This window comes from Pongo pygmaeus, chromosome 13 (genome assembly GCF_028885625.2).
Source record: "Pongo pygmaeus isolate AG05252 chromosome 13, NHGRI_mPonPyg2-v2.0_pri, whole genome shotgun sequence".
Taxonomy (NCBI): Eukaryota; Metazoa; Chordata; class Mammalia; order Primates; family Hominidae; genus Pongo; species Pongo pygmaeus.
The window spans coordinates 121,991,083-122,234,875 of record NC_072386.2 but is presented as its reverse complement, the minus strand read 5'-3'; the positions used below and the strand labels follow the sequence as shown (position 1 = coordinate 122,234,875).

Sequence of the window (243,793 nt, the reverse complement as noted above, 5' to 3'; positions counted from 1 at the left end):
TGCCTGTAATCCCAGCTACATGGGAGTCTGAGGCAGGAGAATTGCTTGAACCTGGGAGGCGGAGGTTGCAGTGAGCTGAGATTGCACCACTGCACTCCAGCCTGGGTGACACAGTGACACTCCATCTCAAAAAAAAAAAAAGACAGGGTCTCGCTATGTTGCCCAGGCTGGTCTTGAACTCTTGGCCTCAAGCAATCCTCCCACCTCGGCCTCCCAAAATGCTGGGATTACAGGTGTGCACCACCATGCCTGGTCTGAACCATTTTTATGTCAGATTGTTAGCTTGGAGTTTCTGTCCCACGTGGGTGGCCTAGGTGTAGCGCAGGCCCCCAACTCCACATTCTTAGATATGACTCCGTTTACCCAGAGTTCGAGTGCTGCACTGGTTTCTCTAGTTTCACAAAAGGGCAGCTCATCCTGGGCTCCAGCTGTCTGCAGAGGGCCAGTTCCAGAACCTCCTGCTGTGTGTGAAGCTGCGGCTTTGACTCCCACCCCTAAGACATACCTGGTCCTGGACCCTTTATGGGCAACGCAGCTTCAAACCACTGGCTATGGGACCTTCTTCATTCCAAGAGTCTGGCTGTCATGTTTCCCCCCATCTTGTCTTTGAACAGGGAGATGGTGCAGTTCTGTGTGTGTGTCGAGTGTGTATGTGTGAATATGTGCGTTGGCTTCCTACACCTGCTGGCTCAGCCAACTTGACTGAGGTCTCTTGCAGCTGCAAGCCTTGGGCAAGCCATATAATCACTCTGTTTCTCAATTTACCCATCAGGAAAATGGGATCACAATGGTACCCATATCACAGGGTGGTTGTGAGGCTTTAATGCTATTTAAGATATGCGACCGGCCAGGCGCGGTGGCTCACGCCTGTAATCCCAGCACTCTGGGAAGCCGAGGCGGGAGGATCACCTGAGGTCAAGGAGTTTGAAACCAGCCTGGCCAACATGGTGAAACCCCATCTCTACTAAAAATACAATATTAGCCGGGCATGGTGGCAGGCGCCTGTAATCCTAGCTATTCAGGAGGCTGAGGCAGGAGAATCACTTGAACCTGGGAGGTGGAGGTTGCAGTGAGCCAAGATCGCACCACTGCACTTCAGCCTGGGAGACAAAGTGAGATTCTGTCTCAAAAAACAAACAAACAAACAAAAACCCACACCACCAAACCTTGTTTAGCCTCTCGTTCCGTTATCTAGAACAGCCATGTCAGACCAGAAAAGCACACCCCAGAACTCAAAACCATGCTTTTCCCTGGGTGAGGAGTAAGGGGTGGTTCTAGTTTTGGTTGTGTGTTTGTGTGTATACATTTTCTGCAATCAGCAGGAGTCACTTTTATGATTACAGGGAAAAGGGCAATCAATACTTAAAACAACGGGCACCTGCTTAACTCTTTAAGCGCTGAGAGCCAGCTAGTGTTCAATAAAAACTTCAGGACGTGCTTGGCATGAGCTGACATTTTTGCAGGGGTTAGGGTGGTTTGAAGGAGGAGGGAGGAGGGCAGCCATGGAGAGCGGTGTTTCCTGTACTGCGTGTGTTTGAGGGGGCAGGGGGAGCAGTTTTAGATTCACAGAAAAATTGAGCAAAAGGTGCAGTGATTTCCTATATACTCCCCACTCCCCCACATGCACAGCCTCCCCGATTTTCAACAGCCCGCACCAGAGCGCAGGTAAGAGAGCGAATCCACAGAGTAGACAGTGGTCACTCTTAGGAGTACTGCCTCACCTGGCTCTGGGAAACCCAAACTCTGAGAGCTCCAAGCCTCCACCCAACTATTCACCTACCCCCACCCCGCAATTCAGCAACACTTTTTTTTTTTTTTTTGGAGACAGAGTCTCACTCTGTTACCCAGGCTGGAGTGCAGCGGCGCAATTTCTGTTCACTGCAACCTCTGCCCCCCAAGCTCAAGCAATCTTCCCATCTCAGCCTCCCCAGCAGCTGGGACCACAGGCCTATGCCACCACACTCAGCTAGTTTTTAATTTTTTCTTTTTTTTCCAGACAGAAAAAAAAGTGCAGTGGCGCGATCTCAGCTCACTGCAACCTCCACCTCCTGGGTTCAAGTTCTCCTGCCTCAGCCTCTTGAGTAGCTGTGATTACAGGCGCATGCCAACATGCCCAGCTTATTTATTTATTTATTTGTTTATTTATTTATTTATTTATTTTTGCCCAGGCTGCAGTGCAGTGGCATGATCTCGGCTCACTGCAATCTCCGCCTCCCAGGTTCAAGCGATTCTCCTGCCTCAGCCTCCCGAGTAGCTGGAATTACAAGCACCTGCCACTGCGCCCAGCTAATTTTTTGTATTTTTAGTAGAGACGGGGTTTCACTATGTTGGCCAGGCTGGTCTTGAACTCCTGACCTCATGATTTGCCCGCCTCGGCCTCCCAGAGTGCTGGGATTACAGGCATGAGCCACCGTGCCTGGCCAATTTTTGTATTTTTAGTAGAGATGGAGTTTCACCATGTTGGCCAGGCTGGTCTCGAACTCTTGACTTCAGGTGATCTTCCCACTTCAGCCTCCCAAAGTGTTGGGATTACAGGCATGAGCCACTGTGCCCGGCCTAATTTTTAAATTTTTTATAGAGATAGAGTCTTGCTATATTTCCCAGGCTGATCTCGAACTCCTGAGCTCAAGCCATTCTTCCGCCTCGGCCTCCCCAAGTGCTGGGATCACAGGTATGAGCCACTGTGCCCACTAACACCACATTTCTTGTGCACAGCAGAGACTTCGCTATGTGGGCAGCCACAGCCCTGCCCTCTTGGCACTTCGAGGCTCAGGGCAGCTGTCAAGCAGGTGACTGCAGAACCATCTGCTGTACTGCCTCTGTGTTAGCGGCTTCCCAGGGGAGCCGGGGCCACTGGGAACGGAGAAGTTGGCCTGGCTCATCCAGGGACAGCTGGGAGCTTCACTGGGGAACTGGTGTGGGGAAGAGTCAGTGACAGGGTTGGGATGGGAGGGTCCCTGCAGACAGGCAGGCGTCCTGACCAGGGCTGGGTGGGCCTGAGGAGGCGAGCACAGGCTGGGAGGCAGGAGCAGCCCTGGAGACTCCTTGGTCCTGTTGTCTCCATCTCCGTGACCCCTAGTGTGTCTTGTGCAGGGCCAGGGCTCTGCACATGTCCATAAAGGTCAAACCAACCCTCCAACGCACCAGGAATTCCTTCCATCCACTCGGGTTTCTTTTTGTTTTTTTTTTCTGAAACAAAGTCTTGCTCTGCCACCCAGGCTGGAGTGCAGTAGCACGATCTCGGCTCCCTGCAACCTCTGCCTCTTGGATTCAAGTGATTCTCCTGCCTCAGCCTCCCGAGTTAACTGGGACTACAGGCACGTGCCACCACACCTGGCTAATTTTTTGTATTTTTAGTAGAGATGGGGTTTCACCGTGGTAGCCAGGATGGTCTTCGTCTCTTGACTTCATGATCCACCCGCCTCGGCTTCCCAAAGTGCTGGGATTACAGGCGTGAGCCACCACACCCAGCCTCACTCATGCTTCTTTTTTTTTTTTTAAACCAAGTCTTGCTCTGTCACTCAGGCTGGAGTGCAATGGCGCAATCTCGCCACACTGCAACCTCCGCCTCCCAGGTTCAAGCAATTCTCCTGCCTCAGCCTCCTGAGTAGCTAGGATTACAGGCACGCACCACCACATCCGGCTAATTTTTGTATTTTTAGTAGAGACAGGGGTTTCACCATGTTGGCCAGGCTGATCTTGAACTCCTGACCTCAAGTGATCCGCCCGCCTCGCCCTCCCAAAGTGCTGGGATTACAGGCGTGAGCCACTGCACCCGGCTGACTCACGCTTCTTTAAGGACACTCTTCGGCCGGGCGCAGCGGCTCACACCTGTAATCCCAGCACTTTGGGAGGCCGAGGCGGGTGAATAGGAGTTCGAGACCAGCCTGGGCAACATGGCAAAACCTTGTCTCTATACTAAAAGTACAAGAATTAGTCGGGCCTGGTGGCAGGCGCCTGTAGTCCCAGCTACTCGGGGAGGCTGAGGCAGGATAATTGCTTGAACCCAGGAGGCGGAGGTTGCGGTGAGCCGACATTACACCACTGCACTCCAGCCTGGGTGACAGAGCAAGATTCCGTCTCGAAACAAACAAAAAACACAAAAGTCACTCTTCTTCACAATATGGGGAGTTGGGGACCAGCTAGAGGTTTGGGGCTGGCCCTCTGCTTGGTGGTGGTTGGGATGGTCCCATAGGGGAGCCACTGTGGCCCAGAGGCCTGAGCCGTGTGAGCCCGGGCCTTGTTTCCTGGACTGTGGGCTTCCTGGGTGCTGGGCCTACTCCCAGGGAGTGGCTCCTCCCTGAACTGTCCCTTTGCCTTGGGAGCGGAACCACGCAATAGCCTGACTGGCCCTGGCAGCCCATGCCTTGTGGCCAGTCACCAGAGAGGGCACACGAGACCCAGGCCAGGGGTATCAGGGACCGCCCCTGGTCAGACTCTGCTAGTTTCCCTGCATTTCACTACGTGGCTGGACCACAGGGGAAGAAACGGCAAGAAACCGTGTCTAACTCTCCCTTGATACAAATTCAAAGCTGGCTTGGGGGATGGCCACCTTTGGGGCACACACCTGGACAGATCTAAGCCGGCAGCGTGGCTGTTTGCTAGGCACTGTTCTGTGCCTGGGGCTTAATTGACAGAGGTGGGGCTGAATGACCATGAAGAGAGGCCAAAGCTATCGCAAGATTGATCGCATTTCCTGAGAGAAGGGGCACCCGTGCCATGCACGGTTCTCTGTAGAGAACCCCAGGTTTGGTCAGGAGGCAGAAGCAGGGCCAAGGGGAGAGCCCAGGCCTGAGGCTTTCTTGGGGTTTCCATGGAAAAGGCCTGGCAGGGCAGGGAAAGAGTTTAAAATTGGTTAGTTTGAGTAATTCTAGCAGGCTCTGGGCTGCAGAGTGGTCTCTAGCCACCTGATACCTGGCCCTGGGTGATTTAGGGCAGGGAGAATCTTGACTCCAAGGGCGAGAATTAGATAAGGAGGTGGCTGGGGCTGTAGACTTGGGGTCTGTTTTGTTTGTTTGTTTTTTTGAGACAGAGTCTCACTCTTTCCCCCAGGCTGGAGTGCAGTGGAGCGATCTTGGCTCACTGCAAGCTCCACCTCCCCGGGGTTCACGCCATTCTCCTGCCTCAGCCTCCCGAGTAGCTGGGACTACGGGCACCCGCCACCACGCCTGGCTAACTTTTTGTATTTTTAGTAGAGATAGGGTTTCACCATGTTAGCCAGGATGGTCTCGATCTCCTGACCTCGTGATCCGCCCGCCTCGGCCTCCCAAAGTGCTGGGATTACAAGCGTGAGCCACCGTGCCCGCCTGGGGTTGTCTGTTTTGTATATGAAAAGCATGCTCTGCCCCGGGCCTTAGCTATCTCTCTCTCTTTTTTATTTTTGAGACGGAGTCTTGCTCTGTGGCCCAGGCTGGAGTGCAGTGGCACCATCTCTGCTCACTGCAACCTCCACCTCCTGGGTTCAAGCGATTCTCCTGCCTCAGCCTCCCAAGTAGCTGGGATTACAGGCGCCCGCCACCACGCCCAGCTAGTTTTTTGCATTTTTAGTAGAGACGGAGTTTCACCGTGTTCGCCAGGATGGTCTGGATCTCCTGATGTCGTGACCCGCCCGCCTCGGCCTCCCAAAGTGCAGGGATTACAGGCGTGAGCCACCGCACCCGGCCTGGCCTTTGCTATCTCTAAGAATCGGCTAACCCTGAGCCCAAATGCCAGAGCACCAAGGATACAGAAAATAAGAAAATGTAGCTAACAGAACCAGTTGGGTGATGAATGGATGCCAAATAGACAAATACGGAATCTAAGAAAACACAGAACAGGCACTGCCTCTGGGCCGGGCCCTCGCCAAGCCCTTCGTGTACTTTAGGGCAGGGGAATCTCACCACGGTATTTCCCCTGCACTGGAAGTGGAAAAACATGAGTGATCATGTCACTGCCCAAGGTCAGCTGGCTCCTAACCTGCCACCGTTTTTCCCTGTGTAGGGGACTGCTTTCCCTGGCAAGCCAAGCTTACTCAGTGCCCCTTCAGGGAGCTTCCAGCTGTCCATGTCCACAGGGCTCCGGGAGCCCAAGTCCCCTCCCACTGATGACCGGGAGCTGCCTGTAGCCCCTCCTGGGATGGAGGAATACCCGCCAAGTGACAGAAACCAAGAGTTTTCATGCCGGCAGGTTACTCTAGTCCTGCTGGCATCATATCTCAGCATCATCACATATTTAGGGAGTGCTCTGCTGCATTAGGAGCTGGACTTGCAAACAGGCTTTCTGTCTTGGGGAAATCCACAATTTATTTATTTATTTCTCTTTTTTTTGAGATGGAGTCTCGCTCTGTCTCCCAGGCTCGAGTGCTGTGGCGCAATCTTGGCTCACTGCAACCTGCGCCTCCCGGGTTCAAGCGATTCTCCTGCCTCAGCCTCCCTAGTAGCTGGGACTACAGGCGCGTGCCGCCACGCCCAGCTGATTTTTTGTATTTTTAGTAGAGACAGGGTTTCATCGTGTTAACCAGGATGGTCTCGATCTCCTGACCTCGTGATCCACCCGCCTCAGCCTCCCAAAGTGCTGGGATTACAGGCGGAGCCACCGCGCCCGGCTGGAAATCCACAATTTCAATGGATCAGAATTTGCCTGTCACGTTCTTTGTGCCAGGCACGGAGCGGGGGGGGGCGGCAGGGGTGGAACCCGGCACACGGGCCTCTGCCTCCTTGGCGCGCTGTAGGCGCGAGCCTAAAGTCATCAGGCGACAGCCCCCGCCACGTTCCGGGGCGTCCCGACGGCTCCAGCAGCGGGTGGGATGGGAGGCGTCCGGACAGTCCGGAGGCCCCGATGGCCAAGAGGAGCCTGGGCTGGAGGTGGCCAGGCCCGGGGGCGGCCGGGGGAGGGCCCGGGACTGGGGCAGAGGCAGCGCGAGGCAGAGGCAAGCACTCGGACGAAGGCGCAGCCCCAGCCTCGGGGTGCGGAACGGGCACCTTCCGGGCCACTTGAGTTTGAGACCTTGCAGCCGGCTCAAGACCGGGGCGCAGCAGTCCCTGCCAGCCACCTTTCGGCGCGATTGGACGCGGGCGCCCAGGGTGTGCGGGATTCAGGCCCTGCACCCCCACGCATACGCGACCCCCCCCCCCGCTCCTGGCGTGGACTACAACTCCCGGCGTGTCCCGCGCGCCCCCGGAAGTGATCGCCCGGGTCGCCTCCGACCTCGGCGCTGGGCGGGCGCGCCGGGCCTGGGGAAGGGGCGGGCGCGCTGGGCCTGGGGAAGGGGCGGGCTCGGGGACCCGATGCGCGGGAGCTGAGGCTGAGATGGCTTCGGCGGGAGGCGACGACTGCGAGAGCCCCGCGCCGGAGGCCGACCGTCCGCACCAGCGGCCCTTCCTGATAGGGGTGAGCGGCGGCACTGCCAGCGGGAAGGTAAGGGGCCGAGCGGGCCGGGGTCTCGCCTCTCGCCAGTGCCTACGGGCGGCCCGGTCCGGCTGGGGTCCAGAGAGGAGACCCCAGCCCCGGCCGAGGGGCCCCCTCCCAGGCAGGGGCAGGGCGCGGGAGCGAAGGGGCTGCGGGCCGCGATGGGCCGGGGCGGGCTGGGGCGGGCGAGGGGTTGGGGCGCTGGGTCTCGGGGCTCCCCCACAGCCTCTCCGCCGGCCGGGCCCCTCGGAGCCCCAAGTCCGTGCTAACCCCGTTGGGCCCCCGCGGCCATCCCGCTGAGACCATCCACACCTGTTGGTGTCCTCCCGCCTTCCGAGCATCCCCTCCTAGGGGGCGGGTGGGTCAGTGTCTCCAGAAGCCGGCCCCGTGCCTGTCACAGGACGAGCGGTTCCAGGCGGGAATCCCATTTCTGTGTCTCCAGTCGACCGTGTGTGAGAAGATCATGGAGTTGCTGGGACAGAACGAGGTGGAGCAGCGGCAGCGGAAGGTGGTCATCCTGAGCCAGGACAGGTTCTACAAGGTCCTGACGGCAGAGCAGAAGGCCAAGGCCTTGAAAGGACAGTACAATTTTGACCACCCAGGTAAATCGAGAGCCCAATGGTGTGGGGAGGGCAGACCCCATTCTGGGCGGCCACTAACCAGCTGCGCTTGGGCCCAGGGTTGGATGGATGCAGACCCGCTTGGGTTGTTCCCCTCAACTCGCCATGCAGCCTGCAGTGGAGTTGGCTGCGCAGTGAAGTCAGGGGAACTTTGCCGAGTTCTCTGGGCCCTGGGTGTCCCCCCCAGGGGGACAGTCAGGAAGGCTGTTGCACTCTGGGGAGCCCTGCCCTGCCTTGCCACAACTGTGATCCTGGAGAAATCCTCCCATCTTCCCTTCCCACGTTGGGGCCTTTAGGGCCCTCTACACACACCTCTGCCCACTGGCCCTTCATTTCCCTCCCCTGCTTTGGGGCAAAGTCCTCAGAGAGGCCAGTGTGGGAGGCGGTGGATAAACTAGTGCTGGTGGCCTGAAGCTCCGGGCCAGGTAAACAGGGGCAGATACGGCAGGGAGACACCTGCCACTGCTAGAAGATTCCACCCTGGCTGGCTGGCATGGTCAGCCTTTTCCCAAGGACTTGTAGGAAGAAGGCCTGCAAAGCCGCAGTCTAACCAGTTAGTCCCAGAAAGAGAGAGAAGCAGAGGCCCAGCCTACCCACCTCCCAGGAAGAGCTGATCAGAAAACCCCTGTGTTCTGGCATCCCAGTGGCACAGAGCTTGGGCGGTGGCACAGCCCGAGAACAGCAAGGACAGGGTCATCCTGTGGTCTGCAGGGCTGCAGAGGGCGCTGTTGCTACCAAACATACACTGTATGGCAGTGTCCTAGTCTACCTGTGCTAGGGTCCTCGGTGTCCCCAGCACCCAGCTGTGCTGACCCCAGAGCAGAGAGGGTTCCCTGCTGTCCACTGCACGAGGGCATCTGCCTGTCTTGCCTTTGTCTCCAACCCTGCAGATGCCTTTGATAATGATTTGATGCACAGGACTCTGAAGAACATTGTGGAGGGCAAAACTGTGGAGGTGCCGACCTATGATTTTGTGACGCACTCAAGGTAAGCAGGTGGTTCTAGGGAGGGCCGAGGAGAGAGGCCAGCTAGGACGTCCCCTCTGGGGCTCACACAGACCTGCCTGGTGGCAGGCCTCACCCCAGTTGGTTTCTGTGGGTCCCCCACCCCCGCCCACAGAGTCAGTGTCCCTGTGACGGAAGCTGACTGTGTGTGTGGCCCGGAGACCCTGTGTCTGCAGCAGAGCCCCTTTCCCTGTGCCCCCCTCAGGTTACCAGAGACCACGGTGGTCTACCCTGCGGACGTGGTTCTGTTTGAGGGCATCTTGGTGTTCTACAGCCAGGAGATCCGGGACATGTTCCACCTGCGCCTCTTCGTGGACACCGACTCCGACGTCAGGCTGTCTCGAAGAGGTAAGGCGGCCGCGGGCCTCCCCGCCTGCCTGGCCGAGGCTGGCAGCAGGTCCTGAGGTCTGATGCACACCTGCCTCTTGCCGCTGCAGTTCTCCGGGACGTGCGCCGAGGGAGGGACCTGGAGCAGATTCTGACGCAGTACACCACCTTCGTGAAGCCGGCCTTCGAGGAGTTCTGCCTGCCGGTACCTGTGCTCGCTGCTTAAGAGCCTGTTTTCCCCTTTCACAAGGACATGTGGGACCCAGTACTGTGAGAGGGCTGAGTGCTGGGTGACAGTGATCTGATTGAAAAAAAGGAGAAGAATTTGGCTCATTACGGCCACATACCCTGGGAGTAGTTCTCAGCTCTAAAAACATTCTCTGTGCCTGCTCCTCCCTCTGCCTAGAAAAGCCCCATATCTCCCCCACATCCACAATGGCTGCTTCCTCCCTGCCTCAGGCCCTTGCCCAGCGTCCCCGTTCAACACTGAAAACCCTCTGCACCCAGCGCCAGCCTCTCTGCCTGCTTCCTTTTTTCAGGGCACTTATCATCTAATGCGTCCTGGGTGCTTATTCTCCGCAGAGTGGGGAACCCCAGGAGCACATTAGTCTGTTCACTGCCAAGGCCGGGATCTGGCCCTCAGAAGGTGCTTCAGAGCTGCTCCTCCAGGGTCTTTGTCCCCAGGCTGCTCCGGGCCAGTGCTCTGAAATCTTGGAGTGAGCGCTGTGCCCAGATCCCAGCTGGCTCGCAGGGAGCGGGAACTCCCCACTGCACACCCACCTGTCTTTTCTCCATTTCTCCATCTTGTGTTTCTGGCTTGATGGGACTTGTGGCTCTACTCAAATTGGAGTGTTTTGCACAGGAACATTTTGCCTGTTAAGGTAAAAATACAGCACAAAGGAACTGAAACCAAGATTCCTGCCTTTGATAACGTAGGACAAATAAGTTCTATCTGCTGGGTTTTTTTTCTTTTTTTTTTTAAGATAGAGTCTGTTTTTGTCGTCTAGGCTAGAGTGCAATGGCGCGATCTCGGCTCACTCCAAACTCCACCTCCCAAGTTTAAGCAATTCTCCTGTCTCAGCCTTCCGAGTAGCTGGGATTACAGGCATACGCCACCACACCCAGCTAATTTTTGTATTTTTAGTGGAGATGGGGTTTCGCCATATTGCCCAGGCTGGTCTCGAACTCCTGGCCTCAAGTGATCCACCTACTTCGGCCTCCCAAAATCCTGGGATTGAGCCACTGTGCCTGGCCTTTTTTTAAATTTTATTTTTAATGAGGTAGAGTCTCGCTCTCTTGCCCAGGCTGGAGTACAGTGGTGCAATCACAGCTCACTGCAGCCTTGACCTCCTAAGCTGAAGCGATCCTTCCACCTCAGCAACCCGAGTAGCTGGGCCCACAGGCGTGTACCACCATGCTCGGTTAATTTTTAAATTTTTGTAGAGAAGGGGTTTCCCTGTGTTGCCCAGGCTGGTCTCCATCTCCTGGGATCTAGTGGTCCTCCCACGTCAGCTTCCCAGAGTGCTGAGATTACAGGTGTGAGCCACTATGCCTGGCCTATCTGCTGCTATATAAAGAAAACTTTTGGTTTTTTTTTTTGCATTCATGCTGTCTGAAATTTCTGAAATATAATTTTTAAAGTTAACTTGTTTTAGTCTCTCATTCACAGAAAGATATTTGGCAAAAAGTAGGTGATTTGCAGTAAAACTCTGGATATCAAATCTGACTCAGCGACCTGAATGGAGGAAGCGCTGTCACCTGCTATGTCCTGAGCCCAGGTCCCAGAGATGTTTTTGGTTTGTTTGTTTGCTTGCTTGTTTTTTGAGACAGGGTCTCCTCTGCCACCCAGGCCCAAGTGCAGTGGTGAGATCTTGCTTCACTGCAGCCTCCACCTTCCACTCTCAAGTGATCCTCCCACCTCAGGCTCCTGAGTAGCCAGAGACTACAGGCACGCACCACCACGCCTGGCTAATTTTTCCTCTTTTTTTTTTTGCAGAGACGGGGTTTTGCCATGTTGGCTGGGCTGGTCTCAAACTCCTGGCCTCAAGCAGTCCACCCACCTCAGCCTCCCAAAGTGCTGGGATCACCGGCGTGAGCCACCGCACCCGGTCCCAGCCCCACCCAGAGCCGTTCTTGAGCCTCCTTTTCCTTCACCTCATGTTGAGTGGCTTGTGCAGTCCTCTGCCTGGACCTTGTAGGTATTTTCCAACTGTATTCAGGCCCATCCCTGCTGGCAGTTAAGACCCCTGCCAGCTCTCCTGGACTCCTCCAGCCCGTCAGACGATCAGACCAGAATGGAAAGCAGCCCTCACCCTTGGCTCATGCTTTCATGAGATGGGGCCCCACCAACTGCAGACACTGCTGTCCCCAGGACTCGGTCCCTGTCTGCCTCTTGCTGCTCGTCTCTTCTGCCGCCTCCTTGACCCAAATCCACATGCCAGCAGCACCCACCGTTCCAAGTTCCGTCCTTCGGCCCAGACCCTGCCCTCCCTCTTCCCTCAGCTTTGTCTGATTCAGGCATGTTCTCCAGGCCGCTTCCCCTTCCCTAAAGCCACCCCCCTGACCCCCAGCATCTGGCTGCGGGCCCTCCCCAGCAGCCCTGCGTTTCCTGATATATCTCCATCCTTGTCCTTCCTCAGCAGCAGAGCATCTGACTGACAGGGAATGAGAGTCAGCATTGAACCAATGAGTGGTTGGATGAGGGAGTAAGGTACCATCGGCATCTCTGCCTGCAGTAATTATGCACGGCGGCGGCCGTCCTGTTGCTGTGCCAGGGTATTTGCAGAAGCTTTATAATTCCAGAGGAACAATGTCACACTTTGTAGAAGTGCCACACTTCGCTTGGCCCAGTGAATTGAGTCGTTAGTGTAGCCAGCTGTCTCCTGTAATGGAGTGGGAACACTGGAAGGGGGCTGTCTCCTGTGATGGAATGGGACACTGGAAAAGGCACTTTCTTTTGGCTGCCTCAGCTGCACTTTCTGCCTCACTTCTTGGATCATGGCCTCTCACCTGGCTGATGACTGAGTCTGTGTCCCCCATTTGCCGATGACACCAGCACCTCTGAGGACCCCAGGGCCGCCCCTCCTGCTGTCGCATCTGTTTCTGAGCATCTTAAAATCACCTTTGAAGGAAAAGTCCTCACAGGAGTCCCCCCCTTGTGCCTTACAGACAAAGAAGTATGCCGACGTGATCATCCCGCGAGGAGTGGACAATATGGGTAAGAAGCTGGCCTGCTGGCCTGTCCCCCCCGCCCCTCCCAGAGCTTGAGGCAGGGACAGTTCCACCAGCATGCAGTTACTGAGCACTCCCCTGCGCACGAGGCCTGCCAGTGTTGATCTGCGGCACAGGGTTAAAATATGCTTAAAAATGTATGTAGCTGGGCGCGGTGGCTCACACCGGTAATCCCAGCACTTTGGGAAGCTGAGGCAGGGGGATCACTGGAGCCCAGGAGTTCAACAGCCTGGGGAACATAGCAAAACCCCATCTCTACAAAAAATAAAATTATTTGGGCATGGTGGCATGCGCCTCTGGTCCCAGCTACTCGGGAGGCTGAGGTGGGAGGATTGCTTGAGCCTGGGAGGTTGAGGCTGCAGTGAGCTGTGATTGGGCCACTGCACTCCAGCCTGGGCAGTAAAGTAAGAACATGTTTCTTAAAACATAAATATATGTATATTCAAATCTGTTAGCAGAAAGTACTTTAAGCAGACTCTAACATAAATTCCTGGAAGACCAAGCTAAGAAGTCTTATTTTGCTGTGTCCTGATGCATGTTTCTGTCTGCTGAGATTTGACTCGATGCCCCGCGCCGCAGGCCTGTGCCTCAGGGCAGAGGTTGGGCGCTCACTCCTGGCCGAGTGCTGCGGGGAGGGGCGGTCTCCACGGAGGATGGATGCGGCTAACCAGCTGCTTGTCTGTCTCTTGGCGCAGTTGCCATCAACCTGATCGTGCAGCACATCCAGGACATTCTGAATGGTGACATCTGCAAATGGCACCGAGGAGGGTCCAATGGGCGGAGCTACAAGCGGACCTTTTCTGAGCCAGGGGACCACCCTGGGATGCTGACCTCTGGCAAACGGTCACACTTGGAGTCCAGCAGCAGACCCCACTGAGGGGCTGCCGAGCCTCGGGGCAGGTCTCCCGCCCGGCATGTGTGTTCAGGGACTGAGTCTGGGGATGCCTACCCACACCCACTGCTTCCTCTCGGCGCACCCCAGGGGGGTGTTAGCAGCGAGGCCTTCCTCACTCAGGAGTGGAAACTCGGATGTGTCACTCAGACTCAACTTGCCGGGACACTGACAGGCGTTCCTGAGGTTTTCAGCCACTTCCTCAGGCTCACTGCGGTTTAAAGATCCCTCCAGGTCACTGAGAAATGCCACAGAATGTGCGGGAAGCCTGGGAGGCTTCTGTGAGGAATGTGAGGCACATTATTGGGGAAATTGAGGAGACAGCCTGGACACTGGCTGGCCTGATGTTTTGTTGACAGTGAACCCACAGGGGGAGAGAGTTTTTTCCAGTCTAATCTGGTTCTTACACACTCACACACGTAACTCAAAAGTTTTGTGAACAAGTACTTTCCTTTTTTACATGTTACATGTCCTCCTGTTTTCTGTTTTCTTCTGTTTCATAACACAAGGCTGGTTGTGGCCTACAGACCTCATTTCATGACCCAGTGGTTCACAGTCCAGCATGGCCTACATGGATATGGGGGGCCACTGAGGGATGTTCTCCCTCCTTGCTTGTGCCTTAAAGGCAGAGAAGCGAGGCGGATGCCCCGGGAGCACCCAGCATCACACCCAGGCTTGTGCAGGGCCAGGCTGGGAGCCCATGCAGTAGGGCAGAAGGCAGCGGAGGCCAGGTCTATCCTGGCTGAAGAACAGTGTCCACGCACAGTCCCGCCTGGGGTGGGGCCCTCGCTGACCCTCACAGGAGCCCCCAAGGTGCTGTCTAGACAGGCTGTTCCACCCCGGGGTGGCTAGTGGCCATATGCAGGGAATGGTGCCTCTTGCTGTGGCACGCACTGGATCACCCAGGTACCAGCAGACATGGCAGGCCAAAGTCAGCGAGCCTCCTTTGTGCTATGTGGAGCTCACGGCCTCACGTATGAACACCCGTGTCTGGGTTGCCTGGGGCGACCCTCCCTCCCGCGTGGTGGCTGTCTCTGGAACGCATCCCTTGCCGCTGCCATGGGCAGCCCCAGCCCCTGTCCGTCCAGGCTCACCCACAGTAGTGATGCAGACGTGACGTGGATGAAGGGGGCTGAGCACTGTGGCTGGGTTCTGACAACTGTAACAGTTTTGTCGAGCTTAGGCCCCTTTGGAGGGAGAATCAATAAATAACACCAACTACAAATGCCAGTTCATTCCTTTTTTAATTACATTAAAAAGACAAAGTAAAGGCATGGAGCTGTATGGATGACACACCTTGACCAATGACGAGGAAGATTTCACTCAGCCACGTCTCAGTGGAGTCTCAGCGGGGAGGGTTTCCACACAGCACGGTGCCGAGGGCCAGTCTTGATGCTGTCATAGACAATGACGTGCAGGCCCCAGCCCCGGCTTGTGCTTCAGGTGGCCCTCCAACACTGAGCTGTCTCAGGACGCCTGCCGGCCTCGCTGAGGGCGGGGCTGGGACTTGCTCAGGTTGCTGGGTGTTCATGAAAGAGGATCGGGTCTGCCAGATCAAACTCCACCCTGCAGCACTTAGCAAGGACCAGGCCCCGGTCTGCTGAGTCTCACTTGCTTCACTGCTGGCCCTGGGTTCTCGGCTTTTCTTTGTCAACTCCTAAGCTGGCCTCTGAAATACTCCCTGTGTCTTAGTTCAGGGGTGAAGACACGGAGGGGGTATCTTCATTGTCGAGAAAAAATTAACTTTGCACGAAAAGGAGCTGCTCATCAGAGAGCTTTTCAAGAATGAGACCCCCACGTGTTCCGGTAGAGGCCCTGCTGAGCCCGGCCCATGTCCTCCCAGCGTGGGGCCCACCCTGCTCATTACGTACATTGACCAAGACCCTTCAACCTCGTCCCGACCCCAGCACGGGTGTTCTTTGCCACACTCTTGTTCTAGTGTTTTCGGATCAAGATGTCCCAGCTGTCTTTCCAGCGAAGGGCCTTGAGTTCATGTGGCGAGAGCGACTTGTCCCCGTAGGTGAGTGGGCGCAGCGTGTTGGACACGTGGCACGCGGAGGAGTACCAGGCCACCACCAGGGCGCTGAAGACAGTCCTCTGGAGCTGGGACCTGCAGAGGTCAGAGCAGCATGGGGAAGGGTGGCTGACCACTGCGGCTTCCCTGCCCGGCACCCTCTTGGCATCTGCTGTCCACACGGTCACCCCCCGAGGCCTGGGGTTCTGCCTTCAGGTTTCTGTGTCTTGTCTCCCGCCACCCGTGACTGTCTCCCGCCACCCGTGACCATCTCCCGCCTGGATGCACTGAGAGGGGCCCCCTGACGACTCCTCAGGCCTCCACAGTGGCTGGGCCACCTCCACACAGATGCCAGAGGACTGGTCCCAAACCCACGGTCCTCCCTTGTGTGGCTTCCTGAGACCGGGAGGCCCTCGCCTTCTGCTCCAACCTCCAAACACACCCTGGTTTAGAAGCTTTCTTGGGTTCTCTCCACCACACCACACAACCCGACCATAACCAGCTGCTGTTTCTGACACCCCGAGGCTCCTGGGCCTTGCTCCCTGCTCCCGAATCCTCCAGGCCACCCACATCTCTTCATCCCTTCCCCGTCTCCCCACCCACTCTGCTTTCATCTCTGTCAGCCGTGACTTCTCCCTCTGGGTTCCTGCAGTGCCTCATCTGGGCGTCTCTTCTGAACCTCGCCCATTCCCCGGAGGGGCCAGGAGGATGTCAGTGCAACGTGAAATGGGTGAGGTTCGCTGCACCCCATGTGTTTGCTGCACATGGGCTTCCCAGCAGAGGGCTGCTGCCCGGTCCAGCCACTGTCTCTGCAGCCCCCGTACCTGCACAGGTGGTCGCTGATGTGCTGCAGGACCACAGGGAGCAGAAGGATTTGGAAGGTGAGTGCAGGCAGATAGTGGTAGAGGAAGAGTGTCTTCTCCATCAGGAAGAACGGGAGGTAGTTCACTGCCCAGCCACCAGCACACAGCACCCCAGCCAGCACCCAGCGCAGCCAGGCATCTATAGGAAAGGGTTCAAGCTACACCAACTCTGCTGCTCCCACAGGCCGGATTTTCTCTCTCTCTTTTGCTTTTTTAGAGGGACAGGGGTCTTACTATGTTGCCCAGGCTGGTTTTGAACTCCTGGCCTCAAGTGACTCCCTCACTTTGGCCTCCCAAACTGCTGGGATTACAAGTGTGAGCCACCGCACCCGGCCTGGCTGCCTGTGTTATCCAGCCATTTCCAGCGCATACGGGCAACATGGGACCAAGGGGGCAATTCCTACCCAATACGCTGCACTCGACTGGAGACGCCTGTAACGCAACATGGGAACTTAACATTTTGTCTCTTGGGAGACAAACATAATTTAAGGTTCCACAATACAGAAACAAAGAGGTCGCCTTAAGGGGTAGGTTCCTATGAAGTTGGTTTGTCACCTGAGGCGGTGAACGCTCAGCAGGAGGAGGAGGAAGAGACATAAAAATGAGCTGTGGGCCGGGTGTGGTGGTGCACACCTGTAATCCCAGCACTGTGGGAGGCCGAGGCAGGAGGATCGCTTAAGCCCAGGAGTTCAAGAACACCCTGGACAACACAGCAAGGCCCCATGTCTATATTAAAAAGAAAAAAAGCCATGTGGGAGATGTACTAATCCTGAGGGAGGTCATGGACGCCTCCGCCGTCAGAGCCCATGTGTGAGGTGTACCAACCTTGAGGCAGGTCATGGACATTTCTTCACTGTCAGAGCCCATGTGTGAGGTGTACCAACCTTGAGGCAGGTCATGGACATTTCTTCGCCGTCGGAGCAGGTACCACAAGGACAGCAGGCTGTAGATGGCCAGAGCGAGGCTGCCCGAAACCCAGATCACTATGTTTCCGAGTAGATGGATCTGAGCCTAAGGGAACATGGGAGATGCTGTCAGCCACCTGCCCTCTGCTCAGGGAGGGAAGAGGAGAACACAGGAAAGGGATTCAGATGCACGCACTACTTCAGCAGGGTGAAAAAGGGCCAGGCACAGCCTAGCATCCACTAGGCCTTACTACTGCTGTGGACAGGTCTGCTCCTACTCAGACCTTTCATTAAAAGCACTGATGCCAGCCGGGCGTGGTGGCACATGCCTGTAATCCCAGCACTTTGGGAAGCTGAGGTGGGCAGATCACCTGAAGTCAGGAGTTTGAGACTAGCCTGCCCAACATGGCAAAACCCCATCTCTACTAAAAAGTACAAAAATTAGCTGGGCATTGTGGTGGGCACCTGTAATACCAGCTACTTGGAGGCTGAGGCAGGAGAATTGCTTGAACCTGGGAGGCGGAGGTTGCAGTGAGCCAAGATCATGCCACTGTACTCCAGCCTGGGTGACAGAGCAAGACTACGTCTCACACACACACACACACACACACACACAGCACTGATGCTCTCAATTTTGTAACTGGAAAGTGAAAATTGGGAGCAGATGACCGCTTTGTAACAGCAGCGCTGTCCACAGAGGAGAATGCAAAGTGCGCCTGGAGCTCGGGGTGCGGCGGCCTCTGGGCCTGCGCCTCTGCCTTCAGTGCACATGCTGAGCCGACCTACCCGCCTCTGAGGGAGGAGCAAAAAGGTGGGCATTTCCAGCGTCTGCCCATTCAGTGAATATTTATGGGGCACTGACTGTGTGCCCGGCCTACCAATGCTTTCATTCTGCCGGGTGGAGAGAGACGGCACACACATCAACAAAGCACGGGTAAGCTCCACCACCAGGTGCCACACAGAAAATTGAATGGGAATATCTTAAAACCACTTTTGCCAGGAAAAAGGGAACAATGTGTCTCCACAAAAGCAATCAAGCCGGGTTTCCTTCAACAGGCATGCATGCCACACCCCTACTCCTGGCTCCAGGTTGCCAAAGCATTTAGAGAAAACCAAGTCACAGGCCTTTGTCAGGAAAAGCTTTGGAGAAACCCAGCACTTTCCAGGGTGCAGCAGCTGCTCTTAATGCCAGGAATTCTCAAGAAACAGGATGAATCTATGACTGTCAGCTGTCAGCATCGCTCGCTTACGCTGGTCCTGGGGTGCAGCCAGTAGGCAATATTGGTGTCCAGAGTGACCCACTCCAGCGGGCTGGAGCTGTACTTGTGTTCCGAGTCATCACTTCTCAGCGCCAGCATCCTCCACTGGAACAAAGCAGAGGCCTCTGAGATTGAGGATGGGGGATGCCTCCCGCTGCGCGTGGATTTGGTCAAAAGAGTACACTGCTGCCCCTTGCACGTGGACTGTCCCAGCTCAAGTTCATTCAGATCATGCATCGGAGGCAGCACGATCAGAACCTGGATTCTAGCCCTGGCTGTGGCCTTGGGAGGGTCGCCCCACCCTATGTGCGCCAGTCACCTCCTCTGTAGACGAGGTGATTGGGCTGAATGCTCTCTAAGATCACGTTCAGATTTGTGACCCTGAGTTTCTGATTGTGACTTCTCTTGGGCTCTGTTATGTTGAGTGTGGCCCATTTCACTGCCTGGGGGCCTTAAGACACCCTGGCGATATTGCAGAACCTCCTGGGTCCCTATTACTCCTGACCACAGGGCCACAAGGTGTGGGCCAGGGGTGTCACACACAGTCCCTTACACTGGAGAGAGGAGACGCTCATTCTGTCGTGAGCCTCTGGCTCCAGCGTCAAAGCCTGACTCTGGTTTGAGACCTGTGCAGCCCCCAGGCCTCCCTGCTGAGGAGTCAATGCTCAGCGAGCTAGGCCAGCTTCCCTGGCCCGCTCCTCACCTGCAGCTCCGAGAATCTCGCCATGAAGCTGAGGTTCCTGCTGACATCCACCTGTGCAGGTGAGTGCAGCTCCCATTCCCGCTCCCTCTGCTCCTGGCCTGGCAGAACAGACAAGGGCATAACAGATAGAAGTAGCACAAGGTCAAGAACTCAGAGCAGAAGCTGTCAGCGCAGCAAAAAGCTGGCTTCCTGCCTTTCCAACAAAGACCCCTCATCGAACCGCATCATTCCACTTAGCTTTCCCCACCACACCCAAGACTACCCGGTCAAATGAGGCGATTTCGACCCTCAGAAAGCTCCACTTGCACGGGGATAAACTGGTTGCCTTCTAGCAACACCTCGGAAGAAGCGTCTTGAGTTGTTACCGCAGCAGCTGAGTGCAGGGTGCAGGGAGGGAGATGACCTGCCACCGAGCATGGAGAATGTGCTCAGTTCCCTTCCCACCAAAATGAGAACTCTGGGGTGTTATCAAATATCGAGCAGCTGGACGTGCATTCCTGGAGCGGCGGAAGCCACGCCGCGGACTCACTCGCGCCATATCGGTGCTCCTCCACGTTCCACACCGTGCTCCCGTGGTAGCCCCGGGACAGCTTCTCCCCGACGATCTCCAGCTGGCGATACCCCCAGTCAGGGAGGTGAGCCCCACTCAGCTGGTGACACCGCAGGAGAGAAAAGGGCGTGATGGGAAGGCCGTGGCTCCCATGTCCACTCGGGTGGAAAGGCAACCCCTGCCCAGGTCACGCTGTCAGCAGGTGCCCCTTGTGGGAGCTTCACATTGGGATTCCATCCTGAGAAGTTACAAAAGCTGCCCTCCCTCGGTGTAAAAGGAAGCCGCCCTCCCTCGGTGTGAAAGGAAGCCTCCCTCCCTCGGTGTAAAAGGAAGCCATGATGACTCGAATCAAGCGTTCTGCCTGTAGAGAGGCGGTGAAGCCTGAGGAGCTTGGGGAACAGCCTGGAGCCCACAGCTCAGGACAGGCCAAGCCACGGACAGTGTCCTTACCTTTAAGACAGCGGAAGTGTTCACGTGCACAAAGCGGACCTCTGAGAGGATGGTCTTCCAGACATCTGTGTCGGATCCTCTGTTCACAATTTCCTGCAAAAAGAGATCTCAAGGATTATTTCATTCCTTTTCAAATTTCCTTCAACGTAAAAATAAAGACCTGTCACCAAACAATGATATTGACTTGAGCCTGAGATAAAGGGACAAGCCCCCAAGTGAGGGAAGCTATAAGGGGCTGGTGCTGGCCTTCCTTCCCAATGCCCACAGCACCCCGGGCTGCTCTGAGGGTTGCTAGGGAAGCGCGCCCTCCTCCTCGCCAAGGCTGTACAAGAGGTCTCCTCACAGAAAATACAAAGCCTGATGTTCTTCATGCCTCTCTGTAAAGCCTATTCATAGAGAAGGCTCAGAGCCCTGGCCGAAAAGTGAGCAAGTCTCAGTCCCTATCTGGCAGGACTCGCAGACGGCTCAGATGAAGGCCAGACACTGTCCCTGCGAGACACAGCTTAGAGATTTCCTCACATCGAGTAATAAGACAACTAACATCTGAAAGGCACTTTGTCTTGTCACAGCCTGACATACCGGAGCCTCACAATGACCCCATGACGTCGCATGACTGTCATTTTCCCATTTTACTGTCACAACCAGAGAACCCAAGAAGCTAGGCAGGAGCAGGCATGAGGAGGCCTGGCCGGGGTCCACGCCGCAGGCCGGGCGCGCACACCTCATGCGTGCTCCTCCTTCCTTGTTCTATGAACTTCAGACACCTGAAATGTGGGCTCCTGGTGCCAAAGGGGCCATCAGAAAGGACAGAGAAGGGTGCCTGTGAGAAGGGGGCAGGTGCACAGCACTGACATCAGGGAAGGACTATGGGGGGGCGGGGATGGAAATGCAGAACGCACACAGGTATGCAGAGCACAGAGACGGCGAGTGGGGCAGAGGGGCTCACTCTGCACAAAAATGGAACAGTCAGCCAGGAGCAGTGGCTCACACTTGTCATCCCAGCGACTCTGGGAGGCTGAGGTAAGAGGATGGCTTGAGTCCAAGAGTTCAAGACCAGCCTGGACAACACAGCAAGACCCCATCTCTACAAAAAATTTTAAAAGTCAGACTGTCCTGGAATAGAAAAAATATTTTAAAAATTAAATATTCAAAATTAACAGGGGCCAGGCATGGTAGCTAACCTATAATACCAGAAGGCAGAGGTGGGAGGATCACCTAAGCTTAGGAGGCCAACACTGCGGTAAGCCAAGATCATGCCACTACAGCCTGGGTGACAGAGTGAGACCCAGTCGCAAAAAAAAAAAAAGAAAAGAATATCAGCAGATACCTGGCTTTGCTGTGAGGGCTGGCCATGGGGACATGGTGCTCACTCTATCGAGAAGCGAAACAGGGCTGGGCCTGCGTAGGCAGAAAGCGCTGAAGCCAGTGGGAAGCTAGAAGTGGGGGGTGTGACCTCACTATGGAAATAAGCCCAGTGCCTTCACTGTGGTCATGGGGCTGGGCTGCATTTAGTGCTCATGTCCTTAGATTCAGATGGCAACATGGTCCAGTAACAGACTTTTTATGGAACCTTTCCCAGGAGACCCGATTCCATAAGTGGAGCAGGTGACCCTGGTCGCTGGAAGGAAAGGTGACCACAGACCTAGCGCCTCAGGAACATCCCCCACACTCATGGCTGAGCCTGTCCCCAGGGAAATCCTGAGAAATGGAATTTCTCCTGGATCATGGTGGCAGAGGGGTGTGGCTGGAGCTCGTGTCCTGTGTTCAGGACCTGTTCCTGAGGCTGAACAGGTTGGGAGAACTTTCACCTAGCAGAGCCTCAAGCGCACCTGGCACCCAACATGGAGCAAACACAAAGCATTTAGAATCTGAGTGAACACAGGCCTCTGACGCAGGAAACCACCAGGTTCCCCAGTTCCACCAAGGAAGATGCATCGGTTCCCTGTGAAAACATCTGTGACTTTATGTACGAATAAAACTTATGTAACTTTACATCTGAATCAGAATTATTCTAAATATCCAACCTCAACTGGGTGAACTGAAAAAAAGGAAAATTGATTATTCTCAATGGCAGTTTCAAACATTCCATGTCAGGAAGTGCTCCGTGTCAGGAAGTGCTCCGTGTCAGGAAGTGCTCCGTGTCAGGAAGTGCCCCGTGTGAGCAAGTGCTCCGTGTGATGGAGTGCTCCCTGTGAGGGAGTGTTCTGTGTTAGAGGAAGTGCTCCGTATGAGGAAGTGTTCTGTGAGAGGAAGTGTTCCGTGCGAGGAAGTGTTCTGTGTTAGAGGAAGTGCTCCATGTCAGGAAGTGCTGTGTTAGGAAGTGCTCCATGTGAGGAAGTGCTCCGTGTTAGAGGAAATGCTCTGTGTCAGGAAGTGCTCCATGTGAGGAAGTGTTCTGTGTTAGAGGAAGTACTCCGTGCCAGGAAGTGTTCTGTGTGAGGAAGTGCTCAGTGTCAGGAAGTGCTCCAGGTGAGGAAGTGCTCCATGTGATGAAGTGCTCTGTTTCAGGAAGTGCTCTGTTTCAGGAAGTGCTCTGTTTCAGGAAGTGCTCCGTGTGAGGAAGTGTTCTGTTAGGAAGTGCTCTGTGTGAGGAAGTGCTCCGTGTGAGGGAGTGCTCCGTGTGAGGGAGTGTTCATTACTGATGGTTGTGGCTGCTATAGCCGCAGCCTTACTCACCAGTCTCCAGAGGTTCTGGGCGGGCATGGAGATGTTATAGTCAATGTAGCAGGAGACCTCCTGTGAATGGGGACTCAGGGGGGCTGCAACATCATGCCTGGAAAACCAAGACCGAGATTTCAGGAAATTCTTTGAATTCCCCTGGAAGGCGGTTACTAAATCTTTCAGGTAGGAAAAGGTTGCTTTTCAGAAACAAAGCCGGCTCAGCCGTAAGGGGTGGCCTGGTCCCATGAGTTGCTGCTACTGAGGATGGAGGTCTTGAGGCTCGGCGATGGGAGTGGACACTAAACAGGCAGGAGGCCCTGTGGGAACATTTCCAGGAAAAAAGGATACTTTGCTGTGGAACCTTCCACCTGTTAGATGAGCGAACCAAGTTTCAGAGGAAGGAACCGCGAGCCCAGGCCCCTGATCCGGTACTGCTGCGATGCCAGCTGGCAGTACCAATGCTACAACTTGCAGGGCTGAGCTGCCCGCCCCCGCGCCCAGCTGGCCTGGGGATGCAGCAGATATGCCGGGAGAAAAGGCTATCAACCTCAATGTTAACGAACACCCACTTCTTTTTTTTTTTTGAGACGGAGTCTCACTCTGTCACCCAGGCTGGAGTGCAAATGGCGCGATCTCAGCTCACTGCAACCTCTGCCTCCTGGGTTCAAGCGATTCTCCTGCCTCAGCCTCCTGTTTAGCTGGGATTACAGGCACGTGCCACCATGCCTGGCTAATTTTTGTATTTTTAGTAGAGACGGGGTTTCACCATGTTGGCCCAGCTTGTCTCCAACTCCTGACCTCAAATGATCTGCCTGCCTTGGCCTCCCAAAGTGCTGGGATTACAGGCGTGAGCCAGCACGCCCGGTCAGGAACACCCACTTCCTCTTAATCCACACACTCAGTAACCATGTGGTACCGCACCATGCACCTGGCACTGTCTAGGAGCAGCCACCCAGCTGTGAACAAGACGAGGCCCTCACAGCCCTCTGGGAAACAGCCATCATGCCGGTGGACAGAGCATGCAGCTGCAGGAGTGCCACTAATAAAACAAATGGTGGGGGACAGCACCCGGGAGGCACTTTCTGATGCGGTGACATCCCAGCAGACCCCTACATAGAGGGGCCATGGGGGAGCCAAGTCCAAGAACATTCTCACAGAGGGAGCAAGTGTGGAGCCCCCAAGGGGCCCGCAGGTGGTTGTTTCAGGGCTGGGGGAGCCAGGGTGGTGGGGGTGAAGCATGTCAGGGTCACCAGGGGCCCTGGCGGGTGACAGGAGTCACTGAGCACAGAGGAACAACGCAAGTGGGCTGTGCATGGTCCCCAGGCCGGACGGGCTGCTGCGAGGTAGAGAGGTCAGGCCCAAGGAGGTGGGAGTAGAGGGAGAAGGAAGGACCCCTTCCCAGGGCTGGTTCTGAAGGTTGAGAAACAGGATCTCCCAATGGAATCAACGTGCAATGGGAGAGGAGGGGAAGGAGTCAGGTGATGCCTCAGCTACTGGGCCCTTTCCAGGGAGAACCAGAAGAGCCAGGGCCAGTGACCGCCCCTGTGGAGCTGGGAGTCGTGGAGAGCTGGAGGTGAGCCCCGGGCAGCTGGGTGGAAGTCCAGAAGAGGTAGCCCCAGGACTGGGCCTGTGCAGAGGCGGCAAGGCCGGAGGGCCCTCAGAGACTGAGAGCAACAGAGGAAGAGGAGGCGGTGGAGAGTGCAGTCAGGGAGAAAGGAGGAGGGTGTGAGCAACTGTGCCCAGCACCGCGGGAAGGCAAGTCGGACAAGGACGAAGGACTGAGAGGGAAGAAGCCTTCACGGCTCCACTCGTGCCCGAACTTCCAGGCTTCTTGGACTCACTCATACTTTAAGCTTTACCACTTTACGGAGGTGCGCCCAAACTCCATTCTCTGCATAGAAAGCGGGTCAACATTCCCAGCCTGTCCGTGTACACTCATCCACGGTGCCCCGAGCTCTCCTAGGATGGGCTGTGCTAGGTGCTTCTGTCCAGTCCTCACGGAGCCTCTGTTTCCTCTTAACCCCGCTCCCTTCCGCGGCCAGGCCTCCCAGCATCAAATGTAGGTCTAAGAGCTGCTGCACATGCAGGTGAGGGGGAGACAGGGGGCAGCGGCCCATGGCAGGGCTCACGTTTTGCTCTGAACAGAGAACCACAGAGGAAACCCACAGGTGCAGCAGAGCAGACGGCAGGCACACTCACGTGTTCAGGGAGCGGGTGGTCAGGCCGTGGACCAGCTGCACCATGTCCCCATGCCTCACAGGTCTCGGAGGGCTGCTCACCACCAGTTGGTGCCTGGAAGACACAGTGCTGTCGGGACCACGCAGCGCCTGGTCCCCTCGAACTAACAGTTGCACTGGAGGGGCACAGCTCTGAATTCTCATGGCTGAGACTGCCTCCCAACCCATGTATGCCTCACATGAGGTGAACACAGGAAACCAAAGCACAGACATTAATTGAGCTCTTTTCTGAAACCAAAGGTCATTTTCCAAATGTGATTCCATCCGCGGTCATCACACCTGCATTGCTCTGAATTTGTCTACAAACACTACAGTGACAAATGTACCATGACTGCCAAGGAATCCTTCTGAAGGGCATTCCACCAATCAAAGTGTATGAGGGGGCCGGGCGTGGTGGCTCACGCCTGCAATCCCAGCACTTTGGGAGGCTGAGCTGGGTGGACCACTTGAGGTCAGGAGTTCAAGACCAGCCTGGCCAACATGGTGAAACCCCATCTCTACTAAAAATACAGAAATTACCAGGATGTGGTGGTGGGCACCTGTAATCTTATCTACTTGGGAGGCTGAGGCAGAAGGATCGCTTGAACCCGGTAGGTGGAGGTTGCAGTGAGTCGAGATTGTACCACTGCACTCCAGCCTGGGCAACAGGGTGGGACTCTGTCCCCCACAAAAAAAAAAAGAAGAAAAAAAAAAAAGCCCACTCGGGCTGCAGGTGCTGGAATTGGGCAGGCAGCAATGGGAGGACACCATCGGGAAACGGTGACCGGGGACGGCTAGAGACCTTGTTTGGGGGCAGAATCCACAGGACTGGATATGGGAATGAGAGCAAGGGGCGCCTCTAGCTGGGGTGTGTGCAAGATGATGCTACTTTTGCAGGAGGGGGGTTCTTGTTTTTATGAGGAAGGGAGAGGGACACAGGTCGGGGCACTGAGCTTGCCTGGAAACTCCTCAGAGCAGCTACTGAGCAGGCTGCTCACTGAGGGTCTCATGATCTACTCCCCTGATGTTGGACTCAGCACTGAGCTGGCGTTCAGGCCGTAACGGTGACTAGAGTTGGTGAGGGAGGGAAAGAAGGGGGCCCAGGACTGCATCCCAGGGTCTCGCCTGGCCAGGCCAGGAGGTGAGCTCTGCTCTGGAGTCACAGGACCTGCACTCACCTCCTGGGATCCTTTACAATCCACCAGTTATTGACGTCTTTGAAGGGGTAACAGGTCACCTGTTGCTGGTGGGAGCTTCCTCGGCCGTTCTCATATCTGTGTGAAGTCAACAAAGAGATGTATCTGGGCCAGGCGCGGTGGCTCACGCCTGTAATCAGAGCACCTTGGGAGGCTGAGGTAGGATAACTGCTTGAGCCTAGGAGTTTGAGACCAGCCTGGGCAACATAGTGAGACCCCGTCTCTATTTGTGAAAAAAAGAAAAGAAAGGGAAAGAAACGTATCTGGAAGTGGGTCATCGATCAGGCCCACACACCTTTCTCCTAAAGTTTCTGCAAAGGGAAGCAGATTTCAACAAATACAACCTAGCAAGGGGTTTCAGGGAAAATGAAGATACCACAGATAAGGAGCTGAAATCAGACGATTTAGGCAGGCAGTGCTGAGGTCAGCCACAGCCACAGAGCTGGGGCCGACCCTGGGCCCTGCCACATGCCAAGTCCCTCCAGCAACACCCGGGAACCACGAAGCTCACGGGCAATCAGCACCCAGGCTGCTCAACTTCTTTCTGCCCTGCAAACAAACTTCCTCAAAGAAAGGGAAAGTTGCTAAGATAAGCACATCTATGAGCAAATAAAGCATTTAATCATCTTCAAAGTAAAACCATCGCTTTCCTTACATCATGGGGTAGGTGTCCTGGTGGGAATGAAGCCAGCAGGGCACAGGTTTCCCAAAGACATTCCTCAGAGTGACCTGGGACCCGAAGGCCACCTCCAGCGGCTGACCCTGGGTGATCCGAGCTAGTCCTCCCTGAGACAGAAGCAGAAGGTTGATGAGTGAGAGACAGAAAGAAAAATGCCCCTAAGCCAGCCTTCCCGATGGCCACTCCTCCTCTGGAGTGATGTTCAGGCTAGTGGCCATTCTCGTAATAGTGGTAATGATCTACCATTTAATCACGTCATGTTACATTATAGAACCATAATGAACACTAAGTCTGATCAAATGCTGCCTCTGGGCCAGGCACTCGGTTCAGCCTTCCACGTGCACCCTATTCAGTCCTTACAAGCATCCAATGAGGTAAGAGCAATGATAATGTCTAAGAGATAAGAAAACCAAGACTGGGGTGAGCCAAACAGCTTGCTGAAACACACAGCACTACAGCACTGGCCGTCGGCAGGCTTGGCTGACTTTAGGAACCACGGTCCTGACCGCCTCTACTGATACCTTCTACCACTGCTGCGAGGTTCATAGGAATGAAGGTCACAGTTGAGTGTGGTCCTTAAGGCGGGTGAAACTGCCCAGGGTTTGTAGGACTTGACTTTAAAACGCTCCCAGCTGCCGGGCACAGTGGCTCACACCTGTAATCCCAGCACTTTGAGAGGCTGAGGTGGGTGGATCACTTGAGGTCAGGAGTTCCAGACCAGACTGACCAACGTCGTGAAACCCCATCTCTACTAACAAAACAAAAAAATTAGCCAGGTGTAGTCGCAGGTGCTTGTAATCCCAGCTACTTGGGAGGCTGAGGTAGGAGAATTGCTTGAAGCCAGGAGGCGGAGTTTGGGTGACAGAGTAAGACTCCATTCCCCTCCGCCAAAAAAAGAAATATGGATGTGGATTCTTCATTTTTTGATTCAAGTGCTAATGTTCACTTGATGTATTTGTAAGAAAACTCTGGGTCCACTATCATCTTCCTTTTCCAGTGGCCACGATGCCCACTGCTTACTTACCTCTAAGCTGGCCTGGAAGGCACTGGACATGATTTGGTCGTGGGGCCCAGAGCGGAAGAGTAGAATCAAGTGGACGTAGAAGAACAGTAAGTACAGGACGACCGGGATGACCAGCAAAGCCACTGCTCGGGCGAGCAAGTGACAGAACACACAGACCTGCCAGAGATTCAAAGAAAAGTCTTGTTCTACTGCGTGGAAAAGCGCACCCACCTCTAGACATTGTGAGCTTAGAAAAAGTTAGTGACAGAAACTCTGGCCTCCCATACAGAGGCACCTGCAGATGCCGACAGGCAAGGCTGCCGAGGCCTGCCTGCTTCTGAAACATTGAGGATTTGAGTCTTTTCACCAAGTTCCCCCTGTGACATCCGCATCTGCACCATACAGGCCGCTCTCATGCAGCACTGGACATCAGCACCTACATTGGACAAAGTCTGGTCTCCAATCAGGTGCCAGGCATGGACAGCTGCAACACCCAGAACGAGCACGTAGGTGAACACACCCATGTACTTGATGCTGCAAAGACATGACGGAAATGGAGTTAACACGAGACAAGAAAACACGAGGAGGCAGAGGAGGACACTGCCCAAGACCAAAGGCTCAAACTCACCCCACTGCGCAGGAACAAGCGACCCCTGTCAGTGTTAGCCAGAACCACCAGCTCAGAGAAAACGGGCTGGAATAAAAACAGAGCAGACGGAGATAGGAATAGTTCAGACACATTTCCAAAAGGCTAGAGAAGCTCCACATTCTTCAGGGAAATCTTTCTGGGTCGGCTGAGCGACAGGTGCAGTAAGAAAGAATTCCCATCTCCCAAAGAATCCGTCCCAGCAGAATTTTTCTTTTTGCCCAGAAAATTCTGTCCTGTTAGTTTAAATTATAGAAAAATGAAGATGTATTTATGAAGTCACAAGCCAAGGGCCAACCCCCAAAATACTAGAGGACCAAAAGATATCTAGCACTAAGCACAGAAGCTCACGCCTGTAATCCCAGCACTTTGGGAGGCCAAGATGGGTGGATCACGTGAGGTCAGGAGTTTGAGACCAGCCTGGCCAATATGGTGAAACCCCGTCTCTACTAAAAATACTAAAATTAGCCAGGCACGGTGGTGTGTGCCTGTAATCTCAGCTACTCAGGAGTCTGAGGCTGGAGAATTGCTTGAACCTGGGAAGCGGAGGTTGCAGTGAGCCGAGATCGCGCCATTACACTCCAGCCTGGGTGACAGGGACTCTGTCTCAAAAAAAAAGATATTTAGCAAGCAACTCCTCAAAATGAAAAGGTACCGTCTCACAAAACAAAACAAAACAAAAAAAGGTAACGGACCATCTCAGACCAACAAACCACCCAGAATCTCTGTTCTCGTTAACCAGGAAGACACTCCATTTTCCATACCTGTGCTTTTGGCAGTTGAAGAACTTCAGGTAGGACAACACGGCCAATAGATTAAAAAATATTAACACTGATTCCAAAAGCATTAGCCTTGACTGAGTGATGAGAGCATTCTCTGTTTCAAAAAGGAAATACGTGTCAATTTTAACGTAGCAAGGGAAAATATGTATGAGGATGAAAAACATTCATGAAAAAAGGCATACTTCAGAAGCGATACAACTGTATGGGGCTGCTGTGAATGTTAAAACATTCTATAGACACAGGGCCTCATACTGTCATCACCCAATACACATCTCTGTTGATTTTCTACTGTCTCTTTCTTTTTTTTGAGTCAGGGTCTTCCTCTGTTGCCCAGGCTGGAGTGCAGTGGCACCATCATGGCTCACTGCAGCTTTGACCACCAGGGCTCAAGGGATCCTCCTGCCTCAGGCTCCTGAGTAGCTGGGACTACAGGCGCATGCCACCACACCTGGCTAATTTTATTTATTTATTTTTTTGAGACAGAGTCTTGCTCTGTCACCAGGCTGGAGTGCAGTGGTGCAATCTCGGCTCACTGCAACCTCTGCCTCCCGGGTTCAAGCGATTCTCCTGCCTCAGCCTCCTGAGTAGCTGGGACAAAAGGTGGGCGCCACCATGCCCAGCTAAATTTTGTATTTTTAGTAGAGATGGGGTTTCACCATGTTGGCCAGGATGTTCTCGATCTCTTGACCTTGTGATCCACCCGCCTCGACCTCCCAAAGTGCTGGGATTACAGGCGTGAGCCACCGTGCCCGGCTTATTTTTTTTGAGATGGAGTCTCGCTCTGTTGCCCAGGCTGGAGTGCAGTGGCGCAGTCTTGGCTCACTGCAACCTCCACCTCCCGGGTTCAAGCAGTTCTCCTGTCTCAGCCTCCCAAGTAGCTGGGATTACAGGCACCTGCCGCCATGCTCAGCTAATTTTTCGTATTTTTTTGTATTTTTCGACGGGGTTTCACCATGTTGGCCAGGCTGGTCTCAAACTCCTGACCTCGTGATCTGCCCGCCTCAGCCTCCCAAAGTGCTGGGATTACAGGCGTGAGCCACTGCGCCTGACCCTTATTTTTTGTACAGATGCAGTCTTACTATCTTGCCTAGGCTGGTCCTGAACTCCCGGGCTCAAGTGAGCCACCTGCCTCCGCCTCCCAAAGTGCTGGGATTATAGGTGTGAGCCACTGCACCCAGCCTAATCTAACTTTTCATCTGCTTTAATTTCATCTGTTCATAAACATGAGCTGGAAGACCCTCTCTGAAGAGGATCCACTGACTTACGAGTCCATCTCAATTGGCCAAGGCCTGGGAGGTGGTGGAACAAGGGGAAGTTATCATTTGGTTACAAGATTGGTTGGAGATGGAGGTGCCCACGTGCGCATGGACTTTGCAGCATCATCTGGGCAGTTTTCTACTGCCATACCCTGACTGCTGATAAGAGTCTGATCCCACAATTCAGTAATCCCATACCACGGGGTCAGCCTGGGAGCGGGTGACTTGCAGCGTCAAATCTGGATGAACCAGATGCACTTTCTGGTGCAGCTTGCCCACCAAGCCCACGTGATCTTCCGGGCCAAAGGGTCAGTTCTTCCCTACGTGACAGCAAGAGCAGGCAGGGGCACAGGTCTTACCGATGAGCATCAACAGAGCAGCTCCCATGGCGGCGCAATGAGAAAAGTGGAGCTCCAACACTATCTGGTAGGCCATGGGGACCGACAAGGCCCCTGCCAGCGCTGGCAGCAGGCGCAGGGACCACACAGGCACGTTGCTACTGTATTCTGGAAAAGCAACCACACTGCAGAGCTGACTACACTGTGCACACACCATCTCCATGTGCTGCAGCTGTGTTTTCACATAGCGCCATCATGCGCACAGACTCTAAAATGCACGTTTACAAAACTGGGGACCACTTCGGCAGCAGAATGCATAAACTATGGGTGAAGGCTTTGAAATTAGCTTTGCATAGTCACGGAACCCGATCTCACGAAGCATAGACAGGACTAAGGATTCTAAAATTTACCGCCTTACTTATACATTTACCCTCCCTATTTTCTTTTTTCTTTTTTTTTTTTGAGACGGAGTCTCGCTCTGTCGCCCAGGCTGGAGTGCAGTGGCGCCATCTCGTCTCACTGCAAGCTCCGCCTCCCGGGTTCACGCCATTCTCCTGCCTCAGCCTCCCGAGTTGCTGGGACTACAGGCGCCCGCCACCACACCCGGCTAATTTTTGTATTTTTAATAGAGACGGGGTTTCACCGTGTTAGCCAGGATGGTCTTGATCTCCTGACCTCGTGATCTGCCTGCCTCAGCCTCCCAAAGTGCTGGGATTACAGGCGTGAGCCACCGCGCCCGGCCTACTCTCCCTATTTTCAAAAACATTGTGGCAATGTACAAAATTTACATGTACAAAAGATAATTACAATCAGATGCTATGTAATACGTGTACCAACAACAAGGGCTAAAATAATGACTGTAACTAAACACTAAGATTTTAACCATACTTTTCAAAAGTCTTTCATTTGTAATCCAACCAATTTATTATTTTCTGGACTCAGATTAATAAGGCACAGTTTCTGTGGGACTAGGTATGAAAGGAAAAAAAAAAGCCACAGTTGTTAATCCTTACAAAAGTCACAATCTCTCCATTCTAACCTGTGCACATTAATAAGGGAAATGAAAATTATCTTTTACCTGCTCCAATTCTGTTCCACAAAAAATTGCCATCGAATCCTCCTAAATAACCTGAAACAGAAGATTAATCAGTAACTATCCCATTCAGCAAATATTTCTAGAGTACTGTGGCAAGCAATAAATAAGATGCATCAATAATAAGACCTGGTTTCTGCCTGTAAGAAATGCACTGATAAGTTTTAAATGTATTTGAGGTCCTGAAGGGTAGGGGCTACTCTCCTAACTGATGACTCCTACCTCCCAAGGCCAGCACCATGTGGCCAAATGGCGGCCCACTGTCATCCAAGAAGAAGATTCGTTTCATGTAAAAAGAGATGTACTGCCCATAATATACTTCGTCAAAACTAGAAAAAAAAAAAACAACCCATATTATATTCAATTAGAATCTTAACTGTAAACAAAAACTGTGAGGATAAATGTGTATGTGTTTCCAAATGACTTTGGGTGGGTGATCAGCAAAGGCTGGATCTGTTGCCCCAATTGTTTCCCATCCCCAAATATTAAGATGCATACAGCATCACCCACCCACAGAGACATGGGGAATTCACCAAGCACAGCTGGCACTCAGCATGCCTGCCCCATACAGATTCTGTCTCTCCCTCGTGTTTGATTTAGGTGGATACTATGAGCCAACCTGCTGAAAGACCTCCTGGGACGCAAGGCTAATTCTGCCTACCCACCCCCCCACCCCCGCCCCCACCAGCAGCACATGTCTGTGGCTAGCGATGACCCAATGAAACAGCTGCAAGTATGAAAGGAAAACGTGGGAATCAACTGCAATAACATGTTTTCAATCAGGGAGAGGTGAAGATAACCAAGAAACTGCTGTCAATTTCTCAGGCATAATAATGCAACTGTGGTTATGTGATTTTTGTTTTTAAGAATCCTCAGCCAGGCACGGTGGCTCACGCCTGTAATCCCAGTACTTTGGGAGGCTGAGGTAGGTGGATCACAAGGTCAGGAGTTCGAGATCAGCTTGGCCAACATGGTGAAACCCCTTCTCTAGTAAAAATACAAAAATGAGCCAGGTGTGGTGGCAGGTGCCTGCAATCCCAGGTACTCAGGAGGCTGAGGTAGGAGAATCACGATTGCACCATTGCACTACAGCCTGGGTGACAGAGCGAGACTATGTCTCCAAAAAAAAAAAAAAAAAAAGAATCCTCATCTTTTACAGACATACCGCTGAATTATCTATGAATATAATATGTCTAGGATTTGCTTCAAAGTAAAATCCACTGCAGGGAGGGGGCTGGCTGTGAACTGATAAGGTGAAGCTGGGTAATGAATATACTGGTGTGTGTGTGGGGGGGTCATTCATTATACTCGTCTCCCTGCTTTTGTATATGTTTGACGTTTTCCATAATAAAAAGTTAAACAAAAAAGAACATGCAGCAGGGCGGAGTGGCTCGTGCCTGTAATCCTAACACTTTGAGAGACCGAAGCGGGTGGATCATGAGGTCAGGAGTTCAATACCAGCCTGGCCAAGATGGTGAAATCCCGTCTCTACTAAAAATACAAAAATTAGCCGGGTGTGGTGGTGGGCACCTGGAATCTCAGCTACTCGGGAGGCTGAGGCAGAGAACTGCTTGAACCCAGGAGGCAGACGTTGCAGTGAGCCGAGATGGCACCACTGCACTCCAACCTGGGCGACAGAGCAAGACTCCGTCTCAAAAAAAACAAAACACACACACACACACAATTAATCAGTTAATAAAGAGCCCTTCAATAATAACAGCAATCACCTCCTATTATGACAAAAACACATTCTAAAGAGTGCTCTCAACAGTGAAGACTCACTTCCAAATCCATCAATCCTCTGCCGTCCAGACTTTAAAACTGTTACCTAAGGCTGGCAACCAGATTTTCCTCTACTGCACCCCTTTAATGGGCCAAATTTCACCTGTTACAGACTCAGAGGGCAAGACCTAAAAGGTGTACTCTGCTGGGGCTGTCCTGGGGACAGACTGGTCTTTCCTCTCACTGCCAAAAACATCTATCACCAAGAAGCCAGGATTTCACTCTCCCATTTATGCTATTCAGTAAGGGCGCCTCCTGTCACAAAGTACAATTCTAGATTCACCCTGGGAATGGAGTCATTTAGCTTACACCACAGCCCGCGGGTAGGTGAGTCGCCACAGCCGGCTCAGTAACCCCATCCCAGTCAGGGCCACAAGGCTCAAGTTGATGTCAGCCGTCACCACTACAGGGCGCTTCAAAAATCCCCACATCTTGTAGAAAAGAGGGCTCAGGCAGATGCCCTAGAAAAGAAGGAAAGAGCCGTGGTCAGTGAGGGCTCACGAGAGGCTACAGAAGGAATCCCCAGCCACCCGGCTCCCAGACGCGCGTCGAGAGAACCACAGCACAGCCGGGCCGAAGTTCCTGGAGCCTTGGTTCAGGTAGACATGTGGGGTGAGGGGCACTAGCAGTGAACTCGGGTGGGAATTCACGGGATCTCAGGACTGGACATTCACTCCTTTCAACAACTCAGCCCACAAAACCTGCCGAGCACATCTTGGGAGCGAGAACACTGCTAAGGAACGCCAGGGTTTCTGCCCTCCCTCCCCGACGACCAGGAGCCCACAGTGCGGCCACAGCTCCCTGACCCTGGGCAGCTCCTGGGTGCCATCTCAGCTGCTTACAGCCCAGGGACCCCAACCTGGCCGAGCCTCGGGGCCTCCTCATCTCTCCTCAAGGATGCATCTGCCCCCAGTGCCTCCCTGCCTTCTATCCCAGCGGCACATCATCCCCGGGTGCTCCCTTTCTCGCCTGGAGGATGCATTTGCACCCTGCACCCCCACGTTCTCCTCCAGGCTTCATCTTCCCTTGAGCTCAGCTTCTCTTGAGGCTGCATCAGGCCTGGGACACCCTGTCTCACACCAAAGCCGCATCTGGCCGTTGGCGCCCCGCTGGTCTCCTCAGGCCCCATCTACCCTGGACGCGCCCTTCCCTCCCTGAGCTGCATCTGCCTTGAGCGCCTTCCTCCCAAAAGGTCCCATCCGTCCTGGGAGTGCTTCCTCTCCCCTTGCAGACCGCATCTCCCTGGCCGGCCCTTCTTCCCCACAGGCCGCACCTGTCCCGGCCACCAACTCCCGAGGCTGCGTCGGCCCCAGCTCCGTCCTCAGCCTGAGACTGCACCCGCAGCACGCCCTTCCTCCCTAGGGCTGCACGCGCCACGGAGTTCTTACTTCGGGGCTCGGTTGCCCGAACGCCGCACCTGCCCGGGCCCGAACCCCGTCCCCAGCTCCGGAAAGACGGGGACGCCCCCGGCCCCAGCCTGTCCGCAAGCCACGGACCCGCGTCCCGCACTGACGGACTCCCCCAAGTCCGGGCTGGGCTCTCGTCCCCGGTGTCCCCAAACGTACCCGCGTTTCTCCGAGTCCAGGCAGAGCCGCGCCCGGCTCCCGGCAACGCCTCAGAACCGTCCGACTGGGCCGACGGTTGGGGGTGAGGCCGCTCGGCACCCCGCACCACTCACTACCCTGCTCAACGTTCGATTCACCGCGCCTGCGGGGCCCGACGGGCAGCAGCGCGCTTGCGCACTGGGCGAGGGCGACGCGCGTGCGCAGCGGGTGAGGGCGCCGGGCCCGGTGGAGAAGCAGGTGTGAAACGCGGCGATCTGCCCTCCCTCGGGTGCTACTGCTTTGTGTGCCAGGATTTCTGTGTACTCTAAGCAGACGTGCAGCTTTTAAAAAGCGCAGTGGGCTCCCACCCATCTTCTGCTCCTTGCTTTTTCACTCCATCTGGCGTGAAGATCTTAATTCTGCGTCTGCACAACGGCGTTCTGCCGGGCGCGCCAGTTTGCTCCTAGTTTTTGTTTTTTTGTTTTTTTTTTTTTGAGACGGAGTTTCGCTCTTGTTGCCCAGGCTGGAGTGCAATGGCGCGATCTCGGCTCACCGCAACCTCCGCTTCCCGGGTTCAAGCGATTCTCCTGCCTCAGCCTCCCGAGTAGCTGAAATTGAAGGTTGCACGCCACCACGCCCGGTTAATTTTTGTATGTTTAGTAGAGACAGGGTTTCACCATGTTGGCCAGGCTAGTCTCAAACTCCTGACCTGAAGTGATCCGCCCGCCTTGGCCTCCCAAAGTGCTGGGATTACAGGCGTGAGCCACCGCGTCCGGCCTTAATTAATTTTCTTTTTAAGAGACGGGGTCTCGCTCTGTCGCCCAGGCTGGAGTACAGTGGCAGGACCACGGCTTGCTGCAGCCTCGACCTCTCTGCCCCAAGCGATCCTCCCGCCTCGGCCTCCAGAGCAGCTGAGACCACAGGCGCGTGCCCCCACGCCCGCGGGCGCTCCTAGTTTTCTTGCCAAAAAAACATCGATGCCACGAACCTGCTTGCACATACATCTAGCGATGAAGTGGGTGAGGGTAAGTGCATTTAAAACCGACCTAGGGCCGGAGGCGGTGGCTCACGCCTGTAACCCCAGCACTTTGGGTGGCCAAGGTGGGAGGATCCGTGAGCCCGCTTGAGTCCAGGAGAGCCTGAGCAACACAGCAAGACCCCGTCTCTACAAAAAAATACAAAAATTAGCTGGGCCCGTTGGCGTCTGCCTGCAGTCCCAGCTACAAGGGAGGCTGAGGCAGGAGATCACTTGGGTTAGAGAGGTCGAGGCTGCAGTGAGCCTTGGTCTCACCACTGCACTCCAGCCTGGACTACAAAGTGAGACCCTGTCTCAAAACAAAAAACAAAACCAAAAAAACCTGGACATCAGTGGGGGCTGCAAGGCCATCAGAGGCTCCAGTGGGGGCATCTCCCCTAAACTCCGTGGCAGAAGACTGGAGGCTTCTTCCTCCCTTCCCAGGGCTCCTCCTCATCAGCCTCTCCAGCCCCCTCTGCTGAGGGTCAAGAGCCTTCCCAAAGGCCTGCTTTGGAGCAGACAGGGTACTTTTCGTTGGGTGAATGCACCCCTTCCCATGTTTTCCCTGGAACAGTCGGCACCCAGAGCAGAGTAACTGACAGCAACACAACCAGGCTGATGGATCACTCTTCTCAGCCTCACTCCTTCTTGATCTCCTGGGCTATTTGTATGTTAATCTATACAGACCAAAAGGGCACACTGCAGGTTTAATAACCTTAATTATGGTTCTTGGCTGTCTCCAAGACTTTTTTTCCATGTTGGTCAACATAGCATTAGATGACACCAGTTAGAATTTAGTGGTTACTTCTTTATGGCTTACCCTTGAGGGGTTATGTGACTCACCCAAGATCCCACAGAGAGGGAAGGAGCTGGGGCTCACCTGGGTTTGTGGCCAGAGCCTGCAGGCAACTGTATTTACAGTGGGCAGGGAGGGTTCCCTGGGCTCCAGGAGGGAGTGGGGCTGGGCTGTTAAGCTTTTGGTTCATGCCATGCTAACAGTGGTGGTGCCTCAGGACTTACAGCCTCCATCTTGCAAGCCCCCAACCTTAGGACTAGTCTCCTTCAGGGCCGGTCTCCCTTTGAGATTTTGTGAGCCACCTGTCCCTAGGGAGCAGTGAATCAGGGCAGTGAGTGTGGCTGGTTAAAGCTGAGATGCCCGTGCCCAGGTCCCCAGCTCTCTTCCATAGTCAAAAGGCTTAGAAGGAAGTTGAGGGACTGGGGTTCCTCATGGAAACAGCGTTTTATTTCTTGGGGGTAATTTATAAGTTTTCTTAGCTGGTTCTAGGCACTAAGCTAAATGCTACTGGTGACTTTGAATCCACACTACGCCATGAGGTCGATACCATTACAGTCTGCGTTTTATGATTAAGGAGACTGACTCAAGTGGTGAAACGTCTTTCCCCAGGTCACACAGTGAGCCAATGGCAAAACCGAGAACTGCTGCCTCAGCCCATTCTTACCTTTTACCTTTCGCCACCCCAGGCCTGGCTTGCTCCCTCCCCACCCCAAAGCACAGCATAATCCTCCCCCACTTCCTGCAAAAGCACCGCTAGAAGTGACAACACAACACGCCACATCAAATGCTTACCTCCTCTGACCAGCTCATTTCTCACGGCAAGTGACGGGGCCATAGGCAGGCACTGTGCACAGCCAGATGCCATCCGTGGGAAGAGAGTGGAGTGCTTGATGCTGCCGCATTTGGAAGATGCTTCTTAGCCACGGGTTTCAATCCCTTCTCTACCTATACAGCTTCTGTTAAGGCATTTCAGCCGTGCCACTCCTAATTTCCGTGTGAACTCTTTGATCTGTAGTCTCTCTGGTCAAATGACCAGGAAACGAGGGATGTACAACCTGAGAAAGCATGTTCAGCTTTATCTTTTTCAACTTTTTTTATTTAAATAAGGAGAATTCTTTCATATGGAAAGAGCTAGTACAATCACATATTTGAAAGGAGAAACAATAGGTACTGAACCGGAGGGAAAGGGCGAGGGTGAGTGTGCCAGCACCGGCCTGGTGAATCCACGATTCCATTTCCCATCCAAGGTAAGTTTCCCGAAATAACGTATAAACAAGCTGCACATTACACCTCTAGCCATCGTCTGCCCTTTCAAATATCTGGTCTACATGGAAAGACAAAGAGGAAAGGCCAAAACATAAACAAAAGGAAACAAAAACAAAACACAACCCTCTCAGGAACCAAACAAAAACCCCCAAATCCTTTTTTACTACACAAGGCATGAGGTCAAAAGCTTGAGTACAGTGTCCCCTTCAGACCATGGGAGAAAGGTGTCCACACAGAGCCTTAGCAGGAATTTCCACTCTGAGGCTTCAGAACACGCTGAAGATGGGGCTCTGGGGGTGCCACTACCATCCTGGAGGCCACCAACTGGGGTGGAGACAGTGAAGAGCAGGTCTCACATGCCCAAAGACCACCAGCCAAATATACATTGGTGGCCCTGGTGGAGCATGGCTGGGCGACAGTGTCCATCCCCAACACTGAGCCACTCCTGTCCTGGATGACTTCCTGCTTAGGTCCATCACGTTTCAGAAGAGAGCTGGCTTTCTGGAAGCCTACGTTTCCCATTCATCACAGAACACGACAGAGTGCACACACCCTGGTATCCTTGGTCTTCAAAGGCCATTTCCAGCAGACCCTCTAACCCAGGCTTGCTCTGCAGGAAGTGAAAAGGGACAAATGAAGATTTGAGGGGCAGCCTGCAGCTACTTGGCAGAGGGGAGCCAAATGGCAAGGGAGAAGGCTCCACCAGAGCTGCCATGCTGCCGCAGCAGGCCAGGCCACAGCATGGCCATGCACCTGTGCGTGCTCAGCTTCCAGAAGGCATCACTGACCATCCCGAAGGCAGATACAGAAGATAGGAGGACAACAGCACGGCTGGAGAGCACTGATGTCAACGTTTAACAAGGTACCCCAGTGTCCCTAGAAGTGGCTGGAAGGACCACAGCTTTGGAACTGAACTGATTTTCTTGAATGTGAAATAAAGTCATCTTTTGTTTTCCCCCTTAAGGAACCTAGAGCCAGAGTGTCTATGAATCCCAAGTTTGAAAACAATACGAATGTTTAAAAAAAAAAAAAAAAAGCTGTGGGGAGAAGCCAACAGTTAAGAAAACCAAACCAAATGCAGCTGGCATTGAAGTCCCCAGTGGGTGGATGAGCATTTGAGATGCACACCCACACTCTGGACTTGATCCCACTCTAGTGGACGGTGGACAATACCGCAAGGCCACTGGTTGCTGAGCAACGGGCCACACCCCCGATGACCAAGGCAGAGCTGCCAGCGTCGGGAGGGCAACTTTAACAGGCAAAAGTGAGTGGGTTCTGACCCCCCACTCCCTACCTCAGCAGCAGGAAAGGGAAGTGCTGGTCTCCACCTGTTCCCACTAAGGCCCCGTGGTATCCTGGCAGAAGCCTCTGCATGTGTCTGCGCTCTGAGGATGGGGGTTTGAAAACAAAATAAGACCCTATGTCCTACTACCTTGGGCTTGGCTGTAAAACCACGGGAAAGGAAGAGAGATATTGCACCTTAAAACGCCTCTGCACTAAGAACTGCATTTCATCAGACCAAGGAGGGGTTGGGGCGCTGGGAGGCCTGAGGCCTGCCCTCAGCCCCCAAAGTCTCATTTAAAACCTGCATCTCAGCGAAGAGACTGCAGCTCAGGTCACACAGAGGTGGTGACTGCACCGAACTTCACATGCAATTTCCTGGCCTTTCCTGCACAGAATTAATTCAGACATTCTATATAAATAGAGCAGTGAAACATTTACTTTTTTTTCACCTAGACCTACAACATCAATACATATAAATAAATTCTAGTGTTTTTTGTTTTTTTATTTGGGGTGGGGGAGGAGAAAGGAAGGAAATACCAGGTAAGAGAAAAGGGCTGGAGAACAGGTGACCTTTTTGTTTTTATTTTTTCTCAAACAGCAAGTACTGTGGGTCTGATGCCAGGTTCACCTGAAGGGTACATCTTAACAGCATCCAGGAGGCTTTCTTTCAACAAATCACACGCACCACCGCGTCAGGTGGGAGGGGTCTGGCCATGCGGCTCAAGTGTCCAGGTGGAGATGAATGTGTGGCTCCCGCAGGCCTGGACTCACCCAGGAATGGCTTGGCAAGGAGGGCTGGTGGGGACAGAGAGGGCTCATCCCAGGTCCCACAAGCAGCCACTTGCAGTGGGAGAAGGAAAAGCAGACAAGAAGCTCAGGTAGGGAATACCTGGAACTGTCGGGTGGGCAGCCCCTGGGGAAGGGACTCAAGCATAAAGGCTTGGGATGAAGAGGGAAAAGACCAGGTGAGGGCAGGAGGGGAGCTGCTGAAAGATGCAGGTGGACAGTAAAGCACCTTTCAGTAAAACTGCCCCTTCCCAGGCAGCTCTGGGATGGGCGCTGTTCATAGGAGGCCGTTCTCCCACTTCCTTAGAATTGTGAGAGCAGTGAGAAGTTACTTCAGCAGTTCCTAAGATGCTCCTTCCCCATGTTCTACACTAGACACAGAGCTTAGAGCCCAAGCCTGAGCGCTGTCCTGCACCCGTGAGACGCTGAAGGCAGCCTCTGGTGGGGGGTGCATCCCCGGCCCCCTCCTCACGGTGTTCTGAGCCAGCCTCCTCTGGAGACGCTCAGTGACCCCTAAGAACAGCTGAGAAACTTGAACTGTCCCCTTCCCTTTCCTTGGAATGACAGAATCTGGAGTGATTTCCTTGTTTCTTACTTAAAAACAACAAGCCCAGCACACGATGGCTCACACAAGCCTCTGGCTGGAGAAGCTGCCCTCCCGGAGGCTGTGCAGGCCCTTTGGACCTTGGTCAGCCCTCCACCCAGCCTCACCCTGGACCTGCCTCTGCTGTCTGAAGACAAACGAGACTGATGCCTACTGCTTAGCTCAGGCCCTCCTGTCCTGACAACCTGGGTCTGCTGCTGGGAGTGAAGCAAAGGAGGAAAAGGACAAACTCCCAGTGGCCTCACTTGGGGACCACACACGGGTCCACTCCCTCCATCACCAAGTGGTGTTCACGATGAGCTGTGTGGGAGGTGGAGACGGGTCCAGAGAAAGCAGCAGGCTCCGGAAGAGGAAGGAAGGAAAATGACAGGTTACAGAAGGCTTCAGGGAAAGAAATGTGTGAAAAACACAGCACCCCTGCAGGGCAGGGTATGGAGCCCCAGAAGCAGAGCCCACGGGGCCTGGGATGGGCCTGTGGTGTGTCAGCTCACCCCATCTGGGCCAACCTGGGAGCCACCAGCAGCCATCTCCATGATTTGTCTCTGGTGCCCAGCACACCCACTGGCTTTAGAGGAGCCCAGGACAGGGACCCTGTGTGATTCTCATGCTAAAACCATCATCAACTTCATGGGCTGCCTGTAAGCGCCCTGGGCTCATCAAGCCAGGAGCTGGAACCCAACTGTGACCCCCCCACACCTGCCTGCTGCTCTGAGCACCTCATTGCTTCCCAAGCGGGGAGCCAGGCACCAGAATGCTCACAATGGGTGCCCTCAAGAACCTCCTTTTCTTTTTGCAAATAACCTCAAAGGTGAACCAGCTGAGGAATCAGGAGGGGAGATGCATTCTTAAGAGTCATCTCTTAAGGTATTGCAGTGACGTATCAAACTAAACAGGACAGAGGCTAGAGATGGAAGGGAGCAGAGGGGCTGGCGAGAAACATATAAAAGTTCAGCTATACACATGGAGCTTGCGTTTTTGTTTTCTTTTCCTTTCCCCTTTGTAAAAACCTTGGCTACATTTTAAAACAAAAAGCCTCAAAGTAAAATGACCCTGCTGCCAAACCACTGTGCCTAGGGATGGGCGGCTGGGCCAGAAGCACTGCTGAGAAGGCGCCCTGGCTGCGCGGCAGGACAGGGAGGAGGCAGGGAGGGCGGATCTGCACTGCACGGGAGGCGTCACTCCACGGTCACGGTGGGAGCAGATGGGATGAAGGAGTCGTTTGCTTTTTTGTTTCATATCAAAGCAAGCGGGTCAATGCCATATATCCACGGGTGCAAGCTGGTTGACAACGGAGCTTTTGGGAGTGGAGAGGAGGGAGGTCTCTCAGTCCGGGCCAGGCATTTGGACGGTGGATCTGGTGAGGCTCCCGAATGTCGGCTATGTCGAGGCCGCATGGCGGCACCGTCCCCAGTGGGGCCAGGCGAGGTGGCAGCCAGGCACCGTCAGGCCTTACTCTCCTCCACTTTGACAGCCCGAGGCTTGATCGCTCCGGTTCGCTTCGTCTGGGAGGCAGCCGAGGGGGCCTCCTGCAGCTTCACGGCTCCCAGGCTGGGTTTCTCATCCACTCGTTGTTTTGCCTTTGGACAGATGAATGGGAAAAACAAAGTGACCCTGACGCTGAAACGTGTTCGGATACATAGTTCCCACCACTCCCTTCCTGCTCCTGAGTTGCAGGGAAAGCTCCCCTAAGTCATCCGTCCCTTGGTTGAAGGACCAGACTTAGAAACCCTCCTACTAGTAAGGAAAGTGGCGCGAGTGCCGTCTCTGCTCCCTCCCCATAAGCCCTGAGTGCAGTGATTCGGAGAGGCAGGAAGACACCGGGTCCTCCACAAAGAATTCCGCGATGGCACATCCCAGGGCGAAAGCAGTTCTGGTCCCAAGGCCAACTGGAAGAACCTTTTCAAATCAGTGCACCTCCTGCCCCACAGGCAAAAAAGCCCCTTCGAGTAGATCCAAGTGCCCCCTGCACGTCTCAGAGCTCCCGATTATCTGCTGGGGCCCTAGGCAGACTTGGCCCCCACAGATCTCTGGCAGCGATTCAGCCAAACCCCCCACCATTCCCACTCTGTAACCTTTCCCTGGGGCCCCATTCCTAGTCAGGGCTCCCCTGGTCTGTGGCTCTACACGGGGAGTGGGGTAGGGGAAGTCACAGAGCAGCCAGCGCATCTGCCCCCCACCAGGTCTGAACTCTGGAAGAAAGCTTTAGAAGCTCATTCCACACAACTTTCATGACCCCCCAGGGGAACCAATGAGAGCAATCACTTCCCACCTCTACCAGCCAGGCACAGTGACTGATTAAAAACCCAGGTCTGAGGGGCCTAAGCTCTGAGCCCCAGCACGTTTTAGAGAATAGAGAAGAGAATAGTGCGTGCAGGAAAAGACACTGCGATGTCCTTTTCATTATAAAATGGGAAAACTTAATTTCACCTGTGCTCCCACCCAGCCAAGACAAAGACGAGACACACCACCGACTAGAACCAGCGCGCGCACCCCGGCTCCTAAAGCCGACCCCCAAACCTAACCGAGTCTCCCAGGGCACCTCAGCCCCGACCTGCCAGGGCTGGTCCACCTTCCAGCACCACCTCCTCAGAGGAATCGGCATCCTCCCTTCTCTGCAGGACAAGGAAGGATCCAGACGCCCGTCAAGAGGAGAAATGCCTTCGCCAGGAGGGACGCGGGCGGCCCAGCTCCCGGTTCCGTGCTCTAACCGCTAGGGCATGGCTCTCTTTAGACAAGGAGCGCTCAGATAGGTTGGACAGTCCCTTCTCTTTTGGCGCTTGGAGACGGGCCTAAGTGTCCAGGGCTGAAGGGTCTGGAAAGCCATCTTCTACCTGTTGCACGTAGTGTCCCTGCACAGAGCCCATGTTAACTGCTGATCCAGAGGGCTTCCCACTGGGGCTAGCAGAGCTAGGCCTGAAAAAACCAAAGGCAGGGGTTGAGAATACACAACGTGTCACCACAGAAATGGAGTCAAAGCCTAGCACATGGAGGAGGCACAAGGAAGGAAGGGCCTGCAGCCAGAGGCGCTCACTCGGGACGGTCCGTGGATCTCTTGGATGGAAAACCACCACAGACCTAAGACAGCCCAGAACGCAGAAGGGTGAGGGGGTGGCTGTCACTGACCACCCTGGCACCACCAGGACAGAGCTCAAGGAGTCGCACCGCAAGAGAGGGAGGCTGAGGCCCTGTACAGATGGGCATGGCTGTCCTGCTGTGCAGAAAGCGACACTGGCCGTCTCAGGGTCTGGACCAACACGATGCAGTGCCCCAGACAAAAGGCCTAGAAGCCTGACACTGAGCCAGAACTGTGCCGAGTATTGTTCTAGTCTTCACTTTTCAGAAAAGGGGATGGGGGAACCAAAATGTACAACATGCTTCTAAATGTGTTCCACTGACCACTAGTTAGTTCCCAGGGATGTTAATTAGGTGCTACGTGGAAAAAAAAAGTCTGCGGTCAAAAAGCCTAAGTGCCGTGTGCAGAGTTCAACAGGATTCTCAACCTAGGCCCACTCGGCCTGTGTGGTGAGTACCCTCCCCAGCAGGCCACCCCGGGGACAGCACTCCCCCAAGGACCTGACCAAGGAACCCTCGTTTTTGCAGCGCACATCTCAGCAGCTCTATTTCCAGAACACTTTGGCAAACACTGCTTTATACAATTATAGCAATTTCCCCAACCCCCCTAAAACACCATAGAAACAAAGCTACTAGTTTAAGGCTTCCACTTTCTAAATATGCTCCAAAGAATAATCTGCTGCCATTCATTCCTACAACTACATAGACACAGGCGACTCTTGTCCCATGAAGCTCTGTCTCTGGGTTTTGCTTTTTGAGGAAGGCTCTGTAGCCAGAGGCTGCTGGAATCTGCCTGTGGCAGCAGCGGGACAGCGTCTGCTGAGACCTGCAGCCGCCTTCCTCCTTCCAGTTCCGCTCCATGGTCGGTGCTGTCCAGCTATCTTTTTCACATAGTCCTGATGTTTTGGTCTATGTGACAGACATGGTAGGAAAACGAAACGTACTAAAAACAGAAATAAATGAAGCCAGGAGAGTGAAAATAAGAACAGAAAAGATGGAATGGGAGGAAAATCTACAAAAACCCCTTTCTCTGGAAATGAAGGTACAAGAGTGGAATGCTGTGATGGAGGACAGGCAAAGGGCAGCGGGGCAGAGGGAGGGCAGCGGGGCAGAGGGGGTGCAGCGGGGCAGAGGGAGGGCAGCGGGTCAGAGGAGGTGCAGCCGGAGCAACTTGCAGACCATGGGGGCCTGGCTTGCAGAGTGCCCCTCGGGCCTGCAAGTACCTGTGTAGTTGTGGGGACACCTCATGGCGTCTGCAGCGATGGTGTTAACCTCACAGGGCACCACGGGTCAGGCAGGTCTGTTTCACTCATTTGTTAACACAGAGGGGTCTCAGGAACCTCCCACATGTAACAAGGGTGGACTGTACAAGCCCTCGGAGCCCAGGGCCAGAGCGTGCTGCCTTCACACACCAGCACGGGCAGAAAAGGCAGTGGACCAGAGGCTCTTGCCAACATCCGACAGAGCCACCTGAGTATCCAGCTAAGGGGACCTGAGACAGTTGCTGGAGGTGGAGACAGACACAAAGGAAGCAAAAAGAGGGTGCTGGTTTGTAGCCTGGAAGGAACGGCTCCATACGCCCAGCAATAAAAAGTCCCCTGGCAGGGGTCATAGGGCAAGTCCGAGGAAAGAGACGCTGGGAAAGGCCACGCTCCTCCCCTTGCCAGGATGCAGCCCTGTGGCCAGTGGGTCCTGTTTTTAGGATCTGATGGGAAGTCACGTCAGTCCTGATGCCTACTAAATGTCAGCCGTTCCTCTTCCTACCTTTCCAGAAAGCTCCCCAATCCAGAGCATCTTAATAATGATTAAAACCAAAACCACTCTGCTGATTCCTCACTCCCCCAAATTTAACTGCAACACAAGGGCATCCCAGTGCCGAAACACCACAGTGACACATGGCCCATAGAGGGACCAGGTCTCTGGCGGCTCTCCCTAGGCCCAGATTCTTCTGAGCCACTGGGCTGCGGCTCTGGCAACTGCTCAGCTACACAGCACGCAGTCCCCAGGGAGTGGCTTTACCTGTAGGTCTGTGGCGATGGCACAGGGCCTCCTGAAGGGACATTCTGTTTACTGTCGGCAAAGTGGAAGCCTTTCATCTCCATCTGAGAGGGCTAGAGAGACCAAGCAGCAACAAGCTGTCATTTGAGGCCCTGGAAACAGCTGGTCCACACACTTACTGAAAAACCCAGGGCAGAGGTGGTGAGGGCCATGGGAATTCCCAGGGAGGCATCTTCTAGAGCAGTGGTTTCTGGCACTAGGGCCCAGTTTCATGGAAGGCAATTTTCCCACAGACCAGTACAGCTCTGCAGCCCAGGGACTGGGGACCTCTGTTCTAGAGAAATCTGCAAGCCCCTTCCCTCTAAGCCAGACTCAAGAGGGCTTCTTCTTAGAAGCAAGAACCATCACAATACTTTGTTCTTTTTAAAGTGAGGTGCGAGAGCCAATGAAGCATGGCTGTCCATAGCAGGGCCTCCTGGGGAGCCAGGGAGGAATGATGATTCCTGGCCCTCAGCCCTCGACACGTTCAGAGTCCCCAGGACCTGCCTCTGTGTTGGCCCCACACATGGTCACCTTCCTTTCTGCCCTGGCAGTCCTGCATACACCCAAGCCACTGGCTCTTTCTACCACACAGGGGTACTTAGCTTGCTAGAAAAAGTTGGTGACACAAGGCCCCCTCCCTTGGGTCAGAGGCAGATGGGGTCCCCTTACCTCTCTGCTGGTGTTCAGGACTGGCGGCTGAGACCCGGGCGGAGGAATCCTTCGGGGGGCCCCAACAGAGAGGCTCTGCCCAGGCGGCAGCTGAATGGACTGGGGCAGGATCAGTGGCTGCTGCCCGGAGCCGTACCGAGGCATTGGCATGGTCAGCTGCTGGGCGACAATGACAGTCAGGAGGGGGAACAATGCTACGGAGAAACCCCAAATGCACCAAAGAGCACCAAAGAGCGACCGCACATGCACTTCAGATTCACACACTTCAGAAGAACTAAAGCAAAGCCTGCACACAGCAGGACATGCTCTAATTTCTATTGTAGCACAGGAGAGATCGCCCAGGATTTCACACCTTTGATGGCAGAGGCACGTCTTCTTGCTGGAATAGAGTAGGTGGTGAGAAAATGGGCAAGACTAAGCTGGCTGCAGGCACACGAACTAACAGCGTTAAGTGTGTCTCATCCACGTCTCTGCTAAGGGCTGCGTCTATCTTCAGCCCTTTCTGCCTTTGTCCAGCAAGTGCTTACTAAAAGCATACAAGGTGCCGAGGAAGCGGCAGGGCCCTGTCCAACATGGGCCTGCACACTGCCAGGGCAGCGTGTCACACACTGGACACAGCTGCAGGACACTCAGGGTGCAGAGTGGCATAGGATCTGTGGGTGCACACCAGATTTGTGGGTGCACACGGGGTGGGGGGGGGCAAGGAGAGGACGAATGAGGAAAGTCAGAAGTAATGGCCAAGCCAAGTCCCAAAAGATGAAAGCTGCACCGGACATATATCTCTGCATTCCTTTGTACAGCACACACATTCAAGACTCTTACTGTTTTGCATCAAGTGGTGGTAAAAACAAGACTGGGCTGGATTCCGGACTGTGGGGGTCCTTTGAAGCATGCTGACAGGAGAACAGGGTGGCTGCAGGGCCTAACTAACTAGAACAAGATAGGCGAGGTGGGGATGTGGGCCTGGAGACTCTAAGGACAGGGGGACAGGATGGGGTAGGGGGGCTGGGCCACTTTTGGTCTCTCAGTCACTGTCCTCTTCATCTCCCTACTATTGAGTCCACAGTGGAGGGTCAGAAGGATCTATTGGAATTACATCACTGAGACTTGTGGTGGCCAGAGCCGCAAAACACCGTGCTCCTCCTTGGAGCACCAAAATGGTGCAGGATGAAAATGATGGGCACATGCTGCCGTTTATAGAGTGCTGACTTGGGGTATGATCTGACTTGCAGGGAGGCCAGGTAGGAGCCCCTACAGGAGCTGGACAGCGTGCAGGGGGGTGGCGGGGATGAGACACAGCTGGATTCTGAATCCTTTTAAAGCCAGAGCTGACAGGCCTGCTGAAGGGTCAGGGGGCGAGGTGAGGGGAAGCAGGGAGCCAAGGAGGATGTGGACTGGACAAGCAGAAGGACCGGGAGGAAAATCGAGTTTTGGATATGATGAGTCTTGAGATGCCATGAGACACCACAGCAGAGATGCTGGAAAGTCCATTGGATTTGAGATTGAATTCCAGGGACAGATCTGAGCTGAAGATGTCCACTTGGGAGTGAGGAGAAGATGGAGGAATTTAGAGCCATGACTCTTGAAAGACACCCAAAGCAGGGCCCAGGGGCATGCCGACCATTACAGACTGGGAAGGAGAGGGGACAGCAAAGGAGACTGAGGAGGAGGCCTGAGGCAGCAGGAAAGCCAGGAGTGACGGCCTGGAAACTGGGTGAAGAAAGTGGTTCGAGGGGTGTGGGGGGCGGGATTACGGGCTCAGCACTGTAGCTCGTCTGTGTACTGACAGGAAGGGCCATCTGATGCACAAAAGAGAGGGAGACGTGCTGGGGCGGGGCCCCCCAGGGGCACAGGCAGCACCCAGGCAGGGATGTGGCCACAGGGGCTTGGAGACTGTCACTGCTCCTGTTTCCTGGGTGACGCAGAAAGGGAGGTCATGGGTGGGAGGCGGCGAGGGGCAAGATGCAAGTCTGAAAAGCTGCTAGGAGGGTGGGGGTTGACTCGGAGCCACAGCTTGGATGAAATGCAAAGGCCATGTGGCTCGGTGGATCTGCTGATGGGGAGAAAGAAGCCAGGCCAAGGGGGAGGATGACAAAAACATGGGTGGCAGAGACTGGGTGTGGTGGCTCACACCTGTAATCTCAGCACTTTGGGAGGCCAAGGTGGGTGGCTCACTTGAGGTCAGCAGTTCGAGATCAGCCTGGCTGACATGGTGAAACCCCATCTCTACTAAAAATACAAAAATTAGCTGGTGGGTGGTGGGCGCCTGTAATCCCAGCTACTCGGGAGGCTGAGACACGATAATCGCTTGAACCCAGGAGACAGAGAGGTTGCAGTGAGCCGAGATTGCGCCACTGCACTCCAGCCTGGGGTGACAGAGTGAAACTCCATCTCAAAAAAAAAAAAAAAAAAAAAAAAAAAAAGAATTTTGGAGTTGGGTCACTAGAGGTGACAACTGAGAGGGATGCTGAGAGTTGAGATTATCTGAGAGCCACAGCTACTGGGAGCGGCCAAACCTAGAGAGGAGTGCACAGAGCAGGGGCCCATGTGAACAAGGGCACCAGTGGCGAGGAGGGCACAAACTACGTGGACAGGGTCCATGGCACAAAGACCTGGGGTCATCTCTGCAGACATCAAAACCACTAGGAACTGGAACAGGAGCGTGGAGACAGACTGCAAGCCAGGCCAGACAAGGAGGGTGACCCTCAAAGGTGCCAAATACTGCCCAAAGGTTGACGGAGAGGAAGATTTCACAGCAGACGCTGGATGTGGTGACGGCACCATAGCAGAGTGGAGGGCTTGTCAGGCACAGTCTATGGGGTGGGCTTCAAAGCTGGGGTTTCAGGGAGGAAGGAAGAAAAGGAGTCTAGAAGCATCAACAACTAAGCAAAGAGGACTCTTAACCCATTCCACACCCTACTGCACAAGGGCAGGGAGAAAGGAAGGAGCCCCCGTCTGGGGGCTGCAGGAGTAGGCAGTGCTTAGGGGACAGGCAGGTCTCGAGAATAAAGAGATGGATGAGGGGCCAGGGGTGGTGGCTCATGCCTGTCATCCCAGCCCTTTGGGAGGCCAAGGCGGGCAGATCACTTTGAGGTCAGGAGTTCGAGACCAGCCTGGCCAACATGGTGAAACCCCATCTCTACTAATACAAAAATTAGCCAGGTACAGTGGCACACACTTGTAGTCCCAGCTACTCAGGAGGCTGAGGCAAGAGCATCACTTGAATGTCGGAGGCAGAGGTTGTAGTGAGCCAAGATCATGCCACTGCATTCCAGCCTAGGCGACAGAGCAAGACTCTGTCCAAAAAAAAAAGGTGATGGGGCTACTCAGAAGAGGCTGATTTCCTGCACGCTGAGGAACGGGCACGGTGGCTACCAACCAACAGCATGACAGGCCAGCACACACTGAGAGGTGGGTGAAAAGAAAAGGCAAGGTCGTGAAGGAAAGAAGCCTAGGGCTTTGGGTGGAGTGACTGAATTCCTGACCTGTGGGAGCTGGGAGTCCAACATCTGGGAGGCACCCAGGCCAGCAGCCTGGCTGAGCTGGCCCTCGTAGACCAGGGCTTGGTTCCCGCTCATGGGCTGGTAGGGTGAGCCAGACTGCGGCTTCACCATCTCCAAGGGCTGCATGCCTGGGAACGCCGAGTACGGAGGCTTCAAGGCTGTGCCCCCAGAGAGGATCATGGTGCTGGGCGGTGACAGGCTGGGGTGCATGTACACCTGAGATCTGCAAAAGCCAGATAGATGGTCGGGATCAGGTGGATGAGTCCAGCTGCGGATCTGGTCCCACCCTTCAGAGATCCCCCGGAGGGCCTGCTGAACCACAGATCCCCGGCCCCACCCCCAGAGCGCGACTCAGAGGGTCCAGGGGGGCCTGAGAACAAGCTCCTAGATGGCGCTGATGCTGCTGGATTAAACAAGTGAAGACATCCAGGCTGTAGGAGGCACAGGACATCAGCCACAATGACTGGCAGCCACACTGACGGAGCAGCCCGCGGTGGGGAGGAGACGGGGAGTCAAGGGGAGAGGAGGAGGAAGGAGCAAGGGAAGGAGGCAAGATGACATGAAAAGCAAAACAAGGCCCACCACGTATCAGCTCACCCCAGGCCTCTCCTAGAGCACAGTAAACAACGGATTGAAGAGTGATCCAGAGCAAACTTCCACCCCTCCCCACCCCACTGGCCCCAAAGCAGAGAAGCACCAAACAGCTGCAGGACAGAGGCTGCACACAGGGCCGAGGCCCTGGCTGTGAGCTGCCAGCTCCGCAAGCCGGTACATGAGCTCACCTGAAGGGCTGTAAGGAGCTGAAGATCTCCTGGGACTGGGACACAGGAAGCCCACCCCTCAGTCCAAGCTGAGCTTGTGCCTGCAGAGATGTGTGAAGGGAGATCGGGATCTGCTGGGCAGCGGCGGCCTGTGAACGGGAAAACGGGGTGGGGGAGGTAACCGCAAGGCCCATCCAGGTGGTTCCTCTCCTCCCACCTCCCCTGCCCCGCTCCACATGGCTGCTGGAACACGGCCCAAAATTCGAATGCCAGCATGTCATTCCTGGGCTTCCCTTGCTATTGGGATAAAGCCTATAAGGAAAAACTGGTAGCAACCCCAAACCACAGCATATCCCTACCCTGGAATTCTATACAGCAACAAAAATGGATCCTAGCATACACATCAACAGAGGTGAGCTCCAAAAACATAACGTTGAATTTAACAATGTACAAAAAGAAAGATACATGCAGTCTGACCCAGTTATGCAAGAACCAAAATCTTGGAAACCAAACAATACAGCAGTTAAGAACATGTTTTTAAAAAGAGGTCAGCAGAGGCCACATCCTCCGTCAGCAAGCCTGCACTTGGAGCAGATTCTGCCTGGAAGTCCACTGTCGTGGCTGTGCAGGCACATGGGTCTGAGGGGTAGCTGGACCATCCCAAAGGCCCAGCACCAGCATTAGAGGGGAGACTTCCAGAAATCACCCCTTGGCAGCACATAAAGTATGCCAGTCCTGCATAAATAACCAACGCCTGCTCATTTCTAAGACTACCTCTTTCTAATGCATCCATGCCTGGGAGTTTAGGCCTTTCTTCTCTTCATCAGAAGGATACCTGATCACCAAAGAAAATTCCATTTTAGCTAATTCCCCGGCTAGGACACAGGAGGGAGAACTTTGAGAAAAGAAAACTAAGCAGAGTCTGGAGCAGCCAACTCCACTCCTCTTCCCTGTCTCTTGTTTATTCACTTAACAAATGTCTCCTGGCTGCTGTGGCGGGCCAGGTGCTGGTCACCACATGTGAGGGGGACGGAAAACCAGACAGACAATGAGAAACAGATGAGCAAGCCAATTCCGCCCTGCACTGGCTCCTCCCCACCACCCCCAGCCAGGCCACCTGGCTTGCTGCTGTCACCTGTTGGTAACTCTGCTGCTGAGGTATCGTTTGAGGAACCAGCCGGGGCTGACTTGCAAACACATGGCCATCCAGGTACAGGGGCGGGAGGTGGCTGCCTGGAAACAGAGCGGCAGAAGGGAGGTAGAAGAGGATCAAGCCTCACTACTTCTCAATGTCCCTGAGGGAGACAGTCTACAGGTCTGCTCTACCCAGGGGACTCAGTGGGGACGAGGGCGTGTGTACAAAGGCTGCTAGGTTCCCTGTGTGCCTGAAGCACACGCCTGCTCACAACACGCCTGGCACGCACCTCAGGGAACGTAGGGAGGGTGCAGTGTCAGACCTAGGAGGAGGGAGGAGGCAGGTGGGCTCCGGCCTACCCTTCCCACCTCCCACTCACCAACTGCCCCAGACACTCGAAGGGGCATTCTACTTTAACCAGGGCTGCCTTGGTCTCTCAGTCACTGTCCTCTTCATCTCCCTGCTATTGAGTCCACAGTGGAGGGTCAGAAGGATCTATTGGAATTACATCACTGAGACTGGCAGCTGGGCCCTCAAAACCTCCACGCTTTCCCTTGGGGACATCGACACATGACAAGGATGGCAGCAATCAGGACAAAAACAGCTGCCAGTGACTGAGGGCTCTGTTAATACAAAGCCCCTTCCAGGTAAGACCTGGCTTCACAGGTGTGGCCACCCCATGGAGCAATGTCATCACCCCCGTTTCATGTAAGAGAGGAGGATGCTGTGGCAGGCCGAGGCGGCACAGCTCCAGCACGTGACCCAGGTCTGACTCAAAGCCAAGCCTTTGCTTGCTCCTCTCACCAGTAGGCAGGAGTGCCTCGCTGTCGTCCCCCAGTTCTGTTTCCCAGCGTGGGGAAGCAGGACGTGCACATTATCTGCAGCACATGGCAGCTACGACCGCTCAGCCTAAAAACAAGTTGCTACTTCTACATGCTACTTAAGACAAGGCCAGGAGGTGGCATTCGGGGCTGTTAATCCGTTTTTCTTGATAATAAATGGTGAAGGACCCCAAGGCCTGGCTCAGGGGATGAGATACCTGGCATAGAAGCAGAAGGTGCTACAGAAGCCACAGGCATGGGTGGCATGGACACTCCACCGAAGGAGCTGTAGTTGACCCCGCTGGAGGCACCCACAGAGGATGGAGGCTGGATGCCTGAGCCAGCGCCGCCTGGAGAGCTCTGCTCCGGCAAACTGGGGGAATTTTCCCAAGCCTTGCGCGCAGACTCCATCTTCAGAAGCAAGGGGAGGGGGAGGGATGAAAATTACTATCATGATGGCAGTGGACAGAGCCAATCTAAGCTTTGGGGGTTCGGGGACACCTCCCTTCTGCCTCTTCGTAAGCTAAGGTACTGGGTGGGCCCTCACCCAGCTCAGGGCTGGTGTTACCTTCAGAGTAAGGTCGGCGGTGGGGAAGGACATTGGGGAGAGACCGATGGCCCTCTGGATGTGATGGTCCCGCCGCAGGATGGGGATACTCTGTGTTAACCCTGCCTGGAGAGGAGGAAAAGGAAACCATGGAACACAAACAGGCGCAGAGATGGCTTTGCCCAAACCCATCCATGGCTCGCCTGAACACACTCAAGGCTCGTCCAAACGTATCTATGACTTGCCCAAACCCATCCATGGCTTTTCCCAAAAGCACCTACAGCTCCACATCTATGAATTGTCCAAATGCATCTTCAGTATTGGCCACATGTACCCAAGACCACCCAGATGAAACTGATGGCAGCCAAGACCACGACTGATCTGGAGATGGCTGCCTCCATCAGTTTCCTCCACACAAGTCTGCAGAGAGCCACCCCCATATTCACACTCCACAGTGCCCTCCAGACAGGGAGAGCCATGTCCCGGCATATAAATATGGACTGGCAGCCCGCACGCAAACACCTGGTTCAGAAGGCACCTGCCACCTGGCTTGGAGATGCCCTGGGCCAGAAAGGGAAGGCTGTGCCCCTCAGCAAACTGTGAAAAAGAGGGCTCTGGTAACAGAGGCTGGAAATCCAACAGTGCCCCCCGCTTCCTGCAGATCCCCGGTGTCCATCTGCACGTGACAGAGACCGCAGACTCTCAGAGTAAAGAACCTTGTAGAGCCCAGCACTTCCACAACATTGTTTTCATTCAACACCTATGAATATTGTACAGCACTCACATTCCTTGGAATCCTCTGGGAAACGCTGCCCAAATGATACTCGTTCATTCAGCATATGCACTAGCACCCACCCCTGCAGGCGGTGAGGACAGAGCAGTGAACCAGACGTCACTGCAAAAGCCTCGGCCGCAGCCCCAAGTGGCCACAACAGATGCAACTGCCAGCTCCTGAGCCCATGGTGGAGCGCCAGGAGGTCTTCTGGATCACAACAGTTAGATCGCAGGCGGCACGGACCCTTGGATGGTGAGATGGGGCCTCCTGAGGAGGGCTCTCCTACTCAATCTGTGCCCCTTACCCCTGGCCACAGAAAAGGCAGCCTGAGTCTGGGCTCACACCTGGCACAGAGGAGACAATGGAACCAAAGACAGCCAAATAAACCAGACCTTAGGAACTATACGATCCCCACTGGAAGGTCACAAAACCTGGGCAGGAACATTTAAGCACCTTTTAAGGACATGGAGCTGCTAGCAACTGAGTCACGTTCCAGCCCAGGTCAGCCTGAAATACATGTGCTGTCTCCTTCACCCAGGGCCTGCCAGCCCCAAGCAGTGAGTGGCGCCAGAAGTGGAAGTGTGGACTTACATTACTGGCCAAGGCATCCTGAAGTTTAACAACTGGACTCCCGGCAGGACCAGAGGCAGAACCAGGTGGCAAGCTGAAATCGGAGTCCTGAAAAAAAAAAAAAAAAGGCCACACAGCCCACTGAGATCCTTCTGGCTCTACGTTCCCCAGAGGCATATGTTAACGTGATGCAGTTTCCGAGACTCAAAAACTCCACTGAGCAGCATTCACTGGAGCCACATATAAGCGAGATGGCCAGATGTTTCCCCACGGCACAGGAGACAGGATGCCAGCCTCACTTCTTTCTCCCTGTCCCTTGGGTGGCCTGACAGAAACAGGGAAGATCACTGGCCTGTCTGGTGTCAGTGAAGCAATCTTTAAAGCAACTCAGCAGAGCACTGGCCACGTGCAGGACTCCACACCAACACTCTAGCTGCTGGAAGAGTGCTTGGCTCCCATCCTTCTATTCTTTCTAGGGGGCAATCCTGTCTGAGCCCCCAATCTCTCCAAGTACCAAGATAAAAAGTAAAAAAAGCAAGCAAGAAAACAAATCAAAGCCTCACTTTTGGACTGACTCCAAATTCAATGGGTGGCACAGGCAGCACGGAGTCCACGTGAATCTCCACCCCGTTCACAGGCGGGACAACAGCCCCTTGCAGCCGCTCGGCCCCCTCCGAGCCCTTTCTGTTTTTCAGAGAACGCTCGTTGCCGATGGGTCCTGGTCTGTGCTCCTTGCTCTGTCCAGAGCCTTGTTCTGAATCCTTGATTAAAAAAGCAGAGAGGTGGAGACACACAGACTGGAATGACCACACTCTCCAGCTTCTACTGTCCCAGGAATTGAGGAAGACGACGAGACGATGGCCCCTTCCGCCCAGGCCCTGGCCACTGTGACTGGAACATCCAGGTTACCTTCTGCTCAGACGGCTTTGGAGCCTGCTCCTTGTGGGTGTCGGCCTTGGGTTCCGCCAGGCCAGGCCCGCTCATCTCCTCTGGCTTCAGAGTCCCATACGGGGAGCTGCGCTGTGAGGAGGTCGCAGACGACTCCCGAGACTCGGCACTCAAGTCAACACCACTATCTCCCTGGCTGCTCTTAAAACCCTGCTGTGCAGAGCACAAAATGGGTTACAGCCTCCAACTCCCAACTCCATTATCCAGAGAGTAAAACTGCATGTGGCACAGAGACTTTTCTACCCCAGCTGCCTGTCCCTTGCCAAGTCTGGTCCTCATCTTGATCCTGCCCTGCTGAGGATGCCTGACAACTTACGTGTGGCCAAACACACCAACCCCGATAGAGCTCGTGACCATAGGATCTTCTGCGGGCCCCAGACCGAGGCTGCCAAACCCATCTCACTTGTGACCCAAACCAGACTACGTGGCCGCTGACACCAGTTCAGAGGAGGCCCTGTATCCCTCTTCCCACCCAGCGTTGGGTCCTCCCTTGTTACCCCTTTTCTCTTTCTCCTGCTCATGCACGCCCCATGCACAGGCCAGAAATCAAGACGGAAAACCACTGACGAGCTTGGCCCCATGGAAACAACCTAATTCCAAGCTCAGCTGCTGTGGCAGGGGCTCGGGTGGGCTGCGATGCACAGATCCACGGCAAGCTGGCCGTGTGGACGGTGAGCACACACTCACACACTCATCCCAGGAGCAGCATGTGGGCAGCGGCCACACTCACCTCTGCAGAGCCAGTCTCGGTGCTGCTGAAGGCAGTGACAGCTTTCCTCCAGGAGTCGTTGGCTGGGGCCTGCACAGGGAGAGCTGCCAGGGGAGGGAGACAGAGTCAGGGCATCAAAGAGCAACCCGTCTAGAGAAACACGAGTTTATGAGCTCTTAAAGAACAAGTACAGGTACAGCTTGCAGAAAGCCAACTCCCCTGCCTCCCCTGTACCCCCCAACCCCAGCCCCCTACCCATGACACCCAGTGAACGGCTCTGACGTGGAAGAGCTGGTCTGACAGCCTTACCCAACTTTCCACATCCTCACCCAACGTGTTTCTCAGCATCTCACGGATTACAGGAGAGAGCGAGCAGGGCAGAGCCCTCACTCCTGCCGATCTGGATTCTCTGTCGCTATTTCCGCTATGCTCATGCTTCCTTTCACTTATACTATTTCTAAAAGTTGGTAGCTTCTCTTTTTTTACACTTAAAAATATATATTTCTTTCTTTCTTTTTTTTTTTGAGACGGAGTCTTGCTCCGTCGCCCAGGCTGGAGTGCAGTGGCGCGATCTCCGCTCACTGCAAGTTCTGCCTCTCGGGTTCACGCCATTCTCCTGCCTCAGCCTCCCGAACAGCTGGGACTACAGGCGCCCACCACCATGCCCGGCTAATTTTTTTGTTGTTGTTGTATTTTTAGTAGAGACGGGGTTTCACCATGTTAGCCAGGATGGTCTCAATCTCCTGACCTGGTGATCTGCCCGCCTCGGCCTCCCAAAGTGGTGGGATTACAGACGTGAGCCACCACGCCTGGCCTTCTTTCTTTTTTTTTTAAACAATAGAGACAGGGTCTCACTCTGTTGCTGGTCTTGAACTCGTGATCTCAAGTGATCCTCACGCCTTGGCCTCCCAAAGTGCTGGGATTATAGGTGTGAGCCACCACTCCTGGCCAAAGTTGGCGGCTTCTACAGAGTCTCTGAAAGATCCCAGTGGGTATTACTAAAAATTTTTAAGCTCACAGACCACTTTTTGAGTGGCCATGGATCCTGAGCCCAGAAAAATAGATATGCATGCAAAAGTTGACATGCTAGCAGGGGGTGGGGGCACATATCTGCAATCCCAGCTACTCAGGAGGCTGATGCAGAAGGATTGCTTGAACCCAGGGGTTCAAGTCCAGCCTGGGCAACATAGTGAGACCCCATCTTTAAAAAACAACAACAACAAAAATCCTTTCACATGCTATTTTAATATCCAAGGGCTCTCTGAAGCCATCCTTGGACACAACCCCTGGTCTGAGAAACCAGTGAGACCCTGCAGAATTCTGGAGGAAAAGATCTGACAAAAGGGGATGATGACTCACACCTGAGAGTCACATCTGATTCACACCTGGCAGCTCAACCAATCTGGCACCTGGGCATTTTTGGACATCAATACTATGACACCTGTCACTCAGCCACTATCAAATGTAGTGTTATTGATGTTTTATCAAATGATTGTGCTTCCTTTCCATCAAAGCTGGCCATGTTGAATGTTATTTTGTAGTTTGCAAGAACCAAAATTTTCACCGAGCACATGAAGACAAGCTATGTGGAAACAGTGAAAGAATCAAGGCCCAGAACTCAGTGTCTCGGGTGCTTGTCCTATGACCCTGGAGTCCCTGAGTCAAGTCCCTTCCCTCTAGAAGCTTCAGCTGCTTTGCAGAAAAATGAGCTGGCACTAGGTGACCTCTCCAAGCTCCCCTCATGGGCCTGAGCTGTGAAATGTCGAATGTCCTTGTTTTATTCATCTATGCACGCTCTGGGCTAACAGCGCAGGGCCCTGCCTCACGTAAGCCTCAAGAAGAACCTATTCTATGAAAATAGTTTTTTATTTTATAAGGAAAAATTCCCAGAAAAATTACATTTGATATAGAATTTAAAAAAAAAAAAGTTTTCAGAGCAACAAATTTTCTAAGAAGTAACGTATACCCTCTTCTGGTCTCAGTTTGCCTTTCCAGAAGAGCATTCAGGGAGGGGTTTCCAGAGCCTTCCCCATGTCAAGAAAAGGGTGCACAGCACAGAAGAGAGCTCCTGAACTCTTGCGGCTGGTCTATCAGTCACTTGCTTCTCTTCCATAAGTTAGTGGGAGAGACCGACAAAGAAGGCCGTTCCCACTACTAGGTGATCTCAGCTCAAGGGGCCATCCTTTTCCAGATCGCTGGACTAATGAATGCTCTGCTCTTCTACCAAATTTTAGGCAAGGAAAATTGTGTATCCGTTTGGGGGCTGCAGCAGCAAATCACTCAGGCAGCATTCAGCACTAGCTCAGCAGCGGAACACAGCAAACAGGTACTACTCCATCTATATTTGTAGCTCAAAAGCAGGATCCTCCCCAGAAGCAAACCCAGTCTGTGATGTGACCTTGGGTGCCACAGCTGGGGTCACACCCCCAACTCTCACCCTGGCTGCTGCTCTCCCAGATCTCAGTGCCCAGGCTGCTGCCAGGCACGGTCACGTCGCCTTGCTCCAGACATAAGTTGTTCTGTTTTTTTGCAAATCGAGGAGGAATACGAGAGGAAAGGCCTCGACCTTTGACAGGCACCTGAGGGGAAGAAAGGATGCTATAGTCTAGCCAAAGGCACCAAGACTGACAAATTCTCCCCAGAATAAGTATCCCAGGTACCAAAAATCACACCACCTGAAAATGCTTCAGAGATGTGTGGAACACTCGTCTCCCAAAACCTCAAGCAGAACCACAATGCCAAGCAAAGCACCCCCCAAGAAAGACCTGAAAGGCCAATGGACTGTGATCTGTGTGCAGGTCCAGCCCTGATTCCATTTTAGTATAGGGTTCACGATCCACTTGACTTGAGGGAGACAAATCTCATTCCACTCAGGAATGAGGAGTGGAGAGGGGGAAGCTGGAAGCTGACAGAGGTCTGCATCTTGGCTTGGACAAGTTTCCACTGTTATCACCCTAGACAAGTCACCCTCTTCAAGACTCAGTTTCTTCCACTGCATAACAGTGATGCCACCACCTATTCCTACATTGATAGAAGGGCCTTGGTAATAGCAGGAACGGGGAGACAATGTGTGCTTGCTAAATACTCCTTTCTTCCTCTCTGCCATCTTGAGCTTGACCGAGAACTCCCTTACCCTCTGGCTCTGGGTTTCCTGGGCATCTGCCAGCCTGCCCTCCAGCCCCGTGTCCCCCCACCCTCCGCCCCTCACCTGCACAGCCTGCTCCTTCTTTCTTCTCTCTTCCTCCAGCAGGCGGCGCTGCTTCTTGGTCAGGACTTCGATGAAGCCTTCGCCCACCATGGAACCCACCTCACTCTCCTCCCCGGGGCTGGACCCGCAATTTTCGATGATGGCACCTGAACCAAGATTTCACGAGAAGGAACAGTCTTTCCACTCACCAGGAGGCAAGAACAACCCAATTCAACAGGCGCCTGAGATCTAGTGTCAGGCTCGACAGAAACCTGGACAGGACTTCCGCACCTTTCTCAGGCCGCCTCTGATCTAACACATTGTTATCCCAAACCAAACAGGCCCAAGGGCACAACTGAGAGAACACGCAAAGGGCTTAAACCCCAGCTCTGCTCCTACAGCTGTGTGACCTCGGACACACCACCGAATGCCTCTGGGCCCCAGGCTTCCTCTCTTTAAAGCGCGGAAGCCGCAGGGTGTCACGGGGATTCAACAGGCTGTGAGCAACACTCGGTGGGAATCCTACCTACTCTGCTCACCTCTACAGCCCCAGAACCCAGCCCAGGGCCTGGCCGAGCTGCTCTGAAAGCTAAGGTATCAGTGCAAGGGCAAACTCGGGAGGCCCGAGGACTGCATGGCCCCTGGTTCTGCCTGAGTTATTTCCCCTGAAGATGTGAGGACTTACTTCCATAGTTCAGGTCAAACTGTTTCATGGCCTCTCCCTGTTCACCTGCCCTCGGAGCAGCCAACTTGGCCTCCTTCTCTGCCTTCTTACTGGAGGCTTCGGGAAGGTCAGCATTGGCATGGGCTGCCCGCTCCAGGGCATAGGGGGAGTGGCCACTCCCACTGCTGCAGCCACTAAGACCTCCAGGCAAGCCCTCGTCTGGGGATCTGCAAGGAAAAGAGGATCTTGTTAACCAGAGCTGGGGAAGGAGGGAAAACACCGCACGTGCACACAGCCTGCACACAAGCCTGGCACCCTGATCTAGGCCCGCTTCCTCTAGCTGACTCCTTGGGTGGGGAGGAGCGGCAGGCTGGCCACAGTGCATCCATGTCCGTGTGCAAACACACGTGTAAGGCTGCCCCACCGGCTCTGCCTGCTCCTGGGGAAAGTGGCTCCCCAGGGCTCTCCCACATGCTATGTTCAGAGTGTAGCGGGGAGAGAGACAAGGGGAATATGCTCAGAATGGAGATGCCAGCATTTCTGCTCCTCTCCAGGATTGCCCTGCTGGAGGGCCCTTGGGGCAGAAAACTGAGGTGAAGCCAAGGGTTGGCCTCTGGCGCCTGGAAAGTTGGATTAGATGGCACCTGAGAGAGTCAGTGTTCCCTGTGGCTCCTTCTCTGGGAGTTTCTCTGCCTTGAATTCTAAGGAGAGTGGAGGTGTGAAGCCATCTTCCTCAGTATGCTGAGGACAGGGAACGCCTCAGCAGACCCTGCATCTCCCTGTCCGAGGCAAAAGCCAAGTGCAGTCAGTCAACCCAGACTGTGCAGGGGACCCTCTCCTGGTCCCTGAGCAGAGGTCATCACCCGAATGCCTCTGGCTGTGGAAGAGGTGCTCGCCAGACCATGTGCAGCCTGCTCCCCTCTGCGTTTGCTGGGCTCCTGCCATGCTGAGGTGGCAACCCCACCGTGGGGCCACATCTCCTCACAGTGGAGAAGCAGAACCACCCAGGAAGAGCCACTTCCATGCAGCCACGAGGCCAGCGATGCCCCCTAGGACGCCGCCTGGCAGCAACTCCAGAGCAGAGGACTGGTGGACTGACCGGACCTGGCACTGTGCACAGGCAACGCTCCTCGCTGCAGCGGCCCCTCGTCGGGGCTCCAGGGACACATGCCTGGACTCTCAGGCCAGGTGCTGGACAGTGGCCTCAAGAGCACCACTGGGGTGGGGGTGGGGGTGGGAGCTCTAGCCACAATAACACCACCACGAGAAGCAGACAGGCAATGTGGGGGCAGGCAATCGAGACGCGCACAGACAGCCTGGGGGCGGGCCCCCAGCCCCGACACACGGCGGCATGCATGCGTGAACTCAGTGCTGCTGAGAACAGAACACAACAACAAAAAGGGCCCGGATGGTGTCTGGTTTTACCTTTTGACTTTCAAAGGCGTCCCATTCTGTTGGCTCTCATAGCGAGGGGAGGTGTCACCACCACCTGGCCTAACGGGCTTCTCCCCAAACCCTCCCGGCTCCAGCTTTCGGCTCTGTCTGTCAACCAGGGGTCTCTGACTGGAGAAGCTCCTCTTGGCCAGCTCCTTCTTCTCACCCAAACTAGCCCCCGACAGGCCACCATCCACCTGGGAGTCGGGCTCGGACCCGGGGCCTTCCCGCCGCTCCCGCCGCTCACTGAAGTCGCTGCTTTCGGAGGCCGTCTCCCATTCCTCATTGGCGTGATCAGAGGAGTTCTGGTAGGAGAGCTCAGGGGACCTGCGGCCCACAGTGCCACTCTTGTCCCCAGAACACAGTTTGGGCCTGCCTGGCCACTGACCTGCCAGCAGGTGGGGGTCCTCCTCGGGTCCCCACAGGCCCAGGGACTCCCGCTCTTGCCGGAGGCGCCGGAAGCGAGGGGGCTTATCTTGGCGTGGGGGGCGCCTTCTCCTGAAGGGCCGGTTCTCTGCATTTTCAGAATCTGCCACGTGTTCATCTTGGAAGAAGGATCTCTTGTCCTCTGAGCGGCTGTCCTCGAAGCCCCGGCCACCAAATGCATCAGGGTGTCTGTAGGAATCCGGGACATAGTCTCTGTCTGTAGATCGCCGGGATCCACATGTGTCCGAAGGGCCATATTCCTGCCAAGAGCTGCCTGGACTTTTGCTCTGCCAGTGGGGTGACTCTTTGGAGATGAAGGTTCTCCGTCCATACCCGCAATTGCTCAGCCGGGGAGGGAGGGCTCGCCCAAAGGCCCGAGGGCCTCGGCTCTTGGCATCTAGACCGCTATGGTCCTCAGAGCACACTTTGTTGGACCGCCAAGAATCTCTGCAGTCGCCCTTCTTCAAGGTGCTCTCCTCCCTCTCCAGGAGCGAGCCTTCATTCCCGTTCTCGGAGCCCCTCTGCCGGCGGCGCTTGGGAAGTTCTTCATACTCTGAGCCCTCGCTATGGGTCTCACTGGCAACTCTCCGTCGAGGCTTGGCTCTGGGGCAGTCCTCTGGCCGCGCAAACTCTCGCAGGCCCCGGCCACGGCCGCTGCGCTGGCTGCTGCAGTAGATGCTGCGGGCCCCCAGGACCCCCCCACCACAGACGCTGCTCCCGTTTCCGCCAGCAGGCCGACCACGAAAAGTGAACTCTCTGAAACCACGGCCTCGGCCCCGGGCCTGCCCTCTGACCCCAAAGGCTTGCTCCTCATCAATAAAGATCCAGTTATTTCTCTTCGTGGGGGGAACATCGCTGGACTCTCGTGGGGGTCTGGTTTCCCAGGCCTTGTCAGGTTTCTCCTCCTCTTCAAATTTGGTGGCCTCGTGGCCAAAAGTGGCACGGCCAGGGCCTTTGTCCTCCAAAGTGGTGGCGGAGGAGTTGGCCAGAGAGGCATCATTCTCTTCGTCCTCTTCGTCCTCGTCCTTTTCTGCCGTGGGGCTCTGCTCCTTCTCCTTGGCCAGCCGGGTGCTCTCCTCCCCTAGCTCCTGCTTAATCTTCTCGAGCTCCTTCTCCTTGTCTTCCACCTTGAGGGCTTTCAGGACTGGTTTCTTGATGGGTCCCGACCTTCGGGTCCTGCCCGTCTGCTCCGGGTGCTGGCTGCTGGAGCTCCGGGGCTCAGGAGTCCATTCAGGCTCTGAGGACAGCTGTTTGTTGGGGCTCTCGTTCTTGTCCCAGGAGGAGATGTTAAAGGCCGTCCCCTCCCGGGGTGTCTCCCGCTCAACACCATGGGCTGTGTCAGCGGTCTCTGGCTGGTGGCTAACATCCCAACTGCCACACTCTGGCTTTTTCTCATCTGGGACAAAGTCAGGCTCCAATGGGGAACACCTGAGGTTTTGGGTGTGACCCCCAGGAGCACCTGCATCCTGAACATTTTCTTGGGGTGGAAACAAAAGCTCCTGGCCTATTCTTTGAGAAGAGATACAGCTGTCAAAGTCTGCTTGGGCCTTCTTGTCAAAAGCACTCAAGTACTCCTCCCCTCTCTCCTCAAAGAGATCGCGCTGGGCACTTACGCCCCCTGCCCTTCCGAGTGAGGCAGAGAAAGAGCTTTCATTCCTGAAAAGGAACCAGAAAAATCAGTCAATGTGATTGGAGCCTGGTTCCTGGTTTCCATGCTGAACACAGAGCTTAGTTTTAAAAAGAAAAAAAAAAAAAAACTTTTTAAAAAGAAAGCTAGAAAAACAAAACAAAAAACAACAACAACAAAAAACATAAGCATCAACATTTGCTCTATCTTTAAACATGTCTCAGAAATGCCAGGCCATGAATTGGTCGGTGGCCCCTGGAGTCCATCAGAATGAAGAGTGTCGTGGCCGCAGGCTGGTCGCGGCGTGCCCCCTGGAGACAGAGGAGCCGGGTAATCCTCCGGGTCAAAGAGCAAGAGCAAGCTGGAGCCTGGGAGGCCGTGAAGAGTCTGGGGCCATGGGGGTGGCAGGGCTAACTCTGTTTACTTCCACAGAAATGAGCCAAGACCCATGCTCTGGACCCACCTGCCTTGTGAAGCCCCCACCCGCCTGTCCTGTGCCCAGGATTTGATGACCCCGGGACTTCTCATTCACCTTACGTCTCACCATCTGAAAAGAGCCTCTTGGACAAAGCATTCAAGCAATCCTCCTCACACTCTCCTTCCCCAGAGGAACCAGGAGTCCCTTCAAAGGAGCACATCTCCCATGGGCTGTGTCTCCTGGGATGGTAGCTCATCCCAGGGCCCTCTCAATTAGGACCTGAAGTCTTCCTTCATTCAGTGGCAAGGCAGCAGGACCAGGCTTCATCTCACCTGACACGCATGTCCATAGCCAAGGTGTCACTCGACTTCGGGTGCGGGAGCGGGTAGCCCTTGCTCTGCAGTGCCATGTAGCCCTCTGGGCTCCACACAGGGGGTGAGTCGATGGGGGTCACTTTTCTTTCTTGGAGTGGGGGCACACAGTTCTGATCCTCAGAGCGACAGCCTGTCCCATTGAGGGACTCTTGGGGCATCATGGGCTTCATCAGTCCTGAAGAAGGCAAAGACTGATCTACATTATCTCATTTAGATGGCCCTGCTCCAATCTCAGGGTCAACCAAAGGCCCAAAGAAGTTAACAGTTACCCTGACTTTCATGTGGATACAGCACCCCACCCACCTACACATCATAGGGCTCTTAATCTTTCCTGACCTGAGGACCTCTGAAGGCACACACGCATGCACCCTGCCTGGTTCAAAGACCTGTGAAGTCCAAGGAAGGGGGCAAGAAAAGCACATTTGTCAGATATAGGCTTGGTCCTTAACACTCACAGGACACGGGATGAAGCCTTTCTATACAGGGCAGGGAGATACAACTGAGACACTGTTTAAAACAAAGACCCAAAAGGGCCACATCCTCAAAAGGCACACTTGATAGACACATGCGCTTTACTACCAGGAACAGGCTGGCGGGTCTGTCTGGCCTGGACCAGGGCAGGGAAACAATTGTCCCCCTCCCAGTAATTCAGACTCGCATGCTTCCTTTCATAGGGGTTTAAGGGACAAAGACTTCAGATTTCTACCTCCCCAAATGCTTTGCTAAGTTGAAGGTGCATGTTAGAATTTTCATGTAACCACTAACATATAGAAATGAAATGTAGAAGCAAAAGAAAAACAAAAATAGGACCAAGAAAAGGCAGGAATTAGAAGAAAAGGCATAGAAACAGAAGAATAAGAATGGAATGCATAAAATATCATAATTGGAATATCTAAATATAATAATCTCAATAAGGCTGGGCATGGTAGCTCATGCCTGTAACCCCAGCACTTGGGAGGCCAAGGCAGGTAGACCACTTGAGGTCAGGAGTTCGAGACCAGCCTTACCAACATAGTGAAACCCTGTCTCCACTAAAAATACAAAAAAATCAGCCAGGCATGGTGGCAGGTGCCTGTAATCTCAGCTACTCAGGAGGCTGAGGCAGGAGAATCGCTTGAACCCAGGAGGTGGAGGTTGCAGTGGGCCGAGATCACACCACTGCACTCCAGCCTGGGTGACAGAGCAAGACTCTGTCTCAAAAAAAAAAAAAAAAAAAAAAAAAGCTGGGCGTAGTGGTGGGCGCCTGTAATCCCAGCTTGGGAGGCTGAGGCAGGAGAATCGCTTGAACCCGGGAGGCGGAGGTTGCAGTGAGTTGAAATTGCACCACTGCACTCCAACCTGCACGACAGAGCAAGACTCTGTCTCAAATAATAATAATAATAATCATCATCATCCCAATAAATCTAAAAGGACCAACTTTTGCAATTAAAAGTCATAGACTTTCAGAGTGGTAAAGCTATACACATCTTGTAGATACAAAGATACACTCCCAAAACATAACGGCTCAAAGAGGCTAACAGTAAAAATTGGAACAAAAGACTTCAAATACTATCAACAGAAAACTAGAATTATTATATTGCTATCAAAGTAGGCAATAAAGATAGAAAGCACTATTAATGACAACAAGGGTACTACATAAGGACAAAAGGAACAAGATACAGAAATTCTAAACCTGTATGCCTCCAGATAGACAAAGCAAAAACTGACAGGCTCCCAAAGAAGATTTGACAAATCCATAATCATAGTGGGACATTTTAAAACACCTTTTAGTAACTGGTCAAAGGGATAAAAACTTACAATGATGAAGACATTTGCACAACACAATTAGCATGCTCAGCTTAATGGACTATCTCCAACCAGAGAATACAGTCTTTTCAGGCAAATGTAGAATGTTAAAAAAGAATTGCCATGGAAGAGGCTACAGAGAAAACCCAACAAATGTCAAGCAACCTAAGTCAGGAGTTGGGCAGCAAACTACAGCCATTAAACAAAACTCAGCCTGCTGCCAGTTTTTACAAGTAACGTTTTATGGAAAAACAACCATGTTCACTCACTTACTATTGTTTATGGCTGTTTTTGTCCTACAACACCAAAACTGACTAGTTGATCAAGGCCTAAAAGACTTACTATCTGGTCATTAGTAGAAGTTTGCTGACCCCTGGTCTGTATCACACAGACCATATTGATTTTGAAAAGGCACTAGACAAACCTTGGGAAAGACTAACCAAAGAAAAAAGAGACAGCACAAAGAACATTAAGAATGAGAAGAAGGACAAAATGACATAGCAGAAATCTAAAATTAATTAAAGCACTTTATGATATACGATCTTCATTACTTTCCCAACAAATCTTTATGACAGAACTATTATTGTACCTACAATTTGCAAGCGAGTACTTTGAAACTCAGACCAGTTGTGTACTTGACAAAGAGCCAGACCAAAATCCAGGTGTATCTGTTTAACTCGAGATGACACCCTTGACCACCACGCTATCCTGGGTGATACAGGTATGGACCATTAGACCACAGTGCTTACCTGAGGGATGCAGGGCGGAGGGGTAGAAGTCCACCGGGGTCCGAGTGGGCGTGATGCGTGGGTCCATGTAGGAAGGCATCATCATCCACCTGGGATCGAAGCCCAACATCTGGGGGTGGTGTGGGTAAAAGGTGCGCTGGGGGTGGGACGGCGGGGGGTACACTGGCTGCCAGTGCTGCATCTTGTACAGCTGCTCCTGCCCGCAGAGAGAGAGACTTGGTCAGGCTGGTGCAGCCGGGGACAGAGATGCCACCCAATACACGCCCTTCCAGCTTTCCAGCAGGCAGCATAGAAAGCCCACCTAGAACAGAAGACCAAGGAGGGGAGGGATGGACAGCTGCTCAAGGGGAAGCCCCCAGTGTGTTACAGCTTGCAAGCTCAGGTCCCTGTCCAAGGCTGGTGGACGGCCATGCCATTATCACAATGGAGGCTCATCTGTGCCTGTGCTACACGAGACAGGCTAGGTTTTCACCTAGATCAGACACTCCTGGAACCCACCAGCAGCCTCCCACAGAACCTCTGGACATTGGCCACTTCTCTCCTTGTCTGCAGCTACCACCTGAGGTTAAATAATATACCAGCATCCCTTCCCTGCTCCCTCCTGGCCTCTTCAATCCATTTTCCATCCTTGACTAGGGTGATCTTTTCACACAGACACCCCATGCCCAATATGTCAACCCCTAGCTCAAAAGAGCCTTCAGTGGTTCTCCACCGCTCTCCACCTGACAGCCTAAATCCTATGAGGCTGCTCGTGACCTACGGGGTTACCGTGAGGATTGGGTCCCGTGTGACTTTGCCCAGTCTGCCTCTCTAGCTTTGCCTCGCATGACTGGCCCTCCACTTTCTGCTCCATATATCCCTGCCACCCACTTCAGGCCACGGGAACACACTGGGACCCCTAGGTAAGTGCCTCTTCCCTCCATCCCTAAATGCAGATTTCCAGCTTAAACACATCCTCCTCTAGAAAGCCTGTCGTAACCCCCAGACGAGACCAGGTTCCCGGTTCTCTGCTCCCACAGAACGGCCAGTGCTCCTTTGTTGCACTTGCAGCAGCTGATGGATTTTACTGCTGGTAACCCTCACCGAACCCTAAGAGACTCCCTGTGCACCCTTGCCCACAGCACCACACTTGGGATACAGAACATTTGTACAAATGGGTAAACAAAGTATCAGTGAACTATTCAAAATCAAGGCCCTTGCCTGACTCAAGAGGGTTCATTTCAGACCCTGCTCTATCCCATCAGTGACCTCGGGCGCTAATTCCTAAAGGAACCCTGAATTGGCCTTGAGGCAGGACTCACTGCTGCGTCACACCCTGAGGACACCCAAGCGGCCTCCAGCACACACCCTTCCATTCTGCAAACAAAAAGGCGGCCAACCTGCCTAGCAGTCTATAGCACATCCTGAGCTGATTCCCTGGATGGTTCTGTTGGCACTCCCAGTGCCTATTAAGAGCACTCAATAAATATAGCCCATCAATCAAGAGACTTGAGTCATTCACTCTCCCAGTCCACAAAGAAGGCTGTGGGCCTCCATCTCCCAGCTCCACCTCCTGTCCACACCCTAGGTCTCCAGGGAATATGACCAGACCGGCTGCCCTGGTGCTTTCAGACTTCCTTCTATTTTTTATTTTATTTTATTTTATTTTTTGAGATGGAGTCTCGCTCTGTCACCCAGGCTGGAGTGCAGTGGTACGATCTTGGCTCACTGCAACCTCCACCTCCTGGGTTCAAGCGATTCTCCTGCCTCAGCCTCCTGAGTAGCTGGGATTACAGGTGTGCAGCACCACGCCGGGCTAATTTTTGTATTTTTAGTAAAGATAGGGTTTCACCATGTTGGTCAGGCTGGTCTCAAACTCCTGACCTCCGGTGATCTGTCCGCCTCCCAAAGTGCTGGGATTACAGGCGTGAGCCACCGCGCCCGGCAATTCCTTCTATTCTTAAGGAAGGACTCACCCATCACTTCCTCCACACCCCAAGGAGTTACCTAGAGCAACTGTCACTGCTGGGTTTGGCACAAGTAATTCCAGAGCTCTCCCCCATCAGTAATTCTATACCCCACGAACATGAGTAACTGTGCAGTGCTCGCCTACACTCCCATGCTCTAAAATCACATTAAAGGCAGTCCCTGGAATGCTCCCAGGGGCCCAGAGGAGAGAAGAGGCTGAGGAGAGAAGTTTAAAGGTAATTAAGTGAGATACTGGAAAAAGCCTTAAGTCCTTGGTTTGTTTCTCCACGGCACACACGTTTTGAAATATTTTCAGTTAATATTAGTAATAATTTACTGCACACCTTGCTGTTTGGTGTGCACTAAGTAATGTCTACGTATCATCTCAGCTTCCCACCAAAATGCACTATTCCTTAGTATTGACTACTGTGTTCCCTTACTTATTACTACTCTAGGAGGCACGATTGCTGATGAGTGCTTCAAGACTATCAGGACTAGGAGAGATGGGTGGAATTACAACCATTATCCACATGATCTTTAGGACAAAAAGTAGGTACCTTTTAAAATTTATAAAAAAATAAAAATAAAGTTTATAAAAAGCCAATAATGGTGACACTGATAAAACAGTTTATAGGCGTTACGGCATGAAACGCTCTGCCATGCTGAAAGGCAGGTATTCATTCTTCCTGGTTTACACATGAAGAAATATGGGTGAGAGGGGCATAACTGACTTGTCCAAGGCCATGCACAACTAGTTCAGCAGCAACATCAGGAAGGGAGCTGTCCAACTTGAAACCTGCAAACCTACGTCCGTAACCCAAAGGTCACGTGCCTCTCTCGGGCAGCTCTTCAAACAGCTCACAGGCCTCCCTTACACCTTGGGAGGACCCCAGGGCGGGACACACCGTCCTCTAAGGAACGTCCAAGGTGCACTGCTCTGAAATAAAACAACCAGCCTGCACACTAGAAAAATGGAGCTCACTGCATACAGCACTGAACAGGTTCCTTAACAGTATTAGAAAACAAGGTCAATAAACCACAAGGGCTGTATTCATTCCCAGGGACCTCCACCACTCAAGAGAAATAAATAATGGCCAGGGGCTGATCTACCAAGGTCACAAGTTTTGAGGTACAACTCCTGACGTCCCCACTGGTCTTGGGGGCACATAAGGGGTATTCTGGCCTTTTTCTAAGTTGGAGGTGGGCATGGGGACGAGGAGGGGAAACATCTGCTCGGTACTCAGGCCTGTTTATCACAGGCTTTTACCATCTCATCTGTTTACCTGCTGTTGTTGCTGCTGCTGGCGCTGGAATCGGGGAGGAAGGGACTTCTGATACTTGAACTCCTGTGCAGGGGACCCAGACTCTCTGGCCTCTTCCTCACTGCTGTTGCTCTGTGCCACTGCTGGGGACACTGTGGGTGCCTCTTCTGGGAACGTGGTGGGGGTCTCTTGGGCAGGGAATTCTGGGGAGCCTAGAGAATACACCAGCAGAGAAATGACACAGTGAGCTCACAGAAGCTCAGCCAACCAAGTGTTTACAAGCAAGTACTTCTTCCTGTTGGCCCGTACGCTCCACTGCTAGAACAGTCACATCCCTGAACCCTGGCCCTGTGCCAAACGCATCACGTACACAAGCTCAGGGACTCTCCACAACACTTGTGAGGAGGCTTCACCTGTTGTCACCTTACAGACTAGGACACTAAGGGTTAAGAGGTTAGATGATGTCCAGGGTCACACGGTCAGTAGCAGAGCTGAGATCTGATTTCAGGTGGAAGACGTTTTATTAAAAAGGACTAATAAGGCCGGGCGCAGTGGCTCACACCTGTAATCCCAGCACTTTGGGAGGCTGAGGCGGGTGGACCACTTGAGGTCAGGTGTTCAAGACCAGCCTGGCCAACATGGTGAAACCCCATCTCTATTGAAAGTACAAAAATTGGCCAGGCGTGGTGGCTCACACCTGTAATCCCAGCACTTTGGGAGGCCGAGGCGGGTGGATCACGAGGTCAGGAGATACAGACCATCCTGGCTAACACAGTGAAACCCCGTCTCTACTAATACAAAAAATCAGCCAAGTGTGGTGGCGGGCGCCTGTAGTTCCAGCTACTCGGGAGGCTGAGGCAGGAGAATGGCATGAACCCAGGAGGCAGAGCTTGCAGTGAGCCGAGATCGTGCCACTGCACTCCAGCCTGGGCGACAGAGCGAGACTCCGTCTCAAAAAAAAAAAAAGAAAAAAAGAAAGTACAAAAATTAGCCAGGCATGGTGGCGCATGCCTGTAATCCCAGCTATATGGGAGGTTGAGGTGAGAGAATCGCCTGAACCCAGGAGGCAGAGGTTGCAGTGAGATCACACCATTGCATTCTAGCCTAGGTGACAGAGCAAGACTCCATATCCCCCCATAAAAAAAAGGACTGATAGAGAACAGCCATGAACTCAGTGACAGCCCACATATCCAACATCTGAACAGCAGGAACTCAACACATGGAAATGCTGCGTATGACTTCCTGCTGGCAAGGATATCAAAGAAAAAACAGTTTTTTAAAAAAGGAAAAAAACAAAAACAAGAGAAAGGCTGTCTGACCTGGGCACATTTTTCAGGCCCTCCTTGGCCATTTCTTCATCTGCAAATAAGAATAACTACCATGTGTTCACCAAGGGCTTCTGTGAGAATTAAATTAATTACAATAATACACTGAAAACAGTGCCTGACAGGCAGAAAATGCTCAGTGCAACTTCCCTATAAGAGTGGTACAGTCCTCACTCAACCTTTAATGAAAGGAGGGCAGAAGGAAAACTAGAAATGAGTTCCCTGGCCAGAAGGGCACTATGACTCTCTAACCCGAGAAGCTTTCAGAGCCTCAAACATCCCCTTGTCTCCTAACAAGAGCTGATCTGAGTTTATTTAAGAAAATTACAAAGAAAACAGCTGATTATATTCTTTAAAACTGCTACAAGAGACACTCTGCATTATAGAGCACTGCTTAATTACTCTTAAATAGGGCCATGTTGCCCAGGCAAAGTGGCTCATGCCTGTAATCTCAGCACTTTGGGAGGCCAAGCCAGGTGGATCACTTGAGGCCAGGAGTTCCAAACCAGCCTGGCCAACATGGCAAAACCCTGTCTCTACTAAAAATACAAAAATTAGCTCGGTGTCGTGGCACGCGCCTGTAATCCCAGCAGCTCGGGAGGCTGAGCCGGGAAAATTGCTTGAACCCGGCAGGCAGAGGTTGCAGTGAGCAGAGATCACACCACTCCAACCTGGGTGACAGAAAGAGACTTCGTTTCAAAAAAAAAAAAAAAAAAATAGGGCCATGTGATCCATTCCTTTTAGAATCAACACCAGGAAAAAATGTATTCCACCAAGCAAGTGGGCTTATTTTTATTCCATGTTAAAGGATCTGTGGTTTTATTAAAGTCCTGGAGCACATGTGTCTTTGGTTAGGCAAGGATAGTGATGATAATAGTGACGATGATGAGTATCATCAGTGAGTAGAAGCATGGTTTCAATGTCCCAGAAACTGCAGCGTGCTGTACACCCCTCCGCGTGCTGGCAGGTACATACTCATCCCATTTCACAGATGATGAAACAGCCTTCAGAGAGGTGAGGTGCTCACCAGCTAGTTTAACAAATTCAGATGGGAGAAGGAAAAAGGGCTGAAAAACTACCTATTGGGTACTATGCTCACTACCTGGGTGACAGCATCATTCATACCCCAAACCTCAGCATCACACAATGTACCCCCTGAAACTAAAGTAAAAGCTGAAATTATAAAAAAGAAGTTCAAATAGGATCAGAACCCAGGCATTTGACCCAGGCCTATGCTCTTAATAACTGATGCTTCCCAATACGATCTCGTTGTAAGCCATAGGTTCTGCTAGCTAAGAAGGAAGGCGGTTGCAAGTAACAAGCCGAGGACAACAGGCCAGGGTTTCCAGTTGGTGGGAAGACGGCCCAGCTCTTACCTTTGCGAACAGCAGGGCCGTTTTCCTGGGGAGATGCCTTCTCAGCACTTGGAGACCGGGGCACTTCCTTTTCTGCCTGCTTCCGGGCCTCACCTGCCTTTCGTGCCTGCTTACACTTCTGGTCCAGCTGCTTGAGTTTGGCAGCACAGGCGGCCAGCCTCTCTTCCCGGGCTCGGCGCTCCTCTTCTTCCCGGCGCTTTCGGGCTCGCTCCACCGCCTCGGACATCTCTGACTGAATGAACTTCTGCCTTGGTGGGGGCTTGTCCTCCTTGTCCTCGATGGACTGTTGCCGGAACATGCTGCCCATTGAGGACTTCTGCCAAGAGAATGTCTCTAAGGCAATGGGTTCTGGACCCGGGATACAGGGACCACTCCCACTTTGGGATCAGTTCTCCTCCCAAGATCCTCAAGCACCTTCAAGAGGCAGCACAGGCGTGTGGCAGACAGAGCTGGGTTCGAATCCTGCTCTGGCCTCTGCTGTATGTGGAATGTGGTTTAGGCCAAGTGCCAACTCTCCACACCTCACTTCCTTGTTTTTAAAATGGGGACAACAAAGGAAGCTCTTAGGATTGTGAAGGTGAAAACCATGTTTGCAAAGCAACATGCGACCCGCACGTGAGAAACCCTCCCACCACTGCTGATGGGCATTTAAGCGAAGGGCCTCCAAGGCTAAGAACCGGAACAGGAAGCCACACACTGATCATTCCTGGGTCACGAAAACTGCTACTCCTGCCCACACAACAATACATAAACCCCTGGCTAGAAAGAGCCCTAGGAAAATGAAATTCACTGTCAGACATAAAGCTTCGAAGTGATCTTTGTTAAGCATGTCGGCTGGGCGCAGTGGCTCACGCCTGTAATCCCAGCACTTTGGGAGGCCGAGGTGGGTGGATCACCTGAGGTCAGAAGTTCGAAACCAGCCTGGCCAACATGGTGAAACACCATCTCTACTAAAAATACAAAAATTAGCTGGGCGTGGTGGCGCGCACCTGTAGTCCCAGCTACTTGGGAAACTGAGGCAGGAGAATCGCTTGAACCTGGGAGGTAGAAGTTGCAGTGAGCCGAGATCATGCCACTGCACTCCAGCCTGGGCAACAGAGTGAGACTCTATCTAGGGGGGGAAAAAAAAGCACGTCTAGCCAGGCACGGTAGCTCATGCCTGTAATTCCTACACTTTGTGGGGGCCGACATGGGGGACTGCATGAGCCTAGGAGCTCGAGACCAGCCTGGGCAATATGGTGAGACCCCGTATTTACCTCCCACCCCCCACCCCCAACCCCCAAAAAATACGAAAATTAGTTGGGCATGGGTACATGCTTATGGTCCCAGCTACTGAGCTGAGGTGGGAAGGATCACTTGAGCCCAGGAGGCTGCAGTGAGCCGAGATCACGTTACTGCATTCCAGCCAGGGGACAGGGCTCGACCCCATTAAAAAAAAAAAAAAAAAAAGCCTAAAAAAATCTCTTTCGGATATTTATCCGTTTCTGAGTTTCTTGCTGGTTGCCAGTTACTGGACAACCAGAGCGCCAAAGACGAAGAGTGAAAAGCTCAACACTGGGACCCTTTCTCACTGCTCTGCAGGGGTCAAGCAGCATGCAGACCTGGCAACGGGACAAATGATGGACAGCTGTCACCTGAGCTCCAGCCACTGAAATTCTAATGAGATCTGAGTATCAGAAAAAGACAGAACTTCCTGTTTTGAATGCTAGTAACATAAATGTATACAGCTGTCAAAAATCAAACCAAAGAAACAGGATCTAGGCCTTTTCTTGTAGGTGAGTTATACTTCAGTAAAAGAAATATACAACAAATTTACTGTAGTCAAGGAGTTTCCTAAAAATTAACTTCTCATAAGCCAGAGGTAAGTACCGTAATCATAAGATTATAAACTTCCAATTTAGAGGCATGAAGGTACATTTTGTATATCATCGGAACCGAAGCGTGCAGTTTCCTTTCACTTTGCCATCGAACCTGAGCATCTATCCATACCTTTCTAATGGCTGTGTATTGATCAGTTCATGGCTCATACCAAAATCTGCCTATCTGCCTTTATCCCATGGAATTCAATACACCACTGCACATAGCCTTCACATGCCTAGCCCTGATTACTTCCTTCAGATAATTTCCTGGAAAGGAAATAATAGACTCAGAGGGCACATGTACACCATCAAGACCTTTGATGTGCCTTCCTAAAAGGCCCTGAAATTAGCGATCATTTTATAGACTAAATGTTCTGCAAAGTAATTTGAACTAAGACTTTTTTTTTTTTTTTTTTTTTTTTAGACGGAGTCTCACTCTGTCGCCCAGGCTGGAGTGCAGTGGTGCAATCTCAGCTCACTGCAACCTCTGCTTCCCAGATTCAAGCGATTCTCCTGCCTCAGCCTCCTGAGTAGCTGGGAATACAGGCGCGCGGCACCATGCCTGGCTAATTTTTGTATTTTTAGTAGAGATGGGGTTTCACCACGTTGGTCAGGCTGGCCTAGAACTTCTGACCTCATGATCCACCCGCCTCAGCCTCCCAAAGTGCTGGGATTACAGGTGTGAGCCACCGCGGCTGGCCGAATTGAGACCATTTTCTTAAAAATTCGGTCAGAACAGGCCAGGTGCATTGGCTCATGCTTGTAATCCTAGTACTTTGGGAGACCGAGGTGGGTGGATCACCTGAGATCAGGAGTTCAAGACCAGCCGAGGCAACATGGTGAAACCCCATTTCTACTAAAAATACAAAAATTAGCTCGGTGTGGTGGCACATGCCTATAATCCCAGCTACTTGGGAGGCTGAGGCAGAAAGACTGCTTGAACCTGGAAGGCGGAAGTTGCAGTGAGCCGAGAGCACACCACTGCACTCCAGCATGGATGACAAAGTGAGGCTCTGTCTCAAAAAAGAAAGAAAGAATGAAATTTGGTCAGAAGATGTCTTGGATACATAAATTTAGTATATAGATTTCATCACTGTTGATGTTCAGTTAATTTACAGTGCTGTTACGAGTAGGTTAAAGTGAAACCTTTTGAATACTGATCAGCACTACTTCTTGACTGGTGAAAAGGGAAAAAAAGGGAATACGGAGCAACCTCAACATGTGAATGAAAATGTGGATTAACTGCAGAATAATTTCCAAGAGCAGTGGCATTGTGTCTATTTTGTTTCACTTCTGTATCTCTTGTACCCAGCACATATGTATGTGCCTGGCATACAATAAATATTCAATAAGAAGACTGCAGCTAAGGGGCATTTTCATTTTATAAGAATGTGGAATAGGAGCCCTTTCAGTAGCAAAGAGCAGGCCGGGCGCGGCGGCTCACACCTGTAATCCCAGTACTTTGGGAGGCCAAGGTGGGCAGATCAGGAGTTTGATACCAGCCTGGCCAACATGGCAAAACACCATCTCTACTAAAAATACAAAAGTTAGCCAGGCATGGTGGTGCACGCTTGTAATCCCGCTACTCGGGAGGCTGAGGCAGGAGAATCGCTTGAACCTGGGAGGCAGAGGTTGCAGTGAGCCAAGATTGCGCCACCGTACTCCAGCCTGGCGAAAGAGTGAGACTCCATCTCCAAAAAAAAGTAATAATAAATAAATAGCAAAGAGCATTGAAAATAGCAGGCTTTACCAAGTGTATTCAAAGTCATGACTCCACCTTCCCCAGCCCTCCCACTCCTCAACAGTCCAGTCCCAGAGTCACTAGGTGTGGCAATGCAAGCCAGGAGCCTGGTGCCAGGGAGTCCTGGCGGCTGACTGCACTCCAAATGGTTAGAGCACAGGCAAGGGGAGGAGGGCATGCACGTGGAGGTGTGGGGCTGGAGCCCAAGCTAGATGAGGGGGACATTCATAGGCAGAGTTGGCCCAGCAGGGACATTCAGGGCATCCAGGAGTGGGGACAATGACATCTGAGTGGGCAAGGAGGGCATCTGTGCAAGGGAGAGAGTGTGGCAGCAGAAATGAGATTGGTCATACACAGGGAGACTGACCAAGTGAGTATAAATACAAGGGACGATGAGAGACACATTCTCACTGTCACAGAAAGGAGGTGCAAACATACACTGGGAGGAAGTGGAATGAGGTCTGTGGAACTGGAGGTGTCAATGAGAACACAGTTTCCAACACGGACAGGTCCAGAAATAATACAGGTATGAAAGTGTGTATTTGTGCACACACGTATACCTACATACATCCCCCGCAACTGTCCGCTGAGGAGGCCCGGGAGCAATGACACCCCAGCAGCAACGAGCCTGCTGGGTCTCAGGCACTGGTTTCTAAATATCATCCTTCACTAAGAGGAACTAGGACTTCATGGAGAAAGGGCAGATCCAGGACAACACAGGTCATGCACCCGGGAAAGATGAAGGAAGGGCTCCAAAAAGGATGGAGAACAGGTAAAAAGGACACGCACTGGCCTGAAGAACTCCCAATGGCCAACCAGGTGAGAGTTGATTACCACCTACTGATGTAAATAAATGAGTAAACTAAAAGCTTGATCAAAAATGAGATGTTCAGTCTCAAAGTTTCTCCCAACAAAATTCTTATCAACCACAAATAGGGAAAAGAGTAACTCTACAGCATGAAACCTGGCAGGCACCCCGTTAATCAAGAGACCGAAGTGCACGTAGCCAGAGGGGGACAGGGTGAAGTCGTGGTTGCCTTGGTGGGATGAGATGAGGAAAGTCAGGTCATGCCTGAAGATCCCTGCCAAGGATGGAAACCGTGGACTTCTTCACAAGAAAGATGATGATAAACCCAATTTAAGGGGCATTCCACTGGCTTGTCATCTTCCAAAGCCTCAAAATCATGAAAGTGAAGGAAGGGCTGAGGAAATGATCCAGACTAAAGAAGGCTAGAGGTGTGTAATTCTGAACTGGATTATTTCGAGTAAGGACATTAATGGGACAACTGGTAAAAGCTGAATGGGGCCTGCAGATTAAACGACAATCAATTATCAAGGCTAATTTCCTGGAAGTCACTGTAGTTACCTGGGTGGAACATCCCCATCTTGGCAGGAAACGAGTACCACAGTGTAAAGAGTCTCATCAGGTTGTCAACTTACTGTTCAATCAGTTTAGAAAAAATACCGTTTGTAATGTACTTCCAACTTTTCTATCACTTTGAGGCTGTTTTAATTATTTCTTTGGCTTTTTTTTTTGGAGATAGGGTTTCACTGTGTTGGCCAGGATGGTCTTGAAATCCTACTCCTGGTCTCAAGCGATCCCCCTGCCCACAGCCTTGCAAATTGTGTGAGCCACCATGCCTGGCTGTTTTAATTTTTTTAAATTAAAACAAGAGGACAAACACAGTGGCTCATGCCTATAATCTCAGCACTTTGGGAGGCTGAGGTAGGAGGATCCCTTGAGCCCAGGAGCTCAAGACCAGCCTGGGCAACATAGTAAGACCTCGTCTCTACAAAAAATGAATGAAATGAGCCAGGTGTGGCAGCACACCGGTAGTCCCAGCTACTCAGGAGGCTGAGGTGGGAGGATCGCTTGAGGGTGGGAGGTGAAGGATAGAGCAAGACCTTATCTTAAAAAAGTAAAAACAGCCGGGCATGGTGGCTCACACCTGTAATCCTAGCACTTTGGCATCACTTGAGCTGGAGTTTGAGACAAGCCTGGGCAACATAGTGAGACCCTGTCTCTATGAAAAAAAAAATTTAAAAGAAGAAGAAATATAAAAATGAAAAAGAAATGCCCACTTACAACTTTTCAGAAACCCAGCCACTGAACTCAATGAAGTACAAATACATAGGACAGCCAAAGGCCCTTGGTACCTGGTAGTCAGGGCCTGGTGCCCAGCCATGAAGCTTCCTGGATGGTGGCTGAGGGTCTGGCGCCTTTCGGACGACACGGGACGCACCCACTGCTTCAGCCCAGTCCTTCCCTTCCTCTTGAGTCCGCTTAGCGTCCGCACTGTCTGCAGAGCTCATTGACAACTGCCGCTGCCTCCTAGGGTCCCAACTGTTCCTAGGACAAACCACATTTGATGTTAAGTTTTTGCAGTCAGGCCAAGCATGTCTGATCTCACTGGTCAGAGGCCTTGAGAATTCCATATCATTTTCTTCATTAGAATGGACCACCAGTCCCACTACTTCCATGTGAATTCCACAGTTCAGCCCCACCGTTTATCAAGTCCCTCTCATACACAGAGCCCAGGCAGGATGTGTCACACTATCTCACTGATGCAAAAAAAAGTCCTCATGATCCTCCCTTTAAAGCAAGCTTGTCCAACCACATGTGGCCCAGGATGGCCCTGGGCTTTGGATGCAACGCAACACAAATTCATAAACTTTCTTAAAACATTATAAGAGGGCCTGGGCGTAGTGGCTCATGCCTGTAATCCTAGCACTTTGGGAGGCTGAGGTGGGCTGATCACTTGAGGTCAGGAGTTCCAGACCAGCCAGGCCAACATGGTGAAACCAGTCTCTACTAAAAATACAAAACTTAGCTAGGTGTGGTAGCAGGCACCTGTAATCTCAGCTACTAGAGGCTGAGGTGGGAGAAGTGCTTGAACCCCAGAGGTGAAGGTTGCAGTGAGCCAAAATCGCAGCACTACACTCCGGCCTGGTCAACAGAGCGAGACTCCGTCTCAGAAAAAAAATAATAAAAACACATTATGAGGTATTTTTTCGTGACTTTTTCATTTTAGCTTATCAGCTATCGTTAGTGTTAGTGTATTTTATGTGTGGCCCAAGACAGCTCTTCCAGTGTGGCCCAGGGAAGCCAAAAGATTGGACACTCTTGATTTAAAAAGTCAGTAGCTGAGTCTCCTCGAGGTTAACGAGGCACCCCTCACAGGGAGGAGCTCACAGATTTGAACCAGGACTCCCAGGTGTGTGTCCGTCTCCTTTTGGTACAGCTCCCTCCCTATGCTCTGCACAAGCCAGTTGCTCAATAAATGCCCCTCAAAAGAACAAAAGATGACTACTAAACAGTGCCACAATAAAAAGAGCAAGAGGAGACAAGCAGAGCCCACACAGCATGGAAAAGGATGAGGCATTCCAAACAGAGCTGCAGGGGTGGCTGGACAAGAAGGGGATGGGTGCCATGCTCGTCTGGACGCCTCACAGTGGAAGCAATGGTGCTGCGGCAAAGCATTTACAAGGGCCCGGTAATACCGCAGATCAGAGAAAAGCGGGAATCAGGGATGGCAGATGTGTGGGCCTGTGTGTCTACCCACACACGTACGTGGCGAGGGAGGGAAGACGAGGCAGGTAACACGGCTTAGGAGATTACAGAGGGGACAATTACAGAGGGGACAACGGTGATTCCGACTTGACTTCGTGAGAAATGGAGACCACAGTAAAGCTGCTGACCTGTCTAAAAGACCTGTGTTTTTAGAAGATGACTATGGGCAGGGTGTAAGGACGGGCCATGGAGGACAGGCTGAAAGGATGGAGATCAACTGGTGGACCCATGGATGGTCTGGGAAAGGAGGAGGTCCCAGTGGCCCCAGAGAAAATGAAAAGAGGAGACAGAGTCAGGGCAAGTTTTGGGAGCCAATTGTGTATGAGGAAATAAAGATGCCAAATAAGATGTGGATGCATGCACTAAGTCTCCACCAGGTCACCAACCAGCTCAGAGAACATGAAAAAAAAGAGCAAGTTTCAGGAGGAGATCGTTTGGGCACTCTGATTTTGAAGTGCCCTTGGTCAAAGTCAGGGGCAAAACTGTCTCCAAAACCAATGTCCAATTCCTTCAGGGGAATATGCAGTTCCCATCGCCTCAAAGAGACAAGGAATACAGAGTGTCCTACTGCTCCAATCAGTCTCTAAGAGTTTATGTCTTTGCCTTTGATTTTAATTCTTGATCACAGCTCCTTCTGAGCTTAGTGTTCCAGGAACTGACCCACAGGTATGTCCCGACTGCATCCAAAGCTTCAGCTGAAATCAAACAGCATGAAAGGAAATTACAGAATTTCATTTTTTGTGTGTCATCAGAAAAAGAGTAGCAAAGATTATTACCAACTCCTTCCAGAAGATGAGCACTTACTTTAGGAGCTTTTAAGTAAAGGATGAAATAACAAAGAAAAAGATGACTCACAGATTTGACTTAACAAATATTCAGTTATTGACAAGAAAATAGAGAAAAATATTTGCAAGACAACAGCAAAGCATTAACAACTAAATAATATAAAACATTACATTTTAAAGGAAAGCAGTGATAAATGTGAAGGAAACAGGCATTATACAAAGGAAGCAAAGGAAAAATTCTTACTTGCTAGTACTCAAAAAATACAAATTATGACAACCATAGGTATGATTGTTATTATTAATTTTTTGAGACAGGGCCTTACTCTGTCACCCAGGCTGGAGTGCAGTGGTGCAATCATGGCTCACTGCAGCCTCGACCGTCTGGATTCCAGTAGTCCTCCCACCTCAGCTTCCTGAGTAGCTAGGACTACAGGTGCAGACCACGCCCAACTAATTGTGGGGTATTTTTTTTTTTTTTTTTTTTCAGGTGGAGTCTCGCTCTGTTGCCCGGGCTGGAGTGCGGTGGCGTGTGGCGTGTGGCGTGTGGCGTGTGGCGTGATCTCGGCTCACTGCAAGCTCCGCCTCCTGGGTTCATGCCATTCTCCTGCCTCAGCCTCCCGAGTAGCTGGGACTACAGGCACCCGCCACCATGCCCGGCTAGTTTTTTGTATTTTTAGTAGAGATGGGGTTTCACTGTGTTAGCCAGGATGGTCTCGATCTCCTGACCTCGTGATCCGCCCGCCTTGGCCTCCCAAAGTGCTAGGATTACAGGCGTGAGCCACCGTGCCTGGTCATTGTGGGGTATTATTTTAAAAGTACTAGCAAATGCTACTAACATTATAAAAACTAGAGGGATGAGAGTACAATGCAGTATTTTCTAAAGGAAATTAAGCAAAACTAAACTAGTCCAAGGAAATGATCCAAAAAAAAGAGACAAGATTAACATGGTCAAATAAATTCAGGAAAGCTGGCATGCATTCTGCTTCTTCACCTCCCCAGTGCACTTAATTGTTGTTGTTTTTAATTTGAGACAGAGTTTTGCTCTGTCGCCCAGGCTGAAGTACAGTGGCACAATCGTGGCTCACTACAACCTCTGCCTCCTGGATTCAAGCAATTCTCCTGCCTCAGCCACCCAAGTAGCTGGGATTACAGGCACACACCTCCACGCCTGGTTAATTTTTGTGCTTTTAGTACAGACAGGGTTTCACCATCTTGGGCAGGCTGGTCTCAAACTCCTGACATCAAGAGATCCACCTGCATCAGCCTCCCAAAGTGCTGGAATTAACAGCATGAGCCATCGTGCCCAGCCCCCAGTGTACTTCAGCATGTTTAAGCCTCTGAGGAATCTGGAGTAAAGAAAGAAGTTAAGGCCGGGCACAGTGGATCACTTGAGCCCAGGAGTTTGAGACCAAACCTGGGTAACATGGCAAACCCCATCTCTAGCAGAAAGATAAAAATTAGCTGGGTATGGTGGTGTGCATCTGTGGTCCTAGCTATTTGGGAAGCTGAGGTGGGAGAATCGCTGAGCCCAGGAGAAGGAGGTTGTAGTGAGGTGACATCACGCCACTGCACTCCAGCCTGGGTGACAGTGAGAGCCTGTCTCAAAAAAAAAAAAAAAAAAAAAAGTAGTTGAACCCAGGGAGGTTTCCCAAACTTGCTTGGCCATGGAAGCCTTTTTGGGCATGACAGCCACAACCAATCCATGAAAACATGGTCTGCATAACACACTTGGGGACACACGGATGCGGTGGTGAAGAGGCCGACTATGCACAGGACAGTCACACCTGCAGCCAAACTCTGGCTCCCTCCTTCACAGCCATCATCAATAGCTGTCACCCTCAAAACAAAGCGGAAACAGCATCTGTCTGCCATTCCAGGTTGCTATGGAAACTGGGAAATGCACACAGCAGCACTAAGCAGGGATGCACTCACGCTGATGGGGCAGGAACGGGTCCTTACCACTTTGGCCTGCCGTCCTTCACAACTTCTTCCTCCTCTTCATCATCACTGAACTTCAGTTTCTCAGAATAGTCCACTTCTTCATGGAGGCCTACAACAGCAGGAGCGCCCAGGAAGAATGAGAAAGAATGAAAAAGTCAGTGGTGGCCGGGCGTGGTGGCTCATGCCTGTAATCCCAGTACTTTGCAAGGCTGAGGTGGGCGGATCATGAGGTCAGGAGTTTGAGACCAGCCTGACCAACATGGTGAAACCCCATCTCTACTAAAAATACAAAAATTAGCTGGGCGTGGTGGTGTGTGCCTGTAATACTAGCTACTCAGGAGGCTGAGGCAGGAGAATCACTTGAACGCAGGAGGCACAGGTTGCAGTGAGCCAAGATCGTGCCACTGCACTCCAGCCTGGACGACAGAGCGAGACTCCATCTCAAAAAAAAAAAAAAAGAAAAAAAGAAAAGGTCAGTGGTACCCAGGCACCATCGGAGAGGTTCTTTTGGCCAGGAATCTCACTATCCCAGCAGAGGAGCTGAGTCAACCACCTGGCTGCCTCCCCCTGTGACTTGAAGGGCAGTTTTGGCTTCTGGTAAGAGCAGGGCAGCTTGGTTAGACTAACCCTCCCACAGGTAACAATTCTTAAATCAGAACAATATATCTTTAAAATCTATTTCAAGGCCCAAGAGGATGAACAAAGCAGGAAGAAACCAAGTAGTTGTCTACCCTTATAATACAGAAGCTTGACTTGTGAGATTTGTGAGTTACCACTTGCCCCAGGCACTGATCAGCCCAAGTGGCTCAGATGGCAGAAAATATCCATCACAGAGGATTGTGTGAACAGTGTGTGGTAGGTCCACGCAATGGAATATTATTTGGTCATAAAAAACAATGAATACAAACACATGCTATAACATAATTAACTGTAAAAACATTACACTACGTGAAAGAAGCCAGACAAGAAAGGCCACATACTGATTCCATTGATAGGAAATGTCCAGAATATGCAAATCTATAGAGATGGAAAGTAGATTTATTGTTGCCACAGGATTAGGAGGTGGGAGAGAGTGCCTGCCAACAGGTATTGGGTTTCTTTTTTGAGTGATGGAAACATTCTGAAATTGAATAGTGGTGGTAGTTGTACAACTTGTGAATACATACTAAAAACCACTAAACTACAGACTTTGAAAGGGTAAATTTTATGTTATATGACAATTATGTAAATCATATAATTATATTAAAATTATGTGAATCATATAATTCACAGTGGCCCACGCCTGTAATCCCACTGCTTTGGGAGGTCGAGGCAGGAGGATCACTTGAGGCCCAGGATTTGAACCAGCCTGGGCAACATGGTGAAACCATATCTCTACTAAAAATACAGAAAAGTAGCCAGCCATGGGGGTGCACACCTGTAGTCCCAGCTACTCCGGAGGCTGAGGTGAGAGAATCACCTAAGCCCAGGAAGTTGAGGTTGCAGTGAGCTGTGACTGTGCCACTGCACTCCAGCTTGGGCGACAGAGCAAGATCCTGCCTCAAACACAAGGCTAACTGAGCACCATGATGTATGCCTGCAGTCCTGGCTACACAGGAGACTAAGGCGGGAGGATTGCTTGAGCCCAGGAGTTTAAGACCAGCCTGGGCAACAGAGCAAGACCCCATCTCTAGAAAAAATAAATTAAATTAAAACAAAAAAAATTTAAAAGGTAACAACAAAAACTCAATCTAATTAAAAGGCAGAGTTAGGAACTGAAAAAGCAAGTTGCAATTACGTGCTGTCTACTAAATAATCACTTTAAATACAAACACAAAGGAGCTTAAAGGAAAAGAATGGATAAAGATTTTTGCTGGAAACAATAAGTCAGAGCGATGGTATGAACACAGAACAAAACAGACTGCAAGATAACAGACTACTAGAGATAAGGAGGGAAATGTGGAAACACACCAGAAAGGCATAGAAACTATAAATGTGTGTATGCCTAATGGCAGCTTCAAAATAAATGAAGCAGAAACCAACAGTATTAAAGGGAGGAACAGATAAATCCATAATTGGAGTTTAATATCTCACCTTCCTTAACTCATAGAAGCAGACAAAAATATCAGTAAATATACAATAAGATCTGAATGCCACCATCAACCACCTTAACTAAGTTGGAACATACAAAACATGACACCCAACAACAACTGTAGAATATATACTTTTCAAAGGGCACCTGAAATACTCTCCAAGACAGATCATATCCTAGTCATAAAACAAGTCTTACTAACTTGAAAACAATTGAAACATACAGAATGTGCTCTCTGGCTGTAAGACAACTAAATGAGTAATCTAGAAATGTCCCAGTAATAAAAAATTGCCTCGATGATTTAAAAAATCATTTAAAATAGATACAGAAAACAAGTCAAACAATGGAGAAAATGAACAATGCCAAAAGCTGCTGCTTCGTAAAGATTAATAAAACTAACAATTCAATTCCTTGGCAGAAATGAAGAAAAAGAAATATACAAATTATCATGAATTAAAAGATACCACTACAGATCCTACAGACATCAAAAGGATAATGTATTTTCAACAACTTTATGTTAATAATTTCAACAACTCAAAAGAAATGAACAAATTCCTCAAAAAGCACAACTTACCGAAAAACTGACACGAAATGACATAGGGAAACTGCACAGTCTCATAACTAATCAAATAAAATAAATTACTGAAAACATTTCCACAATGAAAACTCCAGGGGCAAAATTGTTTCACTGGTAAAGTAATACTGGCCAGGCACAGTGGCCCACACCTGTAATCCCAGCCACTCAGAAGGTGAGGCAGGAGGATCACTTGAGCCCAGGAGTTTGAGGCTGCGTTGAGCCATTATTGCAGCAGTGCACTCAGCCTGGGTGACAAAGTGAGAGACCCTGTCTCAAAAAAGAAAGAAAAAAAAAACTATATAATACTGATCTTACAAAAATACCAATCTTATTCTTTAGGAAAGTAGAGAAGGAACACTCCACAACTCATTTTATAAGCCCAGCATAACTTGATACCAAAACCTGACAAAGACATTAAAAGAATAGAAAATTACAAACTAATATCCCTCATGACAGAACTTTAAAACATATTAACAAATTGAGTCTAGGCATACAAAGAGGGAGGGTTTATTCTAAGAATGCAAGGTTGATTTAGCATTAAAAAAAAATGCAATCTATTATCAAAATAAAGGAGAAAAATAATATGAACACAGATGTAGGAAACCACTGAACACAATGCAATACCCATAATTTACAAAAACAAAAAACCCAAAGGCTCAGCAAACTAGACACAGAAGGCAACACATCCTCAACCTGATAAAACAGCATCTCTGAAAAACCCACAGCTGACACTTCATGCTGACACATGAAACATTTTCTTCCTAAGATTAGAAAGAACTTGAGGTTAATATTATACTAGAAGTATACCACAGTGCAATAAGGCAAAATACAAATAAATAAATAAAAGGCATGTAATCTGAAAAAGACAATGTAAAACTCCTTATTTACAAACTACATAAGGGTTTATGAAGAAAACTCTAAGAAATCAACAAAAACTAGTAAAACTAATGTATTCAACAAAGTGTCTGCTACCACTGAACACAAAAAAATCAACTGTATTTTTTTTTTTGAGATGGAGTCTTGCTCTATCACCCAGGCTGGAGTGCAGCGGCGCGATCCTGGCTCATTGCAACCTCCGCCTCCCGGGTTCAAGCAATTCTCCTGCCTCAGCCTCCCAAGTAGTTGGGACTACAGGTGCATGCCACCACGCCCGGCTAATTTTTTGTATTTTTAGTAGAGATGGGGTTTCACCAATGTTAGCCAGGATGGTCTCGATCTCCTGATCTTGTGATCCACCCACCTCAGCCTCCCAAAGTGGTGGGATTACAGGCGTGAGCCACTGTGCCTGGCCTCAGCTATATTTTCTATATAATGACAGCAAACCCTTAAAAAATAAAATTGTTCTTAAAAATCAATGTCATTTCTAATAGCATCAAAAAACCATAAAATGCCTGAGAATAAATTTAACAAAAGACATTCAGGACCTCCACATGAAAACTCTAAGTAAGACACTGCTGAGAGAAATGAAAGCCCTAATAAAGAGATACACCAGGTTCCTGGACCTAAAGATTCAAAATTAAGGACTAGACATGGTGGCTCATACCTGTAATCCCAGCACTTTGGGAGGCCAAGGCGAGCCGATCACCTGAGGTCAGGAGTTCGAGACCAGCCTGGCCAACATGGTGAAACTTCGTCTCTACTAAAAATACAACAATTAGCAGGGCGTAGTGGCCCACACCTGTAATCCCAGCTACTTGGGAGGCTGAGACATGAGAATCACTTGAACCCAGGAAGCAGAGGTTGCAGTGAGCTGAGATCATGCCACTGCATTCCAGCCTGCGTGGCAGAGTGAGACCCCATATCCAAAAAAAAAAAAAAAAAAAAACACACCACCAAGTTTCAAAGTTAAGATGTCAGGTGGGGTGCAGTGGCTCACGCCTGTAATTCCAGCACTTTGGGATGCTAAGGTGGGCAGATCACAAGGTCAGGAGTTCGAGACCAGCCTGGCCAACATGGTGAAACCCCGTCTCTACTAAAAATACAAAAATTAGTTGGGCATGTGGTGCGCGCCTATAATTCCAGCTACTCGGGAGGCTGAGGCAAGATAATCACTTGAACCCAGGAGGCAGAGGTTGCAATGAGTCGAGATCATGCCACTGAACTCCAGCCTGGGCAACACAGCAAGACTCTGTCTCGGGGGAAAAAAAAAAATTAAGATGTCACTTATCTATGTTGATACAGATTCAACATAATCCTAACCAAAATGCCCGCAGGCCTTTTGTAAATACTGACAGGTTGATTCTAAATTTATGTGGAAACAATCTTGGAAAAGAACAAAGTTGGAAAACTTACACTACTGAAATTTAAGATTTACTATAAACCCACAGTGTGGTATTGGCATGAGGAACAAATAGATCAATGGAACAGTGTCCAGAAATAGACCAATGCTTTTATAGTCAATTGACTTTTGGCAAAGGTTCCAAAGCAATTCGATAGGGAAAGTAAAGTCTTATCAACAAATGTTGTGGAGAATTGGCCATATGGGAAAAAACAAACCTTGACTCCTATCTTATACCATATAGAAAAATTAATCCAATGTGGATCAAAGACCTAAAATTAATAGTTAAAACTATAAAACATCTAGGAATATCTTTACCACCAAGGGGAAGCAAACATTTTTTAAACAGGACACAAAAATAATAACCACAAAAAAACCCAAATTTGTAAATTAAACTTCAAAATTCAAACTTCTGCTCATTAAAAGTGTTTAAAAAAAATTAAGACAAAGAATACAATAAGGAAATATATTTGCAAAATAAAAGTTGCAAAGGATTTGTATCCAGGGCTGGTATCCTACCACTCAATTTTTTAAAATTCAGATACCAAACAAAGGACAATATATCAGCTGTCAAATAGCACATAAAAGTGTGTTTATCATCATTAGTCATCAGCAAAATGCAAATTAAAAGCACAGTGAGATACCACTAAACACCCACTAGAATGACTAAAATTAAAGACAAACACGTTCAAGGCTGCAGTGAGCTTTGATCACGCCACTGCACTCCAACCTAGGAAACAAAGTGAGACCCTGTCTCTTTAAAAAAAAAAAAGATGAACACCAAAATGTAAGATCCAGACCTACCAAATTCTCACACACTGCTGTTGGGAACGTAGAATGGCACAACCACCGGGGGAAAAGGTTTGGACAGGTCTTAAATACTTAATCCTATGTCTACCCTTTGACCCAACAATTCTAGATATTTACCCAAGAGAAACAGAAGTATGATGTATATAGTGGGGCTTTTGAATGAATAAACAAATTACAGTATATTGATGCACTGGAACATATCTCAGCAACTAAAAGCAACTGGCATATAAACACTGATGAATATGAAAACCACGCAAGAGTAAAAACTGTATGACTCCACCCATCTGAAGTCTGTTAACTAGGCAAAACTAATCTAGGGTAAAGTGAATCAGAAGAGCAGCAGGCCCTTGAGCGGTCGCAGGGCAGAGCACTGGAGAAGCAATGAGGAAGCCTGCGGTGGTGAGGGAAATGTTCTCTCTTTCTCTGGATATGGATGTGTGCGATATACACGTATCCATTTATAAAACTCTACAGGTAAAATGTGACATGGGTGCCTTTCACTATAATTAAAATCTACCTGAAAATAAATAAAAAGAACTATAAAAGACAATAATCAGGTTGGGGGATGGGGAGTGGGTGGAGATAAACGAATAAGAATGGCAGAACAAGCTGGGTTTGTGGCACCCGCGTGTAGTTCCACCTACTCCGGAGGCTGAAGAAGGAGGAAGAGTTTGAGGCTGCAGCTCACCATGATGGACCCTGCGAACAGCCACTCCACTCCAGAATGGGAAACACAGCCAGACTCTTTCTCTTTCCTTTTTTTTGAGACAGTGTCTCGCTCTGTCGTCCAGGCTGGAGTGCAGTGGTGTGATCTTGGCTCACTGCAACCTCTGCTTCCCAGGTTCAAGTGATTCTCCTGCCTCAGCCTCCTGAGTAGCTGGGACTACAGGCACGCGCCACCACGCCTGGCTAATTTTTGTATTTTTAGTAGAGACAGGGTTTCACCACATTAGCCAGGATGGTCTCGATCTCCTGATCTTGTCATCTGCCCACCTCAGCCTTCCAAAGGAATTACAGGCGTTAGCCACCATGCCCAGCCTTCCTTTTTATCTTTATATTTTTTACTGCTCCTTGCAGAGCAGGGCTAACCCATAGGCAGTATGCCCAGAGTAGCTGAGACCCTGTCTCTTGGAAAAAAATTAAATCAAAACAAACAAAAACCGAATGGCAGAACATTGGTACTTATTGAACCTGAGTGATCAGTGGTTGGGAGCTATTTTCTTTTTTGTTTAAATTTTGCATCATCAATAATTTTTAAAAAGTTAACAATAAAACTCTAAGATCAAGACTAAAGACTAAAAGAAGCTAATGGCTTGGCCAGGAAGGAACCGCTAGTTGGGGAGTAAATGAGGAAGGAGGGCACATCAGGGCTGCTTCCCTGTCCTGCTCTTCATCCCTGTCTTGCCAAGGGAAAACACACAGTGGTACCAGGGGGTTTCCATCCCTGGTAAGCAGAGATGGACTTTGGTCCTGCCCATCTAAACCACCCGTGCTTCTCTGCCCACCTGCCCAGCCATCATCGGCATCGGCGTCCAGATCGTCAAGGCCCTTCAGGTTTTCCGCATTGATAATGGTGGGCCGTGGTGCCCGCTCCACCAGCTGCCTTAGTGGGCGTAGTGGGCGAGACAATCCCAGCCTGTTTTCTTTTCTGATAAAAGAAAAGTAAAGATGATGGAATCATGTCCAGTATACAGACGGAAGCAAAATCAAATACCTTTCCAAAAATAAATTCCACACTGCAAAGGTTCATGTTTGATTTAATATTTCTATCAGTTCCTTTAAAAGACATATATAATGAGCAAATAAGTACATCCCAGAAAGAAGTTCTGCCTTGTCCTGCAGTTTTACATGCTGGTTGCTAAGGCCTAGGGCAGCAGCAACACACACGTGCCAGAACTTCAACTCTTCCAGGCACTTGAAATCATGACTCAATCTGTCATCCAGCTCCAAATCCCAGCCACCACCCCACACACCCTGCCACGCTGAGCTGGTTAAGTTCTCTGTGGTCTCCAGGAGACACAGCACTTCTATTCATCAGCCCCTCATCCTGACCAGAATCACCACCGGACTCATCTCTACACACGTGACTGTAATGCAATGGACTCACCCGTCTTGGTCATTCATCTGGAACTGTCTAAAAGGAACTCGAGGTTCAAGGCGGAGCTGAGGAAGGGGAAAAGAGCCTCGTTCCACTGTACCCTGGTTTTCTGATGACTTTGGCGAACACATCTGAAACATAACATCAATGAACAGGATTTGCTGGTAACGGCCGAAACTGCAATTTCCACTTAAATCAGAATGTGTTTTGTAAAGTGGAAAATGGGAAAAAGAAACAGGAAAGTCTTGGGGTTTCCTAATTAATCCTACCACCATCTCCCCCATTTCATTCCTGCTGCCAGTAAGTAGACTTGGGGACCTATGTCAGGGAAAACCTGCCTCTCCTGTTTCTAAAGAACCAAAGGCTAAAATCATATCCACATCACCAGGGAAAGAAGCCAGAGGCCCTGAAGATTTAAAAAGCATGGAGAGAAAATGCAAAACGAGTGGAAGCCTCGGAAGTAGGGTAACAGGGCCAAGAGGAGACCCTAAGGGGGACATTCAACCACTTGACCTATCTGCTGGACACAATCCAACTTCATGGGGGGGGGGGGAAGTACACTCTGAAGACTTACAAAAGCAGGAAGCATGTCATGGTATGTAGGTGGGTGGTATACATTTCCCATGAACTGTGAAGCCCCTTTTCGGACAGGCTGAGCCGGGCGGAGAGAGGGGTCCTTAGAATCGCTGGTACATGCCGAGGAGGGGGCTCCATCTCCCGTACTCGAGTTCCTGCTGCCCAGCTCAGTTGGGGAGGTGCTCAGAGACGTGGCAGAAATTATGTGTCGCCCACCGCCCTCCCTCCAGCTTGTCACATCTGGAAATTGAAAGGGGGCAAAAGGGGAGAGGGAAGAGGAGGGGGAAGGAGGGATCGTATGAGGTTCTGAAGGTCAAGGGACTCCCTCCTTCACCAAAAAAATAAAATGAAAAACAAAAAACACCAAAAGTGAAGAATTGTTAAATCTGTCAGGGAAGGGTGGGGCAGACCCCTGGCCAATGAGGATGAACTTGCTGAGGGAAGTCTGACTGTGAAATAAAAAATGAGATCTACTCAGAGAGAAGGCTTCATCAGTAAGTAACAATCACCACCCTTCCCCCAAGTCTCACAACTCAGAGAGATGAAGATGGCCCTGATGAAACCAGCCTTGGGTCATTCCTTCAACAAACGCTGACCAGCTCACTTAGGGTCAGCACTGGTCTACACATTAACACAGGAGCGAGTTCCGGGCACAGTGGTTTCAGGCTTTGTTTAGCAGTGGCACCTTTTAATAAAGATCCCCCAGCCCACAAGACAGGCAAGGCGCAGCTGCTGTCCTTCCAGTGGAGGTGTGGGGCACTTGCGTAGCTCACAGATGGAAACCTGCTGAAATGATGCTTTCTATCGCCAAATGTGGTAAGATCGGGTGGAAATTATTAGAGGCCAACAAGAAATCAAATGAGACAACAGACCGCTGTTTTCGGTCACCTTTTGGTTAGAAGTTGAAGCACAAAGGTCTCTGAGTTACACGACCCTTAAGGGAAAGAGACCCAGGACATGTCTGATCCCAGCTCTTCAACCCCTTTGCTGTGTGATTTGGGGCAAGCCGAGGTCACCCCTCTGTCCATGTTTTCTCACCTTCTCCAATGAGGAGATTAAACTGATGCTTAGAAGCTTCTTCTGTGTCTACATTTTTATAGTCCCACAAAGCAGCTCATCTTAATTAATCCCAGAAAGACATAATTCATGTCCCTTAAAATGAAGCAAACAGGCCGGGCGCGGTGGCTCACGCCTGTAATCCCAGCACTTTGGGAGGCTGAGACGGGCGGATCACCTGAGGTCAGGAGTTTAAGGCCAGCCTGACCAACATGGAGAAACCCACCTCTACTAAAAATACAAAATTAGCTGGGCGTGGTGGCACATGCCTGTAATCCCAGCTACTCGGGAGCCTGAGGCAGGAGAATCACTTGAACCCGGGAGGCGGAGGTTGCAGTGAGCAGAGATCGCGCCATTGCACTCCACCCTGGTCCACCCTGGGCAACAAGAGCGAAACTCCAACTCAAAAAAAAAAAAAAAAAAAGAAGCACAATAAACCAGTCCTCTGTGGGCCACTGGAAAGGCAGTGAGTGCTGGTTTAAGTAAGACACATCCACAGTGATCACTGACTTACAGGACATCACTTATGACTTGAATGGGAGAGGCCTTGGGGATACATCAAGGCAAGCAAACAAAAGGCCCTCGCAATTTAAGACCTGATCAAGTCCCCTGGACTACATGAGCCACTTCAAAATTCCTGAGTAGAACATGTGGAAAATCGCATTCCTAAACACCACCTTAACCTCCAGCCACCCTCGGCTTCCAAGGAGAAATTTCCAGCAAGTGCTACACAATCCTGCCACTTCCCCGGCCCGACCTAAGATGAGGGGCCAGTAGAGACCAGTGCCAGGCTGATTTATGTCACAATTCCCAGAGGAATGGGTTAAAAATACAAGTCCTAATTGGGCTGGGGGAGGGGAGGACTGGAAATCAGACTCATTCACAAACTCCCCAGTGATTCCGACTAGATGCAGCTAGGATTGGGAGCTTTAGAAAACAAGCTCTTGAACCGGGGACCTAAGTTAATTGGTCCTTTGTCCATCCTTGCCACAGCCACCAGGCACAGCAAAACTAACAACTGGATGACAGAGGAGGCGGAGACAGGCCTGGCCCAACCCAAGAGACAAAAAAAGGCACAAGGCCCAATCCAATGGCCTAGGCAACAAGTCCAATGGATGCACAGATCACGTGGCAAGCCAAAGAGCCACGTTTCCAGCTCGAACTAGAGACCCCAGTGGCATCAGCACCCTTTTAGGAGTGCAGAGAGATGAGAGGAGGAAGTTCTGTGACTCCATCGAGTGCCCAGAGGCTGCAGTCACTTACTCTGAGGGCGGAGGCTTGGTCCTGGCCCATACGACAGATCTAAGACGCCCTTTTCTTTGCCAGCCTTGTCCTGCCCTCCAGCTGCTTTCAGCGTCGGAAATTCCTCGGGAGAGAAGGATAACAGTCGGCTTGAGCCCCTTAAACCTGTCAAGAAGACGGGGTAGACATGGAGGAAGTGAGATGGAGTCAACAGTCGTCTGCTTCCCAGCTGCACACCTTGAAAGCCATGTTGCCTGGAAGTGGGCTTTCTAAGGGAGCCTTGTCACAAGGGTGCTCTGTGCTGGCAGATGCCACGAGGGCGCTGAGGGTGGCAAGGGAGACTGCTGCTGACAGCATCATGCCCCTTTCCAGCTGACCTGCAAGGACCAGTGCCTGCTTACAAAGGGAATAAGGTAAGACATCACAGCCACTCCAGGCCACAGCAGGGAAGGTTCTTCTGACTGCCTGAGGCCACAGACAAGCACAGCCTCCTATAAAATCAGCTCAGGGGAGGCCAAGTACGCAACTGCTTTCCTGGGGAGGCAACACCTACAGAGTGTGCTGCCATCCCTGCCCCAGGCCACCCCAAAAGGATTAAGATGCTGCTTTTGCCTGGCACAGTGGCTCACACCTGTAATCCTAGCACTTTGGGAGGCCAAGGTGGGTGGATCACTTGAACTCAGGAGTTCAAGACCAGCCTGGGCAACATGGCAAAACCCTGTCTCTACCAAAAAATACAAAAAATTAGTGTGGTGGCGGGCGCCTGTAGTCCCAACTACTCAGGAGGCTGGGGTGGAAGGATCACTTGAGCCCGGGAGGTGGAGGTTGCAGTGAGCCAAAAACGTGCCACTGCACTCCAGTCTGGGTGACAAAGTGAGACCCTCTCTCTAAAAATAAAAAAATAGGCCAGGCGCGGTGGCTCACGCCTGTAATCCCAGCACTTTGGGAGGCCGAGGTGGGTGGATCATGAGGTCAGGAGATCGGGACCATCCTGGCTAACATGGTGAAACCCCATCTATACTAAAAATACAAAAATTAGCCAGGCGTGGTGGCGGGCACCTGTAGTCCCAGCTACTCGGGAGGCTGAGGCAGGAGAATGGTGTGAACCCAGGAGGTGGAGCTTGCAGTGAGCCGAGATTGTGCCACCGCACTCCAGCCTGAGCAACAGAGCGAGACTCCGTCTCAAAAAAAAATAAAATAATAAAATGCTGCTTTCTACCATCAAATGTGGTAAGATCAGGTGGAAATTAGATTTATACACATGAGTAACTCCTCATTCACCTGTCCTTCCGCATTTTGTACTAAGTTCCTTGAGCCCTACAAGGCCAAACATTTCACTCTTATAATCCTGGGAACAGTTTATTTCTTCATTCTTTCATTCATTCCTTGACATTACAACCTGCTTTAGAGAAGAAGCCTTTCCTAATGTTGTTCCCTTACACAGAACTTAGCACAGAGGTTCTGCCACCATTTTTGGATGAACAGATTAAAAATGGCACATGTCTTTTGATCTGGAATATGCAGCACACTCCAGACAGGAGCAATCTAGGAACAGTGGCGCCACTACACAACAAATGGCCCCCTGTGGAATGCCTTGTTCCCTATACAGCTAAACCCAAATCTTCCCCTAAGTAGTTTAAATTATTCTTAGCACCACTGATCCATAGGGCTGTTCACTAAAGCCGACTGTGCCGGAAAGGCATGGCTGGATCACCACACAGGCACGTGGCAGCAATTCGCGTGCCACTCCCTTAGTAAAAAGGTCCAGGGTCAAATAAACCTGATGGTAAGACTGGACACCATTCACCAATGACCAACCAGAGATGGACTCCAAGTGTCATGAAGGAGCTCTGGTGCTCTGCAAAGGGGGCTCTGACTCAGAGTCGCTTCATTATGGTAGAAGGTCACTGGCAAGAACCAAATAAAAACTGTATTTTTAAAATACAGTATAACCAGCCTGGACAACATGATGAAAACCCATCTCTACAAAAATCACAAAAATTAGCCGGGCATGGTGGTGCATGCCTGTAGTCCCATCTACTTGGGAGGCTGAGGCGGGAAGATTGCTTGAGCCCAGAAGACTGAAGCTATAGTGAGCCAAAATTGCACTACTGCACTCCAGCCTGGGCAACAGAATGAAATCCTGCCTCAAAAAAGGTAGACTTGAAATTAGGAAAAAAACCCAGCACCTGTCCAATATTGCTGTTCCATCTCTTTCTTCTGCTTCAAGAATCATGAAGATATTATTGTAAGCATGAATTAATCTTACTAAGGATACAGAGTAGGAAAAAAAATCTCACACCAAAATACCAGTATTCATAAGGTCCCAATGTTTTATGATGTTCACCTGCCATCTGTTCTCTGCCATGAGAAACTGAGGCAGGAAAGTAAGGGGGCTTCTTCCAAGATCACAGGCTGAGCCACTGGTGGGGCAGCAGCTGGTATCTGAGCCTCTGACCTCTGCCCAAACATGCAATCAGTTCTCCTGGGTCTGTTTCAGGTGACCTATCAACTGAGTCTATCAATTCAGGAAAAGTCCTTTTGAATTCCAAAGAGTCATGAAAACACTTGTGGGCAACACCCTCAAATCCTCACACTCCTGACAGTGTCACAGATGCGTGACTCTAGCACAAGAGGGGGAGCTGAAACTGACTTTTATACTTGGCCCCCACCCTGCCCAGTGCGTCGATTCTGTGGGTTGGCAGGTTTCTGCCTGCAATTATTTTCTTTCTTTTTTAAAATTTTGTGTAGAGAAAGGGTCTTGCTATGTTTTTCAGGCTGGACTTAAACTCCTGGGCTCAACCAATCCTCTCACCTTGGCCTCCCAAGTAGCTGGGATAACAGGTGTGTGCCACCACGTCCAGTTTAAAATTATTTTCTCCATCAAGCTTTATTGTGATAGTTACATTATCTATATTTTTTACAGGTAACACAATGACATGGTTCAGAAGTGAACACCATGTAAAGGTAGACACAGAAGCCTTCCTCTCACCCCTATGCCCATTTGCCCCCTTCTGACTCCCTCAAAAAACTGGCAGTTTTCTGTTACCTTCTGGAGATTTTTAAACAAATATATATACATCAGTATACAGATGGGTGGCTTTTAAAACATGCATATACAACATTTTTTAGAAGTGTATTTTTCCACACTCCCATTTTCTTGTTTTGTCTTTTAAGATAGGGTCTTGCTCTGTCACCCAGGTTGGTGTACAGGGGTGTGACCACAGCTCACTGCAGCCTCCACCTCTGGTGCTCAGGTGATTCTCCTGCCTCAAGCCTCCCAAGTAGCTGGGACTACAGGTGTCTGCCACCACACTCGGCTGATTTTTTGTATTTCTTGTAGAGACAGGGTTTCACCAGGTTGTCCAGGCTGGTCTCAAACTACTGGACTCAAGCAATCCTTCTGCCTCGGCCTCCCAAAGTCCTGGGATTACAGGTGTGAGTCACCATGTCCAGCCCTCATCCCCATTTTTTACACAAATGGTAAGATACTATACATACCGTTCTGTACTTTTTTTCACCTGGAGATCTTGCCAAATCAATAGAAAACTTCTGCTTTTTTTCTTTATAGCCAAATCACATTTCATTAAAGTACCATAATTTTACAGGCATTTCAAGGGACTGTTTGCCATCTTTTGCTATTATAATGTTGCAGTGAATAATCTTATGCACAAGTCATTTCACACATGGGCAAGTATAATTTGTAGAGCAATTTCCTCAGAGTACACTTGCTAGGTCAAAGGGTATTATGTGTTATTATTTTGCCAGGCAGTGCCAAACTGGCTTCCATAGGAGTTGGGCCAATTTATACGGAAGTTTTTCTTTTAATTTTTGTAGTTCTTTTTAAATAAAAATTAATATATTCTATCTACTTTTAAAAATTCTAACCTTACGGAGGCTGCAGTGAGCTACTGTACCACTGCATTCCAGCCTGTGTGACAAAGCAAGACTCTGTCTCAAAAAAAACAAAAACAAAACAAACAAAAAATTCTAGCCTTACAGAAATATAAGATATGGAAAGCCAAAGAACCAGTTACAAGTCCAGTGAATGCTCTTCATAAAGCATCTTCAAAGACCCTTTTGAGGTCAGGCACGGTGGCTTCCGTCTGTAATCCCAGCACTCTGGGAGGCCAAGGTAGGAGGATCATTTGAGCCCAGGAGTTGGAGACCAGCCTGAGCAACATAGTGAGATCTCATCGCAATCAATCAATCACTCAGTCAATCAATCAATTAATCAGTAAGCCAGGTGTGGTGGTGCATGCGCCTGTGATCACAGCCCCAGCTACTTGGGAGGCTGAAGTGGGAGGATCTCTTGAGCCTAGGAGTTTGAGACCAGCCTGGGCAACATAGTGAGATCTTGTCTCTACTCAGAATGGAAAAAAAAAAAATCAGCCAGATGTCATGGTACGCACCTGTGGTTCTAGCTACTCAGGAAGCTGAGGTGGGAGGATTGCTTGAGCCCGGGAGATCGAGGCTGCAATGGGCTATAATTGCGCCACTGCACTCCTGCTGGCACTCGATCTGTACCCTCAGCCCCTTGGGAGAAGCTGGGGCACTGAAATTCAATTGGCACATTGACTGATCGGTCATTTCCCGTTGGAGACTGAGGGAAGAGCCTTTGAGCACAGGGATTTCAACCCATAAGGGGCAGGACCTCCTAGGCATGGCAGGCTGGGGGTGAGGTTCAGGTAACGAAGGATGTGCAGCTGGTTTTCTAATACAGGCTACTAAAGACCAAGTCTGGTGAAGCCTTGGCTGGCAGGGGTAGTGCAGGAAGCAGAAGGCGATATCAGGATGGTGGCAAAGGATAATAAAGGGCAGCCAGTGCTGCTTTACAGGAGAAAGTGAATTGTGGGCTTTCCCCAGTACATTCCTTTGAATCATCTGCCCACACCACGACCACTCTCCTTCCCACTTAAAGCTGCTGCCTAGTTTGGTCTGAAGCACAGTATGCTAGAAACATTCAAGCTATCATCAAAAATCAGAAGAGCTCACGTAGAAAATTCGGATCTTTTGGTTCTCTCAAGAACATCTGCTGACCCACATTCTCCAAGGACTGTGGGGGCTGGAGGGCAGCCTGGATGCACAGAACTCACCCAAACTGCTTTAGCCCACTATTCTGGGCCTGCCTCGGAGGCCGTGTGAATGTGTAATTCTCATGCATTTATTTTTTAAAACTCTGAACACTGTTTCCTTCAGTCCATCGCCCTCATCTTTCTCCTGAGCTACTCCATGGAAGCAGCACAGTGTGCTCCGCTTCCAGGGAGCTTCCTGTGTGTTGGGCGCAGCGCTTCTGGTAACATCACATAACCCTCGGAGTGCTCAGATAGAACATCCTCCAGGCGGGCCCCTCCAACCCCAAGGCCAGCTTCTTCATCAAACCAAGACACACCATGTGACACCTCCCTCCTGTGACCACAGGAGGTCCCAGAAGAGAGGAAGCGGATGGTGTTGGCAACACCGCGGAGCAAGTAGGAGCCCACCAGCAGCACAGCCCAGTCAGCACTCCTCTGTCTCAGCAAGAGCACACATCCAAAGAAACCAAAGAGCTGGCACCTCTACAGAGTCAGTGCCCGCTGTGCACAGGCAAGGGCTTCACAGACAGTACCTCTTTGTGGAAGAGAGTCCTCAAAGCTTCTGGGTGCCTAGACCCAACCAGACATTCTGGAAAAGGCATTCACCTCCCCCTCCCCAGCGTCCCCAAACACACACGCACACGTGCGCACTTACCACCTTCGTGTCCTACTGGCTTTCCATTCAGCTGTGCCCATGACTTTGGTCCACCTGGCACTGAATTTGTATTCTGAAAGAAGGAAGAGAATCAGAAGAGGGCCAGCTCCCTTATTCCACTGTACAATAACAGCCTATTACAACAAGGTGCTGAGAGGCCAGCACCTTAGATTCCAACCCTATACGGATCCATCCACCACCACTTTCTGGGCAGCAGCAAAGCCCTGAACCTCCTCTGTAATGCACACTCCACACAGCGGTCCCAGGGACCAGAAAATGCCAGGCCCACTCTACAGACAAGGAGCAGGATTTGGGGAGTGACCAGCTTCAAGTCACACAGACAGTGACACAGCAAAGCCAGGACCCAAACCTGTTTCTCTCCATTTGGTGCTCTGGAACCTCCCGTGTCCACATAGAGCTACTTTATTTTGCTCCAGAGACAAAGACTAAGGCCCAGTTCCGGCATGTGTCTTTAAAACTGCGCAGCTGCTAATGAGGAATGTGAACACGGGAAGGCCAACATGCCAGATCTTGAGCTGGGTGGGCCGGCTGCAGCACTTTCTGTAGTGACTGTGACTCTACAAGGCACAGCTCCCCTCCAGAGAACCCTACGAGGTCACCTCTGATGAAAACTCGCCAAGGTCAGCATTAGGCGAAGCACACCCAGCCTGACTGAATGCTCACCACACCCTGGGAAGGTTCTAGTCAAATCCCCCACTGAGGCTCAGAGAAGAGTGACTGAGTCAGATGCAGAACAGCAGGACCAGGACCAGTCTCCAGCCTGCCTATGTCCAGTGCCCTTTCGAGTCTCTAACCACTAAGCTCACCCGTCTTTTCCATTCAACTAACATTCATCTCACAGCCTTCCTCTTGTAACTGAAAGTGAAAATACACAAAACAAAGCTGCTGCTTTGTGAATTTTCCCCACTTACTGGTAGATGTTCTAAAACTCGCACAACACTGGGCGCCCCTTCTTACCTGCCCCTCACATATGAGAGAAAACCAGGTAGCAGCAAAGAAGCACTGAGCACTGGATAAGGTGACCCCTGTGCCAGTGCCAGGATAGGTTCCCCTTCCTTGGCATAGTGCTGCCCCTTCAGCAATTCATTCAAATAGATGCCCAGGACCTCACCCACAGGCCCCAGTGGTGGGGTCTGGGCACATACATCTTGAACAGGCTTCAGAGGCAAATCTGATCTCTCAGCTCTATCAGCTCACTCCTTTTCTTTCAAATTCTGGGAAACAGAAAGGAATTCAACTCTAAATACTCTGACTAGCCTACAGGTCCCAGTGGATTTAGGCCAACGAAAAGGGCGTCTTGCATGATTATAGACCTCTTTTCTTGTCTTTAATTTTAAAAGCACGGTTCAGTGTTAGGTGGGGAGAGGGTGTCTTGGCAAAGCCACAGACTTCCCTGAGTATGGTTAAAGCAGAGAGGAGATGACATTTGAGACTTTATATTGCCCATGCAGCAAAGCAAAACCAAAATATGTTCATTCCCGCTGTCAAGAAAGCTGGTGAATACGAGATATCTACATCTACTTTTCTTTTCATCTTCTAAAAAATTCATAGACTTCTCATCTAGATTTCTAGTTCTGGCTAAGTATATCCTCCTGCCAATCTCTGGAAACCTGTAGCCAGGCACTGATGGACTGAGTGTGTTATGAGCTCTTGCTTGGTGAAATCATTACTTTCTGCTTAGAAAAACACTTAAAACACATCAACAAATAAAGGATTGTAGCTCGTATTTCCCAAAGTGTGTTCTGAGAGACATTAGTCCCTAGAGACATTCGGTGAAGAAATGTTTCCTGGGACAAATAAATTCAGGGACTGCTGCCCATTACACCCTCTTCTCAGAGAGTCACAGTAGGTATTAGCATATGAAAGGCACTGAGAAGTACCGCAGTAAAGGAGCTCTCTTCATTTTGTTTTTCAAACTCACCTGGTCAGTGAACCTTTTTGTGACCTGCCACTTTTTGTCTTCTTGTGACCCAAGCTTCCATGGAGCTCACGTGATGCTTCCATGGAGCTTCACCCTGAACTAGTCTGCAGTCCAGCCTGAGTGACCCTGCCTCACGGTAAATCAACAGGAACCAAAGTAGGTGCCTGTATCCTAGTCTGTATCTGAGGTCTTTTTCCAAAAGTTGCAGATTAAATTTCTTAACCAGTGACCACGAGAGTTTCCCATGCTGGTTTTCTAAAGTCACTCATCGGGTGTGCCTCTGGAATAGACAGGTCATGCACAACCACACTTCTCAGTAGCAACTCCTTCCATTCCCCAGCAACAAAGAGATTTAGGGGCTACCATGCCCAGGAAACAGTCGGGATGGAGTCCCAGCACCTACCTCCTGACTGATTGACTGTGTCGGTTTCTGCAAATTGGAGACAGATTTCTGCAAACCCGGCTGCGGCAGCGACTCCGGCGGCTGAGAGGCCGTCGCACTGGAACTAGACAAAGGCAGGGCAGTGGGGTCAGGCACCACACAGAGTGCGCTGGCCAGGTCTCTGCGTTCTCAGGAGCCACAGCTGTTCAGCTGCTCACAGGAAGCAGACCTCCTCTGGCCAATAAAAATACGACTTTCCCCAGTAGATTCTTATGCTGGCAAAAACTAATGAGAAAACAAACCATGCTTAAGTTCTAGGCACTGACATTTAAAATTAGCACAAGACAGTCCTCTGCCTTTTTCTTTTTTTTTTTGCAACGGGGGGTCTCACTCTATCACCCAGGCTGGAGTGTAGTGGGGTAAACTTGGCTCAATGCAACCTCCGCTTCCCGGCCTCAAGCAATCCTCTCACCTCGGCCTTCTGAGTAGATGGGACTACAGGCGTGAGCCACCTCGCCTGGCCTTTCTTTTTTTAAAAATGAAACTTTTCTGCCTTCTTGTAGAGCCTTCTGTCTGCAAAAACTAAAAGCTCACTGTAAACAATGCAAATGAAGGATTTGCCAATAGGGAAACTGAATCACTGGAATGAAGGGCTTGTGCCCCTTACGCCAGACCCAGAGCCCATACCTACTCAGAGGGCTGACTTTTTAACCTTCTCTGAGCTTATAAAAGAAATACATGCTCATAGTAACAATAAACTTATAAATAAAACTAGGTAACAGAGAACATCATGATCTCATCATCCAGAGAGAAACTCCAAGCAGACTTTTCTATACCTGTTAATACAGTTTTGTTTGTTTTTAACCAGCAGAGTTTTACACTGCAGGAATATAGTATTTTTCTAACAGAAGTGGAGTGACCCCATACATAAAGCTCTATGACTTTTTTACTTCATGCATCTGAACATCTTTTCATCAACATAGAAACGGATCTTTCTTTTGCTTTTAATGACCACACAACACAACTAGACAGGCCGTAATTTAACCAATCTCTCATATGGGTTTTTTCCCCTTACAGATACAACTGCAATAAGAATTTGTTTTTTTTTTTTTAATTTTAGATGGAGTCTCATTCTGCCACCCAGGCTGCAGTGCAGTGGCATGATCTCAGCTCACTGCAACCTCTGTCTCCCAGGTTCAAACGATTCTCCTGCCTCAGTCTCCCAAATATCTGGGATTAGAGTTATGCAGCACCACGCCTGGCTAATTTTGTATTTTTAGTAGAGACGGGGTTTCAACATGTTGGCCAGGCCAGTCTCGAACTCCTGACCTCACGTGATCTGCTAATTTCAGCCTCCCAAACTGCTGGGATTACAGGCGTGAGCCACTGCGCCCGGCCTACAATAAGAATTTTTTTTCTTTTTTTTCGAGATGGAGTCTCGCTCTGTCACTCAGGCTAAAGTGCAGTGGCATGATCTCGGCTCACTGCAACCTCTGCCTCCCGGGTTCAAGCGATTCTCCCGCCTCAGCCTCCCAAGTAGCTGGGATTACAGGCGTGCACCACCACGGCCAGCTAATTTTTGTATTTTTAGTAGAGATGGGGTTTCGCCATGTTGGTCAGGCTGGTCTCGAACTCCTGACCTCAGGTGATCCGCCCTCCTCGACCTCCCAAAGTGCTGGGATTACAGATATTAGCCACCGCACCCAGCCAAGAATTTTTTTTAATACATATCTTCACACCCTTTTTCTGTAAGTAATTCCATGGCATACGACCTTAGAAATGGAAATGCTGGATCAAAAGATATTTTGAAGTTCAAATGATTGCCAGGCTGCCCTCCAAAAAAGGCTGTGTCAGTGAATTTACACTCCACAGGTGAAGTGATGAAATCAACAAGAAATGGCCAAATGAAGGTTTCTGCTCTAACTCAGTGCTCCAGTCACTGTAGGCAACTTTCCACTCAACAAGATTCAAGGAGGGCAGCCACCCCCCTGGTGGGAACTCCTCCAATACAAGTGGCTTATCTGTAAATGGAAGCCAAACTCTATACAGACACCCTCTTCCAAGATTCACCTGACCTAGGCAAGTCACTATTCGTGATTATTACAAACAAAAGGCTACTGATCGGGTTCTTACATCTCCTTCTACCTAAAAGAGAAGCTTCCAAGTAGTCGCACTTTTGTGTTCTCCAAAACTCAGCACTGAGTCCCCACGTTGTGGGCCCACTTGCCACCTGATACCTGGGTGGGAGGATGTGGCCTGGGGCAGCAGAGAACTACATGGGGGTCTGTGCCTTCACCAACACTCCATCCTCACCTCTTCCCCGGCGGACGTGCTCCAGCACAACTAGCCCTCACTGGAGCCACGAAGGCAGAGTAAAGGCTGGATAACAGGAGGGAGTAATGCTTTGTCCTCTCTAGAACTTTTGGTGGTGCAGAGGATTTCAGTCCTTCCATTAAAACGTGCAATATCCATTTCGTTCCAGAGCTCATGGTGTGAATGGAATGAGTACCATTTGAATGGAATGATGTCAGCAGCCAATATCTGCCCCTCCTCTGTGCCAGGTTTAGGCTAAGCACTTGACCTATGCTAGCCCATCAATGCCTCATGGATACCTTGTAACCACCAGCAGAGCCAGGTATCTTTCTTATTTCAAGGGGGGTGACACTGAGGCTCAGAAGTCAAACAATTCTCCAGGTTCCATCAAGCTAATAAGTGGTCTAGCTGGAAACCACTTAGGGCTGGCAGATTTCAAAAGTCATGCTATACCGCCCATCAATATGATCCCTAAGCAAACTCTTAGAAACGTTTTAAAAATAACTTCTAAGGCCCTATTTTGATTACTACTTTATAATCATCTAGATGAATAACTAGCTGACTCTCTACATCCTGTCTGAAGTAAATACAGGCAACAATTTTACAAAAGCTGCCATGGTCATTTCCAGCACAGACTTGAAAGAAAAGGATGCTGGGGTCGGCAGGCTGAGATCTGGGTCCCTTTTACCGTCTGGTTTCCTTCATCAGCAGGGAGGCCACCAGAGATGCAGGCCAGGAGGGCGCTGCCGCCAGACAGCTTTGTTCACATTCCTTAACAGGCAAACCCCAGCAGCAGGTTTCTGTCTGCCAGCCTCAGCAAGGCCTTGTCCCTCCCTGAACACATCCCCTTCCCTGAATTGTCTTAGCACTGGCTAAACACTCAGAGAGGAGCAGTAGGAGACAAAGGTGCAGCCATCCAAGTGGGCCCCAGGCAGCCAGGCCCTGTGTTTTCAGCCCACCACACAGGGGCTGTTTCTCTGATTGACAGCACCGTGCCACCCTCTGCCCCCTAGGGTTTCTGTAAGTACTGTGCTGGCAGGAGGTGAGCCTCCAGGGAGGCTGCAGTACAGCGATCCTGGAGGATTCTGTGCTGCTCTCACTGATGACTGGGTCTGTTTAGAGCAACGGCAGAAGTCTCCTCTGTCTGGGAAGCTGCTGGGCCGACGGTTAGGGAAGCTGCATGATTCTCTGCCAAGCTCAGCTCACAGGGACACCCGTCACCAGGAATGAAGTCCTGAAGCCCCAGCTCTGTCCACAGTGTTTCTTACAGGAATTGGCTCTGAGTCATTGCATAAGCTCCTCTGGGGTGATGAGGCCCTTCCTAATAAGGCACAGGGGGAAACTGGTCATTGGGGACAAGGTTGTCCACAGATGTGCTGCTCCATCGGCTCTAAAAGCCAGAAAAAATGAAGGCATGGAAAAAGAAACATACGAAGCACCAGGGCAGGAGAGGAAGCAGCTTCATTTGCATCTCCCAGTTTTCCAACTCTGCCACTGCAAGACTAGCGCTGCAGTAGCCAAAGGGTTAGGGTTAGTTTGCCAAAGGAAAGGATGCCGGGACCATACCTGGAGTGCCAGCTCCCACTCACCACCCACTTCCTCCGTTTACCTCTTTGGGTCTTGCTGATCCTGCTTGTTTGCCCATCCCGTCCCGTCCTTGGGTACTATCACGATGTTGGGGTCGTTTCCTTTGTTTTCAGACTTCAAGCTTGGCAGGTTTGCAGGCGGTGGCATGCGCCGGGCTGCAGCAACTTTCCCAAGACTCTGTAAGCCATGTCTAGGAATAACTGCAGGGAGAGGGGCACGGAACAGACACCGTGCAAAAAAGATCACAGAAGGAAAGAGGCCTGATGCATTCAGCTGTTCGTTCAAACTCTAAGTGATCATAACAAAGCTAACGAGACAAAAAACTAAGGGCAGACCAGCAGTGGGACAAACAAGTGTTTGGTGTCACTTTAGTCACTTTACAAGCTCTTCACTGAAGACTACAGGGACAAAGGAGCTGCTAAAACCTGTACAAAGGCTTCCATTTCACTGGTGGGCAGGACAAGGCTCGCAGACTTTACAACATGGGTGAGGAGCCAGGCCCAGGAACCTCCAGCTTACAGAGGAACCACCTCTCTGCAAGTTGAGACAGCTCTGGTCTCATTACAGGACTAAAGGGACAGCCTCTGCCTAGATCCAAAACAAGACCGAACAGGAGCCCTTCGACATTCACGAAGTCTTCATGGGGTGTGAAAAGGATCAACATGAATCTTTCCAACAAATTCCAGAATATCAAGAACCCTGAAAGCTAAAAAGGCTGATAACACACCAGGCGTGGTGGCTCACACGTGTAATCCCAGCACTTTGAGAGGCCGAGGTGGGTAGATCGCTTGAGCCCAGGAGTTCGAGACCAGCCTGGGCAATGTGACAAAACCCTGTCTCTACTAAAAATACAAAAATTAGCCAGTCTCATAACCCAGTCTCTAAATAAATAAATAAATTTTAAAACAAAATTTAAAAAATTCTTTAAGGATGGCCAGGCTCGATGGCTCACGCCTGTAATCCCAGCACTTTGTAAGGCCAAGGCGTGCAGATCTCCAGGTCAGGAGATCGAGACCATCCTAGCTAACATGGTGAAACCCTGTCTCTACTAAAAATACAAAAAATTAGACGGGCGTGGTGGCGGGCGCCTGTAGTCCCAGCTACTCAGGAGGCTGAGGTGGGAGAATGGCGTGAACCTGAGAGGCGGAGCTTGCAGTGAGCTGAGATTGCGCCGCTGCACTCCATCCAGCCTGGGCGACAGAGTGAGAGTCTGTCTCAAAAAAAAAAAAAAAAAAAAAAAATTCTTTATTAAGGATAACACTGGCCGGGCGCAGTGGCTCATGCCTGTAATCCCAGCACCTTGGGAGGCCAAGGTGGGTGGATCACCTAAGGTCGGGAGTTCGAGACCAGCCTGACCAACGTGGAGAAACCCCATCTCTATTAAAAATACAAAATTAGGCTGGGCGCGGTGGCTCACGCCTGTAATCCCAGCACTTTGGGAGGCCGAGGCGAGCGGATCATGAGGTCAGGAGATCGAGACCAATCTGGCTAACATGGTGAAATCCCATCTCTACCAAAAATACAAAAAATTAGCCAGGCGTGATGGCAGGCGCCTGTAGTCCCAGCTACTCGGGAGGCTGAGGCTGGAGAATGGCATGAACCCGGGAGGCGGAGCTTGCAGTGAGCCACGATCGCGCCACTGCACTCCACCCTGGGTGACAGAGTGAGACTCCTTCTCAAAAAAGAAAAACAAAAAACAAAAAGCAAAATTAGCTGGGCGTGGTGGCACATGCCTGTAATCCCAGCTACTCAGGAGGATGAGGCAGGAGAATCACTTGAACCTAGGAGGTGAAGGCTGCACTGAGCCGAGATCACACCGTTGCACTCCAGCATGGGCAATAAGAGCAAAACTGTGTCTCCAAAAAAAAAAAAAAAAAAAAAAACCGGATAACACTAATGCCTATTAAGTCCCATTCTACCCATCAGGATAAAAATCCACAGCTTTGGCCAGGCGCGGTGGCTCATGCCTGTAATCCCAGCACTTTGGGAGGCCGAGGCAGGTGGATCACCTGAGGTCACGAGTTTGAGACCAGCCTCACTAACATGGGGAAACCCCGTCTCTACTAAAAATACAAAAATTAGCTGGGCATGGTGGCACACACCTATAATCCTTGCTACTAGGGAGGCTGAGGCAAGAGACTCGCTTGAGCCCAGGAGGTGGAGGTTGCAATGAGCTATCATGCCACTGCACTCCAGCCTGGGTGACAGAGTGAGACTCTGTCTTCAAAATATATATACATATATATACATATATGTATATGTACGTATATATATACATATATATACGTATATATATATATACACACACAAACACACACACCTCTATAGATATCTATAGACAGACATATAGATATCTACAGATAGATATATAGATATCTACAGATAGATATATAGATATCTATAGATATATCTCCCCAGCTTCAATAAGGTAATAGATGAAGAAAATTTCACTAAAAGAAGAGTCAGAATGCTCAAGGCTCTGAAATCACACCTCAAGTGGGAAGTAGAGAGTGATTCTACATGCACGCCCAGAAGCCTGGTGTGCACGGACCACATCTGTCTAACCAGGTGAGGGACTCTGGGTTTCTGGGATATGTCACTCGGAGAAGGTTTGAGGAACTGGCCTTCAACCCCGGGCCTTACCTGAGGATCTAATCGCGTCTACTGATTTTCCTTTATACTTATCAAACAGGCTGAGAGTCGAATACTTGCTTTTCCCATCCTTGCCCTTGGTAATTTGCCCCAAACGATCGGACATTGCGATGAAATGTCATCTAGTAAGGAAATTTTTCTCGGCACCGCTCCCGATCTGCCTTTGAAATAGAGAAGGAAAAAAAAGAGAGAAAAAAAAAAACAAGAGTGTCACTCCAGCAGAACCTCTGATCCAGCAGAGTGAATCCTTCACGAATCATGGATCTCCTTGAAGATCTGAAGATGGCTTTGGACTGTCCTTAGAAAACTGCTCTCACCACCCACAGGCTGTTCATTCACATTAACAGGGCATTTTGTAGACACCCCGAAGCGATCTGTGGAGTATCCCCCCAACCCCCACCTGCTGTTAATTCCTCTCACTCTGAGTTGGCTGGAGTCTACTGCACACCAGCCACACTGACATGTAAACTTCAACAGAGCCCTCTCCAAGTCAAGGACAGCTCAAGATGGAAAAATAAATGCTCAGTACTTATAGCACATCCATGTATAACACTGAAAATAAGGCTAGCAGAATAGAGGAGGTACACAACCCACTTACACCATGGCTGTTCATCTCAAGGACAAGCAAAACCAAATCAAAGGAGGGCAGCCAGAGTATTATCCTTCAGAAATAATCAAGTATATGCACTTTTCAAAATAAACAACAAGTACCCAGAGAGAAAACATCTGCTTAGGCAACAAAAGGGCTCTCTAAAGTACATACATGGAAAACAGAAAGCAAGAACTCCCCAGGGCTGTCAAGGGAGAGGCCACATGGGGGCTATGCCATCTGCACTTGCCCCTTTGAAGGGACAACCTTGAAAAGACCTCCAAGAAAGAAGCTTCCCTCCTCTGCCACTTTCTAATGTGCTACAGGTGTCCGTGAGTCTACTAGTGCTCTCCTCATCAGTTCACTCACTCACTCACTCACTCAAAATACTAAGCTGGCTGGGCGTGGTGGTTCACGCCTGTAATCCCAGCACTTTGGGAGGCTAAGGTGGGCAGATCACTTAAAGTCAGGAGATCGAGACCTGCCTGGCCAGCATGGCGAAATCTTGTCTCTACTGAAAACACAGAAATTAGCCAGGCATGGTGGCAGGTATCTGTAATCCCAGCTACTCAGGAGGATGAGGCAGGAGAATTGCTTGAACCTAGGCTGCAGTGAGTCAAGATTGCACCACTGCATTCCCGCCTGGGCGACAGAGCGAGACTGCGTCTTAAAAAAAAACACAACAAAAACAAATACTAAGTGCCGACCAAGGGCCTGTGTGCCAGGCACTGAGGACTAAGAGCTTCACTGCTTTTTATTCCATACACAACCTTGGCAATAGGTTCTAAGCTTCCTTACCAAAAACCAAAAACACTTGATGGGCTCAGTGGCTCATGCCTATAATCCCAGCTACTCAGGAAGGCTGAGGTAAGAGGACTGCTTGAAGCCAGAAGTTTGAGACCAGCCTGGTCAACACAGCAAGACATTGTGTCTAAAAAAATTAAAATAGGCCGGACGTGGTGGCTCACACCTATAATCCCAACACTTTGGGAGGCTGAGGTGGGCAGATCACCCGCGGTTTGGAGTTTGAGACCAGCCTGGCCAACATGGTGAAACCCCATCTTTACTAAAATTACACAAATTAGCCAGACATGGTGGTGCATGCTTACAATCCCAGCTACTCAGGAGGCTGAGACATGAGAATTGCTTGAAGCCGGGAGGCAGAAGTTGCAGTGAGCTGAGATTGCCCTACTGCACTGCAGCCTGGGCGACAGAGGGCGGCTACATCTCAAAATAAATAAATAAAAATAATTAGCAGGGCATGGTGGCATGCACCTGTAGCCCCAGCTACTTAGGAGGCTGAGGCAGGAGGATCACTTGAGCCCAGGAGCTTGAGGCTGCAGTGAGCTATGATCAGGCCACTGTACTCCAGCCCGAGCAACAGAGCAAGATCCTATCTCTTTAAAAACAAAACTTGTAGGCCGGGCACGGTGGCTCACACCTATAATCCCAACACTTTGGGAGGCCAAGGTGGGTGGATCACGAGTTCAGGAGTTCAAGACCAGCCTGACCAACATGGTGAAACCCCGTTTCTACTAAAAATACAAAAATTAGCTGGGCATGGTGGTGCACACCTGTAATCCCAGCTACTCAGGAGGCTGAGCAGAACAATCTCTTGAACCCAGGAGGCAGAGGTTGCAGTGAGCCGAGATTGTGCCACTGCACTCCAGCCTGGGCGACAGAGCGAGACTCCACCTCAAAAAAAAAAAAAAAAAAAAAAAACCACTTGTATAAGTGATCATCACTTCTTACTGGAAAACAAAGCTAAAGCAATAATTAAGGCATATGTTTAACATGTCCTAAATGACATAATGGCAACAACTACAATTCCCCATTTTACCACTGACTGGTAAAAGGCACTTGGTAGTAGCTGCGGAAGCAAGGTTTGCCAATTCACCATCTTGTTCTGACACCATGCAGGCCAGGAGGAACACATGCGATGTGGTGGGGGGCAATCTGTACCCCAAAGGATGATTTTAAAGATAAAACTCTATATTATGGGCCAGGTGCGGTGGCTCACTCCTGTAATCCCAGCACTTTGGGAGGCCAAGGCAGGTGGATCACTAGGTCAGGAGATCGAGACCATCCTGGCTAACATGGTGAAACCCCTTCTCTACTAAAAATACAAAAAATTAGCCAGGCGTGGTGGTGGGTGACTGTAGTCCCAGCTACTCGTGAGGCTAAGGCAGGAGAATGGCGTGAACCCGGGAAGCGGAGCTTGCAGTGAGCTGAGATTGTACCACTGCACTCCAGCCTGGGCGACAGAGCGAGACTCCGTCAAAAAAAAAACAAAAAAACACACACACACACACGACTATATTATGATCCAAATAAAACATAGGGAGTGAAAATCAATTACAAACAGGGGCCAAAACAAGTGAGACAAAAGACGCCAACTGAGCTGGTGCCATGTCAAACGTGCAAGTGTGCAAACCATCCTTTCATTCATTTAACAGGTATCGACTGATACCTAAGATCTGCCAGTCACTGAGGGACAGATCCGCATGCAATTCGTATCAAGAAATGCTCATGAAGAACGCAGGACAATGGATGCCAAGGGATAAGCGGTCATAAGTCCAATCTGTATGAGCAGGGGACACAACCACGGGCCGACACTGCGCCTTTCTTCAAGGACATTCTCCTCTCCGCCCCACGTGGCTTCAGCCATGTTGGCTGGTTACTTAACTCCCTTCCCTCACCCAAATCCCAGTTTATTCAGCTGCTGCCATGGGCCAAGGAATACCAGGGTGTTTGCAAATGTGCAGGAGCATTTTTGATGTCACAATGATGGGAGTGCCGCCCACATTCAGTGGCCAAGCCCAAGGATGCTGAATGTACTAGAGTGTGTAGGAGAGTCTGGCACAATGAAGAAACATACCAGCAAAAGTGCTTCCAAGCACTCACTGCCGCCAAGTTACCTGCCAGCAGCTGCTTGACCCCAGCAGCCCTCCCCAGAGTTCGCCTCCTGCACTGGAGCAAAGGGCAGCAATGCTCAGAATGGGAGTCAGTCCCACGTGCCCAATTCTGATTGTGGTGCCCATGACCTGGCTGCTTCCTTGCCCTGGGGTCCATGGGCCATTTTAAATCTCCCTCCCTCAGGCTAGGTCCAGTGAGTTGCTGTCCCACTCCCCAAAAGTCATAATTAATAAGAGCATCATTCTCTGGGCTAGATTGCAAGCCTCTTGAGGGCAGAGCAAGATCCTGTCTCAAAAAAAAAAGAAAGACATGGCAAGATTTCACATTGAATGATTTTTTTTTTTTTTTTGAGACAGAGTTTCTTTCTGTAGCTCAGGCTGGAGTGCAGTGGCACCATCTTAGCTCACTGCAACCTCCACCTGCCAGATTCAAGCAATTCTCCTGTGTCAGCCTCCTGAGTAGCTGGGCGTAATTACAGGTGTGTGCCACCAAACCCAGCTAATTTTTGGTATTTTGAGTAGAGACAAGATTTCATCATGTTGCCCAGGCTGGTCTCAAACTCCTGGCCTCAAGTGATCCACCCACCTCAGCTTCCCAAAGTGCTGGGATTAAAGGCATGAGCCACCGTGCCTGGCAACATCGAATGATTTCTTAAATCAAATGTGATTTTTTTTTCTTTCTGTTGAGATGGAGTCTCACTCTGTCACCTAGGGTGGAGTGCAGTGGCATGATCTCGGCTCACTGCAACCTCCGCCTCCTAGCTTCAAGCGATTCACCTGCTTCAGCTTCCCAAGTAGCTGCGATTACAGGCGTGAACCACCATGCTCAGCTAAAATGTCATTTAATTCTGAAAACTGACCAGAAATACATTTGTTTATATAAATATTGCTTAAAAAGTCCTCGGGGGCCGGGCGCGGTGGCTCACGCCTGTAATCCCAGCACTTTGGGAGGCCGAGGCAGGTGGGTCATGAGGTCAGGAGATCGAGATCATCCTGGCTAACACGGTGAAATCCCATCTCTACTAAAAATACAAAAAAAATTGGCCAGGCATGGTGGCAGGCGCCTGTAGTCTCAGCTATTCGGGAGGCTGAGGCAGGAGAATGGCATGAACCCAGGAGGCGGAGCTTGCAGTGAGCTGAGATCGCGCCACTGCACTCCAGCCTGGGTGACAGAGTGAGAGCCTCTACTTTCTCTGACTCTGTGTTGACCAGGCCTGAGGGAAAAAGGTAGAATGGACACACACAGCTCTCAGTGTAACTACCTGGCACACACCACACTTCTCTGAGAAGGTTTGATTCATACTTCCCCATACCCTAGTGGAAACAAAAGGAAAAAAACCTTGCTCAGGCCAGGCGTGGTAGCTCACGCCTGTAATCCCAGCACTTTGGGAGGCCGAGGCGAGAGGATCACCTGAGGTCAGGAGTTCAAGACCAGCCTGGCCAACATGGTGAAACCCCGTCTATACTAAAAATACGAAAAGGAGCCAGGCATGGTGCACGCCTGTAATCTCAGCTACTTGGGAGGCTAAGGCAGGAGAATCACTTGAACCCAAGAGGCAGAGGGTGCAGTGAGCCAAGATTGTGCTATTGCACTCCAGCCTAGGCAGCAGAGAATCCATCTCAAAAAAAAAAAAAAACCTTGCTCAAACATGAGACATTCTCCCAAAAATTTAGAATTGTGTTTAAGAGATGTCAGTCTGTCTACAACTGTTGCTTGAACTATGTCCTCCCAGTAAATTCAGCCACCCAACAAATACTAACTGGGCACCTTCTATGTTCCAGGTGAAATGTTTTCCACCCCTTCCAATCACAGAGCCTTAGTGAAGCCAGTACAAGAAACACACTGGACTAACATCTGCACTTAACCTGCTTGTACCATGTTTTCTTTAGTGCCCGCCATCTTTTTTTTTTTTTTTTTTTTTGAAAGAGGCTCACTCTGTTGCCCAGGCTGGAGTGCAGTGGCACAATCATGGCTCACTATAACCTCTGCCTCCCAGGTTCAAGTGATTCTCCAGCCTCAGCCTCCCGAGTAGCTGGGATTACAGGTGCGCGCCACCATGCCCAGCTAATTTTTGTATTTTTAGTAGAGACGGGGTTTCACCATGTTGGCCAGGCTTGTCTCAAACTCCTAACCTCAAGTGATCCACCCACCTTGGCCTCCTAAAGTGCTGGGATTACAGGCGTGAGCCACTGCACCCAGCCAGTGCCCCCAACCTTTTAACCAAGTTTTGCACTTGTTGGGCACGCTATTGGCCTCTCTAGACCTGTTTCCTCATCTACTGAAGGAGTGGCCTAGACAAGCACTGACCCTAAAATCAAGCCCATCAATGTTTACAACTGACAGCCACAGAAATAATGGTTTACTACCCAGGCGCAGGGGCTCACGCTTGTAATCCCAGCACTTTGGGGAGCTGAGGCGGGTGGATCACTTGAACCCAAGAGTTCAAGACCAGCCTGAGCAACATGGTAAAACTCCATCTCTACTAAAACTACAAAAAAAAAAAAAAAATTAGCTGGGAGTGGTGATGCATGCCTGTAATCCCAGCCACTGGGGAGACTGAGGCAGGACAACTGCTTGAGCCTGGGAGGTGGAGGTTGCAGTGAACGGAGATTGGGCCACTGCACTACAGCCTGGGCGACAGAGGGAAAAATCTGTCTTAAAAAAAACACACCAGAAAGAAAGAAATGGCTTACTGTGGAATCAGCCACCTCTTACAAGCCTGGGATTGGATCCTATTTTCCTATGTAAATTTGGGATACCAACAAGGAACCAGGCGAGTCACTGCTGCAGTGAATGAAAGCAGCCCCTATGAGGACAATCACACTCTCCACAGTGAAGACTGCACAGGTGGAGAATCTTCCAGCCTCAACGTTCCCTCAGAGCAGGGGCCGGCAGCCTGAAGAGAAATAAGCAAGAGGCCATCTATGGCCCACAAAGCCTAAAAAAGTTACTGCTTGGTCCTTTACAAAGTTTGTGTATACACACCAGCTTTACGGCAGTCAGAAGATCTTTCACTGGACACAACTCCAAAATAAACCAGAATCATTCCAATTTCCTCCCGTTGCAGGGATCTCCACTGACTGGGCTGAGTGCGAGGCTGGCCCCGCCCACAACCATCTGGCTCCGTTGCCAGCCGCTTTTCACAAACATCAGGCCAGGGCACTGCTAGCAGGGCCTTACCAGGCTTCAAATACCTGCCGAGTTTCCATCCATCAACACACATGCATACCCCAAGGTAAGCTAGCCCATCCGGAGGCAGGGACAAAGCACCGGTGAGCATCCAAGTGTGAAGCAGGAAGCCGGCTGAGGCAAGAGAACAGCTCTCCAGCGGGTGTGAGGCATTTCCATCCAGCTCTCACTCACCCCTAGGTCTGTGGGACTAGACCCGGCATAGACGCACCAGGTCCTCGCAGGTTAGCGTAAGTCAAACCTGGCTTATGGCCACAGCTTTACCTCACCTTCTCTCCCTTCTGTAGGCAACAGAATTCGTTTTCTCCCCAAACAATCTGACTTGGAACCTCAGTATGACATATGAAGCAGACACAACCCAACGATGCCTGCTGGAAAGAAGTTCAGCCTATGTGCCCCCTTGCTGTAAGCCCTCCTTTCCCACAGAAGCCACTCAGAGACACTGCCATGGGGAGCTAAAGCATTCTGAAATTTGCCAGCCTAAAAGAAAATATTGCCATTAGGCAAATGAAAAAGGGGCCTAAAACCCATATGAAGACAGATTTGGGAACAAATGAATGGAGAAAAGAACACTGAAAAAGAATCCAGGTTGCATATTTTAGCACATAATCTAAAGAAATGCTCCCAGGCTGTGCTGGAAAAAAAACAACCAGAAAGATTCGACAACAACGGCAACTTCACATCCAAGCCCCGCCTCTCCAGACAGTGCCCGCCTGTCCAACAGGTTCCTGCTATCTGTCCACCAGAGGGAACATCTCTGCCCTGTAATTAATTTATCAAAAGCCATTTCCGGGTAACAGGATTAATTTCACTCCACACTTGAGTGCCAGCCAGTGTCAGATGCCTGACCAGGGCACTGGGATGACCTATCATTCACCAGGAACCACTACAGCTCCGCATTCAGGGTGATCAGTGGCCGCCAGCACTTCAAGGGCCAGGCACCCTGCTAAGCCCTCATGTGCTCTACTCCCCTTCACAACAACACTTTCTGGAAGATACTACTGCCTGTTTGAAAGAGAAGGACATTAAGGTTCAGTCAATCAGGATAGAAAAGTAACGCACCTGGCCGGACGCGGGTGGCTCACGCCTATAATCCCAGTGCTTTGGGAGGCCAAGGTGGGTGGATCACAAGGTCAAGAGATCGAGACCATGCTGGCCAACATGGTGAAACCCCGTCTCTACTAAAAATACAAAATTTAGCTGGGCGTGGTGGCGCACGCCTGTAGTCCCAGCTATTTGGGAGGCTGAGGCAGGAGAATCGCTTGAACCCGGGAGGCAGAGGTTGCAGTGAGCCAAGATCGTGCCACTGCACTCCAGCCTGGGAACAGAGTGAGACTCCCATCTTAAAAAAAAAAAAAAAAAAAGAAAGAAAGAAAAGAAAAAGAAAAGTAACGCACCCAAGGTCACAAGGCTGCCAAGTGCAGGGCCAGGCTTGGAGCCCAGGCTGCACTGGACGCCGCCAGGCTGCAGACTGAATGTCCCACAACCTGGAATCTGCTTTCCCAGTGGGAGCACCGGTGCAGACACGAAAGGCGGCACTATGGGTTCTGATATAAGTCAGCCCAGGCTCAACAGCTGCTTTCTGGTGAACTGCACAGATGATGGTCCTGGACAGCTTCAAAATCAAGCATTTTATTTACGCCATGCCACCAACAGCCAGATTCTCACCCAAGGCAAATCCAGTCGCTTCACTCTTTTCACAGGTGGGCACCTAGAGATTTCATGGCTCTTTCCTCCACTCACAATAGTGACAAAGGCCCAAGGCCCGACCTCAGGGGGACACAGTGACTGCTGCAACGTGCCCTTGCCGTGAGGCTGGGGATAGTGAGAAAGAAAGGTGGGATGTCTCTTTACAGAAGGAACGGAAAGATCCCATTGCTAGACAAAATATACCAAAAATCATGATTTGACAGGAATGGAAATTGATAGCAGGCTGGATAAACACTTCAGGAAATAACAATGTGGGCCAGAAAAGGACGTGGCCACTGGACAGTTTACTTGTTAAGTCTCGGTCAAGAACCATCACCATGAAACCCAGGGACAAGATTAAAGAAGTCTGTCTTTCTCCAACACACCAACCAGTGTCCGCAAAAAACCTTTAACATAAGTAAGGTGACCTCACCTACTTCAAATACTCAAATGTTTACTGACCCATGTGTGTGCCAGACCCTGTGCCACTTGGTGCTGGGGACATGGAGACAGGAGACTCCACCCTGCACTCCTGCAGCAGGAGAGATCTGCAAAGTTTGTCTGTAAAGGGCCAGACAGTAAATGTACTCAGCTTTGCTGGCCACACAGCGCTCTCTGCTCCAATTGCTCAACTCTGCCTGATGCTGTCGTCGTAGCATGGAAGTAGCCCCAGACAACACATAAACAAAGGGGAATAGCCGTATTTACAAAAACAGGAGGTGGGCTGCAGTCGGGGTTGCAGTTTGCTGCCTTCTGGTTCAGCGGGTAAAGTATGGACATGAATACATTGCAAGATGATGAAGAACTTGTGTGCATACCAGGGTGGGGGAACCAGGTGGGTTTGAGGGGACACTTCTGCTGCCTCACTCAATGACAGCCTAACCCAAACCCCACATCTCCAGCTTGCAGAGGCTCCCTACGTGGCACTGTCAGAAAAGCGAGGGTAGGCCAGGTGTGGTGGCTCACGCCTGTAATCCTAGCACTTTGGGAGGCTGAGGTGGTGGATCACCTGAGGTCAGGAGTTTGAGACCAGCCTGGCCAACATGGCGAAACTCTGACTCTACTGAAAATACAAAAATTAGCTGGGCGTGGTAGTGCATGCCTGTAATCCCAGCTACTCAGGAGGCTGAGACAGGACTCACTTGAACCCAAGAGGCGGAAGTTACAGTGAGCCGAGATCATGCCACTGCACTCCAGCCTGGGCGACAGAGGGAAACTCCGTCTCAAAAAAAAAAAAAAAAGAAAAAGAAAAGCAGAGGTGGCTTTCAAAGAGCCTTAAAGTGCCCACATTTCTCTTCCCTAAGAGCCAGGCACTGGCCCATGTGGAAAGCTGAAGGCTGGAAAGCTGAAAGCTGTAGCACAATCCAGGCATTCTACCTGCAGAAGCCCAAATGGGTGAGGTCCCTGCAGAACACTGCACAAACTCTCCAAGAATAAACAGCCTGAAAATAAGGTTTGAGGAAACCACAGAGTAGGGAAAGTGGGGTTCCTGGTAACCCAGTGTTCCTTATGGGAGACATGAGCCATCCCCAGAAGACCATGCACCGCAAGGAGACAGCATATATAGGAAGCAACAAATTTAAAATAAGAGAAAAGGAAAAACAAAGAAGCATTGAAGCGTATGGTGGGGACACAAGAAGCACTCCCCACCCCCAGTGGAGAACCGGGGGGTTCTCCGGCACTTAGTTGCAAGACCCTTGCCGGAACCACATGGTCAGCTGGGTCCCCCTCCACCAGAGCCACAGCTCACACAGCAACACAGACCACGAGGAGCACCTGCTCACACACCTTCCACATCACCCCCCACCACACCAGGGTCAAGTCCAGACCCCGCCTCCAGCCCAACATGCTGGCCCCACGCTGCCACCCAGCCTTCTCTCCACCCCAGCCCCAGCAGTCTCAAATCTGAAACACTGGGTTTGCATCTCGCCTCCACTCCACACTGTGACTTGAGGTCTATTTCCTCATGGATTAAGTAAAATGAACATACCATGTTCATCTCCCGCCTCCCAGGTCTGCTGTAAGGAATAAATGAGAGAACAAAAACTGCACACTTGACCCAGCACTTGTCCTCAGCGGGCACTCGACCAATGGCGGCTGTCACCTCACCGTGGTTCTGCTCTTGTTCTCTCTGCGGCCCACCCAATTATCAGCTTTCGACAGCACCCATCTCTCCAGACTCCTGTGCAGCCAGGAAAGCCTCTGTTCCCCAGCAGGGCTGCTCTGGGTGGTGCTGGGTAGACCAGGCACCTGTGCTTCTACCTCCTCCTGTGCACCAGGGACCCGTCCCCACGTTGGTGTGTCACAGTTTAAGGGTGCTGGTACAGAGAGCAGACCTTCAAACACCATGAGGACAAACTCCCAGGTGTTTAGGATCTGCTGGTGGACCCCTTTAATTAATTCTCAGGAAGACAGAGATGCAGGGTGATTCTCAGAAAACCCTCTCGAGATAAACACTCTACTGTGACTAATTTAAACCACACTAAACTGCCCCAGTTTCAAGGCTTCCCACTTTGGGGCAATAAATGTAGCTATTCACTGCAGTCACCCTCTGATGTTACAATAGATGGCCTTACGGAAGTGGATAATCCCAGTTCTGCTCATTTATTTCCCCATCACATTTTTTAGTAACAAAAGAAATAAACGCTTGATACAGAAAAACTGTAAATCTTAAAAAAAATTACAGAAAAGTATCATCCCTAAACTAGCTCCCAGATTAGATTCCTGGATCTCTCTTCACCAACATGAGCCACTTAAATTCTGGATGCTGTCACGCTGCAATACTAATCATCTGCCTCTGCCCGTGTTCTATTGTGTTTTGACTTCCTATTTCAAAAGAATTCAGCAGTAAGGGTCATAAAACACTGTGTATTAATTCCAAACAGACTTGCTATTTGCTTTTTAAAACCATGAAAATAATTTTAAAGAAAACTCAGGATGGCAGAAAGGCTGAGCTGAGCACAAACACATGGAGGAGGAAGGCCAAGTCCCAGCCAGCTGCAGCTGTCCCTGGCTTGCCCGGCAGTGCCATTGTTTACACCCAAAGCCTTTCCCCTGTAGGAATGACGTCACCTGGAGCAAGCTGGAATCTGGGCACAAGAGAAGAGGACAAATCAGGCTGGCCTGTCTCTGGCAGCAAGTGACTTCCTTCAGCCCAGGAGAAAGCATTCCTCCCCACCTTCCTAAACCCTATGTCCTCACGGAGACTCACAGAAAAAAACACAGGGGGGTAAAAAAACCAAGATTGGTTCTATCATCCCCCAAATAATAACCAATGCTGAATCTAAACTCCCACCTAACCTCTAGGTAAACACTCTCTGGGGCAAACACTCCCTACAGAGGATGAACCCCGTTTGCAGGCAGTAGCTCGCTCTCTACACACAAGCTTCCAGAAGGAAGAGGGGACCAGGGGCCAAATGTCACCTCCTGCACTTACTGTTTTCTCAGTGACAAAGTGGAGACAGACAGCTGCTTTAGAAGGAAGAGATGATGATCCCCGGGTGTGCCACCAGCACCCTGATGCAATGCTCCTTGGCACAGAGGAGTTCAGCAGATAATGGTGGTGACGCCATCACCCCCTGCAGCTGGCTAAACTCTCTGCCTCCGGGGCTTTGGGCTCCCTTTCTCTAGGCATCTGAAGGGAAGAACAGAGAAGTTCACCCTCCATATGTGTAAGAAGGTTGTGCCAATGACCAGATGTCAAAACCAGCCTTACCTCTGGGCCTCACCATGCTCTGTAGCGACCACAGCAAATGGCAGCTCTTGAGGTTCTGACACAAAAAGACAGCCATTCTTGATTATGGGGAAAAGGCAGTCGAGTGGTGCTCGGACAAAAATACTCCCACACCCGTGTACATAAAGAGGGCTGTGCACACATCTCGATGCACACACATCCCACAGATGGCCCTTAATTCAATTCCATCCAACTCACAGACACACTACTTAGAATACAGGTGGCTTCTGGTTAAACAGAGCAGAAAGACTAAGGGCTTGTACAGCTCATCCTTCCAACCCCTGAAAATGAAAACAGTGAAGAACCCAAACAACAGGGACAGTTTCGGCAAGGACGGGGCACAAGTATGAACAGATTTCACAGACTGAAAGATGCCACAACATGAGGACTGCAGAGGGGAAAACCTCCCTTCACCCAGGACATCAGAAGGCTCAGGAGGTCCTAGGAGGTGGCAGGCACCTTGCATGAAAGGGGAAGGTGGGAACTCAGATGTGGGGGGACTGGCTGAAGGCTGCAAGTGCAACAGCTGGACACTCACGGCCCCTTCCCTCCCCCACTGGATACATTAAACAAGAGAAGTCTAGACTTGAGAACGCCAGGTTCAGAGGGGGAAGGGATGGGGAAAGGAGACCCCCCCAAAAAAGTAAAGAGAGAACCTGAGTGGCAAAGCTCAGAAGCTTCAGGCCCCCCCACTTCCACTGCTCCTCACAGGAGGGCAGCAGACAAACACCACACCACCCTCCACTCCTCAGGCAAAGACAAGGGAGTCTTCTCTTGAAAAACCAGCCCCAGAGAAAGAAAACCTATATACACCAACATGGGAGTCAAGAAATGAAAAGGCCAGCATCCCATGCAGGCACCCACTCTGAAGAGTCCACCCAGTTTCCAATCAGCTGTGTGCCCGAGATCACAGGTATCTGAGAGATGATCAACTAAAAGACAGACACCAAATAAATAGACAAAATAACAGAGGAAACAGACAGTGCCAGAGATCAAAGATTAAAAATATGTATTATAAAATTAATATCCTCAGAAAATCAAGAGAAGATACCACACCCATGAAATAAACTTTTTTTCCCCCTTAAAGAATAACTAGAAAACAATAATCACCCTAGTTAGAATTAAGCATGTGATAGCCCAAACCTCATAACCTCAGGATAATCATGAAGAAAGCATCCGACAAATCCCAAATCGAGAAACATTCTACCAAATATGGGATCGGTACACCTCAAAACTGTCATGGTCATCAAAAACTTAATTGTCACAATCTAGTGGAAACTATGGGGACATGATTAAATTTAATGTGGTATCCTAGAACAGAAAAAAAAAGACACTGGGTACAAGCTAAGAACATGTGAATAAAGCATAAACTTTAGTTAATAATAATGTATCAATACTGGTTCATTAGTTGTGACAAATATACTATACTAACGTAAGATGTGTTTAATGGGGGCAAACTGGGAGTAGGCTATATGGGAACTCCAACTTTTCTGTACAGCCAAACTATTCTAAAGTAAAATAATCCAATTAGAAGAGGTAGAAGAGGCCAGGGGCAGCGGCTCACACCTGTTAATCCCAACACTCTGGGAGGCCGAGGCGGCAGATCACGAGGTCAGGGGTTTGAGACCAGCCTGGCCAATATAGTGAAACCCCAACCCTACTAAAGATACAAAAATTAGCCAGGCGTGGTGGCATGCGCCTGTAATCCCAGCTACTCAGGAGGCTGAGGCAGAAGAATCACTTGAACCTGGGAGGCAGAAACTGCAGTGAGCCGAGATGGCGCCACTGCACTCCAGCCTGGGCAACAGAGCAAGACACTGTCTAAAAAAAAATTTAAAAAAAAAAAAAAAATGAAGAAGAGGTGGAAAAGCAAGCCAAGCAAATTTCAGAAAATGAGCGACGGGATAATGCTAGTCACATCCTACCCCGAAAATCAAAGGATTAACCCAGGAGTCCAGATTTAACTAGGAGTTCCAGAAACATGGGGGTGGAGTGGGGGGAAGGAGAGGAAGAAATTATTAAGTAAAAAATGCCTAAAATAATTCCCAGAGTTGAAGTAGCCAAGTAGCCAAGACTTCAAAGGCCCACCAAGTGCTCGGAACAACGGATATAAAAAGAACACAAAGTACAATGTGAAATTTCAGCACGTTAGGGATACAGTTTGAGAACCTAAAAGCTTCTAAAAGTCATCCCTCTTGCAAAAAAGTTCCCAGGGAGGAACAATCAGAATGGCAATGAGTTCTCAGGAGCAACAATGATGGAGACTTCTTACCAGCATCACCATCCTCTCTGGGAAATGACTTTCAATCTAGAATCCAATACTCAGCTGACCAAGTCAAGTGTAGGGACAGAAAAAGACTTTTTCAGACTTACATAAAAACTCAAAATAGGATTTTTACAAGAGAGCAAACTGAGGGACTGGCAATGTCAGTGGGACCATTCCTGTCTGCCTACCCAGCAATTAATTCTCCCTTCCTCCTTCCTGATGGAGCCTGAGGACCCAGACCCAGCCCCAGGGGAGGGGGGCCTGGCCTAAGAGAAGCCCAGTCCCGGTTCTAATGACTACTTCAGAATGGGTGCACCCAAATAATCCCAAACCTGTCTACTTCTGGACTTGCAATTACTTGAGTCAATGAACGTTCTTATTAAGATAGTTGCTGTTGGCCAGGTGTGAAAATCCCACCACTTTGGGAGGCCGAGGCGGGTGATCACCTGAGGTCAGGAGTTCAAGACCAGCATGACCAACATGGTGAAACCCCGTCTCTACTAAAAATACAAAAATTAGCTGGGCGTGATGGCGCACACCTGTAGTCCCAGCTACTCAGGAGGCTGAAAACAGGAGAATCGCTTAAACCTGGGAGGCAAAGGTTACAGTGAACCAAGATTGTGCCACTGTTCTCCAGCCTAGGCAACAGAGTGAGACTCCGACTCAAAAAAACAAAAAACAAACAAACAAAAAAGACAGTTGCTGTCATGATGTCCAAATTATCCAACCAATAAAAACAAGATCCAGGAAATAAGGACCACGTGTGGAGGGACAAAAACAAGTCCCAGAATGACGACTAACAGAAGCCCAAGATAGCAGCCAGGCACAGTGGCTCACGCTTGTAATCCCAGCACTTTGGGAGGCCAAGGCGGGTGGATCACTTGAGCTCAATAGTTCAAGACCAGCCTGGCCAATATGGTGAAACCCCATCTCCACTAAAAATACAAAAATTAGCTGGGCGTGGTGGCAGGCACCTGTAGTCCCAGCTAGTTGGGAGGCTGAGGCAGAAGATCGCTTGAACCCGGGAGGTGGAGGTTGCAGTGAGCCAAGATCAGGCCACTACACTCCAGCCTGGGCAACACAGCAGAGACTCCATCTCCAAAAAAAAAAAAAGCCCAAGATGGTAGCCGCACCATGGGCCAGAGGGGCAACAATCCTGGTAAGAGCAGGATAGAGGCTTCTGGAGGAACAAACAGGATGGATTATCTACCATTTCCAGGAAATTAGAAGTTAGTACTGATTGCATTTTCTTGTAGCAATGTAAAAAGCAAAAGATACAAACTTTAATGCAGTTTAATGTATCAAATTTTTCTACTTTGGTTACTGCTGTGTCCGATTTTTCCAAAATCATGAAGATATTCTATGTTTTATTCCAGAAGCTTTATTGTTTTATCTTTCATATTTACATCTATGATCTACCTAACACTGATTTCTGGATATGATTTGTGATAAAAGTTTCATTTTTTTTCCCTTATGGAGAGTTCAGTTCTCCCAGTACCTTTTCTGAAAAGGCCATCTTTTCTCTTTGTCATGTGTCATAAATTAAGTGACTATTGATGTGCAGTTTGTTTGAAGACTGTTCCCTCCAATCAGCCTATTTGTCTATCTTTTTGGCAACACTGCACTGTCTTAATCACTGCAGCTTTTGTAAAGTCTGGATATTTGGTAGGATATGTCCTTCAGCTTTGTTTTTCTTCAAGAATGCTTTGATTAAGGCCCGGCGTGGTGGCTTATGCCTGTAATCCCAGCACTTTGGGAGGCCGAGGTGGGTGGATCACCAGGTCAGGAGATCAAGACCATCCTGCCCAACATGGTGAAACTCCATCTCTACTAAAAATACAAAAATTAGCTGGGCTTGGTGGTGGACGCCTGTAGTCCCAGGTACTCCAGAGGCTGAGGCCGAAAAGAATCGTTTGAACCTGGGAGGCAGAGGTTGCAGTGAGCCGAGATCGCGCCACTGCACCCCAGCCTAGGCAACAAGAGCAAAAACTCTGTCTCAAAAACAAAAGAATGCTTTGATTAGTCAGGTGAGGTGGCTCACACCTGTAACCCAGCGCTTTCAGAGGCCAAGGCAGGAGGATCCTTTGAAGCCAGGAGTTTGAGACCAGCCTGGGCAACACAATGAGAGCACGTCTCCACTAAAAATTAGCTGGGTGTGTTGGTGCATGCCTATGTTTGAAATGCTTGTTCTCTGGTGCTGTAAAGAAATAGCACTTGAACATAAATTTAATTCCCTCAGCAAGGCCATTTTTATACTTTCTGCAGAAAGGGTACAGTCGCCAGCAGTTTTGCCACCGAACAAAGGAGACAGAGTACACTGAACAAAGGAGACAGGGTCATTTACAATCTGACGGTCCACCCTACTGTGTTCGGTTTCCATTTGCTGGAACGGGACCTCACATTCTGTATTTGCCCCGATTGGCTAGCAACTTAGAACTTTTTAAAAGAGGCAAAGGCAGAGGAGAACAAAGGAAGGAGAAAGTAACTTGTGGAATGCTAAGAAAGGTAAAAACACCTTCAAATAAGAAAAAGGAACAGGCTATGACCTAATGCTTGCTTGGACCAGTGTAAGCATGCCAGGGCAAATATTCAGGCTAAATTGTAGGAGCTAAGAATATAAACTACATTAATTTATTTATTACAGCTAGCAGATATTTAAGAATGTTAGCACAGGTCTTTAAATAAATTTTGCTTCTAAAAGAAGTTAGTATTTATTCCTAATTAGATGAAGAGGAAAATCTTTAAAATGAAACCTCTACTTTACTTTTTACACCTATAATCCCAGCTACTCGGGAGGCTGAGGCTGGAGGATCTCCTGAGCCCAGGAGTTTTAGGCTGCAGTGACCTATAATCGTCTCACTGCACTCCAGCCTGAGCAATAGCAAAACTCCTTCTCAAAAAAAAAAAAAAAAGAGAGAGAATGCTTTGATTATTCTTGCCCTTTTGCATTTTCATATAAATTTCAGAATGAGTTTGTCAATTTCTGAAATAAACAGCTAAAACAAAAGAAAAGCTGCTGGGATTTTCACTAGAATTATAAGGAATCTAGCGGTTATTTTGCAAAGAAGCAACATCTTTACAGCGCCAGCAGAGCAAGGATGACCTTCATGTACCTGGTGCCATCACTGAGAGCTGGCAGCTGCCCATGCAGCCACCATATGCCCACCCATGACCCAGTAACTCCAAACCTAGGTACATACCCAACAGAGCGCGCGCACGCACGCACGCACGCATGCACATACCCGCACTGTGGCAGCACTGTTTGGAAGATCTATGGAAATGAGCTCAGTCTGTCACATGGATAATTACATCCACATAACCAAAAACCATTCTACAATAAGAACAAATAAACATACACAACTATACACATGAAATGCACAAAAAAAATGTTGAATCAAAGGAGATAGACACAAAAGAGCAAGCAGCAGAGCAGGGTAGTTTTAAAAGGGCCAAGAGGACCACCCACAATGAAAGTACAAACATTAGAACAAACAGAAGCCTGTCCACCTTGGTAGATCAAGCCCATCAAGATAGAGACAGTCAACGCAGATGAGCAAACATGTTCTAAAAGTGACTAGATTAGACTTTAAGAAAAATCCAGGCCAGGTAGTGGCTCACACCTGTAATCCCCACACTCTGAGAGTCCGAAGTGAGAGGATCGCTTGAGGTGAGGAGTTTGAGATCAGTCTGGGCAACATAGCAAGACGCCATCTCTAGAGAAAAAAAAAAAAAAATTAATTAGCTGGGCGTGTTGGCACATGCCTGGATCCCAGCTACTTGGGAGACTCCCTTGAGTCCAGGAGTTTGGGGTTGCAGTAAGCCGTGACTGTGCCACTGCACTCCACCCTGGGTGACAGAACAAGTCTCTGTCTGAAAAAAGAAAAGAAAAATCCCAAATTCTGTAAAGTAAAACTGACAACAGTGCAATAAAACAAGACATGATGAAAGTAGAAATAAGAATAACCCCAAGAGCTGGAAAACCTAACACTCTCTACTAAAAAAGTTTTGAATCTAAGTGGAATTCAAAACCACACCTGCAAAATATCTAGAAAATAGTACAAATGAGGCCGGGCGCGGTGGCTCATGCCTGTAATCCCAGCACTTTGGGAGGCCGAGGCAGGTGGATCACGAGGTCAGGAGATCAAGACCATCCTGGCTAACACGGTGAAGTGAAACCCTGTCTCTACTAAAAATACAAAAAATTAGCCAGGCGTGGTGGCCGGCGCCTGTAGTCCCAGCTACTCAGGAGGCTGAGGCAGGAGAATGGCATGAACCCGGGAGGCGGAGCTTGCAGTGAGCCGAGATTGCGCCACTGTACTCCAGCCTGGGCAACAGAGCAAGACTCCGTCTCAAAAAAAAAAAAAGAAAGAAAATAAATAGTACAAATGAAAAATAGAACACTACATAACAAAGCTTTCTTCCCCCGCCGAGATAGTCTCGCTCTGTCACCCAGGCTGGAGTGCAGTGGCGCGATCTTGGCTCACTGCAACCTCTTCCTCCCGGGTTCAGGCAATTCTCCTGCCTCAGCCTCCCAAGTAGCTGGGATTACAGGTGCCTGCCACCACACCCGGCTAATTCTTTTTATTTTTAGTAGAGATGGGGTTTCACCATGTTGGCCAGGCTGGTCTCGAACTCTTGATCTTAGGTGATCTGCCCTCCTCAGCCTCCCAGAGTGCTGGGATTACTGGCCATAAGAAAACTTTCAAAGCAAAAATAAATTTGTACTCAGAGGAAATATCCTAAAAACCAAATTCCTAACGAAAAAAATATATATATAAATTAAGCATCCAAGTTAAGAAATCAGAAAAAAACCAATGCAAGTGAATATAAGAGAAAGCAGAAACAATGAAGAAAAAGCCTGAAGAGAGCTAGGGAGTGTAATAAATACATCTGCATAAAACTGCATTTAAGAATAGGAGCTCCTCCAGTCAGGTGAGGTCCACAAGGAAAAAAAGAAAAGAAAAAATGAATAAAATTAGTTCCTTGAAAGAAGAAACAAAATAGATAAACCACTCAGAAAAGGGTATTGGTACTTCCATTTTATAGACATGGAGGCTCCGCAAGGTTAAATAACTAGCCCAAGGTCACCATCATCCAGTTAGTGAGTCTAAAAAACCTGAACCTGAACCCGGGGTGATATGACATCCACACTTACTTGGGCAGTGTTGGGCACTGGAAGAACGACGCCTGCTGCCATGATTGGGAGGCCCATGCGGTGGGCCCCAGAGAATGGCCCCACCTGCCCACAGTACTCCCTGGCCCTGCCGGCGCCCCTGGGGACCTGAGGTGAATGTGAAGTGCAGACCTGGCCTGCGGTGGGGTGTGAACTGGCGCTGGCACTGGTATCTTTACTCTAATACAGCATCCCACACCCCTAGACCCTAGAGTCTGCACCAGCTCTGGGCTCCTCACCCACAGGGTCTGCCTGGAGCCCCTCCTCATCTAGCTCACAGGCAGGCAGGCTTGGGCTGAAGCCTGAGAGGACTCTGGCTGGAAAGCCCATATGCAGTCTCCGAGTTCCCGCCTACCTCCCCTTTTGAAGATGTGGTTAATTTAGCAAGGGGGGAGGGGAAGAAGATGATTTCAACATATGGTGAGTGATGAACAGTTAGACAGATGTGCTATACAAAGGCCTCCCTCTCTGGCATCAAAATTTAACAAGGACCTGGCAAATAAAAGAAATACATGAAATACATGAGCTTCTTTCAGTTACTCCTTCCTTTTCCACCTCCAAATAAAGGTGAATTAACAAACGAGAAGTAATCTGCAAATGCAACCAAAATCTATGTTCTTTATTGTACAATCTGATTTAGTAGAGAAGAGAAATCGGAGACAGCATTTGTATTGGATTGTTCCTTCTAACCAGATCAACAAAGCAGTTTCTGAGGGCCACTGACACATCAACAGAGACAGACGACTGAACTAGTTAAATTCACGGGAACCACTGGGGCCCAATACCAGGAGCCAGGGTGCACTGGATGGGTCTGCGTGGAATAAGAAGCCTGGAGCAGCTCTTACCTCACGGTAGGTTTGATCTGGCACCAGGAAAAGAGCCACCAACACAGCAGCTGCCCCAGCTCAGCCCAGCCCCCACGGGCTCCACTGTACTGAAATGCATGCAAGTTACCTTTGTTATTATCTTTGTAACCAATACATGTTACTAATACACATTCAGTAAGACAAATTCAAAAGTACTAATGTGGCCAGGGCGCAGTGGCTCACACCTATAATCCCAGCACTTTGGGAGGCCGAGATGGGCAGATCACCTGGGGTCAGGAGTTCGAGACCAGCCTGGCCAACATGGTGAAATCCCATCTCTACTAAAAATACAAAAATTAGCTGGGCATGGAGGCAGGCACCTGTAAGGCGCAGTGGCTCACGCCTGTAATCCCAGCACTTTGGGAGGCCGAGACGGGCAGATCACCTGAGGTCGGGAGTTCGAGACCAGCCTGACCAACAAGGAGAAACCCCATCTCTACTAAAAATACAAAATTAGCCGGGCGTGGTGGCACATGCCTGTAATCTCAGTTACTTGGGAGGCTGAGGCAAGAGAATCGCTTGAACTCAGGAGGTGGAGGTTGCAGTGAGCCAAGATCGCGCCATTGCACTCCAGCCTGGGCGACAAAAGCAAAACTCCATCTCAGGAAAAAAAAAAAAAAAAGTGGCTAAACGCGGCGACTCATGCCTGTAATCCCAGCACTTTGGGAGGCCGAGGCGGGTGGATCACCTGAGGCTGGGAGTTTGAGACCAGCCTGACCAACATGGAGAAACCTCATCTCTACTGAAAACACAAAAAATTAGCTGGGTGTGGTGGCACATGCCTGTAATCCCAGCTACTCGGAAGGCTGAGGCAGGAGAATCGCTTAAACCCAGGAGGCGGAGACTGCAGTGAGCCAAGATCATATCATTGCACTCCAGCCCGGGCAACAAGAGTAAAACTCTGTCTCAAAAAAATAAAAAATAAAAAAAGATACTAATGTGTGCACAAGAAAACAATCCAACTCAAAAGGTAAACAGTGTTAACAAACTGGTGGACAGCCTCCAGGCTTATACACATTCATATAAGCAGTCATGGTCTTCTCTACAAACACAGGAAGCTACTATATTATTCAACCTGGGTTCTTCTCTTTCTATACATGCTCATCTTTCTAAAAATATACACAGTTCTGTTTAGTTCAGACTTAAAAATTAAAAGATAAAAATACACATAGTGATCTACCTCATTCTTTTTAATGCCTACACAGCATTCCACTATACAGTGGCATCGTATTCTATTTACCCATTTCCCTACGGAAATGTCCAACTGAACATGTCCCACCACAAATAATGCCACAATCAACACTCCAGTACATGTATCTTTACGTGCTGGGGCCAATATTTCTTTACAACCTGGCATCTCTGCAAAGTACGTTTTTCATTTGTGTCCATAGAAAGAAAAGAGTTGAGAGCTGTAACCCCGCGCAGAGTAACCAGCAAGGCCCAGCAAGGCCCGAGACCTCTCATTAGGTAAATTACATGGGAGTCAGACGCCCTTCGCAGCAAATGCCCAGACAGGCAGAGAACACAGCCTACTTACAACAACCCATCCTCTTCTTCCCACCCCCTCTAGCTGTGGCACTCCCACAGTTCACCTGGAGAAGGCGGATTAGGGCCAACAATGACTATCACCAGAAGCACCGAAGGACTCCTTAGCAACCATTCCAACCTGGATGCAATGCCTCCCATTACCCCGGTGAGGAAATACTCCATCAGGCTGCCTGAATAAACATTACAGCTGTGGAGAGAATCCTCCTAACCACCACTGAGGTGGCTGTCCTTACTATCACCCCCTATTTGCAGATAAGGGAACAGAGGCTCAGAGGTGAAGTGAGAACCAGGATCACACAGTGCCCTCCTCACTCTACCACAGCCTCTCAGAACTGGGCCACACGCCCTCGGGTGTTTGCTGCTATAGAGATGTTCATCAACTCAGCCGCGACAAAGGAACTTTCTCTTTGATAAGAATAAATAAATCCAAAAATACTGAAGTGGGAGCTAAAAGGGCTGGGTTGGTATAATCTCCAGCAAAGGCCAAAGGACTGGACCCCAGAAGCCGTGCATGATTTCTCTTCCAAGCCTCAGACACTAGAGGAAACCCAGGACAATCGCCGGTGAAGCCAGGTCTAAAGCAACAAAGGAATAAAGGACAGACCCAAAATAAGGGCCAGGGATTACTACTCCAAGGGCATTCCCAGGTAAGCCAAGCTGTGACTTCAGAATGGTGGGAAAGGGGAGCATGCGCCCTCACTCCAAATACACTACACACGTTATAAACACCTTACCCACAGACCCCTCACCCCACCCAAAACTCTATACTCACAACTCTCCTCCCCCACCCACCATCTATCTCCCCCAAGCTCCTAAAAAATCAGATTGCACTGCCCCATTACCCTAAGGGCATGCCCATCTTTCCCCTTCCCCCACCCTCCAACCATGTCAACAGCAAATTGTAAAGCTGTGGGATCTTTGGAAGCAGCACTTGTTAATTAAACCCAGTCTATGCCACTGTTGAACTTTACCAATACAACATTATGATTCATCCAGGGTTTGCAAAGAATTACAACGGCCTTTTCTCCCCTCAAAAAGCTGAAGTGACCACACTAAGGAGCCATATGAGATGTCTTTGCTTATATTAAGGTCTACCTATAAACAGTCACACCTCCCACCTTCCAGTGGTCACTTCAGGTTTAGAATTCATATGCACAGTTAAAACAGTCCCCTTACTTAGTTTAAAAAAACTGTTCAAGACAGCAGTCCTCTCTTGATATTAAAAAGAAACAGCAGGTAAGAAGGAATGACTCACTTTCTACTCTATACACTTCTGGAGCTTGATGTTTGTAGCAAGCCTGTATTGTAACAATGACACACCTGTATTGTAACTGTTACATTGTTTTTAAGATCTCAGTGAACTGAGCAACATAGTATCAATACCATATACTGTTCCAAGTTGACTAGGTTTCCTACACTGCACTAATTGCATCCCAGAAATTACGCCAATCTTTGCAGCAATGCTGTGAGACAGGTTCCATATCCACTTGGCAGATAAGAAAACTGAGACCTAAAGGAGCAAAAGACATGATTTGTTCAAGACCTCACAGCAGGTGGGTCTAAGTGGCTGAAAGGAACACTCTTGTCGGCCCGAGGTGAAGTCAGAGCTGTTGCTGGCCCAGCTGCAGTCTCCCTTACAGCCAGAACCCACAAACCGCCTTAACATGCCTACCTTCATTCCTTCCAAGACACTCACCTGAAACTCCCCAAGAACACAACAGAACAGAGTAGATACAGGGCAGCTGCCAGCTATCAAATGCCCTTGCTCATGGGAACAGACATCTGCAGTGGTGTTCAACGTGGAGAAATGGACAGAAGAAAGAGCCCCGATGCACCTGCCCATGGGAGGACCTTGCTAGTTAAGGTGACTGAGCTCCAGGAGGTGAGGGCAATGCGCTATGGGTCCAAATCTTTAGCATGTAGCACAGTGCCGAGCACACAATTAGAAACCCCAACACCTAGGTAACGAGCCCCAAGTGTACAAAACCCTGCCTGCTCCAAACCCCCAGACCCCCAGGGAGGGCTGAATCCAGGAACCATTAATAGCTGCGGTCTATGGAGAGCCTGCTGTCTTGTGCCAGGTGCCCTGTCAACTCTGCAGCACATGACCCTCTGAATCCTTTCCGAGGTCCTATGAAGGTGTTACTATCACATTTTGCAGAGGAAGGGAATGGAGATTCAAAAAGATTTAAAAGCTGGCCCCGGTCACCCAGCTTCTAAGTGGTAGAACCCGGACTTGAAGGCAGCTGACCCCAAAGCAGGGCTTCCAGTGTGGGGTGCTGCACTGTGCCTGCAAGGGAGAGCTACTCTCCACCAGGAAGAGGGGGCATGGCATTCCCAACTCTCCCAGCGAGCTCTCTCTGAATTCCAGCTAACAATAACCCCCCAGGAGCCAGAGCAGTGTAATTCCAAACCGCACCTCCTCTTGCCAGAGCACAAATCCCCGCCAGCCTAGCCTGATGAAACACCACCACCCAGGCATTCCAGTGCTTCATTTCTGCAGTCACTTCAACCAATGGTGTGATCTCCTGTAAGAACTAAACCAAAGTGGGGGGCAGGAGGGGTGGCAAGTGACGCCAAGAGGTTGAGTCGAGAAGTGAGATGTGCACAACAGCCACCATCACTATCAGGAGCTGCAAAAGCGCCAACGGCAATGAATATTAACAGCGACAAAACCACCAAGGGCTGTGAAACACGGGGCTATGAGAAAACTTAAAATGGAGGCAGTCTCTGAATTTTATGCACCAGGCTCCAGTGTATAACAGCTGGAAGAAAACAGGCAGCAAGGACAATCATTTCAGTTGATACAGAAAATCAACCTTAGACCTGGCTGCCTGTGTCTATCGCCTCCTTCCAGCTCCCACAGTGGCCTTCACCTAACAAGACACCCAGAGCAACTCCTCCAGTGGCCGCTTCTGCACTGTGAATGGAGCTGCTGTGTCTGATCGCTGCCTGCCCAAGCTCACCAAAACATCAGACCCTACGCTCACCACAGAAAGCCGCAAAACAGTAGCTTTTGATTGGAAAATGTGTACACCCAAAACAATCCAAAAAGCCTGTTCATTTAGAAAAGCCCATAGTCCAGAAACATACGCTCACACATATAAACTGATACAAAGTTTTCTGAAGAGAAATTTGGCAGAATTCTTACCAAAAAGCTATTCAGTTGAAGAGTCCACATTGCAGAACCACGTGCTCACACTTACATGCTTACATACAAATTGTATGTTTTTGAAAACAAATCTGGTACAGTTTTACCAAAATTGTATAATATTCCAAAACTACAAATAGGCCAAATGTCCACCAGTAGGAGACAGGTTAAATCAAGTACACCCACAAAATATTCTCTGCAGTTGCTAAAATAGATGACATAATCCGTCTGCGTGGCTGTCAGGGAGCACGCCGAGATATTTTATCACGTGAAAGGGCAGCAGCATGCTTGAAGAATACAAACATGCATGCGGATAATGTGGGTTTTTTCTGGGAGGAATCCCAAGAACTTTCTCTCAGTGGTTTTTTTTTTTTCAGAGAGAGTGGGGAAGAGCCTTTATATCTCCCTGAGCAACTTGAATTTTCCTTTTAAAAAGTCAACTGGGGGCCGGGTGCAGTGGCTCACGCCTGTAATCCCAGCACTTTGGGAGGCTGAGGCGGGTGGCTCGCCTGAGGCCAAGAGTTCAAGATCAGCCTGGCCAACATTTAGTGAAACCTCGCCTCTATTAAAAATACAAAAAAAATCAACTAGGCATGGTGGTGGACGCCTATAGTCCCAGCTACTAGGGAGGCTGAGGCAGGACAATTGCTTGAATCCAGGAGGCGGAGGTTGCAGTGAGCCAAGATCACGCCATTGCCTTCCTGAGTGACAAGCAAAACTCCGTCCCCACCACCCAAAAAAAAAAAAAAAAAAGTCAACTGGGAATATCTAAACCATGGGATTATAAACGATTTTTTCTTCTTTTACATACTTGTATTTTTTTTACAAACCTAACATTATTTTTAAAACACTTAGTGTGGCAGGTCTGTTCACATTAATATGGAAAAATGGCTGGGTGTGATGGCTTACACCTGTAATCCTAGCACTTTCAGAGGCCAAGATGGGAAGACAGCTGGAGGCCAGGAGTTCAAGACAAGCTTGGTCAACATAGCGAGACCCACTCCCACATCCCTAACGAAGAAAAAAAAAATTACTGAAAATAAAAATAAGAGAAGTTATGCTTAAAAATATATGTGGAAAAATGATTGTGATATTTTGAAAATGCCAAGTTGCAATACAATATAGTATATGCCATTTTTGTTTTTTAAAAAACCTGCATACATGAGGCCATATTTATATGTGCACTGAGCCTAGAAGGATAAACAAAGCAAATTTATCAATAATGGTTACTGCCTAGGACATTGGGGAGAAGCTTTCATTTCTCGTCAAACACTTGGCTTTTAATTTCTTTTTTTAAAAAAAAGTATGGGCCAGGCGCAGTGGCTCACGCCTGTAATTCTAACATTTTGGGAGGCTGAGGTGGATGGATTGCCTGAGCTCAGGAGTTCATGACTAGCCTGGGCAACATGGCGAAACCCCACCTCTACTAAAATACAAAAAAAAATTAGCCAGGCGTGGCAGGATGCACCCGTAGTCCCAGCTACTCAAGAGGCTGAGGCAGGGGAATTGCTTGAACCTGGGAGGTGGAGGTTGCCGTGAGCCCAGATCATGCCACTGCACTCCAGCCTGGGCAACAGAGCAAGACTCCACCTCAAAAAAAAAAAAAAAAAAAAAAAATTCTGTATACTTCTGTAATTGTTTTACCAAAAAAAAAAAAAAAACCCAGAAAATACCACATTATGATTCAGGACACTATCCTCTCCCCAAGGATTTCTGAACACTTGGCCCATTCAGTCCACTGACAGGTCAGTTGGGCAGGCAGGCAGGCAGGAGTGATGATGCCCCTCCCAGACAGGCCTGTGCTTTCTGCCCTGGCCTGGAACAGAGCTGTTCTTTAAGCTCTGAACCATATGTAAACAACACCTGCCGAAAAAAGTTCTGCAAGACACAAAGGACCCATGGACAGAGTGCTGGAGATGACCTCCTTTTTCCAGTAGGTCCTGCAGCGACCCATCCCATGGTTCTATACAAAGATATGATCCTGAAGCGTGTCGGGAAGTTGATGTGGGCTTCCCGGAGCCACAGTCATTCTCTGCCCTCCTCCCCACTGGCACTGGCCATACGAGAATGCGTGCATAATGTTCACCATTCCAAAGGGCCTCAGCACTCTGGAAAGCAGGCTGACCCACAGGTTCTCTTCTGGGACCCATACATTTCTGATTTCCACATAGGAACACATTTTTAATGTTCCAGGGCTCAGCACACTATTTTCAATAGGTGCTTATTCCAAGTCAGCTACATTTTCCAGAATGCTTTCCCTGACCGCCCCACACCCAGACTGAGGTGAGCTTGGTTTCTGGGTGGGCTCCTATGAGACCCCCTTCTCAGACACCTGGCACACAGTGATGAATGGGAAACAACAGAATTCTGCTTCTGGATGCATTTACTCACTCCACTGGGGGAAAGGACCATTCAATACATGAAAACAAAACTATCTACAGGCTGCTGCCCATCGCTGAATGAATAAATAAAATGTGGTAGATACATGCAAATAAGAGAATATTATTCTGCCTTAAGAAGGAAGTTAGTTCTGACACATGCTACAACATGGATGAACCTTGGAAATACTATGCTAAAAATAAGCCAGACACAAAATGACAAATATTGGATGATCTCACTTACATGAGGTACTTAAGAGTATTCAGTTTCACAGAAAGAAAGTAAAATGGTTGGCAGGGCAAGGTGGCTCACCATTGCCACCATGGGATTACACATGCCTGTAATTCCAGCACTCTGGGAAGCTGAGGCAGGCAAATCGCTTGAGCTCAGGAGTTCGAGACCAGCCTGGCCAACATGGCGAAACTCCGTTTCTCCTAAAAATACAAAAATTAGCCAGACCTGTAATCCCAGCTATTCAGGAGGCTGAGGCAGAATCGCTCGAACCCAGGAGGCAGAGGTGCAGTGAGCCGAGATCGTGCCATTGCACTCCAGCCTGGGAGACAACGAGATTGTGTCTCAAAAATAGTAACAATAATAATACGAAAATTAGACCAAGCACAGTGGCTCACGCCTGTAATCCCTGCACTTTGGGAAGTCAAGGTGGGCAGATCACCTGAAGTCAGGGGTTCGAGACCAGCCTGGCCAACATGGTGAAACCCCGTCTCCACTAAAAATACAAAAATTAGCTGGGCATGGTGGCAGGCGCTTGTAATCCCAGCTACTCAGGAGGCTGAGGCAGGAGAATCTCTTGAACCCAGGAAGCAGAGGCTGCAGTGAGCCGAGATCGCGCCATTGCACTCCAGCCTGGGCAACATCAAAACTCCGTCTCAATAAAATAAATATACAAAAACTAGGCCAGACACAGTGGCTCATGCCCGTAATCCCAGCACTTTGGGAGGCTGAGGCAAGCAAACCACTTAAGGCCACGAGTTCGAGACCAGCCTAGCCAACATGGTGAAACCCCATCTCTACAAAAAATTACAAAAATTAGCTGGGTGTGGTGGTGTGTGCCTGTAATCCCAGCTACTCAAGAGGCTGAGGTTGCAGTGAGCCAAGATCGTGCCACTGCACTCCAGCCTGGGCAACAGAGTGAGACCCTATCTCAAAAAAAAAAAAAAAAAAAAAAAGAGAAAGAATGGTAAGAATGGTGAGAATGGTGGCCGCCACCAGTGGATGGGGGAGGGGAGTTGGCATCTAATGGGAACAGAGTTTCAGTTTGGGAAGATGAGAACTTTCTGGAGATGGATGGTGGTGATGGTTGCACAACACTGTGAAAGTGCTTCACACCACTCAACTGTACACTTAAAAATTGTAGATTTTATGTTATGTATACTTCACAATTTTTAAAATTAAAAAAAAAAACACACCTATTTACAAGTTGTGAAAAGTGCTATAAAGAGAAACTGTAGGTGGCTCCGAAGAAATCACAGGAGGCTGAGGCAGGAGAATCGCTTGAACCTGGGAGGTGGAGGTTGCAGTGAGCCGAGATCGCGCCATTGCACTCCAGCCTGGGCAACAAGAGTAAAACTCCGTCTCAAAAAAAAAAAAAAAGAAAGGAAGGAAGGAAGAAAGAAAGAAAGAAAGAAATCACAAGAGGATGAGGCCAAAGTTAGGTGGGGGGCTCTCCAGAGCCTCCTCCCCACCAGACCAGGATCTCCCCAGGAGTCAATGGGGCATCCATGTCCCTAGAAACAAAAACTGTTTAAGACAAAAGGCTTGTCCAGGTTCAAACCAGTAAATGGAGTAAGACCTCAAGCCCCACTCATCAAAGGGCTTAACCAGGACTGAGACCCCCAGAACCTAGTGGCTCATGAAAGAGGCTGCCTTGCTAGGTGCTGTGGCTCATGCCTGTAATCCCAGCACTTTGACAGGCGGAGGCGGAGGGATCACTTGAGTCCAGGAGTCTCAAACAGCCTGGGTGTCCAGGCACGGTGGTTCACACCTGTCATCTCAGCACTTTGGGAGGCCAAGGCAGGTGGATCACCTGAGGTCAGGATTTCGAGACCAGCCTGGCCAACATGGCAAAACCCCATCTCTACTAAAAATACAAAAAGTAGCCAGGTGTGGTGGTGCACGCCTGTAATCCCAGCTACTCGAAGGCTGAGGCAGGAGAATCGCTTGAACCCAGGAATCGGAGGTTGCAGTGAGCCAAGATCGCACTGCTGCACTCCAGCCTGCACAACAGAACAAGATGCCATCTCAAAAAAAAAAAAAGGAAAGAAAGAAAGAAAAGAAAAACAAACAGCAAAATGGCGAAACCCCGTCTCCACAAAAAAATACAAAACTTAGGCATGCATGCCTATAGGATCCCAGCTACTTGGGAGGCTAAGGCAGAAGGATCATTTGAGCCCAGGATGCAGAGGCTACGGTAAGCTGAGATCACACCACTGCACTCCAGACTGGGCGACAAAGTGAGACCCTGCCTCAAAAAAGAAAAAACTAAGAAAGAGGCTGCCTTGGGCTCGAGGCTGGAGAGGGAGGTGACAAAGACTGAAGGAGACAACCGATCCTGTCCAGAAGAGAAGAACAAGCCTGCAATCCTCTGACCCCAGAAATTCCACTTACGGGAGATAATCAGCCACGTAGACCAAGACTTACATGCCAAGATGCTCTCTACGGTTTTTCTTATGAGAGGGAAAAGAGGGCAACAATAATCTAAATGTCTAGTAATACAGGAGTCAATATTAATTATGGCATATCCATATAATAGCAATTGTATAATTATAAAAATAACTTAGAGGAATATACTGTAACATTAAAAGGGAAAAAGCAAGCTATCAACTGTGTATTCAATGTATATATACTATTACTCTAATTTAGAAACCACAGACATTACCAGAGGAAAGAAACACACCAGCAACTTTACTGTAGTTAGCTCTGGATGGTGAGGTCACAAGTGATTTATATATTTATTTTGGTATTTATTCTTTTCAGTATTTTCCTTTTTTTTCAGATGGAGTCTTGCTGTGTCGCCCAGGCTGGAGTGCAGTGTCGTGATCTCGGCTCACTGCAAACTCCGCCTCCCAAGTTCACACCATTCTCCTGCCTCAGCCTCCCGAGTAGCTGGGACTACAGGCACCCGCCACCACGCCCGGCTAATTTTTTGTATTTTTAGTAGACACAGGGTTTCATCGTATTAGCCAGGATGGTCTCGATCTCCTGACCTCGTGATCCGCCCACCTCGGCCTCCCAAAATGCTGGGATTATACGCATGAGCCACCGTGCCCAGACCTTTTTTTTTTTTTTTGAGACAGAATTTCACTCTGTCTCCCAGGCTGGAATGCAGTGGCACGATCTCAGCTCACTGCAACCTCCACCTCCCAGGTTTAAGTGATTCTCCAGCCTCACCCTCCTGAGTAGCTGGGACTACAGGCACTCGCCACAGCATCCAGCTAATTTTTGTATTTTTAGCAGAGACGGGGTTTCACCATGTTGGCCAGGCTGGTCTTGAATTCCTGACCTCAGGTGATCCGTCCACCTCGGCCTCCCAAAGTGCTTGGATTACAGGCGTGAGCTACCGTGCCCAGCCTACTTTTTATTGTTTTGAGACAGGGTCTCACTCCGTTGCCCAGGCTAGAGTGCAGCGGCATGATCACGGCTCACTGCAACCTCAACCTCCCAAGCTCAAGTGATCCTCCTGCTTCAGCCTCCCAAGTAGTTAGAACTGCAGGCATGCACCACTATACTGTACTAATTTTTTCTTTTAAGAGGCATTATTTTTTCATCACATTGCACAGGCTGGTCTTAACCTGGCCTCAAGCAATCCACTCGCCTTGGCGTCCCAAAGTACTGGGATTACAGGCATGAGCCACCTTGCCCTACCACAAGAAAAATGTATTTAAAGGGCCTTGTACAATGCCTGGCAAATGATAGGTGCTCAAGGAGTATCTATTGCCTGACAAGTCAATTAAAAATGCAATAAATACTGCTTCTGCGGCCCCACAGAGAAAAAGGCTGATGGTTATCTTGGAAAGGAGGAAGAGGGTCCAGACGGAAGCCACACAACTGGCTGCAGAGGTAAGAACGGAAGGAAGTCCTGTACAAGATGCAAAAGATGGCCAGCAACTTGAGATAGGCTTTGTTCTGCCAGCTACTCCTGCTGCATGCAATGCTTCACAAACCAGTGCTGCTGCCAGCACCTCAGAGGTGCACTTCAGCTCGAAGGATGCTTCTCAGGTCACACAGAAAACCAACAAGTACAGCTGAGAACAAAGCTCAACCACAACTTCTGGCTCAAGTCACTAAGGCAAACCTCCCTCCCAGTACAAAAGAGATTTCCCACGTGCCACCCAGAGGTATAAACAGTAATATCACCAATGGCAAGGCCCAGGTCTGCCAGCTCCCAGGTGAGAAGGTCCAGTCTGAATGGCACCTTTTAAACCTAAAGCTAATGATAAACAATTCTATTTCACCAGAAACAAAGCTCACCATATCCCATGTCGCTCCCATCTCCAACACCACAGCCAGTGCCTGTATTTCTTTGTCCCAATGACAGACCCAAGTTTCCTGAGGCTGTACAAGTCCCAGGAAAAATCTTAAAAAGATATCGAGTTATGCTCTGAAAAGAAGACAGTCTAGTTAGCCCTGCCTCCTTACATGAAATTTATTTAAAACCAAAATTACAAGATTTGGAGCACATAGCCCATTGTCTGCCGGAAATTTTGTTTTTTGGGGAGAAATGCATTGTTTTAAAATCTAGTATAGATAGGCCCTATTTAGTACCTGTCCGCTCATGACAAGATATGTACATTTCATGGTAGGGAAGCCTCATTATTGAATTCAGAAATACATGAATTGACCCACCTGGCCTACTCTGGTTTGAAATAGAAACCAACCCAGAAATGATCAATCTTAAGCGGTAGGATAATGAGACATATAACCAGCATACAGCCACAGCCATTAGCAACATGAGTCAGTACTTTGTGCAAGGCAAAAAAAAAAAAAAAAAAAACCCTCAAAAGTACAATAAAATAATCCTTCAGGATAAAAAAAGAGAACTGAAATTCAAAAGAGGTTAGGAGTGGTAAACAGGCAAATAAATAAATAAATAAAACAAATTCATAACAAAAATCCCTCAGCTAAGCACAAGGCAACGAGACCCATGCTGGAACCAGTTCTGACTTGCCATTCCTGAAATTCCACTCTCCCGAGGTTTCCTCGCTCTTCCTTCCCCAGGCTTTCTTTTTACCTATTTGGGCCCAGTGGAGGCTGGAGAGGGCCACTGTACGAGACGGGACGCCCACATAGTGGGCTTAGGGGCTAAGGCAAGGGCATGCAATCAGCATTAGGGGGCCACAGATAACCAAAATTCACAGGTATGCAGAAGCTCGTGGGAGAGGCAGTGACTGTCTCCTGGCCTAACTAACCAGTTAACAGTATAGAGCCAGACTGGGCCTGAGTGAAGTCAGACAAAAAGGAAGGGCCAAGAGGCAGGAAGCGAGGAAAAAATCAAAGGATGACAGGACCCTGCTAAAACATCTCAGTTCCACAGCTAGGAGGTCTGGAGGGGGTGCCACATTTTACCAAAAAACCAACGAGATGGTTGCGGGAATGCCAAAATGAACCACAACAAATTCCCCACTAAAATGCAGAACCACTGCAGAGCCATTTACCAACAAGTTAACATGTTCAGCCAAGAGGCGACCTGGGTCTCAGTCCTCACTTGTGGCCAACACTGGGTTCAGTCTGTCTCCTGCTTCTTAACAATAGTCCTTCCATAAGTCTCAAACAGCAGACACCGAGATCTGGCTGAGCTCCCTAGCTGTACTAAGCCATTCTGGTGCTTCCAGGCAGATGGGTGATAGCCACCATAGCAAAACATTAGCCGGCCAAAGAATTTGGGGTGGGGAGGTCACAGTTCCATCAACCAAGAGAAGAGGAAAAAATAAGCATTAAGAGAAAGAAGGCTGGGCGCAGTAGCTCAGGCCTGTAATCCCAGCACTTTGGGAGGCCAAGGCAGGCAGATCACCTGAAGTCGGATGTCTGAGACTAGCCTGGCCAACATGGTGAAACCCTGTCTCTACTAAAAACACAAAAATTGGCCGAGTGTGGTGGCTCATGCCTGTAATCCCAGCTACTCCAGAGGCTGAGGCACGAAAATCGCTTGAACCCAGGAGGCGGAGGTTGCAGTGAGCTGAGATCACACTGTTGCACTCTAGCCTGGGCGACAGAGTGAGACTGTCTCAAAAAAAAAAAAAAAAAAGAAAAGAAAAAAGAAGAAAGGGAAGGAAGGAACAGGAAGGGGAGGGGAGGGAGGGAGAGAGGAAGAGGAGGAGGGAGAGAGGAAGAGGGCAAGGGAGGGAGGGAGGAAGGAGAAAGGAACCAGAAAAACAGATAACCAACAAACACATACATTTCATCACCTTCCTATGGAGAGAGAAAATTGACTGTGAATCTTAAGTGAGGCTCCCAAGAGCCCTAATAGATACCCAAGGCAGGCATAATTATTCCCATCTTACAGATGCAAAATCTGAGGCTCAGAGACTTGCTTTGTAAAGGTAACCCGATGAGGACCAGAATCCAGCTGCGCAGGCTCCAAGAGACACACTTGCCCAAACAAGTAGAAACTCACTCTCAAATGATTATCTGCCAATCCCCAAGGAAAGCAGTTATCCTCAGAAGGCAGGACTCCTTGGGCGTCTGTTTGTCCTGAGCATCTCGTACTGTTCTAACCCTGCCTTAAGCTGACCAACTACCACACACTCCGGGTCTATTAAGTTCTAGAGACCTCCAAATGCTACTTTTTCCCATCCCTGCCTCCCGAGAGGCTCAGCACTGTATAAGCGCGCCCACTCATGTTTGGGCCTTGAATTCCTTCTGTATTGCCCATGCCTTAGGCCAGCACCTGTGGCATTCACGCGCACAGTTTGGCTCTATGGGTGGCACCACAATGGGCTCATGTCTGTCCTAGGACTTGACAGCAGTTATACCAACAACCGTAGGTGGAACCACTAACTGTGCCAGGCCCTCTGCTAGGCCCTTCACCGTTGCCCAAACCTGCCAGGTGGAGGGTGCACGCCCCGATTTATGCAGATGAAGCCTCAGACAGCCCCAGAGTCACCAGGTTTACGGAAGAAACAAGCAGGATCTGCACCCCAATGCCTGGGCCTCCCCAGCCCCACCTTACACCACAGCGCTGTGCATAGACCTGACTAAATGGCTGCAGCGAGATTCGGAGAAACCATGCTAAGACCGCATACGAATGGTTACAAAAACCAAACTGGATGATACTGTATAAAGCCACATCAAATGCACACTAAACCTTAAAGAAAAAAAAGAATCTTAGGGAAAGTTTAACAGTCCTGTAAACCAAAGATATTTAAAGATTTCTCCCAGGAAGCCATTTAGCAAATGACACTCCCCAGCCCCCCTTCTCCCACTTCCTTCAAGCTCACCACTGAAAACACCTCCAATTCTTGCCTAAAGGTGGGCTCCGACCTCCCACGATATTTAGAAGGAAGAGAAAAGAAAAAGGAAAAAAATCCATCTCTTAAGGCAAATCCACTCTTCAGAGGCCCACAGTTTCAACAGGGCTGAATTCCTCTCTTGGGGGTTGGGGGGGAGGCAAAAGAGGAGGAAAAAAAAAAAACCCATCTGGCAGGCCCCGAGTGGCGACATCCTGTTTATTATTAAACATTTTTAGCATGGAGCATTCAGCATTTCGAAAATAACCCTCTGGTTCCCGCACTCACACCGAGACTGGGCGGCCGCTCGCCTCCCTCCCCCAGCCGCCAACTTTAGCGCCGCCGGGGCCCGGCCCACCCCGCGCCAGGAACGGCCCCGCGAACGCCACTCAGCGCCCCGGACCCAAGGCCCGACCCCGCAGGATCCCGCCTCGGGCGCGTTGCTCCGTCAATTGGGCGGGGCGGGGAGCAGAGACGCCGGCCCCGGAACCCCGAGCCCGGCTGCGGGCCCGGGACCCCCGCCCCTCCGGCCTCTGCAGCCCGGCCCGGCCTCGGGGGTACGGGGGTGGCGGGCGAACCCTGACGGAGGCGCGCGGTCCCCGGACCCCGCCCCAGCCTGAGGCCGCGCGGCGCCGCCACAACAATGGCAAGCGCGCCCGGGCCCACCGCCCCCAGGCCCCGCGGCCTCCCAGCCCCGCAGCCCCGCGCCCGGCGGGAAGGAGGCGGCGGCGGCAGCGGGGGCCGCGCTCGCGGACAAAGGTCGGGCAGGGCCGCAGGGCCCCCGGCGGCGGCCGCGGGAGACAAAGCCCGGCCGGGCCGCGCCGCCTCCATCTTAGCGCCGCCGCCCCCGCGCCCCGGCCCCGGCCCACCTGGTCTGGTTCCGCGGGCGCGGCCGGGCCGGGCGATGGCAGTCGGGCGGCGGTCGGGCACGGGGGCGGCGGGATGGCGGCGGATTGCGAGGCGGCGGCGCGGGCTGCTCGCTCGCTCGCTCCCTCCCTCCTCCCGGGCTCGCTCGTCGCTGCGCGGTGGAGCCTCGGCGCCTGTCTCGCCGCTCGCTCCCTCGCGCTCGGCTCCCCGCCCCCCGCCTGCCGCCGCCCCCGCCTCCTCGGCCTCCTCCTCCCGCCGCCGCCCGCAGCCTGGGCCTGCGCAGCGCCCCCTGCCGCGCCTCCCGAGAGCCGCGGCCTTGGGATCGGCCCGGGGGCCGGGCGAGGGCGGGGGCCAGGGGGGAAGGGCGGGGAGCGGCGGGAGGGGGTGGGGAGCGGCGGGAGGGGGCGGGGAGGGGGGAGGGTCCCGGGGCCGGCGGGAGGGGCGGGAGTGAACGGGGCAGTGCGGGGCTCGGGGAGGAGACCCAGAGGAGGAGCCAGGAGCCAAGAGAAGGGGCCTGGGAAGGGCATGGGCCCGGCCTGGGCCCGGGGGAAGGGCGCCCGGAAAGAGGGGGAAGGGATGGAGGGGGCAGTGACGGGGGAGCGAGCCCGGATCTCCGCCCTCTCCCCCTTCAAAACTGCAGCGCCTCAGAACAGACTGAGCCCGGATTTTGTTAAAATATGTATACGGTATATGCACGGAAAGGAAGCAGAAATAATACTTTTTTCATTTCAAAAGCAAGGTTGTTGCACAATATGGGTACTTTGTCCCATTTTTACAAAATGAAAACTAATAAGCCCCTCCTCTTAAGTGTTGTGTGTTTGTGTGATTGCAAAACAAAAGGTCCGGGAGACTGCACTCCCGTCTTGGTTACCTCCGTGATTTGAGGTTGGAGAGCGGAGGAGGGTTCTTACTTTTTTAGACACCTAACCAACTATAAAAGCAATTTCAAAAAGCAAATACAAAAAAAAAAATGTTAGGGCCTGGCACCCAACTCATCCCACCCTCTTTCAGTCACGGTTGCACTAAGCACCAGTTGCGGGCCATGCCCTATGCTAAAGCACGTGGTTTGTCTCACTTAATCCTAACCCAAGGGCAGATATTACTGTTCTAATTCACAGGTGAGACAAAGGAGGCTCTGAGAGAATGTGCCCAAGGCCACACTGCTGGACCCAGAAGGAAAATTAACCCACTTCAGCCTAACTCCAGAACTGAGGCTGGTGAACAAAGCTTAGTTTTTGGGGAGTAGGATTCTGGATAATTTTATAGCCTTCTTTATAATTCTCTGAATTTTCCTACATTTTATCCATGGTCATTTTCAGTGTTATCCTTTTTTTCTTTTTTTTTTTTGGAGACAGTCTCGCTGTGTCCCCCAGGCTGGAGTGCAGTGGCGCAATCCGCAATCTCTGCTCACTGCAACCTCCAACTCCTAGATTCAAGCGATTCTCCTGCCCCAGCCTCCTGAGTAGCCGGGATTACAGACATCTGCCACCACACCCAGCTAATTTTTGTATTTTTAGTAGAGACGGGATTTCACCATGTTGGCCAAGTTGGTCTGGAACTCCTGGGCTAAAGTGATCCACCTACCTTGGCCTCCCAAAGTGTTGGGATTACAGTGCTGGCCACTCTGTTTTACATCATCAAATTTGCATTATTCCCCTGCCAATGTCTTCAATATTTCGCTATCTCTACAAAACAGGGAGGATGTAACCCTAATTTTTATTTTCCATTTTGTTCCTTGACCATCTTCAGGAAGGCCATAGAATCGGCCCAGTGCTCAAAACCCAGCAACTAACAAAAATGATAGAAGGCAAATAAACAAATAAAAAATAAATTAAATAAACTGAGCCTCAGGTTCTTCATCTGTAAGGCTGGCACGGTGGCTCACACCTGTAAGTAATCCCACCACTTTGGTAGGTCGAGGCAGGTGGATCACGCAGTCAGGAGTTCGAGACCAGCCTGACCAATATGGTGAAACCCCATCTCTACTAAAAATACAAAAATTAGCCAGGCATGGTGGTGGGCGCCTGTAATCCCAGCTACTTGGGAGGCTGAGGCAGAAGAATTGCTCGAACCCGGGTGGCGGAGGTTGCACTGAGCCGAGATCGTGCCACTGCAGTCCAGCCTGGGTGACAGAGCAAGACTCCATCTCAAAAAAAAAAAGAAAGCAAATAAACAAGCAAAAAATAAATACACTGTCTGAAGCCTCAGATTCCTTATTTGTAAGGCCAAGCGTGGTGGCTCACCCCTGTAATCCCAGCACTTTGGGAGGCCGAGGCAGGCAGATCACCTGAGGTCAGGAGTTTGAGACCAGTCTGGCCAACACGGTGAAACCCCGTCTCTACTAAAAATACAAAAATTAGCCGGGCATGGTGGTGGGGTCCTGTAATCCCAGCTACTCAGGAGGCTGAGGCACAAGAATCACTTGAACCCAGGAGGTGGAGGTTGCAGTGAGCCAAGAGCACGCCACTTCATTCCAGCCCGGGCAACAGAGACTCTGTCTCAAAACAAAACAAAACAAAATGATAGGAGGAGGCTGAACAGTAACAGGGTGGTTTACTGAGCACTTACTATGTGACAGCCATTGTGCTAAATACTCCCTATAGAGTCACTCAGGTAATCCTCATGATATACCCACAAAACAGACATTACTAGTGTGCCCATCCAACAGAGAAGAAAAGTAGACTTTGTGGAGGCAATACAATGCCCCCCACCAAAGATGTCCAAGTCCTGATCCCTGAAACCTGTGAAGATGGTACCTTCTCTGGCATAAGGGATTCTGTAGATGGGATGAAGTTAAGGATCTTGAGATGCAGAGATGAATCCTGGATTATTTGGTTGGGCAAGTGGAATCACAAGGGTCCTCACAAGAGGAAGGAAGCAGGGTCAGGGTGGCAGAAGATGTGGTTGATGAAGCGGAGTTCATCATATTGACTGACAAAGGAATGACGCAGGACCTCACGCCCAGAAATGCAGGCCTCCTCTAGAAGCTACAAAGGACAAGGAATGGATTCTCCCCTAAAGCCTCCAGAAGAAAATGAGTCCTGCCAACCACTGTGACCTCCAGAACTTTAAGATAACAAAGTTACATAAGCCACTAAATGTGTGGTAATGTAGCAATAGAAAACTAGTACAACCTTGGAGACTTGCTGAAGGCAACACAGCAAGGTAAGGGTTAAAAGGCAAGCTAGGGCCAGACACAGCGGCTCAAGCCCGTAATCCCAGGACTTTGGGAGGCTGAGGTGGGCAGATCACTTGGTCAGGCGTTCGAGACCAGCCTGACCAACATGGTGAAACCTTGTCTCTACTAAAAATACAAAAATTAGCCAGGCCTGGTGGTACGTGCCTGTAACCCCAGCTACTCAAGAAGCTGAAGCAGGAGAATTGCTTGAACCCGGGAGGTGGAGGTTGCAGTGAGCTGAGATTGCACCATTGCACTATAGCCTGGGCAACAGAGTGAGACTCTGTATCAAAAAAAAAAAAAAAAGCTAGGGCATAGTGGCTCACGCCTGTAATCCCAGCACTTTGGGAGGCCGAGGCAGGTGGGTCATGAGGTCAGGAGATCAAGACCATCCTGGCTAACATGGTGAAACCCCGTCTCCACTAAAAATACAAAAAATTAGCCAGGCGTGGTGGCAGGCACCTGTAGTCCCAGCTACTCGGGAGGCTGAGGCAGAAGAATGGCATGAACCCGGGAGGCAGAGCTTGCAGTGAGCTGAGATCGCGCCACTGCACTCCAGCCTGGGCGACAGAGCAAGACTCTGTCTCAAAAAAGAAAAAAAAAAAAAAGGCAAGCTAGGAGCCTTGGGAGAGAAGAGACCTGGCTTCAAATCCAGCTCAGCCACGTCCCACCTCCCTGGCCATCCTCATGGAGAGAATGACATGCAGTCATCCATCCCTGCAAAGTGCTTAGCCCAGAGGAGAGCCCTGGGAATCAAAGTTCATCCGTTCATTCACTGGGCACCTGCACTCTGGTGCCCACTGTGCCAGGCTCTGGGGCCATGCTGTTGAACTGGGCAGACAAAGGCCACTACAGCCAATAAAACAAACACAGGCCGGGCGCAGTGGCTCACGCCTGTAATCCCAGCACTTTGGGAAGCCGAGGCGGGAGGATCACGAGGTCAGGAGATCGAGACCATCCTGGCCAACACATTGAAACCCTGTCTCTACTACAAATACAAAAACTAGCCAGGCGTGGTGGCGGGCACCTGTAATCACTCGGGAGGCTGAGGCAGAAGAATAGCTTGAACTCGAGAGTTGGAGGTTGCAGTGAGCCAAGATTGCCACTGCACTCCTGCTTGGTGACAAAACAGGACTCCGTCTCAAAAAAAAAAAAAACAAAAAAAACGCATGTTCTGAGGTTTTAGTTCTGGTTCTGTCTCTAACCAGCAGAGCTAGCCTTTTGGTGCCTAAGAGTTTCTACCTGCGAAAATTGTGTGGGGAGCACTGTAGTGTCTCTCCAGCTGGGATCCCCAAGCAGAGAAGAGAGCTTGGCACAAAGTAAGCACTCAGCCTCCATGGTGGTTGAAAAGTGGATGCCTGGCCAACTGAGGCCAAAAACGTGGCTCCTGACCAACCACACAAAACACACGGCTCACAAAACCAGCCAAATAAGCACATGCAGTAAAGCCTCCAAACCTCAGCTAGCCTGGAGGTGAGTTCCCAGCCTTCCTTCCACTACTGTCACCACTATGGGGACAAAGCATCCAGCAAGGTGTCAGAGGAAGAAAACATACCTGGTGTTTTGAATACCTGCACTTAACAGTCGAGAAAATAGAGCATCAGAAAGTTCAATGACTTGCCCAGCCAGGCACGGTGGCTCAGGCATGTGATCCCAGCACTTTGGGAGGCCAAGGTGGACGGATTGCCTGAGGTTGGGAGTGTGAGACCAGCCTGACCAACATGGAGAAACCCCGTCTCTATTAAAAATACAAAAACTGAGCCAGGCATGGTGGTGCATGCCTGCAATCCGAGTTACTTGGGAGGCTGAGGCAGGAGAATCCCTTGATTCACTGGGGAAGCGGAGGTTGTGGTATAAGCCGTGATCGCAGCACTGCATTCCAGCTTGGGCAACGACAGCGAAACTCTGTCTCAAAAAAAAAAAAAAAAAATGAAAGGAGCCGGGCGCAGTGGCTCACACCTGTAATCCCAGCACTTTGGGAGGCCAAGGTGGGTGGATTGCCTGAGCTCAGGAGTTCGAGACTAGCCTGGGCAACATGGTGAAACGCCATCTCTACTAAAATACAAAAAATTTGCGGGGGGTGGCGGCATGCACTTGTAGTCCCAGCTACTTGGAAGGATGAGGCAGGAGAATTGCTTGAATCCGGGAGGGGGAGGTTGCAGTGAGCCAAGATCATGCCACTGCACTCCAGCCTGGGCAACGGAGCGAGACTCCATCTCAAAAAAAAAAAAAAAAAGGTAAAAGGAGGGGCTGGGTGCGGTAATCCCAGCACTTTGGACGTCCAAGGAGGGCAGATCACGAGGTCAAGAGATCGAGACCATCCTGGCCAACATGGTGAAACCCTGTCTCTACTAAAAATACAAAAATTAGCTGAGCATAGTGGCGTGTGCCTGCAGTCCTAGCTACTCGGGAGGATGAGGCAGGAGAATCGCTTGAACCCAGGAGGCGGAGGTTGCAGTGAACCAAGATCGCGCCAGAGCGAGACTCCGTCTCAAAAGAAAAGAAAAGAAAAAAAGTGCTGGGCGTGGTGGCACACGCCTGTAATCCCAGAACTTTGGGAGTCTGAGGTGAGCGGATCATCTGAGGTTGAGATTTCAAGACCAGCCCCATCTCCACAAAAAAAATTAAAAAATTAGCCGAGAATGTTGGCGTATACTTGTAGTCCCAGCTATTCCAGAGGCTGAGGTGGGAGGATTGCTTGAGCCCAGGAAGTCGAGGCTGCAGTGAGACATGTTCACGCCACTGCACTCCAGCCTGGGCAACAGAGCAAGACCCTATCTCTTAAAAAAAAAAAAAAAAAACAGAGATCCTTCACTTGCCCCGCAAAACTCAACAGTTAGGCTACATCCAAACCACATCCCAAGTTCAGGAAATCCTCTTCTCTCTGCACTTCTCTCCAAGATGACAACAATAAGAATGATGGGCCGGGGGCGGTGGCTCACGCCTGTAATCCCAGCACTTTGGGAGGCGGAGGTGGGCGGATCACGAGGTCAGGAGATTGAGACCATCCTGGCTAACATGGTGAAACCCCATCTCTACTAAAAATACAAAAAATTAGCCGGGCGTGGTGGCGGGCGCCTGTAGTCCCAGCTATTCAGGAGGCTGAGGCAGGAGAATGGCGTGAACCCAGGAGGCGGAGCTTGCAGTGAGCCGAGATGGCGCCGCTGCACTCCAGCCTGGGCGACAAGGTGAGACTCTGCCTCAAAAAAAAAAAAAGAATGATGATAGCTGTTGTTTACTGAGCATCTTTTCTGGGCCAGGCATGCTGCTAAGATAACTTAATTAACACTTGCAAGACTGTTATTATTTCTCCCACTTTACTGATAAGGAAATTTAGGTCAGAAGTTAAGTGACTTACATAGGCAAGATCACAAACGACATGGGTGGCCGAGCCAGGACTAGAAGAATCCAGCAGTGCCAGTCTGGGAAGTTTAGCCTTTCCAGGGGAGAGCAAGGCTGATGTGCTGGGCCGGCTGTGGCGGCTGCTGTCTGTGGTCTGAGGCTGCCAGCGAGGGCTGGCTCCTGGGTGGGATTTCCCAGGACATTTGGGGGACCCTGAAGGAGACTTTTTTTTGTTTTGAGACGGAGTTTTTCGCTCTTGTTGCCCAGGCTGGAGTGCAATAGCGTGATCTCAGCTCACTGCCACCTCTGCCTACCAGGTTCAAGTGATTCTCCTGCCTCAGCCTCCCAAGTAGCTGGGATCACAGGCATGTGCCACCGTGCCCAGCTGTTTTCTTTTAAATATTAGGAAACTTACTGGTGTAGCTCATGTCTGTAATCCCAGCTACTCGGGAGGCTGAGGCAGGAGAATCGCTTGAACCCAGGAGGCAGAGGTTGCAGTCAGCCAAGATCACACCATTGCACTCCAGCCTGGGCGACAAGAGTGAAACTCCATCTCAAAAAAATTAATTAATTAATTAAAAGGAAACAAAACACAACCCAACACTTGCTCATTGGTTCATGCCCACTCTCTCCAGCCTTGGTCTCCTGGGTTCACTCAGTTCTTACTTTCTGTCCGTCTTCCAGCTCTGGTTCCACTTCTGTTACAGCCAAGGTGAAAATGTCTCCTTTGACCAGGCGCGGTGGCTCACGGCTGTAATCGCAGCACTTTGGGAGGCTAAGGTGGGTGGATCACTTGAGGTCAGGCGTTCACGACTAGCCTGATCAGCATGGTGAAACCCTGTGTGTACTAAAAAAGTACAAAATTAAGCCAGGCGCAGTGGCTCACACCTGTAATCCCAGCACTTTGGGAGGCTGAGGCGGGTGGATCACAAGGTCAAGAGTTCAAGACCAGCCTGGCCAAGATGGTGAAACCCTATCTCTACTAAAAATACAAAAATTTGGCCGGGCGCAGTGGCTCACACCTGTAATCCTAGCACTTTGGGAGGCCAAGGTGGGCGGATCACTTGAGGTCAGGAGTTTGAAACCAGCTTGGCCGTGATGGTGAAACCCTGTCTCTACTAAAAATACAAAAATTTGGCCGGGCGCAGTGGCTCACACCTGTAATCCTAGCACTTTGGGAGGCCAAGGTGGGCAGATCACTTGAGGTCAGGAGTTTGAAACCAGCTTGGCCGTGATGGTGAAACCCTGTCTCTACTAAAAATACAAAAAATTAGCTGGGCATGGTGGTGCGTGCCTGTAATCCCAGCTACTTGGGAGGCTGAGGCAGGAGAATCACTTGAACCTGGGAGGTGGAAGTTGCAGCGAGCCAAGATCGTGCCACCACACTCAAGCCCAGGCGACAGAGTGAGACTCCACCTCAAATAAAATAAATAAACACATACATACATACATACAAAAATTAGCCAGGCGTGGTGGCGGGTGCCTGTAATCCCAGCTACTCAGGAGGCTGAGGCATGAGAATCGCTTGAGCATGGGAGGCAGACAGAGGTTGCAGTGAGCTGAGATCGTGCCACTGCACTCCAGCCTGGGCAACAGAGCAATACTCTGTCGCAAAAAAAAAAAACAAAAAACATAGCCGGGCATGGTGGTAAGTGCCTGTAGTCCCAGCTACTCAGGGGCTGAGGTGGGAAGATCAGCTGAACCCAGGAGGCAGAGGTTCCAAGGAGCCATGACTGTGCCACTGGACTCCAACCTGGGCGACAGAGCAAGATCTGTCGCAAAAAATAAACCAAAACCAGCCGGGCGCAGTGGCTTATGCCTGTAATCCCAGCACTTTGGGAGGCCGAGGCAGGGGGATCACGAGGTCAAGAGAGCCAGACAATCCTGGCTAACACGGTGAAACCCTGTCTCTACTAAAAATACAAAAAATTAGCTGGGCATGGTGTTGGGCATCTGTAGTCCCAGCTATTTGTGAGGCTGAGGCAGGAGAATCATTTGAACCCGTGAGGCGGAGGTTGCAGTAAGCCGAGATCGAGCCCCTGCACTCTAGCCTGGGCCACTGCACTCCAGCCTGGGTGACAGGGCGAGACTCTGTCTCAAAAAAAAAAAAAAAAGAGAAACCAAAATCAAAACAAACAAACAAAAACCCTACAACAATAAAGACTGATTTCGTGAGCTTTTACTACCTGCCAGACACAGCCTAAGCTGGGCCTGAATGTCTTGGGACCTGGCTCTTACGTGGTCTAGTGCTTCCTCCTTCCCGAGAAAGGGCAGGAGGATAACAGGGATTTGGCCACAGCTAACTTGTAATATGATCCGATCCAGGAATGTGAGGCCTCCAGCTGGTGCAGTCATGAGCTGTTCCAGGATTCTTGGACTGGCCGCTTTCAAATGCTCTGCACCTGTTCTCCACAGTGCAGTTGTACTAACAAGACACAGCATGAGTTCCCATGTTCAGTTTAGAAAGTGGAGCCATCTAAACTCAAGGGGAAAAATGAACAATATTCCAGGGAGAAATGGATTCCAGCTGGGGAGCCGGAGGAGGCCTTCTCGGTGCAGGTGCTTTTGAGGCCAGGCCTTGAAGGAAGAGCAGAGTTTAATCAGAGGAGACTGTGGAGGAACAGTCCAGATGGAGGGACCAGCATGAACAAAGGCCTGGGGATGGGAGAGTCTGAGCACCGGGAGGACACTCCATGCTGTCTGGTAGCCACTAGAGATGTGGCTCCACCTAAGGGAAGGTGCACTCCTACAGGAATGGGGGGCCTGGCTGGGTGCGGTGGCTCACGCCTGTCATCCCAGCACTTTGGGAAGCCAAGGCGGGTGGATCACTTGAGGTCAGGAGTTTGAGAACAGCCTGGCCAATATGGTGAAACTCCATCTCTACTAAAAGTACAAAAATTAGCCAGGCGTGGTGGTGCACGCCTATAATCCCAGCCACTTGGAAGGCTGAGGCAGGAGATTCGCTTGAGCTCGGGAGACGAAGGTTGCTGTGAGCTGAGATCACACCACTGCACTCCAGCCTGGGCGACAGGCAACAGAGCAAGACTCTGTCTCCAAAAAAAAAAAAAAAAAAAAAAAGGAATGGGGGCCTGGAGCTAAAAATACAACACTGGGTCTGAACCAGCAGCAGGGGGCCCCTGCACAGACCCAGGAGCTCACAGCAGGGAGGGACATCTGAGCCTCAGCAGTGAACACACACACAGGATAAAAGCAAGTCTCCGAGGGGCTCAACAACACAGGGGTTCCCTGGGACCCCTGGCACCCTCTCTTCAAACCACAGCCAGTACTTATAATTTTGCCCTCCATTTCCTACCAGACACTGGAGAAAGAGAGGAGACAAAGACCAGAGACTGGTGAATAAAAGAAGAAATGAGGGTAAGACTTACAACTTGGAAACCCTGGTTGGGCTTGGTAGCTCACGTCTGTAATCCTAGCACTTTGAGAAGCCGAGGAGGGTGGATCACCTGAAGTCAGGAGTTTGAGACCATCCTGACCAACATAGTGAAACCCCGTCTCTACTGAAAATACAAAAATTAGCCGGGCGTGGTGGCAGACGCCTGTAATCCCAGCTACTTGGGCAGCTGAGGCAGGAGAATTGCTTGAACCAAGGAGGCAGAGGTTGCAGTGAGCCGAGATCATGCCACTGCACTCCAGCCTGGGCAACAGAGTAAGACTCAGTCTCCAAAAATAAATAAATAAATAAAACTTGGAAACTCTGGGAGGCCAAGGCAGGGAGATCACTTGAGTCCAGGAGTTCAAGACCAGCCTGGCCCACACGGTGAAACCCTGTCTCTACTGAAAATAAAAAATTTAGCCAGGCATGGTGGTACGTGCCTGTAGTCCCAGTGACACGGGAGGCTGAGGCACAAGAATCGCTTGAACCTGGGCAGCAGAGGTTGCAGTGAGCTGAGATCACGCCACTGTACTCCAGCCTGGGGGACAGAGCGAGACTGTCCCAAAAAAACAATAATAAAAATAACAAACTTAAAAAAAGAATTGGCTAGGTGCGGTGGCTCACGCCTGTAATCCCAGCATTTTGGAAGGCCAAGGCGGGCAGATCACGAGGTCAGGAGATCGAGACCAACCTGGCTAACACGGTGAAACCCCGTCTCTAGTAAAAATACAAAAAATTGGCTGGGCATGGTGGCGAGCTCCTGTAGTCCCAGCTACTCAGGAGGCTGAGGCAGGAGAATGGCGTGAACCCGGGAGGTGGAGGTTGCAGTGAGCCGAGATCGCACCATTGCACTCCAGCCTGGGGGACAGAGCAAGACTCCGTCTCAGAAAAAAAAAAAAAAAAAAGAACTAGAACTTGGAAACTCTGGCTGAGTATAAGAAGCAATGAAAAATTATTGAAGGGTTGCGTTTGAGAAAGGAAATGAAAAGAAAAAAGAGGCAGCTCTCAAAGGAGCCTCCCAAATAAAGAACAGGAATGGCCAAGTCCCAGGAAGCCATCCCACCTGCTCCCTTTCTGTGCCCATGGCAGCATTCCTGAACCACAGGCCTCTTCCTGCTCAACCGCTTCAGAATATTCCTCAACGTGGAGACCCAGGAAGACACAGCAACTAGTGAAGCTGACATATGAGGTGGAGGTGGTAGGATAAGGGTAGGATGAAGGAGGGTCATTGGCAGCAGAACTTAGTAATCAAGTCTTGCCCTATGTAGCGTAGGCCGGTATCTTAGAAGTGTAGGCCCTGGAGAAATAGATCTCAAAATCTAACCTGATGTCAAAAAAGTGAGACAACGACCCACAGAGTGGGAGAAAATATGTGTACACCATATGTCTGAGAAGGGTCTAGTACCCAGAATATACAAATCACTCTTTTTTTTTTTTTTTTTTGGAGACAGAATCTCACACTGTCACCCGGGCTGGAGTGCAGTAGTGTGATCTCAGCTCACTGCAACTTCTGCCTCCTAGGTTCAAGCGGTTCTCCTGCCTCAGCCTTCCGAGTAGCCGGGATTACAGGCACCTGCCACCATGCCCAGCTAATTTTTTGTATTTTTAGTAGAGATGGGATTTCACCATGTTGGCCAGGCTTGTCTCAAACTCCCGACCTTGTAATTCGCCCACCTCAGCCTCCAAAGTGCTGGGATTACAGGCATGAGCCACCGCGCCTGGACTTTTTTTTTTTTCTTTTTTGAGGCGGAGTTTTTGCTCTCTTTTGCAGGCTGGAGTGCAATGGCGCAATCTCAGCTCACTGCAACCTCCACCTCCTGGGTTCAAGGGATTCTCCTGCCTCAGCCTCCCAAGAAGCTGGGATTACAGGCATGCACCACCACGCCCGGCTAATTTTTTGTATTTTTAGTAGAGATAAGGTTTCACCATGTTGCCCAGGCTGGTCTCGAAATCCTGACCTCAGGTGATCTGCCCACCTCGGCCTCCCAAAGTGCTGAGATTACAGGTGTGAGCCACCGCACCCAGCCTAAGAACTCTTTCATTAAGATTTTTATTTATGTTTTAGAGAAAATCTCACTCTGTCACCCAGGCTGGAGTGCAGTGGCGTGATCACAGCTCACTGCAGCCTCCAACTCCTGGGCTCAAGCAATCCACAAAATTAGCTGGGCGTCGTGACGCACGCCTGTAGTCCCAGCTGCTTGGGAGGCTGGGGCAGGAGAATTGCTCAAACCCAGGAGGCGGAGGTTGCAGTGAGCCAAGATTGCACCACTGCACTCCAGCCTGGGCTACAGAGCGAGATTCCATCTCAAAAAAAAATAATAATAATTATATATATATATAAATAACTCTTACAACTCAAGAACAAAAAGGCAAACAACCCATTGAAAAAAAAAAGGCTGACCAGGTGCGGTGGCTGACACCTGTAATCCCAGCACTTTGGGAGGCTGAGGCGGGTGGATCACGAGGTCAGGAGTTAAACGCCAGCCTGGCCAACATGGTGAAACCCTGTCTCTACTAAAAATACACAAATTAGCCAGGCATGGTGGCACATGCCTGTAATCCCAGCTACTCAGGAGGCTGAGGCAGGAGAATTGCTTAAACCCAGGAGGTTGTAAAACCCGCCTGGAGGTTGTAGTGAGCTGAGATCGCACCACTGCACTCCAGCCTGGGTGACAGAGCGAGACTCCGTCTCCAAAAAAAAAAAAAAAAAAAAAAAATGGACCAAGGACTTCAATAGGTATTTCTTCAAAGAAGATATACACACGGCCAATGAGCACATGAAAAGATGCTCAATATCACCAGCCAGCAGGGAAATGCAAATCAAAACCACTATGAGATACAACTTTGTACCCACTAGCATGGCCATCATCCAAAAAAATGGAAAATAACAAGTGTTGACAAAGATATGGAGATACTGGAACATTCATACATTGTTGGTGGAAATGTAAAATGGTGCAGCTGCTGTGGAAAAGAGTTTAGTGGTTTCTCAGAGTTAAACACAGAATTCTCATATGACCCAGAAATTCTACTCCTGGATATATACCCCAACACATGGAAAACAGATGTTCTAACAAAAAAGTATACACAAATGTTCATATCAGCATTATTCACAATAGCCAAAGGCAGAAACAATCCCAAATTCCATCAGCTGATGAATGGATAGACACAAGGAAAGAAGTGCTGACACATGGTACCACATGGATGAAGCTCAAAGGCGTTATGCTAAGGGAAAGAAGCCGAACACAGAAGGCCAGGTATTGCATGATTCCCTTTGTACGAAATGTCCATCCTGAGTTAGGTTGCAAAAATAATTTTTAAAAAAGGTCAGGCACAGTAGCTTATACCTGTAATCCCAGCACGTTGGAAGGCCAAGGTGGGCAGATCACTTGAGGTCAGGAGTTCAAGACCAGCCTGGCCAACATGGGAAACCTCATCTCTACTAAAAATACAAAAATTAGCCGGGTGTGGTGGCAGGCACCTGTAGTCCCAGCTACTCAGGAGGCTGACGCAGGAGAATCACTTGAATACGGGAGGCAGTTTGCAGTGGGCCAAAAATCACACCACTGCACTTCAGCCTGGGCAACAGAGTAGACTCTATCTCAATTAAAAAAACAAAAACAAAAACAAAAACACCCAAAATGCCCAGAATAGGCAAATCCACAGAGACAAAAAGCAGATCACTGATTGCCGGAGACTGAGAAGCAGGGATGGGGAGCGACTGCTTAATTCATATCGAGTTTCCTTTTGGGATGATAAAACAATTCTGGAACTAGGGAGAGGTAATGCCTGCACAACACTGTGAATGTATTAAATGTCACTGAAGTGGACACATTAAAGTGGTTAAAATGGTAAATTGTATGTATATTTTACCACACACCATTAAAAATATTCAAGGTTGGGCTCAGCGGCTCACCCCTGTAATCCTAGCACTTTGGGAGGCCAAGGTGGAGGACTCCTTGAAGGAAAGAGTTCAAGACCAGCCTGGGCAACATAGTGAGAGCCTATGTCCAATTTTAGTATATGTGCTGCCGAAGCGAGCATGTGAGAGCCTATCTCTACTGAAATTTTTTTTTTATTTAGGCTGGGGACAGTGGCTCACGCCTGTAATCACAGCACTTTGGGAGGCCAAGGTGGGTGGATCACTTGAGGTTGGGAGTTTGAAACCAGCCTGGCCAACATGGTGATACCCCGTCCCTACTAAAAATACCAAAAAAGGGCTGGACATGGTGGCTTACACCTGTAATCCCAGCACTTTGGAAGGCTGAGCCGGGCAGATCACCTGAGGTCAGGAGTTTGAGACCAGCCTGGCCTACATGGTGAAACCTCATCTCTACTAAAAATATAAAACTTAGCCAGTCATGGTAGCCAGCACCTGCAATCCCAGCTACTCAGGAGGCGGAGGCAGGAGAATTGCTTGAACCCGAGAGGCGGAGGTTGCGGTGAGCGGAGATTGCACCATTGCATTCCAGCCTGGACGACAAGAGTGAAACTCTGTCTCAAAAAAAAAAAAAAAAAAAATGCTGGCAGGCCCGTGCTCACAAAGGCAGGGGGTGCTCCTATGCCACAGGTCTCTAGCCTCCCAGAGGAGGACCATAGCCAGAGGGGGAATGACACGCCATTGGGGCCCAGGTGTGGAATCTAAAATGCACCAAGAATAATGAGATAATTGGGCTTCCTTGGACTATGTCCCCACAGGTCAGGTCCCCACCTGCAAAAGTTCCCCAAGGGCTGTGAGCAGCAGCTTTTCCCAGGCGCTCAGCCTCCATCCCAGCCCTGGGAGGGTGAGCTGAACACTCCTGTGCTCTCTCCCATTCTTTTCAGAGGAGAAGTTAACTAGTGAAATACCAGCTACCAGTTGTGCCAGGTCTTCATTAATGCCTCCGGCAGAGCTCCTTGGCATTCTGGAATACAATCCGCCTTCTACTTGCCTCTCCAGATGTTATCTCTCACCTCCTCCCTTTCTAGACACTCAGCTTTCCCCCAGCTCCAGGCCTTGGTACCCTCTTCTGCCTGGAAGAAACTCTTCCCATTCCCACACAGCCTCCTTGGCACAGGTGAATCCTACTCAACCCTCAGGACTCATCTTGGACATCCTCCTTTAAGAACCCTTCCCTGTGGGTGTCTACCTCCAAACTGCCATCATGGTACCAGCCTTCTTTTTTTTTTTTTTTTTTTTTGGAGATGGAGTCTAGCTCTGTTGCTCAGGCTGGAATGGAATGGCGCAATCTCGGCTCACTGCAACCTCCACCTCCCTGGTTCCAGCAATTCTCCTGCCTCAGCCTCCCGACAAGCTGAGATTACAGGTGTGTGCCACCACGCCTGGCTAATTTTTGTATTTTTAGTAGAGATGGGGTTTCACCATGTTGGCCAGGCTGATCTCGAACTCCAAACCTCAGGTGATCCGCCTGCCTTGGCCTCCCAAAGTGCTGGGATTACAGGCATGAGACACCACGCCCGGCCAGTACCAGCCTTCTTACCTGGTAGTTTCCTCCTCACTTGTTCAACACGAGGACCAGGGACGCCATGACGTACAAGCCAGGCATGGCGTTCACGGAGCTAATGGGTCAACATCTATTTGTCTTACTTGCTCATCAGATTATCAAATCCTCTGGACAAGGACAGCATTTCTTGTTCACCACTATATCCTTGAGTTTCACACAGTGCCTGGGACAGAGAAGAGCTCAATAAATACTTGCTAAGTCAGTGAATAAAGGAATAAACAAATGATTCCATGAAAAGGAGAGGAGAGGCCAGGCGCAGTGGCTCACGCCTGTAATCCCAACACTGGGAGGCTAAGGCAGGTGGATCACCTGAGGTCAGGAGTTCAAGACCAGCCTGGCCAACATGGTGAAACCCTGTCTCTACAAAAAGTACAAAAATTAGCCAGGTGTGGCTGGGCACGGTGGCTCATGCCTGTAATCCCAGCACTTTGGGAAGCTGAAGGGGGTGGATCACCTGAGGTCAGGAGTTCAAGACCATCCTGGCCTACATGGTGAAACCTTGTCTCTACTAAAAATACAAAAATTAGCCAGGTGTGGTGGCGAGCGCCTATAATCCCAGCTACTCAGGAGACTGAGGCAGGAGAATCGCTTAAACCCAGGAGACAGAAGTTGCGGTGAGCCGAGATCGCACCACTGCACTCCAACCAGGGCAACAGGGTGAGATTCTTTCTCAAAAAAAAAAAAAGAAGAAAGAAAGGGAGAGGAGAGGCCAAGTGTGGTGGCTCAGGCCCGTGATCCCAGCAACTGTTTTTTGTTTTTTTTTTTAGATGGAGTCTCACTCGGTCATCCAGGCTGGAGTGCAATGGTGCGATCTTGGCTCACTGCAACCTCCGCCTCCTGGAGTCAAGCAATTCTCCTGCCTCAGCCTCCCGAGTAGCTGGGATTACAGGCATGTGCCACCACGCCCAGCTAATTTTGTATTTTTAGTTGAGACGGAGTTTCTCCATGTTGGTCAGGCTGGTCTCAAACTCCCGACCTCAGGTGATCCACCTGACTCAGCCTCCCAAAGTGCTGGGATTACAGGTGTGAGCCACCGTGCCAGCCCCAGCGCTTTGTTTTTTCTGTTTGTTTGAGACAGAGTCTCACTCTGTTGCTCAGGCTGGAGTGCAGTGGCGCGATCTCAGCTCACCACAACCTCCGCCTCCTGGGTTCAAGCGATTCTCCTGCCTCAGCCTCCCGAGTAGCTGGGATTACAGGTGGGTACCACCACGCCTCACTAATTTTTGAATTTTTAGTAGAGACAGGGTTTCACCATGTTGGTCAGACTGGTCTCAAACTCCTGATCTCATGATCCACCTGCCTCAGCCTCCCAAAGTGCTGGGATCACAAGGGTAAGCCACCATGCCCGGCCATCCCAGCGCTTTGAAAGGCCAAGGTAGGAAGATCGCTTGGGCCCAGGGGTTCAAGATTAGCCTGGGCAACAGAGGGAAATGCCATCTCTACAAAAAATTTTAAAATTAGCCAGGTGTGGTGATGAATGCCTGTGGTCCCAACTACTCAGGAGGCTGAGGCAGGAGGATCACTTCAGCCCAAGAAATTGAGGCTGCAGGGAGCCATGTGTGTGCCACTGCACTCTAGCCTGGGCGAGAGGGCAAGACCTTGTCTCAGAACAAAACAAACAAATAAACAAAACAGAGAGGAGAGGAGAAAGAGGCAGAATGAAATGCAACAAAGAAGAAAACAATCATTGCACCTCCCCTTGGACACTAAACCCTCTTGTCATTCCATAGGCATTGTCCCAGGACCTGGGCACTGTGGATGTGGATCCCAGGGCTGGGGTTGGGGTGCAGAAACAGAACTCAAAGAGGGGCTTACAATTCTATTGAGGAGAGGAATGCACACATTTAAATGCCATCACACACACACACACACACACACACACACACACACACAAGAAAAAGGAAAAATTAAATAAAATGCCATCACAAAAGACCATATCCTCCAAAACTACAATTGTGGAGGTATAAAAAAAAAATTAATAGTATAGGCCGGGTGCAGTGGCTCACGCCTGTAAACCCAACACCTTGGGAGGCCGAGGCGGGCGGATCCTGAGACCATCCTGGCCAACAGGATGAAACCCCGTCTCTACTAAAAATACAAAAATTAGCTGGGCATGGTGGCGTGTGCCAGTAATCCCAGCTACTTGTATCCCAGATACAAGTGAAGCAGAAGAATCACTTGAACCTGGGAGGTGGAGGTTGCAGTGAGCCCCGAATGCGCCACTGCAGTCCAGCCTGGTGACAAAGCGAGACTCCGCCTCAAAAACAAAAAAAATTAATAGTACAGTAATAATAGAAAAGGTTATGTATTAGTCAGGTTGGCTACCGACAGAGAACCCCAGCATTTGAGTGGTGCATCACAACAAAGTTTTTTTATTTATTTTTTCAAGGGACCGGGTCTTGCTGTGTCACCCAGGCTGGAGTACAGTGGTGCCATCACAGCTCACTGCAGCCTCAAACTCCTGCGCTCAAGCTATCCTCCTGCCTCAGTGTCTCGAGTACCTGGGATTACAGGTGCATAGCACCATGCCTGGCTAATTTTTAAATGATTTTAGAGATGGGAGTCTCACTGTGTTCCCCAGACCGGTCTCAAACTCGTGGCCTCAAGTGATCTTCCCGTGTCAGGCTCCTGAGTAGCTGGGATTATAGGCACCAGCACAAAAGTTTATTTTTTTATTTCTCTCCCACACAGCAGTCCCAAGTAGGTTTTGCTCTGTTCCAAGTGGTGCTGTAAAGACTCTGGAAACGTCACCTCCTGGTTCCACTCCCACTTCCAGTTGTGTTAACAAGGAAACACAGGCCGGGAAGCATGCCCATCACTCTGGCCTCATTCCATCATCCATACCTGTCTTATGGCCCCATCTAACTACACAGGGGGCTGGGAATTGTAGTCCAGTGGTGTGCCCTGGGGGAAAAGTAAATGAGGATTGCTGAACACCCAGTAGTCTCTGTCACAGCTACCGTTTACTGAGACTCTACACTACATGTCTGGCACCATGCTAAGCATGCTACATGCATGTTATCATTTCGTCCTTTTTTTTTTTTTTGAGATGGAGTCTTGCTCTGTCACCCAGGCTGGAGTGCATTGGCGCAATCTCCGCTCACTGCAACCTCCACCACCCAGGTTCAAGCAATTCTCCTGCCTCAGCCTCCCGATTAGCTGGGATTACAGATGCGTGCCACCATACCTGGCTAATTTTTTGTATTTTTAGTAGAGACGGGGTTTCACCATGTTGGTCAGGCTGGTCTTGAACACCTGACCTCAGGTGATGATCCACCTGCCTCAGCCTTCCAGAGTGCTGGGATTACAGACGTCAGCCACCACCACCATGCCTGGCCTTTTTTTTTTTTTGAGACAGAGTCTTACTCTGTTGCTCAGGCTAGAGTGCAGTGGTGAGATCTCAGCTCACTGCAACCTCTGCCTCCTGGGTTCAAGTGATTATCCTGCCTCAGCCTCCCAGGTAGCTGGGATTACAGGCACTCGCCACTATGCCCGGCTAATTTCTGTATTTTTAGTAGAGACAGGGTTTCACCACATTGGCCAGGCTGGTCTTGAACTCCTGACCTCAGGCTGGTCTTGAACACCTCGGGTGATCCGCCCCGCCTCAGCCGCCCAAAGTGCTGGGATTACAGACCTGAGCTACCGCGCCCAGCCGAATTTCACCCTTAACATCAGTTCTCATTTACAGAGGAGGAAACTGAGTCTCAGAAAGTTTAAGTAAATTTTATAAGGTAAAAGGTGCATGCTTGGAGAACCAATGTGGAACAAGATCCTTCCGACCCCAAAGCCTGTAGCAGACAATGAAATAAAGACAGATAACACTGCGAGCTCCTACCTGCTCTCAGACAACATCCATTCCCTCAACAGCATCATTTATTAAGTGCAGATTATGGATTAGGCACTATTCTAAGCACCTTCATAATAACTCATTCAATCCTCACAAAAACCCTGCCAGACAGCTACTGTTAATGCCCTTATTTATTTATTTATTTATTTTTTGAGACAGAGTCTTGCTCTGTCACCCAGGCTGGAGTGCTGTGACGCAATCTCGGCTCACTGCAACCTCCGCCTCCCGGATTCAAGCAATTCTCTTGCCTTAGCCTCCCGAGTAGCTGGGATTACAGGTACACGCCACCATGCCTGTCTAATTTTTATTTTTAGTAGAGACGGGGTTTCACCATGTTGGTCAGGCTGCTCTCAAACTCCTGACCTTGTGATCCACCCGCTTTGGCCTCCCAAAGTGCTGGGATTACAGGCATGAGCCACAGCACCCGGCTAGTGCCCTTATTTTGAAGATGAAGAAATTGCACAGAAAAGTTATGTGACTTGAAGTCACTCAGCACATGTATGGAAGGGACAGGACTCAAACCTGGGTAGTCTGTCTCCAGTCTACCTACACATTAATTGCCCAGCTTCTGCCTCTCTACAAACAATGAAGTGAAGTGTTGTGGGGCAGAGTCTCCTAAGAGAGGCAGTGGTACCCTGGGGAGGGTGCAAGCTGGTTCTCTGGGATGTGTGTGGGAAATATGATCCTTCTATTTACATTTATCTGTAATCTTAAAAAAAAAAAATCGGCTGGGCATGGTGGCTCACGCCTGTAATTCCAGCAGTTTGGGAGGCCAAGATGGGCAGATCACCTGAGGTCAGGAATTCGAGACGAGCCTGGCCAACATGGAGAAAACCCGTCTCTACTAAAAATACAAAAATTAGCTGAGCATAGTGGCGTGTGCCTGTAGTCCTAGCTACTTGGGAGGATGGGGCAGGAGAATCGCTTGAACCCAGGAGGCGGAGGTTGCAGTGAGCCAAGATCGCGCCACTGCACTCCAGCCTGAGGGATGGAGTGAGATTCTGTCTAAAAAAAAAAAAAAAAAAGAGCGAGTTTAAACTTTATACAATATGCATTATACAGACTGATGCCGAGTGGCGTTCAATCTGTGTAATACGTGTTAGCAAAATTTAATATCATTCTGACTTTTTTCTTTTTTTAGAATACAGATAAACATAAACAGAAGGCGTCACCTGCAACTCTTGGATAAGTGAATCAGTGCAGTGTGTTTAGTTTTTTTTTTTTTTGAGACAGAGTCTCCGCTGGGCGCCACCGCACCCAGCCACAGTATGCACAGTGTGTTTAGTTTTAACCACACTAACAAGTGTGGACGCGTGATTTTCTCTGGTATTTTTAAAATTGATATACCTCTTATTTGGGGGGTACATGTGTTATTTTGATACATGCATACAATGTGTAATGAACGAATCAGGGTGACTGAAATATCCATTACCTCAAACATTACCTTTTGTTTGTAGACAAGCGATCTTTTTTTTTTTGAGACGTAGTCTCTCTGTCGCCCAGGCTGGAGTGCAGTGGCGCGATCTCGGCTCACTGCAAGCTCCGCCTCCCGGGTTCACGCCATTCTCCTGCCTCAGCCTCCCGAGTAGCTGGGACTACAGGCGCCCGCCACCACGCCCTGCTAATCTTTTGTATTTTTAGTAGAGACGGGGTTTCACCGTGTTAGCCAGGATGGTCTCGATCTCCTGACCTTACGATCCGCCCCCCTCGGCCTCCCAAAGTGCTGGGATTACAGGCGTGAGCCACCACGCCCGGCCTAGACGAGCGATCCTAAAAGATCCACGCAAAGAAACGACGGCTCACCTGGCATGGGTGCTGCCTCCGCCTTCAGCACCCACCCTCCCTCACGCACGCCCAGAATCGCGGCGGCCCAGCGCGGAAGGCGGGGCCTGTGGCCACACCCCCTCCCTATTCCCCGCCTTCCACGCATCTTCCGGGAGCGACTTTGACTGCATCGTTTTGCGATTGGGAGAGCTGCGGGCCGTCGGAAGGACATGATTGAGTGAAGTAGCTGCCTCTCATCCATTGGCCAGCTCCGATTGGCCGAGATACCGCCTTGGGTTTTGACCAGCTTTCGCGTCGGCTGGGCTGAGATGCTAGCAGTTGACTCCCGCAGGGTCCCGGCGCCCGCAGCCGCGCTGCATGTGTTGGGTAGTGCGAGGCGGTCCGGGACAGCGACAGTCCGGCTCGAGGGCGGAGGGCCAGCCGAAGCGGGGTGGTGGCCGCTGCCCCGGGAAAGACTGTCCAAGATGCTGACAGGAGCTTTGGCTGGGGAGATTGAGAGGAAGCCAGACGCCGTGGTCTGTGCACAGGACCCCCAGTAAGGTCCCCAGCTTGCAGCCGAATTCGGAACCTAGACTTGGAGACTTCTCCGAAAGCAAATGGACACAACCCATCAGCGGCAGCACACAAACTTGAGTCTGTCGTGGCAGGTGGCGCTTCTGCGGCAGAACAAGTGATCCGCTTGTAGAGGTTTATGAGCAAAGGAACCGGAAGAAAAAAAGTCAAAAAGCTAATTGCTAAAGGCTGGGCGCGGTGGTTCACGCCTGTAACCCCACACTTTGGGAGGCCGAGGCCGGTGGACCACGAGGTCAGGAGTTCGAGACCAGCCTGGCCTACATGGTGAAGCCTCGTCTCTACTAAAAATACAAAAATTAGCCGGGCGTGGTGGTGCACGCCTGTAAACCCAGCTACTCAGGAGGCTGAGGCAGGAGAATTGCTTAATCCGGGAGGCGGAGGTTGCAGTGAGCCGAGATTGCACTACTGCACTCCAGCCTAGGCGACAGAGTGAGACTCCGTCTTGGCGGGGTGAAGGGGAAGCTAATTGCTGACAGCGAGGTCTCTCGGTTTACAAACCCATCTCCAGAGTCAACTGGGGGAATTGAGGACATTTGGTCAAAGGAGAAGGATCCAGAACTGTGACCAGCAGAAATTGGTGCATGTCCTCTCATTTCTGTAGTTTTTTATCTGTGGGGGGAAAAAAAAACCAAAAACTCCCTGTCTTCGACATAATTCTCTGTAGGAGAAGGAACCTCTGTGGGAATGAGCTTACCTGCAAAGATCGTCGTGAAGTTGTGGAAGAAGTTAAATGGAAGACTCGCAAGAAATTCATCACGACAAAAAGCTAAACGTTTTTCTGGATGAAGATTTGTTATCTGTGAGGTGTATGAGGCCCGGGAGAGATCCGGTTCACTTTCTGAGAGAAGATTTTTGGAAGGTTTATTCGAGTTCTCAGCCACGCTGTACTTTCTAGTGTGATAAAGCTAGGCAGTGGCAAGAATGGCAACAGCCTGAAAACTGGGCAAAATTTCCATGTTATCAGAAAAACAGGAAATGATAATGGTAGATCTTACTTCTGATGCCACTTGTTTCTATTTAATAAGCTGACGCGATCCTGTCTAGTGAAAATCCCTGCACGCAGTGCCCCTTGGGCTTGTTGAACAAGGGTAACATGCCACCGGAAGTATATAATGATACCAAAAGATGAACTCCATCAGTCAGTCACCTTCGTGATAGTATCTCCAAGGGACCTAGGGAAATAGTGAGGCTTATGCATATAAAGAGACACCATATGAGGCAGAAATTAGGTGACTTGAACAGCATTCTGCTTTAGAGTTGTTTTGAAAATACTCCCAGCCGGGCACGGTGGCTCACGCCTGTAATCCCAGCACTTTGGGAGGCCGAGGCGGGGGGATCACGAGGTCAGGAGATCGAGACCATCCTGGCTAACACGGTGAAACCCCGTCTCTACTAAAAATAGAAAAAATTAGCTGGGCGTGGTGACGGGTGCCTGTAATCCCAGCTACTCGGGAGGCTGAGGCAGGAGAACGGTGTGAACCCAGGAGGCGGAGCTTGCAGCGAGCCAAGATCGCGCCACTGCACTCCAGCCTGGGCGACAGACAGAGATTCTGTCTCAAAAAAAAAAAAAAAAAAAGGAAAAAAAAAATGTTTTGTAGAGACTGGGCTCTCACTATGTTGCCCAGACTGGTGTCAAACTCCTAAGCTCAAGCAATCCTCCCACCTCAGCCTCCCAAAGTGCTGGGATTACAGGTATGAATGCCCAGCCCCAAATTAGGTCATTAAGAGCATTCCAGATCATTAAAATTTTCTAGGGAGATAAAAACACACAGGATTGTTCATCAGTATAGGAACACCCAAAAGTAATCTTGAATTGTTTACTTGTATCTTGGTAACCAAAGACCATTGTGTTCTTCAGAACCAGTAAGGGGCATGCATGCTGAAACATGAATAGTAACTCATACTACAGAAACAGCCAGTGCACCCTGAGTTTACGTCCCAGACCTGTGCAGGTGCTTTACATGCATCAGTTCATTAAATCCTTACGACAACCCTCTGCAGTAGGTACTATTATTACCCCACTTTGTTTTTATTTATTTATTTATTTTTTTGAGACAGGATCTCACTGTTGCCCAGGATGGAGTGCAGTGGTGCGATCTCAGCTCACTGCAACCTCCACCTCCCAGGTTCCAGTGATTCTGTTGCCTCAGCATCCCGAATAGCAGGGATTACAGGTGCCTGCCACCATGCCCGGCTAATTTTTGCATTTTTAGTAGAGGCAAGGTTTCACCATGTTGGCAAGGCTGGTCTTGAATTCCTGACCTCAAGTGATCCATCTGCCTCGGCCTCCCAAAGTGTTAGGATTACAGGCATGAGCCACTGTGCCCGGCCTTATTGCCCCACTTAAGAAATGAGGAAACTGTCCAGGGCGTGGTGGCACGTGCCTGTAATCCCTGCGACTTGGGAGGCTGAGGCAGGAGAATCTATTGAACCTGGGAAGCGGAGGTTGCAGTAAGCCAAGATCACACCATTGCACTCCAGCCTGGGTGACAGAGCGAGACTCCATCTCAAAATGGACTTCCATCTCAAAATGAGGAAACAGGACTAGAGAAGTAATTTTCCCAGCAAGTAACTGACTGAGCCAGGATGTGAACCCCTATGCAGCTGATCACAGACCTTCTGCTTTCTGTTGTGCTGCACCACATCACCAAGGTGACACACAGGAACTTGGTCAGGCAAAGAATGATGGCACATTTATACCATGGTGAGTTTTTGTAAAATTTATTAAGAGATTTTAGAAATGGATCCATTGGCCAGGTGCAGTGGCTCATGCCTGTAATCCTAGCACTTTGGGAGGCCAAGGCGGGAGGATCACCTGAGGTCAGGAGTTCAAGACCAGCCTGGCCAACATGGTGAAACCCTGTCTGTACGAAAAATACAAAAATTAGCTGAATGTGGTGGCGGGCACTTGTAATCCCAGCTACTCAGGAGGCTGAGGCTGGAGAATCGCTTGAACCCGGGAGGCGGAGGTTGTAGTGAGTGGAGATTGCGCCATTGTACTCCAGCCTGGGCAACAAGAGCAGAACTCCGTCTAAAAAAAAAAACCAAACTATCTTTGTCCTATGAAATAGAGGATCTTGGACATAGTTATACTTTTCTTTCTTTCTTTTTTTTTTTTTTTTTGAGAGAGAGTCTCGCTTTTTCGCCTAGGCGGGAGTGCAGTGGCACTATCTTGGCTCACTGCAAGCTCCGCTCCCGGGTTCACGCCATTCTCCTGCCTCAGTCTCTGAGTAGCTGGGACTACTGGCGCCTGCCACCGCACCCAGTTAATTTTTTGTATTTTTAGTAGAGACGGGGTTTCACCGTGTTAGCCAGGATGGTCTCAATCTCCTGACCTCGTGATCTGCCCGCCTGGGCCTCCCAAAGTGCTGGGATTACAGGCGTGAGCCACCGCACCCGGCCCAACCTTTTCTTAATAGCTTAGCACTATTGTTAGTATTTATAACCTGTCTTAGCATATCTGGACTGCTATAACAAAATGTCATAAAATGAGTGGCTTACAAACAACAGAAATGTATTTCTCACAGTTCTGGAGGCTGGGAAGTTCCACGAGCAAGGTGCTGGTAGATTCATTGTCTGGTGAGGGCCTGCTTGCTGGCTCAGAGACAGCTGTCCTTTGGCTGTGTCCTTACATGGTATCCACCTCTCGTGACTTAATCATCTCCCAAAAGCCCCATTGCTCTCTTTATTTATTCATTTTTGAGATGGAGTCCTGCCCTGTCACCAGGCTGGAGTGCAATGGCATGATATCAGCTCACTGCAACCTCTGCCTCCTGCTTCATGCAATTCTCCTGCCTCAGCCTCCCGAGTAGCTGGGATTACAGGTGCATGCCACTACACCCGGATAATTTTTGTATTTTTAGGAGACACGGGGTTTCACCATGTTGGCCAGGATGGTCTCAATCTCTTGACCTCATGATCTGCCCACCTCAGCCTCCCAAAATGTTGGGATTACAGGTGTGAGCCACCTTGCCCGACAATTTTTTTTTTTTTTTAATTCTTAGTAGAGACAGGGTCTTGATATATTGCCCAGGCTGGTCTTGAACTCCTGAGCTCAAGTTATCCTCCTGCCTCAGCCTCTGAAAGTGCTGGGATTACAGACCTGAGTCATCTCGCCCAGCCCAGCCCCATCTCTTTATACCATCACCTTGGGGGACTAGGATTTCTTTCTTTTTTTTTTTATTCTTTTTTTTGAGACGGAGTCTCACTCGCCCAGGCTTGAGTGCAATGGTGCGATCTTAACTCACTGCAGCCTCCGTCTCCTGGGTTCAAGCAATTCTTCTGCTTCAGCCTCCCGAGTAGCTGGGATTACAGGCATCCGCCACTGTGCTCAGCTAGTTTTTGTATTTTTAGTAGAGACAGGGTTTCACCATGTTGGCCAGGCTGGTCTTGAACTCCTGACCTCAGGTGATCCACCCACCTCGGCCTCCCAAAGTGCTGGGATTACAGGTGTGAGCCACCACGCCTGGCCGGGGCTAGGATTTCAACATATGAATTAGGGGCAGCAGGGGTGGAAATAGTCTGTGTAACATTGTCATCTTGTGCTTTAGGAAAATTCTGTTTTGTTCTTTGGATTGCTGTTACCTTATTATCAGGCTCCCAGCCAAAACTCCCTGTGGTTATGGTCTGTCTCAAACAGTACCTTTCTCCAACCAACTCTCTCCATCCTCACCCCCAAAATGTGGCTGATCAAATGCTTTGGGCTAAAAATCCAAATATGAATTTTTTTTTGTAAGTATTATAATTTAGCATAAGGTCTTTGTGATAATAATTTCTTGCCCCAGAGATCTTTTTTCCCCTTTATTTCTAGTTTAAGAATATGATTTGGAAAGTCTGTGTTGCTGAGAGATTAACAAGCAGATTAGCAGGTTCCGGGTATACTTCCCTAACTACCTGGTAGTATTCTTCACAGCAGAAGCTGGTGATTCCTTAAAAAAAAAAATTATTTTTTTTTTTTTGAGTCAGTGTCTCACTCTGTCACCCAGGCTGCAGTGCAGTGGCAGGATCATAGCTCACTGCAGCCTCGAACTCCTGGCTCAAGCAATCCTTTCTCCTCACCCTCCCAAGCAGCTGGGACCATAGGCGTATGCTACCATGCCCAGCTAATTTGTTTTTATGTTTTGTAGAGATGGGGTCTCACTGTGTTGCCCAAGCTGGTCTTGAACTCCGGGGCTCAAATAATCCTTCCACTTCAAGCTCCCAAAGTGCTGGGTAAAAGTGTGAGCCACTGCTCCCTGTTGTTCATCATAGATTCTTGGGCTCTCAATGCAATAGAAATCGTCATGAAGCCTGGAGTTTTCCCAGGAAAGACTAATTGGAGCTTATGCCTGGACATAATGAAGGTAGCACGAGAAGCAGAAAGAGAGAGAGAGAGAGGAGAATTCCCTGACTGCCTCTCTAAAAAGAGTCAGTAGGGCTTTTTTATTAGGCAAAGTGTGGGAGTTAACGTCAGGGGTAGGGTGGTGTGCAGACTGGACTGGGCAAAACACTGAGGGGTAGGGTATATGGGTTAGCATGGCTGGTTGCTATGGTTGTCTTGACTAAGGGGCCACCTGGTGGTCTGGCTGGTACCAAGAAGGCTGTAAATCAGTTGCTCAGCATTCCTTCCCAGGGTGGAACACTCCACAACCTTGGTTTCATATTTGGATTTCCTAAAGCCAGTTCTTGGCATTCTTGAAGTAAAAGGCATGGTTAAACATTATGGCATCAAGTGGAGTGGGGTTTGTGATCACTGGGAATGCACGGAAGAATGCTCTAGCGGGAGTGAGCTGAAGCCCAGCCCTGTTCCCACTCTTTCTCATCTCAGCCCTGAAACCTTTGCAAAATTATGACAGTGAAAGAAATCTAGACCAGGCACGGTGGCTCACGCCTGTAATCCCAGCACTTTGGGAGGCCAAGATGGGCAGATCACCTGAGGTTGAGACTAGCCTGGCCAACATGGTGAAACCCCATCTCAACTAAAAATACAAAAATTAGTCAGGTGTGATGGCCTGCACCTGTAATCCCAGCTACTCTGGAGGCTGAGGCACGAGAATTACTTGAACCCAGGAGGTGGAGGTTGCAGTGAGCTGAGATCGCATCACTGCACTCCAGTCTGAGTGACAGAGCGAGACTCTGTCTCAAAAAAAAAAAAAAACAAAAAAAACAAAACAAACAAACAAACAGAAAGAACCAGAAAGCTGACATAGTTGACTCCATCTTGCTTCTAACCTCCAAGCTCTCCTTGGTCATTCCTGGGCTTAGGCCAAACTAACTTTGGGGAGAATCTAGTTTATAGTTTAACCTTAAAGCAAGGATGATAGTAGTCCTTCCCCAAACTAAACTGCCTTTGTAAAACTAATGCCCAGTCAGGCGTGGTGGCTCACACCTGTAATCCCAGCACTTTGGGAGGCTGAGATGGGCGGATCACCTGAGGTTGGGAATTCGAGACCAGCCTGACTAACATGGAGAAACCCCTGCCTCAACTAAAAATACAAAAATTAGTCGGGCATGGTGGTGCATGCCTGTAATCCCAGCTACTCGGGAGGCTGAGGCAGGAGAATAGCTTGAACCTGGGAGGTGGAGGTTGTGATGAGCCGAGATTGCGCCATTGCACTCCAGCCTGGGCTACAAGAGTGAAACTCCATCTCAAAAAACAAAACAAAACAAAACAAAAAAACTAATGTCCACTGGTCCTGTGGCCCAACTCACAGGAAGACTCAGTGCTCAAGGAGCATTTTCCGCACCCCCATGATCACATTCCCAACCAATTACCAGCACCTGTTCCCTAGCCCCTGCCTGCCAAACTATCCTTGAAAAAGCCTAGCCTCAAAATTTTAGGGGAGACTGATTCAAGTAGTAACTCTGCTCTGGACAAACAATACCTTTCTCCAACCATCTCAAAAATAAAATACAAAAATAAAATACAAAAAAATTGACTAGGGGTGTTGTTGCCTGCCTATAGTCCCAGCTACTTGGGAGGCTGAGACAGGAGAATTGCTTGAACCCAGGAGGCGGAGGTTTCAGTCAGCCGAGATTGTGCCACTGCACTCCAGCCTGGGGAACACAGCAAGACTCCATCTCAAAAAGCAAAAAACAAAACAAAAACAAAACGCCAGACAGGCTGGGTGCCATGGCTCACTCCTGTAATCCCAGCACTTAAGGAGGCCAAGGCAAGAGGATTGCTTGAGCCTAGGAGTTTGAGATCTGCCTGGGCAACAGAGCAAAACTTTGTCTCTAGAAAAAATTTAAAATATTTATTTATATAATATAAACTTTTTTTTTAAAGCTAGACAAAAGGGCCAGTTGTGGTGCCCATAATCCCAGTGCTTTGGGAGGCTGTGATGGAAAGATTGCCTGAGACAAGCCTGAGTAATATAATGAGACCCCATCTCTCCAAAAAAAAAAAAAAAAAAAAAGGCCTGGCACGGTGGCTCATGCCAGTAATCCCAGCACTTTGGGAGGCCAAGGAGGGTGGATCACCTGAGGTCAGGAGTTTGAGACCAGCCTGACCAACATGGAGAAACCCCGTCTCTACTAAAAATACCAAATTAGCCAGGCGTGGTGGCTCATGCCTGTAATCCCAGCTACTTGGGAGGGTGAGGCAGGAGAATCGCTTGAACCTGGGAGGCAGAGGTTGTGATGAGCTGAGATTGTGCCATTGCACTCCAGCCTGGCAACAAGAGCGAAACTCCATCTCAAAAAACAAAATAAAATAAAATAAAATAATTGGCTGCGGCACACGCCTGTAGTTCAAGCTGCTACTTAGGGAGCTTAGGAAGGAAGATCAGTTGAGCCCAGTTCAAGGTTACAGTGAACTATAATTGTGCCACTGCTCTCCAGTCTGGGCAACAAAGAGACCCTTTCTCGAAAAAGAAAAGTCAGATAAAGAATACACATTGTGGCCGGGCGCGGTGGCTCACGCCTGTAATCCCAGCACTTTGGGAGGCTGAGGCAGGCAGATCACGAGGTCAGATCAAGACCATCCTGGCTAACACAGTTAAACCCCGTCTTTACTAAAAATACAAAAAAATTAGCCGGGCATGGTGGCGGGCGCCTGTAGTCCCAGCTGCTGGGGAGGCGAAGGCAGGAGAATGGCGTGAACCCGGGAGACTGAGCTTGCAGTGAGCTGAGATTGCGCCACTGCACTCCAGCCTGGGTGACAGAGCAAGACTCCGTCTCAAAAAACAAAACAAAACAAAAAAAAGAATACACATTGTATGATTTGATTTATAGAAAATACAAACCAAAAGGGACAGATCAGTGATTTTCTAGGGTTGGGGGTTGGGGGTAGGAGAAGTAAAAGATAGATTACAAAAGAGCAGGAAGAGGCCGGGCATGGCGGCTCACTCCTGTAATCCCAACACTTTGGGAGGCAGAGGTGGGTGGATCACCTGAGGTCAGAAGTTTGAGACCAGCCTGGCCAACATGGTGAAACCCCATCTCTACTAAAAATATGAAAATTAGCTGGGTATGGTGGCAGGCACCTGTAATCTCAGCTACTAGGGAGGCGGAGGCAGGAGAATCGCTTGAACCAGGGAGGCAGAGGTTGCAGTGAGCCGAGATCTCACCACTGCACTGCAGCCTGGGCAACAGAGTGAGACTCTGCTTCAAAAAAAAAAAAAAAAGAGCAGGAAGAACCCTGTGAGGGTGAAGGAAATATCATCTTGGTTGTGGTAATCATTTCACATGTGTAGACATAGGTCAAAACACAAAAACGCATCAGATTTTACACTTCATATATGTGCAGTTTATTGCACATTCATTATACCTCAGTAAAGCTGTAAAAGAATAATAAAGCCGTCTTGAAAAAAGAAATGAATGAATGAGGGTAGTATTAGGCCAGGAGCCGTGGCTCGTGCCTATAATCTCAGCACCTTGGGAGGTCAAGGGAAGAGGATCACTTGAACCCAGGAGTTCGAAACCAGCCTTGGCAACAAGATGAAACCCCGTCTCTACAAAAAAACAAATACAAAAATTAGCCAGGCATGGTGGCACATGCCTGTAGTCCCAGCTACTTGGGAGGCTGAAGAGGAAGCATCACCTGAGCCAAGGAGTTGTTGGTTGCAGTAAGCTGAGATCTTGCCACTGCACTCAGCCTCGTTGACAGAGTGAGACAAGAAAAAAAAATGTCAAACTGACCCTTTTTCAAGGCCCAGGACTTCAATTAATCCAGAAGATTATTTGAACTGTGGATTTACACCCATTTATTTGAATGAAAAACCTCACACTGGGCATAGATGGGCCTTGAGATACTGGGTTACATAATATGACTCCATCCCAAGAACCGGAGCATGTGAAAATCAAATGTCCAGGCGAACCTCTACAGTTTCTCCGGTGATTTTTAAAGTTGTGTCATACTTAATCCAGTGCTTCCCCCAGAGTTTCTTCAAACTTAATGATAAATGATTCAAAGCCTTTTTTGAGCTTTCTGCTTTTTTTGGGACAGGGTCAGCCACCCAAGTAACTGAAACTTACCAGTGTGTACCACCAAGTCTGGCTAATTTTTTTGTATTTTTTGTAGACATGGGGTTTTGCCATGTTGCCCAGGCTGGTCTCAAACTCCTGAGCTCCAGTAATTCTCCCGCCTCAGCCTCTGAAAGTGCTGGGATTACAGGTGTGAGCCACTGCGCCCGGCTTCTTTTTTGAGGTTTCTTAATAGCAAAAGCAGAAACTTGCGTACCGTTGGGAGTCATTTCTTCTTCCTGTTATGATAAAAATTTCTGGCCGGGCGCAGTGGCTCACGCCTGTAATCCCAGCACTTTGGGAGGCCGAGGCGGGCGGATCACGAGGTCAGGAGATTGAGACCATCCTGGGTAACACGATGAAACCCCATCTCTACTAAAAATACAAAAAATTAGCCGGCCTGGTGGCGGGCGCCTGTAGTCCCAGCTACTCGGAAGGCTGAGGCAGGAGAATGGCGTGAACCCAGGAGGCGGAGCTTGCAGTGAGCTGAGATTGCGCCACTGCACTCCAGCCTGAGCGACAGAGTGACTCTGTCTCAAATAAAAAAAAAAAAAAAAAAAAAAAAAAATTCTGCAGTAAAAACTGTAACAGAAATAAAAATAAAATCTGGCAAGGAACTAAAACATATTTCTTCATCAATCACATGTATCATTGGAAAGCCAGCAGAAAGCAAGGCTGAATTTGAACAAAGTATTCAGGGTCAGACAGATGTTACAGATGTTTTTAGCCTGTCTCTGCTTATGGCAGAAAGACCATACTTCTTATTTATTTATTTATTTATTTGAGATGGAGTCTTGCTGTGTCACCCAGGCTAGAGTGCAGTGGTGCGATCTCGGCTCACTGCAACCTCCGCCTCCCGAGTTAAAGCTATTCTTCTGCCTCAGCCTCCCAAGTAGCTGGGATTACAGATGCCCACCATCACACCCGGCTAATTTTTTTATTTTTAGTAGAGACGAGGTTTCACCATGTTGGCCAGGCTGGTCTCGAACTCCTGACCTAAGGTGATCCATCCACCTCGGCCTCCCAAAGTGCTGGGATTACAGGCGTGAGCCACCGCGCCCAGCCCAATTTTTGTATTTTTTGTAGAGGTGGGGCTTTGCCATGTCGCCCAGGCTAGTCTCAAACTCTTGGGCTCAAGCAATTCTCTCACCTCGGCCCCACAATGTGCTAGGATTATAGGCATGAGCCACCGTGCCTGGCCTAGTTTTTAAATTTATTTTTATTTTTGGTTTTTTTAGGGATAGGGTCTTGTTACAGTAGGTAGCTAGTCAGGCATGAGCACAGCAGGAGAGGGCCCCCCCAACCAGGAATGTCCGCAACCATTATGTGATGGTTAAGCGGTTGTTAACTGTCTCTCTAACATAATAATTGTTCAAAAAATAATGTGGGTGCCAGGCACCGTGACTCAGCACCGGGCAGCAGAGAAAGCAGTCTTCCAATAAACAGGAACACCTGAAACTGGGGATCAGCAGCTTCCTGATAAGATCTCAGGAGCTGGGCAAGTAGGCTCGAGCATGTGCATTAAGAGGCAAAATGGTAGAGCTTAACTGGTATATGAACTTCTAGGGGCATTTGACTGGTAAGGGAAGAATGCCTCAAGTGAACATGTGCACAGCTCCAGGAAACACACTGTGCATGCTCACCTCCCAAGTGCTGGCAGCCACTGCGCATGCGGACAGCCCACCCCAAGGGAAGAATCAGGGGAGAAGGGACACAAGACCCCAGAAGCATGCCAACATATAAAACCCCAAGTCAAAAGGCCAAACTGCTTATTTGATCTCTCAAGTCACCCGCTTGGCCCTTTTCCAAGTGTCCTTTATTTACTTCCTTTCATTCCTGCTCTAAAGCTTTTTTTTTTTTTTTTTGAGATGGAGTTTTGCTCTTGTCACCAGGCTGGAGTGCAATGGCTCTATCTCGGCTCACTGCAGCCTCCGCCTCCCAGGTTCAAGCGATTCTCATGCCTCAGCCTCCCAAGTAGCTGGGATTACAGATGCCCGCTACCACGCCTGGCTAATTTTTGTATTTTTAGTAGAGATGGGGTTTCACCATGTTGGCCAGGCTGGTCTGGAACTCCTGACCTCAGGTGATCTACCCGCCTTGCCCTCCGAAAGTGCTGGGATTACAGGCATGAGCCACCGTGCCAGGCCTCTTTTAGAGCTTTATATAAAATCATAAATTATTTGTTTCGAGACCAGCCTGGCCAACATGGCAAAACCCCATCCCTACTAAAAATACAACAATTAGCCAGGCATGGTGTTGCATGCCTGTAATCCCAGCTACTTGGGAGGCTGAGTTAGGGGAATCGCTTGAACCTGGGAGGCAGAGGTTGCAGTGAGCCAAGATAGCGCCACTGCACTCCAGCCTGGGTGCCAGAGTGAGCCTCCGTCTCAAAAAATAAACATAAAAAAATTAAACATTAAGGCTGGGCGCCGTGGCTCACGCCTGTAATCCCAGCACTTTGGGAGGCCAAGGCGGGTGGATCACGAGGTCAGGAGATCGAGACCAGCCCGGCTAACACGGAGAAACCCCGTCTCTACTAAAAATACAAAAAATTAGCCTGGCGTGGTGGCGGGCGCCTGTAGTCCCAGCTACTCTGGAGGCTGAGGCAGGAGAATGGCGTGAACCCGGGAGGCAGAGCTTGCAGTGAGCTGAGATCGCGCCACTGCACTCCAGCCTGGGTGACAGAGTGAGACTCCATCTCAAAAAAAAAAAAAAAGAAAAGAAAAATTAAACATTAAAAATAAATAAGTAAATAAAATAATTATTTGTGATGAAATGATGCAATGTTTGGGGTTTGTTTTAAAATAATGTGGGAGCCAGATACCGTGACTCCCATGCTAGAAATCCCAACTCCTTAGGGCCAGGATTCTGAGGACAGTCTAGGCAACATAGTGAGACCCCTGTCTTTAAAAGTATATATAAATAAATAAAATAATGTGGAAGTCAGGGAATAGACGAGGCAGCTTGGCTGAGGATTGATGGGGTTGGGCGTTGGATTACATGGAGGTTCATTATACTACTCTGTCTACTTTTGAATATGTTCAAAAGTGACATAATGCAGAGTTAGTAAGAAGAAAGTTAAGAAGCCAAATGTAACCAAGAACTTTTGTGTAATTGGTAGATGGGATTGAAAAAATATGCTATCATGATTTGCTGGGCACAGCAAAGGATTTTTTTTTTTTTTTTTTTTTTTTAATGAGATGGAGTTTTTGCTCTTTCACTCAGGCTGGAGTGAGTGGCGCGGTCTCAGCCCACTGCAACCTCTGCTCCACCAGGTTCAAGCGATTCTCTTGCCTCAGCCTCTCGAGTAGCTGAGATTACAGGCGTGCGCCACCACTCCCGGCTAATTTTTGTATTTTTAGTAGAGACGGGGTTTCACCATGTTAGCCAGGCTGGTCCCGAACTCTTGATCTCATGTGATCCACCCTCCTCAGCATCCCAAAGTGCTAGGATTACAGGCGTGAGCCACCACGCCTGGCCAGGATGCTCTTCTTTCTTTCTTTCTTTTCTTTTCTTTTTTTTTTTTTTTGAGACAGAGTTTCACTTTTGTTGCCCAGGCTGGAGTGCAATGGCACGTTCTTGGCTCACCACAACCTCTGCCTCCCGGGTTCAAGTGATTCTCCTGCCTCAGCCTCCCGAGTAGCTGGGATTACAGGCATGCACTACCACACCCGGCTAATTTTGTATTTTTAGTAGAGACAGGGTTTTGCCATGTTGGTCAGGCTGGTCTTGAACTCCTGACCTCAGGTGATCCACCCGCCTCAGCCTCCCAAAGTGCTGAGATTACAGGTGTGAGCCACCGTGCCTGGCCGCTCTTCTTTCTTTTCTCTCTTTTTTTTTTTTTTTTTGAGACGGAGCCTTGCTCTGTCGCTGCAGTTGGAGTGCAGTGGTGCAATCTTGGCTCACTGCAACCTCTGCCTCCTGGGTTCAAGCGATTCTCCTGCTTCAGCCTCCCGAGTAGCTGGGATTACAGGCACCCGCCACTGCACCCAGCTAATTTCTGTATTTTTAGTAGAGACAAGGTTTCACCATCTTGGCCAGGCTGGTCTTGAACTCCTGACCTCGTGATCTACCCGCCTCGGCCTCCCAAAGTGCTGGGATTACAGGCATGAGCCACCACGACCAGCCTTTTCTTTCTTTTATAAAGCATTCTTTCCAGCTGTCACAGACATAGGGCCAAACCAATAGCTCTTGGGAAGTATTAAATCAAGGTGTATATGTGGGGTTTTGTTTGTTTGTTTGTTTGTTTGTTTTTGAGATGGAGTTTCACTCTTGTTGCCCAGGCTGGAGTGCCATGGTGCAATCTCGGCTCTCCACAACCTCCGCCTCCAGATTCAAGCGATTCTCCTGCCTCAGCTTCTCAAGTAGCTGTGATTACAGGGGCAGGCCACTATGCCCAGTTAATTTTTTTTTTTTTTCCTTGAGACGGAGTTTTACTCTTGTTGCCTAGGCTGGAGTGCAATGGCATGATCTCGGCTCACCGCAACCTCCGCCTCCCGGGTTCAAGCAATTTTTCTGCCTTACCCTCCGGAGTAGCTGGGATTACAGGCATGAGCCACCACACCTCGCTAATTTTGTATTTTTGTAGAGACGGGGTATCTCCATGTTGGTCAGGCTGGTCTTGAACTCCTGACCTCAGGTGATCCGCCCGCCTCGGCCTCCCAAAGTGCTGAGATTACAGGTGTGAGCCACCGTGCCTGGCCGCTCTTCTTTCTTTTCTCTCTTTTTTTTTTTTTTTTTTTTTTTGAGACGGAGCCTTGCTCTGTAGCCGCAGTTGGAGTGCAGTGGTGCAATCTTGGCTTACTGCAACCTCTGCCTCCTGGGTTCAAGCGATTCTCCTGCTTCAGCCTCCCGAGTAGCTGGGATTACAGGTGTGAGCCACTGTGCCCTGCCATAATTTTTGTATTTTTAGTAGAGATGAGGTTTCACCATGTTGGCCAGGCTGGTCTGGAACTCCTGACCTCAGGTGATCCACCCACCTCAGCCTCCCAAAGTGCTGCTATTACAGGCGTGAGCCACTGCGCCTGGCCCATTTTGTTTTTTGAAACAGGGTCTCACTCTGTTGCCCAGGCTGGAGTGCAGTGGTGTGATCATGGCTCACTGCAGCCTCCACCTCCCAGTTTCAAGTGATCCTCCCACCTCAGCCTCTCAAGTAGCTTAGACTATAGGTATGCGCCACCATGCCTGGCTAACTTTATTTATTTTTTATTTTTTTTTTGAGACGGAGTCTCACTCTGTCGCCCAGGCTGGAGTGCAGTGGCGCGATCTTGGCTCACTGCAAGCTCCACCTCCTGGGTTCACGCCATTCTCCTGCCTCAGCCTCCCGAGTAGCTGGGATTAGTAGTGGGTGGCGCCTGCCACCACGCCCGGCTAATTTTTTGTATTTTTAGTAGAGATGGAGTTTCACCATGATAGCCAGGATGGTCTCGATCTCCTGACCTCATGATCTGCCCAGCCTGGCTAACTTTAAAATTTTTGTAGAGACAGGGTCTCTCCATGCTGCCCAGGCTGGTCTCAAACTCCTGGGCTCAAATGATCCTCCCACTTTGACGTCTGAAAGTGCTGGGATTATAGGTGTCAGCCACAGTGCTCAGCCATATCAATTTATTTTATCCCAACCTTTCAAGTGTATTTTCTTGTGGGTTGTACAATATACGATACTAACGTGGCCAAAGGTTTCCTCCAAGACCTGCCCCAGAAAGGGCAGGAGTCCCCAGGGTGCACTGTTAGAGGCAGAACCACTGCTAGGAAATGGCTCCCTGGGCTGGTCAGGTTGCCTGATCTTTCCCTATCAGTGGCTCAAGCTTCTCAAGTGTGAAGGCTTTGGGGCACCTGTCCAAAGACCAACTTCTATCCATAGCTGGGTCCAGTGCTGCCTCTCACGCCTCAGTTTGGGCCATTAAGCTGTAACTGAGTCCAAAGCTTGTACAGATTGCCACATGATGGCCAGTAAGTCAGGAGACAAGGTGTTGGGGCAAGGAAAGTGACTTGATTTGGAGAGGCAGCAAACCAAGAGGATGGCAGACTGGTGTTCTAAAGAATCAGCTTAAGTTAACATCAATTTCTAGGCTCTTTTTCTGTCAGCAGAAGGGAGAAGACGGAAGAGGTTGAGGTCACAAGGTGACCAGTGACCACAGACGTCTGACTGGCTATGAAGGGCTAGAGGGGTGTTGTGAAACTTCTTCGTCCTTTGGTCAGGTCACAGTGCGCATACGCTTTTTTTTTTTTTTTTTTTTTTTTTTTTGAGACAAGATCTCGCTCTGTTACCCAGGCTGGAGCAATGGTGTGGCACGATCTCGGCTCAGTTTCAGCCTCCCCTATAGCTGGGACCACAGGTGCATGCCACCACACTCAGCTAATTATTTTATTTTATTTATTTATTTTTATTTTATTTATTTTTTTGAGACGGAGTCTTGCTCTGTCACCAGGCTGGAGTGCAGCGGTGCAATCTCGGCTCACTGCAACCTCCCCCTCCCAGGTTCAAGTGATTCTCCTGCCTCAGCTTCCCGAGTAGCTGGGACTACAGGTGCCCACCGCCATGCCCGGCTAATTTTTGTATTTTTAGTAGAGATGGGGTTTCACCATGTTGGCCAGGATGGCCTCTATCTCTTCACCTCATGATCCACCCACCTGAGTCTCCCAAAGTGCTGGGATTACAGGTGTGAGCCACTTCGCCTGGCAATTTTTTAATGTTTTGTAGAGACAGAGTCTCCCTGTGTTGCCAAGGGTGGTCTCCAGCCCCTGGGCTCAAGCAATCCTCCCGCTGATATAGGAGTTAAAAAGTAATTATTTAGGCAGTTAGGTTAAATAATTTCTTATTTAACCTATTAGGGTACAGGAAGCAAGGTTTTTATTTTAATAATAAAGCAGCCCCCAACTAATTTCTTTTCTAACAAAAAGCAGCCTGAAAAATCAAGCTGCAAGCATAGGTAAGCAAGCTGGAAACTTGCATAAGTGAAGTCGGCAGCCGTGCCAATAGAGAAGGGATACCTGGGAGCCAGGTAGAGTCAACATGGAGTCTTTCTCTTCCCTTTTCTTTGTTGCTACGTGTGCAGGTGTCAGGCACCAGCCAGGTAGAGACTCCATCTGCATGATAAAAGATTAGGGTGGGATGGTCAGCCTCTTCAACCTCCAGGTAAATGACACACTTTGTCCAGTGAATCCTCTGGGCCCTATGTAAATCAGACACCACCTCTTCAAGCCCCTCTGTAAAACCAACCGCATCCCGCCATGAACGGAACCCCCTCCCTCTGCACGGGGAAGCTTTTCTCTTGCTTCTTTCACCTATTAAACTTTCTGCCCTCTTTTTTTTTTTTCTTTCTTGAGACAGAGTCTCTGTTGCCCAGGCTGGAGTGCAGTGGCACGATCTCGGATCACTGCAACCTCCGCCTCCCGGGTTCAAGCTATTCTCCTGCCTTAGCCTTCCAAGTAGCTGGGATTACAGGTGCACGCCACCATGCCTGGCTAATTTTTTGTATTTTTAGTAGAAATGGGGTTTCGCCATGTTAGCCAGGCTGGTCTCGAACTCCTGACCTCAGGTGATCCTCCTGTCTCGGCCTCCCAAAGTGCTGGGATTACAGGCTTGAGCCACCGCGCCTGGCCCAAACTTTCTGACTCCTCATGCGTCTGCGTCTTCATTTTCCTTAGGTCAAGACAACGATCCTTGGGTATTTCCCCAAACGATGCCACTTCACTGCCTCTGACTGCCGAAGTGCTAGGATTACAGACACACATGAGTCACCCTTGCCAGCTTATGTACATTTGTAACATAACATTGTTACTTGTGTGTACAACCTCCTCATCTTCTGTGGGGGAAGGGAGGGAGGATTAGTTTTAGGGAGGGACTATTATCATCCTTGCTTCAAAGTTAAACTGTAAACTAAATTTCTCCCATAATAAGTTTGGCCTACATGCAGAGACAGGCAAAAGCAGTTAACCTAAAAGATATCACCACCATGGCCTGTAGGGTGCCGGGGGAGGGGAGGGAAGTTACGAGCAAAATGCAGAAGGGAGTTAGTCATGCCAGGACACCTTCTCACTGCTACAGGTGTGGACATAAGCAACCACCTGGTGGGGCTGCATCAAAGCCCACATGGCGGCTAACTGGCTGGCTTTCCCCGTTTCCACCCGTGCCTTTGGCGTAGACACACAAACCGTAATCTCCGGCCCCAAACCAAGAATCAGGACAACTCAGCAGAAAAAGTCCATTATGCGGTTAAAAGTTCAGCCTCTGCAGAAACAACACAAGGATGCCTGCTTTGGCCACTTCTATCAACAATGCACTGGAAGTTCTCTCCAGAACAATTAGGCAAGAAAAGGAAGTAAAAGGCATCCACATTGGGAAGGAAGTAAAACTATCTCTATTTGCGGATGACATGAGCTCTTTTTTTTTTTTTTGAGATGGAGTTTCGCTCTTATTGCCCAGGCTGGAGTGCAATGGTGCGACCTTTGCTCACTGCAACTTCCACCTCCTGGGTTCAAGCAATTCTCCTGCCTCAGCCTCTCAAGTAGCTGGAATTAACAGGCATGCGCCACCACACCTAGCTAATTTTGTATTTTTAGTAGAGATGAGGTTTCACTATGTTGGTCAGGCTGGTCTCAAACTCCTGACTTCAGGTGATCCACCCACCTCGGCCTCCCAAAGTGCTGGGATTACAGGTGTGAGCCACCACACTTGGCCTTTTTTTTTGAGATGGAGTCATCCAGGCTGGAGTGCAGTGGCACGATCTCCGCTCACTGCCGCCTCCGCCTCCCAAGTTCAAGTAATTCTCCTGCCTCAGCCTCCCGAGTAGCTGGGATTACAGGCGCCCACCACCACGCCCAGCTAATTTTTGTATTTTTAGTACAGATGGGGTTTCACCATGTTGGCCAGGTTGATCTTGAACTCCTGACCTCGTGATCCACCTGCCTCAGCCTCCCAAAGTTCTGGGATTACAGGCATGAGCCACCACCCCCAGCCTGGTTTTGTTTGTTTGTTTTTGAGATGGCATGCAATGGCACGATCTTGGCTCACTGCAACCTCCGCCTCCCAGGTTCAAGTGATTCTCCTGCCTCAGCCTCCCAGGTAGCTGGGACTACAGGTAATTTTTGTATTTTTAGTAGAGATGGGGTGTCACCATGTTGGCCAGGCTATTCTCGAACGCCTGACCTCAAGTGATCTACCCACCTCAGCCTCCCAAAGTGTTAGGATTACAGGCGTGAGCCACCGCACCCAACCAACTTTCTTCTTACTAACTCTCCATTATGTCGATTTTGAACATATTAAAAAGTAGAGTCAACCTGGCCAGGCACAGTGGCTCATGCCTATAATCCCAGCATTTTGAGAGGCTGAGGCGGGCAGATCGCTAAATCTATCCTAAATTCATACGGAATCCATCCTAAATTCATATGGAATTTAAAGGAACCTAGAAGAGCCAGAAATGATCTTGACAAAGAATAATAAAGTTGGATGATTTAGACTTCCAGATTTCAAAACGTACTACAAAGCTACAGTAATCAAAGCAGGTGATAGTGACATAAGGCTAGACACATAGACAATGGAATAAAAATGAGAAGCCAGAAATAAGCCCGTACCTCTATGGTCAAGTGCTTTTCAACAAAGGTGCCAAGACCATTTAATGGGAGAAAGAAGCCTCTTCAATAAGTGGTGTTAGGTAAACAGGGTATCCACATGCGGAAGAATGAAGTTGGATCCTTATCTTACACCACATACAAAAATTTACTCAAAATGGATTGAACACCAAAGCTTAAGAGGCAAAAAACTATAAAACTCTTAGAAGAAAATACATGAGAGTCTGAGCGAGGTGGCTCATGCCTCTAATCCCAGCACTTTGGGAGGCCTACGTGAGTGGATCACTTGAGGTCAGGAGTTCAAGACCAGCCTGACCAACATGGTGAAACCCCATCTCTACTAAAAATACAAAATTACCCGGGCATGGTGGTGTGCACCTGTAATCCCAGTTACTCAGGAGGCTGAGGCAGGAGAATCACTTGAACCCGGGAGGCGGAGGTTGCAGTGAGCCGAGATTCGACCACTGCACACCAGCCCGGGCGACAGAGTGAGACTCCGTCTCAAAAAAAAAAAACAAAAAACTATGTATCTATATCTATATCTAGGAAAATTTGCATGAGCTTGGCTTTGGTTTTTTTTTTTTTTTTTTTTTGACAGAATCTCGCTCTGTTGCTCAGGCTAGAGAGCAGTGGTGCTATCTTGGCTCACTACAAGCTCTGCCTCCCGGGTTCCCGCCATTCTCCTGCCTCCGCCTCCCAAGTAGCTGGGACTACAGGCACCCACCACCGCGCCCTGCTAATTTTTTGTATTTTTTTTGGTAGAGACGGGGTTTCACCGTGTTAGCCAGGATGGTCTTGATCTCCTGACCTCGTGATCCGCCCGCCTCAGCCTCCCAACGTGCTGGGATTACAGGTGTGAGCCACCGCGCCCGGCCATTTGGCGGTGGTTTTTTAAACAACACCAAAAGCACAGGCAACAAAAGAAAAAATGGATAAATCATACTTCATTAAAATTAAAGACTTCTATGCATCAAAGGACACTATGAAGGATGAAAAAATCCACAGAATAGAAGAAAACATTTGCAAATCACATATTGATGAGGGTTTAATTTCCAGATTATATAAATAATCCCTATAATTCAATTTTTTTTTTCTTGAGACGGAGTCTCACTCTGTCGCCAGGCTGGAGTGCAGTGGCACGATCTCGGCTCACTGCAACCTCCGCCTCCAGGGTTGAAGCAATTCCTCTGCCTCAGTCTCCCGAGTAGCTGGGACTACAGGCATGTACCACCCCGCCTGGCTAATTTTTTGTATTTTAATAGAGACAAGGTTTCACCATGTTGGCCAGGATGGTCTTGATCTCCAGACCTCCTGATCCGTCCGCCTCGTTCTCCCAAAGTGTTGGGATTACAGGTGTGAGCCATTGCGCCTGGCCTTTTTTTTTTTTTTTAAGACGGAGTCTTGCTCTGTCGCACAGGCTGGAGTGCAGTGGCGCGATCTTGGCTCACTGCAATCTCTGCCTCCCGGGTTCGAGCGATTCTCCTGCTTTAACCTCCTGAATAGCTGGGATTACAGGCGCATGCCACCACACCCGGCTAATTTTTGTATTTTTAGTAGAGATAGAGTTTCACCATGTTGACCAGGCTGGTCTCAAACTCCTGGCCTCAAGTGATCTGCCTGCCTTCGTCTCCCAAAGTGCAGGGATTACAGGCGACAATTCAATTTTAAAATGAGCAAAGGGGGCTGAAACAGGAGGATCACTTGAGCCCGGGAGGTTGAGGCTGCAATGAGCCGAGATTGCGCCACTGCACTCCAGCTTGGGTGACAGAATGAGACCTTGTCCCAAACAAAGCAAAACCACTGTGAAATACAACTTCATACCCACTAATTTTTATTAGAGCCAGCTCTAATTAAAAAAAAATTGGAAGTAACAATGGCTGGTGGGAATGCAAATGGTGTCTCTACTTTGGAAATCGGTTTGGCTATTCCTCAGAAAGTTCAACACAGAGTTACCATATGACACAGCAATTCCATTCCTAGGTCTATGCCCACAGGATCGAAAGCAGGAACTCAAACAGGAACCTGTACACCAACATTCATAGCGAGGTTATTCACAACAGCCAAAAGGTGGGAACAACCGAAACGTCCATCGGCAGAGGACTGGACAAGCACGATGTGCTATAGTCCTGCACCACAATGTTTTGGTTAATGATGGGCCGCACATATGACTGTGCTCCCACACGATTATCATGGAGCTGAAAAATTCCTATCGCTCAGTCTATCGTAGCTGTCACAATGTCTACGACAATGTGTTACTCATGTGTTTGTGGTGATGCTGGTGTAAAAGAACAGCAGGCACATATGATTATGTACAGAACCTAGTATTTTTTATTATTTCTTTTTGAGACAGAGTCTGGCTCTATTGCCCAGGCTGGAGTGCAGTGGCGTAATCTCAGCTCACTGCAACCTCCACCTCTCGGGTTCAAGCAATTCTCTTGCCTCCAATTCCCGAGTAGCTGGGATTACAGGCATATGCCACCATGCCCAGCTAATTTTTGTACTTTTTTAGTAGAGATGAGATTTCTCCATGTTGGCCAGGCTGGTCTTGTACTCCTGACCTCAGGTGATCCACCCACCTCAGCTTCCCAAAGTGCTGGGATTACAGGCGAGAGCCACCACACCCAGCCTTGTTTTGTTTTTTTTGAGACGGAGTCTCGCTGTGTCACCCAGGAGTGCAATGGTGCAATCTCAGCTCACCGCAACCTCCGCCGCCTGGTCTCAGGCGATCCTCCCACCTCAGCCTCCCACGTAGCTGGGACTACAGGTGCAAGACCCCACACCCAGCTAACTTTTTGTGTTTTTTGGTAGAGACGGGGTCTTGCCATGTTGCCCAGGCTGGTGTTGAACTCCTGGGCTCAAGTGATCTGCCCACTTTGGCCTCCCAAAGTGCTGGGATTACAGGCATTAGCCACCAAGCCCACTGGCATTATTATCACATATCTCAGCTTCATGCATGTTATTGCCCCTGAAAACCTTCTAGGTGGTCAAGATGTGGAGGTGGACTATCCCTGTGTAGGCTTAGGCTCATGTGTGTGCTAATGTCTTTGTTTTGTTTTGTTTAAATAAGAGACAGGGTCTCACTGTGTTGCCCAGACTGGGTTCAGGTCATCCCCTTGCCTCAGCCTCCTGTAGGTGGGACTGCAGGCATATCTTACCTTACCTGGCTTGTGTCTCAGTTTTTAACAAAAAAGTTTTAAAAGTAAAAAAATAGGCCAGGTGTGGTGGCTCACACCTGTAATCCCAGCACTTTGGGAGGTTGAGGTGGTCGGATCACAAGGTCAGGAGATTGAGACCGTCCTGGCCAACGTGGTGAAACCCCGTCTCTAATACAAATACAAAAATTAGCTGGGTGTGGTGGCATGTGCCTGTAATCCCAGCTACTCAGGCGGCTGAGGCAGGAGAATCACTTGGACCTGGGAGTTGGAGGTTGCAGTGAGCCAAGATCACGCCACTGCACTCCAGCCTGGTGACAGAGCGAGACTCCGTCTCAAAATAAATAAATAAATAAAAATAAAAAAAAAGTAAGAAATAAAAAATAAGAAATTTTAAAAATAGAAAAAAGGTATAGAATAAGGATATAAAGAAAATATTTTTGTACAGCTATGCAATGTATTTGCATTATAAGCTAACGTTATCGTTAAGAGTGAAAAAGTTCAAAAAAGTTTATAAAGTAAAAATTTTAAAAGTTACATTAAGGGTTAATTTATTATTGAAGAAAGACTTTTTTTTTAAAGTTTTTAAAATTTTTCACATACAGACAGGGTCTTACTATGTTGCCCAGGCTGATCTCAAAGCAATCCTCTAATCTTAGCCTTCCAAAGTCCTGGGATTACAGGCATGAGCCACTATGCCCGGCCAAGAAAGAATTTTTTTTTTTTTTTTTTGAGACAGGATCTTGCTCTGTGGACCAGGCTGGAGTGCAGTGGCACGATCATGGCTCACTGCAGCCTGGAACTCCTGGGGTCAAGCAGTTTTCCCTCCTCCTGGGCCTCCTAAAGTGCTGGGATTACAGGCCTGAGCCACCATGCCTGGCCAGCCACTGTTCATTATCAGCGGCAGCACACAGCTCTTCTCTCCCAAGGCTGGGGTATCTAAGAACAGGCTTCCCTCATAGACAAGCTTCAGGGCCACCCCAGGGCCAGAATAACCACATTCTGCAGGGGAGAAATCAGGACGTCCCCAGCCACAGTGGTGCCAGCCTCTGACCACACTCTTTCGGGGTGAGGGTGAAGCAGTCGATAAGGACCAGTCCTGTCCCTGGCCTGAGTCATAGGTTGTTTCCTGGGCCTTTGCATGAAAGGCTCCACAGCGGCTCACGCCTGTAATCCCAGCACTTTGGGAGGCCGAGGCGGGCGGATCACGAGGTCAGGAGATCGAGACCATCCTGGCTAATACGGTGAAACCCTGTCTCTACTAAAAATACAAAAAAATGAGCAGGGCGTGGGCGCGGTGGCGGGCGCCTGTAGTCCCAGCTACTCGGGAGGCTGAGGCGGGAGAATGGCGTGAGCCCGGGAGGAGGAGCTTGCAGTGAGCCGAGATCGCGCCACTGCACTCCAGCCTGGGCCACAGAGCGAGACTCCGTCACAAACAAACAAACAAACGAAAAACAAGAAAGGCTCCACCGTGACCATCACGGATGATGGGGTGATGCTGTCTCAATCAGGCCTCCAAGGCTGCTCTTGGGGTGGCTCCGGGCTTCATGGCTACACGGAGGGGAAGAGGGGTTGAGCCGCAGAGAGATGAGAAGCTGGGAAATGGAGTCCACAAGGAAAGACTGAGCCCACGGACTGGAGAGCGCCCGGTAGAATCGGAACATCTCCCGCAGGGCGGAAGGAGAGCAGGAACACCCCAAACGGAACAGCCATAGCCGGGCCATCGTCCTTAAACTTCTTGCATCTCCCTGCAAGCGCCCGGGCTTTCCTGCCTCTCAGCCTTGCACTCGCAGCTCCCTCTGCCGGCCACGCTCTTCCTCGCTCTCTTCTGGCCAAGTCCGCTCAGGTCTGGGGGCTCTGCTTCACTGTCACTCCCCCAGGGAAGCCCTCCCTGGCGACCGCCGCACCACACGCTCTCATAGCGCCATGGGCTTCTCCTTCCGAGCCCCACTACCGTGGCTATGACCTGGCGAAGTGGCCATTTATATGTTTCAACATGAGTCTCCTCGGCTAGACCGTGAGCTTGTTGGGGCAGAGAAGAGGTCTGTCCTGTCCATGGCTGATTTCCAGCTGGGTGCTCAGCGCCCAGTTCCTGTTTGCTGAGTGCAGGAAGGACCTCAGCCCTTTCCCCAGGGACCCGGGAACCCATGAGCTGCGGTCCTGGTTTGGGGCCATTGCCACTTGTCCCCTTTCCATCCTGTCCCTTCTGGGGAGGGGCTGCCTGTGCCATCAGGGGCTTTTGCATCTTTTCCTGGGGAGGGGAAGGTGCCACCCCTAGCAGCCTGGCACCCCCAGGCTGGAAGAGCAGAAAGCCTCAGATTCCAGGAGGGGCAGGTGGCGCCAGAAAGGCCACACAGCCTGTGGGATGTAGACCGTGACTCAGCCCTCGAGCCTGGGCTTGGGCTCAGGGCTCAGGCTTCCTACCTGAATGCAGCACACCCCGCCCATGGGGTTGTCTCACCCAGAAAGTAAACCTGAGTCTGAGCAAGCCTCTAGAGCTGCACTGTCCCATCCAGAAGCTGCTAGCTAATTAATTCTAATTAATAACAACTACAATTGAGGACTCAGTTCCTCTATCACACTAGTCACCTTTTTGTTGTGTGTATGAGACAGGGTCTTGCTCTGTTGCCCAAGCTGGAATGGAATGGTGCAATTTTGGCTCACTGCAGCCTCAAACTCCCAGGCCTCAAGTGATCTTCCCACCTCAGCCTCCTGAGTAGCTGGGGCTACAGGTGTGCACCACCACGCCTGGGTTATTTTTAAATTTTTTGTAGAGATGGGGGTGGCGGGGTCTCCCTATGTTGCCCAGGCTGGTCTCCATCTCCTGGGCCCAAACACTCCTCCCTTTTCGGCCTCCAAAAGCTCTGGGATTACAGACATGAACCAGTGTGCCCGGCCCCCTCCCATTTTCCAGGGAGCCTGCTGCCACCCAGCCTTCCTGGAGCTTGCTGTGCTGTTCAGGAGCAGGTGAAGAGGCCAAGAGGGTTGGGGGATGAGGGAGGCAGAGGGGCAGGTGCGAGGGGTTTGGGAGGGTAGAGAGAGGGGAAGGGAGAGCAAGGGCCGTGGGGGAGAGGACACCAAGTATGGCTGTTTGGCCCGCAGTGCCCCCCGCCCCACCCCTCTGTAAGTCTCCATAAAACGCACCCTTTCTTTCCACAGCCCTGGGAGTTGATGTGTCTGGAAGGCTCCATCTGAGGTTGGCCAGAAGGTGGTGGCCACAGGGTCTGGCTTTATTCCAGTTTCAGAAATCTGGGGCCCTCACACCATCCCAAGGTCCTGGAGGGTTGGCTGCCTGGGTTCCTTTGACGTTCCCAGCCCCACAGGCAGAGCCAGCACAGATGGGAGTTCAGCAAATATTTGTTAAGTGAATTGATAAGATCCACCTGGGCCCAGTGTAGGGGGCTCCAGACAGCCTGGAAAGGTCACGGACAGACAGTGAGGGCGGGAGGGGAATGGCAGAGGCTGGGTGTTCTAGAGCCTGGACTCCACTCTTCCCTTTGCTTCTGGAACAGGCATGTCTGGGTTTCTTTCTTTCTTTTTTTTTTTTGAGATGGAGTCTCGCCCTGTTGCCCAGGCTGGAGTGCAATGGCGCGATCTCAGCTCACTGCAACCTCCACCTCCCGGGTTCAATCAATTCTCTCGCCTCAGCCTCCCAAGTAGCTGGGAATACAGGTGCACACCACCATGCCCGGCTAATTTTTTGTATTTTTTTTTTGAGACGGAGTCATGCTCTGTTGCCCAGGCTGGAGTGCAGTGGCGTGATCTCTGCACCACTGCAAGCTCCGCCTCCCGGGTTCACACCATTCTCCCGCCTCAGCCTCCCGAGTAGCTGGGACTACAGGCATCCACCACCACGCCCAGCTAATTTTATTTTTGAATTTTTAGTAGAGACGGGGTTTCACCGTATTAGCCAGGATGGTCTCAATCTCCTGACCTCGTGATCCGCCCACCTCGGCCTCCCAAAGTGCTGGGATTACAGGCGTGAGCCACCGCGCATGGCCTAGCATGTCTGGGTTTCTTGTCCTCTCCTCCGAGATGAGCAGCAGAACCCATCTTTCCACATCACTAAAGACTCCCTGCCGCTGCCCCCATGATTTGAGTCTGGCCTTTAGCACATGGCTTTTGTTTCCTCCCTTTGCCTTGGTGCCCAGGAAGCTCTGCCTCTGGTCTGCCATGCCTCCCCCCACACCCGCTCTCAAGGCAGAGGCACATAGAGGGAGCATCTTTAGTGGACACGCCGCCTCCTTCACTCACCTTCAAATGGAGCAGGTTGAGCCATGTATGTACCAGGCACCATGCTGGGCACAGTGAACACACTTCATGTGCTCAGGCAGAACCCGCACAGACAATGCCACGAAAGAGAAGGAAGCATCCCACACACAAGTTCCCATGACAGGGAGACCAGAGGGGCCATCACCAGGAAGGGGTGTCTCAGTAGAAGCCTGGAGAATATGCTGAGTCAGCCAGGCTTGGAGGAGCCTTGTCTTGGCAGCCAGGGCGCTGCCAGGAGCCTCACGTTTCCTGGAAAGCTGGAGACCAGAATGTTCATGGACCTCGTCCTTCTGTGGCGCTAAGGCCACCTGACTGTCTCAATGGAAAGGCATCCTAGGTCCGAGGTGACACAGTGGCCAGGGGACTTCCAAGCTGTGGCCCCAATGTGCTGTGAGGGTGACCATCTACATCTGCATTTATTTCCAACAGGTACTTCATAGCCTATGGAATGTTCCAGAAATGAGGCTGGCATATGTGTGAAGTTAGCCCAGCAGAGACAACCAGCAGGTGAGTTCATCCATCCATCCATCCACTCTTTTTTTGTTTTGAGATAGAGTCTTGCTCTGTCACCCAGGCTGGAGTGCAGTGGCACAATCTTGGCTCACTGCAAATTCTGCCTCTTGGGTTCAAGTGATTCTCCTGCCTCAGCCTCCTGAGTAGCTGGGATTACAGGCGTGTGCCGCCACACCAGGTTAATTTTTGTATTTTCATTAGAGATGGGGTTTCACCATGTTCATCAGGCTGCTCTCGAACTCCGGACCTCAAGTGATCTGCCCACCTTGGCCTCCCAAAATGCTGGGATTACAGATGTGAGCCACCGTGCCCGGTTCCATCCATCCATTTTATAAATATTTACTGAATGCCAGCTATGTCCCAGGTACTGTTCTGGGCACTGGGGACACAGCAGTGAAGAAATGGACAGCAACCACTGCCTGCACCATGCTGACATTCCAGAAGGGAAAACAGTAAACAGAGACTTAAATAGAGACACCATGTTGGGCAGTGTTGGGAATGTGATGGGTGCAGTGGTCAGGGCAGTAACAGGTGCTCAGGCCTCCCGGAGGGGTGACATTTGAGCTGAGACTTGAGTCAAGACAGGTTTGAGCATTGTACAAATATGGGGGAAGAATAAATATAAAAACCCTTAGATTGGTTGGGATTTTGCTTTTTATTTTTTATCTTTTTGAGACGGAGTTTCGCTCTTCTTGCCCAGGCTGGAGTGCAATGGCGCGATCTTGGCTCACTGCAACCTTCGTCTCCTGGATTCAAGTGATTCTCCTGCCTCAGCCTCCCAAGTGGCTGGGATTACAGACATGCGCCACCAAGCCTGGCTAATTTTGTATTTTTAGTAGAGACGGGATTTCTCCATGTTGGTCAGGCTGGTCTCGCACTCCTGACCTCAGATGATCTGCCCGCCTTGGCCTCCCAAAATGCTGGAATTCTAGGCATGAGCCACTGTGCCCGGCCCTGGGATTTTGCTTCTTTAAAGTTAATTTTGAGGTTGGGTGCAGTGGCTCATGCCTGTAATCCCAGCACTTTGGGAGGCCAAGGAGGGAAGATTGCTTGAGCCCAGGAGTTGACCAGCCCTGGCAACATAGTGAGATCCCATCTCTACAAAAAATTAAAATATTAGCTGGCCAGGGTGGTGTGCACCTGTGGTCCCAGCTAGTTGGGAGGCTGAGGCAGGAGGATCACCTGAGCCCAGGAGGTCAAGGCTGCAGTGAGCCAAGATCTCACCACTACACTCCAGACTGGGTGACTGAATGAGACCCTGTCTCTAAGAAAACCCAAAATTGATCTTGAAACTATTTAATGTGTAGTGTAGGAGAATGGAAATAAATATGTAGGAGAAAAGGGATGCAAATACAAAAGAAACAACTGTGAATTTTGAATTTTAATTAGAAATATCAACATTGCCAGGTGCAGTGGCTCACGCCTGTTATCCCAGCACTTTGGGAGGCCAAGGCAGGTGGATCATGAGGTCAGGAGATCGAGACCATCCTGGCCAACATGGTGAAACCCTGTCTCTAATAAAAATACAAAAATTAGCCAGGCATGGTGGCACATGCCTGTAATCCCACCTACTCAGGAGGCTAAGGCAGGAGAATTGCTTGAACCAGGGAGTCGGAGGTTGCAGTGAGCCAAGATCCCGCCATTGTACTCCAGCCTGGCGACAGAGCGAGACTCTGTCTCCAAAAAAAAAAAAAAGGATCGTTCCAAGATGGCCGAATACGAACAACTCCAGTCTACAGCTTCCAGTGTGATCGACACAGAAGATGGGTGATTTCTGCATTTCCAACTGAGGTACCTGGTTCATCTCGCTGGGACTGGTTGGACAGTGGGTACAGCCCATGGAGTGTGAGCTGAAGCAGGGCGGGGCATCGCCTCACCCAGGAAGTGCAAGGGGTTGGGGGATTTCCCTTTCCTAGCCAAGGGAAGCCATGACAGACAGTACCTGGAAAATTGGGACACTCCCGCCCTAATACTGCACTTTTCTAACAGTCTTAGCAAACAGCACACTAGGAGATTATATCCTGCACCTGGCTCAGCTGATCCCACGCCCATGGAGCCTTGCTTACTGCTAACGCAGCAGTCTGAGATCAAACTGTGAGGTGGCAGCCAGGCTCGGGGAGGGGCATCTGCCATTGCTGAGGCTTGACTAGGTAAACAAAGTGGCTGGGAAGCTCAAACTGGGTGGAGCCCACCGCAGCTCAACAAGGCCTGTCTGCCTCTGTAGACTCCACCTCTGGGGACAGGGCATAGCTGAACAAAAGGCAGCAGAAACTTCTGCAGACTTAAATATCCCTGTCTGACAGCTTTGAAGAGAGCAGTGGTTCCCCCAGCATGGAGTTTGAGCTCTGAGAATGGACAGACTGCCTCCTCAAGTGGGTCCCTGACCCGTGACTAGCCTAACTGGGAGACACCTCCCAGTAGGGGCCGACTGACACCTCATACAGCTGGGTGCCCCTCTGAGACGAAGTTTTCAGAGGAAGGATCAGGCAGCAACATTTGCTGTTCTGCAATATTTGCTGTTCAGCAGCCTCTGCTGGTGATACCCAGGCAAACAGGGTCTGGAGTGGACCTCCAGCAAACTCCAACAGACCTGCAGCTTGGGGTCCTGACTGTTAGAAGGAAAACTAACAAACAGAAAGGAATAGCATCAACATCAACAAAAAGGACATCCACACCAAAACCCCATCTGTAGGTCACCAACATCAAAGACCAAAGGTAGATAAAACCACAAAGATGGGGAGAAACCAGAGCAGAAAAGCTGAAAATTCTAAAAACCAGAGTGCCTCTTCTCCTCCAAAGGACTGCAGCTCCTCGCCAGCAATGGAACAAAGCTGGACGGAGAATGACTTTGACAAGTTGACAGAAGTAGGCTTCAGAAGGTCGGTAATAACAAACTTCTCTGAGCTAAAGGAGGATGTTCGAACCCATTGCAAAGAAGCTAAAAACCTTGAAAAAGGATTAGACGAAAGGCTAACTAGAATAAACAGCATAGAGAAGACCTTAAATGACCTGTTGGAGCTGAAAACCATGGCACGAGAACTACGTGACGCATGCACAAGCTTCAGTAGCCGATTCAATCAAGTGGAAGAAAGGGTATCAGTGATTGAAGATCAAATGAATGAAATGAAGCAAGAAGAGAAGTTTAGAGAAAAAAGAGTAAAAAGAACAAAGCCTCCAAGAAATATGGGACTATGTGAAAAGCCCAAATCTACGTTTGATTGGTGTACCTGAAAGTGACCAGGAGAATGGAACCAAGCTGGAAAACAATATTCAGGATATTATCCAGGAGAACTTCCCCAACCTAGCAAGGCAGGCTGACATTCAAATTCAGGAAATACAGAGAACGCCACAAAGATACTCCTCAAGAGGAACAACCCCAAGACACATAATTGTCAGATTCACCAAGGTTGAACTGAAGGAAAAAATGTTAAGGGCAGCCAGAGAGAAAGGTCGGGTTACCCACAAAGGGAAGCCCATCAGACTAACAGCAGATCTCTCAGTAGAAACTCTACAAGCTAGAAGAGAGTGGGGGCCAATATTCAACATTCTTAAAGAAAAGAATTTTCAACCCAGAATTTCATATTCAGCCAAACTAAGCTTCATAAGTGAAGGAGAAATAAAATCCTTTACAGACAAGAAAATGCTGAGAGATTTTGTCACTACCAGGCCTGCCTTTCAAGAGCTCCTGAAGAAAGCACTAAACATGGAAAGGAACATCCGGTACCAGCCACTGCAAAAACATGCTAAATTGTAAAGACCCTCAATGCTAGGAAGAAACTACATCAACTAACGGGCCAAATAACCAGCTAACATCATAATGTCAAGATCAAATTCACACATAACAATATTAACCTTAAATGTAAATGGGCTAAATGCCCCAATTAAAAGACACAGACTGGCAAATTGGATAAAGAGTCAAGACCCATCAGTGTGCTGTATTCAGGAGACCCATCTCACATGCAAAGACACACATAGGCTCAAAATAAAGGGATGGAGGAAGATCTACCAAGCAAATGGAAAACAAAAAAAGCAGGGGTTGCAATCCTAGTCTCTGATAAAACAGACTTTAAACCAACAAAAATCAAAAGAGACAAAAAAGGCCATTACATAATGGTAAAGGGATCAATTCAACAAGAAGAGCTAACTATCCTGAATATATATGCACCCAATACAGGAGCACCCAGATTCATAAAGCAAGTCCTTAGAGACCTACAAAGAGACTTAGATTCCCACACAATAATAATGGGAGACTTTAACACCCCACTGTCAACATTAGACAGATCAACAAGACAGAAGGTTAACAAGGATATCCAGGACTTAAACTCAGCTCTGCACCAAGCGGACCTAATAGACATCTATAGAGCTCTCCACCCCAAATCAACAGAATATACATTTTTCTCAGCACCACATCGCACTTCTTCCAAAATTGACTACATAGTTGGAAGTAAAGCACTCTTCAGCAAATGTAAAAGAACAGAAATCTTAACAAACTGTCTCTCAGACCACAGTGCAATCAAATTAGAACTCAGGATTGAGAAACTCCCTCAAAACTGCACAACTACATGGAAACTGAACAACCTGCTCCTGAATGACTACTGGGTAAATAACAAAATGAAGGCAGAAATAAAGATGTTCTTTGAAACCAATGAGAACAAAGCACAACGTACCAGGATCTCTGGGACACATTTTAAAGCAGTGCACAGAGGGAAATTTATAGCACTAAATGCCCACAAGAGAAAGGAGGAAAAATCTAAAATCGACACCCTAACATCACAATTAAAAGAACTAGAAAAGCAAGAGCAAACAAATTCAAAAGTTAGCAGAAGGCTAGAAATAACTAAGATCAGAGCAGAACTGAAGGAGATAAGAGACACAAAAACTCTTCAAAAAATAAATGACTCCAGGAGCTGGTTTTTTGAAAAGATCAACAAAATAGATAGACTGCTAGCAAGACTAATAAAGAAGAAAAGAGGCTGGGCGCGGTGGCTCACGCCTGTAATCCCAGCACTTTGGGATCCACCCGAGGCGGGCGGATCACGAAGTCAGGAGATCAAGACTATCCTGGCTAACATGGTGAAACCCTGTCTCTACTAAAAATACAAAAAAAAAATTAGCCAGGCATGGTGGTGGGCGCCTGTAGTCCCAGCTACCGGGAGGCTGAGGCAGAAGAATGGTGTGAACCTGGGAGGCGGAGGTTGCCGTGAGCTGAGATCACACCACTGCACTCCAGCCTGGGCGACAGTGTGAGACTCCATCTCAAAAAAAAAAAAAAAAAAAAAAAAGAAAAGAGAGAAGAATCAAACAGGTACAATAAAAAATGATAAAGGGGATACCACCACCGATCCCACGGAAATACAAACTACCATCAGAGAATGCTATAAACACCTCTATGCAAATAAACTAGAAAATCTAGAAGAAATGGATAAATTCCTGGACACATACACCCTCCCAAGACTAAGCCAGGAGAAGTTGAATCCTTGAATAGACCAATAACAGGCTCTGAAATTGAGGCAATAGTTAATAGCCTACCAACCAAAAAAAGTCCAGGACCAGACGGATTCACAGCCGAATTCTACCAGAGGTACAAAGAGGAGCTGGTACCATTCCTTCTGAAACTATTCCAGTCAATAGAAAAAGAGGGAATCCTCCCTAACTAATTTTATGAGACCAGCATCATCCTGATACCAAAGCCTGGCAGAGACACAACAAAAAAAGAGAATTTTAGACGAATATCCCTGATGAACATCAATGCGAAAATCCTCAATAAAATACTGACAAACTGAATCCAGCAGCACATCAAAAAGCTTATCCACCATGATCAAGTTGGCTTCACCCCGGGATGCAAGGCAGGTTCAACATACACAAATCAATAAACATAACCCATCACATAAACAGAACTAAAGACAAAAACCACATGATTATCTCAAGAGATGCAGAAAAGGCCTTCAACAAAATTCAACATCCCTTCATGCTAAAAACTTTCAATAAACTAGGTATTGATGGGATGTATCTAAAAATAACGAGCTATTTATAACAAATCCACAGTCAATATCATACTGAATGGGCAAAAGCTGGAAGCATTCCCTTTGAAAACTGGCACAAGACAGGGATGCCCTCTCTCACCACTCCTATTCAACATAGTGTTGGAAGTTCTGGCCAGGGCAATAAGGCAGGAGAAAGAAATAAAGGGTATTCAATTAGGAAAAGAGGAAGTCAAATTGTCCCTGTTTGCAGATGACATGATTGTATATTTAGAAAACCCCATCGTCTCAGCCCAAAATCTCCTTAAGCTGATAAGCAACTTCAGCAAAGTCTCAGGATACAAAATCAATGTGCAAAAATCACAAGCATTCCTATACACCAATAACAGACAAACAAGAGCCAAATCATGTGTGAACTCCTATTCACAATTGCTTCAAAGAGAATAAAATACCTAAGAATCCAACTTACAAGGGATGTGAAGGACATCTTCAATGAGAACTACAAACCACTGCTCAATGAAATAAAAGAGGACACAAACAAATGGAAGAACATTCCGTGCTCATGGATAGGAAGAATCAATATAGTGAAAATGGCCACACTGCCCAAGGTAATTTATAGATTTAATGCCATCCCCATCAAGCTACCAATGACTTTCTTCACAGAATTGGAAACAACTACTTTAAAGTTCATACGGAACCAAAAAAGGGCCCGCATTGCCAAGACAATCCTAAGCAAAAAGAACAAAGCTGGAGGTATCACGCTACCTGACTTCAAACTATACTACAAGGCTACAGTAACCAAAACAGCATGGTACTGGTACCAAAACAGAGATATAGACCAATGGAACAGAACAGAGCCCTCAGAAATAATACCACACATCTACAACCATCTGATCTTTGACAAACCTGACAAAAACAAGAAATGGGGAAAAGATTCCCTATTTAATAAATGGTGCTGGGAAAACTGGCCAGCCATATGTAGAAAGCTGAAACTGGATCCCTTCCTTACACCTTATACAAAAATTAATTCAAGAAGGATTAACGACTTAAATGTTAGACCTAAAACCATAAAAACCCTAGAAGAAAACCTAGGCAATACCATTCAGGACATAGGTATGGGCAAGGACTTCATGACTAAAACACCAAAAGCAATGGCAACAAAAGCCAAAATAGACAAATGGGATCTAATTAAACTAAAGAACTTCTGCACAGCAAAAGAAATTACTATCAGAGTGAACGTACAGAATGGGAGAAAATTTTTGCAATCTACCCATCCAACAAAGGGCTAATATCCAGAATCTACAAAGAACTTAAACAAATTTACAAGAAAAAAATCAAACAACCCCATCAAAAAGTGGGCAAAAGATATAAACAGACACTTCTCAAAAGAAGACATTTATGCGGCCAACAGACACATGAAAAAATGCTCATCATCACTGGCCATCAGAGAAATGCAAATCAAAACCACAATGAGATACCATCTCACACCAGTTAGAATGGTGATCATTAAAAAGTCAGGAAACAACAGGTGCTGGAGAGGATGTGGAGAAATAGGAACACTTTTACACTGTTGGTGGGACTGTAAACTAGTTCAACCATTGTAGAAGACAGTGTGGTGATTCCTCTAGGATCTAGAACTAGAAATACCATTTGACCCAGCGATCCCATTACTGGGTATATACCCAAAGGATTATAAATCATGCTAATATAAAGACACATACACACGTATGTTTATTGCGGCAATATTCACAATAGCAAAGACTTGGAACCAACCCAGATGTCCATCAATGATAGACTGGATTAAGAAAATGTGGCACATATACACCATGGAATGCTGTGCAGCCATAAAAAAGGATGAGTTCATGTCCTTTGCAGGGACATGGATGAAGCTGGAAATCATCACTCTGAGCAAACTATTGCAAGGACAGAAAACCAAACACTGCATGTTCTCACTCACAGGTAGGAATTGAACAATGAGAACACTTGGACACAGGGCGGGAAACATCACACACCGGGGCCTGTTGTGGGGTGGGGGGAGGGGGGAGGGATAGCATTAGGAGATACACCTAATGTAAATAATGAGTTAATGGGTGCAGCAAACCAACATGCCACATGTATACACATGTAACAAACCTGCATGTTGTGCACATGTAGCCTGGAACTTAAAGTATAATTAAAAATAAATACATAAATAAATAGTTAAAAAAAGAAAGAAATATCAACATGAACTTATGAATTTTGGGGTATCCTTCCCGTCTTTGGCACACTGGAAGAGCTGTGGCGTAGTTTCTCAGGGCTGTGGTAACAAAATGTCACAAACTGGTGGCTTAGTACACAGAAATGTTCTGCCTCAAAGTTCTGGAGGCCTGAGGTCCAAAGTGAGGGCTTGGAAAGGGCCACGCTGCGTCTGAAGGCGCTGGGAATCCTCCCTCCCAGGCCTCTGACCAGCCTCCAGCAGCCTCGGCCACGCTGCGTCTGAAGGTGCTGGGAATCCTCCTGCCCAGGCCTCTCTCCAGCCTCCAGCAGCCTCCAGTGTTCTTGGCGTGTGGCGGAGTCAAGGAGTCAATCCTGTCCTCCCTCTTCACAGCCTATCTTCTCCCTGTGTCTTTTTTTTTTTTTTTTTTTTTTTTTTTTGAGACAGAGCTCTGTCACCCAGGCTGGAGTGCAGTGGTGCGATCTCAGCTCACTGTAACCTCCACCTCCTAGGTTCAAGCAATTCTCCTGTCTCAGCCTCCCAAGTAGCTGGGATTACAGGCGTGCACCACCACGCCTGGCTAATTTTTGTATTTAGTAGACATGGAGTTTCACCATGTTGCCCAGGCTGGGCTCGAACTCCTGGGCTCAGGTGATCCACCCACCTTAGCCTCCCAAAGTGCTGGGATTACAGGCTTGAGCTACTACGCCCGGCCTTCTCTCTGTGTGTTGATGTTGCTTTCCCTCTTTCCTTCTGCATGTCTTCTCTGTGTGGCCATTTCTCCTTCCTATTTTATTTTTTTATTTATTTTGAGACAGAGTCTTGCTCTGTTGCCCAAGCTGGAGTGCAGTGGCATGATCTTGGCTCACTGCAACCTCTGCCTCCCAGATTCAAGTGATTCTTCTGCCTCAGCTTCCCAGGTAGCTGGGATTATAGGCATGCACCATCATGCCTGGCTAATTTTTATATTTTTAGTAGAGACGAGATTTCACTGTGTTGGCCAGGCCGGTCTCAAACTCCTGACCTCAAGTGATCCACTTGCCTTGGCCTCCCAAAGTGCTGGGATTACAGGCTTGAGCTGATATGCCTGCCCCCTCTTTTTTATTTTAATTTCATATTTTTGAGATGGAGTCTTACTCTGTCGCCCAGGCTGGAGTGCAGTGGTGTGATCCTAGCTCACTGCAGCCTCAAACTCCTGGGCTGAAGTGATCCTCCTGCCTCAGCCTTCGGAGTGTCTGGGACCATGGCATGTGGTGCCACCACACCCGGCTAATTTTTTGTTGTTATTGAGACACAGTCTTCCTATGTTGCTCAGGCTGATCTCAAACTCCTGGGCTCCTCCCACTTCAGCCTCCTAAAGTGCTGGAATTCCAGGCGTGAGCCACTGCACCGGGCCACATTTCCCCTTTTTCTAAGGACACCCGTCATATTGGATTAGGGTCTCACCCCTGATGACCGCATCTTAACCTGGTTATCTCGGTAAAGACCACATGAGGTCACATTCTGAGGGACTGGAGGTTAGAACGTCAACATATTTTTTTGGGGACACACAATTCACCCCTTAACAGCCTGTAAGCAAAGACAACTTGGTAGCAGCGAGCACAGCAAGCTCTCAGATCCTGGGGCCTTGGTTGCAGGTCTTCCTCAGGGCAAAAGATCTGATGCTGCCGCTACTCCACTCACACACCCAGCTGAGACCCAGGGGATGCAAAAGCCTGGACTGGAGGGTGTGAGGACCTTTCACGAACGCCCCCTATCCTGAGCTAGCTGGGGGTCCCTGTGCATTACGCAGTCAGGCTGGAGCCCTGGCCCCAGCGGCAGGTGTCAGATTAGAGAAAGAGGGGCTGCAGCTAGGCCAGCTCCCTCATGTTGCAGATGAGGAAACTGAGCTCAGGGGATGTGGGCTGATCTTGGACCACAGAGAGTGTTAGTGTTGGGTCCACGCTGGGATCAGGTCTTCTGAGCTCTCCCACCCCTCTGCCATGCTGCAGCTTGGACACCCCTTGCTCTGGGAGGCCTCCCTGGCCACCTGGGCCAGGGCCCTTCATTATGCGTCCTACTGCACTGATTGTGACACACATCCCCTCTCCCCTCGTCTCCTCCGGCTCCCATCGCTCCGCGCTGACCCCACTGACCTCTTGCTCTTCCTTGAACTGGCACAGGCCTTCGCTGGCCTCCCAGGTTTCTGCAAAGATCTCTCCCTCACTGCTTCGGGTATTTCCTCAAAGGTGGGCTCCCTGGCCACCGCATCTCAAACACAAGCCTCCTGCTGGCTCTTCCTAGCTCGTCTCCGTAGCTCTTACCACCAGAAGGTTTTGTGATCCTGTTTACAGAGGAACACTCTGGAGCTCAAGGAGGGTGTGGCTTGTGCAGGCCAGAGAGGGCAGGACCAGGACCCAGACTTGACTATCACATTGATGCCCAAACCAGGCAGTGCTGTCCTTTGAGCTTCCAAAGGGAAGGAAGTGGGTCTCCTTTCTCTTTGTCCTCATTCGCCGTACCATGCTGGTGCATACGTAATAAGGGCCATGAATTTAACTTGATCAGAAAGGGCACATTTTGGACTCCAATTTGGGAAAGGAAAGCTCCCTGGCCACTTGAGTTGGATGCCCCTGCAATGACCACCTTTTCCCACTAGAGAGCGCTGTAGGACAGAAACTCAGCCTACAGTGGCCCTGACAGCTGGGTCCACTGAGACCAGCCTGTACAGCCGGGGCTCCCAAGGCTCGCCTTTCGGGACAACTGCCTCATTGCGTCCTCATAGCAAAACCAGAAATGAAGTACCATTACCATCCCCACTTTACACATTAAGAAATCGAGGACCAGCCTGGCCAACATGGTGAAACCCCATCTCTACTAAAAATAGAGAGAAACCCCATCTCTACTTGGAAGGCTGAGGCATAAGAATCGTTTGAACCCGGGAGGCGGACGTTGCAGTGAGCCAAGATCGAGCCACTACACTCCAGCCGGGGCGACAGAGCAAGACTCTGTCTCAAAAAAAAAAAAAAAAGGCCGGGCACGGGTGGCTCATGCCTGTAATCCCAGCACACTCTGGGAGGCCGAGGCAGGTGGATCACGAGGTCAGGAGATCGAGACCATCCTGGCTAACACAGTGAAACCCCATCTCTACTAACAAATACAAAAAATTAGCCGGGCATGGTGGTGGACGCCTGTAGTCCCAGCTACTCGGGAGGCTGAGGCAGGAGAATGGCGTGAACCCGGGAGGCGGAGCTTGCAGTGAGCCGAGATCGCGCCACCCACTGCACTCCAGCCTGGGTGACAGAGCGAGACTCTGTCTCAAAAAAAAAATAAATAAATAAAATAAAAGAAAAAAGAAACCAAGGCTCAGGCTGAGCGGTGTGTGGCTCATGCCTGTAGTCCCAGCACTTTGAGAGGCTGAGGCCAGAGGATGGCTTCAGCGCAGGAGTTGAGGCCAGCTTTGGCAACATAGTGAGACCCCCGTGTCTACAAAAACAAATACAAATATTAGCTGGGTGTGGTGGCACAGGCCTATAGTCCCAGCTACTCAGGAGGCTGATGTGGGAAGATTGCTTGAGCCCAGGAGGTCAAGGCTGCAGTGAGCTATGATTGTGCCACTGTGTTCCAGCCTGGGTGACAGAGTGAGACCTTGTTTCAAAAAGAAAGAAAGAAAGAGAGAGAAAGAGAGAGAGAGGGAGGGAGGGAGGGAAGAAGGAGAAAAGAAAAGAAGGAAGGAAGGAAGGAAGGAAGGAAGGAAGGAAGGAAGGAAGGAAGGAAGGAACGAACCAAGGCTTAGTATTGTTAAGTGATTTGTCCCAAGTGGGCACCTTAGAAATGGGAGAACCAGGGCTGCAACTCAGCTCCGATCCCAAAGCCCACACTGTTGGCTGCTCAAACCCCTCCCCTCTCCCAGGCTGCTTGGCTCTGTCTTTCCTCCTGGATCCCTTCTAGGAAGGGTCCCTTCAGCTCGGTGAGATTTGCCCAATATGCTCAGCAGGTGGTTGGGGGGCTCCCCCACATTAACTTGTTCTGGGAGACTCTGGGCTGTGGGGCTGCTAGACGGCACCTGGAGAAGGAGTAGGGGTGGGGCTGTGTTGCCATGGGGAGGGGGATCTGGGCCGCAGGGCTGGGAGTCCTTCTGTTCCAGCCCCTGGCAGAGTCGGCCCCCTGGGAACCGGCCAGGCTTATTAATATCCTGCTGAGTCAGGGGGCTCTTGAGTTTCGGCATCACAAGACCCAGTGGCTGAGCACTGCAGGGATATTCTTAACTCCCCAGGCACCCTCTCCCTCCCACCGGCACTGCCCACCCCTGGCTGGGGCCCTGCAGGCCTGAGTTGCCACGTGGCCTGGGGTAAAGCACTTCCCCGGACTGTGAAATGGAGACAAGAACTGTCCTGCCCTGGCTGTAATTAGACAGTGTTCCTAAACGGTTTGATGTAAGCGAAGGGCTAAGAAGCAAGAGCTGTCCTAGAAAATGCTTTTTTTTTTTTTTTGAGACGGAATCTCGCTTTGTTGCCCAGGCTAGAGTGCAGTGGCGTGATCTCAGCTCACTGTGACCTCTGTCTCCTGAGTTCAAGCCATTCTTCTGCCTCAGCTGGAATTACAGGCGCCCACCACCACACCTGACTAATTTTTGTATTTTTAGTAAAGACGGGGTTTCACTATGTTGGCCAGGCTGTTCTCAAACTCCTGTCCTCAGATGATCCTCCTGCCTCAGCCTACCAAGTGCTGAAATTACAGGCATGAACCACCGTGCCTGGCCTAGAAAATGCTTTTTTGAGGGCCTGCTACACATGGGCCCCAGCCTGGAGGCTGGGGTCCTACAGCAAGGGGTGGCCCAGCCCCTCTCTTACAGAGCTCACTGCCTGCACCCACAGGCCCCCACCAGCAGCCTCAGCTGAGTGGGCTCGGCCAGGGCTGGACACAAGCTGGGCCTGGGTTCGAGCTCTCCTGGCCATTTGGAATCGGGTCTGGGAGACTCTGGTCACATGGGGTGGGCCCTATCTAACTGAAGAGAAACTGGACTTGAGTTGAGGGATCCATGAGGGGCAGCCATGACAGCAGAGGGGGCCGGTCTGCAGAGGACGGAATGAGGCACATGCACAAAAGCCCGGGGCCCCAGGAGAGAGGCTCCCCTGCTCTCAGCTCTGCCCCTTGCACCCCCTTCCCAGCCCAGGTTCCAGGAAGCTGCCCTGTGTCCCCAGACACTGCCCTCATGGCCACTCCCAACCCACACACAGCCCTGTAGAGGCAGGTGGAGGGGAGAGCATTTCTTCATCTCCAGGCCCTTGGGATTCCAGCAGTCATGGTTTTTGTGTTTTTTTGTTTTTGCTTTTGTTTTTGAGACAGGGTCTTGCTCTCTTGCCCAGTCTTCTCTTGAACTCCTGGGCTCAAGGGATCCTTCCTCGTTGGCCTCCCAAAGCACTGGGAGCCAGTGTCATGGTTTAAAAACCATTTACAGGGCTAGGTATGGTAGCTCACGCCTGTAATCCCAGCACTTTGGGAGGCCGAGGCAGACGGATCACGAGGTCAGGAGATCGAGATCATCCTGGCTAACACAGTGAAACCCCATCTCTACTAAAAATACAAAAAATTAGCCGGGCGTGGTGGTGGATGCCTGTTGTCCCAGCTACTCGGGAGGCTGAGGCAGGAGAATCGCTTAAACCTGGGAGGCAGAGGTTGCAGTGAGCGGAGACTGCACCACTGCACTCCAGCCTGGGCGACAGAGTGAGACTCTGTCTCAAAAAAAACCAAAACAAAAACCAAAACAAAAAAACCACATTTACATGCCGGGCATGGTGGCTTGTGCCTATAATCCCAGGACTTTGGAAGGCCGAGGTAGGTGGATCACTTGAGGTCAGGAGTTCGAGACCAGCCTGGCCAACATGGTGAAACCCCGTCTCTACTAAAAATACAAAAATGAATTGGGCATGCTGGTGGGGGCCTGTAATCTCAGCTACTTGGGAGGCTAAGGCAGGAGAATCACTTGAACCCAGCAGGTGGAAGTTGCAATGAGCTGAGATCACACCATCGCACTCCAGCTTAGGTGACAGAGAAAGACACCATCTAAAAAAAACAAAAACAAAACATTTACTGAGGGCTTCCCAGGCCCCAAGCCCATTTTGTGTGCAATATGTGTGCCATCTTCCCAAATCCTCATGAGGTGCCTTTGAGTTAGGTACTTGGTTCTCTATTTTTTTTTAGATGGAGTTTCGCTCTTGTCGCCCAGGCTGGAGTTCAGTGGGCCCACTGCAACCTCCACCTCCCGGGTTCAAGCAATTCTCCTGCCTCAGCCTCCCAAGTAGCTGAGACTACAGGCGCCTGCCACCATGCCCAGCTGATTTTTGTATTTTTAGTAGAGATGGGGTTTCACCATGTTGACCAGGCTGGTCTCAAACTCCTGACCTCAGGTGATCCGCCCACCTCGGCCTCCCAAAGTGCCAGGATTACAGGCGTGAGCCACTGCACCCGGCCGGCTGGTTCTCCTCAGTTTACGGATGAGGAAATGGAGTCTCACACGGCAAGTCATCTGCCACCAAGTAATGGAGCCATGCCTCGAATCTGGGCCTGGCTGATATCTGAGCCCTGATTCTTAACCTTCATTGTAGACTCATTCATTCAGTGTGACATCTGTAGGATTTGTCGACGCAATTAATGTGTGAATAAAATAACTTCAGGCTGGGCGCACTGGCTTATGCCTGTAATCCCAGTACTTTGGGAGGCTGAGGTGGGAGGATCACTTGAGCCCAGGAGTTTGAGACCAGCCTGGGTAGGTGAGACCCCCCCCGTCTCTATAAAAAATTAATAAATTAGTCAGGCATGGGGGTGCATGCCTATAGTTCCAGCTACCCTGGAGGCTGAGGCAGGAGGATCACTTGAGCCCAGGAAGTAGAGGCTGCAGTGAGCCATGATTGCGTCACTGCACTCCTGCCTGGGTGACAGAGTGAGATCCCGTCTGAAAAACAAAACAAAAAAAAACAACTTTGTACCTAGCAAATTCCTCTTTTCAAGTCCTTGACCCCAGGGGCCCTTACACTGTGAGCCCCTGGGGACAGTGACTGGATCTCCCTCCCCTCACTCTCACCCCCATGCACACACAGGGTCCGCCCAAGGCTGTGCTCCCTGAACAATTTTTTTTTGAGATGGAGTCTTGCTCTGTCGCCAGGCTGGAGTGCAATGGCTCGATCTCAGCTCACTGCAACCCCGCCTCCTGGGTTCAAGCAATTCTCATGCCTCAGCCTCCCGAGTAGCTGGGACTACAGGCGTGCACCACCACACCCAGCTACTTTTTGTATTTTTAGTAGAGATGGGGTTTCACTATGTTGGCCAGGCTGGTCTTGAACTCCTGACCTCAGGTGATCCACCCACCTCAGCCTCCCAAAGTGCTGAGATTACAGGCATGAGCCACTGTGCCTGGCCTGCTCCTGCACATTTGATGGATTCCAGGGGACTCTGTGAACACTGACCCCTCTTCAAATCCTGCCCACAGCTTGTCAAATGGGGCCTCAGTGCAGAAGGCCAGCAGGGCCCTTATCAGTCAGCCCCACATGTGTCTGAGAGCCCACAGCAGGCGGCCCATTCTCTGCCAAGCCCCTCACGAGCCCCGTTATCAAGGGACACATTCCAGCCCAGGCCTCCCTTGTAAGGAGGGGGAGAGAAAGCCTGACGCTTTCCGGCCAAGTGGGGAGGGGGTGCAGGGGCAGGAGGAGGATTATCACAGCAGGAAGACCAGATGCTGGACTTGTTTTCTTCAGGCAGCTTGAGAAAACACCACTGGGCTGGCTCGGCCGCCCTTAGGCCTAGAATGTGACCCTTCTCAGGAGGGGACCCCCCCCACCCCGCTGGGGTGAGGGTGGGTGGGGACAGGGACAACTGGTTCTTAGGAAGCCAACAGAGCTCATGTTTGCTCCCGGGAGCCTGGATGTGGCTGGTGAAGGTGGTTGGGGGTTTAGCCAGAGGCTGGAGAATTCTTCTGGGGAGGGTCTCAAAGCACCTTCCCCTGTGTGGCCTGCTCTCCCCAGGCTCAGCCAGCACCTGCCACGGGGAAGGGCTCCAATTGGTGAAGGAATAAACGAGCCAGAATGCAGGCCTGAAGGCTCAGGTTTTCTTTTTTTTTTGAGATGGAGTCTTGCTCCGTCACCAGGCTGGAGTGAAGTGGCGCGATCTCGGCTCACTGCAACCTCCGCCTCCTGGGTTCAAGCGATTCTCCTGCCTCAGCCTTCCGAGTAGCTGGGAGTACAGGCGCGCATCACCACGCTCGGCTAATTTTTGTATTTTTAGTAGAGACAGGGTTTCACCATGTTGGCCAGGATGGTCTCGATCTCCTGACCTCGTGATCCACCCGCCTCGGCCTCCCAAAGTGCTGAGATTACAGGTGTGAGCCACTGCGCAGCCTGGATTTTCTTATTTTGTAGAAAATCCATTTCCTTCATGCAATACTTGATGAGTCAGGCTTGATAGTGGGTGGTTGAGGATTTGGAGACGCAAATCAGGTGGCTGGGTTGGATGTTGGAAAAGTCAGTAAGCCTTGCTGAGTCTCAATTTTCTTATCCTTAATGACAGATATTGGAAGCTCTTTCTTCATGTGGCAGTCTGTGTAAAGGGCTTAGTATAGAGCTGACCCTGGTGGGTACTGCTGAAACTCTCTCTGTGGGCCACATACGCGCGCGCGCACACACACACACTCACACTCACACATACAGACACTTACACTAATTAAACAGCAGGTGGCCAGGCATGGTGCCTCATGCCTGTAATCCCAGCACTTTGAGAGGCCGAGGTGGGCGGATTGCTTGAGCTCAGGAGTTCGAGACCTGCCCTGAAAACCCCATCTCTACCAAAAATACAAAAAATTGGCCAGGCATGGTGGCGCATGTCTGTGGTCCCAGCTACTCGGGAGGCTGAGGTTGGAGGATCACTTGAGCTCAGAAGGTGGAGGTTGCAGTGAGCTGAGATTGCGTCACTGCACTCCAGCCTGGGTGACACAGTGAGACTCTATCTCAATAAATAAGTAAATAAATAAATAGCAGGCATAGCCAGTCTCTTTACACGGATAAGCACACTCAATCCTCATCAGCACTCTGAGAACAAGACACAGTTGTTATTCCCATGGTACAGATGAAGAAACTGAGGCTTAGATGAATGAAATCACTTGTCTAGGGTCACACCGGCCTAAGCAGAAGAACAGGGTTGGATCCCAGGCTGTTTGACCTCAACATGTGCATTCTTAGGCGCCACATCTTCATGCCTTCAAATGGATTCATGAACCACCCACGGCCAAGGCAAGATGCAAAGAGCAGCCTGTGCCATGCTCTCCAAGGTCCCCTTGATCACAGAGGAGCTTTCCAGGCCCTGCGTGGACTCTACTTCCCTTTGCACAAACCCTCGAGCCTGCGGCCTTGTCTTTCCAGCCCTTGGTAAACCAGAAGCAGCAGACGGGGAAGGTGGTGCCGGCTCGGCCCAGTGAGGCACGCAGAGGCCACAGCACCACATGCTCCTGAGGGTCTGGCAGCAAGGCTGGTGCGGGGAAGCTTTTGAGGGGGACCAGGAGGACTCTAGAAGCAAAGCTGGCCATGCCACTCAGCTTGGGGGGAAACAGCTCCCGACACGTCGCCAGCCCCTGAGGTGTCACGGCAGAGTCACCCAACAGTGAAAAGCCTGGGAAACAGCAGAGGGGCACCGGCTTCCAGTTCCACATGAGTGGTTCAGATTTCAGTGCTTGAGGGGCCTCAGCTTTTGAGTCATTACTGTGGGAGCCCTGAGGGACACACCTGCTCCCTACACCTGACCCTGGATGAGCATATGTTTTGAAGCACTGTTGGTCTTATGGAAAGGAGAGTTCATGGAAACGGCCCCCTCCCCGATTCAAACAGGAGATAAATCAAGAAATGTGAGCCGCCCCACAGTGGCTGAAGAAGAAAGTGTGGGTGGTCAGGTGCTGGGCACAGAGGTGGGATCTGGGCCCAGGGCAGTGGCCAACCAAAGGTCCCGAGAGGAGGAAACTGGTCTGGCCTGGCAAGTATCAGTGGGCTGGGAGGTCAGAGGCCAGGTTCCCACAGCAACACTGCCACAGGCGTGGTGGGTGTGGTGGCGTGCATCTATGATCCCAGCTACTTAAGAGGCTGAGGTGGGAGAATCACCTGAGCCCGGGAAGTCGAGGCTGCAGTGAGCCGAGATTGTGCCACTGCACTCCAGCCTGGGTGACAGAGCAAGACCCTGTCTCAAAACAAAAACCAAAAAACTGGCTGGGTACTGTGGCTCACGCCTGTAATCCCAGCACTTTGGGAGGCTGAGGCAGGTGAACTGCTTGAGCTCACGAGTTTGAGACCAGCCCGGGCAACATGGCAAAACGCCGTCTCTACAAAAATTGCAAAAATTAGCTGGGTATGGTGGCGCATGCCTGTAGTCCCAGCTACGTGGGAGGCAAGATGGGAGGACTGCTTGAGCCCAGGAGGCAGAAGTTGCAGTGAGCTGTGTCATGCCACTGCACTCCAGCCTGAGTGACAGAACTAGACCTTGTCTCAAAATAAAAACCAAAAAACTGGTTGGTCATGGGGGCTCACGCCTGTAATCCCAGCACTTTGGGAGGCTGAGGCAGGTGAATTGCTTGAGCTCATGAGTTCGAGACCAGCCTGGGCAACATGGCAAAACACCGTCTCTACAAAAATTGCAAAAGTTAGCTGGGTGTGGTGGCGCATGCCTGTAGTCCCAGCTACACGGGAGGCAAGACAGGAGGATTGTTTGAGCCCAAGAGACAGAAGTTGCAGTGAGCTGTGTCACGCCACTGTACTCCAGCCTGAGTGACAGAACTAGATCCTGTCTCAAACAAAACAAAACAAACAAAAAACCCAAAAATTAGCCAGGCATGGTGGTGCATGCCTGTCGTCCCAGGCACACAGGGGACTGAAGTGGGAGGTGGAGGCTGCAGTGAGCTGTGATTGCACCATTGCACTCCAGCCTGGGTGGCAGACTGAGACCCTGTCTGTAAATCAATAAATAAGAGATTCTGAGACTGGGTAGGAAAAAAAAAATCCAGACTGATGAAGCTTAAAAGAGATCTGCACACACACAAAAAGAGAGCTTACCAAAAATTTAAGGATCCAAAAAGGTTAAAAATAATTTTCAGAGACATAGTTTCACCATGTTGCCCAGGCTGGTCTCCAACTCCTGAGCTTAAGTGATCTGCCCGTTTAACCTCCCAAAATGCTGGGATTACAGGCGTGAGTTACCACGCCTAGTCTATCTATCTATCTATCTATATGTATAAAGATATATTTTGATATTAGGCAAAATTGTCTTATACTTTAAAAGCATTATCAATAATAGAAAGGGTGGGGCCAGGCATGGTGGTTCACACCACGTAATCCCAGCACTTTGGGATGCTGAGGTGGGAGGATCGCTTGAGGCCAGGAGTTTGAGACCAGCCTGGGCAACACAGTGAAACCCCTGTCTTTAAAAAAACGAAAAAAAAAAAAATTAGCCTGGAATGGTGGCATGCTTCTGTAACCCTAGCTACTTGGGAGGCTGAGGTGGGAGGAACATTTGAGTCAAGGAGTTTGAGGCTGCAGTGAGCTGTGATGGTGCAAATGCACTCCAGCCTGGGTGACAGAGCGAGACTCCGTCTCAAAATAAAAAAAGGTCTATCAGTCTTACTTATCGTATTAACTGATGAAAAGAGGAAAAACTACAGGATCATTTTAATAGATGCTGAGGAAGTATTTTTAGAAGTTCACGTAAATTTGTGATTAAGCCTCTTGGCAAGTCAGAAATAGGAGGACAAACATTAGCAGCATTCCTTCTGAGACTGGAAACAAGAATGTTCTGTTTGCTATTATCACTTCTGTTCAACAGAGAGTATTGGAGCTTCCACTCAAACATTAAGACTAGAAAAAATAAATTCGAAACATAAGGATTGGGAAAGAGAAAATAAAACACATTATTTTCAGATACTACCAGCTATATGGAACCCCAAAGGGAGAGTTTGGCAAGATACCTAGATATAAGAAAAATATACAAAAACTAATTTCATTTCTATATACCAGGAAGAAACAATTAGAAAATGTCCTTGAAAAAAAAAAGGATAATGTTCACAAGAGTATGAAAATTATAATAAGTACCTAAGAATAAGTATAATGAAATATAGGCAAGAATTAGGCAGGCAATTATACCTCCACCTCCTGGGTTCAAGCAATTCTCTGCCTCGGCCTCCTGAGTAGCTGGGATTACAGGCGCCTGCCACCACGGCTGGCTAATATTTTTGTATTTTTAGTAGAGACGAGGTTTCACCATCTTGACCAGGCTGGTCTTGAACTCCTGACCTCCTGATCCACCCACCTTGGCCTCCCAAAGTGCTGGGATTACAGGCATGAGCCATCACGCCCGGCCGAGATAACCCATTCTTAAGGACAGGTAAGCCTGATATTACAGAGTTGTCAGTTCTCCATAAACTGATCTAGAGACTCAATGCAGCTCCTCGGGAGGCTGAGGTCAGGGGATTGCTTGAGCCCAGGAGTTTGAGATTGCAGTGAACTAGGATCGTGTCACTGCACTCCAGCGGGGGTGACAGGGGGAGACCTCATCTCCTAAAAAAAAAAAGGCACAAAAAACCATCTTAAAAGCAAACACGTAAAGCAGCATGGCAAAATAATGAGAGTTGTGATGACCCAAAGATTATGATTAATCCTTTTCTGGACCTCTGTGGTCTCTTAGCAAGAACTGCAGCTCAGCCACCTCCTGACTCTGCTTAGCGGGCCGAGATGATAACAGCCCACTTGAAGAGTTCGGGGAAGTGTCCACAATGGCCTAGCGGGCTCCCATCAGTGGGAGCTATTCTTACTGTGCTTTGTGCAGGGACTTGAAGCCAGAATGCAAGGGGACACTGGGCTTTCCCCTTTCCTGGGTGTGGAGTGGGGAACAGCCCAGTACCCCATGAGCCCTCTGAGTCCCACCCTGGTTAAAGCTCACACGCTTCATTTCCACAGCCGTTTGCAGAGAGCATCCCACCTGCACTCAGCTCTGTTGGTTACAAGTAACCGAAGCCCAGCTCCAACTCACTGCAGCCAAAAAGGGAAAGGACTCACCCACTTGAGATGTCCAAGGCTTGAGTCCAGGGATTGAGACGCTGGCCTAGTTGGTTCCTCCCATTTCAGAGAGACTGAAAACCAAAGCTCAGAGAGGTCAAGAGCATTGCCCAAAGTCACAGACGCCAGTGGGAGGCTGGTGCCCCAGCTGGCTCTGCTGACTCCAAAGCCTGGGTTTGGGTTCATCTGCAGGAGGAAACACAGCTGAGTCAAAAGCCCAGTGACTCGGTAGCGGCGCATGTCTTCCAGGAACAGAACAAACACAAGCCCATGTCTGCGGGCGAGCCTTGCCTCGGCCTCCACAGCGCGGATGGTAGAGTTAGGCGCCCCAGTCCCCTGAAAACCAGGACACAGTCCCGTGGCCCGTCTCTCCCAAGAAACGGAATCCTAGCCGGACCCCGTGCCTGCTGGGCGTGGAGTGGAATGTTGCAGCCGCTTGGGTTTGGTGGGGGAAGGAAGGGGAGACGGAACAAGGTCGAGGGTCTCCCATTGCCCCTGGAGTGCATGGAGGCTTCCTCCTTCTCCCCTTTGAGATCTCAACACAACCCCCCACGTAGATTTTGAATGTGATCATTGAAGAGTGAGGGGCTGCTGATCCCTCCCATGAGAGACCTGACCTGACCCCTCTTGGCAAAGCTATCCAGGAACCAGGCCAGAGGCAGAAGGACCTTTGCCCTACAAACCACCCCATCGTTTCCTGGACTCAGAGCCTTGGGCTACACCCCAATGGATTCCCTTGGCCTTTCCAGCTGAGGGGCCTGGAGGTTAGGTTGATTCTTGTTTTTTGTTTTTTTGAGACAGAGTCTTGCTCTGTCACCCAGGCTGGAGTGCAGTGGTGCATTCATGGCTCACTGCAGCCTCAACTTCCTGGGTTCAAGCGATCCTCCTACCTCAGCCTCCTGAGTAGCTGGGACTGTAGGTGCATGCCACCATGCCGGGCTATGTTTTGAATTTTAGTAGAAATGGGGTCTTGCCATGTTGCTCATGCTGGGGTGCAGTGGCACCATCATGGCTCACTGCAGCTGCATGATCTTGCTATGAGTCTAATTGTATTTCCCAGGCTGGTCTTGAACTCCTGGACTCAAGGGACCCTCCGGCTTTGGCCCCCTAAAGTGCTGGGATCATAGGTGTGAGCTGGCTCACCTGGCCCAGGATTGATTCTTTTTTCTTTTTTGAGACGGAGTCTCGCTCTGTCGCCCAGGCTGGAGTGCAGTGGCGTGATCTTGGCTCACTGCAAGCTCCGCCTCCCGGGTTCACGCCATTCTCCTGCCTCAGCCTCCCGAGTAGCTGGGACTACAGGCACCCGCCACCACGCCCAGCTAATTTTTTTGTACTTTTAGTAGAGACAGAGTTTCACCATGTTAGCCAGGATGATCTCGATCTCCTGACCTTGTGATCAACCCGCCTCAGCCTCCCAAAGTGTGGGGATTACAGGCGTGAGCCACGGTGCCCGGTTCCAGGATCGATTCTTAACTTTGGCTGTACTCAAATCACCTGGGAAGCTTGGAAAACAATCCCCGTGAGGAGCCCACACCCCACACCAATTACACCCAAACCTCTTCAGGTGAGACCTGAGCTTCTGTATTTAAAAAAAATAATTAAAGCCTTAGCTTTAATGTGTATTCTACACATCCTGAGAGGGACCATCTGCTCCCAGGGACCTTCTGTGCAGCATCAGGGTCCCACTATCTACATGGCAGCTGCTGACCGGCACAGGTGTGGGGCTCTGCACACCTCAGATCCGTGACAAAGGAAGGGCAGACCGTGGGCGCAGGGAACACATCAGATGGTGGACAAGCTGAGAGGAGTGTTTCGTTTCCCAGGGCTGTCATAATACAGTCCCACAGACTGTGTGGCTCACACAACAGAAATTTTATTTTCTCACAGCTCTGGAGGTTGGAAGTCCAAGATCAAAGTTCAGCAGGTTTGGTTTCTCCTAAGGCCTCTCTCCGTGGCTTGCAGATGGCGGCCTTCTCGCCGTGTCCTCACAAGCCCTTTCCTCTGTGCTTGTGCATCCCTGGTGTCTCTTTGTGTGACCAAGTTTCCTCTACTTAGAAGGACACCAGTCAGATTGGATCAGGGCCCACCGTGACAGCCTCGTTTTCACGTCATAAACTCTTTAAAGGCCCTGTCTCTGGCTGGGTGCAGTGGCTTATGCCTGTAATCCCAGCACTTTGTGAGGCTGAGGCAGGTGGATCACTGGAGGTCAAGAGCTTGAGACCAGCCTGGCCAACATAGTGAAACCCCCGTCTCTACTAAAAATGCAAAAATTAGCCAGGCGTGGTGGCAGGTGCCTGTAATCCCAGCTACTCAGGAGGCTGAGGCAGGGGAATCGCTTGAACCAGGGAGGTGGATGTTGCAGTGAGCCGAGATCACGCCATTGCACTCCAGCCTGGGTGTCAAGAGCAAAACTCTATGTCAAAAAAAAAAAAAAAAGAAAAGAAAAAGAAAAAGTTAATAAGGAATGTGGTCAAGGATGTGGAGAAACTGGAGCTGCTGTACTTCGTTGATGGGAATGGAAAATGGTGCAGCTGCTGTGGAAAACAGTTCAAGGTTCCTCAAAATGTGACACATAGAGTTACCACAGGAACCAGCAATTCTGCTCCCGGGTATACACCAAGAGAACCCAAAACAGGCACTCAACAATGCTTGTACCTCACTGTTCACAGCAACTGTGTTCACAATAGCCAAAAGGTGCAAACTACACTTATGCCCATCGACAGATGACTGGATAAACAAAATATAGCATTATCAATACAGTGGAATATTATTGAGCCATAAAAAGGAATGGAGCACTGATCGATCCAGGAATTCCCATGGATGAATCTTGAAAACATTACACGAAGGGAAAGAAGCCAGACACAAAAGGTCACATATTGTCTGATTCTATTTACATGAAGTATCTAGAAGAGGCAAATCCAGAGAGACAGAAAGCAGATTAGGGCCTGGGGGAGGTGAGATGGGGTTTCCTTTTGAGGCAATGAAAATATTTTGGAACTAAGTAGAGGTAGTAGTTGCACAGCACTGTAAATGTACTAAATACCACCGAATCATACACTCTCAAATAGTTCATTGGGCTGGGCGCAGTGGCTCACGCCTGTAATCCCTGCACTTTGGGAGGCCAAGGCAAGCGGGTCACCTGAGGTCAGGAGTTGACCAGCCTGACCAACATGGTGAAGCCTCATGTCTACTAAAAATACAAAATTAGCTGGTCGTGGTGGTGCACACCTGTAATCCCAGCTACTTGGGAGGCTGAGGAAGGAGAATCGCTTGAATTTGGGAGGCAGAGGTTGCAGTGAGCCGAGATTACACCACTGCACTCTGGCCTGGGCAATAGAGTGAGACTCTGTCTCAAATAAATAAATAAAATTAAAAAAATAGTTTATTGTATCATGTTAGTGCAAAAGTATTTGCAGTTTTAGCCATTGAAAGTAATGGCAAAACCTGCAATTACTTTTGCACCAACCTAACCTAATTTTTTTTTTTTCTTGAGATGGAGTTTCGCTCTTGTTGCCCAGGCTGGAGTACAGTGGCACCATCTTGGCTCACTGCAACCTCTGCCTCCCGTGCTCAAGAGATTCTCCTGACTCAGCCTTCCAAGTAGCTGGTATTACAGGCACCTGCCACTACACCCGGCTAATTTTTTTGTATTTTTAGTAGAGACAGGGTTTCACCATGTTGGCCAAGCTGGTCTCGAACTCCTGGCCTCAGGTGATCCACCGGCCTCGGCCTCCCACAGTGCTGGGATTACAGGCGTGAGCCACTGTGCCCGGCTGCACCAACCTAATATTTTTATATGAATTTTACCTCAATTTAAACAAAACAAAACCAGGAGCAACGTAAAAAAAAAAGCAATGACTTCCATACCAGGGACCACTGTGAGGCTGTGACAAGTCAAGATATAGGTGTTTTGTTTTTTGAGACAGGGTCTCACTTTGTCACCTAGGCTGGAATGCAGTGGGTGGCATGATCTTGGCTCACTGCAACCTCCACCTCCCAGGTTCAAGCGATCCTCCCACCTCAGCCTCCTGAATAGCTGGGATTAGAGGCGCACACCACAACACACAGATAATTTTTCTGTTTTTAGTAGAGACAGGGTTTCGCCATGTTGGCCAGGCTAGTCTTGAACTCCTAGGCTTAAGCTATTTGCCTGTCTCGACCTCCCAAAGTGCTGGGATTACAGGTGTGAGCCACCGCGCCTGGCTGGTGTTTAGTTTTTTTTTTTTTTTTTTTTGAGACAGGATCTCACTCTGTCACCCAGGCTGGAGTTCAGTGGCTCAATCTTTGCTCACTGCAACCTTTGCCTCCTGGGTTCAAGTGATTCTCCCACCTCAGCCTCCCGAGTAGCTGGGATTACAGGCGTGCACCACCACGCCCAGCTAATTTTTTGTATTTTTTGGTAGAGATGGAGTTTTGCCATGTTGGCCAGGCTGGTGTCGAACTCCTGACCTCAAGTGATCTGCCTGCCTGGGCCTCCCAAAGTGCTGGGATTACAGGCATGAGCCACTGCACCCAGCTGGTGTTTACTTTTTGATGCAGAAACATGTTCACAATATGTTAGTAAGTGAAAAAGAAGTAGGTCACAAAACTATAGAATATAATTGCTTTTTTTCCTTCAAAATATGTCTACATTTTTACAAACGTGTTGAAAAACATCTGAAAGGAATAACTAAAATATTTTTGCTTTGGTTTCCTTATAAGTTCTAATTTTTTTTTTTTTTTTTTTTTTTTGAGACGGAGTCTCGGCTGTCACCCAGGCTGGAGTGCAGTGGCGTGATCTTGGCTCAATATAAACTCCGCCTCCCGGGTTCACGCCATTCTCCTGCCTCAGCCTCCTGAGTAGCTGGGAGGCGCCCGCCACCACGCTGGGCTAATTTTTTTGTATTTTTTAGTAGAGACGGGATTTCGCTGTGTTAGCCAGGATGGTCTTGATCTCCTGACCTCGTAATCCGCCTGCCTCGGCCTCCCAACGTGCTGGGATTACAGGCATGAGCCACCGTGCCCGGCCCCTAATTTTTTAAATAATAAAAAAGCATTCTTGTGTAACCAAAACACATACTAATCAGGGAAATAGATGATTGCTTAATGAAATTCATCCTGTTCCCTGTGAGGCCCTTAAGAGACTCATCGCGCATCTGCTGGCCCAGGGCTCAGCATCAGAACCCTTCTTTGCTAAGGGGAGGCGCGGGAGCGGAGAGGACAGGAGGGCCCAAGTCTTATGTCTGGGGCAGGGCTGTGTCCTGCCTTCTGTGACTCCCTCTCTCCAAGCTAAGGTCCCCTGAGGACCTTGTTCCTTGCCCTTCCCGCTGAAGGATTTGAGTGGAGGAAGCAGCTTTCACAGCATCCTTGTCCTGTCCTGACCTGTCTCCCACCAGCAGAAGCAGCTCCGGATGGAGAAGAGGCCAAGCCGGCCCCTGGGGGCTGAGATTGCATCCCTCACCCGAGCTGGACAACCCTCCTCGAGGCCAGGCCCCAGGCCTCGGCTCACGGGTGGGGCCCCAGGGTTCCCAGAGCTCCCGCTGCTGCCAGACTTCACAGCTGGGCTGCTGGCGAGAAAAACTTTTTTTTTTTTTTTGAGATGGAGTTTCACTCTTGTTGCCCAGGCTGGAGTGCAGTGGCGTGATCTTGGCTCACTGCAACCTCGGCTGTCCGGGTTCAAGTGATTCTCTTGCCTCAGCCTCCTGAATAGCTGGGATTATAGGCATTAGCCACCACGCTGGCTAATTTTTGTACTTTTAGTGGAGGTTGGGTTTCACCATGTTGGTCAGGCTAGTCTCAAACTCCTGACCTCAGGTGATCCACCTGCTTCGACCTCCCAAAGTGCTGGGATTACAGGTGTGAGCCACTGTGCCTGGCTGACAGAAACTTTCTTTGCATCCCAGCAAACCAAGGCTCTCCTGCTGGAAGCTGGCCCCTCCCCACCAAGGGCCAGGTTATTAAATGCAGCCAATGGGGCCCCGGGGCTGCGCTGTGGCCAGGAGAGCATCTGTGGATTTAATTATCAGATAAAGAGAAGGGCTTGGACATTCTTCTGGCAAAACAGTATGTCCTGGGCTGGGCCCCGGGGACCCTGATGGCTTCATGAGTTTTCGTGTGTGAGCATGTTATACATCCATGTTAGATTGTTGGATAAAATATAGGACACTCCGTGAAACTGAATTTCAGATGAATGAAATAGTATTTTAGTATACATATGTCCCAAATAATGCATCCTGCGTATTGATTTGCTAAATCTGGCAGAATACATGTAAATTTGTGCATTCAAGAGAACATGCAGGCATGTGAGTGTGTACAGCAGTGCAAGAACACACATATGTATAAGCATCTGTGCACGGCCGGCCGCAGTGGCTCACGCCTGTAATCCCAGCACTTTAGGAGGCTGAGGCAGGCAGATCAGCTGAAGTCAGGAGTTCGAGACCAGCCTGGCCAACATGGTGAAAACCCGTCTCTACTAAAAATACAAAAATTAGCTGGGCGTGGTAGTGCATGCCTGTAATCCCAGCTACTTGGGAGGCTGAGGCATGAGAATCACTTGAACCCAGGAGGCGGAGGTTGCGGTGAGCCAAGATCTGCACCACTGCACTCCAGCCTGGGCGACAGAGCAAGAACCTGTCTCAAAGAAAAAGTATTTGTGCATGAATGTAGGTAAAGCTAAGCGTGTACATATACACATGGACGTGTGTGTACCAGAACACAACGTGTGGACAGGTTTTCCTGTATGTGTACCAGGAGGGTCAGGGAAGGGAAGGGCAGGAGCTAGAAAAACCCAGGAACTCCCAGACCCACTGCCATCTGTCTCCAGGAAGAAATGGGACATCTGGCCGTGGCTTTTGGCCCACGGCGAAAGGTGCGTTTTATATCTAGGTGCATGTATAAATGTGACTGTGTGCAAATGTGGACACATGTGTTTTCATGTTTGCATCTACATGTATGCATGCATGAAGTTTAGATATGGAAATTCCTGTGGATATGTATGGAGGGGGACTATTGAAGGACTGTTGTAGCTGGAGGGACGCTTGGAGATTTCACGTACATAATTTTACATATGAGTAGACGGGGGCCAGCGGCTGAGACTGCGTGTGTGAGTGAGTGTGCGCTCGGGCTCGGGGGAGCAGCAGGGCTTTCTGAGCATCATCTCGCCCCCTGACTGCCCCGTGATTATCACGCTTATTTCACACGTGAGGAAAAGTCAGGTGGGAAGAGGCCAGGGCACCAGCCTGCGAGGGGCCGCCTGAGCCACGTGGGGTCACATATGGCTTTCATAAACTCCATGGGCCAAAGCCGGTGCCAGATGTTCTGTTTCTTCCTGGAGCCAGATGGCGGCGGATGTGGGAGTCGGTGGATTTTTCTAGCTCCTGCCATCCCCTTCCCTGACCCTCCCGGATTTTCCCCAGGCAGGGAAGGGCTGGGGACTCGGGGGCTTTGTCCTGGTGACAATTGCCTTGGCCTGGGAAGCTGCTTCCCTTGGGCAGGGCCTCATGAAGCCATGATGGGGTCTGTGCCAATGCATCTCCTCTAGGGTGGACTCCTCGCACAGTGCTCTTCCTATTGGGCTCAGAAGCAGAGCAGCCAGGCCAGTGGCATAATGTAGGCCATGCTCCGGAGCAGTCTGCACTGTGGATCTGTCCCCAGGTTTGGCTGGTGTGCGTTCAATCTTGCCCCAGCCCCCCAGCCCTGCTCTTCCTGTGGGGACAGGTGACAGCCAGCCGACGTGTGTTTCCAGGGCTGCCATAACAAAGGATCACAGAGTAGGGGCCTTAAACAAGACATTTACCTGCTGGAAGTTCTGAGGCTGGAAGTTTGAGATTGCGGTATCAGCAGGGTGACTTTCCCAGGAGGCCTCTCTTCTTGGCTTGCGCACGGCCGCCTTCTACTCAGATCTTCCCATTGCCTTCCTTCTGTGGTATCTGTCCTGTCTTAATCTCCTTTCTCCTTTTTTTTTTTTGAGACAGATTTTTTCTTCTGTTGCCCAGGCTGGAGTGCATGGCACAATCTCAGTTCACTGCAACCTCCACCTCCGGGGTTCAAGCGATTCTCCTGCATCAGCCTCTCGAGTAGCTGGGATTACATGCACATGCCACTACGCCCAGCTATTTTTTGTACTTTTAGTAGAGATGAGGTTTTGCCATGTTGGCCAGGCTGGTTTCAAACTCCTGAGCTCAGGCAATCTGCCTGCCTTGGCCTCCTGAAGTGTTAGGATTACAGGCGTGAGCCACCACGCCCCGCCCGGGAATGTATCCTAAGGAAATAATCACAGATATGCACAAAGATGGACCACGTTTCTACTGTGGTGTGGTTTATAGCCGTGAAGAACTGTTTTTGCAGCCTTGACCTCTTGGTTTCAAGGGATCCTCCCACCCCAGCCTCCTGAGTAACTGGGACTACAGGCTCACCCACCGTGCCCAGCTTTTATTTTATTTTATTTTATTTTACTTTATTTTACTTTACTTTATTTTACTTTATTTTATTTTACTTTATTTTTCTTTTCTTTTCTTTACTTTATTTTATTTTATTTTATTTTATTTTAGACAGACTCTCGCTCTGTCGCCCAGGCTGGAATGCAAGCTCACTGCAAGCTCCGCCTCCCGGGTTCCAGGGATTCTTCTGCCTCAGCCTCCCGAGTAGCTGGGATTACAGGCACCCGCCATCACGTCTGGCTAATTTTTTTTTGTATTTTTGTAGAGACAGAGTTTCACCATGTTGGCCAGGCTGGTCTTGAACTCCTGACCTCAGGTGATCCACCCACCTCGGCCTCCCAGGGTGTTGGGATTACAGGCGTGAGCCACTGCGCCCAGCCTGTTTTGGTTTTTTAGTAGAGATGAGGTCTCACTATGTTCTCAAACTCCTGGGCTCAAGTGATCCTCCCACCTTGGCCCCCTAAAGTGCTAGGATTATAGGTATGAGCCACTGCGTTTGGGCGCTGTGAAAAGTTTTGAGAAACCTAACAGAAAAGCAAGGAAGAGCCCTGGGCACACAGCCCCCTCGAGGAAGCAGGCAGGGCCCCACCTCACGGTGTGGGTCACAGAGCTTCACTCCCTGCATTTCCAGCCATGTGGGTTTGGGGGCCATCCACCCATCGGATACTGGTTAGGAAGGTGATCAGGGCTCAGTACAAGGGAATACTATAGGTGAGGATGAAAACTACAGGGAGAGAGGTCCATGACATCTTAGTATGTGGAAGAGCAGATTAGCAAACAGTATGGAGAAGTTCCCTATTCAGAATGTGTGTGTGTGTACATGCATAAGAATTTGGATTGGGGGGCCGGGTGCAGTGGCTCATGCCTGTAATTCCAGCACTTTGGGAGGCCAAGGCAGGAGGATCACTTGAGTTCAGGAGTTCGAGACCAGTCTGGCTAACATGGTGAAACCCCATCTCTACTAAAAATACAAAAAATTATCTGGGCATGGTGGCAGGTGCTACAAGAGAATCACTTGAACCTGGGAGGCAGATTGCACCACCGCATTCCAGCCTGGGCAACAGAGATTGCACCACTGCATTCCAGCCTGGGCGACAGAGCAAGATTCCATCTCAAAAAAAAAAAAAAAAAAGAATTTGGATTGGGCCAGGCGAGGTGGCTCACACTTATAATCTTAGCACTTTGGGAGGCCAAGGCGGGAGAATTGCTTAAGCCCAGGAGTTGAAGACCAGCATGGGCAACAGAGCTAGACCTTATCTCTACAAAAAATTTTTTTAAATTGGGCTGGGTGCGGTGGCTCATGCCTGTAATCCCAGCACTTTGGGAGGCCAAGGCTGGCGGATCACCTGAGGCCGGGAGTTCCAGACCAGCCTGGCCAGCACGGTGAAACCCTGTCTCTAATAAAAATACAAAAATTAGCTGGGCGTGGTGGCAGGTGCCTGTAATCCCAGCTACTTGGGAAGCTGAGGCAGGAGAATCGCTTGAACCTGGGAGGCGGAGGTTGCGGTGAGCTGAGATTGCGCCCTTGCACTCCATCCTGGGCAACAGAGCGAGACTCTGTCTCAAAAAAAAAAAGAAGAAATTGACTTCTCACAGTTCTGGAGGCTGGAAAATCCAGGATCAAGGTGCCCACAGATTTGGCGTCTGGTGAGGGTCCGCTCTCAGGTTCATACATGGGGCTTCCTCACTGCGTCCTCACCTGGGGGAAGGGGAAGGGGTCTCTCTGGAGCCTTTTTTTTTTTTAGATGGAGCCTTGCTTTGTCACCCAGGCTGCAGTGCAATGGCGCTATCTTGGCTCACTGCAACCTCCGTCTCCTGGCTTCAAGCAACTCTCCTGCCTCAGCCTCCTGAGTAGTTGGGATTACAGGCATGCCCCACCCTGCCCAGGGCTGATTTTTGTATTTTTAGTAGAGACAGGGTTTTGCCATGTTGGCCAGGCTGGTCTTGAACTCCTGACCTCAAGTGATCCGCCCACCTCAGCCTCCCAAAGCGTTGGGATTACCGGCGTGAGCCACCATGCCTGGCCTCTGGAGCCTTTTTTGTAAGGGCACTAATCCCATCGTGTGGGCCCACCCTCATGACCTAATGACCCCAAACGCCCACCTCTTCATACCCTCGTGTTTTGGTTGGGATTTCAATGTACAGACTGTGGGGGGCACAGACCGCAGCGGCCGCCTTTCCATATGCTGGCACAGAGCATTGACGCATCTTACAGATGAGGAAACCGCCCAGAGCCAGCCCTTGCCCCCACTGCCTCCCTGAGACTTTTCAGATGGGGCGGTTGGGAGCTGCACACAGGAGGAGCGGACGCTGAGCTCTGTGGCCCTCCCACCCAGAGCTGCATCTCTGTCCCTCCGTCCTCTCTTCCCAGAAGCCTCCTGACCACAGCGGTAGACAGCGGAGCTGTTTGCAGCCTGCCTGTCCCCGCCCTGCCCTCACCTCGCCCTCTTTGACCTTGAGACGGGTTCCTCGAGCCAACATCTCTTTCCTGGGGCTGGATGGGGACAAACCCGGGGTCCCTCCCTCTCTTAGGAGTTGAACCACAGTGACCAGGAGCCCAGGAGCGCCGAAGCCCTGTAGTTGCTATGGAGATGGGAGCGGGTTTGCAGAGGGAGCTGTGTGATTAGGTGGCATTTGCGTCTGTAGAAGGAGGCAACGCAACACCCTCACCACCCCTGAGAGGTGCTTATACCTTGGACACTCTTATGAGAGCTTCCCAGAAAAGCTTCCCAAAGGCTCACAGGGGCAGGAACAGAGATTCCTCCCCACACCTCCACCCTGTCGCTGCCACCCAAACACCCAGGTACCCAGGCAAACTGTGGCCAGGGGACAGGTGCCATCATGACATGGGTGAGCTGCCTGCCTGGAGGTTCCCCAAGTCCCTCCTGCTGCCCACCTGTCCAAGCCCCAGAGTGTCCCTAAATGCCCAGGGAACGCTCAGGGTCCTTTCCAGGGGGCAGTGGCCTAAGCAGCTCATTCTCCAGCAACCCTCTGCACCGGGCTGGGTGGTCCCATTGCCCTGTCTCCAACCCTCACAACTGTGAAAGCCAAGTATTAGCCCCATTTCACAGACGGAGAAGCTGAGGCTCAGAAGGGGTCAGCAACCTGTCAGGGCTGTTATCTGAACCCAGGTCTGCCCGACTCGCATGTATGTGCTCTTTCCCTCACACAACCCAGCCCAGCCCAGCTCCAGCCTGGCCCCCTCAGCCTACCCTGGGCTTCCAGCCAGTGACCTTCCCAAAGCACAGAGCTGAGGCTTAGAGAGAGATGTGTCTGGACATGCAGAGAGTGAAGCCCTGTGGCCCACAGCTGGAGGTGGGACCCTGCCTGCCACCTCAAGGGGGCTGTGTGCTCAAGGCTCTCCCTTGCTTCTCCCCACTACTCCACGAGCTGGCCTTTCTGCTTGAAAAGAGACCCCTGGCCAGGAGCGGGCTCACGCCTGTAATCCCAGCACTTTGGGAGGACGAGACAGGCAGATTGCTTGAGGTCAGGAGTTCAAGACCAGCCTGGCCCACATGGTGAAACTTGGTCTCTACTAAAAATACAAAAATTAGCTGGGCGTGGTGGCACACGCAGGTAGTCCCAGCTACTTGGGAGGCTATGGCAAGAGAATCCCTTGAACCTGGGAGGCGGAGGTTGTAGTGAGCCAAGATCGCACAATTGCACTCTAGCCTGGGTGAGAGAGCGAGACTCTGTCTCAAAAAAACCAAAAAATCAAAAAAGCAGGGGTTAGGCACAGTGGTTCATGCCTGTAATCTCAGCACTTTGGGAGGCGGAGGCGGGCAGATCACATGAGGTCAGGAGTTCGAGACCAGCCTGGCCAACATGGAGAAACCCCATTTCTACTAAGAATACAAAAAATTAGGCCGGGCGTGGCAGCTCACACCTGTAATCCCAGCACTTTGGGAGGCCGAGGTGGGCGGATCACGGGGTCAGGAAATCGAGACCATCCTGGCTAACATGGTGAAACCCCATCTCTACTAAAAATACAAAAAAATTAGCCGGGCGTGGGGGTGGGCACCTGTAGTCCCAGCTACTCAGGAGGCTGAGGCAGGAGAATGGCAAGAACCCGGGAGGCGGAGCTTGCAGTGAGCCGAGATCTCGCCACTGCACTCCAGCCTGGGCAAAAGAACGAGACTCTGTCTCAAGGGGAAAAAAAATTAGCCGGGCATGGTGGCACCATCTGTAGTCTCGGCTACTTGGGAAGCTGAGGTAGGAGAATGGCTTGAACCTGGGAAGTTGAGATTCCAGTGAGTCGAGGTTGTGCCCCTGCACTCCAGCCTGGGCGACAGATTGAGACTCTGTCTCAAAAAAGAAAAAAAACAGGTAAAGAGACCCCCCCCCGACAGACCCTGCTCAACACACTATGCTGTGGGTGTCCACCCTCCAGACCCAGACTCCTTGGCCAGATCAGAACCGAGGACAAGCCACGCATTTCCGCAGTTTGCCACGCTCCTTAGACCTTCACGGCTCTTGCTTGGGGGCGAAATGACACATTGAAAACCGCCCTTTCCGTTTTCCATAGTCATGATTCCTGCAGGCCGTCTCCGGGCTCCCGTTCTTCTGTATTCTGGGAAGTGGTTACGTTGGCCATGACAGCTGGGGTGGCGAGGAGGTGATGCCAGGCGGGTGGGGTGGGAAGGAAGAAACCAGGTGGTGGAAGGGCATGGGGCAAAATCAGGGTTAGCGCCAGGCTCCAGGGATCCCAGCTGGTGCAGAGAAGGCCGAAATCCATAGGGCTGGGTCTGTCTGATGGCAGGAGAGGGTGTGGGTGGGAACAAGCAGGGGTGGAGGAGGTGTCACCTTTGTATAGACCTCTTGGGGTCACGTAAGGACGGAGCAGGCCCCATTCCTGCCACACCCAACTTGAATCCCAGGGTGAGGCCCACAGAGTCTGGCCAAAGACTGCCGGAGGCAGCACAGGCAGCCGCCTGGCGCGGTGGGGTTTGGTTCTGTTTAAAAAATAGAAAAACAAGTCACCCCCATCCCGCCTCCCTGTGCCTGTCGCTTCGCCAGTTCAGCCTCATTCCGAGGTTGGCGGGCGCCCTGCGTTTCTGTCTTCCGGAGGGCTCTCTGCGCTGGGGCCACTCAGGCCTGGTTTCTGATCCTGGCTCCACCACATCCAAGCTGGGCAACCTTAGGGAAGTGGGTTTCCCTCTCTGAGCCTCAGTTTCCTCATCTGTGAAATAGGGATAAGGTCATCACAATGACACATATGGAAGACGTATGGCCAGGCCCGTGGGAGGTGTGAGCCCCGCTCTTCACTCCTCCCCTCAGATCATGGCTGAGAACAGAATGTCAACTCTAAGAAGAGGGTGCTTTGCAAGAGGCTGGGAACGAGAGGGAGAGCAGAGATCTGGGATCTGAGGGCTGGAGGAGATGATACCAATTTTACACAGATTCTTTCAGAGGTATAGAAGAGGCCAGCATGCCCCTGGTAACCAAATCAAGAAACAGACACCAGCATCCCTCATGGACGTTGATGCCAGAACCCAGAACACATTCTTTGTTCAATCCAACCCAGCCATATTTAGAAGGGAAATACGCCAGGGCCACGTGGGGTGTGTCTCAGATATGCAGAAGCGGCTGCCATTCAAAAATCATTTATAATTCACCATAAAAAAATGGAATGGGCATGTCAATCACCAGGCGCGGTGGCTCACGTCTGCAGTCCTAGCACTTTGGGAGGCCAAGGCAGGAGGATTGCTTGAGGCTAGGAGACCAGCTTGGGCAAAATAGTGAGACCCCATCCCTACAAAAATAAAAACAGGCTGGGCGTGGTGGCTCACACCTGTAATCCCAACACTTCGAGAGGCTGAGGCGGGTGGATCACCTGAAGTCAGGAGTTCCAGACCAGCCTGGTCAACATGGCAAAACCCGTCTCTACTAAAAATACAAAAAAAAGTTAGCCGGGCGTGGTGGCACTTGTAGTCCCATCTACTCGGGAGGCTGAGGCATGAGAATCGATTGAACCTGAGTGGCGGAGGTTGCAGTGAGCTGAGATCACGCCACTGCACTCCAGCCTGGGTGACAGAGTGAGACTCTATCTCAATTTAAAAAAAAGTAAAAAAATAAAAATATTAGCCAGTGTGGTGGTGCATGCCTGTAGCTACTTGGGAGGCTGAGGCGGGAGGATCGTTTCAGCCCAGGAGTTTGAGACTGCAGTGAGGTGTGATCGTGCCCCTGCACTGCAGTCTGGGTAACAGAGCGAGACTCCAACTCTTCTTCTTTTATTTTTTTTTTCCTGAGATGGAGTCTCGCTCTGTCACCCAGGCTGGAGTGCAGTGGCTCAATCACAGCTCACTGCAATCTCTACGTGCCGGTTCAAGTGATTCTCCTGCCTCAGCCTCCCAAGTAGCTGGGACTACAGGCATGCACCACCACATCTGGCTAATTTTTGTATTTTTAGTAGAGATGGGGTTTCTCCATGTTGGCCAGGCTGGTCTCGAACTCCTGACCTTGGGTAATCCACCCGCCTTGGCCTCCCAAAGTGCTGGGATTACAGGCGTGAGCCACTGTGCCTGGCCAAGAGACCTCAACTCTTGAAAAAAAAAAAGCAGTTATTGGCTTTACTCAGCAAAGTGCATTACCCATGCCTGAGCAGGTACACACTATCTCTCTTGTTCCATGATGGGCACTGGAAGCTGTCAACCAATGCACAGTGGCATCGACCTCCCCACCCAGGCTCTGTCCTGCAACAAGGCAGGATGGCAAGTCCTGAAGGAGTCACAGCCTCTTCCCTGTCATCTGGAATCTGAGGTTGGCAGCTCCTCCCATGGCCCTTGGGTCTTCATGGAAAGGGGCTGCAGAGTGATGGTTCTAGAGACACATTGGTGTCTGAGAATGATGAAGTCCAGGGAAAGCCTGGAGGAGTCAGAGCCTGGGTCTGCCTTGTGCTAACGGCCATGTCAGCACAGCGTGTCCCAGTTCCTTCCTTGCCACCAGGGGCAACAACGCCAGGAGCCCTGCGACCAACACTGAGCGTGACCTGTGATGTGTCAGGTTCGCAGGTGGAGGGCACCCCGAGTCACACGTCAACCCCACGGGGCCCCTGTCATCCCCGTTTGACAGACAACGACACCAACGCTCTGGGGCGGGACGTCAGCACCGCCAGGAAGTGCTGGCATTGTCCTGAGCCAGCACCGGCTGCCACTGCCATCACAGAGGATGTGGCTCCCAGGCAGCACGCCGACTGCCTTCCGGGAGCCTCTCCCCTTCACGGTGCGCCAGGCGCTCTTGGGGCTCCACCATCCCCTCCAAGCTTTAGAGGATTTGCCCAGAGCCCTCCATCCTTCAGAAACCCTTCCTTATCCTAAAGACTCCAGAGACCACCCAGCTAGGAGGGGATGATGTGTTCCTCCCCAAAAGTGTCCTGTGGGTTATGGACTGAATTGGGTTCTCCCAGAAAGAGATGCTGAAGCTCTAATTCCCAGTGTCTATAGATGTGATCTTCTTTGGAAATAGGGTCTTTGTAGATGTGACTAAGATGTGGGGGCTGGGCACAGTGGCTCACGCCTGTAATCCCAGCACTTTAGGAGGCTGAGGTGAGAGGATCACCTGAGGTCAGGAGTTCGAGACCAGCCTGGCCAACATGGTGAAACCTCATCTCTACTAAAAATACAAAAAAATTAGCCGGGCATGGTGGCGCATGCCTGTAATCCCAGCTACTCAGGAGGCTGAGGCAGGAGAACCCCTTGAACCCAGGAGGTGGAGGTTGCAGTGGACCGAGATCATGTCACTGCACTCCAGCCTGGGCAACAAGAGTGAAACTCCATCTCAAAAAAAAAAGATGTGGGTTAAGATGAAGTTATACTAGAGTAGGATGGACTGTAAGCCAGTATGACTGTTATTGTTATAGGAAGGGGACCATAGACAGTGACAGGAGGACAGACGCAGACACAGGGAGAAGACCATGTGGGGACAGAGGCAGAGAGTGGCGGGATGCGGCCAAGAGCCAAGGAACGCGGAGGCCGGCTGGCCACCGCCAGGCAAACTGGCTCCCACCCCACTGTGCTGCCTCCTGGCTGGGCAACCTTGGGCAAGTCTCAGGGCCTCAATTTTCCCATCTGTGGAATGGGCATGTCGATCACCTCACATCAGAGGGCAATTGAGAGCCTCAGACCAGCGCTCACACTCAAAGTGTGGTTCAGGGAGCTCGGGGTATCCCCAAGCCTCCTGCCGATCTGTGATAGGACCTGGGGGCTCTTGCCTCCTGGCCCTCACCCCTTTCCTCCCTCTGTCTAGAACATCTTCCCCTCCTTCCTGGCTTCTTCCACCCATTCCCTCCATCTGGGCTCAGACTTCCCCCTTCTGGGACCTATGCGCTGACACCCCAAGGCTGGGCTCCAGGGCCTTCTCTCTGAGCCCTCACTGCCCTGCACATCCCTCGTGGCATCTCTTGTAGGCTTGGCTGTGTTTCACTGGTCACTTGCCTACTTCTTGGCGGATGAGGATCAGGTTAGCCAGGAGTCGGGGCGGAGGGCTTGGGAAGGCCTGAGGCTGAAGTGAGAGAGGGTCTCTAGTCCGTCAGCATCACAGTGAGGCCTTCTCAAACGGTCCCTGCCCAGGCCCCAGGTAGCAGCCAGCACAGGGCCTGGGGGCTGAGGGAGTACCAGGCAGCCACCCCAGGGCAAAGGGACTGGCCAGCCTGGTAAAGTCCAGGAGCAGGCCAGCTGTGCCCAGAGCCCCTGATCCCTGGCATCATGACACTGTCTAGGGCCGAAGAATTAGCCGCTCCCCCCCCACGGCCCGTTCCATGCTAATAAGTCGAATGCATCCGGAGCAATTGAATTGCACGAGGAAAAAGCCACACGGGAGACGGCCATTTGCATGTCATCTGTATTGTCACATGAAATGCACATCCAAAACGGGTGACTTGGAAACGACCTATTAGGTCACATGGAGTCCGGCCCCTGGGGGCCAAAGCCTCATCGATGCCCATGGGCGGTGGCCAGCGCTTTCCTTGGGCTGTGGCGCGTGCACCCGGTCTCCCCAGCGGAGAGTCAGCTCACACCCCAGGCCCTTTAGCTCTCTGGCAGCAGCTCCCAAAATGCGCTTGAGGAACCAATGTTTCCTTGGGGGTTAATAGCTGTTCCCCAAGAAAAGGGTTCTGTGGTGAAATAAGTTTAGAAAATATGGGTTAAAGAAGGTTTAGCAAGAAGCTTTTCTACAGGGTTTGTCAGAGCCTTTATGGTAATAACGGCCTTTGTGAATGTCCAACTTGGGGACAGAGTGTGCAGCACTTCTGAAAGTTATCGAACCACAAAACCCCTTTCCCCTAAAAGCATCTCACAGGCTGGTGTCCCATGGGCACCCGTTGGAAAGTGCTGCCCTAAGCTGTCGATGACCGTTAATGGCAATGGCACCTGCATCAGGCAGTAGGTTGGGGGCATTCTGGCAGGCGTCGTGCTGTGGCGTGACAGGCACAGCCAAGAACTCAACAGTCATGACGATGAAAGGACAAGACAAGACTCGGCCCCGCCCACCATCCTGGTTTTTGCTGTTCCCAGAGCAGAAGCTAAATAGGGCTGTCCCCATGGGTGGGTCCTGGCTGCCTTGAGAGGAGACTTGGAGTCCAAGCAAAGGGGCAGGAGGCCTGGCACTGCCGAACACGCTTGTCACCGGGAGGGGTGGCCTGGGTTTGCCGGCCTCCAACCAGGAGGGGAAGATGAGGTGAGGATGGCCGCTCCGACTCCTGGCCGCTCTGTTCCACCCATGCCCGCCACCTTGCCACCCCCTGCCCCTTCTCTAGGGCCAGCCCTGCCCCCAGAGCCTTGTGTGGGCCAATGGATGCTTCACCAGGCGGAGATGAGCATCTGGCAGGTGCTGGAGGGCATCCAGACCAGCTCCACCAGGCGGAACTGGAGGTAGCCGATGACAAAGCCAGAGAGGACATCCGTGACGTGGTGGCGGCCGATCATCACGCGGGACAGGCCCACGCAGAGGGCCCAGAGCACCAGCAGCACGCGCAGGGGCACCGCCAGCACCAAGTGGCTGAGGAAGAACTTGGACACCATGGCGGCACGGCTGGCGTGTCCGGCCGGGAAGGCGTAGATGTCCATGGTGAGGTAGTCCAGGAGGCTGGGGCTCGTCTCGTACGGGCCGCGCCGCTTGATGAGCTTCTGCACGCCGGCCACCGTCATGATGTCCAGGAGAAGGGCTGTTGGGGGGAGACAGAGGCCCCTGGGCCATCAGGGCCACCAGCCAGGCCCAGGCCCCGGCCCCCCACGTTCCCCCCACCTCGCCTCCCCTTCCTGCTCCTCACTCAGGCCACTCAGCCACGCTGACCCCCAGGCACGGCCCCCCTCAGGCCGTTGCCTTTGCCGTCTCCCCTGCCTGGCACGTCCTGCCTTCCCGTAGCTACTTCTTTAGCGGAGAGGCCTTCCCTGACCATGCTGTTTGTAAAAGCCCCCACCACGCTGTCTCCCCTCACCTTGTTTAATTTTTTCCTACAGCTTTTTTCATGCCCTGACATAATACGCATTTTATTTCTTTAGGTTTTTTTTTGTTTTTTGTTTCGTTTTTTTGTGTTTTTTTTTTGAGACAGAGTTTCACTTTGTCGACCAGGCTGGAGTGCAGAGGCGAGATCTTGGCTCACTGAAACCTCCGCCTCCTGGATTCAAGCGATTCTCCTGCCTCGGCCTCCTGAGTAGCTGGGATTACAGGCACCCCTACCACCACTTCCAGCTAATTTTTGTACTTTCAGTAGAGATGGGGCTTTGCCATGTTGGACAGACTGGTCTCAAACTCCTGACCTCAGATGATCCACCCGCCTCAGCCTCCCATTTTGCTGGGATTACAGGTATGAGCCACTGCGCCTGGGCCCTTTTCCTTTTTTTTTTCGATACAGGGTCTTGCTCTATTGCCCAGGCTGTAGTGCAGTGGCCCGATCTTGGCTCACTGCAACCTCCACCTCCTAGGTTCAAGGAATTCTCATACTTCAGCCTCCCGAGTAGCTGGGATTACAGATGCACACTACCATCCTTGGCTAATTTTTTGTATTTTTGGTAGAGATGGGGTTTTGCCATGTTGGCCAGGCTGGTCTCCAACTCCTGGCCTCGGGTGACCTGCCCGCCTCAGCCTCCCAAAGTGTTCACCCATTACGGGCGTGAGCCACTGTGCCCAGCCCCATTCCCATTTTTCAAAAATTGAAGCAAAATTTACATCTTGTAAAGTGAACCATTTTAGAGTGCATGGTTCAGCGGCATTTAGCACATCACAATGTTGGCAGCCACCTCCTCTCTCTAATTTCAAAACGTTTCATCATCCCCAAAAAATGCCCCATACCCACAAAGCAGCCACTCCCCATCCCCTTCTCTCCAGCCCCTGGACACCACCAATCTGCTTTCTGTCTCAGTGGATTTGCCTCCTCTGGACACTTCATGTAAATGGAATCAGACAGTAAGTGACCTTTTGTGTCTGCCTTCCTTTCCTTAGCATAATGTTTCCAGCGTCCACCCATGTGGCAGCATGTGTTAGCACTTCATTCCTTTTCATGGCCGAATAATATTCCATTGTATGGATGGACCACTATTTGTTCATCTTCTCTTTCTTTTTTTTTTTTTTGAGATGGAGTCTCATTCTGTTGCCTAGGCTGGAGTGTAGTGGCATGATCTCAGCTCACTGCAACCTCCACCTCCCGGGTTCACGTGATTTTCGTGCCTCAGCCTCCCGAGTAGCTGGGATTACAGGCGCATGCTGCCTCGCCTGGCTAATTTTTGTATTTTTAGTAGAGACGGGGTTTTGCCATGTTGGCCAGGCTGGTCTCAAACTCCTGACCTCAGGTGATCCGCTTGCCTTGGCCTCCCAAACTGCTGAGATTACAGGCATGAGCCACCGTGACCGGCCTCTTTTTTATTTTTTTTATTTTTTTTTGAGACAGAGTCTCACTCAGTCATCCAGGCTGGAGTACAGTGGTGCCATCTCGGCTCACTGCAAGCTCCGCCTCCTGGGTTCACACCATTCTGCTGCCTCAGCCTCCCAAGTAGCTGGGACTACAGGCGCCTGCCACTACGCCTGGCTAATTTTTTGTATTTTTAGTAGAGACGGGGTTTCATCGTGTTAGCCAGGATGGTCTTGATCTCCCGACCTCGCGATCCGCCCGTCTTGGCCTCCTAAAGTGCTGGGATTACAGGTGTGAGCCACCGCACCCGGCATTTTTTTTTTTTTTAAGAGATGGATGTCTCTGGCTGGGCACGGTGGGTCACACTTATAATCCCAGCACTTTGGGAGGCTGAGGTGAGCATATTGCTTGAGCCCAGGAGTCCGAGACTAGCGTGGGCAACATGGCAAAACCCTGTTTGTACAAAAAATACAAAAATTAGACATGCGTGATGGCACACGCCTGTAGTTCCAGCTCTCAGGAGGCTGAGGTGGGAGGATTGCTTAAGCCCAGGAGTGTGAGACAAGCATGGGCAACATGGTAAAACCCCATCTCTACAAAAAAATACAAAAATTAGCTGAGTGTGGTGGTGCACGCCTCTCATTCCAGCTACCCGGGAGGCTAAGGTGACAGAGCGAGACCCTGTCTTAAAAAGAGAGAGAGAGAGAAACAGAGAGACACAGATGGTGTCTCTTTCTGTTGCCCAGGCTGAAGTGTAGTGGTGCAATCATAACTCACTGTAACTTTGAATTCCTGGGCTCAAGAGATCCTCCTCCCTCGGTCTCCTGAGCCACCGAGACTACGAGTGTGCCACCATGCCCAGCTAATTAAAAAAAATATTTTTTTTACCGTGGGCATCCTACTTTGCTGCCTAAGATGGTCTCAAACTCCTGGCTTCAAGCTATCTTCCTACCTCAGCCTCCCAAAGTGCTGGGATTCCAGGCGTGAGCCACTGTGCCCGGTCACAATTTGTTTATCCATTCATCTATTGATGGCTATCGAGTTGTTTGCGCCTTTCGGCTGCTGTGACTCATGCTGCTATGCACGTGTGTGCAAGTGTTTGCCGAGTGCCTGTTTTCAGTTCTTTTGGTAGATCCCTAGGACAGGAGTCGCTGGTTGGTAATGAGAGTAACTCTGTGTGTGACTCTTTGAGGAACCCCACTGTTTTCCCCAGCAACTACACTGTGTCATCCCCCCTTTACAGAGGACAAGATGAACCCCTGGAGCTCAGAGCATTCATACCTGAGGCTCCTGCTTTCTGGAATGTTCCACTCTTTCCCAACCCACCACCTCAGGGACCTGCCCCGGCCTTCCAGACAGCTCAGGCCCTGAATGGTTCAGTCTCAACATTTGGCCCTCTGTTTCGTGGCTTTTCCCCCGCAGTCACTGAGTCATCTGTTGGGAGGTGAGGGTTCGCTGTCTGCGGCATGAAGTCATCACTTTGTGGAGGCAGGGGCCGTGCCTGTTTGTTCATAGGTTTTTTTCCCCCAGGGCTAGAAACAGAGCCACAGTCTCCAAACGTAGTTGAGTTACTGGCCTGAGGCTCATAACCAGCGAGGTGGGCTCTTTCCTTCCTTTTCTTTTTCTTTATTTTTTTGAGACAGAGTCTCACTCTGTCGCCCAGGCTGGAGTGCTGCAGCATGATCTTGGCTCATTGCAATCTCCGCCTCCCGGGTTCAAGTGATTCTCCGGCCTCAGCCTCCCGAGTAGCCGGGACAACAGGTACCTGCCAGCACGGCTGGCTAATTTTTGTATTTTTCGTAGAGACGGCGTTTTGCCATGTTGGCCAGGCTGGTCTCGAACTCCTGACCTCAAGGGATCTGCCCACCTCCGCCTCCCAAAAAGTGCTGGGATTCCAGGCGTGAGCCACTGCGCCTGGCCTTTCTTTCCCTATTTTGGAAATACGGGGGAGACCTGGATCTCCATTGTGTCTCTGCCACACCCTGCTGCATGGCCTTGGGGGGCTGCTCCGCCTTTCTGTGCCGTGAGAGGAAGGCACCAGGCCAGGACCCCAGTTTCACCCAGCTGATCTGAGTGGCACCCAGACAGCCAATGTGGGGGTTCCGGGTCAACACTCCGCACCCTTAGAAAGGCCCTTGGAGCTCACACCCTCTGACCTGAGGGTGGGGCTGGCATCGGCAGGCCAGATAGCACCCCCAGGGCTGGTGCAGAGTCAGCAGGGAGCCCGTGCCCCTGCCCCCTGTGCTTCCCCACCTCAGGTGACCTTGAGGACCCCAGTGAGGTCACAGCCCCTGCAAGCCCTGCCTCGTGGACAGTGAAGACAACACCCACAGTGTAGTGTGGTGGCAAAGCTCACAGGCATCACAGCCAGAGAACCGGTTGTGAGTTCCAGCCCTGAAGCCTCCCTGCTGTGTGACCTTGGGCAAACCGCCTAACTTTCCTCACCTGTGAGATGAAGCTCAGGGACACCCACCTCCCAGAGGGGGCCCAGCACCATGCCTGCAGGCTGACTGCTGGGTGACAAGGTTTCACTGGGACAGAGGGGTTTCCTAGGACACAACACACTCAGTGCTAAAGCAGGGAAGTCTCAGCAAACGATTGAGTTGGTCCCCCCAAACGCCTGGCCCACCAGGAGGGCTGGATAATGGTGGGGGGTTATGACTCAATGACAGTTCAGTGCAGCCGGATGCTGGGAGCTTTCCTAGAAAACTTTTCAGGGTTTATCAGAATAGTCAGCTCTTGGCAGAAATGGAAAAAAAAAAAATTAAAAAAAAAAAAAAAGACACAGAAGATGCTATTCACTGCAGAACATTTACAAAACAGAAAACAAAAGTTAGAGTTGAAATCACCTGTAATCCTGTCCCTCAGAGGTAGCCGTTGTTTCAGACCCTTCCATCCATCTACAGAGCATAGCTTTTTTTTTTTTTTAAAGACAGAGTTTCGCTCTTGTTGCCCAGGCTGGAGTGCAATGGTGTGATCTCGGCTCACCACGACCTCCGCTTCCCAGGTTCAAGCTATTCTCCTGCCTCAGCCTCCCGAGTAGCTGGGATTACAAGTGTGTGCTACCACGCCTGGCTAATTTCTCTATTTTTAGTAGAGCTGGAGTTTCTCCATGTTGGTCAGGCTGGTCTTGAACTCCCGACCTCAGGTGATCCATGCACCTCGGCCTCCCAAAGTGCTGGGATTACAGGCGTGAGCCACCACACCTGGCCTTTTCCAAAGGTCATAGATTTAATAAAGCTTGTAACATGGTTTACATATGTTGTTCTGCTGCCTGCTTTTGAAAGTCTTGCACCATCGCATACCCCCGATCGCCTTGATGCAGGGTGTGAGGCACTGTGGTGCACCTAACTGTCCATGCCAGGCAGTTAGACTGTTTCAGATCACGCAGTCCTCCCTGGAGGACTAGAACTTCAGGACTTCCCCTTTTCCTGCCCACTTCAGGGTTGCTGCTTGTAGTCTGGTCTCTCTGTTTGGGGTTTGAACATTGGCCTCTCCTGGCCCCTCTCATTAGCCACAGGGCTGGCTGAGAGCCTCGCACCCTGGAAGTGCCTGGCCAGCACAGGACGGGGCTGAGCAGGTGCACAGAGGAGCTGGCTGGCCCAAGGAGGGCGGGGCCTGAAGGTCTGGAGAAAACCTTACTCTACTCTTGCCTGCCAATTTCATGGCAGCTGTTCCCCTGGGCTGGGTCTTCCCAGGAGGTGGCTGGGGAGGCGTGTGGCTGGCCAGCTCATGTGCTGACCATACCTGGGTTTGGTGCCATCTGAAGCCTGTGGGAGATCACAGTTCCAGCAGGAGAGAGGGACTGGGGACTGCTAGGTCCCCAGGGCAGGTGGGAGAGGGAGGTAGCTGTGCTGACCTTGGCATGCCTTCGCCCCATGAAGCAGCTGAGGAAGCCAGCTTAGAGGGGCCAGCTGGTCCTCTCCAGCCCAGCTGGAGCCCCTCTCATCTGCAAGCCCCCCCACTTCCCCAAAAATGGCCTGGCCACAGGCTCTCTCCACCTCGGGAGGGAAGGCAGTTCATGGGGAGGGGGTTAAATCTGAAGGCTCTGGAGTCACAGGTGGGGTTCAAGTCTCGTTGGCTGGGGCTGTGAGGAGGGGTCCTGGTGCTTCTGGCCTAGGGGTCGACCCTGCTAATTAAGAACAAGTTCTGGCTGGGCGTAGTGGCTCACGCCTGTAATCCCAGCACTTTGGGAGGCCGAGGTGGACGGATCGCCTGAGGTCAGGAGTTCGAGACCAGCCTGGCCAACATGGTGAAACCCCATCTCTACTAAAAATACAAAAAAATTAGCTGGGCATGGTGGCGGGAGCCTGTAGTACCAGCTGCTTGGGAGGCTGAGGCAGGAGAATCACTTGAACCCGGGAGGCAGAGGTTGCAGTGAGCCAAGATTGCGCTACTGCACTCCAGCCTGGGCAACAGGGCGAGACTCTGTCTCAAAAAAAAAAAAAAAGAACAAGTTCCTTCCCCTCTCAGGGCCTTGGTCTACTCACCCATAGCAAGGGTGGTCCCAGGAGGAAATGAGCCAATGAATTGGGGGGAGTGTGGTGGTTGACAGCATACTGCTGCCATTACACTGCCTGTAAGTCCTGGCCCCGCCTGGCCCGGGAAGCCGTGGGAGGCTCTGGTCCTGGAGGCTGGGGCACCGTGCAGGAGCATCAGCGAAGTCTTTTTTTCCTAAGGTCCCACCAGGGTCAAAATTGTCTGGCCCAGGTTCCAAGACCTCCACCACCTCAAGGCAAGTAAGAGAGGCCGGGCCAGGCAAGGCCAGGACCTCCCTGGTGGTGGTGGCTGGTGACTGGTGGCCAGCTAGGGTCTGGGTGCCGGAAGAGCTGCCAGAATCTGGGGTAGGGGGTGGTTCATGCAGACCAGGACTGGGCTCCATGGTAGGCTGAAATATGACACCAGCCACTGGAAGGCATGGGACATCAGTCCTACTGGCAACCAGGTCTTTGGGTTGAAAATCAGGGTACAGCAGCTGATGGGTTCAAAATCTGCCTTTCGAGGACAGCGCAGTGGCTCACGCCTGTAATCCCGGCACTCTGGGAGGCTGAGGTGGGTGGATCACCTGAGGTCAGGAGTTCGAGACCAGCCTGGCCAACGTGGAGAAAGCCCATCTCTACTAAAAAAACAAAAATTAGCCGGATGTGGTGGCAGGCACCTGTAGTCCCAGCTACTCGGGAGGCTGAGGCAGGACAGTCGCTTGAATCTGGGAGATGGAGGTTGCAGTGAGCTGAGATGGCACCACTGCATTCCAACCTGGGTGACAGAGCAGGACTCTGTCTCAAAATAAATAAATAAATAAATAAAATCTGCCTTTCGAGCACAGGGGCCCTAATGGACAGCTGCTGTGGTCAAGGAAAAAGTGGGGAGGAAAGGGTGACTTTACTAAGTCACCCGGGGGGTACACTGGGCCCAGCACCTCAACTCTGATGGGGTGGCCAAAGGCAGGGAGGGCTGGGTGCCTCGACCTCCCCACATGCCCCAGCTGTCTGCATGGGCTGTCAGGATCCATAGGCCAAGAACTAAGCTAGACCCACATCTTCCCTTTTTTTTTTTTTTTTTAATGTTTTTGAGATAGTGTCTCCCTCTGTTGCCCAGGCTGGAGTGCAGTGGTGCAAACATGGTACAAACATGGTTCATTGCAGCCTTGAACTTCTGGGCTCAAATGATCCTCCTGCCTCAGCCTCCCATGTAGGTGGGACCACAGGCACAGGCCACAACTGGCTAATTTTTTGATTCTTTTGTAGAGACAGTATCTCAGTTTGTTGCCCAAGCTGGTCTTGAACTCATGAGCTCAAGTGATCCTCCCACCTCAGCCTCCTAAAGTGCTGAGATTACACGTGTGAGCCACTGTGCCTGGCTCCTTTCAAATCTCTAGCAGCAAAACATTGTTTTTCCCGATGAAAGCATACAGACTCGGTGTATGAAACAGATGTGGCTGAAGCTCGTGTGTGGTGGGGGTCATCTGGAACTCCCCTGGCTGACAGATAGGTCTCTGTGGGTGCCCACGTCTCATGATCTGGAAACTCCATCTATGGCTTGAGTGAGTCCCTTGAAGTTCATGTGTTGGAAACTGAATCCCCAATGCAACAGTTTTGAGAGGTGGAACCTTTAAGAGGTGATCAGGGTGGCTGCGGTGGCTCACACCTGTAATCCTAGCACTTTGGGAGGCCAAGGCGCATGGATCACTTGAGGTCAGGAGTTTGAGACCAGCCTGGCCAAATGGTGAAACCCATTTCTACTAAAAATATTTTAAAAATTAGCTGGGCGTGGTGGCAGGTGCCTGTAATCCCAGCTACTTGGGAGGCTGAGGCAGGAGAATTGCTTGAACCAGGAGGTGGAGGTTCCAGTGAGTCGAGATCTTGCCACTGCATTCCAGCCTGGGTGACAGAGCCAGACTCTGTCTCAAAAAAAAAAAAAAAAAAAAAAGGGGAGGCCGGGCATGGTGGCTCACACCTGTAATCCCAGCACTTTGGGAGGCCAAGGTGAGAGGATCACCTGAGGTTGGGAGTTTGAGATCGGCCTGACCAACATGGAGAAACCCTGTCTCTACTAAAAGTATAAAATTAGCCAGGCGTGTTGGCAGGTGCCTGTAATCCTAGCTACTTGGGAGGCTGAGGCAGGAGAATCGCTTGAACCCGGGAGGCGGAGGTTGCAGTGAGCTGAGATCGTGCCATTACACTCCAGCCTGGGCAACAAGAGTTAAACTCTGTCTCAAAAATAAATAAATAAAATAAAATAAAAAGGTGATAGGCCACAAGGGCTCTCCCCTCATGAATCGATTAATGCAGGTATCGGGGGTGGTTCCTGACAAAAGGGTGAGTGTGGTCACCTCTCGCCCTGTCAGGCATGTGCTCCCTTGCGCGTGATGCAGAAGGCAACAGGAAGCAACGAGGCCCTCACCAGATGTGGCTGACTTCCCAGCCTCCAGAACCATGAGCCAAATACACTTCTATTCTTTATAAATCAGTGTGAGGTATTCTGTTACAGCAGCACAAAATGGACTAAGATGCCCCACAGCTGGGCCTTTGGGAAGCTGTGGCTATTTCGGGCTGGTTCCCTCTCTTCAGGCCGTAATGATGGAGGGTATCTGCCCCTTTTCTTCCCTGGGCCCTGCGGGGACCATAGGGCCCAGCCTGGCTCTCTAGCCAGGTTGACCCACCCAGTCTGTGCCTGGTTCACTCACTTTTCCACCTGTTCCTGGGCCCCGCCGGTTCTTGGGTATTTCAGGTGTGTGTCAGGCCTGGCACTGTGAACGAGGCTGGCAGGGTCCCCTATGGCCAAGCGGGACAGTGGGCAGTAAGCTCATAGTGACACAGAGCGTTACTCTATCACAGGTGTGACGGGGTGCGTGGCTTTTCGCCCTCACCATGCCGCAGCCGTCTGGCCAGGAGGGTTGTGAATGGAAGAGGCAGCGGCCCGTCTGCCACCCTCAGACCACAGGGCGGCTCTCCAACAGAGCCGTAGCCTCCCCTGGGCCTCCCACTCCACTCTGCCCTCTCCCGCTGCCCCTGCAGGGCCTCTCTCCCTCCTCCAGTGCAGCCAGGCCTCGGTGTGACTGTGATTCTGACACTGTGAGAGCATCATCTGGTGCCCAGAAATAGAAGCAAATGGTGCCATCACTCAAGGCTGATTCCGCCCACGTGGCCCTGTCCAGTTGACCGACCTACATTCCCTTCTCGACTCAAGGAGGGCAAGGAGACCCCTGTGAGGGGAAAGGTCCGCCCAGCAGGAGGCTCAGGGGCAAGAGCCGAGGAGCTGGTGGGAGCTGCACTGCCCTGGACCTGCTATGTGCACATTTCAGGGAGGTCACTCAGCCTCCACTGGCCTCCACTCACTAGGATCACCCAGGGCGGTGGCTGCGCACTCAGGCTCCACAAAGAGACCGGCTTCAAGGTCGGCCACTTGTGGACAGCATAACCTCGGTGTGTCTATCCCCCAGAGCTCCCTGCCATGGATACGCTGGGATGACAAGGGGCCTGCTCTGATGCTCGTATGCAGCAGATACTCGGTAATGGACCCCTGGGACCATGTCAGAGGACACCAGGGCTTGGCTCCACCACCCCTCACACTCTTCCGTCCCAACCAGCTCCACTCTCAGCTCTTTTCACAGGGTTGGGGCCTGAATGTCTGAACCCCCCATGCAGGAAGCACAGCTGTCCCCAGGGCCCTGCTCTCCTAGAGGCTTCCCGGCCCTCATAGGGCAACAAGAACCCACCTCGAGGCCCACCCTTCTCCTCTAGCCCAGGTCCCTCGGGGTTGGTGGTGGCCAGGGAACCAGAGTGCTGGAGGCTCCCAGAGGCCAGGCAGGAGCCAGGGCTTTCTTGGAAAAGAGCTGCTGCCATCTTGGAAGATTTGGAATCATCTCCTCCTGAGGCCTCTGAAAATCAGAACGTCACTTGTCTGCCGGCAGCTATGTGCCCTGCAGGAAGAGGGGCAGCCGGGGTGACCTAGTGTGGCCCTTTGTGGCTCTGGGCTGCTTTCCCCCTGAAGACGCACTCTGTGGGACCAGCTCAGAGCAGGGCAGGGTCTCTGGGGAGTTGGGGCTAGTGGGGTAGGGGTGGGAGGTGAAGGCTGTAGGCTCAGCTGTTCTAAAGCAAGGAGCAAGGACGGGGCTTCCATGATGCCCTGCAGGCTGTGAAGGGCTGGGTTTGTGGGCAGATGTCTCTCTCCGGCTGGGTTGAGAGGAGGGGTCCCAGTGCTCCTGGGCTGGGAAGTCAATCCTGCTTCTCATCCCCCATTCTGGCTTTTGGAAGGTTGGGAGCCAGCCATATACTTCCCAGGGGGTGTGTAAATCGGTCTGAACTTCCTGAAGGGCATTTGGCTTCGGAATCAGAACTCTCTTCTGCGTGTCTCCCTTGGACTCAGCTCTTCCCCTTGCAGGAATATCTCCTTGGGAAATCGTTAGGGATGTGGGCCATGATTCACGGCCCGGGATGTTCACTGCAGCATTGTTTATAACACCGAAAAACGTGAAACGACCCAGCGCCCTTCAAGAGACAGACGGGACAAACCGTGGCCTAATCTAGACACCAGAGCATGCTGTGGCCACTGCAGATGATAAGGCCCATGTATATTTATAGCCCGACTATATCAGAGGCCATGGGGTATGTTAAGTGGAAAAGGCCACTTATAAAATAGGATTTCCAGTAGGATGCCATCTTCATAAAATAAGATTTGTATGTAAGCAAATGTGCTTATATGAAGAGAAAAAAAATCTAGAAGGTACTGCTCTAAATGCTAACAATGCTTCTTGCTGGGCAAGAGGATTAGGGGTGATTTTTACTGTCTTTTTGTAATTCTGCACTTTAAAATCTTTCTTGCCACAAGCACGCATTATTTGTGCACATTTTTAAAAAGTTATTTTTATAGGCTAGGCACAGTGGCTCACGCCTGTAATCCCAGCACTTTGGGA

At 50.5% G+C, this 243,793-nt stretch overlaps 4 protein-coding genes, 2 non-coding genes and 1 pseudogene across 36 annotated transcripts in view; 2 read left to right on the top strand and 5 right to left on the bottom strand.

Moving 5' to 3' along the window:
* The first annotated feature begins 7,176 nt into the window (after positions 1-7,176).
* Positions 7,177-14,685, top strand: UCK1 (uridine-cytidine kinase 1). 2 transcript variants are annotated; one of them, XM_054500615.2, is made up of 7 exons: positions 7,177-7,395; positions 7,829-7,988; positions 8,897-8,993; positions 9,216-9,358; positions 9,448-9,542; positions 12,506-12,554; positions 13,264-14,685. In XM_054500615.2, the coding sequence occupies exons 1-7, from the start codon at positions 7,288-7,290 to the stop codon at positions 13,443-13,445; spliced, it is 834 nt and encodes a 277-aa protein (XP_054356590.1). In that variant the 5' UTR covers positions 7,177-7,287; the 3' UTR covers positions 13,446-14,685. The 2 variants fall into 2 exon arrangements, with proteins under 2 accessions (XP_054356590.1, XP_054356591.1); XM_054500616.2 differs by lacking the exon at positions 9,448-9,542 and having other exon boundaries at positions 7,202-7,395.
* POMT1 (protein O-mannosyltransferase 1) lies at positions 14,686-35,599 on the bottom strand. 6 transcript variants are annotated; one of them, XM_054500607.2, is made up of 21 exons: positions 35,422-35,599; positions 34,166-34,317; positions 32,297-32,403; positions 32,060-32,110; positions 31,003-31,149; positions 29,370-29,481; positions 28,588-28,653; positions 28,400-28,493; positions 27,981-28,136; positions 26,933-27,063; positions 26,260-26,355; positions 25,065-25,157; positions 22,881-22,977; positions 20,205-20,297; positions 19,734-19,854; positions 19,205-19,302; positions 18,493-18,606; positions 17,222-17,348; positions 16,971-17,063; positions 16,299-16,476; positions 14,686-15,570 (listed from the first exon to the last, which is right to left on the bottom strand). In XM_054500607.2, the coding sequence occupies exons 2-21, from the start codon at positions 34,285-34,287 to the stop codon at positions 15,396-15,398; spliced, it is 2,271 nt and encodes a 756-aa protein (XP_054356582.1). In that variant the 5' UTR covers positions 34,288-34,317; positions 35,422-35,599; the 3' UTR covers positions 14,686-15,395. The 6 variants fall into 6 exon arrangements, with proteins under 6 accessions (XP_054356582.1, XP_054356583.1, XP_054356584.1 ...); XM_054500608.2 differs by lacking the exon at positions 16,971-17,063; XM_054500609.2 differs by lacking the exon at positions 31,003-31,149 and having other exon boundaries at positions 35,422-35,586.
* Positions 35,600-38,285: 2,686 nt separating this feature from the next.
* On the bottom strand, positions 38,286-165,452 carry PRRC2B (proline rich coiled-coil 2B). Of its 24 annotated transcripts, none has more exons than XM_063649963.1 (35): positions 165,381-165,434; positions 159,707-159,893; positions 151,502-151,682; positions 151,251-151,363; positions 108,478-108,647; positions 105,857-106,034; positions 101,956-102,058; positions 99,611-99,683; positions 93,902-94,045; positions 91,581-91,822; positions 91,016-91,137; positions 90,414-90,556; positions 83,191-83,281; positions 79,033-79,225; positions 73,276-73,588; positions 70,596-70,786; positions 67,366-67,561; positions 64,790-65,006; positions 61,978-64,068; positions 60,574-60,779; positions 59,910-60,055; positions 59,139-59,280; positions 56,723-56,805; positions 55,954-56,145; positions 55,608-55,805; positions 55,066-55,152; positions 53,721-53,825; positions 53,371-53,563; positions 52,332-52,429; positions 51,218-51,345; positions 50,418-50,658; positions 46,933-47,091; positions 46,243-46,334; positions 43,983-44,064; positions 38,286-42,728 (listed from the first exon to the last, which is right to left on the bottom strand). In XM_063649963.1, the coding sequence occupies exons 5-35, from the start codon at positions 108,590-108,592 to the stop codon at positions 42,594-42,596; spliced, it is 6,699 nt and encodes a 2,232-aa protein (XP_063506033.1). In that variant the 5' UTR covers positions 108,593-108,647; positions 151,251-151,363; positions 151,502-151,682; positions 159,707-159,893; positions 165,381-165,434; the 3' UTR covers positions 38,286-42,593. The 24 variants fall into 24 exon arrangements, with proteins under 24 accessions (XP_063506033.1, XP_063506031.1, XP_054356062.1 ...); XM_063649961.1 differs by having other exon boundaries at positions 73,276-73,591; positions 165,381-165,427; XM_054500087.2 differs by lacking the exon at positions 151,251-151,363 and having other exon boundaries at positions 73,276-73,591; positions 165,381-165,452.
* On the top strand, positions 38,333-39,075 carry LOC129043420 (uncharacterized; annotated as a pseudogene).
* Positions 47,953-48,038, bottom strand: LOC129044788 (small nucleolar RNA SNORD62). Its single transcript, XR_008504781.1, has one exon. It is a non-coding gene; the product is annotated as a small nucleolar RNA SNORD62 (small nucleolar RNA).
* On the bottom strand, positions 52,764-52,849 carry LOC129044786 (small nucleolar RNA SNORD62). Its single transcript, XR_008504780.1, has one exon. It is a non-coding gene; the product is annotated as a small nucleolar RNA SNORD62 (small nucleolar RNA).
* A 65,908-nt stretch (positions 165,453-231,360) lies between the features above and the next one.
* Positions 231,361-243,793, bottom strand: part of PLPP7 (phospholipid phosphatase 7 (inactive)) — a 20,888-nt gene continuing 8,455 nt past the window's right edge. Inside the window, exon 2 of one of the 2 annotated variants that reach the window (XM_054501806.2) lies at positions 231,361-232,695. In XM_054501806.2, the coding sequence (XP_054357781.1) occupies positions 232,331-232,695 (365 nt within the window). In that variant the 3' untranslated portion in view covers positions 231,361-232,330. The remainder of the gene's footprint in view (positions 232,696-243,793) is intronic. The other variant, XR_010123436.1, reaches the window with a different exon arrangement.

Coding starts and splice junctions, on each gene's coding strand:
- PRRC2B (XM_054500087.2), bottom strand. CDS start 108,592: ATGTCCGATCGTTTGGGGCAAATTACCAAGGGCAAGGATGGGAAAAGC. Junction 91,138..91,580: donor ATGACATGCTTCCTGCTTTT/GTAAGTCTTCAG, acceptor GTTATGTTTCAG/ATGTGTTCGCCAAAGTCATC. Junction 70,787..73,275: donor CGGCCCTGCTGTTCGCAAAG/GTAAGAGCTGGG, acceptor TGTATTCTCTAG/GCTCCCCAGAATTCCCTGCC.
- POMT1 (XM_054500607.2), bottom strand. CDS start 34,287: ATGTGGGGATTTTTGAAGCGCCCTGTAGTGGTGACGGCTGACATCAAC. Junction 32,404..34,165: donor ACCTACCCGCGGGCTGTGGT/GTAAGCTAAATG, acceptor TTTTTTTTCTAG/TTTTGACGAAGTATATTATG. Junction 17,349..18,492: donor GGCTGCACCCCAGGACCAGC/GTAAGCGAGCGA, acceptor ATGTTCCCTTAG/GCTCAGATCCATCTACTCGG.
- UCK1 (XM_054500615.2), top strand. CDS start 7,288: ATGGCTTCGGCGGGAGGCGACGACTGCGAGAGCCCCGCGCCGGAGGCC. Junction 7,396..7,828: donor GCGGCACTGCCAGCGGGAAG/GTAAGGGGCCGA, acceptor CTGTGTCTCCAG/TCGACCGTGTGTGAGAAGAT. Junction 8,994..9,215: donor GATTTTGTGACGCACTCAAG/GTAAGCAGGTGG, acceptor TGCCCCCCTCAG/GTTACCAGAGACCACGGTGG.